This window comes from Argopecten irradians, chromosome 7, assembly GCF_041381155.1.
Source record: "Argopecten irradians isolate NY chromosome 7, Ai_NY, whole genome shotgun sequence".
In the NCBI taxonomy this organism is placed as follows: domain Eukaryota; kingdom Metazoa; phylum Mollusca; class Bivalvia; order Pectinida; family Pectinidae; genus Argopecten; species Argopecten irradians.
Window position 1 is genome coordinate 44,307,337 of NC_091140.1, and position 271,780 is coordinate 44,579,116.

The 271,780-nt window shown below is 35.4% G+C and overlaps 9 protein-coding genes, 1 long non-coding RNA gene and 2 pseudogenes across 18 annotated transcripts; 4 read left to right on the plus strand and 8 right to left on the minus strand.

Annotated features, from left to right (window-relative positions):
* Window positions 1-1,533: 1,533 nt before the first annotated feature.
* On the minus strand, window positions 1,534-4,992 carry LOC138328573 (uncharacterized). Of its 2 annotated transcripts, XM_069275447.1 has the most exons (3): window positions 4,791-4,992; window positions 4,453-4,656; window positions 1,534-3,884 (listed from the first exon to the last, which is right to left on the minus strand). In XM_069275447.1, exon 3 carries the CDS (start codon window positions 2,731-2,733, stop codon window positions 1,534-1,536), a length of 1,200 nt encoding a protein of 399 aa, XP_069131548.1. In that variant the 5' UTR covers window positions 2,734-3,884; window positions 4,453-4,656; window positions 4,791-4,992. The 2 variants fall into 2 exon arrangements, with proteins under 2 accessions (XP_069131548.1, XP_069131547.1); XM_069275446.1 differs by lacking the exon at window positions 4,791-4,992 and having other exon boundaries at window positions 4,453-4,779.
* Window positions 4,993-20,162: 15,170 nt separating this feature from the next.
* LOC138326957 (uncharacterized) lies at window positions 20,163-23,354 on the plus strand. Its single transcript, XR_011208986.1, has 5 exons — window positions 20,163-20,300; window positions 21,349-21,411; window positions 22,102-22,158; window positions 22,521-22,602; window positions 23,293-23,354. It is a non-coding gene; the product is annotated as an uncharacterized lncRNA (long non-coding RNA).
* Window positions 23,355-26,427: 3,073 nt separating this feature from the next.
* LOC138326958 (coiled-coil domain-containing protein 34-like) lies at window positions 26,428-45,110 on the plus strand. Of its 2 annotated transcripts, XM_069272925.1 has the most exons (9): window positions 26,428-26,481; window positions 35,793-35,861; window positions 37,297-37,369; window positions 37,809-37,862; window positions 38,205-38,267; window positions 40,217-40,270; window positions 43,968-44,021; window positions 44,397-44,450; window positions 45,046-45,110. In XM_069272925.1, exons 3-9 carry the CDS (start codon window positions 37,308-37,310, stop codon window positions 45,098-45,100), a joined length of 396 nt encoding a protein of 131 aa, XP_069129026.1. In that variant the 5' UTR covers window positions 26,428-26,481; window positions 35,793-35,861; window positions 37,297-37,307; the 3' UTR covers window positions 45,101-45,110. The 2 variants fall into 2 exon arrangements, with proteins under 2 accessions (XP_069129026.1, XP_069129027.1); XM_069272926.1 differs by lacking the exon at window positions 43,968-44,021.
* Window positions 45,111-49,395: 4,285 nt separating this feature from the next.
* On the plus strand, window positions 49,396-51,861 carry LOC138326959 (ATP-dependent DNA helicase RecQ-like; annotated as a pseudogene).
* A 421-nt stretch (window positions 51,862-52,282) lies between these two features.
* Window positions 52,283-57,603, minus strand: LOC138327255 (uncharacterized; annotated as a pseudogene).
* A 7,466-nt stretch (window positions 57,604-65,069) lies between these two features.
* On the minus strand, window positions 65,070-66,296 carry LOC138326960 (uncharacterized). Its single transcript, XM_069272927.1, has one exon. The coding sequence runs from the start codon at window positions 66,240-66,242 to the stop codon at window positions 65,181-65,183; it is 1,062 nt and encodes a 353-aa protein (XP_069129028.1). The 5' UTR covers window positions 66,243-66,296; the 3' UTR covers window positions 65,070-65,180.
* Window positions 66,297-83,348: 17,052 nt separating this feature from the next.
* Window positions 83,349-123,316, plus strand: LOC138328577 (uncharacterized protein MCAP_0864-like). 4 transcript variants are annotated; one of them, XM_069275452.1, is made up of 21 exons: window positions 83,349-83,506; window positions 86,156-86,230; window positions 93,588-93,665; window positions 93,984-94,040; window positions 94,412-94,486; window positions 95,533-95,568; window positions 96,965-97,063; window positions 100,078-100,161; window positions 100,834-100,875; window positions 101,939-101,992; window positions 102,246-102,299; window positions 102,762-102,803; window positions 103,865-103,918; window positions 104,172-104,225; window positions 104,687-104,728; window positions 108,123-108,164; window positions 118,455-118,538; window positions 118,723-118,918; window positions 121,062-121,154; window positions 121,429-121,506; window positions 121,775-123,316. In XM_069275452.1, the coding sequence occupies exons 2-21, from the start codon at window positions 86,178-86,180 to the stop codon at window positions 122,033-122,035; spliced, it is 1,578 nt and encodes a 525-aa protein (XP_069131553.1). In that variant the 5' UTR covers window positions 83,349-83,506; window positions 86,156-86,177; the 3' UTR covers window positions 122,036-123,316. The 4 variants fall into 4 exon arrangements, with proteins under 4 accessions (XP_069131553.1, XP_069131555.1, XP_069131556.1 ...); XM_069275454.1 differs by lacking the exon at window positions 95,533-95,568; XM_069275453.1 differs by lacking the exon at window positions 86,156-86,230 and having other exon boundaries at window positions 83,372-83,506.
* Window positions 111,492-207,395, minus strand: LOC138328574 (uncharacterized). Of its 3 annotated transcripts, XR_011209225.1 has the most exons (21): window positions 207,197-207,393; window positions 206,294-206,470; window positions 205,548-205,643; window positions 204,554-204,631; window positions 204,145-204,288; window positions 202,178-202,300; window positions 200,724-200,807; window positions 200,382-200,531; window positions 199,841-199,927; window positions 198,241-198,324; window positions 197,677-197,838; window positions 196,974-197,069; window positions 196,614-196,667; window positions 195,345-195,401; window positions 194,776-194,838; window positions 193,158-193,367; window positions 192,859-193,066; window positions 192,372-192,479; window positions 191,927-192,028; window positions 187,244-191,509; window positions 111,492-111,634 (listed from the first exon to the last, which is right to left on the minus strand). XR_011209225.1 is itself a non-coding variant. In XM_069275448.1 (20 exons), exons 1-20 carry the CDS (start codon window positions 207,205-207,207, stop codon window positions 190,676-190,678), a joined length of 2,928 nt encoding a protein of 975 aa, XP_069131549.1. In that variant the 5' UTR covers window positions 207,208-207,393; the 3' UTR covers window positions 186,894-190,675. The 3 variants fall into 3 exon arrangements, 2 of the variants coding, with proteins under 2 accessions (XP_069131549.1, XP_069131550.1); XM_069275448.1 differs by lacking the exon at window positions 111,492-111,634 and having other exon boundaries at window positions 186,894-191,509; XM_069275449.1 differs by lacking the exons at window positions 111,492-111,634; window positions 195,345-195,401 and having other exon boundaries at window positions 186,894-191,509; window positions 207,197-207,395.
* LOC138327256 (uncharacterized) lies at window positions 151,032-152,640 on the minus strand. The gene is made up of 4 exons (XM_069273233.1): window positions 152,590-152,640; window positions 152,011-152,183; window positions 151,502-151,611; window positions 151,032-151,138 (listed from the first exon to the last, which is right to left on the minus strand). The coding sequence occupies exons 1-4, from the start codon at window positions 152,638-152,640 to the stop codon at window positions 151,032-151,034; spliced, it is 441 nt and encodes a 146-aa protein (XP_069129334.1).
* On the minus strand, window positions 159,844-182,488 carry LOC138328576 (uncharacterized). Of its 2 annotated transcripts, XM_069275450.1 has the most exons (20): window positions 182,296-182,486; window positions 181,601-181,654; window positions 181,113-181,274; window positions 180,454-180,549; window positions 177,204-177,281; window positions 176,861-177,022; window positions 176,358-176,480; window positions 175,883-175,966; window positions 173,514-173,654; window positions 173,093-173,179; window positions 172,410-172,493; window positions 171,007-171,168; window positions 170,504-170,599; window positions 170,220-170,273; window positions 168,061-168,135; window positions 167,487-167,672; window positions 167,007-167,214; window positions 163,387-163,494; window positions 161,167-161,268; window positions 159,845-160,943 (listed from the first exon to the last, which is right to left on the minus strand). In XM_069275450.1, exons 2-20 carry the CDS (start codon window positions 181,606-181,608, stop codon window positions 160,230-160,232), a joined length of 2,730 nt encoding a protein of 909 aa, XP_069131551.1. In that variant the 5' UTR covers window positions 181,609-181,654; window positions 182,296-182,486; the 3' UTR covers window positions 159,845-160,229. The 2 variants fall into 2 exon arrangements, with proteins under 2 accessions (XP_069131552.1, XP_069131551.1); XM_069275451.1 differs by lacking the exon at window positions 168,061-168,135 and having other exon boundaries at window positions 159,844-160,943; window positions 182,296-182,488.
* Window positions 207,396-217,768: 10,373 nt separating the features above from the next.
* Window positions 217,769-222,460, minus strand: LOC138327257 (ficolin-2-like). The gene is made up of 2 exons (XM_069273234.1): window positions 222,187-222,460; window positions 217,769-218,025 (listed from the first exon to the last, which is right to left on the minus strand). Exons 1-2 carry the CDS (start codon window positions 222,458-222,460, stop codon window positions 217,769-217,771), a joined length of 531 nt encoding a protein of 176 aa, XP_069129335.1.
* Window positions 222,461-244,851: 22,391 nt separating this feature from the next.
* On the minus strand, window positions 244,852-260,417 carry LOC138327258 (uncharacterized). Its single transcript, XM_069273235.1, has 3 exons — window positions 260,168-260,417; window positions 259,857-259,946; window positions 244,852-246,383 (listed from the first exon to the last, which is right to left on the minus strand). The coding sequence occupies exons 1-3, from the start codon at window positions 260,415-260,417 to the stop codon at window positions 244,852-244,854; spliced, it is 1,872 nt and encodes a 623-aa protein (XP_069129336.1).
* Window positions 260,418-271,780: the final 11,363 nt, after the last annotated feature.

Sequence of the window (271,780 nt, forward strand, 5' to 3'; positions counted from 1 at the left end):
TTTAAGTTTCAAGCCGTGCTGTACGAGTCTTGAGAATACGGACTCTAACCTTACGAGGTGTTCGTCAAAAGTTTTGGAGAATATCAAAATATCGTCAAGAAAGATGAGACACTCGCGCAGATGCATATCACCCATGCACTTTTCCATTAAACGCTGGAACGTAGCTGGTGCATTGGTGAGACCAAAACCCATCCGCTTGGTTTCCCAGAAACCCAAATTGCCCACGGAAAATGCGGTTTTCTCTCTATCAGCTTCGTCTACCTCGACCTGCCAATAACCCGAACGAAGGTCTAGCTTCGAAAAATATCGCGACCCGCATAAAGTATCCACGGTGTCGTCGAATCGAGGTAACATATATGCATCTCTGCGCGTACGAGAGTTCAACATACGGTAATCAATACAAAAACGTAGACTACCGTCTTTCTTGCGAACAAGTACCACATTACTAGAGAATGGACTTTTACTCTCCGTAATAACATCAGCTTCCAGCATATCACGTATATGCTGTCGCACTTCCTCATACATGCCGGGAGGTATTTTCCGGTAAGGCTGCTTAAAAGGCCTTTCCTCGATGAGGTCGATCTTGTGCTTAACAATGTTTGTACAGCCGATATCAAAAGCACTGGTGGAAAATGCATGCTTCCAATTACCTAAAACCTGACGAACCCTCAACAGCTGCGCCTCAGAAAGATTTTGTGTGTCAACATGAAGACCCAGTTCCTCGGGTAAGGACACTGGAGAGTCAACCTGTGAATCTGAAGCCAGATTATCAACAATTTTAACCTCATTAGCAAGACAGAGGGTTGCCCTCGGGTTAATAACTATTGGCTTCGCTGTAATATTACAGATCTTCAGGTAACTTGACACTAGACACATTCTGTCTAACCCTAACAACTCTGGGGCAGACTGTATACTTAAGGTTAGTATCATAAAAGTTTTCTGTAACGAGATTTGAAGTACCCGGGTCAATACCCCGGACCATACCGTTAACAACCATGGACTCATAAGGAGCCAGCTTGACAGACTTCCTGTTAAAAGATTTCACAGTGTAAGAACAGGTAATACTATCGATTGCTGTTTGCCATGATGTAGGTATACTTGAATAAGTTTCATCAACGTTTAGATCTCTAACTAAACGAATAACATTTGTTCCTAACAACACAGGACAAGTCTTGTTATAATCAGTGTCAGGCACGATCAAAGCCAGAATGCTGAATGGTTTGTCATTTATGAAAGGTATACACAAATCTAACTCAATATATCCTAAGTAATTTAACTTAGAACCATTGGCCACTGTTATATCTACAGCAAGTGTATTCAAATCCTGTAACTCAGGTTTATTGGACAACTTCTCATAAAATCCATGTGACATAGTGGAAACCATAGAACCACTGTCTATCAAACACTTGACTTTGTGTCCCTCAATGACCACATGACATTCGTTGGATACTCCTACCAAACGATTCAAAATATCAGTGTGACCTTGACCTTGACCTTCATTGACGGTCTCCACGCGGCCACTAGCAGAGACCGCTAGTTGTTTGGGTGCTCCTTGGACTTACCCTTATCCTGACCTGATTTAGGATTGTTTCGGTTACCCCGGTAACCACGACCTCTATTTGACCTCTGTCCTTGACCCTTATTATGACCTTGGCCTGATTTGCCATGCTCCGCATTACCAAGTTTGGAGAGAATCTGATCAAATTTTTGATCGATTCTAGCCGAGAGTCTGTCCTCAACATCTTTGAGTTTATCCTTAAAGTCCTTGCTAATCTCTGAAGGATTAGTAGTTACCTGTTGCTGTTCAAGTTCACAAGTAACAGAGTGACTATGACTCTTAACCTTTTTCTTGTTATCAGTGGAATGTACAGTATCCTGTTTAGAAATATTGATTTCTTTTTCCACCATGCGGATTTCTCGCAATAGTTGGTCATAACTCGTAATTGAGTCATATTTGTGCCTAGTCTGACTCCGTAACTGATCCGAGTACAATGACGTCCAAAATTTGTGACGCAAGAGATCATTTTTTGCTGACCTGTGTAAGGAACCATTATCTATCGCTGTCTGTAATAGTGATTCCAATCGACACCCAAAATTGACAACACACTCATCAGGTCTTTGTTTTGAATTAAAAAATTCCTGCATGACCATACCATGAGTTGATGTATCGCCAAATAAAGAATCTAATTTGGACAAAATCTGTGGTACAGTAGACCCCTCCCCTAACGTCATAATCATACGTCGCGCAGTACCACGCAACGACCGACGGATCGCCTGAATCAACAAGCTGGGAGAGACATCTGGGTCTCTGTCCAAACTCCTGATCTCAAATCTCCACTCCATATAGGATATGTCCCCTTTCATGGGAGGGTCATCCCCAGAAAATGATGGAATCTTGGGTACAGTATGGGACCTATTACCAGAAAATGATGAAGTGCCATCATTACTTGTGCTATTTAAAAATGAAATAGAACTAGATCTCCCTCTATCCAAGGGGGGAATAACTGATGGTTTAACACCAGTTCCATCCACAGTACCCTTAGTGGATATAACATATTTCCCTTTGGATAAGAGATGTCTAATCATGTCATCATCAGACATTGTAGGTGATTCGGGATCAACTTTGACCCCAGGTTTAACCTGTTTATCCCCTGGGCCGCCAGAAGCTACTCCAGCTCCCTTCCCATCATCCATACCTACTGTATCATGATCCATCTGTATTGGACTGGACATAACTGCATATATATATACAGGTTATGTCAACATACAAGCTTACAATAAGTAATAAATGCAAAATAAACAATCATACACAATCATGAAAGATTTTAGTGACAAAACGCCTCATCCATACCCGAGCCAAAACTCTGCCGGGATGAACACCGTCTTTAAATAAATCAAAATTAACCACAGGTTTCCTGCCTTTTCTCTTGTATTTCAAAAGGTCTGCTCTAAAATTTAGAGATTTTACACCTAAATGTTGGTCTACCTCCTGAATGTAATTGTTTAATAAAGTAATTCTGCCATCCAGAATCCTATCCTGATCTATAAACAAATCAGGGCACTGGTGACCCTTATAAGTATTCCAGGATACAATTGAATATGGAGGAATATCTAAAAATATTAGTTTGATTGTTGAAAAGTTCTTAACAAATGATACAATCCTATCAATTTGAAAATGAATAAATTCCTCACACTCATTGTCGCTGTTTTGAGCGAGATCTATAAATTTGCCCTTCTTGCTGGTTAAGTCACACGTACCTATCCAGATGTATAATGTGATATCCCCATAATTTCTTTGTTTACCAGCAAGATTTGACTTTAGCCAATTATAAGTTTGATTGAAATTTGCTCCAGGCCAACAATTTATTTCTAGTTCGAACCCTAAACATTTGATTAAATCCAAATTCCTTAATAAAGAAAAACCTTTACTACTAGTTACAAGTATAGGTCTACTAGATAACCTTTGTGGGGATTCAATTGGTTTATCTAAATACTTCTCCAACTTACTCAAACTCATTAGAATTATCTGAGGTCCAAAATGACAAAAGTGGATACAAAATATATATCGCCCCTATTGATAACACTAGTTATAGATATCAATGACAACTATCAACAGTAAACAACAATTACAACATTAATATACAAGAATTACCAAGAGTAGGCAGCCAGGTGCAAATCAATGAATAAATATGACAATATGATGAAACACAGTTGAAAACAGGATCAATGCAGATATACATACATGCTTACCTTACTCCATGATGTGCATTTGGGAATCAGGGTATAGTGCAAGGGAGGTAACCTATCATGATGATGAGTCAATGATGATGATGATGATGGTGATGGTGATGGTGCTCAGTGACAGTGATCAAATCCTTCCAGCCCTGGCAAGAAAACTAGAACAATGAATACATGAAATATCACTCACAAACCCACACAAGCATCCTGACAGTTATGTTATGGTCATAATAATCATACAAAGTACATGATAAGCTGAGAAACACGAGGACAATTTAAGTTAACTAGCAAAATAGAATGTGAAATGGAAATTAGGCTACTGAAGTCAATTTTGAGATCAACAACAGTTACAAAAAATTAATGTGTAAATGTGTCAAAATTTATAATTAATTCTAATGACTATATCAATTTAAAGTTATATATGATTTACGAATAATTATTGATACATAATAGCAACATAGAAATCAAATTATTAATCACAATAAAGTATTTGAATGTCTATAACTTCACACGTTAGCAATGCCAACAACAGTCACTCGCGAATCATCAATTATCAAATGCACATATGCGCAAGCACACGTGGCGATATCAAAGTCATCCTGTCACAAGTACAGTCTGTCTTCAGCCAAACTTGGTACGATACACGTTATACAACCAATGCAAACACTAACGAACTGCCGTATTCTTGGCGTCGAAACAGGACGAAACGTAAACACAAAGGTCACTTCCGGGTCACAGATCCTCCCAAACGGATCGCGGATCGACCGCCATGGCGGGCACCTGCTCCGGTTTGTCGGCGCAGCCCTGGTCTTCCTCAAAATACCAAACCACGTTGGGCGCCAATTTGTAGCATGGGTTCCCCAAAATAATAAGGGACGCTGTCTTTTGGTACAAATGTTTATTAATTGGTACGAAGACCTGCAAAGCAGATAAAGTATAAAAGTATAAGTTCTCTCACACGTCATTCACACGGTGATATAAATGGACAGAAATGGACATATTATATTTACATGATGAATACGTTTAATGAACACTTTCATACAGATACTTACCAGGGCTTCTTGGCTCTTTGTGAAACTGGTGATAGCTAGGGTTGAGCTCGACAGGGACGTCCGTTCCTGTCGAGAGGTGAAGTGAGAGTGCGGTGGGGAGAGGCCGGTGATAGAATGTGGACAAGTGGTCCGTGCCGCACGTGCACTTACATACATTTAAATGACGAATGGCGCGATGATTTAAAATGATGTAAACAACACCTGGCTATCTAAGGTTAAGGTAAGCCATTACCTATCTTATAATTAGAATAAAACGTGATTAAAATATGCTAAATAACAGCAAATGTGAGTTAGATAATACTACAAAAATAATCCAACCATTTCATACAGGCATGAAGTCGACATTGTTTAACATCTTTCTCGGTAAAAGGGAGGTAAATGTTAGTGTAGATTATTAGAATAGTTTGGTCTATATTTATAATATCCATGCACACGTCTGTTGAAACAATTTAAAGAAAGCAATGAGAAAGATAACCTTCGAAAATTAAAAATGGGTGCGATTTCACTTTTGATGGGGAATGTTATAATTTCATGGGGTAAGTCAACCAGTCGGATCTCAAGATGTGTCGATACTCTTTTTCGCATACATGTATTGGTATTATAATTAGTATTTGTATAATGTAATATAGTAAAACATGTGAATTTAATTCAATGAAATAATATTATCACAATAATTTTGGTATATCAATGTGATATACTTTTTACAAAAAAGGGCAAATGCATTGAAATTATTTTGAATAAGTATTTGTATAATATCTTATCATAAACGGAGTATAATTTCAACAAAAAATTCAAAGTAAACCTTTGTATCAATAAAGATACATTGTGTTTAAGTAATTAGAAATAACAAATAAACGCAATAAACAAAAGATGGCAATTTATTGATTATTACTCATGCCCTACCCGGGCCTCAAACTCACGATCTGCGACACCCTATCGCCTAGCCAAACATACCTGCGCCCTTTACCACCGCGCCACATCCACTTCCCCCAAAAAGGACGCGTTTCCATGACGAAGTGATAGTCGGTTCGATTATCACAATAATGTTGGAATATGAGTGTGACATACTGTCGAAAAAATGGCAAATATATTGAAATTATTATGATTTCCTAAATACTATGTCCGTTTACGCTAACAGGAACTTAACTGAATTTCCCAAATTTAATATCAATATCAATATGCATCTTTTCTGATTTAAATATTTTTTTTCTAGTTAGGAACAGTAAGGATAGTGCTCTTTAATAAATGGATTACTTATTCATGATAATCTTATCATCAGTGGTATTTCTGATATATTTAGTGATGTGTTAATTCACGGTGGCCATTGCCAGAAATTCAATAGCTAAACGGAATGTAGCATAATCGTGCTTTTGGTAGAAAACAGTGTTAACAAATTAGTCGCGCTACATTTAGGTTAATCTAATACAATGTCAATTGTTTTACTTTTACGGTAAAAGACAGGAACCATATCATTATAATGTCTTAAGATGTCTGACTGTAAAAATCTTATGTATCCAATATTGAAAATCATGGTATACACATTTGGCGTGGCGAAATACGCAAGAAAAAACCGTTAGAAGACTATTTCACATTTAAATGCAGACGGCGCAACTGCTGGTTAAATGGAATAGTGCCCAAAAATGAAATTAAGAGACGTAAGGGACGATACCTCTAGCTATCGTTCCTTTGGCACAAAATGTTAACACAAATATTAGCTGTCAGCCTCAGCCTGCTTTTAACCGAGATTTGAGTAATAAGGAATTCGAAATAGACACATCATTTAAGATGAAATTTTGGAGTTAAGCCAATCCTGGCATGATTTGTCGACTGAAAATAAGTTGACTATGGGAAAGTCATTAAGCAGAGATATTTGTGGGTCAAACAGGTAAAAAGTGACATTTTCATTACTAGTTGCTGTGAAATTCTTCCTAACAATTAAACGCTAAAACATTACAAAGTGGGATATTACACATTAAACTTAAAAAAAAGTTATTCTGAACAAAACGACATTTTTGGTGTTTGGAACGACCACTTAGATGGTCTTGAAAAGTGTTCATCTGTGTTTCGCAGGTTCCCAGTACATATCCATAGCAGACGACATATTCCGGGGCCTCGACTGCCGTCATTTAACACTACCGGGATATCATTTCCTAATCTAATGAAATCGCTCTAAGGATTATCTCCCCTTGGCAAATTTCTTCATTTCAGATGTCGCCCACTAGTATGACCTCACAGTTATTCCAGGTAAAAGGGGAGGTAATCATTTGTATTACCCGATTTACAGGGAAGTAGATAAGGAAAGACGCACTGGCTTGGACGTGGGGGACACACAATGTATACGTACGTGAAATGTAGCTGATGTGTGAACCTAAGACCATTATTACAGCAAGTTAAGTAAGTATTTACTTGTATATCATGTTTATTAACCCATTTACTTAGGAATTATAAACTGCAATTCGATTTATTTAGAACTATAAGCATTATATATTTAGATCCAAAGTAGAAGGTACGTTAAGACTCAAATATGGCCGAAAATTAATTCTCCAGTAAAGAACAACATATTTGTCCATATAACAGTTGAATACTTTTGCTAACACATAACATCCCGAAAATAACCCGCATGTGCCAATTATGTTCACTATGACGTCATCAACATGCAGTATCCTGCCATTTTTCACAAAAAACCTTGAAAGATCATACCTTTTGAGTGGTTTTCTCTAAAAATGAATGTGGCCGCCTTCGTGGAGCAGAAAGAGATTTTCACACCTTGTGTATCGTGTATTTACGCATGTCCATGCAAAATATAAAGTTGCTCCAAGGTGGCGGCCAAATCCATTTCAAGCCTTTTCTAACCTAAAAATGATGAATTTCTAGCAAAGTTTGGCTAGTAGAGGAAAATCATCGATTTGATGACGTCATGGGTGGAGCACATCGTGTACATATGGTTTTAAAAAAATATGTTTTGATGAATGGCAAGTATGAGAGTATTTATTGATGTGAAATTGGTGTGGATCAGAGTTAATTTTTTTCGGCTTGAAAAATTAAGGCCAAATACTGGTCTTATCATATCTACTCCTTTCTGTAAAATGATATACCGATTCACCGATTTCTCCAAGATCGCTAAACTTCGTTTTAGGCCCAAGTCCACCAATTTATTTATGTGAAACATGTGCACATCACATTATGTATTGATAAAATCATTCTCTACCTAGAGGATGTGACAACGAAATCACAACCCGAAGGGTAATTCATGAACGTCTAACCCGAGGCTTGCCGAGGGTTGGACATTCAGGAATTACCCCGAAAGTTGTGATTTTGTTGTCACATCCTCATAGGTAGGGAATGATTCTTTTTCTCCCATATGCCTAAAAACGAAGAGATAATAGCCTAAAAAGGATTTTCACCGCGATATCAACACGGTTCCGTCGTCTGAACGTTAATATTGAATGACCGGATGAGCCACCTAAGAACAATTTAGATTGTAGTTAATTTCTCTTCGAATTATTGAATCATGTACAGTGTATAGGTATATAAAAATCCATTGATTATGTATAGAATATCCAAATCCCGAGCCATAGTGTTAGGCTTAGTACATTGCTGTAGCAGTGAATGCTGCTGTCGCTGGCTGAGCAAATCTGAAGAGACAGTTTAAATTGCGCTCTTATATAAACTTTCCAACGATCACGTGATCGAATCTGATCAATCACCGTTTGACCGGCACCGTACAATAATTCTCGTCGTACATTAAGTAATTGCCGATCGCTTTTCCGTTTGACCTTTGATTAATTATTCTACCAACTTGTACACTGACGCTCACTGACACAACATTTAGTCCGCGGACTTAACGCTAAATTTACACAATACAAAACACATCGTTCTCGTTATTTGATACAACATTCTCCTACATAATATAATAATTTATTTGGTAAGGCTTTTCTTATCCTTAATCTCCTTCCTAGTCACTTTTTAAACAAATATGGTGTCCGCGAATCGGACATCTCACAGAGTCTCACATATAGTCTGACGATAAAGCCTCAATTACACTTTGCATGTCGTAGTGCAAGGATGAAAATCTAATATCTCAAGTTAGTATAAGTCCTTCAGATTGACGTAAAATAACTATGACTATGTTACTCCAATTCCACTTCAGTTTACGAATCTGTGCACGTAGATGCATCACATCTTCAATTATCAATAATACGTTAATTACTATTGAGCGACACATGAAGGAGTGTTTTAGGTGAAATGAAGAGACTTGCGAAGGGTTGATAATGGAGCAATTTCATAAAAGTCGGGCTAATTTATAGTAAATAAACCAGTTTTTATGAAAGTTGGAGTAGTTTTTGGTTTCACTGTTACCTGCCTACATAATTCTACGGTGATCTGTGCTTGTAGTGTAAAGAAGAGAAAAGTGGCTATATTTAGATGTTTTGTACAACTTGCAAAAACTTACACATTATATACTTGCGTGATTGTATGTCTATCGGGTAATTCACTTCACTGCCTTTGACTTTAAAATTAGATGTTATCAAATTACGGATTTGTTGAGTTTTCCGTCCTTGAAATAGAAATGGTCATTTGAGGACGTGATGGGTTTCGAATGTGAAAGATTTGAAGTACATTAAGAAAAAACAACGGACATGAAGTACCTTGAAAAACTGACCTCGATACTACACTCGCTAAACATGCTAGCATCCGCAAAACGTCTAAGCTTAGCGAAACCCGAAAACCAATGACTTGAACATGACGCGACGAACAAAATGGCATATCAGGTGATTGTGTATCGTTAATAGTAACCCAGTACTGGCTATTTCTTTAAAAACATATTTTGATGGATTTTGAAAAAAGGGGACTAATAATTTAAAAATAAATATAAAAAGTCTTATAATTTTCTTAAAGCGACTAATAATTTAAATTTATCAGTTGAAACCAAAAGTCAGGCGTTATGCAACTTATTCTATGTCCTGATACTTACTCTTTCTCTCAGTTACAAAATTTAAAAGTACCGACATATTTAACGTTTAAAGACGGTAAAATATTTGTCATCAACCGAACCGAAAAGTCGAAGATATCACACGTGGGCAAGGCAAGATCGCGCTGGTACGTGCATACTTCTGTCGGAAAGATGCCACTAAGTAAAAACAAACACAGATGTCTGCTTTAACAAATTCTATATAATGTGTCGAAATGATAACAACTACTTATACATGTTATAAAGAGTGCCCCATTTAAAGAATTTTTGGTGTACAAAATATCGATAAAATATCGATTATGAATGATCGATATTGTTTTGCTCTTCAAAGCGAACTACACGCGGTAGGATTGTCACCACATAATATCCACAGCGGGTACTTTTAGGTATAATTTATTAAGGTACGACATTACCATTTTAGCCGCGTGTTGAATATATTTAAGCAATAAACAGTTACCAAATTGTAGTATATAGTCAATATGAATACAATTTGGGTGACAGATAAATTTAATGTCGCCCGTTATATTTACATTCAACTGTTTTTGGAAGAAACGTCGCTAATAATTCGTTTAAATTTGCCGCTCGTCACATTGCTGACGTCAGCAGGTACAAATACCGGAACAGCGGATATTTTCCAGATATAATATAGTTCCTCATGGTATCATAAATAAAATACATTTTATATCACATCAAACTTTAATTTAGCAATAATATGTAAAACTATACTAAATAACATACATTTTCAAAATATTTAAACATTATATCTCCTGATGTGACAGTTAATATCGCGTAATGTAGATACCCTACAATAGTAGTGATGTGGTTCCGAATCAGCGCTTGGGGAAGGACGCTGCTGAGGTGATTTAGGCCTAGCTTATGATGGAATTCTATTCCGCGAGAGACAAAGAGGACAGAGTGATTTATTTAAACCACATATTTTGACGTAGGATAATGGGATGTTTTATGCCACTAGAAAGGTAAGATACAATCTTATTTAAATCTGAATTTTTCTATCATAGTTTTGATAGGCCATTGAGTGTGCCTGGTTTCGCTTTTATGAACTATTTATGTTTCTATCAGTCTGTCAGATATCTGTCGATATTAATCAAAGAGTTCTTGTGATAAAGCTAGTTCTCATTAGCACTGTCGTCGTTTTTCTTCGGTCTAGCCTAGTTTTGGCATTATACCATCCCGAGCGCCTCCCCCAAGACGTTCGCAGTGATGAAGAATCTTCTGTACTCAGTAAGGGTTATTCCCCCCCTTTGATCCTCAAATTCACAACACTACAATTTAATTTCTGTTCTCTGAAGATAGGCACGTGTATTACAGTCACTCCGGAATCAGTATTGCTGAGTAAAGTTGGAGTTGCAAAGTCCGCCCACGTGCCGAATTTTTTCAAAGTTTGCAGTGTTAAAGGTCTAGGTACATAACTACTTTTTATGTGCTGTTTAATCATTTTGTATGTTTTAAAAAGGTATAAAGGGCCTGAAATGATGTTTTCTAAAATTACTTTTGGTATATGGCAAGGGGACCCCTTGTGTCCATCTTTTGAACATAATTTTCATTTTTTAATTATTTTTGTTAATAAAAGATACCTCATTCTTTATTTCATATCCATTTATAATGATATTTACGAATGATTTTTACGACAAATTGATTTTGAAGCAAAAAGACCTCAATTTTTTATCAAGATAAAAATTGAGGATATTGGGTTTGCTCGAAATATTTGGCATGCTATCGATTTTGTCCACACTTTTAAACCATTTTAAAAACACGCTATAGGTAAAATCTTATAAAATATACTTTTTCAAAAAAATTGAAATCCGGGAAAATAGCATTTTATAGGCTGAAATATAGCAAGGGGAATTTTCTAAAAAATCAATATTTGCCCTAGTTGACCATAAATTTAAAATTGATCATAGACACCATAATAAAACAACAGTTAGTGATAGAACTAACATATGCACTCTAACATTATTGCATTTCTATTCATGCATCTTCCCTAACAGTACAAAAAAGCCTAACAACTAGATATGCTCTTGAGTAAAACAAATAGTTTCTCTTTTCATATCAAAAATCAAATAATTATTGGAAAGAAATATATTTTCGTCAGCAACTTAAACGCAAAAGATACAAATTAAGATTACCCATCTCTCTTATGTAGATAAAAACTATTTTAAATTGAATTAAAAATGATTAAAGAGGGAAACAGAGTTACATTTGATTTTCAAATAAAGTAAAATTATGTAAAATTTAAAAATAATACCAGCACCACAAAGGCTACAATCTTAATTTTGAGCAATCAGACGGCTTTTATTTCGAAACAAGGCCAACAATGTATTTAAAACTATTACTATCTCAATCGGCATACCCCATAAACCATATGTACCAATTTTCATTAATATCTAATAATATCTAAATTTCAACCAATCAGAGACATCCATTTTGTTTCCAAGGCAATCAATCTTTTAAAAAAGGATTCCATGTTATTCAGCATATTTTATAACCCATATGTACCAATTTTCACTTAAATCTGACAATATCTAAATTTCAACCAATCAGAGGCCTCCATTTTGTTTCCATGGCAGCAAATCTTTTTGAAAAAGTTACCATATTATTCAGCATACCTCGTAACCTCTATATACCAATTTTCACTTAATTCTGACATCGTTTAAATTTCAGCCAATCAGAGGCCTCCGTTTTGTTACCATGGCAACCAATATTTCAAAAGGTGTTACCATGATATTAAGCATTAAAAATTATTACTGTACACTGAATTTCACTTATATCGGACTTTGGAATCATAAACTGGAAATGTATAACTAGGTATACTAACAAAGAAGTGTTCCGTTGCTACATGCACTCACTATTTTGAAATCACTCAAAAACAGTTTTCCCGGATTTTAATTTTGACCTTAATTTACACATAGACAGAAAATGTCATGGGAGTATTTTTAAATGGGGGTAAAATTGTGGACAAAACCAGTAACAGGGTGAAATGAGATGACAAAGAGCAATGTTTCGTTTTCATTTTTTCCAAAAAGTGTTACTTTTTCGTACAAAATATTTTTTCAAACAAAATTTTCCGTTAAAAATCTAAAAGAAATGACTTAGATATAAAGTATACGATCTACTCAAATAATTTATGAATAACAATGTAGAATATTTAACAAAGGCTAACCTTTTTTGGCATGTTTGTGCAGGTAGTTTTAATGAAAATGACTACAAAGAATGCAGGCCCTTTGGGCCATTTTAAAATCACAAAAGGAAAAAGAATTGTCATTTTAAAGGGACAACTAGTAGTACTTTCAAAATGCAAAGTTTCAAGAAAATTGGACTGTGGGCAGTTTCTATGGGATTTTTAACATTAGCTTGAACACCACCTTTTTATGCTGTGTAAAGCGCAAACTGTGTGATTGTTCTTAAATTAAGTTGAACATTCCATCATTTTAAGCTGAGTTTATCTCGAAATTACACGGTGTAATTCTACTTCAAACAGTCAAAAGCTTACCAGGTACCTTGAAAAAGCCTTAAGCCCCATGCTGTATTTTTCCTAGTGTTATTCAATCAAAGTAGGCTATAAGTTTTTAATTTCCTCCGGTGTTCCGGACACAGTAGCAGACGACGTCAGTTCTAAGACGCTGGACGATGTTTTTATGACGTTTTAATTAATTTGGTATTTGGAAAGTATCCAAATATTAATTACTGCAATTTTATATGTTTTCGTCTTGATTTTCATTTTAATATCATTAATGCCAACATTTTTATTTCAAAGTTTAATTATTTCGAATACAAATCCTATGTGATGATACATGTATGCTACTAGCTTTGTTTATTGTTTACTGGCGGCCATGTTTGTTTACATTGTTTGTAAATTGCAGACATACTCTCATATACTACAATTTGGTATACTAGTGATATATAGGCGAATGCAACATGGAATGTAAATATATACATATATATTATGGTTGCATGATTAGGCTAATCACTGTTTAACGACAATTTTCAAATCAAGATAAAATAATTTCTGGTAACGCACAATTTACCATTTTTGTTTACAAAACAATCCATTCTTTAATTAAGTGACGAGTTTAGCGATGATACAGTAAATGAAAATTCGGACGTTTGAATAATTTCAATGTACAATAGTCTGGTATTAAAGGTCTTAATAACAGCGGAGGATTTCAACGAAACCCCGGAACATTATGTATTAAAGCACGAATCTAACCAGGTAAAATTAAGATAACTAAGTTGGATTTGACTCCTGTCAACCTTTCCAACAAGTGTACTGGATATTGATAAATATTATCTCCCACGAAATCCCTGTTAGATTCGATGTTCGATGTTATGTGTGTTTTGTTAATTCCTACTCAACACACGAATTCCCTAGGAACCATAGCTCCCGAAGTTACACGGTCTTGGAAAAGAGCAACTGGTAAAAACCTGATCAATATCATAACCAACTTTCAGAAAGGCTCAAAGTACTTGAAGGTATGCCGCTAACGACTGAATACCACATAGACGTATGTCATTCTATATGGAGGACGTACGCTTGATCTATTGATATTTATTAAATGAAGTTCAAAAACACCATTGCATTCCACAAACGTGGTGATGTGGAAATACCATCCCTATATCCGACGGGGAATCAAATCAAAACAAAGCCCTGACAACTATAGACCAATTTCGCTACTCCCAGCATTATATAAAATCATGGAAAAAGTACTTCAATGTGGACTTCAAGATTGGCTGCTACTACTGGCTCAAAATAAACACAACATAAATGGTATCAACGATTTAAGCTGTAAAAATACCAATGACTTCACCGCGTTTCTACACACTCGCACACTTGTATGTATTCAGTACTCGAAGACGTGGTAATTCGAATACAATGTAAGCAAGAGAGCGCAATTCTAATTTTAACAAAACCAAATACCAACCCAAACTTTAATTGGACCTTAGATAAAGCCAGCATAACTATACGAAAATCGTACAAACATGTTGGAATGCTAATAACTACCGATCTTTAGGTCGATAGTACTATAATAAAAGCATAGATGTCAATAAAAAGTAAATCATTCTATCTAATAATAAATTTTGGGCAAGATTGAATAGTATCTCACCGGCTCTCGAGACTCCTTGACAACCGGCGAACCAGTCGTTCCACTTCCAGTATGCAGAGCATTAAGTAGGAGGAGCAGAAACGACCACTTTTATGGACTTTAATGTGTCTCGGCCAGGGGACAGAACCCAAAGCCTACCTTTCAGGGTCGAGCGCTCAGCAGAAGGCCAAAAGTGAGGGGTTGTCAAGGGAAACGTTAGGAAGAATAAAGTCTGTTAGGAAGAAGAGAAAACAGAAAATCCTAAATTTAGTCGCCTTTAACGATCCATACAATAGGGACAGCAGTTACAATTCTAACACCTACCTGTAAAGCCGTCCCACTCCCGTCATGCGTAACTGTAAGCAAGAACACTACCACTTTTATAGACTCTGGTGTATCTCCTCCAGGGGACGGAACCCAAAGCCTACAAAGATAAAACACAGCAATAATTTCAACATATCAAAACACTAAAAAAGCACGAAACAAAGTTGATAAATATATTAACTAAACGTTCCAATAACAATCAAATGTTTATTTTAATAACAAAGATAACCTATTATTGATAGACTCAATTATGACACTAAGATATATTTATCAAACTACATTTCTGAATACACACAAAAATTCAAAATTTAAATGAATTATTTACATCGATATCCACACTAATGACTCACGCATACGCCGACTTGCATTTCATGCACAATATGACTCCATACTCACCGATATAGTTATCACTTCTGATGAAGTGCAAAATATATGTATTTTGAATGATTTTCAATTTATTAATTGACTAGCATATCCAGAACAACTGGATAACTGAACAATTAACACAAACTTGTATTACAAAACATTACATAATATAAAATCAATTATGAACATAAAAAATAGCATCTATAAAAAAGGTGGTAAACCAAAAAAGTCCACAAGAAAGCCACCCAAAAGGCAGCAGCAAGTAAAAATGATGAGTATTTTTTGCGGAGTAAGAGCATAGCGAACACAAATGCATTTTAAGTATAGATAATGCAATTTGACCTACTGGAATAAGCCATATACTGCTAAAACGGATTATTAATGAGATTGCCATTCCTTTATTATCATATCTTATTTGTCCCTTCAAACTTGTTCCTCTTCCAAAGGTTGGAAAGTAGCAAATACAATGCCTATATTCAAAGGTTGTGATAAACACATTGTATCTAAGTACAGAACAATATCATTACTAAAATGTGTTTTTGAGTATAAAAACGAATTTACATTTATTTTCAACCAAAACAATATCATAAACAAGATTCAATCATCTTTGCATCCAAACACTCTTTCATGAGTCAACTAAATTAAATAGAATTATATAGCTGTATGTTGCTATCTTTTGAACATCATTAACAATGAGTATCTATGTTTGCTACTTCTCAAAAGCCTTTGATAGAATTGGGCATAAAGGCCCCATATACAAACTTAGAAAATATAATATAAACGGAAACTTACCTATACCTATACATTGATAATAACTTATTTGTCGTGCAGAAAACAGTATGGTTATATGAATAATTCCAAATCGTCTTTTCAATACTGGTGTACCAAAGGGATCCGTCCCAGGACCTCTATTTTTCCTTATTAATATTATCAAGATTTATCACATTATCCGCCAGATATCCCTAGATTTCGCTTGTGTAATATTTTTGCATATGTCACTAGTGTAATATGACCTTGGGACATTTTATTGGCTAGAAAATCATTGTGACGTCAGACAGAAGCAATAAAATTACGTCAGGGAAAATGACGTGACGTCAGGATTATGAGGACGGCGGGACAAAATGGCGGCCCCTGCTGAATTTTCGGAATAAATATTGACGTAAAATTCTTTGTAATGTAGGTATTTGTAGTTATGTGATAAAAAGTATCTTAAATTTGTGTTCATTTCATATGAGATATTATGAAACTCGTCTCGAAGTTTGAAGTTTTGCTCGCCAAGGCTCGCAAAAATAAAAAAATTCTTAGACTCGTTTCTTAATATCTCATATATTTACATATGCCCCTATAAAGTCAATGGGAGGGGTGTTGCGTTCAAATTAGCGTAAACGCAACGACGTATGAATACAAAGCCAGAGTAGGATCGGACTACTTCTAGTTCACGCTTCGGTAAGATTTTGCGTCATATGATAATCTAAATAAACTTTAATTACTTAATTTACATTTTACCTTTTCAGATGACAGATTTGCTTTGAATTAATAATAAACTAAAAACATATTGCGGTCTTCTATTTGTCTCAAGACTGATCCTTAGGCGGCACAGACAATATGAATATCATGCTCGTCATTAGCCTACTCGGTTGGCCTACTGTGTGAAGTGTAAACAAAGTTTCCTCGTTGTCGGATTCAAAATAATATTAAAGAGTTGTTATAAGATCCAATTAAAATGTATTTGACATCAAAACAGAATATGTGTTCAAGCATTGTAACTGTAATAAACAACAAAAAGAATCGCTGGTCGAGGCTTCAACCGGGGGCTTTCCTCAGGAATGTTCGAGGAGTTAAATCAGTAACACACCATGAAAACACTTGTCTATCATCCGTACAATAAAATAAAAACTACGAATAATTAAGTTTATATCGCGTACGTAGACCGATACATTCATTACAAACATTCAGCAGCTCAACAGTCATACCATTTGATCAACAGGCTATTTCACAGTTAGGCTACTTTCCTTGGTTGAAAATCAAATATGGCGGCTCGCTTCACTTCAGACCGCGTCACTACCCTGGCAACGATACCGGTAGTCGTTCCGCCTCGCTTATCTCAATTTTTATTCGAAATAGACGTTATTGATACATTATCAAATCAGAAAAAAACATAATTTGACGTTAAAGTAGACTTATTTATGTAAATATAAAGATTGAACAGTGTTTTGATTGCGTTAAAGGTGGTATGAACGCAATGGGATACAGACATATTCTACATGTAGCGCTAACGCGCTAAAATGAATGTGTCTGTATCCCATTGCGTTCATACCACCTTTAACGCAATCAAAACACTGTTCAATCTCTATATGAAATGAACACTCATGTAAGATCCTATATACATATCAATCGAACTTACTTCCCTATGATGTTTCTTTGTTGATGACACCTCATTATCATACTCTACTAAACATTTAGAAGATATTACATTATATTGTTATTAATACTGACTGGCTTATGTCCTTCAACCCCAAAAGATAGAAATCATACAAGTATATTTTTCAATTTTCCCTTACTAGCCACTTTTTATTTTAATTAAAACAGTAATATAAATTACAGAAAAAATACACTTAGGAGTAATTTTAAGTAGTTATGCTTCATGGTCAAAACTTATAGATAGACTTATTTAGAAAGTATCGAAATATATAGCAACCCTTCATAAATTGAAATTTCTACTAAGCAGAAAAAAATAGGACAAAAATATGTCTAGCATATGTAAAAGCTATCTTAGAGTATGCATGTGAAGATTGAGGTGTTGTCAGTTCCAATAATCTTGAAAATTAACAACTTGATGTCGCCCGTATTATTACAGGACTAGCAATATAAACTAAAGCAGAATTTATTTATAAAGAAATAGGATGGCTTTCATTATATTAACGGAGAGTGATAAGAAAATTAACCCTCTTTTATAATATAGAACATAATATAGCTCCCTCATATTTATGTGATATCTTACCGGAAAATATTGGTGTCTTAATTCCTAGAAATAAGGCAAACATGTTACCGACTCCAACGCATATTAAACTTTAACTTCTCCTCTTTGGAATAAATCAGATATATCTATTAAGTATAAAACTATAAATATATTCTCAAATTTTCCTTCCTTCAAATCAAATTTAAGTAAATGATTCCTTACCGTATGTTTTCTACATATTTGTAACTTTTGGTACTAGATGGCTTAAAGGTATACACTTTAAATTGAAAAATAGAACAAGTACTTTTAATTACGATATTTTCAGTTCCAAAGTGTTGCCTTCCGCACGATGGATTCATGTGCGTAGATTTATTTAACTCTTTCCTTACATGCCCTTAATGTCACATTTTACGACAAACGTTATGCATATTCTTCTAAGATGAGATGCAGATCCAAAATTTATATATTTACACTTAATAAGATGGTTGCTATACGCATAACTAGCAGTGTATTATATGTATATAAACTCTATGTCTATTTTTAAACGTTTCCAAAATTACATTTGTGCGCCAAAATGTAAACAAAGCCACATGTTTCTTAAAACGTAGCCCCTATACGTTGCATAGAACATTTTCATACGCAAATTCAAAGTTCAATGTTACCATGTACATAGTTGCGTATAGTGAATAAGCCTAGCAAGAGCAAAGATAATAAATGGTACAAATGGGTGAATCAGTTTATCTGCTAGATGGTATAGTTGAAGGATTTTCAAAGGAAAGGAATGGGGTTCTAAAGTGGATTTACAGTGTAAATTTTCTTCATAAAATGTGTATATGTTAAGAAAGTATCGATCGATGTTTCCCAGTCAGTCAGGTAACTATTTACTAATTATCACGTTTGCAAATATTAATAAGTATGTAAAAGAGTATCTATAAGAAAGTACTATTTCTCCATCTCTTTTTGTATTTCATATTTCAGCTTTCTCTTCATACTTGATATATTGCAGTTGCATGATATTTGAATATTATCAAATGAGAATTTAGCATTTTGCTGAGACTAACATTTATTTTTGACATCGATGTTTGGGAACAGGAGGTTATTTAAAAATTGAAAATGAAAAAAAACGGTAAGGAGTTTGATTATAAAATTATCATGAATTAAAGATAACTGTTGGTCACTATTGTTCTATTTAACCAGATTTTTAGTGGTTTGACCGTAATTCCACACATCAAGTATATTTTACGTAAATGAAAATAACATTCAATACTGTTTGGAAACGGGTATAAAATATCTTCCTAACAATTTGTCTGATCACTATTACTGTATGTTTTAAATGCAAGCATATTGTATTCAAGCGTCGATATTGAGTCATTGCATACAGTGTGCCGTTGTGGGCAATAAGTGTTATTAAAAAATTATATTTGAAAATTCATTGAAAATTGTACACACGTGTGACGTTGCGTGGTTTACACCAAGTGTGCTATGTTAAAGGTAATAGTACACATATGTGCCCTGTTGACTAAATACACACGTACATACACCGAGGTATTTGAAAGGCTATTTAACATTTAAATGCAGACGACACAATTGCCGATTTAGCGGAATAGTATCCAAATATAGACACATGGTTATTCCAGGTAAAAGGGGAGGTCACAGTTTGTTTACCCCGAGTTGCTATGATCATACAGGGAAGTAGATTACAAAGGACGCACTGGCTTGGACGTGGAGTGGATGTACGTGGCATGTAGTTGATGTTTGAACTTAAGATCGTTAGTACAGCAAGTTAAGTAAGTATTTGCTTGTATATGATCTTTATTAACCCGATCGATTTCTATTTAATAACTGCATGTAGCCAGACTATTTTAGAACTCTGTGTTTTATATATGTAAATCGAAAGTACGTCTTCATATTGAGCGATCTGTTGTTAGTTCTGTTTCTACATTTTGTTCGTTTACAATGCCATGTTTCTTAGGTAGGAAATATTATATTAGTAAACTATATTTTCACTCCTTATTGTCTTCTACCTGTTTACAATGTACACGAATATATCAATGGGAACTTTCACAAATTTGTGTGTGAATACGAGCAACGCATTCATGCTAGGTATTGATTGCTACAGACACAATCGTTATTATATATTCGAAACTTCATGATGGTGTAATTAAGCTACATGTACTATGGTGATAACAATAATAAGACAATGTTTTTGAACGGTCTACATCTTGGTGAATTCCACAATATAATTATGTAGCATTAATGATTAAAATTTATCAAGTATGAAATGTGTATATCGGTAAAAATATACTAGTTTTTAAACAAATATATATATATATGGCAATTTGAAAAGACATTTTTGGAATTAACTAAATAGTAATTTATGACCGATTAAGTTGATTTCAGTATAACTTATTTGTATGTTTTCCTTTCCAAAAAGAACTTTCGATGTTTTAAATAAATGCTTATCTAGCACCTACATGTATAATGTTCTCGACAGGCAGTAGTAATTGCTTTTGTTTTTAATATATTGTTTTCGGGTTTAGCACATTGAAAGCTTTCGTTTAGCATTATGATTTAATTTATCATATTGCCAAAATATGATTGTTTTTTACCTAATTATTTTTTGCAATGTTTTAATAGTCCAATTACATCATTATTGTTGAATACATTATGATACTAATGGGGATTGATTAAAACGCTCTGCAGTGAATGAGGACTTTGGAATATGGTTATACAATAGTTAATAAATATTAGTGTATCGACAATGACACCTTGTTATGATTGTAAACTCGCCATAAATAAGTTAATTCCATCTGACAACTTTGTGATATTTTTCAGGTGCAGAACAATGTCTAAGAATTCTAAAGGAATACAGGGTGAAACCAAGTCTGCAACATCTAAGTAAGTTTCCTACTGTATCTCATTTATATGTTTTAGCGATAGCGTCTATGATTAATATGTATTACTAAGTAAATATTTAAATTATTATTCTTTTATAGACTCACTACCTTTTGAAAACGGCTTTTAATTTCTGAAATTTAAAATTAAAACGAGATTGACAATTTTGCAAAGTCGCCAAATAATCATCTTACTGGAAATACTACATTTATCATGACTGTATGGACAATTAAATTTAACTAAATTAAACGTAAATTATCATAACGCGTATCGCCTTGTGTTTCCCACCGTCGTCTTACAAATTGTAATTACCGTGTTTTAGCTGACAATCAGTGCGCCAGACGGCAAAGCAGAGTACTGAATCTTCACTGATTAATGTAGATAACACAAAGAAACTTACATTTTCATTGGTGTTGTAACCTCATCTTAGGCCATCGGTATACATTTTCTTAAGTTATCATTGATTTTGAGAAACTTTTATTTTTTGTTTCGGAAAGACAGTGGGCCTGTATTATTATGACACCGGTTTTAGTCATATCCCAGATATCTTAACATATTTTAACATTGATTGATTCGATGTTTTGTCTAAATTACGAAGTAATAAACGATGCAGTTGAAATTATTTTTTTTACGTAACATAACTTAACAAACTTTGCGGTCTCTATTTGTAATATTGTTTTATTGATTATGCAGGAACAAGGATGAAATTGTACAACTGAAGGAGGAATTAAAAAAAATGAAATTGGAACGGTAAGACGTTGACATCAAATTAAATTATTTTTTTTATTAAATGTTCGTACAAACATTTTCACGAGATAATCTTAATTAGCTCTGTAGTTGCTGGAATGAATTAAATATATGTAATGACTTTTCACATAAACACCATTTATATAGGTGAATCGTGTTTCGAATTATGTGAGAAACTTTAAATTATATTTATTTTGAAAAATTAAATATTCCCCTAATTGCACTGTTTAGGGACTATACTGTGATAGGGTAGGGATTAAGATGATGCCAATGTGTCATTTGAAATGATTTCGTTTTACAAATAGATTAAATACATTGTTAGAATTATTATTGATAATTCTATATCACTTTTTGTCATGTAATAGAACAAATCAGACCAAAAAGATAAACCGATCTAACGAAAACAGTAAAGAAACTTGAAACGGAACTCACAAACGCAAAGCACGGGTGAGTAGTTAACTTGTCTTCCTTTTCGTTAAGTTATCCAGTTTTTTTGACCCAATTTGCATTTATCATCTCTCCGTACAAAGGTGGTGTACCTGTACCAAGGGAGCCATTAGTGACGTTTTTAGTGACAGACACATACTTCATTTAATCTAATTTGAATATATATATAATTTAGAAATATACACATACATTCGTTATGCATATTGTTAACACCAAAATATTTAGCGTTTTTCGAACAGAATCTATAAATTATCAAGCGAGAATTGTCTCTCAAATATCCGTGCGGGAAATGTAAATATTGCTCCAAGGTAGCTATGATATATGCTAAAGTAATTCAATTTTACATCCTGCATATTTTATCAGACGATAAAGAAAATATGGCCACGTCGCCATTTGTAGACAGTAGCTTCTGATTGGCTAAGATAACTGCGTAATGAAGAATTTTGATAAAAGGAAAAGAGTCCCAAAATGAATTCTTGAATTTTGGAACAGATTATCACTTTAATTGTAAGGGATGAATTTGAGAATCATGTTTTCACAAATATGAGTATACTCTCATCATAAACCCATTTGAAATTTATTTTAAGTACACACAATGTTTTTTGTGTTATATCTTAACAAGATAAAACATTTATCCTTTGTTTTTGTTGATTTTACTAGTAATTTATCTACATAACATATTTTTTTCAGACTTGCAAGCAGGGCACCGAACTATTTTGGATGTAATATCTGCCGATGTCAAAAAAAGGTACAACTAGTCACATAACCTAAATTAATGTACAAATATATACTTAAATTTTGTGGAGCATTGGTTAGATCCTACATCTGAATATATTCTTTCTTTGAAGACGTTTTGGTCATTTAGTTTGGTCTATAAACACAGAAAATACAGAATTGAGCATTATAAATCTATCTGCTTCACTTAATAAATTTATTATTTAATAATAAAAGTTCAAATATGTTTCCTTTCTATTGTAAAAAAAACAAAACTAATTTTATTAGTTTCCTGACTATGGAACGGGAGGGGGTGAAGTGTTATTCTGTCCTGACTCTTCGTCCGTCTGTCTGTCCGAATGTTCTTTTAATGAGAATAAGCTGAGGATTATATGTAATTGACAAACATTCAGAAAATTGCATGCAATAAAAGCTTAATGGGTAACACAGCTTAGAAAAATATATTGTTTTTTGGAAGTGTTGGTTTCCAGACGATTAACTTCAGAATGGATTGGCGGATTTTCATGAAACTTTATACAATAGCAGTTGTTAAAGCAACTTGGTTGATTAAGGGGGATCAAAAGATCAACTAGAAAGGCAATTGCTAATGAACATAGGCTAATTTCATCGCGATAAGGGGGGGGGGGGCTTGTTGGGGCCGGCAGGGGACAGTATGGCTTCCACCTAATTATCTCATGATTGTCGTTTGTTTCGGGTTTAATCACTATTTAATCCAGGCAATCACTAGAATCGGCTAACATGGTTTATTATGTATTTGAGTATTATGAGTCACTGACTTGGGTTATTATTTAATTTATTCTAACATTTATTGGTATGTATGGAGATTATTATATTTGTATGTATGGATTATGTAGCCTATCAAGAAAACAAATGAAACAGTTGGATGACGAAAACCAGACGGCTTATAATCTCGGCATGAACGCTCATCCAGATACTGGGTGAGCAACCGGTTATATTAAAAAGTTATAGTATTGTTGTTAGATTGATGTATAACACCAATCAAAGAAATTGCAATTGTGGACTTTTTAATGAAATGTATTAGACAAAAAAACGTTGATAAAATATATATCTTTTGATACCATTAGTCTAAGCATCGTAACAATTAATTTATGTAATTTCTTTGATTATGTAGGAACGAGGAAGAAATCGCAAAAATGAAAAAAGGAGATACAAGAACTTAAGTCTGAAATGTAAGTTACCCAGAGATGCACTTAACTCATTTGTTTATGAAATGCCCACGAACCATTATTTTATCCCGCAGTTTTTTTCATAAAAAATGGCTTTAAAATTGTTTCAAATGGTACAAATTTTTTTTAGAAACTATTGACCGGTCTATAGTTAGACTGTTAGCCGTACTTTGCTAAATTCATTATATTTTTATTAATATTCAAGTAATTTGTTGATAACATATGCTTAGTTGGCATGTAATCACATACTAGAAAAAAAAAAAACACAGCGAGCTTTTTGAATAGCTTTACATCATTTTTAATATAACAGCTTCCTTTAATGTCATGGAATTGATGAAGTGAATATCTTTTATCGAAAAATATTATTTTGAAATATTACGGAAATACTTAAACGTTGTATTATGATACCTATCGTACTATTACAAAAATATTTTGGCTCTTATTTTTAAATACTACAGTCTATAAAGTAATTGAAATAAATTGTAAAAAAAATATAGAAGCAGAAGACACGTATTTTGAAGTGAATACCTTCATTTATATAACCACGATATACATATTGTCAAATATTCATTTAAAATCATGATATATTATTATCACATCAAGTAATCGTCTTCGTATCTTTAATCCGTTTGTATTCGGGCTTCTTTTTCAATAATTTCATGAATAGCTAGCAGCAACCAATAGATAGTCGTTTAACTCAGTATTAACATTTAATTTTTAAAACATATTAGCCATGTGATTTAATTTCGTTTGAGAGTAATATTTTTCTCTTTTTTTCGTCATAAAGAATTCAAATTACCTACTTACGTTTTTACCACTAATGTCATAACCATTGTCCGATACACTATTTATAGAGTCATGTATTGTAAACAGTTCTAAGATAACATTGCCAAATGTATTCTAATAGAATTGTAAATGTTCGTATATTTCTTCTTTTAGATTTTTGCTTATGATCAACTACATGTTATTAATACAATCATAACTATTACATTTTAACAATTACTTATGTGTGAAATTTTTTCGTTGGTTACACAGGATGCGCATCACAAAAGGGAAAATAAATCAATATGTGGAAAGTGTAATCAAGAATTAGAACAAAACAACCAGATGTTACAGAAAAAAGTATGTTAAGGAATACAGTATGGTTTAATTAAAAATTTTATCTATAAGTTATACAATTGAAAGTGATATTTGCAGTCTGTTTAAAAGGTTAGTTTAATTCGCTTTCAGAAGTAAAATGAATGTATGTATTAGAACTAATCCGTACATAGAAGAAAAACTTTCATATGTTCATAATTTTACATGTATCTATTTCTTTATATCAACGTTTAAACAACGCAATGTTAAGCCCATGTGATTTTTTTTTTACACTTTTTTCAATGATGTGAATGTTGACGAAATATAAAAGATAAAAAGAATACAAAATTGAAGCAATTATTTCATTGTCCTAAACAGTTTATTATGCAGAACGAATCTTTTAAATACGAAAAATTCTGTTCAATCTTCTTTTATTAAATTAAACGTGTGTTTACTAAAATATTTAAAATAAAGGTTTATTGATGTTGAAAAATAGCTTTTAAAGACTAAGTTAACAATACATTTCATGATACATGAAGTATGATGAAAAACTAACATGAAGTTGAAACTAACAATTGTGGCAGCAACCGCAAACGTATTGCACGTTTGTTACAAATGTGGTCATTAATAAAAAAAATACAATGGATAATAATTGCACGAACCGATGATGTTATTGTGTAAAAACTCAAAAACTCGAAATGCTGATGATTTCATTTATCGCCTTCCAAGTATATTGGCCTAAAAAGTTTGATTATTTAAGATGTAACATCATTTTATTAACATACATGCTAAAAATATTGCATTTCAACTTATCCATTATTTGCAGAAAACAACCCAAAGGCATCTCTCGGCATGGTTCAGACACCGAGCCCGAAAAAAGGTTTGTTTGCAAGCTTTAAATTGCAAAATAGTATCATTATAGCCATTGTTTATCAACATAATTATTTTCAAGTGTTGGAGGATACCATTTGATTGGTATGCAATGCGAGTTGATATATATGACACACTTATTGGGAATTAAGGTTTGGATACATTTATTTGCATTGTCGCAATAATTTGTTGTCATTCAAATTATAAAGATTTCATTTAACAATGAAAAAATGACATACAATCATTAAAAAAACATATTGCTAATTCAAAATAGATATTACATTTTACAAATTCTTAACTACATATGAACTTATCAGTTGCAGTAAATTTGGTTTTCGACCAAACCATTCTACAGAGACCGCTCTAGTTAGAGTGGTAGATAAATGGCTGAGAAATATTTACTCGAATGATATCTTACTTGTGTAGTTTTTATCGACCTTCACAAGGCCTTCGATACAGTAAATCACAGTGTTCTTTTACATAAACTCAAAGGCATGTGATGTATCACCTTCAGCCTTAAATTTCTTTAGTTCGTATCATTATAATGATAGAGGTATCCTTTACTCCCTCAGATCCCTCTTTGAAAAATTCAATTGGATGCCAATTACAGACTTTTATGATTTTTAGAAAAAATGGTTTTATGTTATAAAATTTTACATTGTGAATCACCGAGGTGTTTTAACAAACATGTTTTCTTAAGTAAAAAAATTGTGAATAGAAGAATTAACTAGAGCCTCTAGTATTGTATATTCAAACAGCCAGAGAAAAAAATATTTCAAACGTTCATTTGTATTCACATGTTCAATTTTATGGAACGAAACTAGTGATACTATTTGAGACTCAGTAAGTGTTGGGGTTTTTAAAATTAGATACCTGCATCATTACTTCACAAAATCTTGGCTACATGTATACCAAATATTTTATAAACAACTAATATAGTTTAAATTTCACAATGCCTGGTATGTCATTTGTGATTATGAATCGAATATACAGCTATATATGTTATTACTTCCATAACACCGATATTTTTCGTACATATATTATGGATATAAGCTGTGATGATAATTATATATATTTATTGCATTGTTATATCATATTGTTATTTTAATCAGGTCATGCTTCTGTAAAATATATTTGATGCAGGACCATGTTGTCAACTAGACATTGTCTAAATATGTTACCCTGGTTGAATAAAAGATATTATTATAATTATTATTATTACATGCTAACCGATATTTACATAATATATAATTCATTTTTCGATTATGTGGACATGACCTAAATAGCAACTATTTTATATAATGAATAACTTGCGTGCTAAACTAGATTTGTTTTAATTATTGGTTTATATAAATAATGAATGTACTTGCCATATTTCCAACATTTTTATTTTGCTGTAATCAATATCTGCTTTCGTTTGTCCGATGAGGTGGGATGATGAGGAGGTTTTGCCGAGTCATCTCGGTTTTCCGTGTCGACACCAAAATAAAACTTGTAATGTAAGATACTGACCTGTATTCTGTTGATCCTGCAACTATTTCATTATGAATACAGAAGATGGTATTCGAAACGAAAGCAAATTGCCTGTTATTTACACGATTTCGCTCAAAGCGAAACGTTTCTTTGATGATCAAGAAAAGATGCATTCACTAAACCGAATGAGTGTGTAATCCTTTTTACTACCTTGGGAAATACATAAGCGACGTCATTCTGGTGATTTGTGACGTCACTGTTTGGCGGGACTGACTGACGTTTCATTCTCTCCAACTAAAAGTGACGTCAATGAAATGTTCGGGATCAAATCATCAATTTAGAAATTGAATCAAACGAAAGAATTTACACATTTATTTAATGACATTGTAATGTTTTCCTGTCACAAACTGTTACAGGGAATTCTTATTATCTGGTATCGAGGTCTATGCCAGACTTATGTCAATATCAGTGCTGGAAATGCATTGTTTCTTGATATTGTTCCGCTTCTTTTGTTCACTTCAAATTCATAAAATGAACTTAACTCGAAGGCCGTCAGAACGCTTGTTTTCAACGGGAATATAAACACCGTAGTGATGAAGACCTTCCAAGTGAATATTTGCCTCGAGGAAACACGGACACAAAATTTGATTTTCTCTGAAAACAAGTAAATTAAGACTTTGCTGGAGCACTAAAAAATCATTCTGATTTCAGAACAGTTGGAATTATGAAGATACCTCTAACAACATTTTTATTATTTTTATCATATATTATGTAAGTTTATTATTCCACTTTCTTGACCGTAAGGTCAATAAGTTACTGTAAATGTAAATGTTTTAGCGGTAATTATATATCGGCGCACTTCGCGCTGGACACGTGGCGCAAAAAACACCCAATATACTTACCATCTGATGATTTTGCATTTGCTCACTGTTCATATTTTTATTTCATCATAGTGATTTTACATTCATTTTCATTTTTACATTTCATCTATATATCATTTTTAAGCATTATCACACAGTATTCAGTATATTGCAAAAATATCACTAATTTTCATCCATTTTTATACATATTGTATATAGTACAAATTATTTCACTAATATAGAATTAGTTTTCTTAAAAGTATTCTATATATTACATGCAATAATTTCACTAACAGTCTGATCAATCCTACCGATAGCCAAATTTCAGTTGGTCGTATCAACTCTTACCACATCGATTTGACAATCGGTACAATTGATCAGGCTTTTCTAAATTCAAATCAATAGATACAAGTAGATATCATATTTGCTTATTATTGCATATCTTATAGAAAGTTATGTGAAAATGACATACTTTTGTAAAAATTAAAGTCAAATTTCCTTTTCAATTCATACCTAAATAGTTGAAGTATAGCTACGTATTTGTATACCACTAGTATATTACGAAGGCAATCAATTATAAAAGAATGTTAATATCACAATAAGCATCATAAGCCATTTTATAAATATAAAACTAAATATTTTTTTTTTTTATGTCAATGGTGTATCCAAGTCTATTCATCGATTGTTTTATATGGTGCCGAAGTGGATCTACAAAACAAACACTCAATAAAATAATGATTGTAGTCATCCCTTATATTGTAATATATGAAAGTTTTCGCCCTCTTTAATGAACTATATTTACATTTCTATTTTTCATCATTTGGAGCGTACAGATTTAACATAGTATATAAAATTGTCTTCCAATTCTAAATTGAGCATTACATATCTACCTTCATTATCTGACTTACTGCTTATTATAGATATTGGTGCTTTTGTACTAATCATAATACATACACCTCTACTATTTGTTTTCCCAAAACTATGATTGTTTGTTTGATTAATTAACGTCCTATTAACAGCTATGGTCATGTAAGGACGGCCTCCCATGTATGCGGTGTGTTGCGTGAATGTTGTGCGAGGTGCATGTTTTGAGAGACTGTGGTATATTTCATGTTATGTCTTCTTGTATAGTGGAACTTTTGCCCTTTTTATAGTGCTATATCACTGAAGCATGCCGCCGAAGACACCAAGCAACACACCCCACCCGGTCACATTATACTGACAACGGGCAAACCAGTCGTCCCACTCCCTGTATGCTGAACACTAAGCAGGAGCAGAAACTACCACTTTTATAGACTTTGGTGTGTCTCGGCCAGGGGACAGGACCCAGAGCCTTCCTCACAGGGGCGAACGCTCAACCCAAGACCAAAAGTGATGCGGTGCCAAGGGAGGCATTAGGAAAACTATGATAAAGATTTGCGAAATCTTGTATTTCACTGTTGATTTGTTTGAACAAATCGTCAGAGAAATGTGTCCCTTGTAAAAAAGCTACTCCAAAAATTTTGATGTTTTTTCTTTGTCACGTCGTCTCTGTAAATTTAATGTCAGTAAATGTAGCACATTCATAGCAAAAATTAAATTTTATAATAAGTTGTTATGTTTTCTTTTTCTGGTTGTCTTTCCCTTCAGTAGGTGTAGGTGGGGATCGACGTTAATATTTACTTCTATCCCTTGCCGTATTTGGTGTCTGGTCTTTTTGCTGTACCGCTGACTTAAGGAAACGTTCCATAGGGCCAACTGTCACTGTCTATGCATGCGTCTTCCTCATCCTGGCTGTCAGACGAGTTAGCAAGACCATCATGTACACATTCGTTCTGTCGGTGTCCGGCTGCATGACAGAAGTTGCAGACCCATCCCTTTTTACATTCAAAAGAGGAATGGCTCTCTTCTTTATATTTTTATATGTTTTTTGTTTTGTTTCAGAAGTTGTGTTTTATGTATCTTTGGGTTGGCCATAGTACCAGAGTCCGGCATTGTACTTAACTTTGATAAATTTAGAGAGATGATTTGTCAACTTTTCGGCAATCACTATTTTGTCACCAGTGCCATAGTTTGACAGTTTATTATTTACCCTTAGCTTTTCGCGGTCGAGATTGTTACACTTTTTAAGCGTTTGAGCGTTATTTTACCGTCATCAGCGGACAACGGCTCGTTTGACTGTTGGGATTCTCTGGTAATAACATAATTTCTTTCCCACGAACTACAACCCCGTCAGTTAAAAGTTTTGTTCTGTCAGACATATTATATTAACCTCGAAAATCTCCCCGTTAGCTGTATTCCACTGATATGATCAGGAGATACAACGTTTCCAAGAGAGGTATTAAGTTATCCATGTTTAACCACATTTTTTCCAACATTTCGAAACCCAAAGACCTCCTGCTCATTAAGGAACTGTTGTAAAACCTCGTGCAATGCCACACATGAAACTACACGGTCACTGATAATAAAAGTATACTCACCAGGAACTGTGGCTCTTGGCGAGTACAGGCATAAACATACATATCATCTATAGTCAATACAAGTCATAGTCAATATCAATACTAAATATATACGTAATTCACGTGTTTACTGGCTGGTGCTGGATTCAAGACTGTCGAGATTTGTCAACTACCTATCGGACGCACACAGATACCCGAGGTATCCCGAATACCAGCGGCATTCCGATAATTGAGACAACTCGACCAAACCCTGTTTCATTACACTCTTCCCCGTTTTAAGGTTCCTCCTTCATCGGAAGCCAAGTATAAGCTCCCAACGTTATTGCCTGTTAGATGTTGTATCCAGGAGTATTAAGTATGACCTTTGACCTTGTGACAGTCTGCATATATACTTAATTATGTCTCCGTGCATAACGATGATAACTAATGACATGAGACATCATAAAAAAGTATAGCTTCAGCTCACGACTATACAGCGGCATGAAGCTATCTGATAGTGTGGATTCGTAGATTACATGCTTCAAGACTTCTGCTGACCAGCGGAATTCTGGTGTATTGTTGTAAGGTTCATTTCTTGAAACAGATGCGTTCTTCAATACCATTATCCATGAAGGGTGACATGGTTTCTTGGGTTTGAACACTTTAGAGATAATGCGCTACTTAGAAAATCCCAAATTCAAGCATTTTCTCTAAGTGCCTTTCCCCCTCTCCCACAAAATTGGTGTTAGATGGAACTTCTCTAACATGATTGGAACCTGCTTACCGTAATTACAACCGCAAACACAGCCCCAACCTTTCACACCAGCACCGCACAAATCAAATTCCTGTAATGACAAAACTATTTATCAGGATTAAGAGTAAAATCTGACTCAATGTTTGGGGTCATGTTGATCTTACCATGGACTGATGCTGGTGTCTTGTCTCTTGGGGGAGATTTTAGCTGCTTGCTGATCTGGGCTCTGATTTTAATGACTCCAGAAGGCGCAACAGAGATTGGAGATCAGCCTGCATGTGTTCCATGCGTTCATCAAGGCTGTCTATCCGTCTGTCTAAAGTCGGATCCCTATGTTGTTCTGGTGCACGAACATGAGCAAACAACTCACTTTGGTCTTCATTGCCGGACTCTTGGTTGCTGGATACAGAAACCTCATATATGTTGCTCATAGAATTGTTGCCGTAGATCATCTGATGGTTAAACTGAAAGCATTTCAGCTTGTCAACCACCAGCTCGAATGATCCTAGATTCAGATTAGCAACATACTGTCCTGCTTCTTTGTCCATGCAACCGTGGCAGATACGTTTGATCGCCTGTCTCAACATGAACTCTTCAGGTAAGCTAGGGTACGCTCGTAATGCTAACTGCATCACCCTATCTGCCAAGTCATCAATAGATTCGCCAACACTCTGCTGTGAAGTTGACAGTTGGTCCTGTGCTATGCTCGGTGACATCAGACCTCCGAATCTTTTCTCCAACTTCTGTAGTAGAGTGTTGAATCCAAGATTACTATCATGTTGGACTGCCGAAGCATAGAAGTTGCTGGCTTTGCCTTCTAAGCTCCAACATAATTGATCTTTCATCTCATTGAGAGTCCAGTTTCTTGCCTCGGAATACCTTATGAATTTGTGTTTAAAGCCCATCCAGTGCTCATCACCGGAGAACTTTAAACCTGTTGGAGGGTTATCTTCTAGATCATCATTCTCATCTGGGTCTTGCTGTCCCTGTATGGATGCTGGCTGAGGTTGATCTTGGACGTGACCCTCAGGTTGGTCATACCATTCACCATGAGGTTGATCTTGTAGTTGGTATCCAAGCTGAACTTGTGTCTGGTCTACTGTATGTCATCCAGGTTGATGCTCCTGTAGTACCTGACCTTGGGTTGGTAGCTCACCTTGGGATGACACTTGATCTTGTTCAGGAGTCATCTGACCTTCAGGCTGAACTTGGGACTGACCTGGGTATTCAGCTTCAAGTTTCCCTTTGTGCTGACATTGAGAGTGTACTCCAATTTGACCTTCAGGTGGAACATGACCTTGGGGTTGTCCTGGACGTACATCTTGAAGATTTCCTTGGAAGTGATTATAGGATAGTCCTCCAAGATCACCTTGAGGTAGTACTTGACCTTGCGGCATCAGTGCTGTATATCCAGGCGGTGGACTAGGTGTTGGATATCCTGGTGGTGGAGGCGTGGGGTATCCATAGTTTGGGTACATACCTGGCCAGTATCCATTGGGGAACATCTGGTATCCATGAGAGTACCCTGGTGGTGGTTGTGACATGTATGGGGGTTGTATTCCACCATACACGCCATTAGGCCTGGACATGCTCAATGGGTCAGTCGGGTACATACCATTTCCAGGTGGAACGTGATGAAAGTGCTGTCCCTGTGGCATATATCCGTGGTTACCGCTGTAAGTGCCTGGGTATATAGATGTTGGCTGCTGAGGAGTTGCCATTAATGGATAGCTACTCACCGGTATGGGCATGGGTGATGTTGATAAGTGCGAGACTTGTGGTATCACATCATTTCCATAAGGTGTAGTGCTAGCCATGACAGGAATAGTGTTCATCCTTTCAGCTGTAGCTGGCCTCTCCTCCCCACTAACACTGAGCTAAAACCTGTATTCCTCGGCACCATCCATCTCATTATTATGTTCAGGATTGGGCCCAAAGTCCACAAGCTCCATTAATTGCTTTGGCACTTCAGTCTCCAATACCTTCTCTCTTACCCTAAAAAAAAGACTCCGATGTGGCAGTCATTTCAGTACAAAGTATCGTGTTATTCAAAAGAATGAACTTGAGACCACACGAAATTACAAAGCAATGCGAAAAATAACTTGTCAAAGATAGACTAGCATTCCTCACAAAATATCAGCAAATTTTGGAAAAAATATTACTGAAAAAAGCTATGTAAACAAACATTTATATCAAATATATAATATCTTAAGGGCTAAATTACAATTAATTAAGTGAACACCCAACAAAATGTAAATTGTCAAACAATGACAATCACAAACATGCCAAGAAATTCACTCAATAAAATACAAAAAATAGCCTCAAGACATGAAGTTGTGCAGACGAAATTTTCTGCACAAAAACAGCAAAAATAACATACAAAAATGAGCCTCAAATATCACTGTTTATAAAATAACAGAACAGTGAAATAAATTTGCAAAATTATCAGCGACACATGAAAAATCAAAATGGCGACAATGCACGTGATTTTCAAACTCAACAAAAATGCCAGGTCCGTAATTTGCGACGACGCCAATGTTGTAAAACCTCGTGAAATGCCACACATGAAACTACACGGTCACTGATAATAAAAGTATACTCACCAGGAACTGTGGCTCTTGGCGAGTACAGGCATAAACATACATATCATCAACAGTCAATACAAGTCATAGTCAATGTCAATACTAAATAGATAAGTAATTCACGTGTTTACTGGCTGGTGCTGGATTCAAAACTGACGAGATTTGTCAACTACCTATCGGACGCACACAGATACCCGAGGTATCCCGAATACCAGCGGCACTCCGATAATTGAGACAACTCGACCAAACCCTGTTTCACTACAGAACACGGGTTTAGCTTTCCCGTATCCAACAAGATACACAGCATTTGTGATATCATTTTGTTTAGAAACAGATTCAGATAAAGTATGTCTATTGTTTTTGTTACTCACCATCTCATTTATGTTCGACCTTTGTTTTGGTGTAAGCTCCCATTCACCTGTCTCGAGGAACTCACGCACGGACTCAGGTTAATCTAACACACCACTGTTCATAGTGTAACCTACCCGTTCCGCTTGATTAGCTCTTACCTGCTAACTGTTCATTTTCAATCAAATATCTAAAAAAAATCAACGCTGTTAATTTCTTTTAAACCTCACGGCCTTTTTTTTAGATATGCTTGCTAAACAGCACTGCAAATATTGTATCAAAATGTGCGGTAATTCAATCACAATTCAGAATATTCTTCGGAGCTCAAATCACCGTTTCATACCGCACGACGATAACACGACGAAGTGACCTGATTTAAAAGTCGGGTAGTTATTGCGTTGGGACATCTTTCTCTTAATGTGAAGTAAAAGCAAAAAGGGAGAAATGAAGTGATTCTTATGACAGGTCTTTCTACCTTTAAATATGGGTACTACTCCTAGGTTTAACAAACCTTTGTATCTGATAAAGCATACAGGTTACACAGAGGATGATGTACATTCCAAGCACATTCTAAATTTGGATTAGCTCACGTACTGGTCTTCGATTAGGGTTATATTTGATCTGGTGGTTATATTGGTCTTTAAATTTATGGACTTTATAACGGAGCAAAATACAAAGACCATCAATAAATATAACTTTGTGATAAATAACATGAAATTAGCATCACGTTCTGACTTCGTCTGGCATCTATATAACATTAACCATAACTACCTGAAGTTAAATTGACTAGATATATCATCACTTCTCATAGCTAGTATGATTGAAAAGTGTCATTGATACTCATTATTGAAATGATGCAAAGTGCATTTAGTGCTTTCTATTCACAGTGACAGCAACACACTGAAAGAAAATTTGCAAGAGTGCAGAAATAAACTGAAGCAACAGGAAGAAATTTGGTATGACAATTTTATAGGTCAAAGCTCATTGTGAAAGGCGTTGTGGACGTTAACATACTTTGAAGCAAGTACAATATATGCATATGCATATTTAACTTCATAACGATCTTAAAATTCACATATTTGCAACCTTAGATCGGTTCTAAAAGAATTTGACATTTATATATATTGTCAGATATAATCCCGATTCTAGTCAGTTTTAGGAGTATATAACTATTAATATAGTATGGCCTGATTGAGAGGGCACTATTGCCTCATAATGTTGGCGAGTGATTGAATAGTGTCGGGGCCGATTGTATGTCCAATATATATGTTTTTGTGTGTTATATTTCCACATAACGTGTTTATCTTTTGAATTTCCCGCTTGCGCCTTTGTTGTCATCAACAAGATCAGTAAACGGAACAGCCATAACATGAGCTTCTGAATATAGTTTGCCCAAAATGGTTTGAAATAAGCGAACAAATGAAAACTATTCAATTATATTTTTCAATGCATGATATTTTGTCAACACGATGATACTTTTGTAAATTAAAGACTGCAAATTAAAAAAAAAACCAACTACATTTGTATTTAATTGTTGTGTATAGGCGTAAGTATACATAGTATACAGTGTCAACGACGTGAGGGGAAGGTTAAATATTATACGCTTGACTAAATGTTAGTTCATAGCCTGACATATCTCATCTGGTTTAAGATAGACTAAACGGGAAACTGAAAATAACTTAAAGATAGAATGGAAATATAAACACCTGTTCAGGTGTATATGCAAACATTGGTATACAACATTAGAATAACTAATATTGTTTGAACAGTCGTAAATCTATTATAAGGCTATTTTTAGAAAGGAAGCGTTTAAGATTTTTCTTTAATATTGACTGGGTTATGGGGACTTAAAGGTTAAATACTTTTGATACATTATTAGTTATCCAGTTTTTGTACTCTTTCGTTTTACACAATAAATGTTGTGTAGACAAAATAGCAAACTCCGGGGGCGAGATACAACCTACAACCAATTAAAAAAACACATCATTATGTTTGGTTCCAATGTTTTTTGATAACCGTTATGCAGCGCATTTCATTATTACGAAACACTATGGCATAAATCGATATGAATGTACGGTTATGACGTCATCAATATATCCGTCAATGATGAATCGGACCAGAAATATCGTTTACCAAATACATTTATCAGCAAAACAACATTGTTAACTATAATGGCATTTTGAAGGGTATCTTTGATTACTTTTCATCTCATAGCTTTAACATTGGTCCGATTATCATCTTGATGATAACTTTGCCGGAAGCTCACTTGAAGATCTGCTGATTTCGTAATCAGTATTTTATACAATTTCGAAAAAAAAAGTTTCTTAAATGTGCAGGAGCATTGATATACATGTGATAATTGTCGAATATATTTACGGTTTTTGTCTATAGGAAAGGCTTGGATGAGGAAAACAGGATGGTTTAAAGAAGATAACGAGCGTTTAAAGGCAAAAATTGCAGCCAAGTATGTCAAATTGATATTTTATCCCTCGCTTATTTCACATATCTAAATTGTTTTTGAATGTTTTCAATGCGTAACATTTTTACATGTCAAACCATCTCTTGGCTAATCACGATCTCTATCTATTCCGGTTTTATTGTATCTTAGTTGCCTTCATATATATAATTTTTATACAAGTATAATCCGGAAACTTATTTATGCAGGCGAAATATGCTAGCCCCAATGACATTCGGTTTATAAAAGTTGAACAGTATACCACTCATATTAATATTGGCAAAATAATGTTCAATATTCAAGGTGCAAACAAACAGCCATTTCAATATTTTTTTCAGAAACAGACATGTTATTGAGTGTCGTCTGAGACGACCGACAGTCTGTACCGAGAACATAAAAAGCGGTTAATGTCTTGAATAACGTGGCAAAATATTTGATATATTTTTAGGAATAAGCAAACGGAAGGAGATATGGAAACAAAAGATACTTTTGCTAAACAACTGTGAGTATATATTAAAGCAGCCATTCTTATTTTTTTCAAATGTCCGTACCATTTGCAATAATTGATTGTCGTCTGGGTAAGAAGTCACATGATTATGTCTTGAATATCAAGTATAAACCTTTGTTGAGGCCCATATATTGTTATCTCGCCCAAATAGTACAGTATTTGTGATATTTTAAGTTTTGATTGCGTTTTGCCATAGTTAGAGTTATGTCATTTATATTGTATCCATCCCGTCTTCTATGATACCTTGCCTTATAATCGGATATGGAACGAATACTCACTGGAAATCACTTATCGCTTTAATAGACTCTAATTTGAATGGTATAATTATGCTTCCAGCAACGAACAGGAAAATGAAATATTAAAGCTGAAGAAGGAAAAGGAAGATCTTGAGAAAAAAATGTAAGTTGACTCGTATCGTATATCTTAAACCACAATTTTTATTTTATTAAAAACATGTAATTCAAAAAAGAATGATCACATAACTAGCCCGTTCAGCCATGTCATAAATAGTGTAAGACACATGTGGTTTATCTCCATTGTTGTGTCACAGATAACAATGACGACATAATCAAAATATGACGTCGCGTGATTGTCTCAGTAGACGAAAACATTAAATCCAAGCCGGATTGCTACTGTTTTACATAGAGACGATATTAAATGTTTTACTTAAGTTCCTATTAAAACATGTTTGTGATATATATAATCTTACACTCGTGACTATATAAAATGAAGGTTATCAAATTATTGAAATCGTTTGATAATATTATTTTACATCAAATAGCCACGCAAGTATGATCCTTTACGTATACCAATTCGTACACTAATTCTAACAGCACTTGGTAACTAGTGCAACAGTGCAATGAACGATTTTCATTGGCAGTGTCTTGAAGGGAAATATATTACCATTGACAAAAAAAGATGGGTCGTCAATATTAAAGAACTTTTGCAGTTTGATGATAACAGCTGTTTTTCATTTATGATCATTTGTTTAGTACATGCATATGCAAATGTATTAATATACATGTATAATTATCACTATATATAAAAGTTGTTGTTTTCAAATCAATTCGTTGGTAAAGCATGGGACCATTTGTGATCAGAAAACTACTGAAATGTTAATTTATTTACGAGTGTTTCGTCAATGTTAGAATCAGCCGACTGAGGAAACCACATACATTTGCGTATGAAAATACAACGATTCTCGTGCATCGATCAACTGATTTCAAATATAACGCCCGTTTCATATCAATTTTAAAAAAAGTCCCCACAATATTCTAATGTATAATCATTACTGTGTTGTTTCGTTGTTTCTTGATGTAGAATCAACTAAGGTTTACTGTAATAAGTTAATCAAATATTATTTTAACTATTATATTTCTTGTTTATCGTTTGTCATTTGCAATAAAGGTCAACCGAATGACGGAAGTTTGAAAATGCGACGTTGTGGAACGAATTTTGTCATCAAGCTGTTCCATTAAACTCGTTTCTCATCGCAATTGGTGTCATATTTGGATTGAATGTATTTTTCTAATTTTCATAGCGCCTATGAATAGCAGAAACTATCTACATAATCCGTAGCGTCGGAAGATATGTAGATGGCTTCTGCTATTCATAGGCGCTATGAAAATTAGAAAAATACATTCAATCCCTATATTAACTCTTCTCCACATTAACTAAATGTATAGTCAGCGATTCTTAAATATTCTCCACCACCGACAGAGCATAAATGATACTCATCATTTGAATAGAAGTGGTGTTTAATCATTATTAAATGATATATAAATATATTTCTAATTAACATAAAGAGTAATATTATATAATTAATTTTACTTTTCAATGCATTCGCAATCAGCATTTCATCTCATAGTAATGGTGTAAAGTAGGTAACTTTTGTACCTGAAGAGAAATACTTATTCGTATGCTCCCGTTTTTGATAGAAAAAAAAACCCCTTTTGTCAGCGGTGTACCATCTTAAACATCTTTATGAACATTATTTTTGGTATGAAATGAGTAAAAAATGGCTATAATGTTTAGTTAAAATTATCATTTTACTTATATGTATTTTCTGACATCCTTAGGTTATATGGTGAGATCAAGAGGGATCAAAGTGGCGAAACTTCAAAAACTGGAATTCACATTTATGTAAAAGAATCAAATACTCGTCATAGATTAAAAGTTCAAATTGATAAAAACCAGTGACTGACTTTAAGAACCTGATGGGCATACAAATAGTGTTTTTATGACTGTATTTTATTCTGTATCCAAACCCAGGTTACCATTAAGGCCGTTCATAATTTATAATTAACAAACAATGCTATTGTGCAATGGGTTCATGTGTCTTCTTTCAGGAAGACGAAAGAAGAGGAATTCGAACAAATGAGGCAGACTCTCCAATCAGAGAGGTATGAAAACATGTAAAATAGTAACGTACATTATGATACATTTGGTTTAGCTTTCAGTTTTATGAGAGCAAACTATTTTTACTGGTTCTAATTTAAATATGTTCTGATGATTTCTATGTTAATAACAAATGGACCAGCTAGAAGTATTCGACATTCTGTACAGTCTAACAATAATGAAATTATTTGGTTAGAAGTTTTAGTAGATAGACATAAGTTATTACTAGGGTGTATATATAGATCAGAATCTAATGTAGAATACTGGCGAAAATTAGATGACATGTTTAATATTGTTTTTGATGATAATATTACTGATGTAGTTATAACTGGTGATATAAATGTTGATATGTCAAACCTTCAGCCACACTCTCATCTAGGCCGTTTACTTACAAAACATAATCTAAACAGTTTTAGTAAAGATCCCACTCGCATTACTACTACCTTTTCTTCTTCTATTGACATTGTTCTATCTAACAACAATCTACTTATAAGGGATACAAATGTTCTTGCTCCAATTTGCAGTGATCATTGTCTTATTAACTTTTGTATATCATATTCAGTATATAGACAAACTGCATATAAGAAAACGATATATGAATATGATGGTGCTGATATTGATAGGATTAATGATAATATTAGTAATATTGACTGGATATCTATCTCACAAAATAATGATGTAAACGAATTTAATAATATTCTAGTTGAAACAATTAATACACAAATAAATGAACATGTATCGCAAAAAATAGTTACGGTGCGACCGAATGATAAGCCTTGGTTTACAAACACGATTAGATTAAAAATTAGACAGAGGAACCGCATCCACAAAAAAGCTATTAATTCAAATTCCCCAACTCAATGGTAAAGGTACAGATTAGTTCGAAATGAAACTATTAACCTAATTAGAGAAACAAAACAGAATTATTTCATGAAACTTGAATCATCGTTAAATAATAATAGCTTGTCTCCAGATAAATGGTGGAAAATTGCTAAATCTTTGTTGAAAATTGATAATAGGCAAACGTCTATCCCCCTCTAAAACATAATGAGTCTTTTCTCCAACATCCTTTTGAAAAAGCGGAACAACTAAATACATACTTCTCTTCAATCTCTACTTCTTCTAATGATCTTGATCCTCTTCCCCCTCCTCCCGAGTTTCCTTTTAAGATTGACAATATTGTATTTACTGAACAGGATATCAAAGATCAGCTTTCTAATCTTAATGAAAAGAAACCTGCGGGACCTGATGATATTGTCCCAAAATTCATAAAACTATTGACACCCTCTATTTATATTCTTCTTACCCTTCTCTGCAATAAAACTATGGAAACCGGCTGTATTCCCTTACCATGGAAAGCTGCTAACATTAATGCCATATACAAAGGGAAAGGTGATGTAAATGATATTTCCAACTATCGTCCCATCTCTATCACCTCTTGCTTCAGTAAAATAATAGAAAAAGTAATTTTTAAGTATCTCTATAATTACCTACGTGATTGTGAAGTAATCACCAAACATCAGTCCGGCTTCATTCCCGGTGATTCAACTGTGAACCAACTTCTTTCGATATACAATATTATCACTGACTCATTAGACAAAGGAAAAGAAGTTCGGTCTGTTTTCTGTGATATAAGTAAAGCCTTTGATAGAGTGTGGCATTATGGACTATTATTTAAATTAGAATCTTATGGTTTTTAAAGGGAAATTATTAGGGTGGTTTAGAAATTATCTTACTGATAGGAAGCAATGTGTTTTAACTGACGGCATTTTCTCTACCTTTAAAACTGTTAACGATGGAGTCCCTCAGGGATCTGTCTTAGGCCCTTTTTTATTTCTATTATATGTTAATAACATAACTAATATTGTTACTAGTGATTGCAAATTGTTTGCAGATGACACGTCGATTAGTGAAGTAATTGATATAACCAAATCTATGCTGCCCATACACTTTCACAAAATCTTTCGAATATAAGTACCTGGGCCCTGAAGTGGGACATACAGTTTAAAGTTTAATATTTTCAAGGAAGCGAAACGTCATTCATCCCGATATATACTTTGACAATAACACGGTTCATACAGCTAGCACACATAGACATTTAGGAGTTTTACTTTCTGACGATTGTAAATGGGCTCATCACATAGATTATGTATACCAGAAAGCATTTAAAAGGATAAATATTAAAAAAAAACAACATTAAAAAAAGAGTGTCACGTAAAACTCTTTTAAACATTTATAAAAGTTATATTTTACCTATTTTAGAATATGCTGATGTTTTATGGGATAACTGTACTGAACAATGTAAACTTCTGTTAGAGTTAGAATTATAACGGGATTGCGAAGAGGTACCTCTCATGATATACTTTATAAAGAACTAGCTTGGGAATCTCTCTCTGATCGGCGTCAAAAGCACAAACTTATTCTTATGTTTAAGATACTCCGTGGCTTTGCTCAACAGCATTGATTGACATTGTACAACCATTTTTATATCAGCCTGAAAATGAGAGATATCCACTAAGGATGACAAGATATTTTAATATTCCTATGTGCAGAACTGCAAGTTACCATGATACTAGTTTTTTTTCCAAGTACCTTTAGAGAATTTAATTCTTTCGCTTTAAACTTTGACTTATCGAATGTTAATACTGTTGCACAATATTTAAAACACTCCTTTTTAATATTAAAAAAATGGAACATGATATAACAAATACCTTTATAAACAAAGGTTCTCGAATTATGAATATTACTCTGTGCCAGCTCAGAAATTCCTCTAGCAATCTAAATTCTGACCTATTTCGCGATCATTTGAGAGATTCTCCAATTTGTTCTTGTGGCCTTTGTGATGAAACAGCCGAAAACTATCTTTTCATATGTCCTTTATTTAATGAACAAAGATCATCACTCAGAACCAAAATACATAATTCTAATATTCCCCACTCGCATTTTAACACAAAAAACTTTACTACATGGCTGTGACAATTGTGATGAAGAAAAAATACATATTTATTGCAATGCATATCAGAATATATATCTGAAACTAAAAGATTTATCTAGATTTTTCTCCTATGATAGGTTGGGGAGATACACTAATAATAGTCTTCATTCATGATGTAATGTTAAATGTTATAAATATTTTGTTGATAATTGTACTATACCGGATTTGTTTGGAGATGGCTAATATAGGCTTGGCCTGTTGCCAAATCCATTTGCATATTATTTGCAATAAAATTTGTTGAAATGAAATGAAAATTCGGTACAGTTTTACCTATGGGTTAGATGATTTATATTTAATTTTGCCGGTCACTTATTTGAAAACATAAAAGGTTTGATGATTATTTCGGCAGATGTAGAGGTCATCATGTCACACGCATGCTTGTATACACTGTAGTTTAAAAACATTAGTGGCATATTTTTCATGCAATTACGAAAATTCAAATTCAAAACAACGTTGAATAACTCATATTACATTCTATAGTTATCCACAATTTAAATCAAAATCATTACAAATGTTAACACTAAATATGGAATTTTGATAATCATTTTGTGTAATTTTGTAATTTTTCTGGACGCAATTGATCAATTTTAATATTTTTTAATTTGAAGTGAAATTAAACAGTGGTGACCTTAAAGGTCGACCATGGGCCTCTTCGTATAATTAAAACACAATGCAATTTTGTAACGGATTCATGTGTCTGCTTTCAGGAAGACGAAAGATGATGAATTGGAACAAATGAGGCAGACTCTCCAATCAGAGAGGTATGAAAACATGGTAAACTAGTAACATACATTATGATATATTTGTTTTTTTTCCTTTTAGTTTGATGACAACAAACTATTTTTACTGTTACTGATTATAAATCTGTTTTTGTGATTTAATTTGATCAAAAGAAATGGACCAGTTAGAAGTATTCGACATTCTGTACAATTTTACCTATGGGTTTGATAATTTATATTTACTTCGACCAGTCACTTATTTGAAAAAAAAAAGATGATTATTACGCCAGATGTTTTCAAGAACCTGATGGGCAAATAGATAGTGTTTATTTGTCTTTGTTCTATTCCACACATGAGCGTCTTCTTATAATTTTCAAACAATGTTATTGTGTAACGGGTTCATATGTCTGCTTTTAGAAAGACGAAAGATGAGGAATTGGAACAAATGAGGCAGACTCTCCAATCAGAGAGGTATGAAAACATAGTAAAATAGTAACGTACATTATGATAAATTTTTTTTTTTTACTTTTAGTTTTGTGAGCACAAACTATATTTATTGTTACGGATTTTAAATCACTTTTTGTGTGATTTTATTTGTTCAAAAGAAATGGACCAGCTAGAAGTATTCGATTTTTTTTTTTACAGTTTTACCTATAAGTTTGATAATTTATATTTATTTTGACCGGTCACTAATTTGCAAACAAAAATGTTTTATGGTTATTTCCGCAGATGTAAAAGACATCATGTCGTACGCATGGTTACATAAACACTGTAGTCAAAACATTAGTGGCATATTGTTCATACGATTACGAAAATTCAAATTCAAAACGACGTCGAATAACTATCCCCAATTTAAATCAAAATTATTACAAATGATACACCAAACACTGAATTTTGATTATAATTTGTATGATTTTGTTGATGCAAACGTCGCTACGCCGTTTTATCTTTTAGCGACTAACTTTGGTCTTAATCTGACAATATTTCTAAAAACTTACAGCAGAAAGCAGATTTTCACTTATCGCTTTAATAGACTCTAATTCTAGTTGTATGATTATACTTCCAGCAACGAACAGAAAAAATGGAGTATCGAAACTGAAGAAAGAGAAGGAAGACCTTGAGCGGGAAATGTAAGTTGACTCGTAGCAATTATCATATAAATCACAACTTTTATTTCATTCAAAAGTGTAGTTCGAAAAAGAATTATCACAAAACTAGCCCGTTCAGCCAAGTCATTAATATTATTAGACACATGTGTATTTCTACTGTGTGTACTTATGTTTCTATCAAATAAGGTATGTGATAAATCTCACACTCGTGACTATGTAATATGAAAGTAGGTGTTGCATGGCCGCCCACGATCGATTTTTATTTTTTTTGGTGAGAATGCATCAATCGGCACATAATACGTATCGGAACAGTACTTATTCCATGAATAGATTAATCATGCGACTACAGCGCCACCTTTTGTAAGTTTTACGTCCGATTCCTACTTGTGCGCCTTTAATGTATCATACATGTATTTAGGCATACAAAACCCAAAGATAAATTATTTTGGTGTAATAACATAGCATTTCGTATTATCTTTTTATTTAACGATATACAATACTTCATCAGATCTGTTGGGGTTTCCTTGCAATTTCCAGTTTTTCTCTTAATTTTTCATGAAAATAGAGCAATTTCATTTCATTAGTTTTTAATTTATTCCTTAGATAACAATGACAAACCCCGAGTACCTTAAAATTTTAGCAATCAAAAATATCTTCATATATCATTATTGACTCATGAAAATATTGTGTCGATGAATCACTGGATATGCCGACTTTTTTGCACTTTTGTACATCTACCCCCTTTATTTCTTACCCAATATCAAAGTACTGAGAGTACTGAGTGTTAAAAATGATAAACGAAAGCTGTCCTTCTCTCGGCTCTATCATGTATCAAAAGCCGCATTAGCGACGTCATAGTTGAGTAAAACGTACCCCATGTAAGTTGGTGTACCAAAGTTCGGTCAAACTGACATATATATTGACATTTGATCTTCATCTAAATAAAAACTTGTAAAATGTTAATTTTAGGGTCATATATTGAACTAGACAATACGTTGTGTCATAAAGCAAAATAAGGTCAATATGACTTATATTTCCTACACCAATCGTCAGAAGTATTTCCTATTTCTGTCTCCATGGGTTTATTTACTTATTACTAAGCAAATGTTCCGTTTAGCGAAACGTATATCGATGTAACTTATATGTTGACCTTAGATATTTCTCAAAAGGATATACTGCTGTTTTGATGTCATAAACATGTCATGGATAACTAGGATTTCATTCGTGAGTCAAACAGCCTATGTCTGACTATTATTCACACAATAAAACATGGTCAAACTATACAGTAATGAAAAAAAGAATCCAATGGACTGAAATTGCCCAACTTTTTGGGGGCACCAAATAAGATATTGCACGCTAGGAACTCTTCAATTGACGTTCTTGATGTCTGATATAGTTAAAAAATGTTACTATGAAAGTAGGTCAAGTAAACAAATCATGCAGAATTTTACAGACCCACTATCTGAGTTATTTAGACATTTCATATATTGAAAAGCTGTTTGAAGATTTTCATACATTTGACCTGTCTGAAGCCCTTTATTCCAGCATACTGCAAGGCGTCTTAGTTTTTGTCAAGAAGTCGTTTATGTTTGGCAATTTCAACCCTGTGACCTTTAATTAACGTCAAGGTCATTCATTTGACAAACATCTTTGTAGCCCTTTATTTGAGAATACGTTAGGTCTAACATTATGTATCAATGCCTTTCAGTTATTGAGAAGAAGTTGTTTGAATGAAAAGTTTATGAACGACGGCGCACGAAGTATGATCACTATAGGTCACCCTGACCTATCGGGCAAGATGATTTAGGGACATTTGCCCTTCTCCCCAACATGCTACATGTACAATATCAGGTCTCTAGTCCTCTTAGTTATTCACAAGAAGTAGTCGTTTAAGCTATCATTCTACAATCCCAATATCAGATCGACTGGTTCGCCCGTTGTCAGTATAATGTGACCGGGTGGGATGTGTTGCTTGGTGTGTCCGGTGGCATGCTTCAGTGATATAGCACTATAAAAAGGGCAACAGTTCCACTATACTTTTTGTTTGTTAGTTTGTTTGATTATTTTAACCTCCCATTAACAGCTATGGTCATGTAAGGACGGCCTCCCATGTACGATGTGTGTTGCGTGTATGTTCTGCGAGGTGCATGTTTTGGGAGACTGCGGTATATTCATGTAGTGTCTTCTTGTATAGTGGAACTGTTGCTCTTTTTATAGTGCTATATCACTGAAGCATGCCGCCGAAGACACCAAGCAACAACACTCCACCCGGTCACATTATACTGACAACGGGCGAACCAGTCGTCCTACTCCCTGTATGCTGAGCGCCAAGCAGGAGCAGAAACTACCACTTTTATATAGACTTTGGTGTGTCTCGGCCAGGGGACAGAACCCAGAGCCTTCCTCCCAGGGGCGAACGCTCAACTCCAGGCCAAAAGTGAGGCGGTGCCAAGGGAGGCATTAGGAAAATAAAGTAAGTTAGGAAGAAGAGAAAAGATGATATCCTAAATTTAGTCGCCTTTTACGATCATGCAATAGGGGCAGCAGGTACAATTCTAACGCCCTACCTGCAGGGCCAAATGTGTATTCAATTGACATTCACAATAGCACGCAATATCTGCACAATATCTAAGCAAATTATCAATATCCAAAAGGTCAATTGAAATTAGTGTTTCTACAGACAATAGTATTCTGCTGAATTTTACAACTAATTAAAATAAACAACAATAAAATCCGGTTGGTGTACATGGGTTTATTGGTGGGGTATTGATGTCTACTGCAGAAGAGATGTGCAAACGGTTTATGAGATAAAAAATGCGAAAATAATTATCTCAATACGATTTAAATGCAATAACAGATGATTAAATACAACAATTTTCTGTATTTCCCAGACAAAGAGTCCGTTAGAAGACGGGACATTATGTCCACAAGCATCAGACTGCTTTATTGAACCATGCACAGCCCTTTATATTAAGTTATAACGATATTATATGTCTTGGTTTTTCGATGAAGGATTATTTCACGACTGCATAAGACTGCTTTATTGAACCTTACAGAGTCCTTTACATTTACATCTGTAGTTATATGGATTTTAAAACTGTTTAGACCTATTGATACAACTACTTGACGACTTTTTAAATCTTTCAATGTCCTTCACATTTAGTTAAATACATGGATGTATTACTGTTTTGATCTATCGATAAAAATGACTTGACGACTATGACGACAGAATATTCTGATGAACTTGAAATTCGCGACCATTTTAAGATTGTTATATCAATCGTTTAATCTGCTGTTTATTTAAAGTTGTATGGTCTATCACTTTCGCTCTTTTTGTCATGGTGAAAACTGTTTAATTGTTATACACATTTTCCCCCGTCTGTCCGAGGTTTAAACTTTCTACTTTTACCACATTTTATAAAGTTGCAGCACTGGAAGTATTTTTAATTATAGAAGTAAAAAATCTTTTTAACGTGTACACGTCAAAAATAACCTCGAAAGATGCCGAATCATTCCGAACTCTTCCGAACATCGTCGCGACAATCTCGAAGTAACACGAGAGTTGTGAAAACAAATGTCAACAAATTTTTTCATAAACAAAACATGCTGTCGACCCCAGCAGACTGGATCTACAAAGAAAATAATGCTTGCACATTACAATATTTGAAACACACAATATTGATTTACGGCAATGTGTGAATTAGATGTTTCAAATACTCGCTTTGTGGACATATACCAGCACGATTTGCTCATATTAGCCAGAAGGAAAACGTAAACAAACACATGTGCGCTTACGCTAGTTACCTGGATCACCACATGCAGGACGTGTGGACATAAGTCACGTGGTACGATTCGGAATGCCGACAAAAGCCGAAGGTACTGAACGGTGATTGAAGGCGCTGTATTCAAAACTAGGAATATATTATCCCTATATTTCGGCGCTCTTATAGGCCGACATATTCTTTTGGGGAGCTTAATCAATAAGTTACATGTGCATGTTCAAATATCAGATGTTTAAGCAATATATCGTTACAGTGAAAAATAACAGAAATACAACTTTAAAACAACACCTTATAGATAATATATCAGATAATGGTGTTGAATCTCCAAATGACAACGTTCATGACCTTGGCAGATAATTTGTTTGTTTGATTAATTAACGTCCTATTACGTGCTCCGCTACAAACATCTGACAGTAGCCCATCGAGGTCACCGTCCGCGCGACCTTCGAAACTAAGAATATCATTAAAATATCGACCAATCAGAATTCGTCTTTCAAAGCGCGGTTCGGGTCTTCTGTCAAAATGGCGAATATGAGTGCAGACGAAGCGATCGAAAGCGTGTTGGCCACACATTTTCAAATTGAAACGATAAAACCCGAACAAAGGCAAATATTAGATGCCTTATTAGCCAAGAAAGATTGTATGGTCGTTCTTCCCACGGGATTTGGGAAGCCCCTTCCGTACCAAATGTTGATACCCACGAAAAGAGAGATGGGGAGTTGACGATGGAATGAAAGTTGTTGTTAGTTCGCCATTGACAGCTCTAATGCAGGATCAATGTGATCGTTTGAGCAAAATCCCTGGCATCAAAGCAATATATAAAGGTAAATCATTTGTTAAATATGTACAAATATACATGAAATGTATCGATCATCGATGTTTGATAAACATCATGCCAAGTTCTGAAAATTTTAAAAAAATTGTTTACGTTGGAACGTGAATGTTTCATTAATAATTTAACGGCCGATCGTTACGATAAACAAAACAGCACAACGTGTGTTTCCATTTAGTTTGTTTTCAATTTACAGGAGGTTGTTCTCAAACTGACGAAGACATTGAAAGTGGATCTTTTGATTTTTTATTTGCTTCACCAGAGACATTAGTTGGTGATCAGAAATGGAGAGTTGCACTGTAGCAGTTTGAAGTTTCGACCATTGTCGTTGATGAATTTCACACAATTGCGACTTGGTTAGTACATAATAATTCTATTTAAAGATGCTCCACCGCCGACAGAGCATAATATGATATTTATCATTTGATCAATAATTGGTGTTTAATCGTGTACATATATGCCTAATTAACACAAAAAATAACATGAAATAATTCATTTCGCCTTTGGTGCATGCGCAATCATTACTTCATTCTATATAAGATATAGTGCCACGGAATTTTTTCGGGATGCAATTAATTATTTTTCATATTTTTAACTTGAAGTAAAATTAGAAGCTCAAACTTTTCAATGGTGGTAATGATGTAAAATAAGTAACTTTTGTAACTGAAGAAAAATACAAAAATCGTCTGCTCCTGTTTTTGATAGTGAAAAAAATACCATTTGTCAGAGGTGGAGCATCTTTAATATAATACTAAAAGACAGTGTAGTCTAGTCCAACACTGATATTAAAACACAGACATAAAACCTTGTCAATGTTCAACCACTGTTGATTAAAAGTCTATAACGAACCATCAAGCAATAACTAATTGACAAGTGACCCTAATCTGATTAGTGTTATTACTCATTCTAGATACTAAATAAATACTATTAACAAAGAAAGGTAATATTAGAACATATGTCACAAATTACTAACAATAATGTTTTTAAATTTCAGGGGAGAAGATGAAGGAGACTCTAAAAAAGCATTCAGAAAATGGTTTTCATGTATAGGCGAACTTAGATCACTGCATCCACGAGCATCAGTTTTAGCTTTAAGTGCGACATGTACCCAGAAAATTTCAAACCGAGTGAAAAAAATTCTAAACTTGAATTCAGACAATCTTGTTGACATTAGAATTTCACCGAACAGGGAAAACATAAAAATAGTGGTGAATAAAGTTGCCAACAATACTGAAATGGCAATGTCATGGGTTGTTAATGGACTACAAGATGGACTTTTCCCAAAAACTTTGATTTATTGCATGTCAATAAAAGATGCAGCCAATATATACACTTATATACTACAGGAAATACCAGACTGCAAGTGTATTGACATGTTTCACTCAGAAACAGAGGATGTTAGCAAGTCAAGAATCATGGATTCCCTGAAAAACCCAAACAGTGACTTGAAAATAGTTGTAGCAACTAATGCCCTAGGTATGGGCATTGACATAAAAAACTTTTATAATGTTGTATTATATGGTTGTCCAAAGTCCATAGTTGACCTCGTGCAAGAGATAGGCCGAGTGGGACGAGATGGAAAAAATGCTACCGCCATGCTTCTCCATAACTCATACCATTTACGTGGAGTAGACAGTGATGTCAAAGCTGTTTACACGAAAAGTGCTGATTCTGACTGCAGACGTGCTACAATGTTGACACCATTCCTGTCCACTGCAGAGCTGTCAGACCTAGCCAAAAAAGAAAGGGACCATTCTTGTTGTGATTTATGCAACAGTATTTGTTCATGTGAAACATGTGCAAGAACACACATTGAAACACTTTTTCATTTTGTCTCTGATGGAAGTGACGAATCGGAAATGTCCGAGAGTGAAGCAGTTCCAGATGTGCATGTGTCAGACTTTGAGGATGAATTATTGGAAAGTCGTTGAAGTATTCGTATTCCATTTAATAAAACCGTTCATACTAAAGTAGCTGTTTTACTGAAAATCGTTTTCAAATTATTTCACACACGCACAACCAATATCCTCTCATCCCCGATACTCCAGGAGTTTCTATTGTTGTCTTTGTATCTACCACTGGACTATCTCGCATTCAAACCAGGGATTGTTATAACACAATTAATAGTAACCCCTGGAGTACCGAGGATGGTATTTCCTATGAACACTATTAACATCATCAGGAGTCTTTTAAATGGAGGGTATGACAAGCTATTGTCCCGTATGTACAGCAAGGTTGTCAGTATTACAAAACTTCATTATACTAGTATGGTTTTGTTTTATTAGTTTAACGTCCTATTATATAATTAACTGCCAGCTCAGGGTCATGTTAGGACATGCCAGGTTAGTAGGTGGAGGAAAGCCGGAGTACCCGGAGAAAAACCACCGATCAGCGATAAGTACCTGCCACACATGGGATTCTAACCTGCATCCCAGAGATGGAGGGCTTGTGGTAATATGTTGGGAAATCTTTACCACTCGGCCACCGTGGCCCCTCATTATACTAGTACCGGTAACTACTACACATAGCTTTAACCACATTTCATTTAGATACACACAAAGGCAAGATTAACGATTCTGAGACTTTATTGAAGTACAAGAAATATCAGAATATTTTAGCAAACTGAAACTTATCATTTGTTAAATATTAACTTAGTGAAGTTACAAATAAAGCAAGTACTGTAACAGGAATCAATGACAAAGCTACATACATGTATGTCATTCCTGGTACAATTTCAAATTGTATGAAAACAATCTAAACATTCTGACATTTCTCTTTACAGGATTTAAATGAAGAGGAAATTTCTTAAAAAAATGTGCAATCATAATTTACAACTTGCATCAATTCATATCAGTTTGAATATTTTTTGTTGCTACTTTGTCATTTCTGTTACCAAATGCCATTCGTGTTACCTGGTTTTAATTCTAAACATTTTCAAAGTCATACAGATAAAGTATTTCTGTTGCTTTAATTTGCCTCTGATTATTACTTATTTCAATATCATAGTATAATTAGATGACATCAAACTAGAGCAATGAAGATTCATTTTATAGAAAGAATCATTCTTGTTACAAACTTCTTTTCATTCCTGTTACCATAAATGAAAACTTGACCTGAACAACTACTTACACTTACAGCATGTATTTCAAAGTTGCAAAGACTTGAAAAGTCAAAATAGTAGAATCAATGTCCAACAATATCATTTCAAAATCAAGCCCATTGCTTAAAAAGGGAGTACATACACTATTCAGCACTAGCCATTTAAAAACGTAAAATGTGACTGAGAACCAATCTTAAAATGACCTTAGATGTTGATAAGATCTACAACAATACTAAACCAAATCCTTATCACTACGACACAGCACATAGATGTACTTGAACAGGAAACCGAAGTCTTTCGTCTGCTTCATTAAACCCTGTTATTCCTTAATCTATGATATGCATGGAGGGGTTTGTGCCTGTAAATGAAGGTTCCAAGTCCTTGAAAACATTTGTCAAAAATATTCTTGTCAGAAGAAAACACTCTGCACTTCATCTTTCTACCACTGATGTGTTTCAATGCATCAAGATCTATTTATCCATGAAACACTTCTTCACATCCTCACAATAAGATGGCAAGTGATGGAAGCCTTTACGTTGTGAAACATCACATACCGAATCGTAGTGCTTCACAAAGTTCATTAGTATTGGAAATTCCTTTGACCGAGCTAAAATGCTGTCTTTTGTCTGGAATCCAGAACAAGTGACTTTACTATCACGGTTCAAAAGTTCAACATATTCATCTAACGCCATATTGTTGTTTGCTCCTCCCTGTAAATTTATGCATCGGTTTGCTATAAGCCGAATTCATTGGTCATCAGGTAAAATGCCTTCTGTTAAGGCAATGAGATGGACAGATCCAATACCATATTTGGTTTTGTTTGTAAGATTGTAAATGGGAAGTTCATATTTCGCGGAGCGAACGGAACGATATCCATCTGCCATATCCACAGCCGAGTCCAAATTTTTGTGCAACAAAGTCAGTTTAAACAACAGATTACAGTAACTTTCAATTTCATCATTGTCCTTGTTTGGTTTTGGCTTTTTCACTGGTGGAACCTTTGCGTTGTGTTTGACTTCTTCGTGCACCTTTAATGATCCCACATAAGCATATGTCTTTTCACAGAAATGACATTTCACTCTCCCATCCTCCATGTTTGATATCCAATAGTTTTCTGGATGGTCAGGATCACTGAGCACTTCTCGAAGTTTTTCCATCAAATCCTCCCCATTATTGAAAAAATGTTTCTTCAACAAGCTTCTGCAAATTCCGTTCAGCCAGCCTATTTTAAATTCAGGTGTTGAGTTATTGAAGTCCTCTGGAAGTGGAATAGGTTCTTCGAAATTTGAACTACCAAATTCATTCAGGAACATAACACAACACAAAGCATCAAGCACTGTGTAGTATAAAAGTTTGTACGCTCTGTAATGATTTCTGACATCACTTTTCACATTTCTGGCATTCAATCTATTGCGAAAATAGTACATTGTGCCTTGATCACTCCCAGACTCAGTGCTGTAAGTCAGTCTTGCAATAGCCTAAAAAAGGGAAAGTAGTGCATTAAGTAGTGCATGAATTTGACAAACATAGGATTTGAACTTACCATGTCCTGTTTGAGGTTTCCGAAACATTTAATAAATAGGGAAAAGTATGTTAAGTCTACATAAAAGACTTAAATTGTTGAAATCCAAGATGGCCGTCTGTCGGCCATTTTGTTTTTGTGATCAGTCTTAAAGTGCAATATGTAACACTATAGACCAAAAGGATCCTATGAAATTTGAGTTCTCTCTGAGAAAGAGCAGAAACAAGATTTTTTTAAGAATGGACGACAGACCACAGATGACAGGTGAATTGACTAGCCCGACATCTTGATCTGATGATGGTAGGGCAATACAAGACATTTATTTCAACTGGTATAAACAAAATTTGATACATGATAACATGAAATGTAAAACATGTTGCCATCATATCACCACATATAAGCTTTAAATAAGACAATTTATGTTAAAAATACATAATCTATTTCAGTGTAGATTTTAATCAGATTGTATATATGTACCTCAAAAAGTTCATCAGTCTATGGAAATCCTCTATTTTAGATATGAAGCCTTCCAGTCGACCAGTCCGGGTATCACTATTTAGCATAGCTTGTTGGCCTGCTTGTATTCTTTCATCAGTTAATCGGTCACCTGAAAAAAAGAATACATCTACATGAAAACATCTCTCATACCTTTGCAGCATACATGATCTCATTGAATGTAATCAGGCTTATCAATGGATAATGTAGCCCCTCTTTCATGAAAATCCTTGCATTTAACACTATAACCTGGTTTACATTGATACTATCTGATTTCTTAGTTACGTAAGATATACTCAATGTTAATATGTAAAACTTTTTGTTTAGCTTACCTCCAAAGAAAACTGGTTCCAATATATCTTCATTCTTAAACGGAACATATTTGGTTTGAAATTCCTTCAACAGCTTGATAACTTCCGCAGTTTTGTTTTCATTGCAGTCTGATAGCCCGAGAGAGTACTGAAAATAACACAAGAAATTACATTCATTATATGAATAAAATGTGAAACCAAAACAATTAAGATGGATTTTTAAGCCAATACATATTTTGTTGAATATATACTAACTGATACATTACTTTGTATGGACAGAAAACCTATATCACCACCATGTTTCGAATAAATTTGTGGTACATTTCAATATAATTAAAACAAATAATTCCTGAAATACATTTTGTCGAACACCACTGTCCGAGATGGATAAGAAAACGCATAAATCAAATTTCTTGGTTTTAATCTCCTATGTAAAGATGAATATTTTAAATGAAATATCAAAGCTCTACCAAAGAACACTGGCTTTTGTGTTCTGCAAGATATGGATGGCAAAGTTTTAATTTTTTTTTAAATAGTGAAACACGCTTTATGGTTAATACATGTACAAATATACAGAAATAATAAATTAGCACCTGCTTTGTTTTTTCTCCTGCTCGGTCACTGAATTGGTGGGCCAGATGTTTCGGATAGATCTTCCCATAAATTGTTTTCATCTGTGATAAATTCTGTATTACAGAGGACGCAACAATAAAGATGAGCTCATCCATCAGTAAACTTTGTTCTTCTACTGAAGGAACGAACTTTTCAACCTCAATCTTTGTGTCTGTATCCTCAGATTGTCTTTCAGCAGGTATAACCCTATCAACTACAACTATTGTATTGAAAAGGTGTAGTGATATGGTCTTCTGCTGAGATGTTCTGAAAGAACAAGTAAAGATAAATTAAAACTCTATTTATAAAGTTTTATCACCCTGGCTGTTCATAGGATGTTAATATAATAAAACAAAACTAAACAAAACAGTTTATAATGTGCAGACCAGAAATAAATGAAATAGCTACATTACATATATCTTATAGTAATTGACATAAGTAGGTTTGCAAGTTTATCATATTTATTATACCAACACGCTGATTTTAATCAGATTGACCATTAACAGAAGTTAACATTCTAAATTAAAATTAAATTTTACTCATATTTGTTTCAAATACACAGACTCACCTGAAAGATGGTACAATGTTTTTATCTCTGTTATCACCTACAAGCTGATATTTATTCCGTCCACCGTTTTCCCATTCAATACGAAGCTTCAGAACCTCTTCATCCAATGTATCTTTCCACGAAACAAGTTTCTTGCGCACAGAACTTGATGAAACACACAATCCAATTTTTGCAATTCTGTCAATATCCTAAAAATTAAAAATCATGCATTTTTTATTCATATTTTGCTGAGTCATTACCTTTTAATTTTTATGAGATGAATTACATGTGAAGCTGTTACTAATTTCTGACATCTTCTTATAGCATATTTTGTACTGGTATATGCAAAAAGATTTATTTTTGCAGTAATTTAGACAAAATTCAAAATGGCTGCCTGTCTGCCATCTTGTTTTGCATAAATCAATTCAGTATCTTACCCTCAATGTGCATCCACCGTGAATAAGCACAAATGCTATGCAGTAATGGAGTCCTGACATCTCTAAGCTGCGACCATGAAGACCTGAAGCTACAGCATGAAGAACATTCATGAATTTTTTTTCTCTGGGTGAAACTGGGATATCACTTACTGTAGACCTGACAATTTTCAAAACATTTGTCTAGTTCCTCATGCAGTTTGTCCCATGAAAAGTGCAGAAGATTGTTATGGTCTTTCAACTGTAGAACAGATCCAGATGTTCTTTTACATAATTCTTTAGATTCTTCTGCTATAATCTCTGATGCGGCATCTACCACTTCATCTGGGTTGGTCTTCGCCAATAACTTTGTCACTGACAGTTCAACATTTTCTGATTTAAATATAGCTTTACAAAGCTGTTTATGCATTTCATTCTTTACTAATTGTGTCCTTGGCCCACTAGGATATGTCATGACTATCTGAAAATATTGATAACATCTAATGAAAATAAAGTAAATATGATATGTTAGCATACCATACATATGCAAGAGATCATTAATTTTTAACCACATTTTCTCATTCTATTTTAAGTTTAAATCTGAATGTTATACACTATCATTTCACAAAAAGGTTTTCATTAATGAATGTGAAAAGTTGAAAGTTCAAAACTTCAAAACATTTACTTCTGTGATACTTAAAAACACATATATTAATTTATACAAAAGTTTAAAATATTTCATAGTCATAGTTTAATAGACATATATACTGTACATTTATATGTGATTTGAAGGTAGTCCTCAATTTTACCCTGCAGCAGCTCTAGATATTCTTCCTGAAAAATGATGTAGGTACACCTAACATAATGTAAGTCTGAAAAAACAAACAAAAAAGTTAACAATAACAACTAATAATACATGCACATGAACATCTTTAAACAACAAAAATTGCCAATTAAGGGCAAGGCATCTAGCTATCAAAATCCATCAAACTTATCTCAAACAACAGAATAAAAGTTTGAATAGGAATTATATATGTAATGAGAATCACATATCAATTAAATCAACATATTGTAACATTGTCATGAAACAATAATATTAATGTAGTGATTGAGTGTCACCAATTCAAGATTCCTATTCAAAATTTTCATTAAACAAAAACAATAAAACAGGTAAATTTTCTGTCTTCAGCTTCCACATGCAAGGAAGCTACATCTACATCTTTTGAAAATTAAAACAATTAATAACTTTGAAAATGTAATTACAGATGAAACAACACAAGACACTTTTATATGTGTGTGTATACATTGTATATGTATAACATACACAAAAATTCACTTATATGTGTGTGTGTGTATTTATATATTAAAAAAATGAATATAGAATATCCTTGTAATGGAATTAAAATATTAAAAAAACTAAAATTAAAACAGGTCTGTAATCTCCGCTCTAGCGCTAGAGATTTCAAACCTGTTTTAATAATTTTTTTAATATACATTTATTATAATACATACACAAAAGTCAGTTATAAGTGTGTGTGGGTGTGTGTATACATAATATATAACACAAAAAGGCACTTACAAATATATGTATATAAGTGTCAAAGAGAGGGTGTTTGTGTATGTATACTTCATGTAATTGAATTGTTCATACTGTAATAATGAAATATCATTTTACTTAAAATTGATATAAATTATTTTGAGTTTTGTGCATCAAGTTGTTTCATCTTTTTATCAAGGCAAAGACTGATTATTTATTAAAAGCACAACTTTTACCTGATACTTTTGAAATTCTTTCAGTTCAAATCATTAATGACTTGCACTCAGCTTAAATTTAATTTAATTATTTAAATAATCAGTCTCTTAATATCAAATTAACATTTAATTCGGTAATAAATAAATAAAAAATTGAATGTTATACCTCAACTTGAGTAGATAATTCTGGAGTACTAGTGCACTGAAAATCATCTGGATGGCAGGTAATGGTACTGAATGCTTTCACAAGTGACTTTTTGGCTCGGACACTGGTAGTTTTCACTTTCACAGAAGCTGGTGGTTTAGGTGGTATAAAAGATGTTCCTTCCAGCGATGATGCGATAGGTTGAGTGGCAGGCAATATTGGAATGCATGTTCGTACAGGTGCTACAGGTATACTTGTCAAGTGAGCTATGGGTGCTTGCGACAGCGTATTTGTTATGTCCTTGAAGGCTGGTATTTTCACTGGGCTGATGCAAACAAACAGGTAATAACGGAGCGACATTCTTCATAGGTGGTGCATTAGGACTGCGTAATATTCTCTTGCAATTAGTTAACCGTTTAGGTGATAAAATGTTTAGCATAAGTTTACTTGTAATACTGTTGGTTGCATTCTTCAGTTCAGTTTTTTTGTGTTTTACTTCCTTCTCGGTTTTAGCCAATCGTTCTAATGAACGATAACATTTCTGGCATACACCACATTCGCCACCCTCTGTAATCACACTTTGAATACTCACATCGAGAAAGTCTTCAATTGTTTTCACGCGTTCCGTGGAAAGTTTCAGTTTTCTGTCTAAGAATGTGCGTTTTACATCTGTCCCGTCGCTTTGTTTTTCTACTTGTATGTATGAGAAGCCACACAAAATGCACACATTCCCAAGAGGGTACGTTTTTCGTGGAGTAAGTGCTGTGCTAATGGATGCAGCCATTTCACCTGTTTGTTCGGAACTCATCGGATCTTATCACCGAAGCTGAGAACTACGAAATACCAGTCATGGTTTGCCAGCGCTGTTCCGATTGGTTATTCGAAAGGTCGCGCGGACGGTGACCTCGATGGGCTACTGTCAGATGTTTGTAGCGGAGCACGTAGTAAGCGGAGTATCAAACAGCTGATTTTAATCAGATTGAGCTATGGTCATTTAAGGACGGCCTCCCATGTATGCGGCGTGTTCGTGTATGTTTGTTTGTTTGTTTGATTTATTAACGTCCTATTAACAGCTATGGTCATGTAAGGACGGCCTCCCATGTATGCGGTGTGTTCGTGTATGTTTGTTTGTTTGTTTGTTTGATTTGTTAACGTCCTATTAACAGCTATGGTCATGTAAGGACGGCCTCCCATGTATGCGGTGTGTTGCGTGTATGTTGTGTGAGGTGTGTGTTTTGGGAGACTGCGGTATATTCATGTTGTGTCTTCTTGTATAGTGGAACTGTTGCCCTTTTTATAGTGCTATATCACTGAAACGTGCCGCCGAAGACACCAAACAACACAACCCACCCGGTCAAATTATACTGAAAACGGGCGAAGTATAAATGTAGCATTGGTTCCCAAAATAATAATGGACGCTGTCTTTTGGTACAAATATTTATTAATTGGTACGAAGACCTGCAAAGCAGATAAAGTATAAAAGTATAAGTTCTCTCGCACGTCATTCACACGATGATATAAATGGACAGAAATGGACATATTATATTTACATGATGAATACGTTCAATGAACACTTTCATACAGATACTTACCAGGGCTTCTTGGCTCTTTGTGACAATGGTGAATTGAATGCTGGGGTTGATCTCGACAGGGACGTCCGTTCCTGTCGAGAGGTGAAGTGAGAGTGCGGTGGGGAGAGGCCGGTGATTAGAGTGTGGACAAGTGGTCCGTGCGGCACGTGCACTTTACATACATTTAAATGACGAATGGCGCGATGATTTAAAATGATGTAAACAACACCTGGCTACATACTCCCCCGCTTTGTTAAATGACACCTGGCATTTCTCAATAGGACATTTTTAAAGATGATTTAACGATAAAAATATCACGGAGACTACCGCTCTAGAACTGGTAGTGCCCTAGAAATAGGAACTTATATAGGTATGGTTTACTATAAAGGAACCCTATTTAGGAGCAATAGCACAGGAACCATCTTTGCAGAAGGGACCTTTAAATGGGACATGCTAATAATAGAACATTTATACTGGCTTAAAGAATAAAGCAGTCTAAGTTCTGGATGGCATGTGTAACGTTAACAAAATGAAACTCACTCTAATTCTTTCTGGTTTTACGACCGAAATAACACACCCACCATCATACTACAACACACCACCGCTGACGGTTTGGGGGCCCCATACCTGACAACAGGTGGTGGTTGCTTGTATCTGGAAGGATACTAATACATAAAAAACATGGTATTAATAACATGAGGTTGATCACAAGATAAAATATCAAATGACACATTAAAAAAATACATTCCCACTCTGGAACTTAATCTCCAACGGTTGGGGGACCTCCTACCAGTCGGTATCAACTTTCCAAGGGAGGCTACTCATAGTATTGGATAAAATTGGATATTGTGTAAGTTCTAATCACACAAAGATTTCTCCTGACTCATTGCTCACAGCTGCTATAGAGGAAACCGTATAGCCCCAACGCTCTGGAGGTTTAGATGGCCGAGTTGACCTCCTTGGAACAGGTTGAGAAACCATGCTCTCATCAACCGCAATCCCGTCCACAACACTGATGGTATCATCAATAGGGTGTTCCGTAGACGGAGTGGCTGAGTGGGGACTCTCCGGAGGGTCAATATGGAGTTCCTGTGGTGACACAGGTTCGTTAGGTCCTGTCGTACCTAAATCGATAGTGGATCGACTAGGTCGGGGAATTGGACTAAGGCCTACCTCACTGGGCTTACGGTTTCTCGACTGTCTTGTACGTTTTCTTACAACAGGACAGAGCTCAGTATCTGACTCTGAATCAGATTCAGATGTGGAAGTTGGGTCTGGACTATGTCGTCGTTCAGGGATTGACTGTTTTGGTCGGTTAACCTTACGGTTAGCTCCCTTAGGAGGAACGTCCACTGGAATTGAGTGGAAAGGAAGCAGCATGTTTCTGTGAAGGGTTCGTTTCGATCCCTTACTACATTCGGGCGCAACCTTATAGACCGGAATATCACTATTTGGAATAGAAGTCACCAAATAGGGTTCCTGTTCCCACCTATCAGCCAATTTATTCTTTCCCTTGAGACCAGTTTTGCGAACCAAAACACGGTCACCAACCTCCAACTTCGACTCTCGAACTGACCGGTCATATCGGTCTTTGTTCTGAGCAGCTCTTTTAGATGCGGTACGACGGGCAGTCTCGTACGCAAATTCCATGCGGCCCCGTAGTTTACCAACATAGGATGACGGGTCCACAGATTCCTGTTGCTCGGCTGGGTTGAAGACAAGAAACGCATCTACTGACAATCGAGGATGCCAACCAAACATTAAGTAATGTGGTGGATAGCCGGTGGCATCGCTCTTTGTTGCATTATAGGCTTGAACCAGGGGCGCTATATAAGAGGTCCAGTCTGGTTTTTCATGCTCCTCGAGGGTTGCAAGCATCCCTAGGAGTGTTCTGTTGAACCTTTCGGCTGAGCCGTTTGCCTGATGATGATAAGGAGTGGTTCTGGTCTTCTGAACCCCTGCGATTTTACACAGCTCCTTTATCACCTTACTCTCAAAGTTACGCCCTTGATCACTATGAAGCTGCTCAGGGAAGCTGTGGTAGGCAATGAACTTTTCGTACAAAGCCTTAGCTGTTGTGTGTGCTGTCTGGTTACGACATGGCACTGCCTGCGCATACCTAGTGAAGTGATCGGTTATAACCAGAATGTTCTCATAACCACTTGAGGATTTCTCAAGACTGAGGAAATCGATACAGAGTATCTGAAGTGGTCTAGAGGATTCTATTGGCACCAACTCAGCAACCGGTTTAACTGGAGTCTTACGTCTTATACAGCGGCCACAAGTGTCAACTTTAGTGTTTACATCCTTCTCCATACCAGGCCAGTAAAAGCGTTGACGTGCCAACCAAAGAGTTTTCTCCCTTCCCTGGTGTCCAACATCATCATGGACACCCTTAAGTGCTAGGGAATGATAATGCTTTGGAAGGACGAGCTGATTTACTTTCTGACCATCGAGAGAAGCGGTTCTATAGAGAACACCATCTCGCAAACACAATTTGTTCCAAGCTCTTAAAAGTTTTTGCACATATGGGGACTCATTCTGTAATGGTTTCCCCCTGGGATGAAAACCGGTTCTCACCAGATCGGAAACCCTAGCAATGTCCTGATCCACCTGTTGTTCCTGTTTCCAGTCTACTGTGCTAATAGTATCAGATTCCACCGCAAACTCACTGGCCACATGAGCTACGGCAACATCCGATACACTGTCCGCTAATGGAGGCAAGTTAGACACCATAGACTGGCATATGGCATGAACAGAATCGGTTTGGACCTGTGACATTCTAGAGAGACCATCGGCATCTAGGTTTTTTTTCCCAGCTCGGTATCTCAGAGTGAAATCATAGTTGGCTAGCGCTGCTACCCACCTCTGACCGGTAGCATCCAGCTTGGCCTTACCCAGCACATAAGTTAAGGGGTTATTGTCTGTGACAACTTCAAACTTATTACCATACTAGAATCTAATTTATGTGCCGGATAATTCCGTTCACTGGGTCTAAGGCCCCGACTCGCATACGCAATTACTTTCTCCTTTCCCTCTGGTACCTAGTACAAAACTGCACCCAAGCCTAAAGAACTGGCATCTGTATGTACAAGAAAATCTTTTGAGAAGTCAGCATATGCCAGGACAGGGGGTTGCGTCAGTTTTTGTTCAACCAAATCAAAGGCCTCCTGCTGGAATGTACCCAAACCCATTTGGCTATAGCCTTAGGCTTAGACTTTCGAGACTTAGCCGTTTTGGTTTTTTTTCTTCAAGTCACGGCCTTGAAGCAGACTATTAAGAGGCTGGACTACCTTAGCATAATCCTTTAAAAATCGCCGATAATAGCCGCTAAATCCTAAAAACTGACGTAAATCCTTTACGTTCTTTGGCTCGGGCCAATCCTTAACAGCAGACACCTTTTCAGGGTCTGTTGCTATACCGTGCTCTGAGACGACATGACCGAGATATGTCACTGAAGACTTAAAAAGCTCACACTTGGATGGTTTAAGTTTCAAGCCGTGCTGTACGAGTCTTGCGAATACGGACTCTAACCTTACGATGGTGTTCCTCAAAAGTTTTGGAGAATATCAAAATATCGTCAAGAAAGATGAGACACTCGCGCAGATGCATATCACCCATGCATTTTTCCATTAAACGTTGGAACGTAGCTGGTGCATTGGTGAGACCAAAACCCATCCGCTTGGTTTCCCAGAAACCCAAATTGCCCACGGAAAATGCGGTTTTCTCTCTATCAGCTTCGTCCACCTCGACCTGCCAATAACCCGAACGAAGGTCTAGCTTCGAAAAATATCGCGACCCGCATAAAGTATCCACGGTGTCGTCGAATCGAGGTAACATATATGCATCTCTGCGCGTACGAGAGTTCAACATACGGTAATCAAGACTACCGTCTTTCTTGCGAACAAGTACCACATTACCAGAGAATGGACTTTTACTCTCCGTAATAACATCAGCTTCCAGCATATCACGTATATGCTGTCGCACTTCCTCATACATGCCGGGAGGTATTTTCCGGTAAGGCTGCTTAAAAGGCCTTTCCCCGATGAGGTCGATCTTGTGCTTAACAATGTTTGTACAGCCGATATCAAAAGCACTGGTGGAAAATGCATGCTTCCAATTACCTAAAACCTGACGAACCCTCAGCAGCTGCGCCTCAGAAAGATTTTGTGTGTCAAAATGAAGACCCAGTTCCTCAGGTAAGGACACTGGAGAGTCAACCTGTGAATCTGAAGCCAGATTATCAACAATTTTTACCTCATTAGCAAGACAGAGGGTTGCCCTCGGGTTAATAACTATTGGCTTCGCTGTAATATTACAGATCTTCACAGGTAACTTGACACTAGACACATTCTGTCTAACCCCAACAACTCTGGGGCAGACTGTATACTTAAGGTTAGTATCATAAAAGTTTTCTGTAACGAGATATGAAGTACCCGGGTCAATACCCCGGACCATACCGTTAACAACCATGGACTCATAAGGAGCCAGCTTGACAGACTTCCTGTTAAAAGATTTCACAGTGTAAGAACAGGTAATACTATCGATTGCCGTTTGCCATGATGTAGGTATACTTGAATAAGTTTCATCAACGTTTAGATCTCTAACTAAACGAATAACATTTGTTCCTAACAACACAGGACAAGTCTTGTTATAATCAGTGTCAGGCACGATCAAAGCTAGAATGCTAAATGATTTGTCATTTATGAAAGGTATACACAAATTTAACTCAATATATCCTAAGTAATTTAACTTAGAACCATTCGCCACTGTTATATCTACAGCAAGTGTATTCAAATCCTGTAAATCAGGTTTATTGGACAACTTCTTATAAAATCCATATGACATAGTGGAAACCATAGAACCACTGTCTATCAAACACTTGACTTTGTGTCCCTCAATGACCACATGACCTTCGTTGGATACCCCCTACCAAACGATTCAAAATATCAGTGTGACCTTAACCTTGACCTCCATTGACGGTCTCTACGCGGCCACTAGCAGAGACCGCTAGTTGTTTGGGTGCTCCTTGGACTTACCCTTATCCTGACCTGATTTAGGATTGTTCCGGTTACCCCGGTAACCACGACCTCTATTTGACCTCTGTCCTTGACCCTTATTATGACCTTGGCCTGATTTGCCATGCTCCGCATTACCAAGTTTAGAGAGAATCTGATCAAATTTTTGATCGATTCTAGCCGAGAGTCTGTCCTCAACATCTTTGAGTTTATTCTGAAAGTCCTTGCTAATCTCTGAAGGATTAGTAGTTACCTGTTGCTGTTCAAGTTCACAAGTAACAGAGTGACTCTGGCTCTTAACCTTTTTCTTGTTATCAGTGGAATGTACAGTATCCTGTTTAGAAATATTGATTTCTTTTTCCACCATGCGGATTTCTCGCAATAGTTGGTCATAACTCGTTATTGAGTCATATTTGTGCCTAGTCTGACTCCGTAACTGATCCGAGTATAATGACGTCCAAAATTTGTGACGCAAGAGATCATTTTTTGCCGACCTGTGTAAGGAACCATTATCTATCGCTGTCTGTAATAGTGATTCCAATCGACACCCGAAATTGACAACACACTCATCAGGTCTTTGTTTTGAATTAAAAAATTCCTGCATGACCATACCATGAGTTGATGTATCGCCAAATAAAGAATCTAATTTGGACTGTGGTACAGTAGACCCCTCCCCTAACGTCATAATTATACGTCGCGCAGTACCACGCAACGACCGACGGATCGCCTGAATCAACAAGCTGGGAGAGACATCTGGGTCTCTGTCCAAACTCCTGATCTCAAATCTCCACTCCATATAGGATATGTCCCCTTTCATGGGAAGGTCATCCCCAGAAAATGGTGGAATCTTTGGTACAGTATGGGACCTATTACCCGAAAATGATGAAGTGCCATCATTACTTGTGCTATTTAAAAATGAAATAGAACTAGATCTCCCTCTATCCAAGGGGGGAATAACTGATGGTTTAATACCAGTTCCATCCACAGTACCCTTAGTGGATATAACATATTTCCCTTTGGACAAGAGATGTCTAATCATGTCATCATCAGACATTGTAGGTGATTCGGGATCAATTTTGACCCCAGGTTTAACCTGTTTATCCCCTGGGCCGCCAGAAGCTACTCCAGCCCCCTTCCCATCATCCATACCTACTGTATCATAATCCATCTTTATTGGACTGGGCATAACTGCATATATATATACAGGTTATGTCAACATACAAGCTTACAATAAGTAATGAATGCAAAATAAACAATCATACACAATCATGAAAAATTTTAGTGACAAAACGCTTCATCCATACCCGAGCCAAAACTCTGCCGGGATGAACACCGTCTTTAAATAACTCAAAATTAACCACAGGTTTCCTGCCTTTTCTCTGGTATTTCAAAAGGTCTGCTCTAAAATTTAGAGATTTTACACCTAATCGTTGGTCTACCTCCTGAATGTAATTGTTTAATAAAGTAATTCTGCCATCCAGAATCCTATCCTGATCTATAAACAAATCAGGGCACTGGTGACCCTTATAAGTATTCCAGGATACAATTGAATATGGAGGAATATCTAAAATATTAGTTTGATTATTGAAAAGTTCTTAACAAATGATACAATCCTATCAGTTTGAAAATGAATAAATTCCTCACACTCCTTGTCGCTGTTTTGAGCGAGATCTATAAATTTGCCCTTCTTGCTGGTTAAGTCACACGTACCTATCCAGATGTATAATGTGATATCCCCATACTTTCTTTGTTTACCAGCAAGATTTGACTTTAGCCAATTATAAGTTTGATTGAAATTTGCTCCAGGCCAACAATTTATTTCTAGTTCGAACCCTAAACATTTGATTAAATCCAAATTCCTAAATAAAGAAAAACCTTTACTACTAGTTACAAGTATAGGTCTACTAGATAACCTTTGTGGGGATTCAATTGGTTTATCTAAATACTTCTCCAACTTACTCAAACTCATTAGAATTATCTGAGGTCCAAAATGACAAAAGTGGATACAAAATATATATCGCCCCTGTTGATAACACTAGTTATAGATATCAATGACAACTATCAACAGTAAACAACAATTACAACATTAATATACAAGAATTACCAAGAGTAGGCAGCCAGGTGCAAATCAATGAATAAATATGACAATATGATGAAACACAGTTGAAAACAGGATCAATGCAGATATACATACATGCTTACCTTACTCCATGATGTGCATTTGGGAATCAGGGTATAGTGCAAGGGAGGTAACTTATCATGATGATGAGTCAATGATGATGATGATGATGATGATGATGCTCGGTGACAGTGATCAAATCCTTCCAGCCCTGGCAAGAAAACTAGAACAATGAATACATGAAATATCACTCACAAACCCACACAAGCATCCTGACAGTTATGGTCATAATAATCATACAAAGTACATGATAAGCTGAGAAACACGAGGACAATTTAAGTTAACTAGCAAAATAGAATGTGAAATTGAAATTAGGCTTCTGAAGTCAATTTTGAAATCAACAACAGTTACAAAAAAAAAATAATGTGCAAATATGTCAAAATTTATAATTAATTCTAATTACTATATCAATTTAAAGTTATATATGATTTACGAATAATTATTGATACATAATAGCATAATAGAAATCAAATTATTAATCACAATAAAGTATTTGAATGTCTATAACTTCACACGTTAGCAATGCCAACAACAGTCACTCGCGAATCACCAATTATCAAATGCACATATGCGCAAGCACACGTGACGATATCAAAGTCATCCTGTCACAAGTACAGTCTGTCTTCATCCAAAATTGGTACGATACACGTTATACAACCAAAAACTAACGAACAGCCATATATCTTGGCGTCGAAACAGGACGATACGAAAAGTCGGAAACACACACTGACACAAAGGTCACTTCCGGGTCACCGATCCTCCCAAACGGATCGCGGATCCACCGCTATGGCGGGCACCTGCTCCGGTTTGTCGGCGCAGCCCTGGTCTTCCACAAAATACCAAACCACGTTGGGCGCCAATTTGTAGCATGGGTTCCCAAAATAATAAGGGACGCTGTCTTTTGGTACAAATATTTATTAATTGGTACGAAGACCTGCAAAGCAGATAAAGTATAAAAGTATAAGTTCTCTCACACGTCATTCACACGATGATATAAATGGACAGAAATGGACATATTATATTTACATGATGAATACGTTTAATGAACACTTTCATACAGATACTTACCAGGGCTTCTTGGCTCTTTGTGACAATGGTGAATTGAATGCTGGGGTTGAGCTCGATAGGGACGTCCGTTCCTTTCGAGAGGTGAAGTGAGAGGGCGGTGGGGAGAGGCCGGTGATAGAGTGTGGACAAGTGGTCCGTGCGGCACATGCACTTTACTCATATACATTTAAATGACGAATGGCGCGATGATTTAAAATGATGTAAACAACACCTGGCTACATATACTTATTCATGATAATCTTATCATCAGTGGTATTTCTGATATATTTAGTGATGTGTTAATCTCACGGTGGCCGATTGCCAGAAATTCAATAGCTAAACGGAATGTAGCATAATCGTGCTTTTGGTAGAAAACATCACAGTGTTAAACAAATTTAGTCGCGACTACATTTTAGGTTAATCTAATACAATGTCACAATTGTTTTACTTTTACGGTAAAAGACAGGAACCATATCATTATAATGTCTTAAGATGTCTGACTGTAAAAATCTTATGTATCCAATATGAAAATCATGGTTTAGATCACATTTTGGCGTGGCGAAATACGCAAGTATTAAAAACCGTTAGAAGACTATTTCACATTTAAATGCAGACGGCGCAACTGCTGGTTAAATGGAATAGTACCCAAAAATGAAATTAAGAGACGTAAGGGACGATACCTCTAGCTATCGTTCCTTTGGCACAAAATGTTAACACAAATATTAGCTGTCAGCCTCAGCCTGCTTTTAACCGAGATTTGAGTAATGAAGGGAATTCGAAATAGACACATCATTTAAGATGAAAAATTTTGGAGTTAAGCCAAATCCTGGCATGATTTGTCGACTGAAAATAAGTTGACTATGGGGGAAAGTCATTAAGCAGAGATATTTGTGGGTCAAACAGGTAAACAGTGACATTTTCATTACTAGTTGCTGTGAAATTCTTCCTAACAATTAAACGCTAAAACATTACAAAGTGGGATATTACGCATTAAACTTAAAAAAAAAGTTATTCTGAACAAAACGACATTTTTGGTGTTTGGAACGACCACTTAGATGGTCATCGTTTGAAAAGGTTCATCTGAGTTTCGCAGGTTTCCCAGTACGATATCCATTAGACAGACGACATATTCCGGCGGCCTCGACTGCCGTCATTTAACACTACCGGGATATCATTTCCTAATCTAATGAAATCGCTCTAAGGATTATCTCCCCTTGGCATAAAATTTCTTCATTTAAGTTAGATCGCCAACTAGTATGGCCTCACAGTTATTCCAGGTAAAAGGGGGGAGGTCATCATTTGTATTACCCGAGTTACAGGGAAGTAGATAGAAAAAGACGCACTGGCTTGGACGTGGGGGGACATACAATGTATACATACGTGAAATGTAGCTGATGTGTGAACCTAAGACCATTTATTACAGCAAGTTAAGTAAGTATTTACTTGATATATATGTTTATTTAACCCATTTACTTAGGAATTTATAAACTGCAATTAGATTTATCCTTTAGATAACTATAAGCATTATATATTTAGATCCATAGTAAGAAGGACGTTAAGAATCCTCAAATATGGCCAGCTTAATTCTACAGTGTTGAAAACTACATTTATTTGCCATATAACAGTTGAATACTTTTGATAACACATAACATAACCGAAAATAACCCGCATGTGCCAATTATGTTCACTATGACGTCATCAACATGCTTTATCCTGCCATTTTTCACAAAAAACCTTGAAAGATCATACCTTTGTGTGTTGGTTTTCTCTCTAAAAATGAATGTGGCCGCCTTCGTGGAGCAGAAAGAGATTTTATCAGCTCACCTTGTGGTATCGTGTATTTACGCATATCCATGCAATATATAATGTTGCTACAAGGTCACTGGCCAAATCCTCATTTCAAGCCTTTTCTAACCTAAAAATGATGAATTTCTAGCAAAGTTTGGTAGTAGAGGAAAATCATCGATTTGATGACGTCATGATTTGATAAGCACATCGTGTACATATGGTTTTAAAAAAAAATATTTTTGATATGGCAAGTATGGTTTAAACGTCATTTATTGATTGTTGAAAGCGTTCGGTGTGGATCAGAGTTAATTTTTTCCGGCTTGAAAAAATCTCACTGGCCAAATATGTTGGTCTTATCATATCTACTCCTTTCTGTAAAATGATATACCGATTCACCGATTTCTCCAAGATCGGCTAAAACTTCGTTTTAGGCCCAAAGTCCAACACCAACTTATTTTATGAGAAACATGTGCACATCACATTAGCACTGATGGGGAAATCATTCTCTACCTAGAGGATGTGACAACGAAATCACAACCCTAAGGGTAATTCATGAACGTCAAAACCGTGATGGCTTGCCGAGGGGTTGGACATTCAGTTTTGAATTCCCACCGAAAGTTGTGATTTCGTTGCACATCCTCATAGGTAGGGAAAATGATTCTTTTTCTCCCATATGCCTAAAAACGAAGAGATAAATAGCCTAAAAAGGATTTTACACCGTTTATCAATTCAAACGCTTCCGTCGTCTGTACGTTAAGATTGACATGACCGGATGAGCACCTCAGAACAATTTAGATTGTAGTTAATTTCTCTTCGAATTTTGAATCATGTACCAGTGTATAGGTATATACAGTAAATACATTGATTTTGTATAGATTATCCAAATCCCGAGCCATAGTTTTTAAAGACTTAGTACATTGCTGTAGCAGTGAATGTTTGCTGTCGCTGGCCTGAGCAAATCTGAAGTGACAGTACTTTTAAATTGCGCTCTTATATAAACTTTCCAACGATCACGTGATACGAATCTGTTTAAACGTTTGCCCGGCACCGCACATTAATTCATCGGGTCGTTCATTTAAGTAATTGCCGATCGCTTTTTTCCGTTTGACCCTTCGATTAATTATTCTACCAACTTGTACACTGACGCTCACTGACACAAAATTTAGTGCCGCGGACTTAACGTCTATAATTTACGGAGAAAATACAAAACACTATCGTTCTCGTTATTTGATACAACATTTCCTAACATAACATAATAATTTATTTATCCTAGGTATTTAAGGCTTTTCTTATCCTTAATCTTCTTCCTAGTCACTTTTTAAAACAAATGAAGTGGTGTCCCGACGAATCGGACATCTCACAGAGTCTCACATATTAGTCTGATGATAAAGCCTCAATTACAACTTTGCATGTCGTAGTGCAAGGATGAAAATCTAATATCTCAAGTTAGTATAAGTCCTTCAGATTGACGTAAAATAACTATGACTATGTTACTCCAATTCCACTTCAGTTTACGAATCTGTGCACGTAGATGCATCACATCTTCAATTATCAATAATACGTTAATTACTATTGAGCGACACATGAAGGAGTGTTTTAGGTGAAATGAAGAGACTTGCGAAGGATTCATAATGGAGCAATTTCATAAAAGTCGGGGTAATTTATAGTAAATAAACCAGTTTTTATGAAAGTTGGAGTAGTTTTTGGTTTCACTGTTACCTGCCTACATAATTCTACGGTGATCTGTGCTTGTAGTGTAAAGAAGAGAAAAGTGGCTATATTTAGATGTTTTGTACAACTTGCCAAAAACTTACACATTAGCTATACTTAGCGTGATTGTATGTCTATCGGGTAATTCACTTCAGACGCCTTTGACTTTTAGAATTAGATGTTATCAAATGTACGAGATTTGTTGAGTTTTTTCCGTCCTTGAAATAGAAATGGGTCATTTGAGGACGTGATGGGTTTCGAATGTGAAAGATTTGAAAGTACATTAAGAAAAAACAACTGACCTGAAGTACCTTGAAAAATGACCTCGATATACACTCGCTTAAACGGGGGAGCGCTAATGCTAGCAATCCGCAAAACGTCTAAGCTTAGCGAAACCCGGTTAAACCAATGACTTGAACATGACGCGACGAACAAAATGGCATTTCTTGGTTATTGTGTATCGTTAATAGTTAGTACCCAGTACTGGCTATTTCTTTTTAAAAATCCATATTTTTTGCATGGATTTTAAAAAAGGGGACTAATAATTTAAAAATAAATATAAAAAGTCTTATAATTTTCTTAAAGCGACTAATAATTTAAATTTATCAGTTGAAACGAAATGCCAGGCGTTATGCAACTTATTCTATGTCCTGATACTTACTCTTTCTCTCAGTTACAAAATTTAAAAGTACCGACATATTTAACGTTTAAAGACGGTAAAATATTTGTTATCAACCGAACCGAAAAGTCGAAGATATCACACGTGGGCAAGGCAAGATCGCGCTGGTACGTGCATACTTCTGTCGGAAAGATGCACTAAGTAAAAACAAACACAGATGTCTGCTTTAAGCAACAAATTCTATATAATGTGTCGTAAATGATAACAAACTACTTATACATGTTATAAAGAGTGCCCCATTTAAAGAATTTTTGGTGTACAAAATATCGATAAAATATCGATTATGAATGATCGATATTGTTTTGCTCTTCAAAGCGAACTACACGCGGTAGGATTGTCACCACATAATACTCACAGCGGGTACTTTTAGGTATAATTTATTAAGGTACGAGATTACCATTTTAGCCGCGAGTTGAATATATTTAAGCAATAAACAGTTACCAAATTGTAGTATATAGTCAATTGGAAATACAATTTGGGTGACATGATAAATTTAATGTCGCCAGTTATATTTACATTCAACTGTTTTTGGGAAAAGAAACTCGCTAATAATTCGTTTATTTTGCCGCTCGTCACATTGCTGACGTCAGCAGGAACAAATACCGGAACAGCGGATATTTTCCAGATATAAATATAGTTCCTCCATGGTATCAAATCAATAATAAAATACATTTTATACCACATCAAACTTTAATTTAGCAATAATATGTAAAACTATACTAAATAACATACATTTTCAAAATATTTAAACATTATATCTCTTGATGTGACAGTTAATATCGCGTAATGTAGAAACCCTACAATAGTAGTGATGTGGTTCCGAATCAGCGCTTGGGGAAGGACGCTGCTGAGGTGATTTAGGCCTAGCTAATGATGGAATTCTATTCCGCGAGAGACAAAGAGGACAGAGTGATTTATTTAAACCACATATTTTGACGTAGGATAATGGGATGTTTTATGCCATTTGAAAGGTAAGATACAATCTTATTTAAATCTGACTTTTCTATGATAGTTTTGATAGGCCATTGAGAGTGCCTGGTTTCGCTTTTATGAACTCTTTATGTTTCTATCAGTCTGTCAGATATCTGTCGATATTAATCAAAGAGTTCTTGTGATAAAGTTGGTTCTCATTAGCACTGTCGTCGTTTTTCTTCGGTCTAGCCTAGTTTTGGCATTATACCATCCCGAGCGCCTCACTCCGGAATACGTTCGCAGTTGATGGGAAGAATCTTCTGTACTCAGTAAGGGTTATTCCCCCCCTTTGATCCTCAAATTCACAACACTACAATTTAATTTCTGTTTCTCTGCAGATAGGCCACGTGTATTACAGTCACTCCGGAATCAGTATTGCTGAGTAAAGTGGGAGTTGCAAAAGTCCGCCCACGTGCCGAATTTTTTCAAAGTTTGCCAGTGTTAAAGGTTCTTAGGTACATTAACTTACTTTTTATGTGCTGTTTAATCATTTTAGTATGTTTTAAAAAGGTATAAAGGGCCTGAAATGAATGTTTTTCTAAAATTACTTTTGGTATTTGGCAATCAAGGGGGACCACCCTTGTGTCCATCTTTTGAACATAATTTTCATTTTTTAATTATTTTTGTTAATAAAATAGATACCTCAATTACCAGAAGTTTAATATTTCATAATCCATTTATGCATGATATTTACGAATGATTTTTACGATTTTAATTGATTTTTAAGCAAAAAGACCTCAATTTTTTTGTCAAGAATTAAAATTGAGGATATTGGGTTTGCTCGAAATATTTGGCAGGCTATCGAATGATGTCCACACTTTTAAACCCATTTTACGCTATAGGTTAAAATCTTATAAAATAGTCACTTTTTCAAAAAATTGAAATCCGGGAAAATAGCAATTTGGGGATTGGCTGAAATATAGCAAGTGGGAATTTTCTAAAAAATCAATATTTGCCCTAGTTTGACCATAAATTTAAAATTGATACCATAGACACCATAATAAAAATAAAACAACAGTTAGTGATAGAATTTTTTTGTTAACTAACATATGCACTCTAACATTATTGCATTTCTATTCATGCATCTTCCCTAACAGTACAAAAAAAGCCTAACAACTAGATATGCTCTTGAGTAAAAACAAATATAGTTTCTCTTTTCATATCAAAAATCAAATAATTATTGGAAAGAAATATATTTTCGTCAGCAACTTAAACGCAAAAGATACAAATTAAGATTACCCATCTCTCTTATGTAGATAAAAACTATTTTAAATTGAATTAAAAATGATTAAAGAGGGAAACAAGTTACATTTGATTTTCAAATAAAGTATGTAAAATTTAAAAATAATACCAGCACCACAAAAGTGCTACAATCTTAATTTTGAGCAATCAGACGGCTTTTATTTCGAAACAAGGCCAACAATGTATTTAAAAAACCTATTACTATCTCAATCGGCACTACCCCATAAAAACCATAAGTACCAATTTTCATTAAGTATCTAATAATATCTAAATTTCAACCAATCAGAGACATCCATTTTGTTTCCAAGGCAATCAATCTTTTTAAAAAAGGATTCCATGTTATTCAGCATATTTTATAACCAATATGTACCAATTGTTCACTTAAATCTGTTTCAACCAATCAGAGGCCTCCATTTTGTTTCCATGGCAGCAAATCTTTTTGAAAAAGTTACCATATTATTCAGCATACCTCGTAACCTCTATATACCAATTTTCACTTAATTCTGACATCGTTTAAATTTCAGCCAATCAGAGGCCTCCGTTTTGTTACCATGGCAACCAATATTTCAAAAGGTGTTAACCATGATATTAAGCATTAAAAATTATTACTGTACACTGAATTTCACTTATATCGGACTTTGGAATCATAAACTGGAAATGTATAACTAGGTATACTAACAAAGAAGTGGTCCGTTGCTAAAATGCACTCACTATTTTGAAATCACTCAAAAACAGTTTTCCCGGATTTTAATTTTGACCTTAATTTACACATAGACAGAAAATGTCATGGGAGTATTTTTAAATGGGGGTAAAATTGTGGACAAAACCAGTAACAGGGTGAAATGAGATGACAAAGAGCAATGTTTCGTTTTCATTTTTTCCAAAAAGTGTTACTTTTTCGTACAAAATATTTTTTCAAACTAAATTTTCCGTTAAAAATTTAAAAGAAATGACTTAGATATAAAGTATACGATCTACTCAAATAATTTATGAATAACAATGTAGAATATTTAACAAAGGCTAACCTTTTTTGGCATGTTTGTGCAGTAGTTTTTAATGAAAATGACTCCAAAGAATGCAGGCCCTTTGGGCCATTTTAAAATCACAAAAGGAAAAAGAATTGTCATTTTAAAGGGGCAACTAGTAGTACTTTCAAAATGCAAAGTTTCAAGAAAATTGGACTGTGGGCAGTTTCTATGGGATTTTTAACATTAGCTTGAAACACCACCTTTTTATGCTGTGTAAAAGCGCAAACGATGTGATTGTTCTTAAATTAAGTTGAACATTCCATCAGTTTTAAGCTGAGTTTATCTCGAAATTACACGGTGTAATTCTACTTCAAACAGTCAAAAGCTTACCAGGTACCTTGAAAAAGCCCCATGCTGTATTTTTTCCTAGTGTTATTCAATCAAAGTAGGCTATAAGTTTTTTTAATTTCCTCCGGTGTTCCGGACACAGTAGCAGACGACGTCAGTTCTAAGACGCTGGACGATGTTTTTATGACGTTTTAATTAATTTGGTATTTGGAAAGTATCCAAATATTAATTACTACAATTTTATATGTTTTCGTCTTGATTTTCATTTTAATTTCATTAATGCCAACATTTTTAATTTAAAGTTTAATTATTTCGAATACAAATCCTATGTGATGATACATGTATGCTACTAGCTTTGTTTATTGTTTACTGGCGGCCATGTTTGTTTACATTGTTTGTAAATTGCAGACATACTCTCATATTCCTACAATTTGGTATACTAGTGATATATAGGCGAATGCAACATGGAATGTAAATATATACATATATATTATGGTTTGCATGATTAGGCTAATCACTGTTTAACGACAATTTTCAAATCAAGATAAAATAATTTTCTGGTAACGCACAATTTACCATTTTTGTTTACAAAAACAATCCATTCTTTAAATTACGTGACGAGTTTAGCGATGATACAGTAAATGAAAATTCGGACGTTTGAATAATTTCAATGTACAATAGTCTGGTATTAAAGGTCTTAATAACAGCGGATGATTTCAACAAAACCCCGAACATTATGTATTAAAGCACGAATCTAACCAGGTAAAATTAAGATAACTAAGTTGGATTTGACTCCTGTCAAACCTTTCCAACAAGTGTACTGGATATTGATAAATATTATCTCCCACGAAATCCCTGTTAGATTCGATGTTCGATGTTATGTGTGTTTTGTTAATTCCTAACTCAACACACGAATTCCCTAGGAACCATAGCTCCCGAAGTTACACGGTCTTGGAAAAGAGCAACTGTTAAAAACCTGATTCAATATCATAACCAACTTTCAGAAAGGCTCAAAGTACTTGAAGGTAACGACTGAATACCACATAGAAGTATGTCATTCTATATGGAGGACGTACGCTTGATCTATTGATATTTATTAAATGAAGTTCAAAAACACCATTGCATTCCACAAACGTGGTGATGTGGAAATACCATCCCTATATCCGACGGGGAATCAAATCAAAACAAAGCCCTGACAACTATAGACCAATTTCGCTACTCCCAGCATTATATAAAATCATGGAAAAAGTACTTCAATGTGGACTTCAAGATTGGCTGCTACTACTGGCTCAAAATAAACACAACAACAATGGTATCAAAGATTTAAGCTGTAAAAATACCAATGACTTCACCGCGTTTCTGCACACTCGCACACTTTATGAGTACTGATTTATGTATTCAGTACTCGAAGACGTGGTAATTCGAATACAATGTAAGCAAGAGAGCGCAATTCTAATTTTAACAAAACCATATACCAACCCAAACTTTAATTGGACCTTAGATAAAGCCAGCATAACTATACGAAAATCGTACAAACATGTTGGAATGCTAATAACTACCGATCTTAAGGTCGATAGTGCAATAATAAAAGCATAGATGTCAATAGAAAGGAAATCATTCTATCTAATAATAAATTTTGGGCAAGATTGAATAGTATCTCACCGGCTCTCGAGACTTCTGGACAACCGGCGAACCAGTCGTCCCACTTCCAGTATGCAGAGCATTAAGTAGGAGGAGCAGAAACGACCACTTTTATGGACTTTAATGTGTCTCGGCCAGGGGACAGAACCCAAAGCCTACCTTTCAGGGTCGAGCGCTCAGCAGAAGGCCAAAAGTGAGGGGTTGTCAAGGGAAACGTTAGGAAGAATAAAGTCTGTTAGGAAGAAGAGAAAACAGAAAATCCTAAATTTAGTCGCCTTTAACGATCCATACAATAGGGACAGCAGTTACAATTCTAACACCTACCTGTAAAGCCGTCCCACTCCCGTCATGCGTAACTGTAAGCAAGAACACTACCACTTTTATAGACTCTGGTGTATCTCCTCCAGGGGACGGAACCAAAAGCCTACAAAGATAAAACACAACAATAATTTCAACATATCAAAACACTAAAAAAGCACGAAACAAAGTTGATAAATATATTAATTAAACGTTCCAATAACAATAAAATGTTTATTTTAAAAACAAAGATAACCTTATTGATAGACTCAATTATGACACTAAAACATACTAGAAAATGCTTAAACCCTGAGAAAACACCGCTACGCTTCTCCAATTTACAGTAAATATTGATCAAACTACATTTCTGAATACACACAAAAATTCAAAATTTAAATGAATTATTTACATCGATATCCACACTAATGACTCACGCATACGCCGACTTGCATTTCATGCACAATATGACTCCATACTCACCGATATAGTTATCACTTCTGATGAAGTGCAAAATATATGTATTTTGAATGATTTTCAATTTATTAATTGACTAGCATATCCAGAACAACTGGATAACTGAACAATTAACACAAACTTGTATTACAAAACATTACATAATATAAAATCAATTATGAACATAAAAAATAGCATCTATAAAAAAGGTGGTAAACCAAAAAAGTCCACAAGAAAGCCACCCAAAAGGCAGCAGCAAGTAAAAATGATGAGTATTTTTTGCGGAGTAAGAGCATAGCGAACACAAATGCATTTTAAGTATAGATAATGCAATTTGACCTACTGGAATAAGCCATATACTGCTAAAACGGATTATTAATGAGATTGCCATTCCTTTATTATCATATCTTATTTGTCCCTTCAAACTTGTTCCTCTTCCAAAGGTTGGAAAGTAGCAAATGCAATGCCTATATTCAAAGGTTGTGATAAACACAGTGTATCTAAGTACAGAACAATATCATTACTAAAATGTGTTTTTTGAGTATAAAAACGAATTTACATTTATTTTCAACCAAAACAATATCATAAACAAGATTCAATCATCTTTGCATCCAAACACTCTTTCATGAGTCAACTAAATTAAATAGAATTTTGAAATATCTTTTGAACATCATTAACAATGAGTATCTTTGTTTGCTACTTCTCAAAAGCCTTTGATAGAATTGGGCATAAAGGCCCCAAACTTAGAAAATATGATATAAACGGAAACCTATACCTATACATTGATAGTACTTATTTGTCGTGCTGAAAACAGTTTGGATGAATAATTCCAAATCGTCTTTTCAATACTGGTGTACCAAAGGGATCCGTCCCAGGACCTCTATTTTTCCTTATTAATATTATCAAGATTTATCACATTATCCGCCAGATATCCCTAGATTTCGCTTGTGTAATATTTTTGCATATGTCACTAGTGTAATATTACCTGGGGACATTTTATTGGCTAGAAAATCATTGTGACGTCAGACAGAAGCAATAAAATTACGTCAGGGAAAATGACGTGACGTCAGGATTATGAGGACGGCGGGACAAAATGGCGGCCTCTGCTGAATTTTCGGAATAAATATTGACGTAAAATTCTTTGTAATGTAGGTATTTGTAGTTATGTGATAAAAAGTATCTTAAATTTGTGTTCATTTTATATGAGATATTATGAAACTCGTCTCGAAGTTTTAGGTTTTGCTCGCCAAGGCTCGCAAAAATAAACAATTCTTAGACTCGTTTCATAAAATCTCATATATTTACATATGCCCCTATAAAGTCAATGGGAGGAGTGTTGCGTTCAAATTAGCGTAAACGCAACGACATATGAATACAATGCCAGAGTAGGATCGGACTACTTCTAGTTCACGCTTCGTTAAGATTTTGCGTCATATGATAATCTAAATAAACTTTAATTACTTAATTTACATGTTACCTTTTCAGATGACAGATATGCTTTGAATTAATGATAAACTAAATAAATATTTCGGTCTTCTATTTGTCTCAAGACTGATCCTTAGGCGGCACAGACAATATGAATATCATGCTCGTCATTAGCCTACTCGGTTGGTCTACTGTGTGAAGTGTAAACAAAGTTTCCTCGTTGTCGGATTCAAAATAATATTAAAGAGTTGTTATAAGATCCAATTAAAATGTATTTGACATCAAAACAGAATATGTGTTCAAGCATTGTAACGGTAATAAACAACAAAAAGAATCGCTGGTCGAGGCTTCAACCGGGGGCTTTCCTCAGGAATGTTCGAGGAGTTACGTCAGTAACACACCATGCAAACACTTGTCTATCATCCGTACAATAAAATAAAAACTATGAATAATTTAGTTTATATCGCGTACGTAGACCGATACATTCATTACAAACATTCAGCAGCTCAACAGTCATACCATTTGATCAACAGGCTATTTCACAGTTAGGCTACTTTCCTTGGTTGAAAATCAAATATGGCGGCTCGCTTCACTTCAGACCGCGTCACTACCCTGACAACGATACCGGTAGTCGTTCCGCCTCGCTTATCTCAATTTTTATTCGAAATAGACGTTATTGATACATTTCAAATCGAAAAAAAACATAATTTGACGTTAAAGTAGACTTATTTATGTAAATATAAAGATTGAACAGTGTTTTGATTTCGTTAAAGGTGGTATGAACGCAATGGGATACAGACATATTCTACATGTAGCGCTAACGCGCTAAAATGAATGTGTCTGTATCCCATTGCGTTCATACCACCTTTAACGCAATCAAAAACACTGTTCAATCTCTATATGAAAATGAACACTCATGTAAGATCCTATATACATATCAACCGGACTTACTTCCTATGATGTTTCTTTGTTGATGACACCTCATTATCATACTCTACTAAACATTTAGAAGATATTACATTATATTGTTGTTCATACTTTATTTAAAGACTCTAAAAATGGTTAAATGACTGGCTTATGTCCTTCAACCCCAAAAGATAGAAATCATACAATTACATTTTTCAATTTTCCCTTACTAGCCACTTTTTATCTTTAATAAAACAGTTATATAAATTACAGAAAAAAATACACTTAGGAGTAATTTTAAGTAGTGATGCTTCATGGTCAAAACATATAGATAAAATTATTTAGAATAAGGGTCTTGAAATAAATAGAACCTTTCGTAAATTGAAATTTCTATTAAGCAGAAAAGAAATTGGGAAAAATGTATTTAACATATGTAAGAGCTATCTTAGAGTATGCATGTGACGATTGGGATAATTGTGGTGTTGCCCCAATAATCTTGAAAATTAACAACTTGATGCCGCCCATATTATTACAGGACTACCAATATAAACTAAAACAGAATTTATTTATGAAGAAATTGGATGGCTTTAATATATTAACGGAGAGTGATAAGAAGAAAATTAACCCTCTTTTATAATATAGAACATAATATAGCTCCCTCATATTTATGTGATATCTTACCGGAAAATATTGGTGTCTTGTCAAGCTTTAAGAAATTCCTAGAAAGTGAGGCAAACAAGTTACCGACTCCAACGCAAATTAAACTTTAACTTCTTCTCTTTGGAATAATTCAGATATATCTATTAAGTATATACCTATAGATATATTCTCAAATTTTCCTTCCTTCAAATGAAATTTAGGTAAATGTTTCCTTACCGTGTGTTTTCTAACTTTTGGAACTAGTCAGCTTAAATTTATAACTTTAAATTGAGAAACAGAACAAGTACTTTTAATTACGATATTTTCAGTTTCAAAGTTTTGCCTTCCGCACGATGGATTCACGTGCGTGGATTCATTTAACTCTTTCCTTACATGCCCTTAATGTCTCATTAGACGAAAAACGTTATTCAACGATCTTCATTTGTACCCTGGTGACATCACATTGCATATTCTTCTAAGATGAGATGCATATCTAGAAAATGGTGCTTATCTTAACAATGCAAAAGAAGTTATATATTTACACTTAATAAGATTGTCCGGTACGCAAAACTAGCAGTACTTATAAATTAGTTAATTTATAACTTGTATGTGACATATAGTGATTGGATTTCGCTTTTATGTTAACATGCTTGTATGGAGCAATTCCGCTAGGTACAAATAAAGCGCCCCATATTGAATGCATTTTACAGTGTATTATATATATAGCCTCTATGTCTATTTTTAACGTTTCCAAAATTACATATCACGTAATGTGCGTCAAAATGTAAAAAAAATGTAGCCTCCATACGTTGCATAGAACATTTTCATACGCAAATTCAAAGTTCAATGTTTCCATGCACTTATGGTAAACAAACTCGACTAATATTTGCGTATAGTGAACAAGCCTAGCAAGTGTAGATATAATAAATGATACAAATGTGTGAATCAGTTTATCTGCTAGATGGTATAGTTGAAGGATTTTCAAAGGAAAAGAATGGTTTTCTACAGTGAATTTACAGCGTAATATTTCCTCATAAAATGTGTATAATGGACAATGTGTTAAGAAAGTATCGATCGATGTTTCCGAGTCAGTCAGGTAACTATTTACTGATTATCACGTTTGCAAATATTAATAAGTATGTAAAAGAGCATTTGTCCATAAGAAAATACTATTTCTCCACACGTTTTTGCATTCCATATTTCATCTTTCTTTTCATACTTGATACATCGCAGTTGCATGATACTTAAATATTATCAACTGAGAATTTAGCATTTTCCCGAGACTAGCATTTGCTTCTGATATTGATGTGTGGTAACAGGAGATCATTAAGAATTTAAAAATAAAAAAATGGTAGGGTGTTTGATTTAAAATTATAATTATGAATTAAAGATAAGTATATATTTTATTGGTCACTTGATTTTTATTTAACCGGATTTTTAGTGGTTTGTCCATTATTCCAACGTAAATGAATATCACATTAAATACCATCTGGATAAGGGTATCCAATACCTTTCTAATCATTTGCTGATCAGTACTACTGTATATTTTAAGATGCAAAACATATGGTATTCAAGCGGCGATATTGAGAAATCAATGTTCACAGTGTGCCGTAGTGGGCACTAAGTGTTAATATACTACACACGTACATAGTCAAGATTGTAAACTGTTTTTGAAAATTCATTGAAAATTGTACACAAGTGTGACGTGGCGTGGTTTACACTAAGTGTACTAGGTTAAAGGTACATATGTGTACCGTTGTGAAAAGATACACACGTACATACACCGATGTATTTGAAAGGCTATTTAATATTTAAATGCAGACGACACAACTGCCGATTTAGCGGAATAGTATCCAAATATAGACCACGGTTATTCCAGGTAAAAGGGGAGGTCACCGTTTGTTTACCCCAAGTTGCTATGATCATACAGGGAAGTAGATTACAAAGGACGCACTGACTTGGACGTGGGGTTAATTAACAAAAATACAGTTGATGTGTGAACTCAAGATCGTTATTAAAGCAAGGTAAGTAAGTATTAACTTGTATTTGATCTTTATTAACCCGTTCGACAAAGATTAAATAGCTGTAACGAGCCTAATTTAAAACGGCCGTGCATTATATATGTAAATCGAAAGTACGTATTCATGTTGAGCGATCCGTTGTTAGTTTTGTTGATATATTTGCCAGCTTTCTGTTTATTTTAGACCAACCTTTTTACACATTAGTTCACTAACAAACTGTGTAACGAATTTTTCCTGTCGAAGACCCTTTCAATGAAGTAACTGCAAAATACATTAGGTATGGAAACCAAAACGACTCAAAACTGAAACAATTTTCACCTATTTGAAGATTCGAATTCGTTGTCATGGTCCATTTCTGGTAAATAATCCTAGATAAGTGTTGCCGATTTCGCTTTGCTTTGAAAGTGGTCAACAGGCTATTATTAAAACATTTTTTCCCCATCTCTTTTGAGTGCCATCATCACGAAGCGTTACATGACCGTCATCTTGTTGCTAATAACGTTAGGGGCAAAGAACAATAACAATATCGTTCAAACCAGATACGATTTCTCCTAACCTTATACGACTATATCTTGGATATCTTGTGATTTTAAACAATAGTAATACAAGATTTTTTTTGTCTGAGGCGGGATAATTCATGTTCGCGTGTCACCGTGATGATGCTATAATATGATACTGTACTATTTTGAAAAGTGGCTACTGATACAATATGTATGTAGTGTTAAAATATTGAAAAGGTGTATATAACATGTGTACAGAAAAAATACGTTTATAACGAACCAACACACAACGAATGCATGGTTGTAACGTAGTAATTGTCGTCTTCAATCAAGGTTTCTATGACATGTTACTTTTTATGAAGCGATTTCACTAGTCGTGTATGGACTACACATGTAACAGAACTAGTCTAGCACATGTCAGACTGGTCTGTCTAACAGAACTTCCTAGCTGTCATTCTCATGTAATGTGATCTTGTACTCACATGTAATGCCTGTCAATTTACATATGATATTAATTGCCTATTATTAATTATTTTACGTAGGCAATATTTTTCCAGTATAAATAAGGTTTGACCAGTGACACACACACTTCACTACGGCAACACACATACACCCAACATCTTTACATGGACGCATGGACATCAGTTTATGAACATGTATTTTAGTAGATGGAGAAATATTATTGTAATTCCCGTCGAGAGTTTTAGAGCTGAACAGTCGTTAGTGTAATATACTTAGGATGCATATCAAATTAAATAAATAACATGGAACGAAGTCAATCGCCTCAGTCATCATTTATCACTACATCATTTATCAACGAACAACAACTCAACAATCAACCATGCTGCTACGAAACATGCATTCATTATAATGCTTACAATAAGTGATGCAAGCAACACATGTCTTTTGCCTTTATTATTATTGCTTACTAAAGCGATCATTTTATGAAATGTTGTTGATGTGTTCTCAAGTTATCATCCGGAAACTTAAACTTGTGAAACAATCTATTTTTAGTTAGAGTGACCTCGTAGTTGACTTAGTTTACCTACCTCGTTAAATCCACTTAATGGATATCCAAATACCTAAATTCCAGTATAAGTACCTCTAAAGTACAGGCAGACCAAAGTTCTAGTGTAAAACCAGCCACTGTTAAAAGCATTATAGTCAGCACCAATGCCGAGTACGCCCAGACGAAACCTTACAACAGAAAATCAGGACAACGAGTGACCTCGTAGTTGACTTCCGAACAATTTTTATAATATCTGAGTTTCTCATTATATCTTGAAATATCAATGTAATTATGTATTTTTTAATTAAAGGTATAATTTAAATGTATTTACATTATATCATTTACACTGGTATAGGATTATACTGCACATTGTGCTTGGATTGTTTCCAGTAATACGGTACACAGGAATGGAGATTACCTGTTGGATGCATATATTCGAACAGTTGTTAGATATCACATTATACCATTTGTATGGGTATTGGATATGTATAGATGTGTAATTAGGTGTAACTTAAAATTATTATTGACCCCATGAATATAAATTTATTCAATACAGGCCAATTGCTGTTGTATATATTATTATCTGGATCCTAGCTCTGTTAGTTGTTAACATGTATGAAATAAAATGAACCAATTACGGATTTTGGACGTTTATGTGTTCTCAAGTTAATATTATGAAGTTTGAACAAAATCAGTTCTTATTAAATAATCATCAGGAAACCAAACAAAATGTTAAACATCTGTAGTTGACCTTTTGACCGCAAATTCTATCCCAATCTGTATTTATTTTTTCATATGCTACCATTGTGTGACATTTGATCAAAATCCCATCAATTCGTTATCAAGTTATCATCTGGAAATTAAATCCGGACAGATGGACGGACGGACAGACAAATACATGTAGTATAGTTCCCTCCGGTGTTACCGGTAGGGGACTAATACAGATGTTAAATATATGAATTGTTTCCCTTTTAAGTTCCCTCCGGTGTTACCGGTAGGGGACTAATACAGATGTTAAATATATGAATTGTTTCCCTTTTAAAGGAAAAGGGGAAAAATTACTTTTTGTCGATGATGAAGTTCGTTATCGTATTATACTTGCCATCAATGAGTTCACCCGGACAACGCTGTAATATTTTCCAGGTGCAGACACTTTAATTGAACAATGTCTTCGTCAGCTAAAACGAAAAAAGGGAATGCCAAAGCAGTAAATTCAGAGTAAGTATCTCAGTATATCATCAAGATATGTTGATGTTTATAATTAACTTACATTATATATAATAATAATAAAAATACTGTAAGAGATATCTTCATAATTACAATTGTTCTGAAATAGTTCTGAAATTAGAACGGTTTTTTAAGTGTTCCAGCAAAATTAATGTGGTGTAACTTACTTACTTTTGGAGAAAATCGTCTTTTTTTGTCCCTATTTCCCTGATGCAAATATTCACTTGGAAGGTCTTTATCACTACGGTGTTTTTTTCACGTTGAAAAAAAGCGTTCTTACGCCCTTCGCGGGTTAAGTTCATTTAACGAATTTAAAGTAAGCAAAAGAAGCGGAACAATATCAAGACACAATGCATTTTCAGCACTATAAATATCGACATAAGTCGGGCACAGAGTTCGATACCGTATAATAAGAATTTCCTGTGATAGTTTCGGTAGGAAAATTGTACGATGTCAGTAAATAAATGTTTATTTTCTTTCGTTTGATTCAATATCTAAATTTGATGACTTGATACCGAACATTCCAGTGACGTCACTTTTATTAGGAATGAATGAAACGGCAGTCAGTCCCGCCAAACAGTGACGTTACCGTCACCGGAATGACGTCGCTTACATATTTCCCACGGTAGTAAAAAGGAGTACGTATATACACACTCATTCGGTTTAGTGAATGCATCTTTTCTTGATCATCAAAGAAGCGTTTTGCTTTGAGCGAAATCGTGTAAATAACAGGCAATTTGCTTTCGTTTTGAATACCATCTTGTGTATGTATAATGAAAAAGTAAAATATGGGATTTGGATGTGGCGCAGTGGTAGAAGGCGCAGCTATGTTTGGCAACGCGAGTGGGTGCCGTAGATCGTGAGTTCGAGGACCGGAGGGCACGAGTAAATAAATTGTCATGCTTTGTTAAATTGTGTTTCTTTTATATTTTATAATGAAAAAGTTACAGGATAAACAGAATACACGGTCACTATCTTACAATACAAGTTTTATTTTGGTGTCGACAGGGAAAACAGAGATGACTCGGCAAAACTTCCTCATCTCATCTCATCGCAAAAACGATAGCAGCATCGATATTAATAATAGCAAAATAAAAATGTCCGACGTTGGAAATATTGCAAGTACATCCATTATTTACATAAACCAGTAATTAGAATAATCATTTATTTCATCTAGACTAAATAATTTGCAAATCCCATACACCGCCTGCAAGGAGACGTCCTTGACCTATCGCTACCCACGATGCTCTCGATCTTGGTCCTATATTATGTAACTTTTCATGGGATATTAAATCTAGATATATCTGTTTTCGACAGTTAAATTTCTATGACCATGTGTGAAATAAGCAGTCTCAACTGCTATTCCGAGACCGTAAAATGCAATCTTGGTCACCTCAGCCAAAACACAGAGGCACGCAAATTATGACAGAAACGTTTACTAGTGAATTGATATGTAAGTCATTTAAAAGTATTGGAGACCTTTTGATATGCACGTGTATATCATGACGTTTCAAGTGGCTGCCCGTATTATTTTTTGTGAAAAATGAATTTACATATATGTTATAAAATTCGGTTAGCTTTTTTATTGTCATTATTGTTATATACACTGTGTGTGATATTTAAACGAAAAACTATATTTTACCTAAAAAGCCAATTATATACATGTATATAATGTAAGTATCGGTTAGCTTGTTAACTTACATAATATATACTAATAATAATAAAAATACTGTTAGAGTTATCTTCATAATTCCAGCTGTTCCGAAATCAGAATTATTTTTTTTAGTGTTCCAGCAAAATTAATGTATTTTATTTTTTTTACTTTCTGAGAAAATCAACTTTTTATGTCCCTGTTCCCCCGATGCAAAAAAACACTTTGAAGGTCTTTATCACTACAGTGTTGATTCCGGTTGAAAACAAGCGTTCTGACGCCCTTCGAATTTGCGAATTCAAACTCAACAAAAGTAGCGGAACAATATCAATAAACCAGATATTTTCAGCACTTATATCGAGATTAATCAGGCATAGAACTCGATACCAGGTAATAAGAATTTCCTGTAACAGTTGCGATAGGAAAATATTGCGATGTGAGTAAATAAACGTTTAATTTCTTTATTCTGATTACCATTTCTAAATTTGACGATTTGATCCCGAACATTCCAATGACGTCACTTTTTAGTCCTCTATGAGCCCGGTTGATTCGACCTTGCAAGCTGGCGTTTTGAAGGAATAAGCATTCATTTGTAGTATTATGGTGGCAATTTGCACTCATACACAGCATAACATAGTTTAAAAACAATAGTATATAAGTTTATCTTGAAACATTTCATTATTTACTTTGACAAAAAGAAAAAGACAAAAAGAAAAAGAAACAGTAGGCCCATGCTACAATTTAAATCTTTCAGCGTTTGTGGATACAATGCTTCGTTTAGTAGATGAAATTCATGAAATATTGCACAAAAACATCATTAACATGCTTCTGAAACGTATAATTAATGATTTGAATTAAATATGTTTGACATTGTGTGTAAAAAATCTATTTTGGTCTTTCGCCGTCGAAAACCGATGAAACCGCGGTACTTGGTTGCGAGCAATTTCTCACTGCACATAACTTTGATATTCCATGGTAACGTTATAAAATAAAAACTGTCGTTTTCTCCGTATCAACGTAACACGAGCCTGTGCTTGCCTGTGCTTCGTCTCGGCGAAATCTAACTCATTCTTCTCAGGGGTGTCTTCACCGACGTTCGAGCATTTCGGAAAAAATCAATAAAATAACAAACAAAGATGATCGTATACCAGGTATATTAAAGAACAACAAAAAACTTTATGATCTGTGGCAAATGTGTTATTATCATTTTTTAAACTTTTCTTCATGTTGAAATAACAGTTACAAGCACATTACATTTACAAAAGTGTTTTTCCTATTAGGAAATACTAAATCATGCATCATCAAATATTTGCTATGAAAGGTAGGTGATTAAAATAACAGTGTTATCTGCTTCTTATAAAAAAATAACTGTCTATAAAAAAACAGAAATCTGGCATAGTGTTAACGTACAGATATTCTGATCTTTCGATTCTCACCACCGGCGGCAATTTTTTTTTAATATAACATGCAAACATGCCTATTCAAACTATTCACAAAATCTTGTGAGGGCTACATGTACATGTAGCTATTACTAAAAAAAATAATTATATAACTGAGGATTTACATCGGATACACGGTCAGTATCGTACAGTAGGCCAAGGACGTATCCTTGAATAGGCCTGTTTTATTTTGGTGTCGACACGGAAAGACGAGATGACTCCTGTCTCCTGGACATTAAAACAAATCATTTATTTCATCTAGGCACATAATAATTTGAAAATTCCATATACCGCCTGCAAGGAGACGCCCTAGGCCTATCGCTATACCACAATGCACTCAATCGTGGTCTAATACATATGTATTATGTAACATTTCATCGATAATTTGATCCAGATTTATCTGTCTTCGACAGTTATATTTAGAATTATAAATATGTGGAAGGAACGTTAACGTGTGTACAAGATAAAAACAACCCTTCTCAACTGCTATTCCGGGACCGTGAAATGTAATATTGGTCACCTCAGCCAAAGCACAGGGGCACGCAAATTATTCATCATGTAAAATAATTGCAAATTGCGAAAAATGATTTAAATATTATGTAAATATCGGTTAGCTTGTAATAATAATAATAATAATAATACTGGACGCAGGCATAATGCCTATATATCCAGATCGCTAATCATATTATACATCCCGACTATTAATAAGTTCAGTATTATCTATCTCATGATTAAAGTAGCATTCGGGCTGCCCCCAATGCTTATCCAAGCGAGATTCAAATGCTTTTATTGATGGTGACGTAACCACTGTTTCGGGAAGAGAGTTCCAGTGATTGATGATCCGCTCCTTGGATGAATACTTTCTCAAATTTAGAAGACCTCGTTGTTTTAACAATGTCAAAGAGTGGCCCCTTGTTCTTTTGTTGTAATTTGGAATTTAAAATCCCTCTACGACGACTCGATCATATCCTCCATGTATCAAGTTATATACTTGGATCATGTCTCCTCTAAGCCTTCTGTGTTTTAGGTAACTTTAGGATCCTCAGTCTGTTTTCATAGGTTAAATCTTTCATTCCCGGTATTTGTTTTGTTGCTCTTCTTTGTACATTTTCTATCTCATTTATTTGTGTTTGTAAATACGGGTTCCATATGCAGGCGCCATATTCCAAATGTGGTCTGACAAGTGCTTTATAAAATAGACAGAATGTTTGATTATCTAAATAATTATAGGTTCTTCGGATAGTTCCCATTATTCTATTTGCTTTATTGACGCCATCATGAATATGGCTGTTGTCTGTTGTTACCCCAAGATCCTTTTCTTTCGAGACCTCCTCTTATGTTACCTGTATTCTTCCTTCCAAAGTGTCTTTATATAAATGTAGGGCCGTTTTATTTGGGTTCTTCCCTAGATATAGCACCTTACATTTATCAGGATGAAATTTTAAAAGCCATCGATCAGACCATTTTTGGAGTTGATTAAAATCATCCTGTAAAATTGTTTTTTGCGTTATATCTAAAAATCTGCAAACAAGTAAGTGGCTGATTTAATAGTTTCGGGAAGGTCATTAAGATAGATTACAAACAGAATCGGTCATAAAACACTTCCCTGGGGGATACCACTTGTCACCTCCATCCATTTTGACAGTTCTCCGTTTACCGATACTTGCTGTTTCCGGTTAGTTAAAAAACTTTCTACCCATTTGATGATTTCAGGTGATAATCCGTATGATTTTAATTTGCCGATGAGCCGTAGGTGTGGGACTGTGTCAAAGGCTTTCAGGAAGTCTAGATATATGGTTTGGATTGATCCTCCTTGATCGCTAACTTCTGTCCACTTATCAATTACTTTAAGTAACTGTAAAATAGTTGATCTTCCCTTGATGAATCCAAAAATTTTTGGGGTTCGTCTTGACATCTTTAGCGATATCCTTTTCTTAACACTTTTTTAATTTCCTTACTAATGTTTTAACTTTGTTTCTTGCTTTCACGTATTCGTTATATTTCCGAACTTCCCTGGTTTCAAGATATCTTTGCCAGCTCCTATGTTTCCGTTTTATAGCCTGTGCAGTTTGAATGTCGAGAGGATTTTGTCTTTTCTTCGTTTCTTGAATGTTCTTCGGTATATTCATATCAATAGTGGATTTTACAATCTTTTGAAATAATTCGTGTTTTGATTTAGTGTCCGGTGCGCGCTGTAATATTTCCTTCCAATCTATCGATAGATCTGTCCTTTTCTGTTTGTAATCGCCCTTGTTGTAGTTATACTTAACTGGTTTGCTAATGTAATAAGTTTTTGTACAGTTCATTTCAAAAATCATAGTACCATGGTCTCTCTTTCCTATTCCGCTTTTTATTGCAATGTTACTAATCATATCTTGTTCGTTTGTAAATATTAGGTCTAAAATACTGGGTTCATTATTTGCTCTGATTCTCGTTGGATTCCTTATACATAATTTTGTATGTTGAAATAAAAACGCATCTTTGATTGATTCAATGAATTGGTATTTCAAATGTTTTGCTTTTCTAGATGGGGTCAACTGATCCCAATTGATATATTTCAAATTAAAGTCTCCCATTATTAGCAAATGTGATGTTTTCATCTCTACTATATTGGTAAGTAGCACGCACAAATCTCTGTTGTTCTCATCCTCGCTGTTTGGACTCCTGTACACAGTGTACAGGCACCCAATAGTTAATATGTTTCCATTATCAAGATTTATTTTTACCCATAATTGTTCATTAAATGTTTTGTTGATTGATATTTCCGTGGCTCCTAGTTTGTGTGCCGTGTATATGATAATTCTTCTCGATCCATTTGTTTGCTCCATCTCTCCGGGAAAAGCTTCAAATCCATCAATATTCAACTCAGACTTGTTTATTTGGTATCTGGAATTTTTAGGAAAAGCCTCGACAACTCCAATGATGTCTAACTTTTCATGATTTATTAAAGATTTAAGTTCCTCGATTTTGTTGGTGAGAGTATCTGCATTTGTAAACATACATCGGATTTTTTCGACATGCATTATTCTTTTCTTACTGCCAGGCGGACTATTTTCCTGTTCCACTGCGGTCCCCGTACCCGATGCATGAATTCCCCCGATTCTTTCTTTTCCCTTTCCTTCGCCTCATTTCTAAGAGCGGTTTCCGCTTCCCTTTCTTGTTTTGTGAGGTCGTTGCTGATACGAATGTCTTTGTATTTATCGCTGTTTTCCAATTCAGATATATGTCTGAAGAGTGATTTCTTTCTCTCGGAGGATACAAAAGAAACCAATTAATTAATACGTTAAAATGTTCAATATGTACACTTTCTAAGTGATTGTTAGATCGGTTTTAATCTTTTCGAAATTATCTTATTTTTGATATTGATTTATTTGATATTTTGTATTAATGCTTTACTAATGGAACTTATCAATTACATGCACGAGCTGTGTCATCCCTTGAGCCGCAGTTGGCTATGTTGTACATATGTCCCGACCCGACACATAACCACATGCCCTTTACTCTCATTCGCAAGTTCGAATCCCATGTTGGACAGTTAGTAGATACTGACCGCTGGTTTTTCCCTGGATACATCATAAAGTCTCCACTATCTTACTCTATGACGTCCTTAAACGCTCATGACTGTTAAAAGGACGCTAACCAATCAAAACGTGGCATTGAAGTGTGAATTTTTCGTATTGTCGGATTTTGTTTACTTAGTCAAAAAATTGCTTTGATATTAGTTTTTGGCCGTAGTCAATATCCGGTGAGCATTATAGTTTTTAAGTTTATATTCGTTACGTTTTGTTGCATTTTTTTCTGTTCTATTTAATATGTGGTGTAATTTGGTTTTCGCTTTTTTCATTTGTGTTCACCGTTTCCACTGTGTTTCCTACCTGAAATAAAATACAAACATACAGACCGGCTCAATTAGTTATGTACTGTCACATTAAGATGTCGGGAAAAGGGAAGTCACTTCTGTATAATACATAAGTTAACCTCAAAGATTCCGTATTTAATATTTGGTAATGCATTCAAAGCATCTGCTATATTGTTGTATAATATCCTAACTGCATATCTAGTGATCTGTTATTCACTACTAAAGTCAAAAACATGTCAACCCCATCATTAAAAGCATTTTTTATCTTCGGTGTTAACATGAATCGAGACTTGCTGAATAAACCTCATTTGGAATGTACTACTTCCACAGTAAAAACCTATTATTTTCTTAAAATTATATTATGCTATTAATTACTTGTTAAACTTAATTCAAAAACAGAATGCCGAAAAAGAAAAATCCATCAGCTGGCAAATCTGCAGCTCAAAACAAAAAAACAAAAGACACCACATCGACGGAGTAAGTATTGTGATTCATTTAGCATGCATACAAGCAAAGCAAAGTGATTAGGGAAACCTCAAATACACAGTATCATAGCGTTTCATTTATTTCAATTATCAGCTATCTAAAACCATATTTGTAAATACTGTCTCTTTTTCAATTTAATTAATAGGCAATACTAGAACATAAGAACATTATGTTGGGATCATTGAAAATCAGGCATTACATGTATATCATGTATATATAAGCCTTCTCTCTTTAGTTTAATATAGAAAATCCTTAGATAAAATGATGATTCAGTTTTTGTATGACTTTGTATTTTCATATTTATTTTAGGAGCAGTGAACCATCGAATGAGTTTATGGCGGAGTTAGAATCGGAACATCTTAAAATGTAATATGAAACAACATACACTATAGTAAAACTGTTCTCTATTATTAATGGACTTCAATATAGTTTGCATTCAAGTCGTATGCTGCTTACTTCAATCATACACTACTTAAAATTTACGAAGAAAGTATGTTGAACATATAAAAACAGGCATTGTGATAAGAAATGCTAACAGGCCAAATCGCACTAGGACACATTAATCTGATAAAACAATTAAGATAGATCTTTAAACGTCATTAAGTAACTAATGATTCATTGCATTGTGTATAGTTTCAAGTTGTTCAAGTTCAAAAGAAATACAAAATGAGAAACATTGAAGGACAGGACAAATCTTTGTATTTCTATTAAAAAATGCTATATTTTTTCTTTTGTAGAGCTAGAGCGGAAAATGACGAGTTAAGAACAAAAATAGGAAAACTTGAGTCAGAACTTAAGAAAGCAAAAACTGGGTAAGTATTTCAAAGTTATTGCATTTCTATGACATCTTGTCCTGGGGAACGTAGTTCATAACAGTATATCTATCTATGCTCTCAATGATATTGCACCAATGCATACACAATACCATTAACCTTTGAACTGTATAGTGTATCGTTCATTTAAGCATTGAACGTCTCTGAGTTGGCATTCATAACCAAAATGAATGCCAACTGGACAGAGGCAAATTCCATGAATCGCGCTAGCGTTTTATGTTGGATTTGTCTCTGTCCTGTTGGCATTCATTTTGGCTATGAATGCCAACCGAAAGACGGGATAACCATGTCAAGGGATAATGCGGAATCTGACATACCCTAGGGGTTGTCGGTGAAATCTCTCATGGCTAAAATCGGTGAAAATAAGTAAACTGTGAGATAATCAAATCTAGAGAAGACATGCATTGACAAAACAGAGTACAAATCGTTTCTCTTTTATAAACTTATTATCCAGATATAAACACAATATGATAACATTTTTTATGCATTTTTTGCTTTCTTTAGCCTACGTCCATGGTCCGTTCGTCCTTCCGTCTTTCAATTCGTCTCTTTAATAACAATTCTGGTTGCCATTATTCCCCCCAAAGTATAAAGGAGATATGTTTCAAATGAATTGGGTATATTGCATTGACCTATCCGTCAACAAGATGGCCGACAAGCCACCCTCTTGGATTTGGATATTGTATAGTTATTAAAGTTCGCGGGTGTAAAAAGTCACGAGTTACTGTTTTGAAATTATTCGCGGGGTTTATTTTCGTTAATTATCTTTCTACCCTTTTAAAGTCCCATTCTTATAACAGGCTTTAATGCGTGAAACCGTGATTTTGATAAATTTCGCAATTTTGGCAATTTAGCGAAATTAAATCTCGCGAATATTAACACATATGCAGTAGTTTAGGTAGCTTTATCTTAGTCTATATATTATCAGTCGCATTGCGTACATTTTTTATGTACGCAATGCGTACAGACAGGAGAACAGACATGACTGATAAGCAGTCATTTTGGACTTTTTGTGCTTTTTGTAGAGATAAACTACAGCATGAGGGTTTGACGAAAGAGAGGTATTTATCCCTAATGTCAAAGTAATACATTAAAGTACATAAGAGTAAATGCGATCAATACTGATGTACGTTTTGACACACAATCTCTGTGACGGATCGCCAACTGTCAATCAACCGCACGTGACTTTGCATTTTGTATTGTGTATGCTACGATGTTTGCTCCGACATTGAAAAGGTACACGTGCGTTTGCGAGTACGAGGCGTGGCTATATTACATCTGGCGATCGGTCAATCGGTTTGTTGATTTATGTCAAGGCGGTAGTGTACGTACAAGACAGGTGATGCAGAGTTCAGAGTACCAATCTCAGCTGTCAATAATACCAATCTTTAGTCTTTGTCGTTTTGTTCTAATATTATCTCCAAGTAGTAAATCTTAACAAAACTATTTAGCCGTGTATAACCGATCTATGTACTTAGGGGTAAATACATGTTAGTGCGATGTATACTTCAGACCAAAGATGTTGAAAAACAAGATTTGTAGCAAGGTTTTAATATGGGACATATGTCAAAATATAACCTCTATTTCTTTTTTTTTTGTATTTTTTATTTTAGAAGATATTTAACGTGGTTACAAAGAGCATAGACATATGTCATTCATTTTCATTTTTTTAATCTAAATCGCCATATATATACATATACTTTTAAGTTCGCTAATAGTGTAAACCAAGTTATTTAGCCTTCCATTTCTAGTTTTGTATACACTAGTTGTAAGACATTACCGATTTTGCGACCATTTTGAAAAAGGTACATTTCTTACACTTTTTAGAGAGGTGAAATTTCACCTTTTTTTTTACTTAACTCGTGTTGAGACAACATTTTTAGCTATAGGTATGAAGTTATTTTTTGCTGTAAGTCTTTTTTTTTTGTTTCACTGAGATGAAAATGATAATCATTTATTATCTATTTTGTGATATTATTAATTTCATAAAGAAAACATTGTGTTTTTTCAATTGCAAGTATTCATACAACTTGTATGCAAACATGTCCTTAGTGTGTCGTGTGTATGCTTAAAACACTGAAATCCCGGTAAAATCATAATTTAAATTACATTATTTTTATATTGTACGTCAAATAGATACATTTGACTGCAAGAAAACAATAACTTGCAAGACCGTCCTTTTTTTCTATATACTAGGCTTATTTCGAGATTTTAGGGTATTTGGGTCGTGCTTAGGTTTACATTGTAACATGCTATAAGGTAATGGCTTGAACATTTGCAATGATGAAAATATGAGTTACAAAATATCAGGAATTCATTTTCAGTCTATGTCTTTCGTATAGCTCTTCTCTATAACATTTACGCCTATGACAAAGCACAAGTTAAAACAATATATATCTTCCAGACGACACAGAAAGAATGAAAACGTTTCCATAGTATGTATGTGACTGTTTGCAGGGTTGATTATGAAACGAAAGTCGAAACATTTACGAGACGAATCCAGGAATTAAACACGGAATTGGAAAAGGAAAAGCGTGTAAATTCAAAGCTCAAAAAGTATGTTTCATTAACTTAATGATTTGTAACATGTTGTCTAAATTGAAAATACTTTAGCTTGCTGTCTTCAAAATGAAGAAATATCTTGTACAGTACAAACAGTTTTGAATAGTCGTTATTAAGACAAGAATGTACAATATTTTTTATCTTTTAGTATTTGAATTTCTTCTGTCGAATGGACTCTATAAGATGGTATCACTGGTCAAACATTTTATAATGAGTGCATATTTTGGTGAAATTACCGCTATTGAGATATGCATGTACGCATGTTAACATTGCGACTCCACAACAGGTCCTGTTGACACGAATACGGTACAACACTCTGTTCGCCATCTTTAGTTATAAAGTGGTGGCGAAAACAAGATGATTTAAAGATGCTCCACCGCTGACAAATGGTATTTTTTCACTATTAAAAACAGGAACAGACGATTAAATATTTTTCTTCCGTTACAAAAGTTAACTTACTTTACACCATTACCACCATTGAAAAGTTTGAGCTTCTAATTTTACTTCAAGTTAAAGATATGAAAAATAATTAATTGCATCCCGAAAAAAATTCCGTGTCACTATATCCTATATGGAAGGAAGTACTGACTGCGCATGCATCAAAGGCGAAATAAAGCATTTTATATGATTTTTTTTGTGTCAATTGACATATATATACAATGATCAAACACCATTATTGTTCAACTAATGAATATCATTTATGCTTTGTCGGCGGTGGAGCATCTTTAAGGATACTTGCAATAGGCGGTCTTTACACTCGGCCAACCGACCATGGTTATCACACTTGTGGTGATTGTTGTCGTAATCTTGGTCTTGCGATATACACATGTAGTAGGTAGATAAGTGTTTCACATCTACGACTAGGGGAGCATTGAAATTTAATGCTATCAACAATAGTGAAACGATATGTATAGTATGACATACAAAGTGTATCATAACTTATTTTCAATGTAATAACCGTAGTTTTTACTATTCATTATTTATGAAATATCTTCGTTAATGTTGGTATCATAATCAATTGATTAACGAAAATATATATTCACACCATTCGATCAAATATACCTGCAGATGTGTCGACCGATTTTATTTTTTTTCTGAACAGCATCCTAGATAGCCGCCACAGCCTTTTATTGTTCAAAATTGGACTGGTTATAGATATTTAACTACTGGTCCGATTTGCCTGGAATCGGTTTCAATATGTAGTTTAAATCAGATTATAATTTTTTTTAAAGTGAAAAATACCATAATTATAAAAAAATAAATGAAATAAAAAAGAATTCCGACTGCTTCAAATGTTCTTTCTTGTTCTTTGCAGGGATCCATTTTAGGTCTTTTTTTTTAATTTTTGCTGTATTTTTTGTATTAAAACGTTTTTGTGACCGCCTCAAACAGCTTCTTGACGAACTCCAGGATATCTGGGCTGGATATCCTGGAGTTCCTAAGGGAGCTGTGTAAGGTCCATTTTTATATGTTTTTTATTTTTATATTAAAGATATAAATGATGTTGTTTGCATTGATATAACATTATTACATATAATAAATTATACATAAAACGATTTATCCTGAAATGGTCCTGACTACAGCTACCATTTGAAAAAAAAAAATACAAAAAAAATTCAAAACTCCACTAAACTGAAAATTGCCTTAAATGATCTTGAGATTTGTTTTTAAAATTTTGAGACAATCTTTTTCAAATTTTCTAAAACCAGTAGGAGTTATGTCCCTCTATTCACTGTTCGGCAGGGATCCGTGTTAAGTTCATTGTTATGGTATTTTTAAGTTATAATTCATATTGTTACGAAGGATATAAAACTATTTTGAGGTCTTTTTTGGGACCTGTAGATGTGCAAATTTTACTGACCAGGAACAAGATGACCGCTACGGCATGCAATATTGGTCAAAAAGGAACATGGTTGAGAACATAAAATCTAATACAACTATATTCATTGCTGTGCCTAAGACATTAACTTTAAATGCTGTGACTTTTCAAAAAAGAATTTTCTTCCGCAAAATAAAATGTATTTACCGGTAAAACAATGTCACGTCATCATTCAGGGGAGGTCACTCTTGTCAAATTAGGCTCTGTGGAGATTGGTAGAACTGTATGTCACGGCACTCGTCACAATTAGGTCTTGTTTTATTTTGTTTTGTTTTATTTTGATAGTGTGGCAGATCGCATGAACAATACGACAATTTTTTGTCCACACTGTTGAAATTCTTAACTTGCCTCATATTTACTACTTTAGGTAATTTGTATTCTAAAGTGCTTATTTCCAGCCGGTGTTATCTGGAACACAGCCTTTAAGATCGCTCTTTTGACCAATAATTGATATGAATAGAATATCGCAATCAAAGTTTAAAGAGACATTGTTTGATAATTTAAAATGTATGAACTATTATTATTATATATTCTAATGACATTTGGAATTAATTTGTTCAAAATGCATATTTTACTATATGTATGCGGTGTAATCTGCTTTTGAGCTCTGTCACTCCGTACATTTCATAATGAACTATTCCAATCCTACATCGGCTGTCGTCTGGCTCGCAATTATGAAATTAAGGATTAGGAATAAAATTATAAAAAATAAGCATATCTTTACTGAAATCATCACATTTTTCTGTCGCAACTGATTGCTAACATGTGGTATATTCGCAAAATGAACTAAACCCTGCGAAGGGTATCAGTACGCATCGTAGTAATAAAGACCTTTCGGACAAGTGAATATTTTCATTGGAAAAACAGGGACACAAAAATTTATTGTCTAACAAAGTAAGAAAGCTTCAATGTTTTCATTTGACCAGAATGCTTAAAATCATTCTTATATCAAAACACTCATAATTTTGAAGATATTTTTGAATATCATTGTGTTATGAAAAGTAGAAATTACTGCAGAGAGAGATAAAAAAAGTAAATATTGAGAATTGCTTTGTAGCTACTCAGTACATATAAAATGTTATGGTATATATTAAAATCAATTCAGTTGTTGATTTTTTTTATATTTCAGCAACACTAAAACTGATGATAAACCAGAACTAGTAAACAACCTCGGAATTCATCAACTAGAACTAAAGAACGTAAAGGAGCAAAGGTAAACTGATATAAGATGCCATAGTTATGGGACACACTATGTTTTTTCCGTTTCTAAGCTTTCACTATATCACTATGTATACATGCAAACTAGTTATCGGTATCTGTATCACGATCATCAAATATCATGGGAAACTCGCTTAATATCAAGTAATATCAAAGTTTTTACTTAATTTGAAATAGTATGTGGTTTCATATGTAGCAAATTCCGTCAGTGTAGCACTTGTTTATTTCATATCAATGACCAATTCTAATCACAGAAGAAAACCCAGAAACTCTCGTCACATTATAATTGTATCTTCTCAACAAGCGATCAAGCAGTGGGTAATCCAGCAATGCATCGTATTGTTGATCTTGTCCTAGCTCATGCCGACACACTTCATATCAAGATGAAAACATGATAAGTGTATTGTGGGTAGTAGTGGACATGCAATAATAAATAATGTTGCAATTTAAGAGCAACTGTTTCGGTAATATATAACATAACGAGCAATGATACTTATGTCGGAATAATATGAAACTATTTAAACAAGATAATTCAAAATCTGGTTATTCGTGGTTGAAATGATTTTAATCGCAGGGTTTTTGTCTTGGCTTCTGCTATGCATCTAATATTGTATGATATACGAAATTATTTAAAAATATGTCACATTACAATCAATTGCTTTTCCAGAGACAACTTTCAAAAACAACTTAATGACATGACGAAAGAAAGGTATTTTCAACACAATAGTAAAAAGATGATTACTGACGTAATTTTAATAGAATTATTTTGTAATTACTTTGCTAATCTAATCAATATCAGACTTGTCATTCAGTTCCAATATGATACTCTACGATACTCTCCAATACAAGATATGAAAACTCTCTGTTTGGTGTCACCTCATCATGACCTCTGACCTAGAATTGGATCATAGCGTGATATACATGTACTTATAGAAGTTTACTCTTCCGGGAGATTCGAACACACCGAAAAATCATATCGGTGACACGCTGATTGGCTTACCATAGGGGTCATGTTGAGATGACCCCGAACGGGGACGTGTTAGATCTTGTATTGGAGCGTATCGGATCGCATAGTAGTGGAACAAAAATACAAGTCTAATTGTAATTAGAATGCCGGTTTGCTGTTTCATGCCAATGAGGTAGAGACTATAACATTTACAGTGGATGTAGAGTTCAACATCCAATCATCAGCTGTCAATAAAATCACGAATTTCCTTATTTTACTTTGTATTGTCTGTTATGTACTCTGAATACTTTCGTCTAACGTAAAGTGCAGACATTTATGCCTAAATGAAATGCAATTAATCTGTAAAGCACTTTATCTACAGGCAGTATTTTATCATGTTAATAGGTTCCACTTATTGATGAAATCAATCTTGTTGTGGACTATTAAAGTTGCCAACTTGGTCCGATATGTTTTTAATTGATAACGAAAGACTTTGGGATACAATTTTCTTATCTTTAGGCGTGCTTATATAAATTTTGTTTGTGATATTTAACATAATCTTTACATGTACTAGTGATATATCATTTTTGTAGGGATACGAATAAATGACTGAAAGTAATATTAAGATAATCTAACTTGGAGAAAATAAAATAGCTTAATACAGCATCTAAATTTGTGATAGACAAGACTCTCAAAAATGCTAATTAAAATCTTCTTAGACTAAATTCATATGAAAATAACAAATAAAAGATCATTTATATGTTTGAACAAATTCAAAATCTAACATGTCGTAATTTTTTTTATATAATATGTTTATCTGTGGTAGGGACAAACTTCAGACGGACGTAGAACTATTACAGTCAACTCAAAACACTCAGAGGTATGTTGTATGTGGCTCGATTAAGGTTGCTGTTCTATCTGTTTTGAATTATCACTCCTTGACATAGCACTTTTGATAACTAAAACTACTGACATTCCCAGTTTAGCAAGACAAAAGTAAATTGAAGAAGTAATCTGAAAACAATAATGCAAATCTGATGTTGAAAAGTTTAATATAAGGATGATTATATCATTTAGCTTGATATATTTAGGTTGAATCTTTCAGGCATTTATTTTTGTTTAAATAATTCCAGAAAAACGAGGGATTCTGACCAGGAGTCAAAAATAGAAAACCTAAGCAAAGAGAAGTAAGTTTTTGAATCTTGCGTTTTGATTTTAAGTAGCGAAATATGCAGCAGACCTACCAGTGTAACACTTGTTAATTTAATATTAATGAATGATTCTAAACACAGAAAAACAGAATAGATGTAAACAAGCATGTAGACGAACACGTTGTGTTAGTGTTATTTGAACTGAAGAAGGCCCTATAGTGGCTGAATATATATTCCATAGAAATTATTTTGATTTTACTTTGAATTTATTTTGGCCTTTTATTTCGGATTATTTTTATACTCACTTTATACCATTTTTACCTCATTATGAAAAAAACTCCGGCCACATTATAATTGTATCTTCTCAACAAGATCTAGCACTGGGTAATACCGTATTGTTGATCTTTTCACATTTCATATTCATATAATGGTTAAAACGTAATAAGTCTATTGTTGTCAATACAAAATATGTCACATTACAATAAACTACTTTTGCAGGGACAAGTTGCAAAAACTACTTGATGACATGACGAAAGAAAGGTATTTTCAACACAATAGTAAAAAAGATGATTACTGACGTAATTTTAATATAATTATTTTGTAATTAGTTTGCTAATCTAATCAATATTAGACTTGTCATTCAGTTGCAATATGATACTATACGATAATCTCCAATACAAGATCTGAAAACTCCGTTCGGTGTCAGCTCAGCATGACCCCTGGCCTATAATCAGATCATGGCGGGATATACATGTACTTATAGAAGTTCACTCTTCCGGTAGATTCGAACACACCGAAAAATCATATCGGTGACACGCTGATTGGCTTACCATAGGGGTCATGTTGAGATGACCCCGAAAGGGGACGTGTTAGATCTTGTATTGGAACCTATCGGATCGCATAGTAGTGGAGCAAAATTACAAGTCTAATTGTAATTAGAATGCCGGTTTGCTGTTTCATGCCAATGAGGTAGATACTATAACATTTACAGTGGATGTAGAGTTCAACATCCAATCATCAGCTGTCAATAAAATCACGAATTTCCTTATTTTACTTTGTATTGTCTGTTATGTACTCTGAATACTTTCGTCTAACGTAAAGTGCAGACATTTACGCCTAAATAAAATGCAATTAATCTGTAAAGCACTTTATCTACAGGCAGTATTTTATCATGTTAATAGGTTCCACTTATTGATGAAATCAATCTTGTTGTGGACTATTTAAGTTGCCAACTTGGTCCGATATGTTTTTAATTGATAACGAAAGACTTTGGGATACAATTTTCTTATCTTTAGGCGTGCTTATATAAATTTAGTTTGTGATATTTAACATAATCTTTACATGTACTAGTGATATATCATTTTTGTAGGGATACGAATAAATGACTGAAAGTAATATTAAGATAATCTAACTTGGAGAAAATAAAATAGCTTAATACAGCATCTAAATTTGTGATAGACAAGACTCTCAAAAATGCTAATTAAAATCTTCTTAGACTAAATTCATATGAAAATAACAAATAAAATATCATTTATATGTTTGAACAAATTCAAAATCTAACATGTCGTAATTTTGTTATATAATATGTTTATCTGTGGTAGGGACAAACTTCAGACGGACGTAGAACTATTACAGTCAACTCAAAACACTCAGAGGTATGTTGTATGTGGCTCGATTAAGGTTGCTGTTCTATCTGTTTTGAATTATCACTCCTTGACATAGCACTTTTGATAACTAAAACTACTGACATTCCCAGTTTAGCAAGACAAAAGTAAATTGAAGAAGTAATCTGAAAACAATAATGCAAATCTGATGTTGAAAAGTTTAATATAAGGATGATTATATCATTTAGCTTGATATATTTAGGTTGAATCTTTCAGGCATTTATTTTTGTTTAAATAATTCCAGAAAAACGAGGGATTCTGACCAGGAGTCAAAAATAGAAAACCTAAGCAAAGAGAAGTAAGTTTTTGAATCTTGCGTTTTGATTTTAAGTAGCGAAATATGCAGCAGACCTACCAGTGTAACACTTGTTAATTTAATATTAATGAATGATTCTAAACACAGAAAAAAAGAATAGATGTAAACAAGCATTCAGACGAACACGTTGTGTTAGTGTTATTTGAACTGAAGAAGGCCCTATAGTGGCTGAATATATATTCCATAGAAATTATTTTGATTTTACTTTGAATTTATTTTGGCCTTTTATTTCGGATTATTTTTATACTCGCTTTATACCATTTTTACCTCATTATGAAAAAACTCCGGCCATATTATAATTGTATCTTCTCAACAAGATCTAGCACTGGGTAATACCGTATTGTTGATCTTTTCACATTTCATATTCATATAATGGTTAAAACGTAATAAGTCTATTGTTGTCAATACAAAATATGTCACATTACAATAAACTACTTTTGCAGGGACAAGTTGCAAAAACTACTTGATGACATGACGAAAGAAAGGTATTTTCAACACAATAGTAAAAAAGATGATTACTGACGTAATTTTAATATAATTATTTTGTAATTAGTTTGCTAATCTAATCAATATTAGACTTGTCATTCAGTTGCAATATGATACTATACGATAATCTCCAATACAAGATCTGAAAACTCCGTTCGGTGTCAGCTCAGCATGACCCCTGGCCTATAATCAGATCATGGCGGGATATACATGTACTTATAGAAGTTCACTCTTCCGGGAGATTCAAACACACCGAAACATCATATCGGTGACACGCTGATTGGCTCACCATAGCGGTCATGTTGAGATAACCCCGAAAGGGGACGTGTTAGATCTTGTATTGGAGCGTATCGGATCGCATAGTAGTGGAACAAAAATACAAGTCTAATTGTAATTAGAATGCCGGTTTGCTGTTTCATGCCAATGAGGTAGAGTCTATAACATTTACAGTGGATGTAGAGTTCAACATCCAATCATCAGCTGTCAATAAAATTACGAATTTCCTTATTTTACTTTGTATTGTCTGTTATGTACTCTGAACACTTTCGTCTAACGTAAAGTGCAGACATTTACGCCTAAATAAAATGCAATTAATCTGTAAAGCACTTTATCTACAGGCAGTATTTTATCATGTTAATAGGTTCCACTTATTGATGAAATCAATCTTGTTGTGGACTATTTAAGTTGCCAACTTGGTCCGATATGTTTTTAATTGATAACGAAAAACTTTGGGATACAATTTTCTTATCTTTAGGCGTGCTTATATAAATTTTGTTTGTGATATTTAACATAATCTTTACATGTACTAGTGATATATCATTTTTGTAGGGATACGAATAAATGACTGAAAGTAATATTAAGATAATCTAACTTGGAGAAAATAAAATAGCTTAATACAGCATCTAAATTTGTGATAGACAAGACTCTCAAAAATGCTAATTAAAATCTTCTTAGACTAAATTCATATGAAAATAACAAATAAAAGATCATTTATATGTTTGAACAAATTCAAAATCTAACATGTCGTAATTTTGTTATATAATATGTTTATCTGTGGTAGGGACAAACTTCAGACGGACGTAGAACTATTACAGTCAACTCAAAACACTCAGAGGTATGTTGTATGTGGCTCGATTAAGGTTGCTGTTCTTACTGTTTTGAATTATCACTCCTTGACATAGCACTTTTGATAACTAAAACTACTGACATTCCCAGTTTAGCAAGACAAAAGTAAATTGAAGAAGTAATCTGAAAACAATAATGCAAATCTGATGTTGAAAAGTTTAATATAAGGATGATTATATCATTTAGCTTGATATATTTAGGTTGAATCTTTCAGGCATTTATTTTTGTTTAAATAATTCCAGAAAAACGAGGGATTCTGACAGGAGTCAAAAATAGAAAACCTAAGCAAAGAGAAGTAAGTTTTTGAATCTTGCGTTTTGATTTTAAGTAGCGAAATATGCAGCAGACCTACCAGTGTAACACTTGTTAATTTAATATTAATGAATGATTCTAAACACAGAAAAAAGAATAGATGTAAACAAGCATGTAGACGAACACGTTGTGTTAGTGTTATTTGAACTGAAGAAGGCCCTATAGTGGCTGAATATATATTCCATAGAAATTATTTTGATTTTACTTTGAATTTATTTTGGCCTTTTATTTCGGATTATTTTTATACTCGCTTTATACCATTTTTACCTCATTATGAAAAAAACTCCGGCCACATTATAATTGTATCTTCTCAACAAGATCTAGCACTGGGTAATACCGTATTGTTGATCTTTTCACATTTCATATTCATATAATGGTTAAAACGTAATAAGTCTATTGTTGTCAATACAAAATATGTCACATTACAATAAACTACTTTTGCAGGGACAAGTTGCAAAAACTACTTGATGACATGACGAAAGAAAGGTATTTTCAACACAATAGTAAAAAAGATGATTACTGACGTAATTTTAATATAATTATTTTGTAATTAGTTTGCTAATCTAATCAATATTAGACTTGTCATTCAGTTGCAATATGATACTATACGATAATCTCCAATACAAGATCTGAAAACTCCGTTCGGTGTCAGCTCAGCATGACCCCTGGCCTATAATCAGATCATGGCGGGATATACATGTACTTATAGAAGTTCACTCTTCCGGTAGATTCGAACACACCGAAAAATCATATCGGTGACACGCTGATTGGCTTACCATAGGGGTCATGTTGAGATGACCCCGAAAGGGGACGTGTTAGATCTTGTATTGGAACCTATCGGATCGCATAGTAGTGGAGCAAAATTACAAGTCTAATTGTAATTAGAATGCCGGTTTGCTGTTTCATGCCAATGAGGTAGATACTATAACATTTACAGTGGATGTAGAGTTCAACATCCAATCATCAGCAGTCAATAAAATCACGAATTTCCTTATTTTACTTTGTATTGGATGTTATGTACTCTGAACACTTTCGTCTAACGTAAAGTGCAGACATTTACGCCTACATAAAATTCAATTAATCTGTAAAGCACTATATATACATGCAGTTTTTTGTCATGTTAATAGGTTCCACTTGTTGATGAAATCAATCGTGTTGTGGACTATTAAAGTTGCCAACTTGGTCCGATATGTTTTTAATTGATAACGAAAGACTTTGGGATACAATTGTCTTATCTTTAGGCGTGCTTATATAATTTTGTTCGTGATATTTAACATAATCTTTACATGTGCTGGTGATATATTATTTATGTAGGGAAACGAATAAATGACTGAAAGTAATATTAAGATAATCTAACTTGGAGAAAATAAAATAGCTTAATATAGCATCTAAAATTTGTGATAGCCAAGACTCTCAAAAATACTAATTAAAATATTCTTATACTAAATTCATATGAAAATAACATTAATATAAGACAATTAATATGTTTGAACAAATTCAAAAACTAACATGTCGTAATTTGGTATGAAATTTGTTTATCTGTGGTAGGGAAAAACTTCAAAAGGACGTAAAACTATTGCAGTTGTATGTGGCTCGATTAAGGACGTACTAGTAACATTTTTTGTTCTGACGTAGCGAAGTGTGCAGCAAAATCCTTCAGTGTAGCACAATTCTAAACACAGAAAGAAAACACACTCTCGTCACATTATAATTTTATCTTCTCAACAAGCGATCAAGCAGTGGGTAATCCAACAATACACCGAATTGTAGATCTTGTCCTTGTTCATGACGACGCACTTCATATTCATAATAATGTGAAAAATTAAGATTGTTGTTTATTATTGATGTCATTTGAACTGCCAGGGTTATTGTTCTGGCTCTTGTGACACATGAAATAGATTATTATATATGACGTAATAACAAAACATATCACATTGCAATCAATTTCTTTTGCAGGGACAGGTTTCAAAAACAACTTGATGGTATGACGAAAGAAAGGTATTTTCAAGATAATAGTAAAAAGGATAAAAACTGACATGGGAATTTTTGGAATCGGGTTTCCAATTTTATCAACATTATACTTGTAATTCCGTCGTTCCAATGTACAGATACTCTATGATACTATCTAGAAAGATCTAATAACTGCCTGTTTGGGGCCACCTCAGCACGACACATGGCCTAGAATCATAACATCTCGGGACGTACTAGTAACAGTTTATACTTCCGGGATATTTGACCACACCAAATAGCTCATATGCGACACGCTGATTTGCTCATCATAGGGGTCATGTTAAGGTGACCCCGAACGGGGACGTGTTAGATCTTGTATTGGAGTGTATCTAATCGCAAAACATAAATTCAAATATGTGTAACTATGCAATACCAAAATTAATATTTTGAACTTAGTTTCAATCTGGATTTCCAAAGTCAAGACTTATGTGTCGGTCATTTTTGTACTAACCGTAAGCGTAATACATGTACGTCATATCCTTATAGTATACGATTCACAATACCGATACATATACATGCTCCTGGACAACATGTAGGCCTAGATGACAGTCGTATCCATGTTAACAAAAACTAATCCGAGCGCTCGAAATGTCATGTAAGATTATAAGACTATTTCATATGTATACATGCAGGGAAGGGGTATTTCACTCGAGGGGTCATTCATTTTTTCAGATTTTTTTTTTATTAAATATTATGATGCTAAAACAATAAAATATTCTTTAATTCAGTATATGTTACTACAGTCAAATCACTGCTTCACACGCGACTATCGTTGGAATTTCATTTATATATTGGCGGTCAAGGCTACGCCAAGTCGCTTTTGATCACCATGATGATGTTTTGGTTCTGGAACTTGTTGTGTTATAATTACATTATTTCACAGTTATTCAAATGATTTCTATTATAGAGCTACCTAACATGGGCAAACTCTATATAACATAGCGTGATATGAGAGAAAATCTTGCATAGCGTTTCACGTGCGCGAAACTTGCGTTAAAATGGGACAAATGTTTAATGGCACCTGGGTCAACCTGATCCACAGAGGCGCGTAGATACTGTTAATATATATTGACCATGTATCAGTACCGTACGTCATTTCTTATTAGGGTATGTAATTACATATATATCGATTAGGACTATTAAGCCCCGTACTGTAAGCCTCTAGCTTCGTACTTTTTGTTAACTTACTGACCACAAAACACACAATCGCTGAATGATTATAGAATTCTGAATGATAGACATGAATTTGTGATTTCAATTATGATTTTGAACATCAAAAACACAACACGTACGGTAGCCTACCATCTAAACAGTCCTCCAATTCGCTTCCGTACAAGAATCACGTTTTAATACATACAATCCTGTATCACAACAAAGGTCGGACACTCGTATCGAAACCTAACCCCTGCTCGATTCGTCAAGAGCGGGCGCCCGCCGGCGACCCGGCGAGGCGGCTAAGTCACTCGATTCGAAGAAAAAATGCGCCGGTTGCGCGACCGGCGTACGCCGGATCAGCCGGTTTTGAATCACCGGCTAATACCGGCGCAAGATGGCGGAATAAATGTTAGATATTTGTTGACGAAACTCTCGTTAAGCAAAACTCATTCCGTTCAAACATAAATTCTCCAAACATCATGATTTTCTTGTTGTATTCATTAACGGTCAGGAATTGAAAACTCTTTTGATACACACAGGTATGTAGATATACATTTATGAAGCGAATACATCGAAATGTGCAGTGATGTATAGACTTAGATATATATATATATAGCCCAGGTTTTGCTCTATACATATTTTTTTCTCTACATAGTGTAATACGTACGGTATCATGGATTTTATAGAACCAAATGCTTGTGCATGTACATTCTAGCCTGATTATAATAAAAAAATTTAATTTAATGTATATAAAAAATGGAATGTTTTATTCAAAGTACATAAAATTTCAAGGACTTCTCTTGGACTGTGTATCAATAACAATAAAAACAGATTTTTAAGGTTTATTCTGAGATTTTACAATTTCGAAAACAACACATTTTAAAGTTCTAATGAATCGTTTTCGTCAAACACATGTAATTCAGAGTGTAACATAAGAACATAGATTTATATGTGTGTAAATACACAATTCAGAAAGAATGTTCAAATTGAGAATATGATTGTACGGGCATTGTTAATTCCTATGTCAAGTCACGGGAAAAAAATTCTACTGGTGACATGTAGTAAGAAATAAATTAATAAAATAGTTAAGTTACAACAATGCCACACCAAGGTATCAATTTAAACCCAGTTTATTAAGATAACTCATGCTTTACTAATCGGTGCTTCAGCGATCTGTTGAATTTTAGTAAGAACAAATAATGATTGGCGTGTGGCCCATTGCAACAATGCATGGAGCGACAGTGTTTGGAGCGACAAAAATGCCAGGTGTCGATATCACGCGACTGTGCGATAAGACAATCATGTCGCTCTGTCGCATTAGCGAGAAAATAAGATTTGTCGCACCGACAGTGTATTTTTGTAACGTTGCAGTGTCACTCCGCGCATTATCTCACTATTGCTTCGCGTATTGTCTTGTGATGTGTAATTAAATTCCAAGCTGTTATGCAAGAAAATTATCTCGTATGTATGTAATTCTACAATACAAATTACAATGCACCATACATTATATCAAATGTGCATTATAACAGGAACGCGCGGAGCGATTTTGTGAGGAACGACAATGCGACATGGCCGAAATAGGCCACCATATATGTTTTCTATTTCATAAGAAACTTCAACACAAGAGATTAATGCAGTATGATGCAATTTCTTATATTTGTTCTTTTGGAATAAATCAGCATACACGTGTATATTATACAGAGTAGCATGCACGATGAAGAAAAAATGAGAATGGAGGGGTTGTTCATTTTCCAAAAGGCGAAACAACATATGACATTATCCAGTCACGGTATCTTATTAATATTAAACTTTAATGATTTATGAATTCTATAAGTTCTTGGCCCGGAATCGAAAAAATACGAATATTTGAAAGCTATTTTTTTATTGGCAACATCGCTTTTTTCCAAATACACATTATGTTATTAACTCTACCATTACTATCTGAAGAACAATCACTCATTTATTATGAAACAGAGACAACCACGCACATGCACATTACAAGTTGTAAACGTATACGTAGAAGTATTTTTCTTACTCGTGCTAAGGGTAAGTTTAGCGTAAATAATGTTTACCATAACATGATATTAAGCAAATTAGAATATCATGTTATCTATTAGATCAACTTAAATTCAGTCTTTGATTATGTTTGATGCAAAAAGCAAAATGTTCCTAAAGCTCTGAAGAAATGTCTGCCATGATGGAATACGGCGGTTATACTTGTTTTGCCAGATCGACCAGTCGTCGCCCGGTCACATGATCGGCGTACGCCAGTAGCCGCTTTTCAGAACGAATCGAGCAGGGGTCTAGTTCGCTGGATCTCATATAAACAACTTTGAAATAAATGGTAATATAACAAAATAAGCTCCAGACCAAAAGCAATCATGGTGGTCGAAAGTGATTTGGGGAAGCCTTATCTGTCAATATATGAATGGAATTCCAACGATAGTCGTGACGTGACGTATGACGTAGCGTGTGACGCAGTGTTTTGACTGTGGTGACAAAACAGTTAAATTTACCGCTACATTTTTTCAAAATGTCAACCATGTTATAGTTAGAACTGAAATACATGTAACGCATCAAATCAACCCTTTCTCTTTGATTGTTCGTTCGTTTTGGATATGTGCGCTATATATTTCACTGGTGTGCATGATGTGGTATAAGCCAGTCAGGTCATGCATTATTTTTTCAGAGAATTAAACAGTTACCCAGATACGATACAACAAAAATATATTATTTTTTCGCAAACTCTCAATTTGGTAATGATATCAGAGAAAAAAGACTCTTTTATTATGTATGAATTGAGGATAAGGGAATATTCCGCCCTCGGGGTAACAAAATGTGGTAAAACCCTCGACAAGCCTCTGGGTTTTTTTTGACCTCTCGGATGGAATTCCCCTATCCTTCATGCATACATATGAAAGAGTCTTATGATATAGAACTAATGACCTGTCAGAAAATATTTTTATCTTTGAAATTCAAAATTAACCAGCCAGTAAATTGTCGAATCAAATGTCTATACTGGCATCAATCTTCTATACTCAGGGGGATTTCGAAGGTTCATTTATTATTTAGCTCTCTGTTCCCTTGTAGGCTAAATAAGTACAATTCAAGAACTCAAAACATTGGAAGAAAATGTCGAATGATTATAATTGTGTCATCTCCATATGCGATCATGTATTTTTATATTGATATTAACATTTTGGAAATTGGAAATGTTATACTTAATGTAAATTGATGGAGAAACAGTGTAACTCAAATCGATGAAAAATTACTTGCTACCGTGGTCCAATTGTTTTAGGGTGCAAGCAATAAAACAAACGGCATATTGATTTAAGAAAAGGGAATCTTATATTATAGTTTCAATTTTCGAAAAGTTAAGGAAAGTGGTATTTGTTACGAGATGTTACTGAATTAAGTAAAATCCGGTGTTACATACCAAGCATCTAATAGAGGTTTTTGCTATCATATCATTCATATTTTAACTTTAGGTTATTAATTAAAAAATGCATCTTCTTCAAACGGGTCCGATGTTTTAGTACGCCAGAAAGAAAGGAGATACACGTGTAACATGTACTGGTTTATTTATTTATCTTTTATAAGATATGCTCTAATTTCGCTCTGTTCTCATTGGTTTCATACGTGGTCAAGCGAGATTCGATAAATGGCATATTGCCCCTGTGTATCAAACTTTAGAAACATCGAGTCAATGTACATTCTGTGACATTATTACTCAAACGTAGACTTCTACAAGTTGACGTGCTGTAGCCGTTGTTCTTCCTATAATAACCATAAAGATAGGATAATTCTTTTGACATTTATCAAAGAAATTACATATCTAATATAGAAAATAGGGACCTTTGATTCGATCCATAAAGTGTTATAACGCTTTGGTAGAATATAACATAATGACATCGAACTATGCCCTCGGTCATTATTTAACTCTACCGAGGCGTTATAACACCATATGGATCTCAACAAAGGCTTATAATGGATGATTCTATACCTATTTCAAACATAAACTTCACATTTATTACATTGATCTATAAGAGAATAATGAAGTAAAATAAATTGCGTGAAACAAAAATGAAAATGCAAGAACAAATGTAAGTTTACTCTTGCGAATACTTTTCACTCTGTTTTTTTCACATTCAATAGTCCATATGGTTGAATTCAATACGTTGGACCGTTATAGGTAAATTGCTACCAAGTATACAGGTACATAAATTCAATCATAGTACATGTGATGCATTAAAATTATAGTAAGAGAATATCTTGATATCGACATTAAGGATATACCATTTTTATATTACCTTTCAAAATTGATGCATAAGTCTTAATGCTGTATTCTTGCGTTGAGACACTTGGGTGCATTAGGGTTTAAAACACCAAATAGCTTTCCACGCCAACCATGCAACTCTTATCAAAAAGTCAAAGACGACTTGATTTTTTTTTTTTTTTTTTTTTTTTTTTTTTAAATAAAAACGTTTTGTTCGATAATGCCAAATATTACAAATAGAAACATTATTAAACTAGTTTTTCAAACATTGATGAAACCAACTACAAAAATCATGCAACAGTTTAATTGTTAATAAGACTGTAACGTGTTACCTGTAAGTCAAAAAGTGTAGCTCAAAAGTAAGATATATATTATTTCGGGTTCTCTTTGTTTACCATATATTGTTATACGAAAACGAATTACATGTATGTTACTCTCTTCTTGACCTTACGTTGAGATTTATTATTCTTAAGGGTTGTTCAAAACTAAATAGTCACACTAATAATTGACATCATTAATTTTAAAATTGAATCTCCTACTCTAACTCTAAGAAACAATAGTCATACTGTGTCATAAAACCAATACATATTGAAGTCGATTCTTCAATCAAGTATTCTGTATATAATGAATTAAACCATGATTATCCCATCAAATTCATTTTTAGCTCACCTGGCCCAAAGGGCCGGTGAGCTTATGTCATGGCGCGGCGTCCGTCGTCCGTCGTCCGTCGTCCGTCGTCCGTCCGTCCGTCAACATTTCCTTTAAATCGCTACTAGTCATAGAGTTCTGCATGGATTGTAACCAAATTTGGCCACAAACATCCTTGGGGGAAGGGGAACAGAACTTGTATAAAGTTTGGCTCTGACCACCCGGGGGCAGGAGGGGCGGGGCCCAATAGGGGAAATAGAGGTAAATCCTATAAATCGCTACTTGTCCTAGAGTTCTGCATGGATTGTAACCAAATTTGGCCACAAAACATCCTTGGGGGAAGGGGAACAGAACTTGTATAAAGTTTGGTTCTGACCCCCTGGGGGCAGGAGGGGCGGGGACCCAATAGGGGAAATAGAGGTAAATCCTATAAATCGCTACTTGTCCTAGAGTTCTGCATGGATTGTAACCAAATTTGGCCACAAACATCCTTGGGGGAAGGGGAACAGAACTTGTATAAAGTTTGGCTCTGACCCCCCGGGGGGCAGGAGGGGCGGGGGCCCAATAGGGGAAATAGAGGTAAATCCTATAAACCGCTACTTGTCCTAGAGTTCTGCATGGATTGTAACCAAATTTGGCCACAAACACTTGGGGTAGGGGAACAGAACTTGTATAAAGTTGGTCTGCCCCGAGGGCAGGATGGGGGGGGCCCAATAGGGGAAATAGAGGTAAATCCTATAAACCGCATGGATTGTGACCAAACTTGTGGGAGAGGGGAATACAGAACTAGAGTTCTGCATGGATTGTCGGACCAAAATTTGGCCACAAACACTTTGCTCTGACCCCCCGGGGGGCAGAAGGGGAACAAACTTGTATAAAGTTTGGTTCTGGCCCCCCGAGGGCAGGAGGGGTGGGGCCCAATAGGGGAAATAGAGGTAAATCCTATGAATCGCTACTTGTCCTAGAGTTCTGCATGGATTGTAACCAAATTTGGCCACAAACATCCTTGGGGTAGGGGAACAGAACTTGTATAAAGTTAGGCTCTGTCCCCGGGGGGCATGAGGGGCGGGGCCCAATAGGGGAAATAGAGGTAAATCCTATAAATCGCTACTTGTCCTAGAGTTCTGCATGGATTGTGAACCAAAATTTGGCCACAAACATCCTTTGGGGAAGGGGAACAGAACTTGTATAAAGTTTGGTTCTGACCCCCCGGGGGCAGGAGGGGCTGGGGCCCAATAGGGGAAATAGAGGTAAATCCTATAAATCGCTACTTGTCCTAGAGTTCTGCATGGATTGTAACCAAATTTGGCCACAAACATCCTTGGGGAAAGGGGAACAGAACTTGTATAAAGTTTGGCTCTGACCCCCCGGGGGGCAGGAGGGGCGGGGCCCAATAGGGGAAATAGAGGTAAATCCTATAAATCGCTACTTGTCCTAGAGTTCTGCATGGATTGTAACCAAATTTGTGGCCACAAACATCCTTGGGGAAGGGAAACAGAACTTGTATAAAAGTTAGGCTCTGACCCCCCGGGGGCAGGAGGGGCAGGGCCCAATAGGGGAAATAGAGGTAAATCCTATAAATCGCTACTTGTCCTAGAGTTCTGCATGGATTGTAATCAAATTTAGCTACAAACATCCTTGGGGGAATGGGAACAGAACTTGTATAAAGTTTGGCTGTGACCCCCTGGGGGCAGGAGGGCGGGGCCCAATAGGGGAAATAGAGGTTAAATCCTATAAAATCGCTACTTGTCCTAGAGTTCTGCATGATTGTGACCAAATTTGGCCACAAACATCCTTGGGGGAAGGGGAAACAGAACTTCTAAAAATGTTGGCTCTGACCCCCGGGGGCAAGAGGGTGGAGCCCAATAGGGAAATAGAGGTAAATCCTATAAATCGCTACTTGGCCTAGAGTTCTGCATGGTATTGTGACCAAATTTGGCCACAAACATCCATTGGGGAAGGGGAACAGAGCTTCTATAAATGTTGGCTCTGACCCCCCGGGGGTAGAGGATGGGTAGGGCCCAAGTAGGTGAATTAGATGGTAAATATTCTATTCCTTCAGAAAAGAAACAATGAATTAAACCAATGATTATACCCATCAAATTCATTTTTCTATATTTAAATCATAATATTTTGTATATACATGTACTATGTTTTGACTCACGACAATATCCAAAATATAACTATTTTTTCAATATAGGAAAATATATAAGTCTATATGAATGGTTGTAACTGTCGTAATCTTCCCTTTGCCGGCCATAAAAATAACCGATAGGTTTACATTATCATACTACATTTTTGTTGGAGAGTTGTTTTCTGCCAGGAATGCCTTGCAGGTTAAAAAAAACATTATACCATTATACCATACATATTTTGTTTGTATTTGTATATCATGGTTTTTGCTAGAACGATCGGAACTATCTTGATTTATATTGTTTGATGTGGCAGTTTTATCACACATAGAGAATACATGGTTTGTATCTTACTCGGCAGAGCCTCGTCATCGCGGCTTTCTTAAGTCTCGCACCAAAATAAAACTTGTATTGTAAGATACTAGCCGTGTACTCTGTTTATCCTGCAACCAGTATGACATTCACAACGAAAGCAAATTACCAGTTATTTACTTGGTATCGCTTTTTTGAAGCGGAGAAAAAGATTCATTCACTGAACCGAATGAGAGTGTACTCATTTTTACTTCCATGGGAAATATATAAGCGCAATCGCAAACAGTACCATTATTTCTATTCTGTGTGGAATATCACTGAACAAATATGAAAATACTCAACAAACAATACTTACCCATCAAAGAATTACCTTAGAATACATAACAAGAAAAGGACACCGTCGCCATACAAGAATCTCGTTATCGTAAAAAAGACGTCATTCCGGTGAATGTAACGTCACGCTTTAGCGGGACTGAATGACGTTTCATTTATCGGAAGGCTAATGTTTTAGCTCAAGTTGAAAAAGTTTCGTATCATGTTGAACAATTCACGTGATCGTATTGACGGATAAAGCATTTCGTATTGACGGATAGTAGTTATCAGTCAGTATGTGGGAAAGTTGCAGGATAATTCTAGCGCATGTAATATCTCGGGATATGTAACGAATATCATAGCATAACCTAGGACGAATTCAATCGCATTGTGTTTATATTGGCTGTGAAATGAACACTAACTGCTTTTAATTAAGTTTAAATATATCGGTGATTAATTTATTTTCCTCCGTAATTGAGATTTTATTATAATGTTATAATCATACTTCATACTTACAGCAACAAACAGGAAGAGAAAATATTGATGCTGAAGAAGGAGAAGAAAGATTTTGAGAGAAAAATGTTGAATTATATCTTGTATCATATAAACCGCATGACTTAATTTGCATTTCATTCAATTCAAACGTATAATCAAAAACAAGCAGGTTCGGCAATCAGAGATGTATGTACATTTGAATATTGTTTAGTATACAAGTAACATATATTGTATCAATTATATTTATAAATCTTTTTTGTTTCATGAAAACAAACTATTTTCACAGTTGCTGATTTAAATCTCTTCTGTGGATTTAATTTTCCGATAGAAATGGACCTGCTAGACGTATTCAATATTATAGAACTTTTGACGATGAGATTGGCCATATTTATTTACTTTCAAATGACATTTTTGAACACCAGTAGGTTTGATAATTACATGGCCAGATGTAGAAGGTATCATGTCGTACGCATACTTACATATACATTGTAGTCAGAAAATGACTAAAACAAAATTTAAAGAAAACAAAAAAGCTAATTAAGACAAATTGTATTCTATAGTTATCACTAATAAAAATGTTTCAAAAGGTATGATACCAATTTTTGGATATTAATTAGCATCTTCTTGCCGATATCACTGCGCTGTTTCATTGGTCGGCATCTACATGATTTTGCTGTAGATATTTCTATCGACTCAGATCGGAAATCATTTAGCTCAGAAATTACTCACTTGTTTGTGAAATAAATTTTATATTCAACAACCACTCGTTGAATAACCTATATTTATACAATTTTGTCTACTTGAACCAATCCATTATCGGTTATATCTACAGTGTTTGTGACAACTTTTCATTACCATGGATATATGTATTTTTCGTTAATAAAGTGGTAGCTTATAATGAATTATCCGGAGGTGAATTACCTAATACTATGTAAATATGAATTACAGCCCAGGACAAAAGAAAGACGGAGACTCATCCTCCGCGAAAAAGATTTCTAGACTTGAAGAAGAAGTAGAAGGATTAAGAAACAGGTATATGATGCACGTCCATGAAGTAATGTATCCTACTTTGTGATGATTATGTCGTCAGCTTCACAGATATCACAGACGCGTATTATTGTTTACATCTCACGCTATCATACAAACTTAAATAGGCATTTAAAATTAGTTGAAATCTCAAATTTTTCTAACTGGAATTTGTATTTTATAACATCAGATTAAGCAAAATAGCTGGGGCACAGTTGACAGACAACAATCCCGCCATCGCAGATCTGAGCGATCCCAACCGTCCTCTGAGTCTTGGAGAGAAATTTTCTGAGTTGTATGACAATGAATGGACGGACGCTATGGAAGAGTTGTCAGATAGCTCAGACGAACGTGAAGTGATAAGGCAACTGCTTGAAATTGTAGTCGTAAGTATGCGTGTGAATGTCAAAATCAATTATAAATGTTATTTTACACTGCTCTCGAAATGTTCTTTCTATCACAATAGGCGGTGTTATCCAACTCTCAGGACATTGAATAAACACTGCAGCCGTTGATTAACAATTTGTTTATATCACACGTGGTATAAACCCTGTACGCATTCTGATTGGCTGACACGATGAACTTTGACCTAACTACTTATTTCTCAGTGTCACGTCATCATTGTCAACGTCACCAATAATTAAATGACGTCATTCTATGTTGTGATCGCCGCCTGACGTCCAAAACTGCTGTTTGAAAGCGTAATCGTCGTGGTCGTTGTGTCAAAATACGTGACATTTTCATACATGTTAAATTGACCTTTAGTACTAATAATACATCTTTACGGACAAGAATTTTACTGATGAGTTTCGTAGATTTAACGTGTATGAAACGAATTTGATCTTGATGGTACTATGGCTTGCTGATTATCTGGCGGGAAATTGACGAATGCTTTTACATGTATACATGTTGTCAGACATTGAGTTTTATTTTCTGAAAGCAATAAGACGTTAAAGGAGCATTATTTAACCCTAAAGATGTTCCCAATTAGAAGAATTTGATATCGATGGATTATATATCAAACGATTACTTTTGAATACTAATTAGAGTCTTTTTGCTGATAAAGATATTACTACACCATATTTGCATATTTCAGTAAATACACGTTACTTTATCCGTGCCGTATTTCTTTCGACTAAAAACGAATATGATTGTGGTAGAAACAGGTCACACTACTCGTGGTTGTTGAACATTGAATTTATTCCACACTCGTGAGTTATTTTTTAAAAGTTACAAAAGACACTCGCTAAAGCTCGTGTCTTTTGTAACTTTTAAAAAAAATAACTCACTCGTGTGAAATAAATTAAATATTCAACAACCACTTATTGTGTAACCTCTATGTTACACATGTTAAAATTTGTTGGCAATTTATCTCAGAGAAAACTCTCGATGTATGAGTTAGAGACAATTAAAAAACTTGATAGATAATATATTCTGATGTCTGTATTACAAAGGTTTACACATTTCTGTACTTTATGTATATTTGTAAAACTACACGTGTAACATAATTGTTGGAGGACAGTGTATTTATCTGTGAGTGTTTACTACTTATATCATGATTTTATCATTCGTTGATTACTGGATTCCCCTTTTTCTGTATAATTATGGAATAATAAATTGTAAATTATACATGCAGATAATATCACACCTCCTTGAGCGGTGTATTGTGTTGGTTGTGTACAAACAAACACGTTTTATTAAAAATCTACGTCAGCCACATTACCTGCAATGTTAGAACGTTAAAGTATCCAAGTCAATGATGAAATTCTGACAGCTGCAAGAACAGGAAACAACTTTCGGATTTCTGACTAATTTCTGAACTCTCGGACTAATTTAAGTGTGGTTCTAGATGATCATGTAGGCTAAATATCCTTAAATATCAGCAAGTATTTGAATTGTAGAGATTATCAAATGATCATTTTGATATCACATCCTTTATGCGGCCCGGGGTCTGAAAAACAGAACCAAAGGGCTGATGAGTGGCGTGATATTTAAATGATCGTTATAATTGTTTTTTATACGTTTTGTGTCCATTGAAATTAACAAAGAATCCACAGTTAAATAAAATCATAACAAGTCTGACTATTGACTGTTATTCAGTGAATTTTAGAAAGGCATCACCGTCATACTGAAATCATAGTGTAAAAACCAAAATTCAAAAATTCTACAATAGAAAATAACAACAATACCTATTAACATGAAATAGAAAAATAAATCGCTGTCGGTGCAGGTTGGAAAGCCGGGTTATTTAACAGTTTTGATTGTGACGTCATTGACAGCACCATCAAAATAACAACTGGATAAAAGCAAAAAATTTTTTTATTAATTTGATATCACTCGTGGGGGTATGGTATCACTTGGGCTGATATACATTTGTAAATGAAGATGTTGTAATTTAAAATCTATCGCTTGCATGTATATAACAAAAAATATGGCACTAGTAATAAGCATATGACCATGTTACTAAAACGATTTAAAACTAGAACTGTGTGTATACAAGTTATGATTGTAAACGGATTAATTTTACAGGATTCATACCAATTTTGTTGTAAACGATCAAATGAATTCATGGACAGAATCAACGGAACAATGGAAAAGTTTTCTGGCAATTCGGTTTCTGAGGTGAGAGATACGTTCCATGATTTTAATTAAGGAATATTCAGTCTTGATAACTAATGTTATATTTCATTTATTACAGAGGTGATATCTAAAGCATTGCTTCTACATAAAATATAGTATACTATCCATAGGACTGTCGATATGTCTAATTACAAATAAATCCATATGGTTTCCCATACTTAATTGGTGTAATTTGTATTATACCTTAAGCAAACTATAAAAATGTCAATTCCCTTAAATAGTTCTGCATAATGACTGTTTTTATATGTGTCCTAAGATGCCGAAGGAAATCTTGAAAACAAACAAGGATTTCCGAAAGAGTCTGGCAGTGCATTGTGTTTATCACTTACAAGAGGTAATATTCAGTTTTGCAAAATTGTTAAAATAATTTTCGTTTCTGCTTATTACTTCTATTTCACATTCATAGGATATAAAATCATTATATATATCATATACCTAAAACGTCTATAGCAGATTTTATTTGTTTTTGTTTCTTTGCAATAGCCCTTTGATAAATTTTGGAAATATTTTCTTCATAACACAATAAATCTTGTTTGTGTACTTGTGCTCATTTAGTTTACCAAAACCTTTTTTTCTGATAAAGATTTTGTTGTGGTACGCAGGAATTCACGAAACTAAAATCGAGAGGAAATGCAGGAAAGAAAACAAAGGCTTACATGAAGAAGTGTGTACAGGTTTGCTGGTTCATGACGGTACAGGACCCAAAAGTTGTAATCAATCACAATGTAACAGATCATTTTGACGAGGACAGATTCAAAGCCTACACAAAGAAGGGGAAACAGGTAGACTACCTGGTCTGGCCCGCCTTACATCTTCACGAAGGTGGACCGATGATTGGCAAGGGTGTGGCCCAGGGAAAGTAATAAGCAAGTACCAAATGACATATGCTTAAAATCACAGGCTTAATGTACTTGAAGGAAATATGCAGCCAGTGTATATCAATTACAAATTAATTTATTTGTTTTTTTTTTCAATTTTCATCTCATCTTTAAAGTGTGTTCTGTAGCAATAGTCCTTTAGTGTTTTAAATATTGTATAGCTGATAAATTTATAAACAGAGGGATTTTCTAATACTTAATGTTTGGCCAAATGTATTATAGATTGAGAAAAAGACACGAGAAATAAAAGAAGATTTAGGTGTCTGACAGTTTATTACAACTACAGACAGTGGTTAGAAGTAGTAACCCAATTTCCATGATTACGCCGTTATTATATAGTGTGAAATTGACTAAGAATTTCATTTATGTATTTTCTTGAAATGCCCATCAATGATAGATGTATTGAACATCCCTTTATCATGTGCTGACCAATACGATGAGTATTAATTATTTTGGGAAACAGAAAATATTTCTGTGTGTTGATGTAATAAACATTGCATGAAAAAATTGTATTTAAAAGTTTAGGTTGCGTGTATGGAGGCAAAATAAATTTCAAAATACCACACAACTTGTGCATCCGTGTTGATATACACCTTGATACAAATATTTATTTTAGCCTGTTTTGCTATTTGTTCCGTTGGAGTTGCTTCCCTTCGTTTCACTCGGTAAGCGACGGGAGGTAAATACGATGGATCAAAACATGATCATAAAAATATTGATTGTTTTCACAGTATGTGAGAATTTAAATAAAAGTCATGTGATTGAATGTTTTTGAAAGAGTATGTATTTTTTATGAAGTGTATTATTTTACTAGATAACAATATAATAGAATATATGTATCGTATAGATTGTTTTTATTGTTTCCTTAAAATGTAAATCCTTTAAAGTATTTATCATTTCATATCTTACCCATAAATATAACTTTTTGTTTATAATTAACACAATCTCTGAATAAGGCATGTTGTTTTTTTCGCTAAAACAGAACTTCTGAATCAAGACTATTTGATTGTTTTTTTTTTCAGAATAAATTAAAGTGATTTAGCGGATTGATGTTAGCAAAAATTGGTCAAGGATGTGAAGGAAAAGGAAGAAAGAGTTGTTGCTTATTTTATACAGTCGTGTTTCGGGATTTAGAGGAACTCTATTATGTAAATAATTGTATCTATTTGAGCTAAGCACGCATTCATTATTGTACTCTCATCACATCCGTCCAACTTGATTTTTTTCTATAGATGTTACAATAAAAGCTCTATTTATTAAACTTTACATTCCATGATTGTTTATTAAATAATAAACCATAACTACATACACCCAAGAGTAAATATTTAAGAAATTTACTGAATCTTTTTTCCATAAAATCCATTGTCTAATTAGATGTCTTGTAGACAATTTTCATTTGCGCTATCCTTGCCTAAACAACTCATCTATTTCCAAGCATCTATATAGACAACATAACTTGTCAAGATATAGTTAAATATATATTTGCATTATTTATCCAGTTTGGGTGTTTCTTGTAAATCTGTTTAGGTAAGACTATGGATGATCAGCGGCGTGTCCACGTCAATATTAGTGACGTCATATTTGTCACCTGTTATATGTCAATTATATAAAATAGATTTTACTTGGCCTTGGTTGGTTTGTATAGTAATTGTGACAAGCGAAATAGCAATATATTGTCAACGTTGTTTAAAGCAAAACCATTCGACACTAGAAAATTGTACAAATGCAAAATTAAATATAATGTATAAAAAGGTTAAATCTTTTATTAAATATTTACATCTTTATCATTAAATTTATGAGGTTCTTGTTTTGATATCTTCAAGGATATATTTACCTAACGTACATAGTCATATTGTGATTTTCCAGCGGAATAATTATATAAACTGATATTATCCATTACCCAACGTATCATGAATTGGTTACACGACACAAGATATATTGAAGATCCAGTTGTTTGCTTTCACTAATTATGGTTTGTAAAGAAGCTATATACTGCTGGGATCTTGATATACTAATAAGGGTATAAGATACAAATGCATTTAGTCACCTAAGCTACTACATGTTTGTATATACAAGTGTCACAATATGATCAAGACATACAGCCGATGATTTTGCAAAATTGTAATATGTCAAAAAATCAATTACTATCAATAAAATATTCAGCGCTATTTCCAAATCAAACACGGTGGGTAAAAATAATTGTATATGTTTGTGATACATCAAACATATATATCTATTCATGCATTGCTAGATAAAATATATCAAATTAAATGAATACATTAACCATTACGTTGAGCGAAAGAGTTGTAGTTGTTGCAGGGGTAGAGGATAGGGGAGTGGAGGGGTTAAAGGTTCGGGTAAGGAGTGAAGGGTAAAGGTTAAGAGAAGATGTAGAGGGTAGGGGAAAATAGTATATTGTAAGGGAAGAGGGAAGGGGGGGGGTTAAAGATAAGGGAAGAGAGTGCAGGGTAGACGTAAAGGTAGATAAGGTGTGGGTAACAGTAGAGGATAGAGGGAAGGTGTAGGGGTGATTGTAAGTAGTAGAGGCATATGGTATAACTTATGGATAGATGCTAGGGTAGAGGTAGGTATAGGGTAAGTGTTAAAGGGTAGGGGCAAAGAATGTACAAGAATCTGTTACACTATGATCAACATGATCGGAATCACACAGTACGCTTATTGTGCAAGTCCATGAGCATGACCATGTATTCCCTTCATTCACGCGGTGATGACACAGTCGGTTTACTCCAAAGATTTTTTTTTAGTGGAGTCATTAACCTATTCCCCGAATGGACTATAGGATGTAAAGTCATACATGTAACAGTTTTCCGAAACATAGCCTGTCGATAGTTCGTTGGAGCATCTCAACACTAGGTAACATTACCACTTCGGGCGATATGGGCTGGCCATCCACTACCTCTAAAAAATATCTTAAGTATTCAAAACTTTATTTGGAAATTAAGAATATGAAACGTGATTTGACTGTCAGAACTCTAGCGGTGGTCCAGCCCGATTGTTTTAACCATAACTGTAAATAAAACCGTGCGTCTTAACGAGCCGATAGGATTTCTTTCTATTGACGTTGGACTGGTGAAATAAAGATATCTTCGTATTTTTTTTAAACTCGAGTGTGTATATTAAATAGTAAAGAATAACGTAATACTGATGCCGATAGTAAACAAACCCAATTGTGGAACGATAATGAAAATGCTAATTGTAGTTAATAGCGATATTTATGGCATTTACATATGAACTTGCATCAATGGCTCATGTAAATTTCTACCACAATACGTTTTGTTATTCAAACGCAGGCGTCATACAAATGTGCAGCGCGTTGAATAAATACTTTTATCAAATGAGGTTGAAGACAAGATTCACTTTTCAAAATACTGTTAGTTTTATGATGATATATGGTGGAATACCATGATTTTTTTCCCTTTTTTAGAATAAGCTATTAAAACTTGTAGAATTTAAGAGGTACATTTGTTTTCGTTCTAAAAGACTCGTATGTCTTGAAAGCAAGGATAACTAATCTGATAATAACTAAATTGATATGCCATGGGATACGAGAGTACAACAAGTGCACACGGAAAATAATCCGCATTGTTGTCCCTTTAATGAGCATAATGCCAATTAGGGATTCCATCTTCGCATTTATATATGTGGTTGGCGAAGATGATATTATGCAACGCTCTGAACGAGTCACTGAAATATTTTTTTCAGGTGATGATGCTTAGCGATGAAAGAAAACCCATATAGCATGATCATTGATTTTGCAGTACCTGTGTGGAAATATCTCTATTACTACCTCCTTTGAAAACAAGTCAATTAATTTGCTTCAAAACGAACAATAATTAAAAGTAGTTAAACCATAGAGTTACTGTATAATATGATGTTGTAAGTGAATAGCAACGACGGACATGGTGAACTAGCAACCAAAACGAAGACTTTGTGATAATCTGTCACTTTATATTCGCGACACACTTTCCGTGTAATTTTGAGAGAGAGCACAACCTTGAATTAAATTGTTTCTAATTATTATATTAATTGTATATATGAACGCCCGGTTTGTAATTAGAGCCTTTGATTGCGAATTTATATATGTGCAAATATATTGAATATAAGAATGCCTTGACATCTTACGTAATGTATATGCGGAAATAAATGACAATATTGCCCCGCCTTCACAGATAAGTACCGATTCACCTATATGGGTTCGCTACTGTGTAGTTGTTAGATTTCGTGATCTACTGTTGGAACTTATTCGCGGGGGCTTATTTTCACAAATTATCTTTATAGCTTTAAATATAGTCATTGAGATTACAGGCTATGATATATTTTAAACTATGATATTGATACATTTCGCGAGGTTTTAAACTTCCCAAAGTTTGGATGCATACGCAAATGTAGCTAAAATGCGCCCCCCTCGCTTCCGCAAATGTTACCAACTATATATATATGCACATAGGTCAAACATAGAAAATAATTATATTACAGTAGTGACTAGCGTATGTAAAATAATGAATACGTTAACAAATAAGTACTATCAATGAAATTACATATAGGAATTCCACAAAGCCAAATACGGCGTTTATCCACGCATTAATTAAGCGTTATGTATTTATATATGAATATGATTCATATCTTTATATTAGATACACCATATTTCTACTCTTGTCTACCCCTTCACGTTAGTTTAGTAAAATATTTTCGTTTATGGATAGAACTTGCTATACTATTTAGATATCATCCTTAAATGAAGGGGCATCATGTTACATGTTAAAAGTGGCGTCATAGTTTACTATTTCATCATAAAGTTACGGGACTGTGACATGATGTTAGTCTATACTGTAATTATGTTATAATATGGGTCGATGGTGTTATTTCTGCACGCTTGTAGAACATGGTGTTATATGAATATATTATGATAATATAGTTCGACATTTTACTAATATTAGACTGTTTGAACAAGACGTTATATGGTGACCATCCTCGATACTCCAGGGCTTCCGATCACTTACGATCCCTACATGTAAGTGATCAGAAGCCCTGGAGTATCGAGGATGTATGGTGACATACTCAATAATTTCTTGAATATATGAAAGAAAATTAAATAGAAACTAACCTTGTGGTGTTCTACATTTTAGAACAGCGTGAACATGGTGGGACATGGAGTATTTTAAGGATATATACTTGGTAGAGTTGGTGTATCAAGTATTGATTGAAATCGATAATTGGTGTACCAAATATTGATTGAAATCGAGACCGAACAGAGATCCGATCAAATGTGTGGATATATCATCATTTAACTTGATATCATTATGATACGGGAGCTAAACAAATAGAAGTAGGGTATTTTGTATACTTCGTTAGCCAACTTGAAGGCTCGCAAAAAAAAAAAAAAAATGAAAAAGTCTAAACTCACATCTTAAATAAACATTGTTCTAAGTTTGTTATCCTTAGCCATATGTCATATTATCGATGACAATCTGTCTGCTGTATATCTTTATTTTATCAAATTATGAACTTTGAAGAAATCAAATCACCTAGTTATGGTGTAGATTTTTTCAGCAAGTTTTTCCTATGCAGTTGGCTTCATGAAAAACTACAAGCCACAATCAATTCTGCGAATTCGTTGCAGAACTAAGACATTTCGAACTTTCAATATAGTAGAATTTTAATTAAACCAATTAAAATTGTGCAGAAAACATGAAGTATTTTAAAATTTACACCATAGATTGCACATGTTCCTTTCGTTGAGGGTTAATCGATGAAAAAAAAATGTTCAGAAATGAAAAAAATGTTGGGGAACCAACTTTTTCATATATCAATATTAAGACCACATATTTAGATAAGAAAAGAATTGATTTGAATAAAAAATTTATGTTGCATAAATATTGCATTTAATTAATTTATAACAGTCAACGTTTAATTTCTTTTTAACTTAAAAATAGTAATACTGTCTAGTTTAATACCCTAACAAAATGAAAACAATCTCTGAATTATGAGATAATTTTGTGACAGTGAGTCCGAAATGTAAATAAGTTTGGCAATACAATGCATGCTTTTTCATGTCTAGCTGTGACTCCCGACATGGTTTCGGTAAAGGCAACCTTCTTTCCAGGAATGAACTGATGGAAAGAGACGGAACCCAATCATATACCAGTTAATCAATCGCTCTTTTGATGATGTTACTGGTCACAGGGTGCATCCCGAACGTGTTACCTACTCTATTTTCATAAGATCAATTCAGCCATGACGAGCAAAGACATCAGTTTGGTGTATCGCGATGTGAAATCTAAATTCATCCATAATGCATGTAGAAATTACTGCAGCGGAAAAAAATAATGCTTTTGAATTGTTTATTTGATACATATGTGGCATTTGACTGCCAACATATTGATGAAAAAGAAGAGACGTTTGTATTGTTAAAAACATATATGTATGTACTAATAAGTGGTAGGTTCATATATCAAGGACCATGGCAATGTGACACCTACCCTTACAAACAACACTCCATCATACATGTCATTTGTACTTAGATGGACTCGAATTTGTAAAGGATATTGAAGGGTATTAAGCTCTGTGTTCATTCGCTTCTTTTCAGTGGAACTGTGTCCAACCGTTTGACGTTTTTCTTTTTTCTTTTTCTAAAAAATGAGATTATATTTTCCTTGTGCCTGTGGTATCAAAGCTCAATTATTTTTTACAAAATGCAGTTTAAATAAAGACAACAATGATATTATTTGTGAAAGAAAAAACAAAAGGTAACTTTTTAAACCGTTACTTATTGCGTATTTAGGAAGATTACATAGTGGTCGTTCTGTGTCATATTTTGTTGCACAATATAAATTGTTATTCACGAAGCCGAAAACCAAAGACAAAGCCGAACGTTACTCGATATATCAAAGGGCCGATAATATAACCATTCTCCTTAACACGCTTGAAACTGAATAAAACGTGTAGCGTCTACAAGTGCTACAGGATAATTCATAAAACTATTTACAATTTTATTGAAGATTTCGGAAGTATTCATGCATTTAAATCAACCAACGATGGTCGTATGCATTGGTCAAGACTCATCAAACAGCAGTCAGCAGGTGTAAAGCGATATGCTTCATCTGGTTGTTGCATTGTTAGATAGAAATCTATACTTGTTGTATTGTAGTTTGAAACGTTTATAGAGTGTACGCATTAAGAAGTTTCTAAGTCATAACACTTAATTACTGAAACGTTGCCTCAGTAGCTGACTGCTTTGTATTCATATTCTGTTTTATTGAGTAAGCTGTATACATTTCACGCATACACAGCAGGGTATCTTGGGGAATAAAACCGATTGACGTTTGCGCACACACTCAGAATTCACAGGGGTGATTTGTTACCTCGTAGTTGTAAAAGGTAAAACCAAAATGTTTAACCTACGGAAGAGAAGGATAATCACAAGAGGCTACGGCTGGACTATAGTGAAAATGTATGTATTGTATTTCCTCAAGTGCCTGTTCAGAGCGTGGCGTAATATCAACTTTGAAAAGCCGCATATAAAAATGCTCAGTTGAAATTCTTAAATGGAATTTTGTTAATTAAAAGTACATACAGTTACGATTACTTATACTAAAGTTTTTTTTTTGTAAAAATAGCGTTTGCACTAGTTTTACTTTCCTATCCTGTTTCATATTAAGCTTTAACATGTATTTAAAAGACATAAAACCACGACTCTAAAGATTAAGCATTTAAACTGACAATGAGAGTTCAAAAAAGCACGTTTACATAAAACAAAAACACAAAACAAAAGAAAAACACATTTTTAAAAAACACCCTCCAATGGTTTGTTCTTGTACAAGGGTATAGGGTATCGTTGGGTATAAAAAAATGTTCCACCTGTCCAACCGGTTTTCATTTCAAAACTTAGTTTACACATTGAAAATACAATAGGAATATCTACATTTTTTTTAACAAATTACTGAGTCAGCTTTGACAACTTGCAAGGACTGAAAAAAAATCATAGTTTAGAAACATTAAGGAGGAGCGCATAATAATGAAATATCTTTTAAATGACCGATTTCCAAACAGAAGGACTGTTTTTACCTGATTTACCTGATATTCGGTCTATTGATAAGCCATTGGCTTCTAGACCACCTTTACTTTCGACTTCTGTCATGACTCTGATGAAAGGAAAACAAATGTATATTTAGGATTCTGCCGGGTTTTTTTTATTTGAAAGGTTAAAAAGAATAGAAAAACTATTTTGATATTTATCAAATTATAGGTGTATTTCATGTATCGCCGAAAAGATAAGCAATAATGCCTATTTAAATCATTATGTTTCTTTATATCTTTAATAGGATATATTCCAATGTTTCTATTAGTGTTCCTACAGGAGCAAAATGTGAGAAATATATTGTGAGTGCAATGAATATATTATCTTTCGCTACATAATTACATGGTCAGAATCTGTGTTCATCCTAGGCAACAACTTTACTCTATCCCTGTAAACATAGTCCATATTTTCTGTGTTATCATGGATACGCCATCACTCATATAATCATTATTTGATTGGTTCCATCCCAATGTGTGGCGGAACCAAGACAATGTCGTGTTTAAAGACATAATTAGGGTATTGTTTGTTTTCCTTCAGGGTCAAATATCTCATTTTGTAAAATTTCACAAAAAGTTATATTTTCCTCAAATGTAAAGTATGTCAAGCCAATGATGGCTTACTTAGTCACTGTGAATATGTATTGCATACATAAAGACTTAAAGAGGCCGTTCAAAAATCATAATAAAGCTCACACTATTAAAAAGTCGTATCTTGCTTTCAACCTAATTTGATAAACATTATTTTTTACTGGTACTCGCGGCCTAATACAAATTCCAATTAAAGTTATTCATGGCTTAAAAGTATCTTCCCTCTAACCCTATCCTCTAACACCTACCCCCTACCATTCCATTTACCCTCTATATATAACATCTACCCCTTCGGTCGTCTCTCTATCCCTACCCTCCAGCTCTACCCAACTCTTCTCTCTGTTATCTACCCTCTACACTTGCCTTTTACCTCTCTACTTGAACTCTCTACTTTACCCTCTACCCAATACCCCTACTCCTACCCTCTATCCCTACCATCTTACCCCTACCCCAACCCTTTACCATATGCTATATATCCTTCACCCTTACCCTATACGCCTACCTTCTACCCTCTACCCTTACCCCCTACCCCTTCCCTCTATCCTTACCCTTTACTCTTACACTCTACCCCTACCCTTTACCCTATGGTCTACCCTGTACCTCAACTCTCTACTTTACCCTCTAACCTTTATCCTCTGCCCCATAACCCTACATTCTACCCCTCCCTTACCCTCTATCCACACCTTTCTTCCCGTTCATCCCCCTTTCCCCTATCCCTACCATCTTAATCTTACCCTACGCTTTACCCTCTATTCTCTACTCTCTATCCAACCGTCTACTCTTTCTCTCTGCTGTCTACTCTCTACCCTTACCTTCTACCCTCAACCCTCTAACCCTACCCCCTACCCCCTACCCTTCCCCTCTACTTTACTATCTGCCCTTACCCACTTCCACCTACTCTCTAACCTCTTCTCTCTACCGGTTACGAAACTCTCTAACCGACTATTTGTGTCTCTTTATGTGATTGTTTCCAACAGAAAATCACATGTAAACTTATGTTCGGCAATACTGTACATGTATTGAAGGTGAATGAACTCTTACCACTTTTGCAATAAAAACATGCTAACATAATTAATGTTTTGTGTACTGACGTATACATCCTGAAAGGTAAAGTTCAGGAAAATACTTATGTATTGTGCATTGCAGTGTCGCAAAATGCTTGGAGCGTTATTGGATGTTTTTATCTAAAGAAGACCACATAAGGAATTTTGCATTTTCGTGTACGCAAAATGTTCATGTGCTGATAAAGAAAGCTGCGATGTTTATTTTATAAAACGGCTTGTTTAAGCGTTTCAATAGTATCTGATTGGCAGAATTCTTTCAATTTTTTTAATCACATTTATTAGGAAACAAAAGATCCATAATGACACGTATTCAGCCTCACTAGATAAATCTGATAATGTGTGTTTTTAAAAAAACTGATGAGCTATACGGTACACAAATGATAGAAAACCAGACACACTTCAAGTGAACATACATACAATCTATCGCAGAATGGGTAACGATTTCACATAGAATTATTTAGTAAAGAATTTTGAAAAAAAAGCTGCTCCTACCAGACTAAGTAGAATGACAAAACCTTTGGGTGTTATTGCTCGTTTAGAACTCGTTCTGCACCAGGTTAAAGAGTGTGAACGCCAGGGACAACCGGTGTTATCGTAATATCGGTGGCAATTATACTAACTATATAATATAGTCTCTTGGGAAAACGAGGTTTTCAAATTCATTATCTAGTAAGAATTCCTGGAATTATTGTATACCCAAATTAGTATAGTAAAACCCACCAGTGGGTTGCATTAGCTGTTGCAAAGTGTTTAAACTCGCGCCCTCAGACAATTAGTTTAGATCGAGGTATTAGGTGTAATTCGTTAGGTCGTTTATTAATTTTATGTTTGTTATTAGTGCACGATTATATCCATTCCCTATGGTCATACTACAACTTAAGGCCTCCTGTGTTTTCACAGGAAAATAGCTGCAGGCCTATGGTTGGTCAGTTTTGTAGTGTTCTTCTGAACTATTGAGATAGTCTTGGGGGGCGGATATATGAACAGTTATTAGTAGGTCCCGTGGAGTATCGAGGACCGGTATATGAACAGGGTAGCCCTTGTTCAAATATTCTATAGATGTATAATTTCTGCCAGAAACCAGCGAGCAGAGACGTTTTTTATAAAATTGGTGCATGTCATTTAGATGATAAAAAATAAACTCGTTGACAAAATTGAGAAGAATGATAACAAATATTGCTTACCTCGATAACACGAATTTTGCAGAAAAGCTATGACCTACATTTGCAAGTTATAAGTTCACTGGAACAATTTCTGTAAAGTTCGGATTGAGAGGTGTTGAGAGTTGAGGAGGAGAGGTTCGTTGTTTTTAACTGCTTATGAGACATTTCTGGTGACTTTGACGATGATTTGAATGTTAAACAAGCATCGGCCCCGCGTTCAGACAGCCGTACGGATTGTGAGCAAGAATGCCAACTGGACATCGACAGATTTCGCAACAGTAATTGGCATCAGAATGATAGCTGTTCATTTAAATGAGTAAGAGGAATTCCCGCCGAGGACAGCAAGTGTAAAAGCTACGATCCATCTAGTTGTTGACACCTTCATTTAAAATGTAATAAATTTTATACAATTCATGGCAGGAGTAGACGATGGCTATGTCTAATATTAGACATATGATTCATATAGATATATTAATGATACATGTTGTCGAAATTCTAATACAATCAAGCAACGCATGGATACTCATTTAGCCTTTAAGAATTTCATGACTCCAATTTTATTAACATTATTATTTTTTCAATATTTGTTTTAATTCAACACTTATCAACTGTTTTATTTCCGCATATACAATGCGTAATATGTCAGGTTGTTATGTTTCCAACAGAGCTCGTAAAGGCTGGTAAGATAAAGTCTTTCTATGGGTGCTACAATAATACGTTATGACGCGGTTGACGTACATGTAACCCAACTACCCTGGCCCTCTACTCTCTACTCCTCTACCTCATCCCTTTCGCACTCCTACTCCTACCTCAACCCCTGACCCCGCTAACTTCTACGCCTACCTAATACGCTCTACTCCGCCCTCATCCCGTACTCTCTACCCTACCTCATCCCTGTAACCCAAACCTCTACTCCTCTACTCTCTTCAAACTCATCCCTCTACCCCTATACTCTCTAACTTCTCTCCTCCTAATCACCCATGACACTCTACTCTCTACGTCCTACACTTCACCCCCCTACCCTCTACTACTCTGACTCTATGCATCATTAAACTTTCTCTCCTAACTACACATGCCCTTATACCCCCTTACTCTCTATTGGCCTTCACTCCTACACACCCTTACTTCTCTACTCTGTAACCATCACCACCTTAACTCCTCTTATCTATTCTACCTACCGGTCAAGCCCCTACTCGCTTCGCTCCAGCTCCTACATCACCCTTCACGCACTTAATATCTACTCATCCAGAACTCATCCCCGTACTCTTACTCTCTACAACCACCCTAGTCTAATATCCGTTATGCTTGAACACAAACCCGCTTAACTTCTCTGACTGCAATCCCTCACCTCCTAGCCCTCTACACTCTACTCCTACGGGACCATCCTTACGCTTCTACAAACTACCCTCACCACTTGTACCCTCTACTACTCGCTACTGCTACGCCCAAAACAGCTGCCTACTCCATACCCTCTACTCCTACCTCACCCGTTACGTCCATGTAAAACTCTCCTCCTCATCTCTCATATCCCTTAACTCTCTTTAACAAATTCCCATCACTCACCTTACCCATCGTACTACTTCCCTACACCCCTTAAACTTCTCTACTCCACCCTCAATGCACCTTCCCTTATACTCTCTACTCATCCCACACACAATGCCTCTACTACTCAATTCTCAAACGCCACTACTCTCTACGCCCTACCCTCAAAGCCCCTTACCTCTCTACGTCTCTACTCTCACTCACCACGTACTCCTCTACTGGCGATCCCTCTACCACTTACAGCTCGACTCCTCATCCTCACCCCCTCTACTCTATACTACTTCCCTCATCCATTACACTCTACTCATCCTCACCCCTAAATTCTCACGCCTCAATCCACTCCTAACTCTTACGTCTCTATTCTTTCCTCACCCTTTACACTCTACTACATCCCTCACGCAGGCCCTTACTATCCTACTCCTCTAACGTACCTACCTCAACTCTTACTCTACTTCCCTCAACTACTATCCTCTCCCCTTATCGCATCTAACTCACTGACTCCTACTCCGTTTACTTCTCTTAGAAAAAATGAACTCTATATCCTTACCTCATCCCCCTAATACTCAGTCTAAAACTAACTCCTCTCACGCACAAAACCCTCTAACTAACTCCCTCACCCTTCTAACTATCGTACTATCACTAACTCCTAACCTCACTCCCTTACTACTAACTCACGACTAACTATCGCTCACCCATTACATCGCTACTCCCTCGCTCACACTCCCTTACCCGGTACTCTACACACATCCATTACCCCTCAGTCCCTTACAACCGTCTAACTTACTCAAACACCTTACTTGCATCCCCTTAGCCCTTCTATCTCTCAATTCGTCCTACCGCATCCCTGACCCCTCTTACTCTCATCCCACCACCCACTCACTCCCTTTACTGCTCTACTACTACCCTTCTCTCCTACCTCACCGACTCTCTCATACTACTACCCTCAACCAACTTACCTCTACTCACTACTCCTTACCTCACCCCTTACTCTCTCTTACTCATCCCTACCTCTTTCCTTGACTCGCTACGACTCCCTCTCGACACTTACCCTCTACTACTCCCTCTACTCCCTTACTAATGTACCCTCTACTAACTAACTCAGCCCCTACTATCTACTCTCCACTACTACCTCACCCCTTACGCTCTGCCTCCTACCTCAACCCCTTACTCCAGTCCATAAATCGCACGACTAAACTCAACCTCATCCCTTCACCCTCTACCGTCTCTACTCCTACCTCATCCCATACTCTTGACTCTTTACAACCTCCCTCATCACTTACACCTCAACTCTCTGACATCTCTACTCACCACATACTTCTTCTACGCCTGCGCCACCACAACCCTTACCCTCTACTACAGTTACTCCCACAACCATGTACCCACTCTACTATGTTCATCACGCCCACTCCCTTTTACACTCTAATCATACCCTCACACCCTTTACTTGCTACTCAATACTCACGGCCATCGCGACTTACTCACCCGTTACCCATCTACTCTCTACTTCTACTACCACCACCCCTTACTCTCTACACTCTGACGCTCGATACCTCACTACCTTACTCTCTACTCATACTCCATACTGTCATTCCGTACGCTAACCTCTCAATTCTCTATCTACTCTCGTACTGCCAACCTCACACCATGACTCTCTCTACACCATCAAGCTTCCTAGCCAATCTACCCTCTTACTCCTTCCCCTCCTACCTCACCCCATTACCCTCTACACATCTACTCCTCCCTCACCCCTTACCCTCGTACTCTCTTACCTCATGTCCCTCTTACACTCTACTCCTACCTACTCTCCTGCACTAGCTCCTTACTCTTAATCATACCCTCACGCCCTAAACTCTTCTACCTAAGCCATCCACTCACCCCTTACTCTCTACTACTCCTACTCCTCACCTTTATCCTCTCTACTCATCGTACTCTACTACCTGAACTAGATCTCTTTCACTCTACTCTCTACTCACCCCGTGAACTTCTACTCTCTACTCCTACCTCACCCCTGCCTTAATCCCTCGTACAGCCTCTACTCCTAAGCCTCACACCCTTACCCTCTAACTCTCTACCTCCGTACCTCACCCCTCTACACTCTAACTCGCTCCTACCATGACCTGCATAACCTCTACTCTCTACTCCTTCCTTTACACCGTACGTCTCCGTTTACTCTCTACTCCTAACTCCTACCTACGCATCACCTTTACGCTCTACACTCTCTAGCTCTACCATACTCCCCCCTTACTCTCTACTCCTACCTCACCCCTTACTCTCTACTGCTCTACTCCTACCTCATCCCCTTATCCCACAACTCTCTACTCCTACCGTCATACCCTTACCCTCTACGCTCTAATCTCTCTACCTCACCCCTTAACTCTGCGACTCTCTACTCCTACCCTTCACCCTTACGCTCTCCTCCCTACCGGTACATCCCTTTACTCGCTTACTCCCCTACTCCTACCTTCACGCCCTTACTCCTCTACTCCGACTAGCCTCACCCCTTAACCCTCTACTCTCTACTTCCTACCTCACCCCTTACTCGATCATCTCTCGAACTCCTACCAAACCCCCTTACTCTCTACTACTCTATACAGCCTACCTTATCCCCTTACCCTCTACCTCTACTTCCTACCTCATCCCTGTGTACCCCTCTACTCTCGACTCCTTACCAATCACCCCTTACTCGCTACTCTCTTACCCTACCTCACCCCTTACCTCACTCGCGTACGCCTACCTCAGCCCCTGTTCTACTCTCACTCCTAACTCAGATCCCTTACCCTCCTACTCCCGCTACTCCTACCCTTCATCCCCTTCCCTCTACTCTCTACTCCTCAGCATCCTGTTACCCGTCTACTTCTCTACTCCGACCTCACCCCTTACCCTCTCTACTCTCTAACCCAAACCTCAACCCGCTACTACCCTCTTTGCTCCTACGTACATCCCTATATCCCTCTACTCTCTACTCCTACATCATCCCTTACTCTCTACTTTCCTCCCTCAACAACTTACTCTATTACGCTCCTACCTCACCCCTTACCCTTCTACCCTATACTTGTACCCTCATCCCCAACCCTCTACTCCTCCCTCACCCCTTACCCTCTACTCATCCCTATCCCTTTACTCTCTACTTCTAACCTCATCTCTTCCTCTTATATCTCTCCTTCTCCTACCTTCCCCGCTTACGCCTCTAACTCTGCTACTCCTACCCTCACCCCTTACTCTCTACTCGTTCTAACCTCACCCCTTTACTCTCTACGTTGCTTTACTCCTCTACCTCACCCCTTATACTCTCTACTCTCTACTCCAATTACCTATCTTAGACCCTCTAATCATCCTTGCACCAGCCTCTCCTTCTCTACATCCTACCTCACACCCCTGACTCCTCGACTTTGCTCCGTACCCTCATTAACCCTCAACTTAATTTCTCTCGCTACCGCCTATCTATACCCTCTACGCTTCTACTCCTACCTCATCCCTAACCTCCTCTTACTCTTCACGCACAACTTCAGACCACCTACACTCGACTCTCTACTCCTCATTCACACCTACTCTATTTCATCTCTCCTCCTACCTCCGCCCTCTCTCTCTACTTCATACCTCACCCTTACCCTCTACTCATCCCTCATCCCTTCCTACTTCACACCGACCTCATCTCATACTCTACCCATGCTTTATCTCCTACCTATCCTTTTACGCTCAATCCTCTCTTAGTCTCCCTCATCCCGGTACCTCATCTACGCACTCCTACCTCACCCTCTTAACTCGTCATAGACTCCTTACTCGCCCGCTTGACGTCCCTACCCTCCTACTCTTTCTACGCTCACCCCTTACCCTTCTACTTTCTCCTCCTAACTCCACCCCTTACTATCGTTACGCCTCTACTCCTACCTCATCCCTTACCCTCTACTCTTCTACTCCTACCGATCACACCCTACTCTCTACTCTTTCCTACTCAACCCTTACACTCTCTCCTACCTCATCCCTTACCACTCTACTCTCATCTCCTAACTGATCCCGATACTCTTTACTTCTACTCACATCTTTACCAATTAACTCTCTACTCATCCCCACACCCACTTACTCTCTATTCCTCGCTCATCCCCCTTACGCTCTACAACATCCCTCACTGCCTTACTCCTACTACTGCCTACCTCATCTCTTACTTTGACTTGACTTTGAACATTTTCTATATATTATATCTATTTTTTCATATAATATGTTTTGTACAGTGTTGTTCTCTTAATAAGTAAATGGCGATAGACGAAAGTTATCATCCTTTGCGTTACCGTACAACAAGTTAAATAATTTTATCTTTTTATCATAGTTGATTGGTCCATTTAGACAACAAATTATTATACTGTATTATTATTTCTCATCAGCTAAGGTGTCTTGATACACACACAACAAATACCTAAATCTTTAAAATTTTTCATTGTCGTCGATATGAGAATAAAAAAATTAAGTTCAATAATTCATGTCATAATATTTAAAAAGAAATTGCCTCTTGCATGTTTTTTTTTCTATTTCAATATGTATGTTACATTCATGTCAAATGTTGGGATATCGTTTAAAAATAAAAAAGGTCACAGGAGCAATTTGCTATTGCCAAATTATAGTTGTCCTGTACAGCTGTATGACAGGGTTACCTTTTTATCCAAAAATATCAAAATCATGTTTTTTATGTCGTCAAACTATATTATTTTCTTAAGTGTGATAAAAAAACTATAATATTATGATCACAAAAGTAAGTAAAATAATTGAGATGGCCGAAATTTAAAACTCTAAATTTCTTCTTACCCGCCGTAATCTCTTTAATGTAATTATATTTAAGACTCTGTTTTTAGACTAAACTCAATTATCCTTTCAAACTTGCCCCTCTACCATGGTATTTGATTTTGATTTATTTTTTGGCTACAGATTTTATCTCCCACAGTTAATTTGCGCTTTGAAATATGTTTTACATACTTACTTACAGTCAAGTGGACAATCAGATGTGTTTTTACATCTGTGTATATGATTACATTTTTTTTTCATGGTCGATTGCACATCTTTAATTCATAAGTTTAAATGAGACAATGCTTGCACTACCGTACATTGTGATAAACCAATCAAAACTCAACATGGCTACAAGATAACGAAGTCATTTGTGAGCGCAGCGCAACCTGGCGGAGTGTTGGGAACCAGCCAAGCCTACCTTACATGGTCGTGCTTGTTAGGGCGAGTAACTCTAAACTACAAAAAAAAATAATAAAAAAAACATTATGTATAACCACAAATACAGCGTTCTAAAAATCAAAAAACGTTTTACACTCCATCACAAGATGTGCAATCATCCTTTATCAAATTATAATTGGCAACTCTAGGAAAATGCCAGTCAATAAAGACGTTCATTCAAGTGGGCTTGCACGTTCCTCAATGCCGATGAATCCTTTTGAAGTAAACGATTAGAAAGACCGCGTCACTTCAATCACTTCATCATGGAATAAAAACCTGTTCCGCAGCAAATAAAGTAAAGCCAGTATTTACAATTATAAGATGTGGCTTGTGCTGTGTTGTATTATCCAGCGCTATCATTGCTCAGGTAAAATCAAATTACATGTCCTAATAACGTTCATAATACATTGATTAAAACGACACATAATTGGATTGGCAATATTAATGTTTTGAATACTCAGCCTGTACATGCTGCCGATTTCATCCAGATCTGCGTTAAGTAGGGAGAGAAATGACTCAAGACAACCAGAACTATTCCACAAGTCTACGATCTAGTTTTGCATTGCAAATGTTCGCTGACAAATAAAACGTAAATAAATGTTTGATCAAACCCAATTTCAATATTAAGTCGGTTCTTTTTGCGTTTAAGTACTTGTCATTTTTATTCGTTCTAATTACTAGTATTTGTGCGTTTATATAAGAAATTGTCCCTTCTCAAGTCATACCAACATGTTGAGGTGATTTAAGGCGATCACAAAATACAAGCGGGAGATGTGTGTTTTCGCAAAAAAATATACAAAAGTTATCACATTATTCCATACCTTAAAACTATTACTGATAAATAGTGAGGTTTTCTATTAATGCACATCAAACAACAGACCAGTGTTTATAGTTCAAACTTGCAAAACAAACTAATCATTGGTTATGAATGTGACTGTATATAGATAATTGTTAGGTAAATAAGATACATTACGGTAACCGATGTTTGTAAGTATTAACAGCCAGGGTCTTGTAAGAACGGCCTCAAATGTATGCAGTGTGTAGCGTGTGTGATGTGCGAGGTGCATGTTTTGGGAGACCGCGATATGTTCGTGTTTTGTCTTCATGTACAGTGTAACTGTTCCCCTTTTTATAGTGCTATATCACTGAAGCATGCCGCCGAAGACACCAAGCAACACAACTCACCCGGTCACATTATACTGACAACGGGCGAACCAGTCGTCCTACTCACAGAAACTACCACTTGTATAGATTTCGGTGTGTCTCTGTCAGGGAACAGAACCCAGAGCCTTCCCCACAGGAACGAACGCTCAACTCAAGACCAAAAGTGAGGCGGTCCCAAGGGAGGCATTAGGAAAGATTAAGTCAGTTAGGAAGAAGAGAAAAGATTAGATCCTAAATTTAGTTGCCTTTTACTATCATGCAGTAGGGGCAGCAGGTACAAGTCTAACGCCCTACCTGCAGGGCGTAAGTAGATGAGGTTTTTATCAAAAAAAAAATTATGTTTGAGTTTCGAATAAGCCAACACTTCATTAAAGCTTCTTTCAGAAATAACAAAGCTGTAAGAATCTGTCATTTTAAAATTGATAAATGTTCTTTGTCTTTGACACGAATTTTAGATTTTGCAAATGCTTGGATGTGTTTAAAAGTACTTAATGATGTTGAATCCGGTAATAAATGGAATGAAATTAAAATAAAAGAAAGTTCCTGATTTCTGTTACTGTATAATTTGTTATTTTCGCAAAGGTTATTGTTATGATCGCGAAAATTCAACCCGGGAAATATTAAGATCTGGTTGAATCATAGGTGCCCTTATACCCAGCCCGCCTACAATAATTTTCCCATTTTAAGATCAAATCGCGAAGATTTTGACTCGCGAAAATTTCGACATGGGAAAATAACCACCTCTACCGTATTAAGTAACCTGATACAGTTTAACTCTTATAGTAAAGTAGTCTTTGGTGCGTGCATATTTCTACAGTTTCTTTTTTGACTTTTTGAGTATGACACTTATAGCTTAAAATAAAGTTAACAAAATGTCTGAATTACAATTATGCAATTTGGCATTCCTGTATTTATAGTATAATATCAAAAGTTTGCTATTGCTTTTTTTGTGTCGTGTCATTTCTTTAAATCAAAAACTTTAACATCTCCATACAACGAATAAATTACCCACAAAAAATTTACGTTAGATATTATTGAACGTTAGCTCCTATTCTGCTTTTGCATATAACAGAGTTATCTGCCCTTGTGGGTAGATATTGATTGTGACGTCATGTCACATTAAAAAAAAAACACGGCGTGACTCGCGCTCACAAAAAAATGACGTAACAATCGATACCTACACGCAAAGGAGCAAACTAAAATTAAAACACGGAAATATTAACAGTAAGAAAATATATAAATTATAGTCACACACACTGTACTTAACTATCAACACAAAGTCAGTTAAATTCGCCCCCGTTATTGTTAGTTGTAGATGTAGTTGAGATTAAGTTATACCTAAGAATAATCATAATGATTTCTTATTAATTTTGGTACAGCAGTTGTTGAAAGTCGATACTTGTAAACATGCCTTCATTTTGAAATGCTCGCCATAGATATTACGATTATTGCCGAACGGAAGTCGGAAAGTTTATGACCCGCTCTCGGAAGAGTTTGGACAGACGTTACGTAGTTACGGTAGTCACATGACGTTCTCGGCAACGACGTTACAATGCCAGCTAACTTCGGCTTGTTTGACTAAATGGGACCCACCTAGCGGTGTTCCATATTTATTTGATTTTTATCAAAGTTTCCGAATCATTATCGCCAATCTTGACTTCGATTAAGTCCTATTTCTGTATGATTTACAACTAGATTTTTTTTAAACATTCTTCTAAATCGTGAAAATAATAAGATAGATACGGATATTGGGGCTTTAAACTATTTACTTATAATCTCAAAACGAGAACACAGTTTAAACAATTTAACAAATCAAGAACCGGTATATTCTAGCAGGTTTTCCAATAAAATAAGTAATATTTTTATACAAAGACAAGTGTATGCTAATGTCTTCTGTAGTTGATGACTTCCATTTATTTTCAAAGACTCGCTATCCTTTGAAGTCCTGATCCAATAATTAAAATTCTTAAAATTTAAAATACCACCCAAAGACCTACTCGAATACCCTTGTAGCCACACTTTCTCGTTTGATCTTTCTCAAAGAAGCTTTATATACCTGATACAATTTTGTGAAAGTAACTATATTTTTCATACTGCATTACACAAACAGCAAACAAAGAAATCACTAGAAATAATTTCAAAATAAATAGTATAAGTTTTATAATCAACCATATCAAACTTAGTTATAATGGGTTCGATTAAGTTTTAGATTTTAAAGTTTATAAATGTTTTAAAAGTTCATTGTTATTAATTTCAGAAATAGAGGTTTACCGTCTTCTAGAGAAATTCGTTTTAAAGCTTAAAATCTTTTAAAGGACTATTCGGATAATCTAAGAATTTGTTATCGAGTAAGACATTTCTCTTTTACTTATCATCCAATGTTTGGCATTCAATGTTAATTATTAAGTCCAAGTTTTTTTTTTAGTTTTTTTTTCTATGAGAATTAAGTCTACAGACGTCTACAACGACGAAATAGAACTTTGTATTTTACAGTCTGCGGTACTAATACCGTTTTGACATTGCGCATTATGTGCCTCTTATACAAGTATATGACATATCTTTTGTCTACTTATATAAGTATTATTTTCCTAAATGTAGATGATCCCTATATTTTATTGTAACAGTTATTTCCGATGATGCAACTTATCTAGAAATCCTGACTGGGTCCCGATTGATCAACTCAATGAAACTTTTAGCGATCATTTAATTATTAAGTTATACCGACTTCCAACACATTGCTCATTACAGTGAATAATAGATATCTCAAATCATTTAATTAAATATAGAAATCAAGCTATACTATCTAAGTTTTAAGTTTCTTTACTCGCGTCCATATATTGTGTACCAATGTTTTGCTATGAAAGTGTGTATTGGGCTTTTGCGTGATTCAATCCCACTTTTTTGTAACATCGTATATCTCCTTTATGCCAAATTCATCATACAAAGTGCCTTTTCTGGTATACTTTATCCCCTACATCATTTGTCGATTTTATGACTCACTATTGATTCATTTTTGTGAATGGAATACATTGTGGGTTATTTTTTTTTAACTAAGACTTTGCTTCTGAATACGTGCTTATTTCATTGTTTAAACTAACAGTTCAATAGAGTTTTCTTTGAAAGTAATAGTTTAGAATAACATTTTATTCCGATTGGACAATACAGTTGGTGTAATAATATTGTTACATAACTTTTTGTACTTCATGTACCTGGTCATTTATCTGATGAAGGTGAATGTGTACTAATGGTACTAGTCATCGTAAGGAAGCACATACAATTTTTACTTGTTGTGTTTCAAAACTGTTACATCAACCTGACCTGTTGACATGTAGACATTTAAATAAGTCATTGGCTTACATTGTACGTAACATTATTGTAGAAAAGAAAATATTTCTTATCTCAATTGAGACAAATTATCAGATGGAATATTTTATGAATATTTAAAGAAACAATTTTGAACTAAATCATATAGAGACCTAGCACTGTTAATTAAGTTTAGTATACTAGATGAATGGCGTATATCAATAATTGTTCAACAATAAACTTCAAAACATAAATGCAAAGCATTCATTACATAGAATTATTCCAGCGGATATGAATCTAAGAAAGATAAAATATGTAAATGAAGATCCACTTACCTTAAAACAGAAATGATATGAAGATGGAATACTTTCATTATCCTAAAGATTAGTATGTGACCACACATATAGCCGAGATACTGATGACATTGCTGTAGATCGCTTCATGATATATACCGACTATCGGTTGCAGGCTCGCGCGCCAAAGCACCGAACACTCTACGAGGGAAAATTAAAATTAAAGTTACGTACCTGATTAACGAAAAGACGAATATCACTGGGCAGAGCATAATTGGGCAAAGGGAAAAAGTCCAGCTTAAAGAAGAGGGGCCACTGATAGAGTGGGAGGCTATATATTGCTTAGCTATCCGGCTTTTGGCCTGATTAGGGAACGACCGATCGGAAATGTCTTAGAGGAACGAGTTGATGTGGTGGTATAGAGATAGTGTTACACGCCTGATGTTCTCTGCTATACAATCGACACATATCGCTGGTGGGATGCACTTCTTTAACGATATTGAGTGATTTAACGGCCTTTGTATTAGGCTGCCACATAAATAATAACAGCTTATCTGTTTGTTAGTATACAATACAGGATGTTGTGCTAACCATTTATGTACAAGTGTAAATAAGGATATTCTACACCATTAGACATCTTTAATTACCTGATCAGTTGTTGTAATTTACATGTATTGCTTGTAGGTCGACGGGTTTATCTCCGGGACCTCCTGATTTTTCCAACCACCAAAACAGATATCGAGAAAAGTTCAAAACTAAGAAAACAACATGATTGTAGTTGATGAATAAAGTACCAGAAATCGTTGTAGTCTTTTGGTTTGAAAAAATATCAGCATTATATAGATTGCCAAAATAGCTGTCCTCAAGAAATTTATTTTCAAATGGGAAAGCTAAATAGTTGCCTTCTACTTTCACCGAGAAGTGTGAAATTACGTATTAAACAGCTTTAATAACATCAAACATGGAAACGAGTAATTGATAATCTTATTTGTGATACTATATATGTTTCAACAGCAATACTGTCGGTAATCGTTAGTTGTAATGCCTGAAGCACCGGCAAAGCCTAATGTCGATAAAACATATTGCCTAATGTCATCACACAACCTTTCACTCTGCTACGCTGTTACCATGTAACTCTATATTGATATATGATATGCGAAAATAATGTCTAATGATACTTTCTGGATGTAATATGATATCCAAATATGCCACCACTCATTCGTCGTCATATTTACTCTTTGCAGTAACGCATTACAAATTTATGACTCGGTATACACATCGTAACAGTTCGAATGTGGTGTCTGAGGTGTCTAATTATCGGAATAAAATCAATATGACATCGCACTATCATCAGCATGATATGTATATGACCATAATGTGTGTTCATTGTATATGAGATTTCACGAAACGTGTCTCAAGATTTTTGTGTCAGCCATGAGTAGAAATTAATATTTCAAGACGAGTTTCATATGTGATCTAATATAAAAATGAACAAATATTATTAGTTTGTATCAAATAACTAAAATAACCTACATTTTAAAGAACTTCAACGCCAAAATGTACTGCAAAACCTCAGCAGATGCATCCATTTTGTTTTGCTGTTTGTGAAAACCTGACGTCATGTCATATTTCCTGACGTCACATTACTGTTTCTCTTATCACCTCATAATTAATTTCCTGCTCAGCATAGCTATTAAAATGCTCCAGGTTATATCACATTACATTAGTGATACTGTATATACAAAAAAATATTGCAAGGGCGATTACTAGCTATCAGACGGATTATATGATAAAAACATACACAAATGTACTTGATATATTGTGAATCATTATGCGCCATTTTCCACCACCTGGTAGTGTTGACATTTAAAGTGTGAAGACGTCAACAATAATCGTGCAGAGAATTCCTTGGACGGATTTACAAACCATAAAGGTAACTAGCGATATAAAACACCATATAAGTGTCTGATAGTGTGCCTGGCATAATAGTAAAACATGTCTCCTTTTGTAAAGGTTAATATACATGCAGGATAAATAAACTCAATTGTTCCAGAAGTATGAATAATTACAATACAACTGTAGGTCCCGAAGTAGTGAGTCTGCTGCATTAATCTTAATTTAGTACTATTCTCATGGATCGAGTGTTATTAAAGCAAATTAAAGTTTCAATAAATATTTGACAACAAAAAAAAAGCGCATGGAAATTAGAAAATTGTAGCAAAATGATTGCGAGAGCACGAACAGTTAAAGAGAGGATTGCACCTAATTTAAAAATAACTGACCGGGAGGGAGTTTGAGCTGAAAGATCCCATTCTTTTTTCTATCTACTATTATACGATAACCTAGGTTTTACTTTTATATCAAAATAAGTAAACATGATTCCAATCGGAACTTCTCGGATGTAAACACTACCTCAGATGTGATAGGTGTAAGAAGATTATGTAATAAAGTCAAATATTTTCTTCGCCGAAAAACCTAATTACGCCCTAACTACGCATAAGAAAATGAATATTTATTGAAATATTGAAATTCTATAGTCGTATTTCAATGAATGTAACTTTTCCCCTTTGAGACGGACAATACACAGCATCGATGAAGTTACACTTTTTAAGTGGTTTACTCCTCGATGACAACCAGCAGTTATGAAAAGCGTCCCTTTATAACAAAATGGGTGTCCTTGTGTCACATCCGAGGTCAATTTTCGACAGTTACATCCGACGAGTTCTGATATAAGATGATTCAGCTGTTTTAATATTACATTTTGATATTTTCACGCGGTGGCCTATAGAAAGGCATCTATGTGTGGTTGGTTGGTCTCTTTATTACAGTCAGTTAGTAAAACACACACGTTTCATTGGCATCTGATAGGTATTCTGTTAATTACTATATATATGTCGCCCTTCTCGGCGTACACAGACGTATATGAAGTCGTCATAATTGATAACACAGTTCTGCTTAAAAGTAATATGACTGCAGGCAAGTCTTAAAGGGCGCAGCCAGATGTTTTCATGCACGGCATGGGAAGAGCGATTCTCTACTTATTTATTTTATTTTCTATTTCATGTAGAAGTCATAATTTAGAAATAAAAGGACGCACTTTAACTTATATAGAGATTGAACAGTGTTTTGATTGCGTTAAAGGTGGGATACAGAACGCAATGGGATACAGACATATTCAATGTAGCGAGTTAGCGCTACATGTTGAATATGTCTGTATCCCATTGCGTTCATACCACCTTTAACGCAATCAAAACACTGTTCAATCTTTATATTTACATAAATAAGTCTACTTTTACGTCAAATTGAAAACGGTGATGGTTGCTACATGTAAGTTGGGTAACTACTGTAGTCAGGATGACCGAAGATATAGTTCCGATTGTTGAATGTTATAGCTGCAGTTTGATTTAAAATATAACAATAATACCTTTTGTTATTTTTAAATTATGTTTTTTTTTTCAATTTCATAATGTATCAATAATGTCCATTTCGAATAAAAATTGAGAAAAACGAGGCGGAACGTCTACCGGTATAGTTGTCAGGGTAGTGATGCGGTCCGAAGAGGAGTGAGCCGCCATATTTGATTTTCAACCGAGGAAAGTAACTGTGAAATAGCCTGTTGATCAAATGGTATGACTGTTGAACTGCTGAATGTTTGTTATGTATGTATCGGTCTAAGTATACGATATAGACTAAATTCTTCACAGTCACGACTTTTATTTTATTGTACGGATGATAGACAAGTGTTTGCATGGTGTGTGACTGACGTAACTATGGAATTCCTCGAATATTCCTGAGGAAAGCCCCCGGTTGTAGCCTCGACCAGCGGTTCTTTTTGTTGTTTATTACAGTTACAATGATTGAACACATATTCTGTTTTGATGTCAAGTACATTTTAATTGGATCTAATAACAACGCTTTAATATTATTTTGAATCCGACAACGGGGAAAATTTGTTACCACTTCATACAGTAGGCCAACCGAGTAGGCTAATGACGAGCATAATATTCATATTGTCTGTGCCGCCTAAGGATCAGTCTTGAGACAAATAGAAGACCGAAATCGTTTTTTAGTTTATTATTAATTCAAAGCAAATCTGTCATCTGTGAAAAGGTAAAATGTAAATTAATTAATTAAAGTTTATTTCGATTATCATATGACGCAAAATCTTACCGAAGCGTGAACTAGAAGTAGTCCGATCCTACTCTGGGTTTGTATTCATACGTCGTTGCGTTTACGCTAATTTGAACGCAACTCCCCTCCCATTGACTATATAGGGGTATATGTAAATATAAAGGTATATGATGTAATAATTGTCTAGCATAAACTCAAAGAAATGAACTCAAAGATTCGGATTTCTCTGTGTCCATTCAAGGCCTTGAGTGCCGCGTATACGAATCCTATGATTTCGCGCCATTTGTTGACGTTATGTGACGTCATGATTCCTTGTGCTTATCTTCGCCTTGGTGGATACTTTGACTGCATTCCATAGCTTTTAATTTTCAAAGTGCTTTTATTATTATTTAAAAAATAATATAGAATGTTTAATTACTTCTGTTATGCATTGCATTAGTTAAACATATATTTACTGGGGAGAGTAGTACCGGAGCAACGCACAACCTCCCCATATGTATAAAAAATGGCGGCCGCAAACTGAAGCTGTCAGTGTGTAGTATTGAATTTTAAAGATTGTGTTTTTTCTTATTTTTTTTCGTGTATCTGTAACCTTAGAAGTCGGGCACGAAGGGCTGCCTTATAATGTAAAATTTTACCTTTAAAATTACAACATTTATTATGAGAAGATAATAATAAGGGGATATATATCTCATAAAGTCTCATAAATTATAACACATAAATGAATTCTGTTATTTATATATATATATATATATATTGTTTCAAATATATGTTTTGACAAAACTGTGACGATTCAAATAAAAGTAACCGAAAATGAATTGATTAGAGATAAATAAGTTTAATTTCTAGAACGTTCATTTATGCTTTCCAAATAAAATGGGAATTGCGAAATACCTTGAACTGTAAATGATGCTTAATATAGAAAACATTTATTGAACTTTTTATCACTTTACTGCCATGACTATATTTTTGTTCTGTAGAAAACTTTAAAGTAGAGTATGTTGACGAAGAACAATTGAAATATAATTAAAATAGATTTTATTAAAATGAATCAACAAATTCCAATTAAAAATATCACAGAAGATAGGATATACATGCGACGTTACCCATTCGGCGCTTTTTGGTGTTATTCTGCGTTGACCTTGTATTATTATCTTAATCATTTTGTTGATAAACATAGACACAACATTAAATTTTATTTTCCTACTTTCTTTTAGGAGAACCATCAGCTTGAACGCTAATGGGTGAAATTGTGCTACGTAAGATATAACAAGTGAATTGTTTTGGTCCGACAAACAAAACCCGGGGAAAAAAGGAGTTTTATAACCTCTTTACAAAGACAATGTATAAACTGATTGTGTAAACAGACACGATTTTCACATTCAGACGAACCTTTTGTTGCAAAGTCAGTTTTTCGGTAAGTATTAATTAACCGAATATTTCTTAGCAGCAATAGTATGGTAGATCGTGAGGAGAGAGTAAGTCCCAACGATGCTGGAAGGATAAGGACTGCTACTAAAACCCCCCAGCAAAAGCATAAACTAAACCCAACCTCCGATATAAATGAACATCAGATGTTAAGACGTAAATGTATCAATTATCGAATCACAAATGACGTATTTGAGTGCCCACATGGCCATTTCCCATAGAAACTTATTAGATAATTTATCTCTCAGTCACCTCCTCGTCCATTACCACCTCCAGTGCTAGTGTCGCCTTCGGGGGGCGTTTCTTAGCACAGAATATATATGGAAATAAAATAAACGAGAATAAGTACAATCTTGGCCCCTCTTACACTATATGTCTGTCGATACAAAGATGAAAAATTTAATGTTAAGTTTCGATACCAGTGTTTGATGCCGTCTGCGCAGTTTACATAAAATATAATGGGTGAGCATATTTTCAATTTTGACGTATGCCACCATTCCAACAATATACTGATGAGTTGAAGTAAATTGTTTTCATTTCTGTATTTCTAAAATAAAATAAATATGTTGTCTATATCAACTAGGATCCGTCCAGGCTTTACATGCATACCCTCTGGAATCGTTTAATTTCTATTATACGCGTCCCGTTAATATTCCTGGTACCCGCTACCGTACCGCACGTTTTATTATAATGTACACCTGAGTGAGAGCTTGCTGTCATCAACTAATGTCGATATCAATCTTGGTTATTCGTGAATTTCGATTTGGAAAGTATTCCCTGAATATATTTTCTCCCTGCACATTTTAAATATCACATATATATGATTCTAATTTATATAATGACAAATATTAATATTAATATAATTCACATGTTTTCAGTTAATATTGGTCATAATTTTAAGAAATTATTACAATATAGATAACACAGCTCTAACCGATTGCTAATATGTTTTATTCAAATTTTCTACCGATAGAGGTCTGCCTTCAAGTTTCTATCATACATATTGCGATGTTATAAAGGAATTATAGGTGAATTTTGTTATCCAATCATTGTTCAAATCGAACCAAAACTGTATTCTTTCCTTTGCAAACCGCACCCAACCTGTAAATAGAAATTATATTTATTTAAAAATATATATATATTTATTTTAGTAGGATATATATAACATACTAGTATATAATGACAAACAGGAAATGAATCTTTCTACTATTTTTTGAAAATTTTTAATTTTGGTACATGTATACTTTATCTTCCTTTATCCATTCCCTTTATTATAAAGAAAAATATGACGATACCAGTTTAGTCCATGCTTGTGGTATACTTTAAAGTAATCGTTACATTTCGATGACTGTAACATGGACTTAATTTAAATTGTATTCATTAGTTTTTGAGAAGTATTTAATAAAATAGATAATGTACATCCGTTTCCATCATGTGTGTGTTTTCCATAATAAGAAGACTTACGGTCTGTTTTAAGTAGATGCGGTTTTGCTTCCTCCACGTGCAAACCACCATTGAAGTAATGAAAGCTGGACAGGACGGAGTCTCGGGGATGACGCCAAAATTTAAAATACCTTTGCTGAAATAGCTTTGGGTAATGTTGTTTCCATTTCATGCGTTTTTAACACCGAGACACGTTTGAATTCATTTATGCTTTTCCACCTCTCTTGTGCAATCCGTCCCCATATAAACAGTTTTACCTCGTAAATTAAATCCATTAATTATCAAAATAATTTACGCTAAATCGTGGTATCATTTGCAGTATAACATTTCGCCAAATAGATCGCTGACTTAAGTCGGTGTGAACAAAGTCCCTAGTGATAGGGTCATGTATGCGAAAAGTCAGTAATATAATATATAGCCATTATCTAAAAAAAATTGTTGATACATGTAATATATTATAATATTTTCTATTTCTAGTAAAATCAATTGATTAGTTAATTTGCCAATGTTGTTTTTAAATTAGTAATTACCTGTATTTGCTTTGTTGTAAAAGGTGACGTGTCCAAGTGTTTCCTGAGCCTGGTGAACTAACAAGAGCTGTCCGTTTATAGCTTGCCTTAGTTTCCTTAACTGAATCTCCTTTGCAATGGGTCTTAACATCAATATTTTCCTTTAAAGGTTTATTTATTTTATAATCATTTATCTTGTGGAAAATTCATGATAAGTCCCAAGTCCTTTGTGGTCATGTCAGATATATGGTTTGCTCCAATATCGTGTTAGAAGTTTGGTAATTTGTTCATTCCTTTCTCTCCTGTGACCGGCTAACGGCGTTTGGTAGACGCGTGGAAACATCAAAATCCTTATTAATTAAATTCACTCTTTTACATCTGTCACCATAACAAGCTTTATGTGTATATTAATACAAGAACGTACTGGCAATCAGGGGTGTAGCATAACATGACAACAGCGAACTGTCGTATTCGATTAGGTCTAATAAAAAATCCCATGGTACGTAACTTTTCTCTAAGCTAGGTAATTTTTTCAGGCTTTTATATATTTGCATCAAAATTAAAACTTTCTTTCGTGGTTCCTTAACTTATATAAATGACCGGCATCCGTTTTGCTTGCAGCTGCCAAGCCAATTGGATAAACATCGTCATTGCGTTTTCACTATCGTCGGATCAAGCAAATCAGTTCTGTAAAATTAAATAATATGTACGTTTGTAACCTTTTATATCGGTGGCATTAGATTTAAAGATTACATATGTATTAAATTCTGCATAATATTATTTTACAATTGGGTACATTTCACGGCCTTATTTTATCGTTATACCATCTAAACTTATTCGTGTATAAATTAGTCTCTTCTCTCATAATCATACAAAAGATAGAATTAATGTAATAACATATGTTTTTAAAAAATAATAAAATTATAATAGAAACCTTGCACAGATAAGCTTTAATAGGTAATTTTGATGTATAATTAACAACAACCATATATTTTGAAATATATGATACAATTTGACATGATTACCTTTTATAACTTATTTAGAAAACTTAATGGAGAAAACGTGTCCCATTATGAAGATAAAAGAGTTACATGTACAATTACAAAAAAAGCTGGCAAAGGACTGGATATTTGTCGATAGCTTTACAACATTTAAGGATACTGAGAGAAAATGACAATATATTATATCTATACTATATATGTTTTTATCTGTCATGCCTTAAGCATTTTATTTCCAACCTGTCCTATCCTTTGTGATTTGAAACAACTTCAATTATAAGTAATAGGTAACAAGCGCAGCCTGAATTTCATATTTTTTTTTTAATGTTCTTTGTAGTAACGTACCTTAATTAGAAATAATCCCAATTTTGGTCCGAAATAAAGAAAACCAGTCGAACTCCTATTTGAGTGTTGTAAAACAATTTCTGCTGAAATCATCATAGCCATGACTGTGTGATATACTCCTGAAATAAGAATCAATTAGCAGATGCTTAAGGCTATATGTTTACATGCATATTTAAATTATAAATATATCGACCGTCCGGCAATTATTAAGCTATCTGGTGATCTATTGAAACATGCATAAGGGCATGGCTAAATGATAACCACTTTGATAGACTTTATATTTCCTTATTCAATATTAACATCATGTATCAATAAATCGGTGCGATCAAACAACCATAACTTTCCATTTTTTCTTGTGATTTTCTAAATTGATATTAAAAGTCAGAACTTTGAATTATACTAATTAATATCATATACCTTTTTAGTTTTGAGTACGTATACCGTCCCTCTTCCATAGACATCTTCCAATATTTACATTGTTCCACTGTAACACGTGTTCAATACGTTTGCTTTCCGCAATATTTTCTATACATATATACCTCTAACACTATGCTGTACCTGACATCATCTGTACACATATTTTGTTAGTACTAACCAGGATTTGGTATTACATATACATATTACCATACTGTTAGTTCACTCCGTATAAAGTCTCCTACGTCACATAGAACTGTATTTATTGTAAAATGACAGGCGTTTTCTGTCAACATGAAAAAACGTAATTATAGTGACTTTAGTACGGATGAAAAGATTTATGATGATAGAAGTCACAGTTGCTGTATTGATATATGTCAATTGAGCTTTTGAAATAGCACAAAGGATACAAGCCATTGTCTGTCAAGCACTAGCTAGAGCTGTATTATACATTAACAGTCTGCTACATGTCCCATGAAACAAACTGGACAAATCCACAAAACAATTACTGGGAGCATCTGTGTTATAGATATGTTGTTCTTCTCTTATAGAGATCAACGTTCTATTTTGATACCTTCAGATCTATCAAGATTATAACTAGATCGTATCAGGGCATTTGTACTGAGGATATTGTATACGCGTATAATATCGATTAGTTAATTCAGTTGCTTGTTAATAAATAAACATATGAAAAATACAAAATCTGGTGTAATTCATCCAAGGAAAAGCTTACATTTGTTAACCTCCACTGAACGTCACTACAAATTAATAAATGTTAGTATAAAATGTAAACAAGCAGTGGTGTAGGAAGATGAGACGTCATGGGGGGCAAAGGTCCTCAATATTTTGTAAACCCCAACCCCCGCCACACCTACAGGAGGAGATTAATTCAACTCCCAACCATATAATATATGCTTTATGTACATTTTTCATATATCACTAAATTTAATCCTTGTACACATTTATAGACAGTGGGGTCGCTAAAAGGAAATTAACGAATACGCAAATTGGCCAAATTAGCGTGTGAGCGTCGAAGGCGCGAGATTTTTGTGTTTTATTAGAGGTCTGAGGGTGACCCTCGGGATGTGTTTTATGTATTTTGATGATTTTGCGATCGCCCGAAAGCGCGAGATTTTGGTGTTTGGGGGGTCCGGGGGTCTCCCCCGGGAAAAAAATACGATTTAGAATGACTAAGATGAGTTTTACGATAAAGTTTAATGATTATAAAGCGTTCTTAACATTGTGTCGTAATAACATTATGCAACCCTACTCGATCTGAATATACCGGCTTCACACCATCGGCACATTGTTGTGTAACATAAAAAAACGAATGAATTGTCTCGCTAAGACATATAAACAAATTGATCTTTTAAGAGACATTTTTTAAAGTAGTACATAGAATTCCTTGATGGACATTTTTAGTCTAGTTTGTGTGTATTGAATTTTTACTATTTAAGGTTTGACATTATGTGCTTGAACGTTTTAGGAAATGCGCCGCGCAGCGTAAAATTTTCTAGAATGAAGTACGAAAAATGTGCCGGAGGACCCTTTTTTCTTTCAAATAAGCATTTTTAGAAAATTTCAGTCGGCGAAAATGGGGGGGGGGGGCGCAAAAAGACGCTTCCCACGCCCCTGACAAGTAAATATATAAGATAACAGGCGATATCTACATAAAATTACTGTTTTCCGTATCTATTGAATTATCAATTTTAAAATAGCTGTAAGTGACAATAGCCTCAATATATTCATTGTTACAGCTGTTGTACGTCTAGATGATAATTCAAAATTGTTGTTATCAAAGACAAATAATTACATCGTATACTAACTGCTGCTACATGTGTGTTCATATTAAACCTAATCGTAATTCAATATTCGACAAAAACACCATAACAATAGACTTTCGGATGACCTTTTTGAGATAAAATCATCATGACGTCAATGTGGCGCTTTTGATATGAGAAGTCGGTATCTGACTTTAACGAACACTGAAAACAGCCACGACAACGTTAGTATCCCGGAAAATATTAAAAAAAAACACTTGGGTTCTAGCTGTGATCTACAGACACCACTCGACAAAAAAACCAAAACAAAAAAAACCAAAAAAAAACAACCAAGGAACTTAAAACATATTAGGCTTTTGATAAATTTGAACTACTCTTTCAAAAAATATGTGCACGAAATAAACCATGGATCACTTTGAAAAAAAGATAACGGATTATTTTTCATATTTACAGTATGCATAACTCATGAATTGTAGTCTTCAGAAAACGGACAGGGGCGCTTATTAAGTTGAACAAAGCCAACATGAACACATATAGTCAACCTATCTTAGCGACCACAACTGTATGAAAATCACTTGCGTAATAAGGCCATTAAAGTATGGTCTTAAATGGTCAATTTCCACACAAATTGACATGTCTATCAAGGCCACATGGTCGGAAGACCATTCCGGCTTAGTCCCCTAGGTAGTCAGGGCAAACCGGAATTGGTCCATTGCAATTGAAGTTGCAAGTTACTTTTTATCAAGGCCATTGATAAGGATGTGCTAAGCTTAAACTTACTCCAACTAGAACGATGGATATATGAGCGTGAATCCCGTACGACTAAGTACCTTGGTTACAGCATTAAGGGTAATACTTATAATAATACAAATCTAGGAACCTCAGTGATAAACGAGTGATATAAACTTTTGACCGAGATGGTATCAAAAATATTCAGACTGATATATTGCTTTAGAGCTGATTCAATCAGTAAATACTTTCAATCTTATGTCAGAACAGAACGACTTATCAGTTGCACAAGCATTAATCCGGTATCATGAAGAATCAGCAGACAAGTTTATGATATCTGATATTCCTACGTCTGTCACATTTCATGTATTGATATCATTATTTTACCGTTTTAAATCTGACATTTAAAGGTTTTAGTGTTGTAAATTTGCATTATGGAATAGAATTTAAACATCTTTGAATATTTCATGCAGTAATATGTGTTCCCGCGTAAAATTCATGGCTTGGCGCAGATGTATGCAATGCTTTTATTATTTATTTTATTCATTATTCAAGGAACGACCACCAGGAAAATGGCACAGCTGTCAGTGGATACAGAGTTCATTTTAACAATAAATAACAAAGAGAGATATGCAATCCTCATTTCTTTGAATTTTGCTGGTTTTCTTGTTTCATTATTCAGTAACGACACACTACGTATAAATTACGGAATAAATTTGTTTAATATTGCAGAAAAATAATTGTATTTTGAACTAGCTCGCATGTGCTTTCTTTCGTGAATTAGTTTGCCAATTTCGTGGTGCAAGTACATCTGCGAATTAATATCTAAACTTCCTATATTGATATCAAATTCAATTCAATTTAGAATCAGCTGATGCCCATCTTCGCGTATTTTTTTGATACTGAAATCGCGAAAATTAATATTGACGAAAAAACGTTGTCTCAGTGTGATAAGGGTTTGTCTTCGCCATTGAAGAACCATTTTCAAATTTTCAATGTCGGCGTTAGCAAATTTGTGACGCAGTCTTGTCATTCTTGTGGTGACAGTTTTTCTTGTCGCAAACACAAACGTAATTTTGAACAGATTTTTAAAATAAAAAAAAGACGCATAAAGATGATAATTAGCAAGCAGTTACAATAAACATACGATACATTTCACTGATATATTGCATAATTTCGATACTGCATGTACAGAAATATATTCTTAATAACGAGGTTGTATGTTTACTAATTAAACACGTCGACATAATTTACTCACATGTGTCTTAATTGCATATACCCAGTGAGGACATGGACTGCACTAACATAGACGAAAAAAATGATTAGATGATTAACAGATTGGTTTAACATCATATTAATTTATAAATTAGAACTGAAGAAGTAGTTGATGAAGAATAACTCGGTGATATAGCTGATCTCCATATGAAGGGAGACAACTCTGATCAATCTATAAATAAGGATTGAGGAAAGTAATTTTACTCCTACTAAAACGTTGTTTTCCTTTTTCTATCTCAGATGTTTATCCTTTTCCTTAAATTAACAAGTTTATTTCCAATGAATGTGTGATTCCCTGTTTTTGTTGCGTTATATCTTACAACGTAGTAAATTAACAAAGCGAGCGACAACTACATGTACAACTAAAAACTAAAAATGATGATGAAAATATGTTTTTATTACATTTTAATCAGACACAAATGTATTTGCATGATGCATTCTTCGATTTGATCCAATCACGACGAAATCGTATTTTTGTAAATAATAAAATGTAACATAAACACACAATAGGATGGTGATAATTTGAATACTGTAAGCATAAAAACATGACATGAAGCTTACAAATGCAACAAACATAATTCGCATCTATTAAAGTATGTAGTTATTAACTTATCTAAATGTTATCATGATCAAAATAAGAGTTCATTTTTTTTTTTTTTTGTGCAAAGTATAATGTATTATTCATAATAAACAAAAACAGTTTTACTGTTGCTCCATTTAAATACTTATAATTTACACACAGTATGTATTACTTAAAATAGAAAAGAAACAGGATGTAAAAATCAAGATGGGATATAAAGTGACCCGATATAACAATTTCTTTCATACCTACAAGTGTAATACTGGCTGGTCTAGGGCAATACACCCATGCTGCATGAGGCTGTATTGCATGGCTACCCATGCAATAAAGACTCGTGACGTAACGGCGTCAACAAAATCTCTATTTCCTCGGTAAAATTTTAACATTTTTTTCACAAACTTGACTGGTTTTACTATAAAATATGCAAAAAACGGAATTTTTGTTGAAAATATCACGTAATTTTTCATGTATGAAAAAATGACTTTCAGTCGTGTATTTCTTCGAATTTATTTCAAAATGGCGGGATATTATAGTTGTAAAATTGCAATAAAACGTCGAGGTATGAAAGAAAAATACTCTTTCATAAGTGGATATGAAGGATAGGGATAGTCTACCCTCGGGATCACAAAATGTTGCAAAACTAATGTTTACTACATTTTGTGACCCTCGGGTAGAATATCCCTATCCTTCATATTCACATATGAAGGAGTCTTATAATACGGACCGGTTTTGAAAAGTTACACAGTACATTTACTGTATATGAATGTACAAAATTATTCAATAGTAATTATACTTTAGAGGTATTCTGATTAATGGCGCAATGTAAAAAAATACATGTCGATAAATGATAATAAAAAAAGATTTTATCCAAAAACAGTTTATTGTTTTAAATTGTATATAATAACTGTGGTACGTTGAATATAATAATTGTGAAAATTAAGCAATCTAAAGTATAATTAATGAAAAACTTCATTTCTAACAGCTTTTACATAGAGCATACATCAGAGATGAACATGTAATTAAAATACAAGAATTTAGAAAAAAAAATTCCTTTGTAGTTTCGACAATACTATCTGAAACAAATGCAGTAAGACACATTCGGAATATAGATTATCAAAAATAGAGATATTACATTTCAAATATCACCATCGATCCGTAATCACAATTTCATAAGTAGGTTTCATAAGCCACGTGGCCCATCCATGTATGCCGATACACTTTCAATTTAATAAATAATCGTTACAATTATACCATCTGATTTGAAAATGTTCAAAAACATGCATTTCTTGTATGCGAACCCAGTCCCTTGCTCGTAGAGTAATGCTAGCTTTTGTCTAGAACTGCTCAAATCGCTCTGACAGAAGTGTGTTTTACCCTTATTAGGGTCTGGTGAATTGTTTTTGTCTAAAAAAATCATTATAATCAACCTACCACAGTGGTTATGTAGTTCATTTGTTTAACGTGCGTGACTTTGGCTCGGGTATGGGTACAAGCGTACATATTGTACCTGCTTAAAATCGTATTTGATCAACGATTTGCAATTACAACGGTATCAAATTAAAATACTAAATAATGACGTGGAATTTGTCAATATCTTATGTTATATGTTTCATAAGAAATTGTAGAAACAAACACATTTATGCCATATATTTTGCCCTTCTTGGTTATGTAAAAGAATTAGCCTTGAATCCTCGTAGCGGATTCTCACAAAAGTTTGCAAACAATTTTATTTTCATAACCCGATAAAATTAAAAAACAGTGACATCAATACTTATAACTAATTTTTTTTACTCTATTTGATAAAATGAAGTACTTTTAAATGTAACATTATAGTGGTTTTTCAAGGGATTTATTTTTTCCGAATCAATACGCAACGTCAATGTCTCTATTGTAACGTCACGATAACGTCGGGGTTTCGCGCCATTCTCGGATTTTTTTCCATAGTGGTATGCAAAAAAATATTGGCCGATCAGAAAGCCAGATTTGGTATGGAAAACAAAGAAAAATTAATTATTTACATTTGAACTTATAGTAGTATCTTTCCAATGGATGAAATGTATAACTGTGCATAAAATTCACAAATTCATCATTGATATTATCGCCATCACAAGGTATGATTTACTTTTCATGCAAAGGCTGTACAATACCTTTGCACAACAATGGGCCACCTTTGTGAAGAAACAATGCAGGCCACACTAAAAAGCCAACACGTTCTCCCTTTTGTGTGTAATTTTTGTAAAAATCTTTGTTTATTTGGTCGCCTTCTTTGATTTCAGTATCGATGTGCATTGGCGGGTTTTGTATCCTCATGTACCAACACAGGTTGACGCAGGTTTTGGCGAATTTTGAAGTAAACCTTAGCGAGGAAATTCGGACCTCACCACGAGCTCCTCTGGACTCCTGCCTTTTATCCACTGGTAATTTATCTGTTTTTAACATATCAGATGAACCAAGAGTAAATTTGCTGTGACTTTTGTCTTCAGTTTGATCATCCATATTCATGTTTGGAGATGGTGGTTGGTCGCACGTCTGCGCAAACGAAATTTTCTTTTCAGGGGATCGGGTAGATTTTCCGTCATGTGAGGTAACTTTCTGGTCCCCATTATCAGCATCATATCCCCTTTGTTCTGTTTCGTCATCGTTAGTCTTAAAGGTACTTGCTTCTCCTGCATGTTCTGTCCTGGCATCACCCAATTGATCTTCGCTTGTTCCAGTATTCTTAGTTTTAGCTGATGGGTTTTCATTGTCATCAGGCGATTGGTCGTTTTCAATCTCTCCACCAACCCCTTTGAATACATTTTCAAATGTTTCCTCCATCCTTGTTAGAAATCTCTACAGTAATAAAAAAACAAAATGACAGATAGTAATTACCGATCATTTGTCATTTCTTGTTCTAATTACCATACCTGATCTAATTATTACACATTAATCATTATCATCACGTAAGTATTTAACTATATCATATTACTTCGTCTTCATTTTGACACATTATAGATCAGTTTCTTGAATAACACGAGCAATAACATTCACTAAAAAGGTATTATACTATACTAACACTTTCAACAGCTGGAATCAGCATTGTCATGCACGCTTTCCTCAGTTCATCGAGCTGCTGATTCTGCTCCTCTGACAGGGTGGGCCTGACTGTAGAGACAACCTAAATAATGAAGTCGAAACAAACATTATTGTTAGTGATTAAGCCGTACAAGTCTCATACGGATGATATTACACGGATCTTGCCTTGACAATAATAAAACCCAAACTAGCCACATATTCTTTATAGCTGCAAAGGTAAACAACAACGATGGAATGAAGCCACTTGAATCCAGAAAATAGGTTTTCTTTAAATTAGTTATTGCGAACTCCAACTTCACATGGAAATCATGAAACTCAAACGAATTCTAGTTGGTGTGATTCCTAAAAAAGATATATGCAATTTGGTGGAGATCAATGAAGAATTGAATTCACCTGATAGTGCTTCTCTATAAGTAGATACAGTGCCACGCGAGAGTTGACTCAAGAAATTCAATTCTTAAAGCTGACAATGCAAGTTAAAAAGTAAACATTTGAGATAAAAAAAAATAATAATGGTTTTTTTCCAACATTTTTTTCAAAATTCGTTTCTGAGTCAACCCCTTGCGTTTCTAAGGACACGCAGTTGCCATTTTGTTTTAACCCTGCTTGGATACAACACCGGGTACCGACCCCTATATAAAGCGCGTGAACCACACACGCGTGCAATCAGTCGAACGCTTGCTGTTCAAGGTGTAACAACTAACACATGACCGGATCTAGATCTGCTGTACTATATACCCAAGACGTATTTAAATGTAAACGTTGGCCGTGCCATAAGAATAAAATGGTTAGTATGTTCAATGTTTTCTCAAATAAAGTTTGTAAGAACCACATATAGATTTATACAGTTGAATAAAAAAGTAATGAATGAACGAATGCCTTCTTTCCACGTGCGAGACCATTTTGTTTATAACGTAAACAAACTCGGAAATTCTAATAACAGATAACATTGTCAAACTAAAAATAAACACTGCACTCACTTGACAAGGTTTCATTGAAGCAAAATTGTCAGCTAGATCCCAAAATATGACATATGCGAGCTTATAAAACAGTTCAATATATATTAGATATTACACGCACATGTACACGTGTGTGCCTTCGGTATAACTATTTCATATACGGAAGCGTCACTTGTTCGGGACAGGTGGTCACGTGCACTTGGCCTGTCGAGTACATCGGGTACGATAGTATACATGGATATATATGGACGGATTATTATAAGGATTTCTATTTGTGTGGAAGTTCAATTTGTGAAACATCTCAATGACAGCTTAGAGGATTTGACATGATTGCTTGCTAATCAAGCCCTACACATATTTACAGGTAAGGGATTTACTTATGTATTAGTAGGTGATACACAGTGGACAACAGCTTGAGCCGTTTTCGATTATACGGTTTGACTGGTTGGACCTAGTTGTTCGTTTATTAATTAAAGATGGACCTGGTGATTTTATGTTGTTTTCAGACGAGCCTTGACAAAGCCCTCACAGGCCTGTATCAAAAACCGCAGGTCCGACAGGATTTATATTTGAAATAATGACTTTAACCAACGGTCGAAGCGGTTGTTCCGAATTAACGTAAACGGTCCTAAGGTGTATATGTACATGAATGAGCGCACGTGTGTCAATTCACGCGCTTTATATAAGGGTCGGTAGGCGTATTGTATCCAAGCAGAGTTAAAACAAAATGGCGTCTGCCCGTCCTTAGAAACGCAAGGGTCTGTCTCAGAAAAATATTTTGAAAAATACTTCATTATTTTTTTTAATCTCTAATGTATATTTTTTAACTTGCATTGTCAGCTTTAATTTCTTAAAACAATGTCTTCAAACCAAACACTGACGAATTAATATATCCTATGCTATCCCATATCCTGCAATTTATTCAGTGGCCAAAGTTTCATCGATCCGATTTTTTCAAGTTGTCATACTTCTATGTATCAGGATATGGCAAAACAAAAATCGAGTCACACCAAAATATAAAAATAATTTCCGGTACTTCCTAATTTAGATTCCAATAGGCGCATGCCAGATACATTCTGAATTTTGGAAAAAGAAAACTATGTCTTACATAAGTGTAGAGCTCTAATACTTAAGGGATCTTCGTCGTCAATCAAAAGTCAAAATATTGCCATACATTTTCTTGTGATTTTCAAGTTTTTAATGTCACCGATCTATTTCACTGGTGTAATGGATAAACATACTTGTTCTTGCTCTAAACTATTTAGGTCAGGACCTGGCAGAGATGTCAGTGACTGTATACTCATCTTCACGTATCTGGACTCAGTGTCGCAGCAGAATCGAAATGCCTCCTATGAAAAATAAAAAAAAAAAGATATGATTGTATATGATCATGTGCAGAGCGTTGTGTTACTCGCTTTTCCCCCTTATCAATTAGGCTGTTGAATAGGACATTAGGACACATGTTAAACAAAGAAAACCTATATCACTACATTGTAGATGCACTGCTTTTAAGTAAAAAAACATTACTCAATGTTCCTGTGCACAATTATGTGCAAGATGAACTGAAACATAACTATCTGGCCATAATGAATGCTTGCTTCCATCATTCATCTTTTTTCACGACAGATGTTTAGATTTGTTTGATTTTTTTTTTCAAAGTTCATGCATGATGGTGAAAGACATGGATTTCAACTAAACCAAACATCCCATTTATATCAATTTATCCTGCAACTGCCTCAACATACTGGCGGATAACTACAGCCGGATAAACTTGTGCTTTATCCGTCAATATGATCACGTGAATTTGTTCCACATCTGACAGAACATTTTCAAATTTGACCCCGAAATTTAACCTTTTGGTGAAGAAATGTCATTTAGTACCGCTAAAAGGTGAAGTCACATTCACCAGGATGACGTCATTTTTACGATATCGAAAATCTTGGATGGCGGTGTTGTCTTTTTCTTGGCTCATGACAAAGGTATGTATTGTAAAGTAATTCTTTAATGGGTGTTTATTGTTTTTGAGTATTTTCATATTGTTTCAGTGATGTTACACACTGAATAGAATCACTGGTACTGTTTGCGAATGCGTTTATATATTTCCTGCGGAAGTAAAAAGGAGTAAACTCTCATTTGGTTTAGTGAATGAATCTTTTCCTACGCATCAAAGACGCGTCTCGCTTCGAACAAAACCAAGTAAATAACCGCTAATTTACTTTCGCTTTGAATGTCATAATGGTTGCAGGATAAACAGAATACACTGTTAGTATATTACAATACAAGTTTTATTTTGGTGCTCGACACGGAAAGTCGAGATGACTCGGCAAAGCCTCGTCATATCGGCTTTCCTAAGTCTCGCACCAAGATATACCTTGTATTGTAAGATATTAACCATGTATTCTCTACATATACGCTAAACACAAAAAGTGTCTTAAATTTCTTGGATGTCAAATATATCTGATATTTTCCATATTTGTCAAATACACTGCAATGTCGTAACAAGGGTTTGTTGTAATCGAAAGCGGACGAAAAGAGAAGGTGTGAAAGAAAATAGAAATAAACGCATATTTTATATATTTATGTTTTATGTATTAATGATAATAAATACTATGCAGTGTTGTTTAGGTGATAACTAAGATATGTATTAGTCATAAACGTAAGAGTGAATTTTGTGGAGTTGGATTAATTCAGTCATTATATTATAATTATGTCCTATATTTTCTAACACTATAATTATATAACAGTTAAATGTAGCTTAACCTATATGTATTTTTGAAAAATCTTTTAAAGTGAATTTATAAATACAGCAAAACTTGCTTACTTCCCTTAACAATGTTACTTTAAATACAGAATCCAGTATCCATGACTGGCCCCAAAACTCATAGATGGGTGACCGATGGCTAGTTAGCCGATATGGACATTCGATATCCTATGGGCGAAGGCAAACCTTTCATTGAATACTGGATTCAGTACAAATAACCTTTTGAAACCTGGCAATTATCTTCTACATATATATCTATGTATCTATATTCATACAGGTTTTGGCAATTAAACATCTTAAAAAAGATCTGTTACTACAATGTACAAATTTCCACATTCAAATTTTATATCTGATGATTATAATATGTTTAGACTGTTATATATTACAAACAACACTGCATATCTTATGTATTTTGCTATATACTAGTTGCTACTTAGGGAGAGAACTCATATAGGCTATGTACGGCGGCGTATTAGGGCCACTATATAATTTAATTTATCTTGTACGTACAAGTTAGTATCTTGTACGTACAAGTTAGTATCTTGTACGTACAAGATAGTATCTTGTACGTACAACTTAGTATCTTGTACGTACAAGATAGTATCTTGTACGTACAACTTAGTATCTTGTACGTACAAGTTAGTATCTTGTACGTACAAGTTAGTATCTTGTACGTACAACTTAGCATCTTGTACGTACAAGATAGTATCTTGTACGTACAAGATAGTATCTTGTACGTACAAGATAGTATCTTGTACGTACAAGATAGTATCTTGTACGTACAACATAGTATCTTGTACGTACAACTTAGTATCTTGTACGTACAAGATAGTATCTTGTACGTACAAGTATACTATCTTGTACGTACAAGTTACTATCTTGTACGTACAACTTATAGTATCTTGTACGTACAAGATAGTATCTTGTACGTACAACTTAGTATTTTGTACATACAAGTTGAGTTGAACTGCTGTTCATCACCGCAGAATTGAGTCATCCGCCTGATATTTTTCGTAATTAAAGATAGTCGGTCTAATTTGCATTGCTTCAAGTACGATCACAGGTTTATAAACTTATTTGACAATATTAAAAATATAGATATATATTAATGAGGACAATATCTTTTTCACAATCGTAATATGAAATTGCCGGATTATGAGTTGAAACTGTATAGTCACTTGCATTATTTTGAAACTGACACTGTATAGTTCCTTCCGAGGAAACTGTATAGTCGCTTGTTTTATAACAAGATACATTTAGTGATAAAATGGATATGATACATCTCCGATGAATGATAAGTTTTATCTATTAAAAAGAGGGGCAAACAAATTCGTAATTTTCTTCAGTAATAAAAGTTAAATACTTCACACTTGTGCCATTATTGGAAAAGTTTGAGCATTTATTTCACTTCAGAATAGTAGTATTGAAAATAATTAAGTGCCTCCGAAAACAATTTTAGGCATTATGCCCTAATTCGAATGATTTACTGATTGCACAGACAACAAAAGCAAAACAAATTATTTCATATATGTTTTTGTGTTTATTAGACATATATACACACATCAATTATTGTCAAAATGATGATCATAGTTAATACTCTGTTATAAACATTTACATCTATATGTTCGGAAACTTATCACAGCATTACAACTCCACAACATGTCGCAAGGTATTCTTTTTTCCCTTTGGCTTATACAAAGGGTACGTAATATACGTATAGCTTCATGCGATACCATGGTGACAGTAAATCAGCCACAGCCTTTAATACCGAGAGTTTCAACATTATACTATCTTGTACGTACAAGATAGTAACTTGTACGTACAAGATACTATCTTGTACGTACAAGATACTAAGTTGTACGTACAAGATACTAAGTTGTACGTACAAGATACTAACTTGTACGTACAAGATAATATCTTGTACGTACAAGATACTAACTTGTAGGCTATGCCTATTGTTCAATCCTTTTTCAAATACATTTTTGAAATCAAATTTGTTGAAATTAATAAAAAGAAATAAATCAACATTTATTTAGTATTAAAATCAAAGCAATAGTTGAACGATAAAATCACTTCCATTTCAAAATGTATTGTACTTACTTCAAGAATACTAAGAAGGGTTTTTGTATAAACAACATCTTCGCCTTGTAGATTAGTGGCATCCATCAGTTCCTCTAAAGCATCTGTCCATTCGTTATCGTACAGCTCCGAGTACTTCTCTGATAACTTTGTCGGTCGGTTGGTGTCACTCAGGTCTGTGATGGCGGGATTTCCGTGTACAAGTTTAGTTCCGGCTATTTTGCTTAATCTGTAATAAATGGATTAATTTGTGGATTCCAAAGTGTTTCAAATTTCAAATGGATTTACGAAAAGAGCATTTGGATTTTGATAATTGAATTATTTCTGTAAGGTAATTATCAGTGGAGATAAACTTTCGCGTGTTACTTAGATCGTGAAATTGTGGATCGCAAAATTTGCGAAAATTATTTGTATGCAAAAGAAAGCTGATTTACAGTATTCAATTGTATACCATATGCATTTTGGATTTGTAATTAAGTATTTAAATTAGGTCAATAATACCTGGTCAGCAGATTGTCTTTCTCCATTTTCAAGCCTTCTATTTGTTCTCTTGTCTGAGCTCTTTGACGTTCCATCTCTCTACTATGCTTTTCGTTTATTGTTTTAATATAATCACTCCAGTGTGATGCTCTTCTTGCCAATTTGCCCTCTGCTATTTCCAATTGGTCCGTTAAGTCAGCATTTGTTCTAAAATATTTTGTCTTTGGTTTTATTTGTTAAATAACTAATTCGATAATTCATATACGCACATATAACTTACAGAGATAATTCTGAATCACTGCTTAGATACTTGGACGCTCAAAATAATGCCTGTTTGAACTACTTCGAATACTTTTATTGAATTTTTTTTATGTGTCTTTTATTATCAGACACATAATGGATGCTAGGTAGTCGGTGTCGCTGGGAATTGCACAAAATGCCGACTACAATTATATTATACAATGTGTTAAATAAGTAGTTTTATGCAACACCATTGATCGTTTTCCTTTCAAGTTTTATTATAATGATTTTAATCTTACCAACACATGTTAGTTCGTAGAGTACACTTGTACATTAACGAGATTACAATACATACTGCTGTGTTTGAAAATCTTTTTGATACCATCTCTTTTCTGTTTCTTCAAATTCTTTCTTCATTTCAATCATTTTGCTTTAAATAAAAGTAACCATTACATTATGTAATATTCTACAATAAGAGTAGTATTTGGTCTTTGGTCGTTCACGTTCTGCAGTTTAGCGTTTATTATGAAGATGTTTATTTGATCTTTATCAAATCAATGAACAACTATTATAAAATCAACTAGTACCAACTAGTATATAGTGCTCTAATATCTTTATACATGTTTCATACTCATTTTGTAAGATTTAAGAATATCTACAGACATAATTGGAAGTGACCGTTTGATTATAGTGTACAAGAGTTTTTAGTGTACGGATTGTATCGTGAGAAAGCCATGTGATCAATAGTATCGTGCATATCAAATTCCAGGCCCGTTTTAAGAATGTCAAGTGAGCGTATCGGCATAAACATCTGTTCAATTTTATTCCTGTAAAATGATTTCTTGTTTTCGCTATCTTTGATTCAAGGAACAAAGGATTAGATATAGCCCTTAGTTTTGAAGCGCGAGTATACTCATGGTATCGAACGTAACACGTCAATGTATTTTTACGGGCACGTTCACAAAACAGCAACACAATCGCTGCAGTAAAATATTCTTGTTTCGCTTAACGGGATATCATATGAATTTGTAAGTATGGGCGTTCGTGATGTTATGTTGCATACGCATGTAGAGTGTTAACTTCCGCGTTTATGCACGAATGACAGTTCTCAGCTAATGTACCAATTTTGCACAGTACTCTGCAGTCATTTCAGTTCTCTAAGGAGATAGGTTTAGTTATACTTATCAACTTGGGTGATTGGGCGGTGTATTGGTTAAGCCGCTAATCATTTATCTAGCCTGCCTTGGTTCGATCCACGGCACAGACGTATAATCGATAGGGGTCACCTGCCCAATCACGCGGGTTTTATCCGATCACTCCGGTTTCCTCCCACAGTAAGTCCCCTTGCACGCTTACATCCAGACCATAGAGAGTGATTCACGTAAGTTATATGACTTCTTTCTCAATCAATGTAAACTAAATACACTTTATATTTGCTTATCAACTTAAACTCGTATACAAAACTGAAATGTTAGAAATGTTAAAGAAATGACATATAATTACATAGCATGGGCATTAATCAATGAAAAATACTATAAAGAAAATATCTAAAAGAAGATACGTGTTACAATTAGTGTTTGATATTTGTCAAATTATAGATTAAATACAATTAATAACTCTGATCTTGAAGACATCCAAAAACATCTTTACGAGCGACAACCCTTAAAGTGACTTTCGCTTGCCTTGAGATAATATCACAGCCAGGCAACCGACAATTGAACTAATTTACGTGGCATATGATACCTCATAAGGTTTACGGTGGACTAAGGATCTATTGGTGATGAAATGGCGCTAAAAGATGATATCCCACGCTAACGTTATTGTTTACGGGAGAATTACAAAGAGTTACGTCACATCACCATTGCAGATACTCGCACCGCACACACGTTATAGGATATTATCCGTATCACGTAGTACATGAATTACCATTGTAGTTGCACAGTACATCTTTTAGTTAAATGATATATGATATGTACTTTATATTTTAATACTGCGTGTACTTACTTACTTGTGTCTCTTTTGTCAGATATAATAAAAATCCATCGATACTTTATATTGACGAACTAAGAAAGAAAAATCTATATGATATTTTGGCCGCGAACAGCTGCGCTCTTATTATGATATACGATTTCCCTGTTACTTTGTGATATACGCTGTTATTAACAAAGCTGATACTTGTCTTATTCTATTTTTTAAAAATATTACAACACATTATCTCCATTTCGAGATCGATTTTAAGCAAATTTATCAAATGAAGACAGACCCTTCTGTGAACATGAGTATTATATCATAGCAGAGTTATAAGGGTATAAGCAAACAAATGGACTATATTTTGAAGAAAAAAAGAATGCATAACATATACTTTTTGGCTTCTCGTATTGCAAAAACGAAACTTGCAAAATTTTAGTTCTTTCTGTATATCATAGTTTCTATAGGCAATTAGATATCGTGTGCATTTTGAGGCATGGCTTTTTAATTTATTTCTGAAATAGTCTGACAGCATAAAAAACTCACTTTTGAATGTCAACGACACGACCTTCCAGCTCCGAAACATGTGTTTTGATGCCACTGAAAAAATGTGATGGTATTGATTAAACTTTAAGGAAAAAGTTTGAAATTAATCTAATTATCTATTGACATAATCAAACACGCTTATTACACGACCATTTAGTATAAGAAAAAGCATTGAGGTAGTGATGAAATGAAGAAAACCACTAAACATACAATGTTTAGAACTAGATTGAATATTTGTCACATTCTGTTTGTTGCTACAATGTAGGTATCGTTTACCACCTTACCTATGTTTTGATTCTCGTGCCGTTCTGAAATCATTTACAAGGTCGCCATACTGCTGATGATTTTTGCCACATAATTCAAAAGCGTTTATAGATAGCCTTGAAAAAATACAAAATACATGTAATACTAATATACATAATAGGTGTAGGTAAGTAAATTGAGCAAATGATAATACTCTGTACATAATAAAAGCAAACATAAATCATGTACATAATAAAAGCAAACATAAATCGGTGTATTCATTCAGGATATTAAAACAGAAATCGCAATGATTAATATTTAAAAACAAGATTGATGTCTAGCTGATAGTAAGAAAACATTTATTATGTTTTCTTAAAAGTTGTATTTACTTCTTGTATTCATAAAGTTAATTTAACTGATTATCATACAATATATCAAACAAATAGAAGATGATAATCAGAAAACAATTTTTTATACTATCTTAATATCAGGTGATTGTGACAAACTTGTAATACTCAAAGACTATTATGAAAAACAATCGTACTTTCTCCTTTCTTCTATTTCAGTGCTTTCCCAAATCAACATAGATGACTCTTTTACTTCTTTTTTGCCATCATTTCTTTCATATACATCAACGTATGCGTAGTCCAATTGGTTGTACCATATCTCCTCTTCTGTACAAACTGATTCCAGTGCCTGGCGTCCACTGATAAGAAAGTGAGATATGTCGAGTGATTGATAAATGGAAGTATTTTTTTCAGTCTTTTTTATGAATGTAAATTGAGTTCTGTTATACATGAATAATACATTAAAGAGGTTGGGGATTAGGTAAGAACAGTGAAAAAACGCACTAGCATAGGCGATTGACATACGACGTGTATACATGTGCGTCTGACAATGGAAAGGATATTTTCTCTGTTTTTTTTTTAAACTTTTTAAACTTTGACTACATACTGCATATGAAATTTGAGAAAGATTTCTTCAGTTCTCTCTGAGATATAAAACGGTAACAAACTGCATTCATAAAAAAAACTCACAAAAATATTTTACAACGGGCCCATGGGCCTAAACGGTCACCTGCGTTCGGATATATAATGAAACAAAGACAATAAAACACTATATACTGGCCCTTGAAGTCGGTCAGTGATTTTATCAATGCGACGTTTTAATCTATGAACAGTTTTTTCCATCAAACCTGTGAACTCAGAAGAAGATTTTTTCAATGCTTGTCATTTTGAACCCTATACAATTTCCAGGATTTTATAAGAAGAGTTTTGAAGTTTTAGCCTATTTGAACACTTTCGGCTCCGCCCCTCTACCCCTGGGTGTCGGCCAGGACCAATATTGATATGATATAATATGTTATCTCAGGCTACTGATAATGATACAGTTTGACTCATTTCCTACGCAAATTGAGCAAAAAATGCTCATAATGTGTTTTCCCTATATAAAATTTCATTGAAATTGCTTCAGCAGTTTTGAAGAAGAAATCGAAAATGTATATTGTTTACGGACATACGACGCCATTGGGACGACGGATAACGCACGACGGACAACGACGGACAAAAGGCAATTAGAATAGATTTCTTGAGACTTCGACTCTGGTGACCTAAATGTGAGCACAAGGTATCATATTATAAAATGATTAATATCATACCGAAGTAATAAAGTCTTTTTCACAAACAAAGTGACGCTTGATTATATTTTACAAATTCACACACAAGGCTTAGAATAGATAATCATGTTAAAATGGCTATAAACGTGGGGGTATTATTATTAATTTTTACGAGCACGTGACTATGACCACCGGGAAAATTGATATATGAAACTTAGATGGATACTTAATGCTTTAAAAGTAATGCAAAATTCCAATACGATAATGTTTCAGCATTTTTCGTTTCAGGAAAAGTATTATTTTTAAGGACAAAATCGCATATAGTTTCTTACCTGGTGATATTGTCCTTGAGGTCATTAAGTTTCTGTAGAATTGCATTCAATGCGTGTACTCTAACACATAGTGTGGCGTAATTTCTGCAAATTATATTTGAAGACAAATCATATCAGTATAAGTTACATTTACACCATGAAAATATATACCAATGATTAATTTATCAAAATATTTAGTTTCAAATGCACTAAAAATCTGAAATACAAATTGCAATTTCTGTTCAAAATTTGTTCCATATAGGCAACTAAAATTGAATTTAATTCATAAAATATGTATATCGTAAACTCCAAAACCATTATAATTTCATGAAGTAAACGAGAACTCAATCAAAAATATGCTGCACATATGTATAACGCTATTGTTGTCAATAATTTGAACAATAACTTATAATTGTGCTTTTTTTGTGTGTGTGTGTGTGTGTGTGTGTTATTTTATTGTTTTATCACGAATAACAAGAATGATATGTTCACAATAATTAAGCCCATTGAGTAAGAAGATATAAAGGAAATTAGTCTAAGTGTTGAACATTTACAGCATCTAATTACATATCTTGTATATGATAGATATGTTTAATGAATCAATTAGGGTGTTAGGGGGTGTCTTATAAAAAAAAAGTGACTTTAATAAAAATAATTATTATTTTCATAGAAAATTTTTATCGAAAACGATGAAAATAACTTACTCTTTTCTGATAACTTCCATTCGATTTATATAGTCCCTGATATTTTCATTCAGCTCTCTGCATTGTATTATCACTTCGGCAAAAAATCTGAAACAAGATAAAAAAAAGTATGAATTAATTAATCAGGAAGTATCTATATAGTTATATAATCTTAATAAAATTATATCTGCTAAATTATATATATAACTATTTCCAATACCCGGATAAGGCACGAGTCAATACATTGTCATGCTTTGTTAAATTTTGTTTCTTTGATATTTAATATTTCCAATTCGATAGAGATATATATTGTCTCTATCCCTGTGTACTTATCGGTGAAATTCAATGTGTTCTTTTGACAACAATTAATACAAAAACAATATTATTTCGTGAAATCGTTAGTAATGCATAGGGAGATACTTGGATGCTGTATTAGGCTTACTGTCTGGTCCATTCTGAAGACACTTCACCCGTATGTCTCCATCTCTTTGGCAAATCAATATCACTCTCGATTTGCAGTTTTTCTGGAGAACCATAGTTACGTTCGACCGAGGAATACTCTATCAAACATGGATACTCGGTTCTGAAAGAAAAAGAAAAAAGTCTTATTAGAGCATTCAATTGATTTCTGTTAATCTGGTTTTTTTTTCCAATTTATGCTTATTATCAAAAAAGACATTAATTTATGTCATATATACAGAAACTAAGCAAGTAGTTTAGACGTTGAGCAATAGCACCTCTCTCTATTAAATCACTGTCTTGTTACAATAAACGCTCGCCGATTACCTGTATGAATACACCATTTCCATCTGCATTAATGTAGAAAACCATAATTCTGTATACATAGCTACTCTTTGGCCGGCGAAATATTATAGTAAAAATAGATTTTTTTTTCTCTATCTAAACCGGCAGGGATATGAGAATCAGTAACAGTTTATATTAATATGGCCCCAACAGAATGTTCATAGAATTTTTTAGACTTTTTAGGTGTCTAAGTAAAGAATCAGTAAAAATCATATTCTACATTATACTATACACTTAAAGGGTGGATAACTCTACGGGAACAGTTACAGCAACAATGTTCCGTTCAAAACTATCCTACCAAATTGACCGTCAATAAGACGATAGCAGCCCCATTCCAACATAAATGACCCCAAAATATCCTCAATAGGGCCGTGGAAATTAAGGTGCCATTCTCTCCTGCATTATGCATGTATTTTTACCGGGTGTGTGGGCTACGCCAAAGTTAAATGACGAGGTGTCCCGAAAGGAGCATAACTTTTCACTTCGGTTACTCAATGAGTTTGTAACTGAGGTCACGCTCATGCATAATGCATAAAAAAGTGGCGCCATGCATTTCCACGGCCCGATTGTGTACATACAGTTTACCCAGATCAAACATGGCGGCTATGCAATAACGCCAGTTAATCGTATTGCCTATTTATGGAATAGACGAGTATTTGTCTGGTATAACCGTCGTAGATCGTTTCTTGTAAAATATTAGAAAATTTGAAGCGAAAGATATGTGGACAGAGATCCACCCCTGACGCTGTAATCAAGCATGCAAAATAGCGTATAGTTACGATAACTGAAAATGTCTATTTTTCCATGATTACATGTATATTGTCATTCTTAATCGTGACATGAGTAATGATTACATATATGAAATTCCAGTTTACATTGATTTCATTTTTATGCATATTCCACAAACTTTCGTAACTTTATTTTCTTCTTGTGACATGATATTTTAAAGCTACATTTTGCACATGTATCTATTCACGTCTTTTTCAGTTAATTACTCCATGTATATAACATATGGTTAATCGTAATTTATTCATTGTGTTTTTATAACTCATCTACCCTTTGAAGTTAATTATCCAAACTGGTCTTACTAGTACTATGACAACCTACGACTCAGACAATAGATAAACTAATTATCTCACCTATCCGCGTACCGACTAGCCATAATCGTCATATAATCCCAGGTGTCACCCATTGTGTCAATTGTACATTTAAGTCCATGTCTTATATTTTGTAAATTAGTTAGGATCTAGAGCTCGGTCTCTACGGGTCGATTTTCGGACACTCCGGAAATCGCCTTCCGACTCATAGAAAAGTGATTTAATAAATTCTTATTTTAACAACTAACCAACGTCTTTGGATGTTATACCGCAACAAAAGAAATATTGCAAATAGCAGGAATTCCGTTGTGATAAATCATATATACACTGTGAATTATACATCTTATATTTAAATCATCTGTTTTTTGGTACAATATATATGAGAAGAAAAGAGCGCCATTCTAATTATCATTTTTCCTAATAGGCTTCATATCAATTGTATGTCCAATCTAGTAAAAGTTTATTTACTTATTACCGTTACGATCATTCAAATTCAAAAATTATACACGCTTATCTTTTGAATTTTATGCTTGCGCTAGAGTTGACGTCTCCAAGTTTAATAAACGGAACATCCATAGCATTAGTTTCTGATTATAGGTCAACACAAAAAGGTTGAAAAAAGCGAACAAATGAAAAGTATTCGATGATATTTTTCAAAATGTATTTGTCTGTGACACGGCGGAAACGTTAAATATTCATACCCGTGACTAGATTGGAGTTCATAGTCTGACATAGCCCATCCAGTTTAACATAAATTAAACGGGAAACTGAAAGTAGAATGGAATATTATACTGTAAACAGGTTGTATGATTAACTAACATTTTCTCCGTCATGTTGGATCTGGATAACTGCAGTTACTCTAATCCGCCCTCACTCACCCCCCTGAGTTAGTAGACAATCAATTATGTACCTTGATAAATTTTCACTTTCTCTTACTAGTATTCTTTTGATCGCAGTCAGCAATTTCCATCTTTCTATCCAATATATGACTTCTCTGAAAGTTGAGCAAACGTTTTTTTTTGTTTCAGCATTTAGACAATGGCTTTTTATCAGTAATAGCATTCGCTTCGTTAAGATAAGTTTCTTCGTAAAGCCGAAAAAAATAGCTATTGTAGCTATTGTTATTCTTGCATCCGTTTTACATTACATTTGAAAGCATTTATGAATGTCAATTTGAATATATCACACCATCTCATTAGCATCACTAATTTGATCATTTAGTAAGACATTGCTTCGAATTGATTTCGACCATTTTGATCCATTTTTCATTGAACTACTGCTAGAAATTCATCATAGACATAATTGTTTCCTTATGTAAACTGCACATATAGATTTTACTGCACTATATCACTAGCTTGCTAGTTTGAAGTTTTCCTAAGCATTACGTTGTGCTTTTGCCTTGGCAAAGACGATGATGGTCCTGGGTAGGATAGTTTCGTAACTGATTTATTTCGTCAGCTATCGTATTTTCCTGTTTGCAGCACGCACTTAAACACTGCACATATACCCTGCAATAAAACGTCAATATTAACTATTCGTGAGGCTTTAATGTTTGTTATCAATAGACAAGTAGCTATTGTGCACGATTTCACACTTTTATTACTTTCAGGGAAAATACAGGTAATACTTTTGTAATACATATGATGAGAAAATCTTACCAGTGATATATAAGGCGGATATTTTATAATTTTTTATTGTAGCTGATTTCGGCCATGTTGACGACTTCGCCATGCAAAGAGCGACATTTGGTTTGGTGCAATGTCACTATCGCTTGGTGCATTGTCGCATAGTCGACATTCGCAAGGAACATCGTTATCAAGACAGTGCGCCTTGAAAATTACGGCAAACTGTGTTAGAAACACTATTTACTTTATATTGAAATACATACGAATGCCAACCGTTCGCTGCTCCAATTGTTGTTACTTCCTTCATAGTTTCTGGATATTTGCTCAAAGATATTCCAAGCCGATAGACTTCTGCATCACTTGCATAATCACTCGTTATTACCATACTTCCTATCCATTTTTCGTCCGTATCCCAAAAGACATTACTTCACACGAGAAAAGGAAATCAGAAAGAAGAGAATATTTACATTCTGAAGATTTCTGATTTCTGATACTAAATATACGATAATCGATAAAAATATTTAATTGTCTACAAAATTTCTTCAAATACAATTGGATGCTAAATATAACATGGAAATGCCATACATCATAAATAAATGAAAATACCTTTGGAAATTCCTTTGCTGTAAATGACGTGCGATAGTCTCGAGTCCAAGGAGATATCCGCATAGATATTGAAAAACCCTGGAAATACATTCGAAATAGTAAAAAAAAAGATAAAGGATTATTTGTCATATCAAAAACCGACTTTGAGCAAATGAATTGTAAAAGCATGTGTATGGTCAACGCACAGCCACGATGATCAATTCAATCATTTTTATTAATACACTGAGCAATATACCGCAAATCCAGCAAATTAATCGTAAAAAATATCAACATTCCATAAGCATCTAATGCAAGATTGTATCATATGGATGGTTGTCAGTTATGTGATATTGGAGTAACAGTACCGAACTTATACCGAAAATAATATGTATATCTATATTGTTGCCTTTGAAACTTTATCCATAACGTTTTCTAAAAAGCAGAAATACACCAATGATATTTCTGATATATGTTTCTAAATTACAGTATAAGTGTAGATTTAAATTAATCCTTTCAAAATTATACTAAGTCCTTAAAATAGTATATTCATTGTCGATCCTTTTGTATAACATACCGAGATTTAAATAGTGTGATATATGAATATACTTAGTGATATTTAAATAAGTATATTTAGTGTGGTAATGCTGTGACCCTTATTGTATGAATATACATGTAGAATCGAAACGGTGAAAATACATGCTTAGAATTTTACTAATACCTTAGAAATTACGGGCGATAGCTACATAAATGTATATGCCACGTATCCGTAATTACAGTACTAGACTGGAATATTTTTTAAGGTTAAATCTTTAGTTGAAATAGTTCTTAGAACCATTTTTGTTTCTGAATAAGTAAACTTCTATTATTGGTTTACCTGTGTACGATATATGTAATATATATTCCTAGGTATGATCAGGGAAATTTTATTTCCATTTGCTTTTACATCTTCATTTTAAAAATGGAGGTGACATTTAAAAACCTAGAACATAGATGTACGGGGTTTCCGTAATTCAAATCACAAGCCAATTAACGGATGTCCTATAACCTGATTGACAGTAAGACAATAGCAAACATCCGATATAGTCCATCGAATAGCAAATTGCCCGCGGCCAGGTTATTACAGATGAGTGAATGGCGTTGTGTACAGGTAAACAACATCCTGGTCCAGGTATTACATAACCATCAAACAAAAGGCATGGCTAATTATATATCTATATCGGAGTATCTACTCGTATACCGATTAAAAATTGAAAGCGACCGCACGGTCTAAAAAAATAGATTGTTTTGCATAATATCTCAATATTTAGATCTTTTATAATATCAAAAATAAATTCTTTCTACCACATGTTGAAACGTATTACGGTATTGTAATAAATGTATCTCAATTTATTCGGTTAGCAACACACAACACACTGTTTGTAATGATCAATCAACGGTGTGTACGTACGTCAATACTTTAATCAAGGATTTCTTAAATTGTTAGTAAAATTTCATTTTACAGTCACAAACTTTGTAATTCACAATGTATCAAAGATACAGACTAGGCCTACAGGAAAATATTATCTAATTAAAGCTTATTTGTTGCTGAACTCTTCGACAAAAAATCCGAAACTTTTATTTCTGTGTGGATTTTTTTTTCATAATTACACGAAGATACGTGCTACATTTTGTATTTAAGCATAAATTAGAGAATTTGAAACATCGAATTTCACTCTTTTAGTTATTTACATTCGAGCCAAAGGTATTGTACGATTAACTTCACTCAAATGTAATCATAAAAAATCGTTGATCGGCTTTTCCTGTGACCGTCGATGTAAGTGATAGCACACCAGTCATAGTACAGCTATAAGCCACGGACTATTGTGACGTCACACGGTTTAGAGCTAGAAAATATGCTTAATCGGGCGGCCAGAATTTTGGACCTCGATATCGACGGCTTACATGTTATTCCGGTCGCACGCAGCAGGGAGAGGTTTCTACACGTGCTAATAAAGCCATTTCCAGCATAAACTGAAATTATCATTTTTGACTGCACAAATCCTTTAAGCAGAGCTGTATTCGACAGTTTGTACTGTCTGTCACTGAATTATATTTCTAATTCCCTTCCAGAGATGTTCAACGGTATTAAGGTCATGACTAAGAACAAGCTAAGACATATTGTTGATGATTTGCTGCTCCAACATGGCATTGCTGCACTTGTGTATCATCGTGCAAGGTATTCTGACTGTATAGAGTAAGGGTCAATAGGTGGTCTCAAGGTAACGTTGTGAACTCATTTACATTGGTACGTGTTTTGTTTCTATTGACAGTGCGCAGTTATCCGTGACTGAAGTTACATATATATCTATTGCCGTGTTTAAAGTTTAAAATATTTCTTGCTTGCGGTTATTTTGCGCTGACAAAAATAGAAAAAACAAATCTCAATGATTCTGTGCTTTCCTGAATATGAGTCGAATATGGTCTGAAAACAGAAATGTTTTTTACACTATTTCGACGAAGCTCTCTTCTATTACAAATAGCACATCTAAGTAAATAAACTTTCTAAGACAAAGGTTTGTATTTATTTCATACGCATATGTACGTATGCTAGTAAGTCGAACATCTCATTTTGAATTTTTCCGAAATCGAAATAGATATTATGTGTTGGGGTTGAGTTTATACACAAACACGTCTACGTTTGAAATTTAATTATAATTCATTTGATGTCCTTACATAAACGTCTTTTGGAGTGATCCTGTAACAACATAATTTTTCCCATTTATCATAAAGTGAAAAGACATATTTGTTAAATGAGATTGAAAACATTATTTCTCCAACTTATCCATAGCGATACTCGAGTACAATTTTCATCACTTACTAAAGATAATTGGTGCTGATTCACAACGCATTTTATATCCGTATCGATAAAATAACTGTGATTTTTTTTGTGAAAACATAACGCAGTAGATTCGGTCGATTGTGTCAATTAACCTTTGTATACATGGTATAGATATATGTAAATCTATGATTGAAATTAAAGAATAACAATGTACTCGAAGCTTTAGATCTATACAAGGCAGTCTTTGAGTTGGTTTCGAAAATAATGTTTTTTCAAAGAATACCAATTCTATTAATTATTTTAACGGCTATTTCTTCCACAAATCTCAACGAATATTAATCGTAACTTAATTGTTCGCTTTTTAATTAAATTTAGATTCAGTCAACATTAACCTTAGTTATCTAGTATTAGTATCACGTTTTTTGTCGATTTACAGAAGGGAAAATATATTACCCAGGAACGTCAACTGAACCGTGGCCATCCTCTTTCATGACGAAGACACACGCCAATTCTTTTTCAGACCTTGGTTTACCTCTGTCACAGCAATGCCTAAAAATATATCGACAACTCACGTTTACAACTGTTAAACAAAGGTTCTTTTCGTGAGCATCAATACCTATAACTTCAATAAGGTCCTATTCATAATGATATTCTAGTGGAAATTATGTTTTTCGATTCAGATTAACATTGAGAAATAATATCTCATTGATTGTTTAATGATATTTCAGCATATTCACAAAAATGATGTTAAGAAAAATAATCAACTGATTCACTTGATATATGCTTGAGCCGCAGTTGAAAAAATAATTGGATAAATCGCGTAACATCCAATCACTCGTTCTTTACCTATATGCTCGGAGATTTAGACCTATATAAGGCAGTCTTTGAGTCGGTATACATTTTCAAATTTTTCAAAGAGTGAGAGTAATGAAATAAGTCATACCGGGTAAAGAGTATTTTATGCCATTTGTTGTTAAATAGACAATTATCATTTAATCCTTATTTCCATTTACTATTAATAAAATAAACCATTCGCAAATATTCAACATATTTTAATGCAATTATTGATTCAGCTGTATTTCAAGCAGTATATTTGCATTTCTAAAACTTACATCATGTTTGGAGGGCAGTATTCATTTACAGCATAATTTCCTCCAGCAGTGCCATCTGTTACGTTGGAAGTGCCATCATCATTAGAAGCATCCACTGCTGTATTGTCGCCCCGCCCACCATTAGTGTTTGGGTTTTGAATATTTGCATCTTGTTGTAGATAGCTTAAGGGATAGAAAAAGATGAATAGACAAGAAAAAATACCACATCGTAATTAATGAAGACTGTATTCATTAATGCCGTCGTTTTCGCTTCCTTCACTATGTGTTACTTTGAAACTCATTTTTGTCACATGCTGCTCAGATAAAGATAATTATAAATTGCAAACCATACATACACGAATTGATTTTTTATTGAAGCATATTTCATTTTGATAATTAAGTGTTACATTACATTCCGGATTAATTATTATCAATGTATTGTTCTAAATACTTATAGTCATAATAGTCAACTCAACGTGGAAACGTTTCATCAAAGACCTCCGGCATACCTAGCCATTTCTCCGCTTGCCGCATTTAGTTACATCTCATAATATGTATACCACCTGAAAAATAAATAATTTAAATAATTATATTACGATGAAATGTCGCACGTAGTTATATATTTATGAGAATAACTCCTGAAAAGGAAGCTTTTACAGAAGCCGTCTCAGTTTTGTTATCGCTTTACAGTTTATATGATTGAGTTATGTCCCTTGCTACTTTCGTTTTAGCTATGTCAACAATACAATTTGCAAAAAGGAAAGTACAATATTCTGATTATATGCATTTTGCACTTTTTTCCCTTATAAATTCAATAATTGAATATTAATCAATCCAAATTTACTTGTTTTGTATTATTAGATATAATTGTGGAATTCATTAAAGAGGGTAAAACTACAGGTGTATATGACCTGCTGAATATAACGTTTGTCTTTATGTCTACTTAGTAAACAAGGAAGTTATTCAAATATTTAAAATGTTCATATAATAACCTTTTATACCTTATGGAATTGAAATAATATCAAAATAAATTCTGCTGCAAATCTGATAATGTATTGCAATTTGTTTTTGATTCTACATTCAAATAGATACACCTTATACTCAGTATTTACCTATATAATGTCCCATTACGTACTAAGATATAATTAAACACTTCAATCATAAAAGAAAAAAACAACATTAAAATAATCAGATATACACTTACCATTGGTCATGTGTTAATGGGTTACATGCTGGCTACACACACATTCGTTGAAGATAGGACACACTTGTAACGACTTGTCTTTTCGTATCTTCCCTGATAGTGTTATCTAAATGTCAGTGTGCAGACGATTTTCAGAGAACTCCTTTCAGTCTATAAATAGCATGACATAATACACGCCTCGCTACACGTACACAATATATGTGTATAGTATATACGCTGGGGTGTAGAGGATTTCGATTTATAAACGAGTTGACATTTTGTAACCAAACGTTCATTCTATTAACATTTGCTTGTCACTTCTATTATATAAACTTAACAAGGCAAAGTGAAGTATAAGACGGTAAAACTGACACCCAAAACTTGACCATTCAGACGTCACTAATGTTGACGTGGTGACGTCAACTGATCACCGTCAAAATGGCTGTTCCATCTTGTCAATTAAATTGGCGCTGATAAACGATTTTCCTGGTCTAGCTTAAACAATGTTAATTCAGAGGCTCTAACATTAAACTATCTTCCTATGGCATCTATGATCTATATGTAGATGCCAGAACTTTGCAGACAATCATCTCATAATGCGCCAGCGCGCAATTTGAAGATTGTCTGCAAAGCTCTGGAAACTCCAGAACGAAATAACAAAAAAGGAGCAGACAATTTAGTATTTTTCTTCAGTTAAAAAGTTACGTACTTAATACCATTACCATCATTGAAAAGGTTGAGCTTCTAATTTTACTCAAAGATAAAAATATCAAAAATGATGTATTGCATTTCGAAAAAAAGTCTATATCTATAGCATGTAGTATCTTAAACTTGAATTCATTTCATATGGAATTTTATCATATGATTTCCGTGTTTTCCGATTTAATAAATCCATTTCATATATTGTATTTATTACACACGTGCAATATAGCTCACATGCATTGTGATTGGTCAATTTTGATGAATGATTCACGTACGTATTTCTACGCATGGGAAACGATTTTCTTTAATTACGACTTCTTACTGCGAAAACAGTGCGTGAAATAATTATCAATTCTCACCTTCTCGTGTCGATTTGAATACGATAAACAATGAAAACATCTTTCAAATATCCCTAATTAAACAGTAAAAGTTAAAAGCGGTAAAAAAACGGTGTCCGTTAGTCCTGCATGACAACCGTGAATGACTGTTGGGAAATGTGTTTTCGCGCACAACGTCAATCTGTGACGTCACGGTACCGTCACAATATAAAACATCGCCCATGCGCTACAAAATTGATTGATTTCAAAAATTTTCCTTGCAGTTAATTCATCACTTAAAGTATAAATCATTTACATGTAAAGGCTTGATGACGAAGTACGTGATCAAACTACATTAAAACTCTAAATAAACCGATTATTTTTCGCACTAGTTTTTACGGCGCATTGGTACTTGACCGACTTTTGATTTCTAGTGATATGGTCCTTATCTCAACTGATCGATTGATTGATTATCTGACAAAAATTTCCAAGCAGAAAAATACCTTAGCAAATATTAGTCATATGATAAATCGAATCGCAGAGAAATGAAAAATTCTAAACTCCTATCAAAAATCTAATATGAATGGAAACACGTAACAGATCCTCTTTCTCACATAGCTAGCCATGTAAGATAGAGTTGTCCCATGAAAGACAGCTATGTAAGATAAATCTATCTTACATAGCTGTGACGTCACAATTGCCGAACAATCAAATGACGTCATATCAGCCAAAGTTGACGTCATTTTTCTTCTATTTCGATTGATTTGCCGGATTTATTTACCATTTCATTTGTTTAATTTGCATTTCAAACCGTTTTACCTAAGATTTCTTGTTTATATTTATTAATATAAACCAAACTTTGATGAGCTCTTTCGAATGGCGTTCTTATTTTCAAAATCGATCAATTATTTAAGAAGTTAAGATTTTGTTACAAAATGGCTGCCTCACCTTTCGTGCAAGTAACTCGACAAGCAATGTGAGAAAATAACTCTTTCATATGTAAATTATGTAGGATAGAACTATTCCACCCTCGGGTACAGAATTTTGGGTCAGAAACCTCGGCAAGCCTCGGTTCTGACCCAAAATTCTGTACCCTCGGGTGGAATAGTTCTATCCTACATATGTACATATGAAAGAGTCACATAATATTGTATTTATGAATCTCATCTCACAATTTTAATTTTTGCACGCCAAGGCTCACACAAATAAAAACTTCTTTTCACAAAATCTCATATGAAATGAACACTCACTTAAGATCCTATGTATGACATACATTTATGGTAATAATAAAAATAACGAAAGAATTTTGATAAGATATTTTTATTTGTATCTTAGTATGATATATTCATACAAATTACGATGAAATTCTAACTTATATTATAAAAAAAGCTATGAAATGTAGCATAACGCACATACTAACATGATAAGGATTGAAATGTAGATAAGATCCTGGTTTAGTACGGTTTAACACATTTAGTACATTACTCACTTCACTTCTGTTGAACTAAACTCTGCCCCTTTCTAACACCCTTTCTAACATTTACATGTATGGATGAGGCACCAGATCAACATAGATCATCGACCAAGGACAGATTTAGGCTAAACTCAACTGGAAATTTCTTCAGTAATTGAGTAACTAAGATATGGAACTCGCTTTCAGAGGAAGTGGTTACATCACCAACGCTTAATTGCTTCAAATTCAGACTGAACAAATTGTGGGTCAACCACCCAACCAAATTTCGACCATCGTTCTACTAGTGAGTTAGTCAACTGAACTGTGTAGTGGTAGTATGAACTGTTAAACAACCACTAACATTTTAAATGGAGAGGTTATTTTTAACACCCAATAGGGTCACCATGATGTACCGTATATGTACAAAATCAACATTACAGGAATTAACGAACGATTACCAAGTGTCAAATATAGACACCTTTTAACGCAACCGGAAGTTTTAAACAAATAGTACGCGCATGTATAGTACTATACCAGTTGAAGAAAGTATCAACGTACATCAAACAAGCCCAGAAGCTTACCAAAGATGTCATTTCAGCGATTCAGCGATTCAGCGACAGTTCCTAACTATCGACATCATCCAATCGGGAACTTTCGGCACTATACGTCAACTAGAAAATACACACTATGTTAGCGTTTTTGGAACGTAACCAAGGTTCCTGATTGCGCCATCACCATGCAGTGGCATTATACTACATTGTATGCATATACTCGGTAATAACCGGAACTGTCCGCCACGCTGGAGAAAAATAAACATATTTGTTTAGCCTGACAAAGGTAACAGACCGATTTTATTCGTATAACCATCGTTATTATATAATAACAACCACATTGACACCGACATCACGACGTCACATAGTCTTGATTTGCCGCTTACCAATCCCCCCGGATCCGGGTACACATAAACATTTCAACGGAAGGTGATAACAATCGTCATGCACCTACCGACAGTGTACTAGATCTAAAATCAGCACCCCTAGCAGATAAAGGTAATTAGAGGGTCACTTGTGTACAATGGTTTTTACAAAATACGTTTACATTCAACTTCCGGTTGTACAATGCCACGTAATACATCACAAGATTGGCGTAAATTTTAATGTCTGTCTCCGGTAAAGATCGAACCTATAAGTGGACTGGAGCTAAAGAAAAGATATCTCAAGTCGAAAGACATGTTTCTGGTTTTGCTGCTGTTATATACCAGTAGTCAAAGAACAAAAAAGGTGATGCAAATTAATACTATTAAATAGTATGAATGTATGACTTAGAAGGCCATTACCAAACAGTACCGTCAATGTATAAATATATTCAATATCGATATGGAAATTTGCTTTTTATATTTATAGATGTAACCACTTTGCTTGCGCTACCTGATGATCCACTTCTATCCTTTTCGCTTGTGGATTTGAACTGCACATTAACAGATGATGGCACCCTTGTCCATAATGTGCCCAGTTCTACAGATAATGAAACCTGTCCAGCTGACCTTGCGCTCGCTGCTGTGGAGTGTTCGCTTAGCACGCAGAAAAGGTCGGAATACCTGTCTGCCTTCAACAAAGGGATTGACATTCCCGGTGACAAAGTATATCTGACATGGAAATTATACAAATCACGGGTGTGTTGATTTTACATATTATAAAACATCAGTTACCTAGCTAATTATGCATGTCTGTATACATAATATCATGTTTTTCTGGAGAACGTTTACAGATGTGTATATATGTATTTTCTTTTTTGATTTACGGTTTAAAACTGAAATTATACGCGCATGGCATTTCGTAAAAAGTATGTAACAAGGGCAAATATCTATATAACTTACCAAATACAGAATTCGAAATGAAGAAATTTGATCCTCGATATTTCAGATACAGAAAGTCGACGATGACGATGCCGCGCTAATTGATGCCTTGTCAAACGATGCTAGTTCTAAAGAGGACGTCGACATTTTCCCTAGCGTTGTTGTTCCCCCCAAGAAAAGAAAGACAGAGGAAAAGAAATCCTTCTTTGTCCTGACGTCCCATGAGGCATATAAGGACAAAATAGAAGCGTTGGAACGGAAAGAGCTTAAGAAAACAAAACAAAACAAAAAATGCCAGTAAAAATCAGTGTTTAGTCGCATTCCTTGCGAGCCATTCCAGGCCTATACTTTTCTGTCACTTCAAAGGGACTTTATAAAGAATCTAAAAACTTGAAACTTGTTTGTTTAATTCTAATTATTTCGTGATAAAATGTTTTAATATCATAAAAGAGTCGGTTGTCCGAACAACGGTTAATGTGTCCGAACCACGGTTAAAAGCGTCCGAACCATAGACCAAACACATTGGGAACTTCGGAAGTTATTTTCCCTATCCATACCTTGCATAACCCAAGAAATTTGCGAAGCGGATCCTTCCAGATAGGTTCCGAAAGTCGATACAGACTAAAGCTGTTATAGAGTAACAGAGAGAGGTAAGAAGGGAGACAATCTTTAGAAGGATTTCCGAACCTCGGTCGTTTTGCCCTACTTGAATGTGTTGCTATTATATTGCAACGTATACATTTCATGATTTTATATGGTAAACGATTAGTAAAAAATAATTTGTATTCATAATTCCTTCATTCATAAACTTCTTATTTTCATATAAATATTCAAGCAAATGGTTATAATATGAAGGGACGAGTAAACCTTAAATATATTCAGATTATTTAGGTAATATGTGCGCATCAAGAAAAGTTTTTAATATGTAATTCACCACCAAAACTTACCAACATTTTGAGAATTTCAATACTTACAATGCATAGGTTTTAATTTTGAATGAATTTTAGAAGTACTTCCAAAAATCATTATATTTATATCTACAGTGCAGTGAAATGAGTACTTACAGTCAAACATTGAAGCTTATTGGTAGTATACAATTTCATTTTTTCAGTATTTGTAATATTTCTAAAGTGATTTCTGCAGGTATGTCGGACTCTAAACATACATAAGGCATAAAACGTATGAAAAATACAGTGCGTACATTCTATGTTGCAACTGATGTTTATTAGGCATCATGCATGTTTGTCTGTCCATTTCAATGAGTTTTACAGCTTAATTCATATACACTCCTGATTTTCAATAAATTTCTGAAGCAAAATTAACATCTCAAAATTGTCGCCCAGTTACGGCACATATAATTTAAATACTGGTAAGATTTTAAAACACACAACATGCTTGGTTCGCAAAAAGAACTAGCGTTCATTTTCATGCGGTTTTGCGTTAATTTTCAAAAATATTAATTTACGTCCTTCATGTATTGTGACCTGGTTTTGTTTCGCAACATAATATGACACTAACAGGTCGACCGACACACAATGTATTTTAGAAATGGCCGGTCGGTCGAACGGACACGACACAAACCTATAGTCTTCCAGTTTCCAGCAAAAATACCTGTGCAACTCATGAACAAAACATATACACATGTAAGCACATGATATCTAATCCTTAACCTTGACAAATACGCAAAAATGGCGGATTTTCTGATTTTCGTATACATAATTGTTTCTTGCTTTTAATACTTCATTTTAATTAATAAACACAAATTACGTATTGAATCATACAGCAAAACAATAGCGAAACTCTTACACCCTTTAAAGAGCGAAGCAAGCCATCGTTCATAAAATGAAAAATATTGATAATTATAATAACATGGCACTAGACTTTAAACTTATCCTTGTAACGATTAATGAAAGTTGACAGATTTGATAAATCGTAAAACTTTACAGACATTCGAAAAACACACACATGGTTAGCACAGAATTTATATCTGTGACGGCATTTAGAATAACTGACTAAAATATATACATGTTTATATATGTATTTATGACTTACATGTTCGTTGTTGTAAGTTTTACTTCTGTTGAACCCTATCTGTGAACGACGAAAGTATTATACTACTGTAGCGAGTGTACATTGTATTGAATGAAGTGACGCAACAAGATAGTCGCGTCCCACTCACCCTAAGGTAGCGATGATTGGCTGAACTTGAAGTAGGCGGAGTTAAAAATGTTTGAAGTCTCATTTGCTGAAGATCAAACGTCAGCTGAACGTTGTGGCTAAATTTCTAACCTGCCTACATATATCGGCTATAAAACACATTTCTAGCACATCTTCATAAAAATGGCTTCTACCGCTGGAAAGAGCGATAATTTTCCTTTCAAAATCATCCTACACATCTATACAAAAACCCGTCACTAAGAATTACCAGCAACATTTGCAAAAACATGTGTCTAGATTTTTGACAATTACCTAATTAAAATTCATAGTGTCCCCTGCTCTAAGAATATGCATAAGCAAGGTCAAAACTATGAATAAACATATTGATCATAAACCTTAGTGATAAAATATTTCATGTGTAATTCAACTCGATTCCATTTATCTAAAACATAAATCTTTTATTCAATTTTGTAACTCTTTGTAACAAAACAGTTCTATTTTCTTTTAACAGTAATTAATTATATTTGTCATGGTCATATAGATTCATTTTATTCACAAAATATATGTCACAAAACAAATTCTCGGCAATATCTAAAACTTATAAAAATATCAAAATTCCAAGAGGAGCATAGCCCGGGATATACATTCATAGATTCATGTGGATTTTACCTAATTGTGTTTAAATCATTATATTCTTGATTTTTTTTATATAATATTTATGGTAACATGCTGGCATTATGTAAAAGTTTCCCTTTTTCAAGTAAATGTTCGCTGCCTATCCCCCCCCCCCCCCCCCGCGTCTAAATTTTCCTTGAGTCACAAACAGTTGCCTTAAAATTAGATGTTATAAGGCCGAATCTTGTGACAAAATTATAACCTTTCTATATGATAGGCAAAATGTACCAAAAATACCAGATATATAAGATGAAGATTTCTATAAGTACGTTTAGTTCTACGAGTCGATGATTACATTTGTGTGTATCTCCAAACTTGAACTGCATGCAGGGTAGAGTTTATGTATAGATCACAAGTTTCCTGACCTTCCCGAATTCATATTGTCGATAATGAAAACTAAGCCGGGTACTAATTAATAAAGAAAATAACACGAACGATAATTTGATCAATTTTAGAATATTATAATTGTTTATGTTGACATATCATCGGTCCTCGCTGATACATGTATACATACGAAGGCCCCGTCTATCTACAGACCGAATCGTAAAATTCAAACCCACGTGCCCTTCAAGTCATATTTCGGCCCTCACCTTGTAAGCGAGCCATCCAATGAGGAAACGTTTTGATTCTCGACGCCGCGGCTTACTTGTCTTTGATCATGTACTATCGATACTTATTGTAATTGTATTAAATTTTTGGTGTTCGCACATATGGTTCAACGGTAGTAACAGGTGGTGTGGAGTAATTTCGATATTTTAATGGTAAAAACAATATTATTTATTATTATTTAGGTTTTAAGCGATAAATGTTGAAATGCTATTGTGAAAAGCAAACATAAGCATAATGGACATCAAAATAACACACCACAATTTTTGTTAACCTGGTAGATAAGGCACACAAAAGCTGCTTTCAAAACATCTTAAACACAAAAAAGTAACAATAATTGTGCTTTTCACAAATTATGTAGAGTCTTCATTTCCTGCTTTTTATCAATTATGTCAATAAAGGAAATCAAGTAGTATGTATGGCATATACAATTTCTACATAATACATAATTATTTTAAACCATTTCCAGTCCTGACCATATGACCACTAAATGATCAGCTCTTAGTTAAATAATGTGGGACTGTACCACACAAAGTGATATCTAAAATAGATTTTATATCAATCTGAAGAGCCGCTGGTGAATATATTCATTTTGTACATGTTCTTATAAACATTTGTCATCATGACAAGGACGGATTATTTCTTTTCCGGCAAAGGTTGTACAATACCTTTGCACAACAATGGACCACCTTTGTGAAGAAACAACGCTGGCCACACTAAGAACCCAACGCGCTTCCCTTTTTCTGTGTAGTTTTTGTAAAAATCAGTGTTTATATCTGTACCAACTTCAAGCTCGGTATCAATGTGCAATGGCGGGGCTTGTATTCTCATAAACCAACATTGCTTGACACAACTTTTGGCAAATTTTGAAGTTTTGTCGAGTGAAGAAAATGATACTTGGGTTATTCTTCCAGATGATTCAGACATTTTATTGGTATCCTTCTGTAAATTGGCATCGGCTGGCAAGGCGTTACAGGGATCCATACCTAATTGTCTGCATGTTTCACTCTGCGAACTAGACACTTCCTGGCGATCCGACCGAGTAGACGTCATCCTTTCGTTTAAGGCAAAATGATTGTCGCTGGTTCTGCTGTTTTCAATTTTAGCTTCTTGGTTTTCTCTGAATTTGTACGGTTGGTCGTTGTTTAATTCATTGTTTTCCGTTCCAGTTACTACGTTGTCGGTGGGATTTGGCGGTTTTTCAACCTTTTTTCCGTTGTCCGTACGTCCAGTTGCTAGTTCTTCCGTGGATTGCGGTGGTTGTTCGCCGCTTTCACTACTGCTCTCAGTTCCCATTGCAAGATCTTCTCTGAAATCCTTTGGCTGATTGTCGTTGCTTGGAGCAATCTGCTGCCCAGATGTATTTGTTTGTTTTCCGATGCAATTAGGTGATTTGTTGCTACCAATTATCTCCCCACCAGCTCGTTCAAAAAGTTTTTCAAACTTTTCTTCCATCCATGCAAGAAATCTCTTCAAAAATAAAGCACATCATAGATAAAATATATTAGTTATTTGTTTCCTTAAGTAACTAATTAAACATCATCATCAGAATCATTATCGTCACCATCTCCTTATTACCATAATCGGTGCCTGCTTTTCATTTCATAATCAAACTCATCATTACCTTAAATATGCTGTTGCAATATGAAGTCAATATCCTTACGTGGGTTGAATGGAAAACGTCATAGAGATATTTAAAGAATCATTGAACACTTACTTTTACTTGGTTTTTTTTCGATAATTTTCCTTTTAGTTACTTTGATATAATGTGCAACGATACACATTGATGGCCATAGAAACTTCAAAATGTACAGAGATGAAGTTTTGTCAAAGTCCTTAATCAATATTCATATCTTTCTTCCAAAGTAATAGTCTAAGAAAGCTTACCGCCTGGACATCTGGAAACAATACCGGAACGCATGTCTTCCTAATTTCGTCGAGTTGCTGGTTTTGTTCATCCGTCAATTTCGGCCTATCCGTTGTGACATTCTGTGAGAAAAGCAATGCTTACCAACAGACAAACGATACCATAAAGTCAAAATGTTTGAAAGGGTAGAGTAAATTTATGAGCATGTCGTATCAGAACTTGAACAAACACGGTGATGGAATTACACTTCACTTTCTATCATAGATAGTAACGGCGTATCTAAAAACAGATCTGGTCGCCTTTCAGATTGCCATCTTTATTATCATCAATAATGTCTAAAAAAAATGTAAACAAAACTAGCACACACATAAGGTCAGCAGATATTCGAAATGTATGAAATAACAAAGTAAGTGACATATAAAACTGACATGTCAATATATTTATTAACATTATTTGTATGCTTACCTGTTTTTGCTTTGAACAACTAAAATCCGATCCAGGTAGGGATGTCAGTGCTGTTGTGCTGATGTCAACGTACCTTGATTTCGTGTCGCAGCAAAACTTGAATGCCTCCTATAAATGATAAATTACTCTGAATTTACATAGGTTTGAATGGCTTTGTTTTGAGCACTTTATACAATATGTACCATCAAATTAACTTACCAGACTTAGGGTAAGAAAATTTTCAGCCTGAAAACAATGCTGGCTTATGCAATACTAAATAATAAAAATCGGCACTTAATTGTTTATTTAAAAAATTCAAATTAAGGAATTGATGAATTGGAAAGATAAATTCATGAATATCCCAACATTTCGCAAAAGTGATAAAATTCATCAAAACAGAAATTACTTTAAGCAAAATGAAATGTACTAATAGGTTTTTGATTAAACAAAATAGTGTTTTGTTGAATACACTGCATCGAAAAATATAGTTCATTTGATTGTAACTTACTAAAAGAATAGCGAGAAGCGTTTTTACGAAGATGTCATCTGCGCATTTCAAACTTTTTTCAGCTACGAGTTCCTCTAAAGCGTCTGTCCATTCGTTGTCGTACAACTCCGAGTGCTTCTCTGATAACTTTGTCGGTCGGTTGGGATCACTCAGGTCTGTGATAGCAGGATTTCCGTGAACAAGTTTTGTTCCAGCTATTTTGCTTAATCTATTTTTGGAACAAAAATGACAAATGAGTCAATAGAATTATTGGATTGATAGTGATCCAGTGTACTACATTTGCAATAAACAGTTCCTACCTGGTAAGCAGATTCTCCTTGTCATTCTGTAAATCTTTCATTCCTTTCCTAGCAGTTGCTAATTGTTGCCTCAGAAGGTTAATTTCTCCTTGATGTTCAACTCTCATGCTATCAAGATATTCACTCCATCTTGACCTTTCCTTTTCCAGTAGTCCATCCTCAATAGTTGCATGGCTTTGCCTCAGTTGTTCCCCCAAATCCGCTTTTTCCCTACAACATGTCTTGTTGCAATATACAGTGGACCCTCAATAATCCGTACACTCGTGTCATAAGCCTAACCGTCCGAATTGCGATTGTGTTAGATTCCATTTACTTAGCCAATAATCAAATCAATTCTGATAATTCCGTCCGGATTGTGAGTATACCGGAGTATCGGAGTCCGGATTATCGCGGGTCCACTGTACTATAGTCATCATACCAATAGAAATACTATCATTTTATTAATGTAAATATGTTCATAATTTATATATCTTATAAAAACAGTTATTTCTTATAAAAACAGCTATAATATCGTTGTCTACTACTCTATTTAGATTTTTAATTAAAGTTATAATCATAATGGAAATATCTCCCTTCATTTGAAATTCGATGACTAGTTTTGTTTTGTGTTTTACTGCTTATGAATGTCTGTAACTTGTACCACTGTGTTATTTTGTAGGGAGAATGTATATATAGGTAATGTCTGCTCCATAAAATCAAATTGACTTTTGTCAATAAAATAAAAACATCTACATCAACGGCGTACAGTGAGGTAACAGCACGATATAAGTGCAAAATCATCTTAATTAAATCAATACTTAAAATAAAGGTTAAATTCGCTGTCTTGTCGCTTGGTTTGGTTTCAGTTATTATATTTGCTTCCTACAGCAGGGACGACCTCCCGTGGAATTGGTGTCTTGCGTGTGTAAAGTGCGAGGAGACGGCGGTATGTTCCGTGTTGCGTCTTCTTGTATAAAATTATTGTGAGTCTCGACCAGGGGAGATAACTAGAGCCTTCATCAAAGGAGTGCTGAACCAAAGATCAAACTTTAGGTGGTGTTTAGTGAGACGTTGGAAATGAAAATATCCTAATCTTAATCGCCTTTTACGATCATGCAAAAAGTGCAGCAGGTGCAATTCTTACGTCCTACCTGGGCCTTCCTAAGGAATTCCTTAATTTAAATTTCCCCTTGGAAAATCATTACAATAGTTAAGGAAAAATCTTAAGCTAAGGAGCCTGTAGGACAGGGTTTGTCACATGGCGCTGTGATAGTCAACTATGGAGACAGCGATAATTTCAGGTTATTTTTTTGTTTTGTTTTATATCTTATTTTGTTTAGGAAGTGATGGTGTATTAACGGTTATAAATTTGAATGACTTTATAACAGTTGAAAGTTGAATTCAATTGGCGAAACATTAAAATATATAATGATTAATATGAAAGTGGTGTGTGGCTATTCTAGAATATGGTCAATAAGTGTTACTACAAATGTATGTATTTCGTTGTATTGAGTAAATCGACGTATCATGACGACGGACGTCGTATGCAAATCGTGGTTATTCATTTAATCAGCATCCACGAAATATTTTATATAATACAAACGGTGGCCGTAATGACCTCTTGAAGATATTTACTTACATTTGTGTTTGGACAATCTTTTCAACGTACTCTTTCTCCTTTTCTTCGAACTGTTTAAGTTTGCTATATATAGAGACATATATATGTTAGGCATGGAATAAATAGCATTTAGTAATTATTATAAACAAGACAATGATGTAATATTTTTTTCTAGATTTCGATTTGGTAATGGATACGTATTGCAAATGGAAAAAAAATCAGGATTTGACACTCCTCATCACATCAAGACGACACATTTTGTAAACTATGCAGCGGTACACGTGATCAGTAAAGGTCAATGTATTGTTTGAATGACAAATATAGCCCTTCTTTATTTTAGTAGACACACAAAGGGCTTGATTATTCCGTCTTTTGATTATTCCGGGTAAGTATTGATCGTGATGTCATGTGGTTTTGAGCTTAACGTCATATTTTTCGGGAAAAACGACGTGAAATGCGCTCGATACATACCAACAAGGAAGCTAACTCTGTAATATGCAAAGACGGAATATAAACATCGGCATTTATTTTATTGATATTTGTATTTATATACTACATAAACTGCTTTAAATAAAGTAGCAGCAAACTACCTTTGTAAATCATTAATCCGTTTTTCTAACTCCAAAACATGTTCTGCACCATTACTCCTGGAAAAAATAAAGGATGTTCTCAGTAATCATTGTAGATGTTGTTTGTTTGATTAGAAAGGGAAAAGACTATTAATATTACAAGATATGACCTTTGTAAATAGCCATTACGTTCGTAAGTTTATGCTTTGAAAATGCACAAACATAAGTATGAACCCACCTTGATATGAAAAACAAAGAATACTTTTACCATATATGAGTCCCTTGATTCGATATGCAGATACAATGAGTCCCTGCATTTCATGACAAAGTCATGACGGATGAATTAACGACATATGGTTCGAGAGAGTCAGATTAATTAAAAATGTGTTTTGTTTTGTCTTTAAAGATGCAATATCAAATCAATTAAATCAGTTTTATTGTGTTTTCATACTGTAAACTTGGATATCTTCGTAAATACTTAATTTTGCGATTTGTTATTTTCAAGATAAATATTCCTTAATACTTTTAACAACAGTTCATACACATACAAAATATTACGCACGAGAGAAACTTTCGCTATCAAGCGACCTTCGTGTAATTAGCGCAATTTTCCACGTTTACAGCATATGATTCATTCCTCTACTTCACGGTTACATGTTTCAAGTCTCTTGAAAAAATTAATAATGTTATTTACGTCTAAAGCAGAATTTGATATACAGCTTTTCAAAAGGAATTTTAGAAATGCTAAAGAATTTGTATGAGATAGCTCTTGACACTAGGGCAAGGATATATATTTCGTAAAATTTGATTTTACACAAGTGCGGTATGGAGACTGCGGATTGTATCAATCACTGGGCATAAACGTAAATGTACTCAAACATGAGACAGTACACCGATGTTGGTTGTATGGTTATTATTTATTATTTTGCTTTGTTTTAATTCAGAGCCAACGGGGTGGCTTTCTAGGGCTGTGAAAGAAATTCAAATTAACAACCGCATGCAATTTCCAGAAATCGCCCTTTAGAATCCTTTTCTACCCAGTTTACTCACTGTGCGTACATTGTCTTAAGCAGTACGTTATGTTGGCACCACATTATTTAACGTTTTTATGAATGACATACAATTCTAGTAGTCAATATCAATCCATAACAGGTATAATTAGTTTTTCATATACAAGATTTCGCAATATTTGCTTAGTGATATCACACAATTCATTGCTTCTTGAAAGCGATACATTTCGTTCAGAAAACAAGACAAAATATGCTTCTTGAGACCTAAACAAAGCCTTACCTCTGTATCTCGTCGATTCGTTCTTCTAACTCCGACACATGCGTTTTGATGTTACTGAGAATGTTTGAAAATGCAAATATAAATATAAACAGCATATGGTTATATCATGTGTTATAGGAATTACTGTGTTGCTTTATCAATAACATCATATATACATGTGTTTTGAGCTTTGAAAACCCCAGGAATTTGGCAGCCGGGCAATACCTAAAAGCCATCCAACTACCACTATTATGGCTAGCCTTACCTCCAAATGGCTTTACAGAACAAGATTGTTAGTTAGATATCATAAACATATAAGTTTTTTTACTTGAAATGTTCGTTGTATGTACATAAATATTTCTAGATATGTTCAAAACTTACTGTCGTTTCGATTCTCTCTCAACACGTAAAGCTTTTACCAGTTCGCCATATTTCTTTTGCTTGTTGCCGGACTGTCTAAAAACCTTTTCTGACTCTCTAAGGAAGAGGAAGGATGAAATGAACAACTTACAGAAATAAATGATCTGATGCTAGTATGTATACTTAGGTTATAGTTGTGATAACTAATTTGGTCACATGCGTGTTCTGTTGTCATATACCCTAGTCTAACTATTTATTTTCGTTGGGATCGATTTTCGTGGGATACACTTTTGTAATTTCATTTGGTGTAATGGCATATACAAGGTATTTATATGTTTAGTCACTCTCAGTTAAGGTATGGTCATGGACAAACAACAATTATATCAAAATTATAGATATATGATTATAATTGATTTGAAAAGATTTCTTATATTTTAACTGTCCAAGTTCGTGCTGTTGTGACGTATTTTCGTCGCTTCAGGCCAAGAAACGAACACCACGAAAGTTAATCTTCACGAAATTTTATGATTTCATAGTAAAACAGTTAACAAAAATCTGAGTTAATCTCAAAATCATGAAAGTCGCATTGACCATTTGGAGGTTACTGTAATGAATCACATTTTTGTTTTATTTATGATTCATTGGAATAAAGTTTTTGTATTATATCGACAAAATTAAATCATGCATGTTGATCTCGATTGACTAAATAAGATATGTAGCCTACCGAACTCGTGTTTCCTTGTCGCTTTTATCCCATTCGTGTGCAGCTGTTTCTCGTATTCCTTTTCTGTCATCCTCTTTGAGATAAAAATCAATATAGGCATAGTTTGATTCATTGAACCACGTCTCCTCTTCTGTACATTCTGGTCCGAGAGTTTGATTTTCACTAAAATTGAGAGGTAAACAAAGGTATAGAACAGTAATTCGTTGTAATGATAAGTTATGAAGTTATTATTAGAAGCTAATTTAGAGAATGGGTATATAATTAAATGTTTTGTGACACGTGGCGTTCCTTAACTTTATTTCACTATTGTGAACTAATGCTTTATTAAGAAATCACTGAAAATTGTTGCTACAGCCGAAGAATAAAACGTTGAATAAAGTTCTTTTTTTTCTATTTGATACCTTCAATATATCCACTACCAAAATTGTGTACAACGAAATAAGCTTAGTACTAATACACCACATTTATCGAAATATGATAAAACATCTTCGTTTTTTACAAAACATAACTGAGTTAAACGAACCCCAATATTTTATGACTTCATTGGACATATTTATGTGTTACCTGACAACTTTGTTTTGGATTCCTGTGAGTTTGTGAACGATTGCACCAAGTCCTATGCATCTGGTGTGCAGTGTGATGAAGTTTCTGGACAATATATTTACAGATATATCATTAAGTAAAAGAGTGTTTTGAAAACACTTTCCCTATGGATTATCTACTCGATCCTGACTAGTACATACTAGGTATTGCATTCATACAGAATGTAAGACTGCTATAGAAAGAAATCTTTATATTTTGCAGTAATTTATGAACAAAATGAGTTCTCACATATCGATGCTGTACATATAGAATACTACACCTTGTACAAAATTAATGTAACAGGGATACTTTCGTTTACATTAAATTGTGTTTTTTGCAATGTTTGTTTATCTTTCACCTATGAATACCTACATATGCCCGAGGGCATCATAATCCGTAAAAGTGGTAGTTTCTGCTTCTGCTTAGCGCTCAGCATAAAGGGAGTTTGTCAGATGGTTTGCCCGTTGTCAGTAATGACCGTGTGGTTGCAAACACAATGACTTAAACAATTTAGAATGTATTCAAAAGATGTAAAAATCAATAACATAGTATTCTCAACTCTTTCAGATGACATTAAATGACACTGGATATGTACACATTGAAATCAACAAATGGTGGGAGTACCTATTATTTAAACATCATAAGGCATACGATGATCTTGACACGGTACGTATGTTTAACTGAAACATACATCCATTGTCACATATTTTGTCGATATTTATAAGCAACTCAAAGTGCGTTTTATGAATTTATTCTGTGTAATACTTTTATTAAAAGCTAAAATAATTGCATTCATGGAAACATCCATTCAACATTTAAAGTGCAATCTCCTTGATCATCTCAAGTGAAATAATCACTAATACGTTATGCAGTTAAGTTGATTGTAAATTTAGGATTGATCTGTAGGTACGAATCCCTCCATTTGTTTATAATCACAGTTGAGAAAACGCTTGAATTGTTACGTTAAGCTTTCACCGCGTCATCCACTTTCAAACTGGCGGAGGGGAAGCAAATCGTATTTTAAGAAAAAAAACATTTCATTTAGTTTGAAATATCAAAACGATTTAAGTGAATTTTACACAAATCATGAACAAGCATTACATATTTTAACGGTAATGAAATGGTATATTTTGTTGAAGAGAACGTGTTGTACTTTTGAAGCGAGGGCGACAGCTACCTTATTGCACCATAACAAAACTTACTGAAACCCTATAAAGTGTTAGTGGGTCACCACAGTAACTGACCATATAACTAATATTGACCGACTACTTGGTCAACAAGTGCTTAATGTCTAAGTTATGTCTTTAGGAGGGAAAAAACATTAGATCTTTAAACAAATATACACAGGAACCAAAGATGTTTACATAATATTCATGGCCTATTTGTTTCAGTTGATCTCGAATAACATTTGCAAATCAAAGGACCAATATAATCTTCAGTTTGTAAAATGATTATCTTGAGAAAGGAGTTTTTCATGAACAGACGAAAAGATGAATGAAAGAAATATCAGAAACGAAAGTCATAAAAACTACAAGCATTATATTCTACATTGTACCTGCAAAATAAAATGAAATGCACTTACTCTTTTCTAATTTCGTCCATATTTAATATGGTACCCTGGATAGTGGCAGTCATTTGAATACAGCTGGTTTGAACCTCAGATAACGTCCTGAAAATAACATTTGATGTGTTAGCCTCGATTGTTAGTTAATTATTTTGGATATGTGATGTAATATGTTAATAAACATAATTTTAACATGCAATGTTTTAAGACATACCTTTTTTATAATGTCATACTTCACAATGAAAACATCGTTGTAATTTAACGAAAATTTATACAGGCTATACAAATAGAACTGGCAGTATGGCTAATTTGCGAACCATTCGTTATCAATGCGATATAAAGCAATGTCACTTTATACTACAATACATAATGCGCCAGATCTCATATGACCAGGACGATGGTGCAAGGAGATTGAAATGTTCATAACAAACTTTTTTTATTTATGATTTATCTTTATCTGCTGAATCGGGAAATGACCATAAGAAAAGGTCATACAGCATTTTTAAATTAAAAAAATGAGTATTAGTAATGTATGTATAGTAAGTATAAAACATCTTACTGTCTGATCCACTTTGAAGTTTTGTGTTCAGTATATATCCATCTCTCTGGTACGGAGACATCAGAAGATACTTTTATTCGTTTGACTTCGTCTTCACTTCCAAACAGCTGTTCGATGATAGAATAACCTTTCAAACATGGGTTGTGAAAACTGCAAATAAAACAATTGCATTTCCATGATACTCAACAAAACAAATCGCTAGTACTACAGTTTATTTTACATATCACTAAGTCCGTTTATATCATTTCTGAAGCAATGAAAACCCATCAAATGCTATATATATTGCCTTGTTTTCTCGTCTTCAGTCTTTTTTGAATTAAAAATGAAAATGTCAATTTTCACCTTTCCAGGTCTCCGCATTCTTTCCAGATCATTTTTTCGGTTGCAAATAGAAATTTCCATCGTGATATCATTTTTCTGAAATGCCTGAAAAAAGATCTTAACATATTAGCATTTTTTTTGCATTTCTTTTTAATAAACTCATTTATTAATAAATACAAGCAAATCACACAGTTTCTAACATTCGCTGACACATACATCATAATTTGTTTTTCTTATGTATACATGTTTTTAGTTGTATCACCCAAAACCCTTTACAAACCATATACTTACACACTTACATGTACAAAATAATGGCAAGACGGTTTACATACACTCTTATTCATAAAGTTTGAAATCCATGGTCTAAAACATATACAGTCAATCTTACAATTATAATACACATGCACTCACAGACAATTACACTCACAATGATATAAGTAGGAGAGAAAATGTAGAAGAAGGATAGAGTTAAGAGATGATGAAAAGCTTTGAAATTCCTGTTGAAACAGTTTTAATTACAAATACATATAATATGAAGAAAAGGATAGATAGAGAGAAAAGAAAAGAAGATGGAGGAAATGGCAAACTTTAAATATTTTGTATGCTAAAGAACGCGTTGGCAGTGAGCATTTGAAATCATAGATGTAAAAATGTAAATAAAAGACAAAAGGACTATATAAGTATACGTATGACGGAGGAAAAATAATTATCACAACAACGGAATACAATAAATAAACATATCTTAACCAAATACACGTAATTGTATTAGCTTTTCCCACCTCTTCCACGCATTTAAAAACTAATATTTAATACACTGGCCTTTCTTTATTGGTGATTATTTTTTATATTTTATAGTGCTCTACAATAGAGTACAGAACAGATTGAATAGTTAAAGATTTATGTAAATATCTGCACCTTTAAATGTACTGCTTTATAAGTAAAATTATTTGGTTGTCAACAGAAAATGCTAGACTGTTGTTATTATCTAGCTTACCAAATAACAAGTATGTTTATTTATTGTAAAAAAGATTATGAAGTGTAAGCAACACTCATCTAGAGTTTCGAGAAAAAATTGTACCTCATCACATTCCCAAAATAAATGCACAATCGTTTCTCTATGAGAATTAAAACATTACAAAAAGGGGAGATTTACTAATTCTAATTTAAAAAGTAAAGAATGGGTTGTTAAAATGTGAGGGGGTGATTCTGAATTGTAGCCGTTAGCCGCTGAAGTTTAAAGTTTTTTGTTACTCTATAAAGAAGAGTATATAAATCCAATCTTCATCATAATTTTTAAAGTGTTTTTCCCATTTGTCCTTGTCTTTCTAGTGTTAACATTTGCAGTTTTAATAATTTCAAATGCTTCTTACAATTTTTTTATTTGTTCTTTTCTTCTATGTTATCTTATCATAAGTTTTATTTCTCATTCGCTGATTTTTGCGTAAATACTTGCGCAAACTAGAAATTTTACTTACATTTTCAAGTTGTCTCGACAGAAGATAGTGACGTCTCTTTGTGGGTCCTCTCGTAGTAGTTGTATGATCTTAGCTATAATTTTCTCCTCATTGCAGCACTGCCAAATAAATTGCTCGTAGATACTATAAAATAAATCATGATTTATAAAATTAATCTGCTTCGTAACAACTAAAACTCTTAAATATTACTTCGACGTGTTTTGTTACGCAATAATTTGCAAGCATGAAACAACTCCTATATCTGCTTTTCAGATTTTTTTTTCAGATTGGAAAAATGTAACCATTGGTAATTGCAAGATAGTTACTAAAATGGAATGGGAATGGGTTTAAGTAAATAGGCATCGTACGGAATTATTTTGATCTCGTATCTCGTAAATAATTGTAAAATAACTCAACACGTATGACTTAGCTGTAGTTTCATTGCTAGTAAGACAAATCTAAGTTTACTTGCGGATGCTTAATTCACAATATTCCATTGTAATGATCGATATTGCATTGACAAGTAGGGTGTCTCTTTTGACGTGATCGCAAATTGATGTTTACTTTTAACAAGTGAAGTTTTATGAAAAATGCATTTTAATTAATTAAAAAAGATAAGAAACCATGCAATGTGATAGACGGATATATAGATTTAACTTTTAGCACAGACAATGTCAACAATATAGAAAAGAAAGAATTTCTTTTAAACATTGTCAGAATCTATATTATCAATGGTTGTCATTTGATAAACACAATAAGAAGAACATTGCAATTTGAGCAATTAGGATAGGAGATTAGGATTATAACAAAAGTCAGTTTACAAGATCTGATTGAGGAAGATATTTGTTAAAACGGGCCGCGTAGGGTGATTTATAAAGGTAAATACTCGACATGTCCAATGATGGTAACCAGTGTTTTAGGACTATTTGAAATGATACTCCGCGTTGTAGAGTGATTCACTCTCCATCCATAGTTCATTTACACCACACATACATTTTTCTTACATTATGTGTAATTGTTATATAAGTATCAAAGATTAAAACCCAGCTAGTAAAATTTCCTTGTTGTATATGACCATTATATTACATAATGGACAACTCGGGAGTCCATTATGTAACTCACTGTCCATTATTCTCAGGACCACTGGTGCCATTATTTTCCCCAAAATAATGAGACAGTCTATTTTGAACAAGGAAAAAACCGCTGCTGTAAAGAAAAACCAAACATGTTTATTTGACTGTCCAAAATTTTACATTTATGTTCACTCCTACATTGAAATTATTACTTCCCTTTCCTAGCTGTTACTGTTCTGAAAACATAATTAGAGTCTTGCATTAATAATTGTTACATATTTTTAATACTTGTAATTGACGAGGAATAGGAATTCTAGATTCTTGACCGAGTTGGGATAATACGCAGTCTTTTTAGCTCAGATATCTCACAATCCTTATAGCATATAATCTGATTATTATGGTTAAACATAAATATACTTAAGAGCGAAACCTGTCTAATCTGACACCTGCTTTCCCTACATCCTAATTGTAACTGTTCCGTATTCAACAATAGCAACAATAGTATACAATAGTATCTGACTTTCCTACACCCTGAATAATCTGACCAAACAAGTTGCTCCCACGTGGTGTCGGATTAGACAGGTTTCACATTATACCAGTGCAATGCTATGATAGCAATCAGATATGGATTTATTTTATCATATCTATAACATGCGTATGGTCGATTTTTTTTAGGAAAAACAGTTATGTTTGAATTGTAGGGAAAACTTGTACCTCGCCCTGCGGGCTCGGTACTATCCATTCTCTCTAATAATGGACAGGTTTTCGGAAATTATCCATTACAAAATACGGAAGGAAATTTCCCGGGATGCTGTGTCGGTTATTTGGGAATAATATGCTAGTTCCATTAAACTTCAACTCTTTTGAATATTGTGTCTTAAAAAGGCTGCCCAGAATCAATATAAAAATCAGTACCTATACCAGCTATGCTGCTCCTTATAGACCATTACTGATTCCAATCTCTGTTTATATCCATCGGAAATAAATCCCAGGACTATAAAGCTGGCATCATCTGCATAATCATCAGCTATTTCTCTGTATACGTCGGTATTGATGTTGCTGAAATGATAACAGAAATAGCAGTATTAATTCGACGCATCTACTCAATAACATACAAATCAGAATTAAAGCATACAACAATAACAATAATTAGAGGTATAAAGTAGAAAACGAAAGAATATACATTCTTTATATATATAATTTATTATTCTACATGGTGCCCACATGTACAAATAAATGAAAATATGGAATCGGGAAACAAGCTTAACGCTTTATTCTTTGTTATGAATCTAAAGCCATTCGTGTCTAGATTGAGATTTAGTACCTTGCTGTGTCCTTATTTTCAAATCGCTGTCGAAACGTCTCCAATCCGTGAAGGTATCCACAAAGGTTTCTCAGGACTCTACATGACAGCGATATTTACAACGTAGATGAAATAAGAGTCATGATATGCAAATGAGCATTAGGTATATACCGAAGAGACGTTTTGATAACACAGATTCGAAAAACTATTTCAGAATCAGCAGAATCGAAAAAAATAATACTTATACTATTTCATTTCGTTTTAAGCTAATTTAACATCAACAATATTGTTGTACAGCATAGTTACACATAGAATATGTATGCATGATAATTAGTTTTTCCAGTGATTTCCACTATTTAAAAGTTATATTCGTCAAGTAGTGTCTATAATCCGGAATTCATGGGAATGACTAAAGCTATGAACTAATTTCCCCGAGTTCAAGTATATAAGTATATACTATGTGGTAAAAGAATTGTGCGAATAAATCCGCAATGCACTTTTAGATAAGGTATTAGGATTAACTACCTGCACTACCCGGTTGGCGACTTTGATCATTTTTATTATTCTGAAATCTTATTTTCAGTTTGATTTCATTTTTGGGACCTGGCATAAGTTACATATATCAAATATGTATTTCTATTAGTGCATTACATAAACAAACATAGTATCAAATAAATAAATATTCATTTGGATTAAAATATAAGATAAATAAACGTATTTATCGCTTGACAAATAAACAGACATTCGTTTCGATTGGGGTATCATATTGCGGCAAACGTTTGACAAATAACAGACATTAATTTCGATTGGGGTATTATATTGCGACAAACGTTTGACAAATAAACAGACATTAATTTCGATTGAGGTATTATATTGCGACATAATTTACAAATAACAGACATTAATTTCGTTTCGGCTATTATTTTGCGACAAACGTTTGACAAATAAAGAGACATTCATTTCGATTGGGGTATTATATTGCGACAAAACCTATTTATCGTTAATAGTTACTTACTCTGGAACATTCGCAGAAGCGTTGTCGTTAGTTGTCATAATAAAAATGGATTTTATCTCAGACTCCTGCCTTGGGGCGCCTCTGTTCTGTGGGAATCTGGGAAACAAGTTAATGACGTTTATGTACAAATATACATCATTGCACATGTCATATTACAATGTCAGCGAGAGTAGCCCCATCATCTAACGCATAGAAACAAGTGATAGGCGAGTTCCTGTCACTCAGAAATAAAGAATTAATTTAAAAAAAAATAATGTAAGGCCAAGGACACATGCCCCTATCATTTAATGAGCATGTCCTGAACATTGAATGATTAATGACATATGTCTTAGCCGTACATGTACTTCCAGATGTTCATTTTTTATGATAATGTCATGTGTCTTGACAATTCTTTGGAATGTGTCTTTGCCATTCTTTGGAATGTGTCTTGGCCATTCTTTCGAATCCTCATTTTGTAATGAAATATTCATTTTTTAAGTCGCATAAACCACCTACCATCTGTGCATAGAAATGCCAGTGTATGTTTTAGAACATTTATGACCCCGACGATTAATTCTTTGTCCTCTTTGTATATATTTGTCATATTTGCATTTTGACGTTTTCGTTGCAAAAATAACGTTACTGGTGTAAATTGTATATTGACATTTTCCTTTTTAACCAAGGATATAGGGTTATTAATATGAAATAAGCTAATTTGCAACACTTTACGATATCCTATGCCATTCATTCCAATTGTTCTATCTTACTTCATATGATGAGGAAGCTTTCCATATAAATTTGACTCTGATTCTTCTCCAGCTTCCGTTGTGTTACAAACACGTGTAACGTATCCGGGGTGTACTGCCGCTTTGTCGCTTCTGCCTGGACAGGCTTGTGTTTTGGCTTGTGTTGGTCTGATGTTGTCATAGTCTAAATTCGGATCCCTACGATGAGATTCAGACGACATGCATGTCAAGCGTATCATTATTTTATAATCTGATTAATATACATTTCACCATTAAATACTATGTGGTGTATAGTTAATGGTGAATCTGTATTTTAACTAAATTGTATTTTATAGGTCAATGTATCATTCAAACCTTCATAATGTCATCATGTTATGAAAATTGATTAGTATTATGCATTTATGGCACCATTGGAAGTGTGATATGAATGTTTATTTACCCGAAGGTGTAATATTTCCTAAGAGCGTACCACTGGGGACATAAATTAATGAAATGTTAAACATGTAAAAACATTGGGTGATTTCCCTTTGTACACGCAAATGTGGTTTACGATGAATATATGAAATGACTACCTAAATCGAAAGTAGCTTTTTTCAGTCATTTTAAATAATAGATATGTTTCTTTAATATTTTATTAATGGATATTACCAGTATAACAAAACACCGTTAAATGATTATCAACATTCCGATGTTAAAATATTTTCCTAAAGCATCTTAATCATGATAATCACAGCCTATATGGAACAAGGAAGTAATGTAAAATTCCAAATGGTCCTTCCTCGCATTTTTTTTTATTATATTAATGGATGTTTTATAAACAAGTGTTTTCATTTAGAACGCATTTAAGACTCTATACTTATACATGGCACAGACAACAAGATATCTAACTAATACTCATAAGATTAATTAACAAGCTAAACTTACCGTTCTGCCATGATTAGATTTGTGTAATTATAGCAGCATGTCTCCTACTATGAATAATAACATCCTTGTTGAAATTTGTCCTGTTTAGGTCAACCCGATTTCATTATCTTTAAATCAATGTGCAGACGATTTTCGGAGAACTCTTTTCGTTCTATAAATAGCCAGATATACACACCACTACACACATATGTGTGAGGTGTATATATTTACTCCGCGGGTGATCATGATCTACCTATATCGATCGTAGACAAGTTGACATACGTTTACAGAAACTGAAAACATGTATTATTTCATTTTTTGTCTTAAATAATGAAATATATACTATTACAAAATAATTAAACTTATGGGAATTATGAAGTGTAATAAATAATTAAGTAACCGTATACAGTGTATCTCAATGGACATTTGGAATTTAGAATCTGTATGAAGCCGGGTATAACCCGTACTGATAGATATTATACTATGATACCTGTGTTTCTCCGCCGGCGATTGATAAACTTTATCTATTGTTCTGCTGTAACAAGAGTTACTTACTTTACACGTCATGGAGCTTTAGCTTTTCAATATACGTCAGAATAAAAGTACACGTGTATTTAAAATCATCGGATATTTATAACCATACACGTAATAGGAAAGGAATCGAAGAATCAGGATCCGATGAAAAGAGTAGGTATATCGTCAATCATGTTGGGTTTCTGTAAAAAGAGAATGATTTTCATAACACACCATATGGATAGAATCAATTGTTCTTTTTGATTGTACCAAAATAGTTTTATGTGTGCGAAATCATCTTTCATTCAATTAAGCACGGATATCACTATTTTTTTTTTAATTTTTCGGGGTATGAAAACAAAATTAGTTGCAAACTGTGTGAATCTGCGTAGCGGATTCTCAAAAAAATTTGCAAACAAAATGTTTTTTTTTCATAACCCGTTACAATTAAAAAAAGTGACATCCATGCTCAATTGAATGAAAGATGATTAAGCACACATAAAACTATTTTGGTACAGGAAACTAAAGGAAATCGAAACAGGTGGTGGTGTATATACCAAATATATGGGCCGCTGTGGATCAGATTTGTTCCCGTCAATAGTCTATCCAAACAATATACAGAGCTTAATTAACTGTTAACTGATTATAATCACATTTAACCATTATGCACAGAATGTCGTGTAATGTTTACAACCCTTTTCGTTATCATACATTACATGTGACTATTTTAAAAGCACACGGTTAGCTGCATCCATCATTACGCATTTTGTAATGTCACATTGTATATTGTACAATGTGGTAGGATATCATAATGTGGTAACGTTATGTAAAATTTTACAGCTGTAACGCAGCTAAGGCAATACGAAGATATATAATCCCCACCTACACATGGGTAGCTTTACCCGGTATTCAGTGTTTTGTATGCTTTTGATACCCTAACACATGCCTGAACGTTGTAGTATCTACATGTCAATGCCCTCAAAAATATATCTTCACTTAATATTAGACCATTATCTTAATCTTCCAATTGAAAATCTAAACATATATAGTCTAAAATGAGTGCTCATTTCATATGGGATTATATGAAAGAAATTGATTTTTTATGTGACTGTATTGTTTTATAATTCATCTTTGTATCACCTTTCCAGGTTTGATTAAAGCAAAAATGTAAATAAATTTAAACCATTTCGAACATATTTTAATGTTTCAACACTTAAAATGAAAATTGTCAGATTTTGATATTTTTTTTAATTTGTGGTAACTTATAGACGATAATATACCATTTATTTTATTAAATAAAATTTAGATAAATGTTGATTCAATTCACCTATTGTAGTTATAGTGTAAATGTGGCAATCCGTGTTTCATGTCTGTGAATCTATCATTGATACAACATGTTTGCCTTGTGTCTCGTTTTTGAAATCAATAATCGTTGTCTTCGATATCTTAAATTAGTAGTTATAGCGTAGATTTCTCAAATCAAATATTTGTTATGCAGTTGGCTTCATGATTAACAATTCCAAACCAAGGCTGCTAATTCATTGCAAAACCAAGACGACTCAAACTTACAATGTAATGGATTTTTAATTAAATCAAATACTATGGTGCGACTATTTTTAAATCACACCGTAAAATACACCTGTTGCTCTTTCTTTTAGGGTTAATCGACTGAGAAAATAAAATAGTTTGTCAGATTTTGCATAAATCAAACTTTAAACCAGACATTTAGATACGAAATATATTGATTTGACAAACAAATAATATGCTACTGAAATATTGCATTTTAACTTAAATCAGTCGAAATACCAATGTAATTCAATGATAACAATCTCACAAATAAGTTTGTGTTAATGTGGCAATTCGTGTTTCAAGTTTGTGACTCTATGATGTCATCGATACAACAACATGTTTGCGTTGTGTCTCGTTTTTTAAAATCTAGCATCATTGTCCTAGATATCTTCAATTATTAATGAATTTTATTTAATGTCGTTATATTGGTCTGAAAGCTGATCATATTTGTTCCTAAAACCTAACCGGGAAGCACGAGTAGAAAGTATCAATGCTACCGACATGGTTTCGGTATAGGCAACCTTCCTCGCAGGAATGAAATGATACAAAGAGGGGCGTAAAACAGAAAATGAAAAGGAACCCTATCATATGGTTAGTCGCTATTTAGATAACGTTGCTGCTCAACAAGTACAACCCGTACATGTTACCTTGTTTTCAATATTTTTATTTACTTTTTTTGAAATTAATTCAGCCATGACGGGGATATACATCAGCTATATTTGATGTTTCGCAATATGAAATCTACTTAAATTATAATGCATGATGAAATTAGTACAGTATTGAAAATGTATAATGTTTTTGAATTGGTAATTAGATTGATAGGTGGCATTTGATTATCAACATATTTATGGAAAAAAAGAAAAAAAGAAGCATTTGTACTATTAAAATATATCTATGTACTAATAACGGCAGGTTCAGATATTAATGAGCTGTTGCCATGTGACACCTGCCTTAACAAAAACACTCCGTCATAGATGTCATTTGGTACTAAAAGAGACGTGCTAAGATGAATCTGATTTTGTAATGGATGTTGACGGGTATTCAGCTGTGTGTTCACTCGTTACATTTCAGTGGAACTGTGTCCAACTTTTTGACCTTTTCATCTTTTCATATTTTTTTCTAAAAAAGTGGGACTACCGATTCTATCTTCCTTATTCGTGTGGTATCAAAATATATAAATCTTACAAGATATAGTTGAAATAAAGACAAAAAAAACATTATTTGTGTCAGGAAAAAATAACTGAAAAGGTCACTTTTAAAACGCTACTGTGTATTTCGGAAAATTACATAGTGGTCGTTCTGTGTCCCTTTTTGTTGTCCAATATAATTTGTCATTCACTGAAGCCGGGAACCAAAGACAAAGCAGAACCTTTCTCGATGTACCAAAAGGCCGATGACCACAGGGGACCAACTCAATGAAAATGGATGTTGTCATTCATTGTTGTATTTGGTGGATGGACTGATGAGTATATATGACAGTTATGTGATGTTTGTTTTCGCGGAAAATTTGAATATTAAAACGTATCGGAATACCTCTGACTAAACCCATTGAATAACACTGCAGGGGAAGTCACTCTAGTCGCTCTTTACTAGGACGTTGCTTTCGATGTCACAAGTCAGAAAGCGCCGGTAATTTTGGATTTAAATATTGCGTTTGACTATATAGACATCGTTTATATGCTTTTGCATGATATGTGTGTAATTATGGATTATCGGAGGACTGATGCGTGACTATGACTCTAGGAAAAAAGGTATACTATTGTGAAAAAATTAACTTTAATCGAATTGGGGGTAAAAAATCCAATATGGCGACTGTCGTCCCTTTCTCTGTTTTATAGTAAATATCCCGATTTTTTTATAATTTTTCAAATCTCGTATTTTTGGGAAAAAAATCACATAGCTATCATATATACTCATCAGTCCATCCACCAAATACAAAAATGAATGACAACATCCATTTTCATTGAGTTTGCCCCCTGTGCTCATGACATAACGCTTGACACTGAGCAAAAGGTGTAGCGTCTTCAAGTGCTACAGAATAATGCCTAATTTTTCACAAGGCATACATGGATCTTAGATAGACGTTTAATTAGGACTGAAGAATTTCATTAACTGTACTTTCATTGAAGTTATTAAAATACCGATGAATAGACTAGACAGCGTGTATTTCATGGTTGGACTATTATGGTGTATTATAGTCTACACAAGGTGTATTTGATATATCACTGATTGAACTACACACACATGTATAATACTGTATATTCCGATATCATAACAGTAAATCTTATACATTAAAAAATCATGTATCTTGGGAAATATGACAGTACACACATTGTACTAATAGAGTTTATTTGGTACTGTCGCAAAACCAAATTCTTTGTCACTTGATTGTAGAGATCGTTGAGTTTTAGGCCAGTTTAAAAAAATATCCGAAACGACAATGTATGTTATGTTTTCATTTTGGCCTCTTATCCTTCAAATTTTCAAATATGATATTTTGTCATTCATTGAAATGATGAAATTCAAAAATCAGATACATCGTTGATACAATTGGTATCATAGGTGTTTAGTATTTCAGCTGCTTATGCTATGGTAACCATCCTTAATGTGCATAGATTAAGTTAATGTAAATTATCTGTCATCTAGATACCATAGTGCACATCCTAGAACATACTTTATATTTGTCTTAAAATGTGTATACAGTGCCTGCATATTATCATTAAAATTTAAGTTTATTATTAGACACATTATAACGTTTTCTAATGTGCTTATTTGGATGGTTGCCATGGTAACTTAAGCTGTTAAAAGCTTAAAGAAACAATTGATTTATCTGAAGTATATGCTGTCTTACATACTAGTTTAATTTATCTTCCATTTGAAAACAAGTGCTAGTCCGGTTCAGATATGTGAACATCTCCGATTTTCACAAATAAATCTACAAAAAAACATTTTTTAAACGCGGTATCATTTTAAAAAGAAAACATTATTAGACCTTCTATATCCATGTGATAGAGGGACCGATGGTACTTTATAGTGTCATCATTCGAGATTTTATTCTTCAACTTGTTCAGCATTTTATTAAAAATTTCGGAAGTATTCTTGCATCTTCACCTAAACAACAATGATGGTATTCATGGCTTAAGGCTAATCAAACAACGATGATGGTTTGGAATTTTTAGACTTAACTTAACAGCTTAAATTATAGATATCTAGATAGCCGTATGTCACCACAGGGATCGAATCCGTACACATTAAAAAGATATGGCGCCAAAGATGATGATGATGAGAAACTATGTTTGATGGAAAATGATATATGATAAGAGCGCAGCCCTTCGTGCGAAGCACTTCTAAGGTAACGCATACATGAAAATATCAGAATGAACACAATCTTCAAAATTCAGTCCTACACACTGACAGCTTCAGTTTGCGGCCGCCATTTTTTATCCATTGTAAGAAAAATCCCATCAGCGTGAATGCGATGCTTGAAGTCAGCTCATTATATAAACAAGCGATTCCAAAGCTTTTAAGATCCGACGAACGTAATCTTCATCCGGCAGAAGCTCAGTGCTATTGCTCTTTATTTGCAAGCGTTCAAGTGATAAACTACCGTCCAATATAATCACCTGACCAAAAACGGCATATCTGTTACGGAAATAAAAGTTTCTTTCTTCTCTTATGTGTGTTTCCTTCTCAAATGGGGGTTTGGAACAAAGATAGAGTATGAATATATGAATAAAAGATAAACAGAAAATTTGTCTCCGTTATTTCCATAAACTGAACTTTTAAAAATAAAAATGCCTTAAAGGGCGCCGCCAGATGTTTCAGTAATTAATGCTTACTGAAACATCTGACGGCGTCCTTTAAGGCCTTGCCTTCAGTCATATTAAATTATACTAAAGCTTATAAAAGACGTTGTGCATCTATTTTCAGTAGATATTATAAATAAAAATAATAACACGGCATTCCTTTTCGCTAACGTTTTCAGACCTTTCAGGCCATCTTCAAGGGATTGCTTGTTTACTTTAGCTTAGATACAAGATGACGTCATTGTTAATGATGAAGTCATAATATACAATACCCGCAGGGGAGGTAACGTCAATGTCCATAAGTATAGGTACAGGTATCACATCATTAAATTATAATTACTAAACAATAATGAATATATTAATGAACATCTAATACAAAAAGGTTTGAATAATTTTACAAACAATCCCAGCATCTCCCATCACGTAAAATGGAAATATGATAAAATAGCTTTTACCACATGTGTCGAGGTGTGCACTGAGTGGGTTTTTCCGAATTTCTGGTGAGCGTATTTTCTGCTTATGAACTCGGACTCTCTCTCACTCAGTGCATTTCCTGTTTGCCCCATGTAATAAAAAAATATAATATTATATATTGTTTTAAGGAATGGTTCTGATCTATCAATAGTAATTTCCCTGCATAGTTTTGCCAGTGAAGTGTCAATGTAAACAATGGGAGGTAACCCTTGATTAATCAAAGGTGGTCTAGCACCTCGCAAACCACAAAGGACAAGACAAGTTGATGGTAAATCTGGATCAGAAATCTGTCAAGAACCTTAAACGTTTTTTAATCCATTTTGTAGTTCAGCGAGTGTTTGTAGTTTACGTTTTATATTCTTATTGAACATTTTAATATTAACATCTTGTGAGCGTTTAGTTCAAGCTTAATATGATTTTTCTGACTGTTTAGGCTGAGTTCCCTCTTTAAGACGATTACAGTTGTAAATGTATTGTTCCTATAGAAATTCTTAGATGTTCAATCTTCAATGTTCAATACATTATCTCAAAATTGTCTCAAAACGTATGCGTTATTTCTTCTGGATATATTTTATAAAATGTACATATATTGATGTTTTATTTAGAATACTTAATAAAAATGTTTTTGAAGTGAAGTATTCTGTCATTTGTTATGAGTTAAAACCTTTGAAGCTTGGATCTAGTATTAGATTGATATGGTAGAGGTTAGAGCGTAAAAGGAATTGAGTAGAGAGTAGGGGTAGGTGCGGGTAGGCGTAGACGGTATGGGTAGATAGTAAAGTAGAGGTTAGGGGTAGAGGTTAGATGTTAGAGATAGTTGGAAAAGGAAAGAAAGTATAGGTAGAGGGTAGGGGTAGAGAAAAGAGGGTATAGGGTCCTGTAGGGGTAGATGGTAAGAGTACTGGGTAAAATAGAGAGTAGGCGTAGAGGGTAGAAGGAAGTGCATAGGGTAGGGAAAAAGTGTAAGGAGTAAGGGCAGAGAGAAGAGATAAAGGACGGTAGGTTAGAGGGTGTATGATAATATAGTAGAGGGTAGAGGGTATGATAGAGGTTAAAGGTGTAGAAAATAGGGTAGACATTACAGGGTTGGGGTAGGGGTTAGACGGTAGAGGTTTGGTATAGGGGTAAGATGGTAGGGATATAAGGAAAGGGAAGAAAATATAGCTAAAGGGTAGGGATAGGGGTAAAGTAAAGGGTAGAGGTTAATAATATAGGGTAAATGTTATGATTGGGGTAGTTGTAAAGGGATAGTAGGAAAAGACAAGAAGGTATTGGGTAGGAGTAAGTGGTAGAGGATAGAGAGTAGGGGCATGGGGTAGATGTTAAGGGAAGAGGGTAAAGTAGAGAGTAGGGGTAGTGGGTAGATGGTAGAATGATAAAACATAAAGTTAGAGTGTGGAGAGTAAGGATATAGGGTAGAGAAGAGTGGAAAGGGTAGAGGGTAGGGTATAAAGACATAATAAGAGTAGGATTGATGGGGAGGGAAGAAAGTATGGATAAAGGGTAGGAGTAGAGACTAGAGCGTAAAAGGAATAGAGGTAGAGAGTAGAGGATATGATATAGAGGTAGAGATAAGAGGGTATATGGTAATGGTAGAGGATAGCTGATAGGCTTGGAAGATGAAGGTAGACAGTAGAGGGTAGAGGGTATGGGTTAGATGATAGTGATTGAGGGTAGAAAGTAGGAGTTACGAGGAGAGGGTAGATGTTAGGATTAAGGGTATTGGTGGGGGTTGGGATAGAGGTCAAAGGGTAGATGTTAGGTATAGCGGTAAGATTATAGGAATAAAGGTGAAGGGAATAAGGTAAGTGTAGAGGGTCAAGTGTAGGAGTAGGGGTAGAGGATAAGGGCAAAGGTAGATGATAAGGGCAGTGTTAGAGGGTAGGGATAAGGGTAAAGGGTAGATGTATATGATATGGGTAGGGGTAAGAATGTAGGGATAGAGAGAAAGAAAATGTAAGAGTAGGGGGTAGGAGTAGGGGGTAGGTAGAATATTGGGATAGGGGGTAGAGAATAAGGGTAGAGGGTAATGTAGAGAGTAGGGGTTGAGCGAAATTCCACCTATATAAAATCTAAGGATTCCCACTTCGCATTGATATGTGTGGTTTACCAAGATGATATCACACTACGCTCTGAACAGACTCCTGAGGGAACTCAAAATACATACATTGTAAGGGTAGTCTAATCGCAGTATCTTGTTATTAACTCCCTCTCCCGTTGTATGTCAAAATGGTTTTATTTCTTAAACTACAGAGTACCAAATCAACCCTGTGACTACTATGTTTGTGTCCATGTGTCTGTTTCATTTCACATTATACCCTGCTGTGTGTGCATAGTCTATACACGTTTCAAACTACATTGCATCAAGTATATATCTACCCCTATCTATATATTTTTATCTAACAATGCAACAACTAGATGGAGCGTATGGCTTTACACCTGCCGACTGCTCGATATGTGGTTAGTAAGTGTGTGTATTGTGTTACGGTAATAAGGTACTTGTGAGAGAAATGAAATAGGTGATTTGAAATAATTCTTTAAAAGTATCATACTTTAATGTGTCTCTCATGTTTCTTCTGTAAATATTGCATTGCTTATATAATTTAAAAAAGGAGTTGAATAAAACGAATTAAAAATGATAATTAAACACAAATTCAAATACATTGATGGGATTGTTTTTAAAATCACAATGAGAATTACACGAAAATACACTTACAGCTTCTACTATTATTATATAAACTAAGCAAGGGAAAAATAAAGGGGTATAGCGGACACATCAAAACGTCACTATTATGATGGTACTAATGTTGACATGTTAACGACAACTGATCACCGCCAAATGGCTGTTCCATTTAGTGGATTCAAACATATAACTGGGTGATCGGGTGGTGTAGTGGTTAAGCTACACGCCTTTCACCTAGCCGGCCTGTGTTCGATCCCCGGCACGGACGTGAAAAGGTTAAGGGTCACCTGCCCGATCACGTGGGTTTTCTCCGGGCACTCCGGTTTTCTCCCACACTAAGATCCCTCGCGCGCTTACATCCGGGCCATAGAGAGTGATTTACATAAGTTGTATAACTTGTTTCGTAATCGATGTAAAATAAATAAAAAAGTTTATATATATATATATCTTTATATTTTATATTCAAACATCGTTGATAAATTGTTTTCTTCGTTTAACAAAACAATATTAAAGTAGAGCACATAAAAAGAGTTAATACTGTAAATATAAGTATTAAACAGTCTTTCTATGGAGTCTATGGCGTATATAGATGCCAGAGCATTGCAGACAATCTTCATAATATGCGTAGATTAATGCTTAAATAAATCATAGTCAGCGTGAATAATAACAACATATGGTCATGTATTACACAACACACGCAGGATACTTCACTCTTAACAAGAATGACCCGGAGAGTTGACAGAAAATTAAGAACTTTATAGATAAAACCTGTCCTTACATCCTCCAAGTATACGTATACGTACTATTTTATGTTTCATGCCTTTACCACTTGTTGGTAGTGTCAATCGGAAACGTATCTGGTCGAATGGGGATTTCGCCTGTGTAAAATAGCCGGTTATACAAGGTATGTAACAACAAAGTCAAAGATAGGGTACAAAAGGTGTTATCCTTGTTCAGAGTACACTGGATATACAACGATCTCCTGTCTCCATTGGTCAATCCTTTATTTCTGCTATGTATAACTGCCAGATGTCAATCACATCGCTCGCGTAGTGGACGTGACTTTGCATTTTGTATTGTGTATGCTACGACTATTGAATGGGTAAACGTGCATTTGCGAGCAAGATGATCGGTCCCATTTCCATCAAAGTAACAGTGATCTAACATTTTAGATTTAGCCACCCTGTTTCTTTAAGATTCAAAATTCAAAATTCAAAATTTTCAAAATCATATTGTTCCATGTTAAATATGTAGGTCAAAGTTCATGTGACGTCATTCGAGTTCAGTCTTTCACTGGATCGACCGTAGCCGAGTAGACATAGTGACCCGAGAGTTTTATGTAGATACTTTTCACCCAGTTAACAACATGTTTTCAACATGGTTTTGAATTCAAGCTGCTGATAAGGCGAATGTATGTATCTTACAAAGCGATGTTCAATTAAATAACATTGTTTTTCAAAGCACGTTCGATTGACATCAACACATTTGAATCCCATACATAACGAGAATTGTACATTATGCAGTATAATATTCGAATTCATTTTGTGTCTATTGGATCATCATCTTTGATTTCTTTAGAGGCAAATATACGATTTCATCACGAGGGAAATGTTCCCAGTTCATCGATGACCTTTGTTCTGTCCCATCAGCTGTCATGTATTTGCCATTGAGGTTAGCCATGAAGCAATCGTTGTACCACCAAGCACCATTGTAATTTGCGGCACATCCAATCCCTGGAGCCCAAACACTGACGTCTCGGTCGAAGGTGCAGAAAGCTAAACCGTCATGAATAGCCATCGCATTAACTGAATGACAAGAAGAACAGTAAACACTAATAAAATCTAGCATAGACATCTCAAGTGGACAGGGGAATATCAGCCATAGTTGAAGATTTTGACTTGTCAACTCGAGGCTTGACGAACTAAATATCGTTCAAGGGAGTTGAGATATCCCTAATCACCTGGCTGACCTACATGTATGTTTTATTATTTGTATCTCATACTTTTATGATACAAATGTCGTCTACGATAGCCGATGCATGTGGTGATGACATCAAAGCATTATTTTTACACTAAACAGACTTTTCATTACACCAATGGAGTTAACATAAACTTCCATGGGCCTGTAATTTGGACAGGGATATCCACAATCTATCAAGAGGGCTGGGCTTTTGCTGCCTACCTGACAGACCCATGTTTAATTATGTTTCTTTCAACGTTAACCTTTGGTGAAATTCCAGTTCCAAATTTGGATAAATATTTTCATAGCGCTGTCATCACAGGGAAGTTGCAACGCATAAAGATTGATGACGTCAACGTCAATGGTTGCGGCATGAATCGATGACTTCATGTCATTGTCTAGTAGTTTGAACTGTCTTTTTTCTGGTAAAAGATAGAGTGATATTTGTCATGATAACCGAGGGATAACCCTTTCAAATATGGAAAATTCCATCTCAATCATAAACGAATAAAGTGTTATTTTGTCAACAATGTAAGTAATTTGCTTTAATACAATCACATTACATCATTGACCTCATAATTCCATAAATCGTAGTTTGGATTTCCAAAAAGTACTTAAAGATGCAGAATTTTGAAAATAGGAAAACTTAACTCGACTGAAAAAATATTAACAATGGTATCTTTTTGAGTTCGATCTCGACAATTGTAACCTTGTAGAAATGGCGATCTGTCAATGTTTGCTGACTCTGTGATATTTAGAATTCAGAAAAAAAATCAGGACATCGTATTTACAGAATTCTGATATAATATACAACCAAAATGTGACCATTATGACGTCACTAAGGTTGACGTAGACACGAAACCTGATCAACGTCAAAATGAATGTTCTGTCTTATGAATACAATAACCGGTGACAAACTCTAAAACAGAGACACCGAAACTGAATTACTCAACAGAGACGTTTCCAGAAAATCCACTTACAGAAAGTTTGTAGCTATTTGATTCGTTGGCCACCTGGAACACCCAGTATTGTGCATACCCATTTATCCCTGACCACGATTCTAGTTCAATACGCAGCGTCCGCGGGCTAGTCGTCAGAAGGTGAAGTTGATTATTGCCTTTTAATAAGAGATAAATTAATATAACATTGCTATTGTATATAGCCTCTATATCATTTTACCATTAATATTGCAAAATTTAATAATAATACTAATAATAATAGATATCATAATGACGCCATCACCGTAATTTTCAAAATTCCGTTGACATGGATCTAGTCAATAATTATTTCCGAATTAGCCTTTCCGAATTAGCCTGTGACAGAAAAAAATTACACTTTCGCCTGATAATCCGTGTTAACAACTCTGGACAAGTGAACAGCCCTCATAGAGATACATATATAATGTACGGTTGTGTACAATGTACAACTGCACATACAACTTTATATTCTGTTAATGAACATATCAAAGAAACTTACAATTTAACAACATTAAATGAGTTTAAATCGTCTGAAAATGCTCTACTATGTTTATTTTGTATTATCAAAAACAGGATGTTTAGAAAGTAAACAATATATCATCGAAAATTCAAGTTGTGATTTAATACAGACCCAATCGGCACCTTTATCCTAAACCTGGGTAAACATATCGACAGCCATAACGTTTTATAATGGATAACCCACAATTTACATCCGTACATTTTTAAACGATTTCTTTTAACAAAAAGTACAATAAATATCGGTACTTTCAGCATCATTTTGAACTCAATCATGCAATACATGACGTAACAAATAATATACCCAAATGAACAACATGTTCAGTATCAATATCGTCGGACTTACACGTTATGGTTGAATTGACTTGTTGGACTTACCAATCCAAAAATCCCCCGATATGTCTCCAAAACCATTTTTATACTCTAACCAATTCCGATAGAAGTCAACATTCCCATGTTCTCTTCGTTGAATTATCTAAATATTGACAGATACAATACAGCATGGTTATATAGAACATCTGGACCGGCTAATTCACTTCGTTATAATTATAGTTCGTTATACATGTTTAACAAACATCTTAAAAAAGACTTGACGGGGAATTACAATTACTACGTTATAACCATAAATTTAATGTAAGCATGTTCGTTATATATGTAATTTGCTATAAGCAAAAGTGCATCCAACAGGTGATTGGTTGAATGTTTTATTTTGAAATTTAAACCTTAATCAGAGATAAAAGCAACAAAGCGATCATCAAAATATGTACGTGTGTTTGTCAGTATTTAAAAATTCTTACGCCAAAGAGTATTCAGCTACCCTCATTATCCACACACGTACTTATACACAATGTACACTTTAAAATTAAGTGTTTGGGAAATAACAAAACTGTCTATCATGTTTGTTTAAAGATTGAATCTTGCTTTGGTCGATTTCATGGGATGATGAATTGAGTTACTCTTGAAATAAATTGAATGAACTGCAAAGCAATTCATGTTGAATTTGTTTCAAGAGCAACTCAATGCATCACCCCATGGAGCAGTTCATTCAATTTGTTTCAAGAGCAATTCAATCCATCACCCCATGAAATCGACCAATTGTGAGTTTCTGGGCTTGTGAAAGTCTACAACGAGAGACGTAAGAAAATAGTGCGACATTAGAATGCAACTAATTAAAAATAAATGGCCCAAATATTACAATTTGTCATACATTTATTTAGAAACAACTTTATTATCAATGTTATACAAATAAAACTTAAAACATTTACAATAAATTTTGAAGTAGTTGCACTGATGGGCCGCCGAAGATGCGAAAGGATAATGTCTTGACTATGTGATACGGTTGTCTCCTGCTTCGATATAAAATGAGTCACCGTAACGTGATGGGAACGGAAAGGTTCCAGCGGTTTATGTTGCCTTTATCCTTGATACAGGTTAAACAACTGATTAAAGGTAAACCAACACTCATTGACTTTTATATGGTATTTCTAATCGCCGTTTAGGCATCATAATTTGTTTGTAACTGAAACGTTCTAACGTAGTTTCGACACACGTCACACAGGGACATGGCACAATTTATTTTTTCTTCGGTAGGCAATGTTGCTGACTCGAACGATACACAAGAGCCAGTAAAACGAGAGTTCATAAAAAGTGTTTTTAAAATTGTCTTAATCTGTCCGTTTAGATATATGCCTAGGCCTACATGTACGCCTACTTAGGCAGAACTGGGTCTAGATAAAATATTTTCTTGCCCGAAAACAGATGTTAAAATACTCAAGTTCATACCCAAGTTCATAAGCAAATGAAACCGGTATTCTAAGTAGTTTTATTGAGTCTAACTTCAGTGAAAATTGAAATATACCGAAATAAATCTCTTTTCTATTTATCAATGACTTTGACGTACTTTTATTGTATTAATGTTTTCATATAACACAATAAAAAACAAAAGATCAAATCAAGAACCCTTCACATAGTAAAGGTTTAATTATCAAATTTCTATAAAAGGTCTTGCTCTATAGGATTCAAATCGGAATACGGACAATATGTCGACTATCCTTATTATTAGTTTTTATTGTTAATTTATTTGTTTACAGAAGGATCTAAATATACGTACAATCCATGGAGCTTCGTCCGGGTCTGTGGTGTTTTCATAGAAAAAAAAGTTCTAAAATTAATATTTGAATGTATTTTAAGCAATTTCACAATGTTTAATGTTATCAGTAAGTTAATTGTGACTTCTATAGATATGTTTCATATAAACATGCATAAGACATAAAATCAACAATTTCCACAGTCATATATTCTGTGATGCAACTGATGTTTGCAATGTATCAGACATTTTTTTTTGTTCTTTGAAATATTTTGACTGCTTAATTCATCAAATATTATGGTTTTTAATAAATCAGTGAAGAAAAGATTGTAAGTAAATATATTCTCCCAGTTATGGCACATATAACATTTTATAATACTATATGAAAATTATAAATACCAAAGTGTGAGATAAGTAAAGATATTTACGGTGAATCTTGGAGAATAGCACACTCGAATCTGACACATTGGTGGCAATTCCTCCAAGCAATAATTTATCGTAGTTGACACATCTCTCTTCGAGTTTCGTGTACGAGAACGACAAGCACTCCTTTTCCTCATGACATTTCATTGCAAACATTAGACGATTTCGTACTCCGTGTCGAGACGTTTTTTCTTCTAATCCTAAATGTGTCGGTTCTACGCCGAATACTCTTCGGACCTTGCTCATTTGACTTGTTTCTTTTGTAGCAGAAACATTCATAGTTGTAAAAAGCAGAATAACGTACTCTAATTTCATTTCATTAGATACTACAAATGCAATTTTTCAAAAACTAAAATAATTAGTAGGTCATACAATGCAGATAGCGTTCCATACCTTCAGTCTAATTAAATAGGACTAATGAAATATTACGCTACTTAAATTCTTATATATCATAAGTTTATCGTATGCTGCTTGGAGAACGCTCATTGGCTGTACACATATCAGCCAATCGACTTTCTGGTAATTCCTTATGACTCAGGAATCATCATGTTTCTAGCATCAAAGCTTGAAAATATATTTACATTTAAAAAAATATCAGAATTAAACATTAAAGCATTTCATTTATAAACAGGGTATTATAATCGAGACGATATTTATATACATCATACACATCATATTATTGGCTTCGTTATCTATCTAATAGGATACAAACCATGTGATATCCAGGTATCTTGGGAAATAAAGCAGTGTGGAATATAGATTTAGTAGCAGAGCGATGGGTACTCAAACCCTCTTTCAATTAATCTATGCAAAATTGGAAAGAAATTGGAACCCTTTTTGTTGATCGGCATAATATACAATAACATAAATCTGTTTATTAGTCGTCTGCTCACAATCTACATGTACTATTGGCGACTACAAGTAGTTCCATTAAAGCCTTGGTTATCATTTACAGAAAAATCATACATATATAGCAATATTAATCGGGTTTGAAGATAAAAAAAATATGAAATAAACGGTTATTTTACATTATATCAGACAATTGACTTTCTGGTAATCTTAATGACTCAGCAATCTATTTCTTTATAGCAACACGTTTGAAAACATGTAGACATTTAAAATGCATATATGAATTATAACATGAAAGCATTTCATATATAAACATGGCATTATATTTCAGGCGAGAATCTTGGGAAATAAAAGTTTGAATCATAAATGAGTATGTATTCTAACTCTTAAAGATAAAATTTATTTCATTATGTTATACAAAATGTAGGTGATTTTGCAGCAGCAATTGAATGTGAACGCGTTCTATTGAATTAGGTGTATATTCCCAGCTGATCAGCACAGCCAATATTTACATTCACTTGTCACTTCTACGAATTAATCAAATGAAACTGAAATCAATGAGGATATATAAATGACACCCATAATGTGAACATTATTGCGTCACTAATGTTGACAAGGTACCGTCAACTGACCATTGCCAAAATGGCTGTTCCATCTAGTGAAGTAATTAGTTGTTGATAAATGGTTTTCCTGGTCTTACTTAAAGAATGCTCCACCACCAACAGAACATGAACGATAGTCATCATATCAACAATAATTGGTGTTTAATCGCGTATATATGTGTCCTTGTTCCATAAAGGACAAATACCATAAAATTTTCTTTGGGGCGAAATTAATTATTTTCAATGAAAAATACTGAACTAGATATCCGCGCATACGTTTTGTGCGCCGCCAGACAAAACTATTGGTTTTTTTTAAACGACATCACAAACTCTTGTGTCATGTACGTTTTTACAGTATATAAATTAGTTTGAGAAATAAATGATGAAAAGCGATAAATTAGTTTGAGAAATAAATGATGAAAAGCGACAAAATCTTACTAAGATAAGTAGTTTTTCCTCTGAATTTGATTTTACATTTTGTTTACGACAACCCGTTTTCCGGAATATTTACGACCACTCAGCTTCCAGGAGCGGCGATATGGATCAATTACATTCTCATTGTTAGATTGTTTATCTGCAAACCTCTCAATTTAGATAATGTTGGTCAGACGACGATGTAAATGTTTAATAATGGTTGGAAGCACGGTAGAATTGCAATTGGTTCTTTATCTGGACGAATTGGCGATGAAGTTAAAACTAACCGATGTCGGTCACTTCGGCTCTCGACAATCTAAGTTGTCCTGCACAAACGAGACGCGAGAGTGACAAGGATCAACCCTACATATTCTACACAGTAACGTTTTATGCACCAGATGATCCAGAAAGATCAAATCGTGAAGTTGGGAACAGGTATGTACAAAACAACATTATGGTTTGCACGTATTATGTAGTTTAACTCTCAGTAATGTCAGTTCGCGACCTCTAGTTCGCCACCACTTGGCCTACTGTATAACGCGTAAACATTGTGCATGTGTAATTCACTGTATACATAGGAGTTATATTTTCGAACCGTAACATTACACCAGTGATCACGCAGATGACAAATCAATATATATTGGTTTTCTTTGAATTGGTTATTTACTTATTTCTGACTCAGATTTTTGCAGATTGTATAAACCTCTTACTTTTTCATTTCGCTGTTAACATATATACATACATGTGCATAAATTACTGTAAATGATATTGTATAATTAATTCAGTTTTCAAATTAAGTCTTTAGAGTGAAAAACATGTACCATGCGGTACTTAATTATTGGAATTTCGACATGTATTATTTATGTATATATGGTGTATATTTCTATATAAGTTACATGTATACCACATTTTCATTCCTGCCAAGATTTTGTAAAGATCTGAGCCTAACAGTTGCACTTGCTGTACCCGTAAGATCATCATGTTTTATATGTCATTGTCCAGGTGGCATTCATGCTTACTTAACTAAATGTAGTTCAATAGTTAAATAAAACCCAATCATCGTCAATAGTCATCAGAGGTGGTTCATATTACGTAAAGATAAACTTCTGAACCCGAACTATCAATGACAATGTTCAAGCATATGTCATAAATACCTCGTAGCGTTGCATGGTCCGCAGACTTAGTGTGGGGGGGGGGGGGGGGGGGGGGGGGGGGGGGGGGCAGGTGTATTTTATAGAGGGCAACATGGCCGACGCTCCGACTGTCGCTTCTAATAATAAAAAGTCCCCTCTGAACATATGTTGAAATGTCACTAGAGGGTGAAGCACCTGCGGTAATGTATTTGTAATGTAAAAGGGATAGGAATATTGTGAGAGTCGCCTCCCGTATGCCAGTAGGCGCAATGATGGTAAAACAAATAGGGAGAGGGAACATTGATCATTACATCCCCATATCAGTAGAGGACTGCTTCAAATTGTACACATACATATATTTAAAGGGACAATTCATTCTACGAGAACATTAAAATTTGTATATATATCGGAAAACCCCCAGTTCTAATGGAAATTAGATCAGTCGGTTTTACTGTGATATGTCAGAAAATCCCATGGTGGTGAAATGCGTGTGAAATGTTCAAACTCACTCGCTGTCCGCCATTACACATTGTGGTCGAATATCTTGTTTGCCGAACCCAGTCCCTTGCTCGTAGAGTAATGCTGCTTTTGTCTAGAACAGCTCAAATCGCTCTGACAGAAGTGTGTTTACCTTATTAGGTGAATTGTCTTGCCTAAAAAATCATTATATCACCTCGACAGTGGTTATGTAGTTCATTTGTTTAACGTGCGTGACTTTGGCTCGGATATTGGTACAGCGTACATATTGTACCTGCTTAATCGTATTGATCAACGATTTGTAATTACAACGGTATCAATTAAAATACTAAACAATGACGTGGAATTTGTCAATATCTTATGTTATATGTTTCATAAGAAATGTAGAACAATACATTTATACCATATTTTGCTTCTTGGTTATGTAAAAGAATTAGCGTGAGTGAATTGTCCCTTTAAACCCAAGTACACCATGCGGTGTGTTTAATAAAGTGCATTTCGACATAAGACGAAGAGGATTTGAAGATATATTGACAATGACTAAGTGGACGTTCAGAGTAAAAAGCCATCGACGAAATGACAAAGAATCACACAGCCAATTATAAGGAGCTTACAACAGAACTCATGCCAGAAAGCCCAGGTATATGTCTATATTTACATTTTCACTGCTGTCCCACTATGTAACCTTACCAAGTGCATTTTACAGTCATATAAGCACTGAACGTCTTTCAGTTGGCATTCATAGCCATTATGAATGCCAACTGGACAGATGCAAATCCTACATGAAGCGCTTAAATATAATATGCATAGGTAAGAAGGTAAAATAAAGTAATTCCGCCATTTTCGTTTGCAAAAAATGACCTGAAAACAAGATTTAAGAGTTTTTTTTTTCTCTTTTTTAATTGATTTATTTTTGCATTCTCAGAAAATGTACTTTTTTTCTTTATTATATTTTTATGTTCAAAATGCACATATTTTCCTCAGGATCTCTGTACTTTCCAGTCGCTTCATTCAAAAAGTATGTCAGAAAACTGCACCCAGAATGTCACAGGTAGGTAAAAAACGAAAAACATTGATTAATAAAGTTAAAATGAATTATGTTTTGAAATATCAGACATATGAAAAAAATATTCTCAATTTTTCTTAATTCTATAATATTAAATATCTAATTCATAATAATTTTAAATGTATACTTTATTTACATCCTGGTTTTTCAAGTTTGTAACATAAGTGTTTCGATGAGTTAAACTACCAATAGTTCCTATGTAAAATTTGGTTTCTTTTGCAGGTTGTGGCGGCGACCAAAGGAATCATTCAAGGTTGGCGATGTTTGTACTGCAACATGGGGTTGGTGAGAAGAATAGGGGTTTCCGAAGTGACTTGAGTGTGAGATGTAATTTCAGTGAAATATACACGAACCACTCCATCCGAGTGACAGGGGCCACAGTGCTGGCCAAGTGTAACTTTGGAGCCACACAGATCATGTCGGTCACGGGCCTCAAATCTGTCCAGTCTTATCGGTTTATCAGAGGGTTTTCAATGCAGAAAATATGTACCTGGGTCAATCCCTTTTTGCCTTGACCGCCCCGGCCCCTATGTCAACCTTGACCGCCCCGGCCCCTATGCCAGCCTTGACCGCCCCGGCCCCTATGCCGGCCTTGATCTCCCCGGTCCCTATGACGGCCTTGACCGCCCCGGCCCCTATGCTGGCCTTGACAGCCGCAGCAGTAAGAGATTTTGACGACATCGATTTTGATGATGAAATGTTTACAATCGCACTAAGTCAGAAGAATTCCAATAACTCTCTCCAAGTACAGCGTACTGATAACCCTCAGATGTTCAATAACTGTAGGGTGACTATCATCCAAAAAATAACAATAAATACGAAAAGAGACATGGAAAGACTTGTAAACAAACAAAAATTAGTAATATAAGCGTTAACAATATAATACAAAATAGTTTTTTTTATCTTATTTTATTTTTTTCTTTAATCTATGTTTATACCTCTATATCTGTAAGAATTCCTTTTCAGTAAATGACAACAAAACGCCTCATTTAGCCTTTAATGGGACTACTTGTGGGAGCCAAGAGAGCAGTCTGTAATTGATAGCGGACGACTAATACACAGTCAGAGGCCATCGTGCTGATCAACTGTGGATATATACACCAAAGTCAACAGAAAGCGTTCCTGTTCAGTTGCAGCTTGCAGAATCTTTTTGCTCATTGAAATAAATATTTTGTGTCTATTAGGGCTAGAGTACACACTCACCCTGCTACTGTTGTATCTATAATTCACACTGCCTTTCCCCCAAGATACCTGGATATCATCTGAAATATTAACGAAATAATTGTCGAGTCATTAGGAACTATCAAGAAGTCGATTGGTTGATTTGTTTAGACATACAGCCAATGAATGGTCTCCAAGTAGCAAACGGCAAACTTATACAATATAAGCTTTGATGTAGCGTAATGTTTCATTAGTCTTATTTCATAATACTGAACGTACGGAAGTCTATGTACTACACTGCATGACCTAAGAATTATTTTAGTGTTTTATAAAATTGACATCTTAAATACCTGATATAATGAAATTAGTGTGCGTCATTTTGCTGTTTACAACTATGGACGTTTCTGCTACAACAGAAACATGTGAACGGAGCAAGTTTCGAAGAGTATTCGGCGTGGAACCGACAAATATAGGATTAGATACAGGACATTCACACCACGGAGTACGAAATCGTCCAATGTGTGCAATGAAGTGCCATGAGGAAGAGGATTGCTTGTCGTTCTCGTACACGAAACTCGAGGAGAGATGTGACATCTACTACCAATTATTGTTTGATGGAAATGCCACCAATGTGTCAGATTCCAGTGTGCTCTTCTCCAAGATTAACAGTAAATATATACTTATCTTACACTTTGGTATTCAGAAGGTTGTATGTGAAAACGTTATAATTTGTAGGTGACATAACTGGGCTGAATTTTTAATGCAATTTCTTCTTTTGTAAATTATTACAAACCATAATATTTGATGAATTAAGCTGTAGAAACCATTCAAATGGACAACTAAACATGTTTGATGCCTTTTAGGCATAAGTTACGTTACAGATTTTAAGACAGTGGAAATTGTTGATTTTATTTGTTATGCAGGTTTAATTAAAACATATTTGTAGAAGTCACTATTAACTTTCTAATAACACTAAAACTATGTGAAATGAAACTGTAGACCACAACTTAGCTTCATGGTTTGACCGTGCGCAGATATAATGATTTCTGGCAGTAGTGTCATCATGTCAATCAAAACCTATGCGTTGTATGTATTATAATACTTAAAATATAGTTACACTTACCGTTGAAAAAATGTAAGAGTGAAAATCAAGGCACATTTCAACTATTTTTTTTTTTTTTTTTTTTTTTACATTTTTATGTTTATGAAAATAGTCTCAAAACAATTAATGTCGCTATGCATAAACATCGTAGATTACATAATTATGCCACATGTTTCCATTCTTTTAGATTCCATGCACGAAAGTACATCTACTAGTAAGTCTACTTTAATATTCTACAACTATTGTAAACGGTCATGTAAATTAAAACCTATGTGTTGAAAGTATTGTAATACTTAAAATACTAGATACACTTACCGTTGAGTTAATTATATAAAAAACTCTTCTTGAGTGTGAAAATCAAGGCACATTTCAACTCATTTTTTTTTCTTTTTACATTTTTATGTTTATGTATACGAAAATAGTCTGAAAACAATTAATGTCATTTTGCATAAACATCGTAGATTACATAATTATGCCACATGTTTTCATTCTTTTAGATTCCATGCACGAAAGTACATCTACTAGTAAGTCTACTTTAATATTCTACAACTATTGTAAATGGTCATGTAAATTAAAACCTATGAGTTGTATGTATTGTTATACTTAAAATATTAGTTACATTTACCGGCGAGTTATACATATAAATAGCTCCTCTTGATTGTAAAAATTAAGGCACATTTCAACTCAATTCTTTTTTTACATTTTTATGTTTATATATATGAAAATAGTCTCTTAAAACAATTAATGTCGTTATGCATAAACATCGAAGATAATATTTACACAATTATGTCACATATTTCCTTTCTTTTAGATTTCATGTACGAAGGTGCATCTACTAGTAAGTCTACTTTAATATTCTACAGCTGTAAACGATCTCCCATAGTTACTAAACTTCACGATTTCTTGTACGAAGGTGCATCTACCTAAGATCTTTAATACTTTAATATTCGACTACTATTCTGTAAACGATCTCCCATAGTTACTAAACTTCACGATTTCTTGTACGAAGGTGCATCTACTAACTAAGTCTTTAGTTACATTTAATATAGCTCCTATTGATTGTAAAAATTAATCTCCCATTTCAACTCAGTCTTTAATACTTTAAATTCTACACGATTTCTTGTTACGAAGGTGCATCTACTACTAAGTCTTTATATACTTAATAATACAGTCTTAAAACGATCTCCCATGTCGTTATGCATAAACATTTCGTAAGAGGTAATATTTACACAACTTTATATTCACAGCTGTAAACGATCTCGCCATGTACTAAAATACTTTCACGATTTCTTGTACGAAGGTGCATCTACTATAAAGTCTACTTTATAATACTTTAATATTCTACAGCTGTAAAACGATCTCCCATAGTTACTAAACTTCACGATTTCTTGTACGAAGTCTTTAATACTTTTCATATTATACAGTGTAAACGCACTCTTCACGATTTCTTGTAGTAAGTCTTTAATACTTTAATATTCTACAGCTGTAAACGATCTCCCATAGTTACTAAACTTCACGATTCTTGTACGAAGGTGCATCTACTACTAAGTCTTTAATACTTTAATATTCTACGCTGTAAACGATCTCCCATAGTTACTAAACTTCACGATTTTCTTGTACGAAGGTGCATCTACTACTAAGTCTACTTTAATATTCTACCAGCTGTAACATCGTTACTACTAAAACTTCACGATTTCTTGTACGAAGGTGCATCTACTTTAAGTCTTTAATACTTTTAATATTCGACGATTTCTTGTACGAAGGTGCATCTCAGTAGTCTTTATACTTCAATATTCTAAACGATCTCCCATAGTTACTAAACTTCACGATTTCTTGTACGAAGTGCATTACTAGTGCATCTACTACTAAGTCTACTTTAATATTCTACAGCTGTAAACGATTCCCAAGTTACTTTCACGATTTCTTTACGAAGGACATCTACTAGTATTCTACTTTAAATTCTACATCTCCCATACGATCTCCCATAGTTACTAAACTTCACGATTTCTTGTACGAAGGTGCATCTACTAGTAAGTCTTTAATACTTTAATATTCTACAGCTGTAAACGATCTCCCATAGTTACTAAACTTCACGATTTCTTGTACGGAAGGAGCATCTACTAGTAAGTCTACTTTAATATTCTACAGCTGTAAACGATCAACCCATAGTTACTAAACTTCACGATTTCTTGTACGAAGGTGCATCTACTAGTAAGTCTACTTCAATATTCTACAGCTGTAAACGATCTCCCATAGTTACTAAACTTCACGATTTCTTGTACGAAGGTGCATCTACTAGTAAGTCTACTTTAATATTCTACAGCTGTAAACGATCTCCCATAGTTACTAAACTTCACGATTTCTTGTACGAAGGTGCATCTACTAGTAAGTCTACTTTAATATTCTACAGCTGTAAACGATCTCCCATAGTTACTAAACTTCACGATTTCTTGCTTAAAACAAGTTTGTAGTATTAACGTCCGTGCGTTAAATAAAATATTTGTGTAATATGTATAAAAATAATTGAGGTTTACATGCATTCGAGGAGACTGATACCCCCCAATTTACTCTGATCGCAAAATTTGCGAAAACCTATCGCTTTGATTTACAGTATCTAATAGTTTCCATGGTTTATTTTTGAAAAATGATGATAATTTTTAAGCTCGTTTTCAAAGAGAAAAGAGATTAGGGCTTATTGGATTACCCTGACGTCGGCATTGTTTGAAGTGTTAGTGTTATCTGTGGCAACTAAAATTGCTTTCTGCATAAATATTAAGGATTAACTTAGAATGATTATGATATTATGGAGATATAACATAAAAATCTGTGTGTAATTCAAATAATCCTAGAAGTGGTTCATGATTTTAAAATATATTCAAATATTCACATATTTAAAGTATAAATCACCTATCTTACTTAATCCTTATAATTCAGCCAATCTCCTCTAAAATCCAGATTAATTTTACTACTTTTTTTATTCTATGAAATTATAAGCCGTAGCAGCAGCTGAAACCAACACACACAAAGATGAAGATCCGTGGACTGTATGTATATTTTAATATTTCTATAAACAAATAAATTAAAAAAAAATCTAGCATGAATACAATAGTTTTATGCGTAGTTGACATTTTGTTCGTATTCCGCTTTGAATCCTAATGTGCTACTTTTTTATTTTTAGAAATTCGAATACTTTTTACTTCAACTTACCTTTCTCTGGGATTATTGATTTGATCTTTTGTTTTTCAATGGGTTATATGAAAAAGTTAATGCATTGAAAATACGTCAAAGTTATTGATGAATAGAAAGATATTTATTTCCATTAGAAGATTACAAACAATTCTGTTATTGACTGTTCAATAACTGCCAATCAAAGCACGTACATTTTCATTATTTCCCAAACATTAACATCGACACGCGAATATTTTCACTAGGTAATTATATAACTGATAATAAACTCCAAGACACCGTTTCTTGTCTGATAGTACAGATATGATAATCCTGGCATTCGATTCGTCAGTGTTATGTAAGTTTATCATAATCGTTGACAGAAACTTGTATTACAAGAACTTGTAATAAGTTAGAATATGATTAGGTTATGACAATGTAAACGCTATTGGCACCTCATAATTAAAAACATCCTGTGATTCAGCCACGCGGCTCTCAAAAACATGGCGGTACTCAGGGCTGGACCTCCTCCACCAAACCGTGTATCATCCATTATAATAATTGGTACAATAGATTAACACACTATACCGGATATACACAATGTAATTGATGTTTTATATACTTTGTTGTATATCAAGAATGCAGCATTTCATTATACTTTATACATGTATATGTATGTAGTTTTCCCTTTTGTGAAATCCATTCGTCAGGGGAAGTAACTCGTACTCGAAAAAAAAACATATATTCCAAAGATAGAACACCGGGAAAATTGATTATCGGTATGTCTAACAGGGCGAAAATGTCCTCATTGCGAACAGTTTAGGAGCTGACAAAACAAAAAATTCCGCACGCAAAAATATCCACTTTTAACAGTATGTGAATAACGAATATATGCATCTACGAAGTAATTTGGCCGGCCCAGAGGTTCTATATATTCATGTTGTACTGTATTTAGATAATACAACGAAAAGAACAAGGGAATGTTGACTTCTATCGCAACTGGGCAGACTACAAAAGTGGTTTTGGAGATACATCGGGTGATTTTTTGGATTGGTAAGTCAAACAAGTCGCATTTAAAACATGACATGTACTTCTGATGATATGGGCAGAGTACAGTTCTTTATTTTGACATGTCATTTGTATCGCAATCTATTGCATGATTGGAATAAAGATGGTACTGCCTATACCGGTATTTAAAGTACTGTATATTAAAGGAGTCTGTTTTATTAATTAATGGAGGTAAATCGGGGATCATTCCATATAATACACTATGGTTGTCAATGTGATTACCGATGGAGCCTATGTTTTATCACAACTTGATTTTCCGATAACAAATTGTTTACTTTCTTAGCAACCAGTCATTGATAATACAAAAAACAAAGTAGGGACATTTCAGGCGAATTAATAGCTTAACTTGTTAGTTGACTTTATTTTCCCTTACCATAACATCAAATGTTATGTGCAGTTGTACAAAAAAGCAGTACATTTGTCTCTTTAAGGCTTGATTGTTTGCCTAGATTCAGAGAATATCACACAATACTGTAATGCTTTTTTCTGTCACAGGCTATGTGATAAAAATAATTATTGACTAAACCCATGTCAACAAAATGTAAAAAATCTACGGTAATCGCGTCATTATGGTATCTATAATTATTACTTTTTCTGTAATATGAACGGTAAAATGATACAATGTTACAGAGGTTATATAGTAGTCATCTTATATTTCTTTTCCTCTTATTCAAAGGCAATGATCAGCTTCACCTACTGACGACTAGCTCGCGGATGCTGCGTATTGAACTAGAATCGTGGTCAGGGATAAAAGCGTATGCACAATACTCGGTATTCCAGGTGGCCAACGAAGCAAACAACTACCGATTGTCTGTAAGTGGATTCTCTGGAGACCTTTCTGGTAAGTAATTACGACAACATTTTAACCATGCAAGCTTATACCAAAATTATATTATTGCATTTTCCCTAACGGTACAAAAAAGCCAAACAACTAGATATGCTCTTGGGTGAAACAAATAGTTTCTTTTTCAATATCATAGATCAAATAATAATGGGAAAGAAATGTATTTTCGTTAGTAAATCAGACTCAAAAGATACAAATTATGATTATTCTTTCCACCAAGTAGATACAAGCAATATAAAACTGAATTAAGCAGAATTACATTTGGGTTTCAAAAAAAAATGTGTTCACTGAAAAGAATACCAACACCACAAAGACTGCAATCTTAATTTTCAGCAATCAGGGTCCTTTATTTTGTTAATGCGACAACAAGGTATTTCAAAACTGCTACTATCGTATTCGGTATATCTCATAAACCATATGTACTAATTTTCACTTATATCTAAAAATATCTAAACTTCAACTAATCAGTCGCTCATTTTGTTACCATGGAAACCAAGCATTTCGAAAGTGTTTCTGTGTTATTCAGCGTACTTTATAACCCCTATATACAGTGTATCAATTTTCACATAAATCTGCCAATATCTAAATTTCAACCAATCAAGTGTCTCTATTTTGTTACCATGACAACCAGTACTTTAGAAACTTTTACCATTATATTTAGCATCCAAAAGTATTACCACACACTCCTATTTTCGCTTAAATTGGACTCTCGTATCTTAACCTGGATGTGGTTATTTAGGTATGTTAACAAAACAGAGTTATGTTGCTACCTGCCCTCGCTATGTTTACATGAACCAAAACCTGTTTTCCCGGATTCTAATTTTGAAACTAATTTAGATATAGACAATGAATGTTCTGAGAGTGCTTTAATGCATGTTAAAAAATTGTGGACTACCCGTAAATAGGGTGAACTGAGATGACAAAGAGCAATAATTTGTTTTCCATTTTCCCAAAAGTATTATTATTTTGTAAAAAAAATTATTTAAAGCAAAATTTTCCGTTCAAATTCTGAAAAAATACTGAGATATAAAGTATACAATCTACTCAAATAATTTATGAATAAAAACAATATTAAAAAAGGATGACTTATTTTGACATATTTGTGAAGGTAGTTTTAGTGAAAATGAAAACAAAGATTTCAGGCCCTTTGGGCCTTTTTAAAATCACAAACGTTATTTTAAAGGGGCAACTAGTAGAACTTTCGACTTGCAAAGTATAAAGAAAATGTGGCTGCGGGAGTTTTATGGAAATTTTACCATTACCTTGAACACTACCTTTTAAGAAAAAAAAATAGATAAACCTAAGGCTATTTGAGCATTCGTCAAGCCTCGTGTTGAGCAGTCAAACTCTTTCGATTTGATTAATATACCCTTGTCCACGTGGGGTTTTAGATTGTATTAATCGTTACTTTTCTCCTTGTCTTTCAGATGATGCCATGCTAGATAATAATGGTTACGCTTTCTGCACCTTCGATCGTGACATCACTGTTCATACTCATTATCACGGTTGTGTCGAAGATCACCGTGGTGGTTGGTGGTACGCCAGTCCTTGCAGCCTTACTAACCTCAATGGCGAATACACGAATGAACAACATATCAACCGAAATTAATGAACTGGATTTATTTTCCTGATGGTGTCGTATATTTTGTGCCTATAAAGAAATCAAAGATGATGATCCAATAGACACACAATGGAATCGAGTATTGTACTGTATAATATTAAATTTCCGTTACGTTTGAATATAAAGATGTTTAAATGAAAATTGAGCGTGCTATGTAAAACAATATAATTTCATTGGGTATTAGTATATAAGACAGATGTATCAGCCGAATTAATTTATAACCATGTTTATTAGCGTTGTAAATGGAGTGAAAAATATTTGCGTCAATCTCTCGGGTCACTATGTCTTCCCTGCTATAGGGGATCCAGTGATAGACTGAAATCGAATAACACCCCGTCAACTTTGACCTATATTTAACACAAAACAATTTTATTCTGAACATTTACCGTAATTTTAAAAGGAAAAAATATGTTAAATCCAAGATGTTAAGGTCATTGTAGCTTGAATGGAAATAGAACCGATCACGAGACGTTTTGAAGCCACGTTTCCTACTCACAAACATTAATAATAGATAAATCATAATTTTTTTATATGAATCACGGTTTGTAAATTTATCTGGCTGTCAGTGCATATGCAATTAATCTTTCGCAATATTTGGCGAATCAAATTTTCGCGTTCATAGCAATCATCTGTGAATATCTTGAAAATATCAACCATGCGAAAATAATCGATTATACGATAAGTAGGCTTAAGCAGCATTCGACCAGAGATATTTCTGATTCCACTCTGACAACAAGTGGTTAAGACAAGAACTAAAATAGCATATAACGTATATATGATATGTATTCGTAGGATCTTATATTATCTTATCTTTTCTCTTCTTTCTAACTGACTTTATTCTTCTTAACGTCTTCCTTGACGCCACCTTACTTTTTGCCTTCTGTTGAGTGCTCGCCCCCTGTTAGGTAGGTTCAGAGTTCTATTCCCTCCCCTGGCCGAGACACACCAACGTCTATTAAAAAGTAGTTTTTCCTGCTCCTGCTTAGCGCTCAGCATGCAATGAATAGGACCACTGGTTCGCTCGTTGTCAGTATAAAGCAATCGGTTCGAATGTATTGCTTTTTGTTTTCGGTGGCATATTTCAGTGATAGGCACTATAAAAGGGCAAGAGTTCCACTATACGCGAGTGTTTGTAGTTTATGCTTCATATTACTGTAGAACTTTGTAATCTTGTGAGCATTTTGTTGATGTTTTGTTCCACTGAAAGAAGTAAAAAGTATCAATATCATAATACGTATGTAAATATCATTCTGTTTGCCGAAAATATTCTCTTGTTTTTTTTTTCAAATCTAAGACCTAAATAATTAGCAATTATAAAAATTATTGGATGTTCATTCAGATTTGAAACATTTAATGTAAGCCGTTTATGGATAGTTTTTACAAAATGTAATATATTGTTGTTTCATTTACCAATTCATAATAAAAATTATATCTCTTTTTTATATAAAGTATTCTGTGATTATTCTGTGTTGAAAACAATGAATCGTGGAGCTAGTGGTAATATCAAAGGATGTTTATGAATATTTCTCCAGATACATTTTTTCACACGTTTGTTGATCGGTGCTTTACTTTTTGGAACCTTTATTAAATTATGATGAAATACTCATTTGAATTTGCCAACAAAATCCGATTATGAAATATTTTTGTAACGCAATAGAGAATGTCTCTGCTTCAATTTACGTATATAGTGTTTTTTATAGATATTTTAACATTACAATTGAACTGTTCAAAAATATATGTTTGTACACCTTAAATATGCTTCATCGCTAACACAGCATAAATGATACTCATCATTTGAACAATAATTGGTGTTTAATCGTGTATAAATATGTCTAATTAACACAAAATCAATATAAAATAATTAATTTTGCTTTTGGTTCATGCCCAATCATTACAGCATTCCATATAGGACGTAGTGCCAAGGATGCAATTAATTATTTTCAATATTTTTATCTTGAAGTAAAATAAGAAGTTCAAACTTTTTAATGGTGGCAATGGTGTAAAGTATGTAATTTTTCTCAATAAAAATACTTAATCGTCTACTCCAGTTTTTTTTAAGAAAACTACCTGCGGTTGAGCATCTTTAATCATTGCCTAATACATTGGAATAAAACAAATGAAATCTGCCATGTGCGTCAATTTCAAAGAAACTTGTGTTAATGACTTTGAACACATCATCTGCACGTATGAATCCTAGAAAACTGAATTAACAGCATCTGCGACTCCAGTTGTACATCGTACTTTCGTTTATAATGCTTTGATCCTAATGAATATTCATAAAATAACACACAAGTGAATAATTGTAAGCGGAACTATTGAAAATCAAAGTTTAAGATGTCGACCTTGGATGCTTGACCTCTGGCGCAGATGCTTGATTCCGGAGAGGTAATCAAATATTACATGCCATGGTAAGAAAATAAAAAACAAATATGTTGTATCAAACATGTATTGTAATCCAGACTTATAGAAAAACAACGGGGATAGGGAGTAAAGAGATGGAGGTAGGAGTAGAGAGTAGAGAGTAAGGGGTGAGGTAGGAGTAGAGAGTAGAGAGTAAGGGTGAGGTAGGAGAAGAGAGTAGAGAGTAAGGGGGGTAGGAGTAGAAGTAGAGAGTAAGGGGTGAGGTAGGAGTAGAGAGTAGAGAGTAAGGGGATTAGGTAGGAGTAGAGAGTAGAGAGTAAGTTAGGTAGAGAGGTAGGAGTAGAGAGTAGCGAGTAAGGGGTGAGGTAGATGAGTAGAGAGTAAGGGGTGAGGTAGGAGTAGAGAGTAGAGTGGTAAGTGGGTAGTAGAGAGTAGTAGAGAGAGGTAAGGGATGAGGTAGGAGTAGAGAGTAGAGAGTAAGGGGTGAGGTAGGAGTAGGAGTAGAGAGTAAGGGGTGAGGTAGGAGTAGAGAGAAGTAGAGAGTAAGGGGTGAGGTAGGAGTAGAGAGTAGAGAGTAAGGAGGTAGGAGTAGGAGTAGAGAGTAAGGGATGAGGTAGGATGATAGTAGAGGTAAGGGGTGAGGTAGGAGTAGAGGAGTAAGGGGTGAGGGTGAGGAGTAGAGGTAGAGGGTAAGGGTAGAGGTAGGAGTAGAGAGGAGTAAGGGGTGAGGTAGGAGTAGAGAGTAAGGGTAAGGGGTGAGGTAGGAGTAGAGAGTAAGGGGGTGAGGTAGGAGTAGAGAGTAGAGAGTAAGGGGTGAGGTAGGAGTAGAGAGTAAGGGGTGAGGTAGGAGTAGAGGAGTAGAGAGTAAGGGGTGAGGTAGGAGGAGAGAGTAGAGTAAGGGTGAGGTAGGAGTAGAGAGTAGAGAGTAAGGGGTGAGGTAGGAGTAGAGAGTAGAGAGTAAGGTGAGGTAGGTAGAGAGTAGAGAGTAGAGGTAATGGGTGAGGTAGGAGTAGAGAGGTAGAGAGGGGTGAGGAGAGTAGGAGTAGAGAGTAAGGGGTGAGGTAGGAGGAGAGTAGAGAGTAGAGGGGTGAGGTAGGTAGGAGTAGAGAGTAAGGGTAGAGAGGATGGTGAGGTAGGAGTAGAGAGTAGAGAGTAAGGGGTGAGGTAGGAGTAGAGGTTTACGGTTTAGAGTAGTTAGAGGCGTAAGGGGTGGCAGGTAGTGTTGTGCAGTATAGAAATAAGGGGTGTGAGGGTTCGGAGTAGTGTGTAGAGAGTAGAAGTGTTAGTGGGGTATGGTAGGAGTAGAGAGTAGAGAGTAGAGCGTTAGGGGTGAGTTTGGAGTAGAGTGTAGAAGCGTCAGGAGTAGAGAGAGTTGGTGGTCGAGTGTTGTGGGTTAGGGGTGAGGTGGTGGTGAGAGTTGTGAGTTTGGGGTGTGGTGAGGTGAGTGCTGGTGTAGAGAGTAAGCGGGTGTTGGTTGGTGGATGAGTTGAGGGTTTTGCGGGTACTGGTTGGTGTGTGTGTGTAGGAGTGGTTAGCGCGGTGGAGGCTAGGAGTAGAGAGTAGTGCGTAAGGGGTGTGGTAGGAAGAATCGAGCGTAGAGAGGGTAAGGGGTATGTGGGTTGGAAGTAGAGAGTAGAGTGTAGAGTGTTAAGGGGTGAGATTGGAGTTGGTGAGTAGTGCGTAATGGGGTGAGGTTGGAGTAAAACTAGTTAGAGAGTAAAGGGTGAGATAGGAGTAGGAGTTGAGAGTAAAGGGTATGGGGGTGAGGGTTAGGAGGGGAGGAGGAAGAGGGTAAGGTTTGAACGGATAGGTGTAGAGAGCTAGAGAGTAAGGGGTGTGGTTGGTGTAGACGTGTAGAGTGTATGGGTGTGAGGTAGGCAGCTTGAGTGTTGAAGTATAAGGGGTGTAGGTTGGAAGTAGAGAAGTGTTGTGAGTTAGGGGTGAGGTATGAGGTAGTAGTGAGTAGTGAGTTTGGGGTTTGGTAGGCAGTATGAGAGGTTTGAGAGTATGGGGTTAGGTTGGACGTAGAGTGTTGAGCGTAATGGTTGGGAGTTTGGATGAGAGGGTACGAGTGTAAGGTGTGTTTGTACGGCGTAAGAGTGGGTGTAGAGCTAAGGTTGTTTGCCCCCCCCCCCCCCCCCCCCCCCCCCCCCCCCCCCCCCCCCCCACCTTGGTAGGATGTGTTGTAGTAGAGGGTTGAGGAAGGTGTTAGTGCCGTTGGAAGATGTAGTGGATGTGTGGTTGGAAGTAGTGTAGTAAAGGGTGAAAGTGAGTTAGGGTAGGGCGGTGGAGAGTAGTGGGTAACGGGTGATTGTAGAGTAAGTAGAAGGAGTAATAGACGTAAAGGGGTGAGGTGTGTGTTGATGGTTAGAGATGAGGGTTGGAGCGTAGGCGGAGAGAGTAATGGGTGAGTCAGAGATTGTTGTTGTGTAGAGAGTAAGGGTAGTGATGGTGGGAGAAAGCAGAGTAGAAGGAGATAAGGTAGTTTGTGAGGTATGGAGTAGTGAGCTAGCTGGAGGTAGACGATTATAAGAGGTGAGCGTCTGGAGTAGAGAGTATAGGGTAAGGGGTGAGGTTGGTTAGTACGAGAGTGTTGCTGGGGTAGAGGGTAGCAGGTTGAAGGTAGGAGAAGAGAGTATAGGGGGCTTTGTGATGGTAGGAGTAGAGAGTAGAGAGTAAGGGGTGAGGTGAGGGGTAGGAGTAGAGAGTAGAGGGTAAGGATGTAAAGGTAGGTAGTAGTAGAGGTAAGAGAGTAAGGGGATGACCCCCCCCCCCCCCCCCCCCCCCCCCCCCCCCCCCCCCCCCCCCCCCCCCCCCCCCCCCCTACTTCTTCGTGTGTAGAGAGTAAGGGAAGTAGGTAGGGGGTAGTGAGTAGAGCGCTAAAGGGATGAGGTTTAGGAGTTAGAGAGTAAGAGAGTAAGGGCGTGAGGTAGGGCAGTAGGAGACGTAGAGACGTAAGGGGATGAGGTAGGAGTTGTGAGTTTACGAGAATGAAGGGGTGAGATAGGTAGGAGTGAGTAAGGGGTAGAGGGTAAGGAGTGAGAGTAGAGGGTAAGGGCGTGAGAGGAGGAGGGAGGGTAGAGGATTGAGGGGTATGGTAGGCGTACGAGAGTAGAGTGGTAAGTGATGTAGGTTGGAGAAGTGTGGGAGAGTAAGGGTAGAGTGTAAGTGGGAGGTAGAAGAAGAGAGTAGAGGTAAGTCGGGAGGTAGAAGAAGAGAGTAGAGAGTTAAGGGGGAAGGTAGAACGTAGAGGGCTTAAGGGTAGTGAGGTAGAGACGGAGAGTGTGTGGAGAGGATGAGAGGTATGAGTGAGGTAGAAGTAGAGGAGTTTTAAGAGTGTAAGTTAGAGAGTATGGAGTTAGTAGAGAGAGTAGAGCGGTAAGGATGTTAGGTAGGAGTAGGAGGTGAGCAGTAAGGGGTGAGGTGAGGGGTAAGAGAGTATGAGGGTTAGGGCGTGAGGTTGGTGTAGAGAGTACGAGGGGTAAGGGGTTTGGCTAGGGAGTAGAGATCAATAGTTAGGGAAGCGTACAAGATTGAGGTAGGAGTAGAGTGTAGAGAGTAAAGGGATGAGGTAGGAGGAGTGAGAGTAGAGGGTAAGGAGATGACGGTAGGAGTAGAGTGTAGAAGAGTAAGCGTGGTGTGTAGGGAGTTAGAGAGTATGTAGTTGAGGTTAGAGGATGAGAGGAGAGTGTAGAGAGTATAGGGATGAGGTAGTAGGTAGAGTAGAGAGTAGGAGCGTCGAGGGGGTTAGGTAGGAGTAGAGCAGTAATAGTGAGGGGTGGGTTGAGGTTGGAGTAGAGAGTAGCGAGCGTTACGGGGTTGAGGTAGGAAGTAGAGTGTAGCAGGGTTAAGCGCGGTTAGGTAGGTGCTGAGGAGTTGAGTAGAGGGTAGGAGGGTACAGTTGTCTTAGGTGAGTTGAGATGTAGAGAGTATGGGCGTGAGGTAGGAGTAGAGAAGGTAGAGAGCGTACACGGGTGTGAGGTAGCGTGTAGTAGAGTAGTGAGCTAAGGCGGGTGAGGTTGGTAGGTGAGTGTAGAGGGTAAGGGGTGCAGGTTGGAGTAGATGAGTAGAGGAGTTACGGGGTGAGGTTGGAGTAGAGAGTAGAGAGTAAGGGGTGATTGGTAGGAGAAGTGGCGTAAGTAGTGTGGTTATGTGGAGAGAGGTGAGTGTTAAGGGGTGAGGTAGGAAGTTGAGAGTACGAGGGTAAGAGGGTTAGGCTTGAGTGTAGTGGAGATGTTCGAGAGTGAGGGGATGAGTAAGGTGTAGTTGAGAGTAGAGGGTAGGGGGTTTTTTTGGTAGGTGTAAAGTGTTGAGAGTATGGGGATGTGGTAGGAGTTGTGAGTAGAGATAATACGGTGACGGTTGGAGGTAGTAGGAGTTAGTATAGTAAGGAATAGAGATGTAAGAGAGTAGAGTGTAAGAGTAGATGAGGGGTGAGTTTTGGAGTAGAAGAGTAAGAGAGTAAGGGTAGGAATGGAGAGTAACAGGAGGAGAGGACGTAGGAGTAGATAGGGTGTAGGTTGGTGGTAGAGAGTAGGGGTAAGGGGTGAGGTAGGAGGAGAGAGTAGAGGAGTAAAGGGGTGTAGGTAGGGAGTAGAGGGATTAGAGGGGGAGGGGTGAGGTAGGGGTAGAGAGTAGAGAGTAGGGGTGAGGTTTGGAGCAGAGAGTAGAGAGTTAGGGGATAGGTGGGGTGAGCAGAGGTAAGGCGGTGAGGTATGGGTAGATGAGTAGAGAGTAAGGGGTGAAGGCTAGGGGTGGGAGAGTGTAGAGGTGTATGGGGTGCAGGTAGGGGTAGAGAGTTGTAGTGAGGAAGCGGGTGAGGTTGGAGGAGCAGAGTAGAGAGTAAGGGGTGAGGTAGGAGTTGACGAGTAAAGGGTAAGGGTATGAGGTAGGAGTTGAGAGTAGAGGGTAAAGGGTTGAGGTATGAGTAGTGTGTAGTGAGTAAGGGGTTTAGGTAGGGTAGTAGAGTAGAGATGTATGAGATGAGGTAAGAGTGGGTAGAGAGTGGGTGAGTAAGGGGTGGGGAGGTAGGAGTAGTAAAGGGTGAGGTAAGGGTGGTGAGGTAGGAGTGAGGGTATGGGGGTAGAGTGTGGGGAGGTAGGGAGGTAAGGGTGAGGGTGAGTAGAGAGTAGAGGGTGGGGTGTAGGGGTAGTAAGGTAGAGAGGGTGGAGAGTAGTAGGGTAGGGTAGGGAGTAGAGTAGGTAAGGGGGGGAGTAGGAGAGGGTAAAGGGTAGGAGGTGGAGGTAGAGTAAGGGTGGGGTAGGGGTAGGGGGTAGGAGAGGGAGTGTAGGGTGTAAGAGGGGGGTAGGAGTAAGGTGGGTGAGGGGGGGAGGTAGGAGTAGAGGGGTGGGGTAGGGGGTAGAGAGTAAGGGGTAGGGTAAGGGGTAGTAAGGGTGGGGTAGTAGAGGTAGGGGAGAGGAGTGAGGGTAGGAGGGGAGGGAGGTAGGGTAGGGGTAGGAGTAAGAGTAAGGGGTGAGGGTAAGGGGTCAGTAAAGGGGAGGTAGGAGTAGGGGGTGGGGAGGTAGGAGTAAGGGTGGGTGTAGGGGTGGGTAGAGTAGGAGTAGGTAGAGAGGTAGGTAGAAGGGGTGGGTGTAGGGGGTAGGGGTAGGAGGTAGGGAGTAAGGGGGGTCAGTAAGGTGGTGTAGGGTAGAATAGTAGGTTGTAGGGAGGGGAGAGTAGAGTAAGGGTAGGGTGTAGGGGTGGGGGGTAGTAAGGGTGAGGTGTAGGGGGAGTAAGGAGGAGTAAGGTAAGTAGGGGTAGAGGTAGGGGTAAGGAAGTAAGGTAGGAGTGGGAGAGGGTAGGGTGTAGAGGGTAGGTAGGGTAAGGGTGGGTGAGGGGTGGGGAGGTAGGAGTAAGGGTGGGTGTAGGGGTGGGGGAGGGTAGTGGGTAGGTTAAGGGGTAGGGGGGGAGGGGTAGTAGTAGGGTGGGTAGGGGTGGGGAGGTAGGAGTAAGGTAGGGGTAGTAGGGTAGGGGGAGGGTAGGAGTAAGGGTGGGTGTAGGTAGTGGGGGAGGTAGGATTAGGTGGAGTAGGGGAGAGTAGGAGTAAGGGGGTGTAGGGTGGGGAGGTAGGAGTAAGGTATGGGTGTAGGAAGTAGAGGTAGGAGTAAGGGATGGGTGTAAGGAGGGAGTAGAGTAAGGAGGGGGGGAGAGGTAGAGTGAGGGGTAAGGGTGAGGTAGGAGTAAGGGTAAGGGGTAGGGAGGAGAAGTAGGAGAGTAAGGGGTAGAGGAGGTAAGGGGGTAGGGTGTAAGGGGGAGAGGAGGGAGTAAGGGGTGTAGGGGTAGGGAGGTCAGAGTAAGGGTAGAGTGTGGGTGTAAGGGTAGGGGGGGTAGGGTAAGGGGGGTGAGGGGGTAGGGGGGTAGGAGAGGGTGGGTGGTGTAGGAGGGTAGAGTAGTGTAGGGTGGGTGTAGGGTAGGTAGAGTAAGGTGGGGTAGGAGGGAACTAAGGTAGGGTAGAGGGAGGGGTGGGGGTAGAAGTAGGGGGGTAGTAGGGGTGAGGGAGGTAGGAGTAGAGTAGTGGGTGTAGGGGTAAGGGGGGGAGTAAGGGTGGGTGTAGGGGGGGGGGTAGGAGTAAGAGAGTAGGGGGGGGGGGAGAAGTAGGAGGGAGGGGGTAGAGTGTGGGGGGTAGTAAAGTAAGGGAGGGGAGGGAGTAGGAGTAAGGGGTAGTAAGGGTGGAGAGGAGGGTAAGGGGAAAGTAGGGTAGGAGTAGGGTAGAGTGTGTAAGGGGTGTGGGGAGGTAGGAGTAAGGGTAGGAGGTTGTAGGGGTAGAGGGTAGAAGTAAGGGTGGGTCAGAAGTAGAGGGGAGGAGGGTCAGGAGGTAGGGGGTAGGGGTGAGGTAGGAGTAAGGGATGGGTGGTAGGGTAGGGAGTAGGGTAAGGGTGGGGTAGGGTGGGGGGTAGGTAGTAAGAGGTAGGAGGGTGGGGAGGGTAGAGAGTAAGGGTGGGTGTAGGGAGTGGGGAGAGTAGGGTAAGGGATGGGAGTAGGAGTAGGGGGTAGGAGTAAGGGTGGGTGTAGGGGGTAGAGTAGAGAGTAAGGGGGTGTAGTAGGGGGGAGGAGAACTAAGGGGGATGAGGGAAGGAGTAAGGTGGGTGTAGGTAGGGTAGAAGTAGTAGGGTAGTAGAGGGTAGGAGTAGGAGGGGGTGAGGGTAGTAGAGTAGTAAGAGTAGAGGTAGGAGGGGTAGGAGTAGGGTAGGAGTAGGGGTGAGGGGTAGGAGTGGGTAGGGTAAGAGTAAGGGGGGGTAGTGGGATGGGTAGGGAGGGGGGTGAGGTAGGAGTAGGGTAGAGAGTAGGGGGTGAGGGTAGGGGGTAGAAGTAAGGGGTAAGGGGTAGAGGAGTAGGGGTAGGTAGGGGAGGTAGGTGAGGGGTGGAGGAGGTAGTAGAGAGTAAGGGTGAGGGTAGTAAGAGAGTAGGGGTAGAGAAGTAAGGTAGGAGAGGGAGAGAGTAGGGGGGAGGAGGTAGTAGAAGTAGAGGTAGGAAGGGGAGTAGAGAGTAAGGGGGTGAGGGGGGAGGTAGGAGTAAGGGTGGGGTAGGAGGTAGGAGTAGGGGTGGGGTAGGGGAGGTAGGGTGAGGGTAGAGGAGGAGGTAGGAGTAAGGTAGAGTAGTAGGTAAGGGGGAGGTAGGGAGAGAGGAGGAGGTAGGAGGTAGAGTAAGGGGGTGTAGGGTGGGGAAGTAAGGGGGAGAGGGGTAGAGGAGTAGAGTAAGGGTAGGTGTTAGGGTGAGGGTAGAGGTAGTAGAGAGTAAAGGGGTGAGGTAGGTAGGGGGAGAGGGTAGGAGTAAGGGGGAGGGTAGAAGTAGGGGTGGTAGAGAGTAGGGTAGAAGTAAGGGGTAGTAGAGAGTAAGGGGGTTGAGGGGAGGAGTAGGAGAGGGAGTAAGGTGAGGGGTAGATGGTAGGTAGAGAGTAGAGGGGGTGAGGAGGTGTAAGGGTAGGAGTAGGGAGGGTGGTAGGGGAGGGAGTAGGGTAAGGGAGTAAGGGAGTAGGTAGTAAGGGTGGGTAGGGGTAGAGGAGGAAGTAGAGGTGGGGAGTAGGGGAGGTAAGGTAGGGTAGGGGAAGGGTGTAGGGGGTAGAGAGGGTAGGAGAGGGGTAAAGGTAGGAGTAGAAGTAGAGTAGTAGAGGTAGGGTAGGGGGAGGGGGTAGAGTGGGTGAGAGGTAGAGGTAGAGTAGTAGAGTAGAGGGTAGGAAGTAGGGTAGAGAGTAAGGGTAGGGTGAGGGGAGGTGAGGAGAGAGTAGGAGGGTGGGGTAGGGGTACAGAAGTAAGAGAGGAGGTAGTAGGGAGGAGAGTAAGGGGTGGGTGAGGGGTAGGAGAGTAGAGGTAAGGGGTAGAGTAGTAAGGGTAGGGGTAGAACTAAGGGTAGGGAGGAGTAGGGTCAGAGTAGGGGTGGGGTCAGTAGGAGTAGAGGTAGGGGGTAGAAGTAAGGGTAAGGGGAGTAGGGGTAAAGTAAGGGGGAGGGTAGGAGGTAGGAGTAAGGGGTGAGGGTAGGGGGGTAAGGGGTGAGGTAGGAGTAGAGGTAAGGAGAGAGGGGGTAGAGGGTAAGAGGGGTAGTTAAGGGGTAGTAGGGGAGTAGAGAGTGTAAGGTGAGGGGGTAGGGTAGTGGGTGAGGGGAAGAGAGTAGAGTAAAGGTAGGGGTAGGGGAGTAGGTAGGGAGAGAGTAAGGGGTGAGGGGAGGGTAGGAGTAGAGGGTAAGGGGTGAGGGAGAGGGTAGGGGTAAGGGAGAGGTAGGAGTAGGAGTAGGGAGTAGGGTAGGGGTGTGAGAGTAGGGTAGAGTAGAGGGGGTAAGGGTGAGTGAGGGGTGAGGGTAGGGGAAGGGTAGGTAGTAAGGGTGAGGGAAGTAAGAGTAGGGTGGGGGTAAGGAGTAAGGTAAGGGAGGAGGAGGTAAGAGGGTAGGTAGGTAAGGGGTGAGGTAGTAGTAGAGGGTAGGGGTAGGGGAGGGTAAAGGGTAGAGGGAGGGTAAGGGTAGGTAGAGTAAGGGTAGGGGTAGGGTAGAAGTAGGAGGTAAGGGGGAGGAGGGTAGGTAGGGAGAGAGTAGAGGGTAAGGGGTAGAAGGGGGTAGGGTAGGGGTAGAAGTAAGTAGGGAGAGGTAGAGAGTAAGGGGTAGGGGGAGAAGAAGTGAGGGTAGGGAGAGGGGAGGGAGTCAGAAGTAAGGGTAGGAGGGGTAGAGGGTAGAAGAGTAGAGAGAGTAGGGTAGGGGTGAGGGTAGGGTAGAGTAAAGGGGTGGGTAGGAGGTAGAGAAGGTAGAGAGTGAGGGGTAGAGGGAGGTAGGGTAGGGTGAGGGTAGAGAGTAAGGGTAGGGGAGTAGGTAGGGAGGTAGGAGTAGTGAGGGTGTAGGGGAGGTAGGGGAGTAAGAGTGAGGGTAGGGTAGTAGAGTAGGGGGGTAGGAGTAAGGGTAGGGAGTAGGGTAGGGGTAGTAGTAAAGGGGGAGGGGGGGGAGAGTAAGAGTGAAGGGTAGGGGAGGAGTAAGGGGGAGGTAGGAGTAGAGGGTAAGGGGTAGGGTAGTAGAGAATAAGGGGTGGAGGGATGAGCTAGAGTGTAATGGGATGAGGAACAAGATAGAGGTAAGGGGGGAGGGAGGAAGTAGAGAGGTAGTGTGTGAGGGATGAGTAGAGGGTAAGTGGTGAGGGAGGAGTTTAGAGACGGTAAGGGGTGAGGTAGGAAGTAGAGAGTAAGGGTTGAGAATTGTAGTAAGTAAGGGATGAGGTGGGAGGAATAGAGACTGTAAGGGGTGAGGGAGGAGTTGAGAGTTAGGGGTGTGGGAGGAAGTAGATGAGTATGGGTAGAGTAGGAGTAGTAGTGTAGAGTAAAGAGGCGTGAGGAAGTTGAAGTAGAGAGTAAGGGGTGGAAGGGATATGAGTAGAGTAGTGAAGTAAGGGGTGACGGGATGAGTAGAGAGTATGTGGTGAGGGAAGAATAGAGAGTAAGGGGTCGAGGATTGAGTAGGGAGAGTAAGGGGTGAGGGATGAGTAAGTGTAAGGGAGTGAGGTACAAGTTAGGTAAGGGGTGAGTGAGCTGAGAGATAAGGGGGAGAGAAGAATAGAGTGTAAAAGGGGTGAGGGATGAGTAGATAGTAAAGTGGTGAGGGGATGCAGTAGTAGAGTGTAAGGGGTGTGGGAGGAGTAGAGGTGTTGAGAGTGATGTAGGAGTAGTGATAAGGGTATGCAATTGAGTAAGTAAGGGTTGGAGGGTAGGATAGAGAGGATGGGGTTAGAGGAGTTAGAGGTGTAAAGGGTAGGAGTAGAGTAGTAGAGGGTAAGGGGTGAGGTAGGAGTAGTGAGTAGAGAGTAAGAGATGGAGTGTAGGAATTGGAGTATAGAGCGTACAGGGGTGAGGTCAGCGTAGTAGAGTGAAGGGTGAGGAGTTGAGGTAAGGAGTAGAGGGGTGAGAGGAGTAAAGGGGTAAGAGTAAGGGGTGAGGTTTTTTTTGAGTAGAGAGTAGAGGGTGAGGGAGTGAGTAAGAGTAGAGCGTAGGGTTGGGGATGAGTAGATAGTAAGTGGTGAGGGATGAGTAGAAGTAAGGGATGGAGGAGGGAGTAGAGAGGTAGAGAGTAAGGGGTTGGAGTAGGATGATAGAGTAGTAAGTTGGTGAGGTAGGAGTTATAGAGTTAGAGGTAAGGGGGTGAGGTTGGGAGTAGAGAGTTAGAGCGTAAGCGGAGTTGAGGTATGGAGTAGAGAGCTTAGAGAGTAAAGGGTTAGGTTGGTAGTAGAGAGTAGAGAGTAAGGGATGGAGGTAGGAGTAGAGAGTAGAGGGTAAAAGGGTGAGGTATGGAGTAGAGAGTTGAGAGGGGTAACGGGTGAGATAGGAGTAGTAGATAAGGGATGTAGAGAGGAGTAGAAGAGTAGAGCGGAAGGGATGAGGTAAGGATAAGAGTAGAGGGTAAATGGTGAGTAGGAGAGAGAGTTAGAGCGTAAGGGATGAGGTATGAGGTAGAGAGTAGAGAAGTAAGGGATGAGGTAGGATAGAGTAGTAGAGGGTAAGGGATTTGGTAGGGAGTAGAGAGTAGAGGGTTAAAGGGAGGAGTAGGAGTTAGAGAGATAGTAGTGGTAAACGGGTGAGATAGGAGTAGAGAGTAAGGGATGTGGGAGGAGTAGAGAGTAGAGGCGCCGGGTTTGGGTTACATGTAGCGTCGACGCTCAGTAACGTATTAGCAACCAAACAAAGGACTATTATCTTACTTTCAGAATTTTCGGAGAATATTTGAAAATAACAAAAACTTGACATATTTACGCATTGTATATGCGGGAAGATAAAAACAGTTGACTCAATGTGAAATAAAACAAATATTGAATAAATAAATATTGTTAATAAAATATGGTGAAGTCATGAAAATTCTTAAAGCTATAATGGAGTAATCAATGCGCTTGCTTTGATTGTTTCGAATTTCTGACATGTATTATTATTAATGTATAATATGAATTCATATGTCTTTATTACAGGACATACCAATTGCTCTACCACCATGCCATGATTGTATAAATTCATTATTTTTTAAATGATGTGTGTCAACAAATAGATGGTTCGCGAAGCTTTTTAGCGACTTTGCTGTCCTCGCCGGGATCCATCTTACTAATTTAATGAATGATATCATTCTGATGCAATTATTTTGGCGCAATCTGTCGATCGTCCCAGTTGGCATTCTTGCTCACACTTCCGTACCCGGCTGAACGGCGGGCCGATGCTTTTTTAACATTCAATCAGTCGTCAAAAAAGTCACCACGAAAATGTCCTCATAGCAGTTATACACGAACATCTATTCACTCGAAGCTTTACAGTAATTTGTTTCCAGTGACACTTATAACTTGCAAGGTTAGGTCCATACTTTTCTGCAATACTTCGTGTTTCTGAGGCTTAGAGATATTGGTTATCATTCCTTATCAGTTTGTCAACGAAGTTATTTTTTATCATCTCGTGTCATGGCACAAAGTTTATAAAAAAATCTGCTCGTGGTTGTATGGGCAGAAATTATACATATATTGTATATTTGAACATAAGGACTTACCCTGTTAATGATACAATCCTCGCATACCCTCCACGGACTAACATAAATGTCATATATTTCCGCCACCAGTACTATCTCATGAGTTCAGAAGAACATAAACTGACCAACCATAGCGATATTCCATGTAATGTCCTGTTGAAACAAAACACAGGCCTTAAGTTTTAGTTATGACCATATGAATGGATATAAATGAAAATAATAAAATACTGAAAAATTAGTAATGCGACCTTACGATTACACACTAATACCTAGAGCTAAAACTTTAATTAGTTCTCTGAGGCAGGAGCGATTTTCTAAACAATGTTGCAACAGCTAATGAAACAAATGGTGTGTTTTACTACTAATTTTGGGTATACAAATAATTTCCAGAAATCCTTGCTAGATAATGGATTTATGAAACCGATTTACCCTAGAGACATATATAATAAAATAGTAATAATTGACACCGACAATACGATAACAACCCGGTGTCCTGCCGTTAAACTCATTAACCAGGTGCAGCGAGTTATATAACAATTACCAACAGCAAATGAAACCAATGTTTTGATCATACTACTTAGTATGGTAGAGAGCTTTTTTTCAAAATTCTTACTAAATACATCTATGTGAAATCGTTATCCCCATGAGATAGATTGTATGTATTGTTTCACTGAAGTGTGTCTGGTTTTCATCATATTGTGTACCGATATAGGCACATCAGGTTTTTTAAACACAACATTATCAAGATTTTATCTAGTGAGGCTGAAACGTGTCATTATGGATCTTTTTGTTTCCTAATCAATGTGATTAAAAAAATTGAAAGAATTCTGCCAATCAGATACTATTGAAACGCTTAAACAAGCCGTTTTATAAAATAAACATCGCAGCTTTCTTTATCAGCACATGAACATTTTGCGTACACGAAAATGCAAAATTCCTTATGTGGTCTTCTTTAGATAAAAACATCCAATAACGCTCCAAGCATTTTGCGACACTGCAATGCACAATACATAAGTATTTTCCTGAACTTTACCTTTCAGGATGTATACGTCAGTACACAAAACTTTAATAATGTAAGGATGTTTTTATTGCAAAAGTGGTAAGAGTTCATTCACCTTCAATACTGTACAGTATTGCCGAACATAAGTTTAACATGTGATTTTCTGTTGGAAAACATTCATATAGAGAGACAGCAAATAGTCCGGTTAGAGAGTTTCGTAACCGGTAGAGAGAAGAGGTTTAGAGAGTAGGTGGAAGTGGGTAAGGGCAGATAAGAAAAGTAGAGAGGGAATGGGTATGGAGGGGTAGGGGGTAGGGGATAGAGAGGTTGATTGGTAGAAGGTAAGGGTAGAGAGTAGAACAGCCGAGAGAAAGAGTAGAAGAAAGACGGTTGGAGTAGAGAGTCAGAGGGTTAGATGGGTGGTAATGCGTAGGGTAAGGCTACGAAGGTAGGGATAGGGGGAAAGGGAAGAAGGTGTGGAATAGAGGGTAAGGAAGTGGTAAGGAATGTAATGGGTTATGGGGCAGAGTATAAAGGTAGAGGGTAAATTAGAGAGTTGAGGTTAACAGGTTAAGAGCCATCAGGGTAAAGGGTAGGGAAAGAGTGTAAGAGTAAAGGGTAAGGATAGAGGGAAGGGGTAGAGGGTAAGGGGTCGAGGTAGAAAGGTAGGCGTAGAGGGTGAAGGGTGAAGGATATATAGCATATTGTAAAAAAAGGGTTGGTGGTAGGGTAAGAAGGTAGCGATAGAGGGTCAGGAGTAGGGGTAATTGGTGAGAGGGTGTAAAGTAGAGGAGTTCGAAGTAGACGCGTAAAAGGCCAGTGTAGAGGGTAGATACCAGAGAGAGTAAAGAGTTTTGGTAGAGCTAGTGGGAAGTGGATAGAGAGAACTGACCGAAGGGTGTAGATAGTTATATATAGAGGGTCAAATGTGGTAATGGTACAGGGGTAGGAAGTTAGAGGATAGGGTTAGAGGGAATATACTTTTAAGCCATGAAATAACTCTAATTGGTAATTTTGTATTAGGCCGCGAGTGACTCATTAAAAAATAATGTTTTATAATCAAATTATGGGCTTGAATAGCATGACTAACGAGTTTTATTTAATAGTGTGAAGCATTATAGTCAATGATTTTTGAAATCGCCCATCTTTAAGTCTATATGTATGCAATACAATTATCACAGTGACTGATGTAAGCCAACATTGGCTTGACTAAACATTTACATTTGAGGAAAATATAACTATTATGTGAAAATTTTACAAAATGAGATATTTTGAACCTGAAGAGAAAACAAAACAATACCCTGATTTATGACTTTAAAAACAACGACATTGACTTGGTTTCCGCCATACATTGGGGATGGGAAAGCCAATCAAATAATTATTTATATGAAGTGAATTGGCGTATCCATTGATCACACATAAAATATGGGACTAATGTTAACAGTGATAGAGTAAAAGTTGTTGCCTATGATTGAAACACAGATTCTGACCAACGTAATTATGTAGCTGAAAGATAATACCATTCCATATGCAACTCACAGCATATATTTCTCGACATTTTGCTTCCTTAAGTGAACACTAAAAGAAACAATAGGAAATTATTCCTACTAGATAAGATATAAAGAAACATAATGAATATTAAATTAGGCATTATTGGCTTATTCTTTTCGGTGATACATTGAAATACACCTGACATTAGATTATTGGATAAATTTCAAAATAGTTTATCTATCTTTTTAAAAGACCTTTCAACAATAAAAAAAACCCGGCAAGAAATCTAAAATATACATTGGTCTTTCCAATTTCCATTCACGAGTCATGAGACAGAGTCGAAATAAGGGAAGGTGGTCCCTAGAAGCCAATGGCTTATCAATAGACCGAATATCAGGTAAATCAGGTAAAAAAGAGTCCTTCTGTTTTGGAAATCGGTCATTTAAAATGATATTTCATTATTGTGCCGCATCCCTCCGTAAATGTTTCTAAACTATGATTTTTTTTCAGTCCTCGCAAGTTGTCAAAGCTGACTCAGTAATTTGTTAAAAAAATGTAGATATTCCTATTGTATTTTCAATGTGGTAGAACATAATTAGTTGAAATGAACACCTGGTCGTGGTTGGACAGGTTGAACAATTTTTTATACCCAACGATACCTTATACCCTTTGTACAAGAACAAAGGAACCTATAGAGGGGTGGTTTTTTTCATATATGTTGTGTCTTTTGTTGTTGTGTTTTTATTTTATATAAACGTGCTTTTTCGTGAACTCTCTTTTGTCCTAGTTTTAAAAATGCATAAATCTTAAGAGTCGTGGTTTTTAATGTCCTTTTAAGATATACATGTTTAATGCGTTAATATGAAACAGGATAAGAAAGTAAAACTAGTGCAAACGCTATATTTTACAAAAAAAAACAAATTTAGTATGAGTAATCGTAACTGTATGTACTTTTAATAAACAAAAATTCCATTAAGAATATCAACTGAGGCATTTTTAGATGCGGCTTTTCAAAGTTGATATTACGCCACGTCTCTGAACAGGCAGCTTTGAGAAAATACCAAACCATATACATTTTCACTATAGTCCCAGCCGAAGCCTTCTTGTGATTACCTTGCTCTTCACTTCCGTAGGTATAAACATTTTGGTTTTTATTACCATTTTAACAACTACGAGGTAACAAATCACCACTGTGAATTCTAGATTGTGTGCGCAAACTCCAATCGGTTTTATTCCCCAAGATACCCTGCAGTGGTATGCGGAGTAAATGGTAATACAGCTTACTCAATAAAACAGAATATGAATACAAAGCAGTCAGCTAGCGATGAGTGCAACGATTCAGTAATGCAGTGAGTTATGACTTAAGTAACTTCTTAATGCGTACATACACTCTATAAAAACGTTTTCAAACTACAATACAACAAGTAAAGATGTTCTATCCTAACGAAATGCAACAACCCAGATGAAGCATAGTTCGGGCTTTTTTTTTTTATTTTTTTTTATTTTTTAACACCTTGCTGCCTGCGGTTAGAATGAGTCTTGACCAAAGCATACGACCATCGTTGGTTGATTTAAATTCATTAATACTTCCCGAAATCTTTCAATAACATTGTAAATATTTTTATGAATTATCCTGTAGCCACTTGTAGAACCTACAACAACGTTTTTATTCATTTTTCAAAGGCGTGTTTAAAAGGATAATAGGGTATAGTATCGTCCCTTTTGATAATATCCGCGTAACGATCGGCGCTTTGTCTTGGTTTTCGTTTCGGCTTCGTGAATAACAATTTATATTGCGCCAACAAAATATGACACAGAACGACCACTATGTAAAGTCTCTTCCTAAAATACGCAATAAGTAAACGGTTTAAAAAGTTACCTTTTGTTTTTTTTTTCTTTCACAAATAATATCATTGTTGTCTTATTTTAAACTGCAGTTTGTAAAAAATTGAATTGAGCTTGTGATACCACAGTCAACAAGGAAAAATAGCATCCTCATTTTTTAAAAAAAGAAAAAAGAAAAAACGGTCAAAGCGTTTGTGTACACAGTATCCAACATGAAATGAAGCGAATGACCCCAGAGCTTAATTACCCTTCAATATCCTTTTAACAAATTCCCCAGACCATCTAAGTACAAATGAACATGTATCTGATGGAGTGTTGTATTTGTAAGGGTAGGTTGTTCACATTGCCAATGGTCCCTAGATAAATGAAACCTACCCCTTATTAGTAAAATATATAACATACATAATATGTTTTAACAATACAAACGTCTCTCTTCTTTCAATCAATATGTTGGCAGTCGAAATGCCGCATATGTAAACTAGATAAAGCAATTCAAAAGCATTATATTTTTTCCGCTGCCAGTAATTTCTACATGCATTAGGGAATTGATTTAGATTTCACAACGCGAATACACCGAAACCTGATGTCTTTGCTCGTCATGGGCTGAATTGATTCATAATGAAAATAGAGTAGGTAACAACGTTCGGGAAATGCACCCGTGTGACCAGTAACATCATCAAAAGAAGCGATTTGAATTAAAACTGGTAATATGATTTGTGTTACCGTCTCCTTTTCTCATCAAGTTTCATGTCCAGGAAATAAGTGTTGCCTATACCGAAATCCATGTCGAGATTCACCAGCTTACCATCCAAAAAACGAAGCAATTGGTAATTGCCAACCTTAGTTTACATTTCGGACGTCACAGGTCACAAAATGTATTCTCAAAAGTTCAATGATTGTTTTCATTTGTTTAGGGTTATTAAAACCTAGACAGTATTACAATAATTAAGTTAAAAAGTAATTAAAACAGTTGACTGTTAATAAATTTAATTAGAATGCAATATTTTTTTTTTTTTTTTTTTTTTTTTTTTTTTTTTTTTTTTTTTTTTTTTTTATTTTTTATTTATGCAACATAAATTTTTTTATTGCAAATCAATACTTTTTCTGATATCATGCAAGAAATGCGTGTGTGTCTGATAATATTGGATATAGTGAATAAAGTTGGATCCGCCAAACATTTTATACATTTCTGAAACATTTTTATTCATCGATTACCCCTCAACGAACGAGGAACATGTGCAATCTAGTGTGCTAAAAATTAAAATACTTCATGTTTTCTGCACAATTTTAATTAGTTTAAATTTATAATTCTACTACTATATTGAAAGTTCGAACAATGTCTAGTAGTTCTGCAAACGAATTCGGCGCAGAATTGATTGTAGCTTGTAGTTTTTTTTATGAAAGCCAACTGCATAGGAAAAACTGAAACTTTGCTAGAAAAAATCTAACACTCCATAACCTAGGTGATTTGATATTCGTCAAAAGTTCATTTGAATTTTCAATAATTTAATAAAAATAAAGATATACAGCAGACCAAGATTGTCCGCGAAATATGACAAATGGCTAAAGTATAACAAACTTAGAACGAATGTTTATTGAAGGATGTGAGTTTTAGAATTTTTTTCATTTTTTGTGCTAGCCTTCAAAGTTGGCTTAACGAAGTATACAAAATACGCTACTTCTTTTTGTTTAGCTCGCCGCATCAAAATGAATATCAAGTTAAATGATGATATACCACACACAGGTTGATCGAATCTTCTGTTTTCGGTCTCCGATTTCTTTCAATCAATTATATGGTACAATCCAATATAGCGATTGTCAATCAATACGTGATACAACCAAAACCTGTAACGAGCAACGCGGATCCTGGTTCGTCCCGATGGTCTCTCGGAATCTAGCTTGTGTCCTTTGGGTAGCGAATAATAATGAACGGTGGTATAACTAATAAAACGCCTCAATCATCAATAGACAGAACCATATGATCAGAATATCTACAAAAGGGATTCATATGCGAGAAATACCAATTAACAAAATGCCCTGTACTATTTATGCTATGCGGCCTGAACAAGTACAATACCTAATAATCAATACATATAAGACCATATAACAGCGCAAACGGCACTATTCCGATGCCCGCGCACGGTTGTCCACTTCTGGCCGCAGTGGCTACTATAGACAATGTTTCGCCTAAAGCCACTACACTATCGAACACAGAGCGGTAACGCACGCCCGATGCTCCTGCTCACGTACTACTTGGCTCATGTTTATCGCGGCGCAGCGGTGACTTCGGTCGATGCGTCCGCGCACTTTGCTTCACGCTTCGTCAGTGTTGCTATCTACAATGCTGGGATGTCGTGTACTCAGACAACCCATCGGCGATCTGTTATCACACTAAACACCACGAAATGGTCTTAGTCAAGAACTTTCACAGGGATCTTATTCAGGTCCTTGTACATTACCTGTTTAAGTTTTTTTTTCGATCTGTCCACAGCAAACAACCATCTCCCCGATATATGACGTGAGAGCACACCATTTAATTTATACCAAAATGACTGTTGTCCCATATTTTGTTACACGGAAAAACAGGGTCATCTTCATTTGCACTATATGTCCTCAGTCACCCCGAACGCTTGAATTAACTTAAACAACTACACCTACAACCTAAAGAATATACAACGACACTGATACGCACGTGCTCGCAATGAAATACATCAACGCTAACAAAGGTTTGACAATACTGAAACTATATACAATACATCACATGCTACCCGTAACTGAAACACGGGCACATTCGGTCGTTGTATACACTGTGTTGATTTTAAAAATCAAAACGTGGGTCAAATGCCCACGGCACATGTATTTTACAAACAAAGAGACAACAAAACGAAAAGAAGTAAAACTCCTCTCGTTTCGATGACAAATATGATTTAAGGAAAAAAACTTTCCTGTTTTTCATCACATTAACGCTCTCCTCAGGATTAATGCGTCCGCGCATTTGTAAGTCAATAGTATATCACTTCCTAGTGGACTACGAACAAAATCTTTAACAAATTCAATAAGAAACTGTTTAAAAGAATTGTCATGAACACTAATTATTTAAACTAAAACCAACTTTTAAACTGTCTTTCTCAACACACTTCGATGTCTGATAATATATCTAGTCCCATACCACTCTTCCTCCGACATCTCTTCACAAGTTATCACTCCGGCCCACTGTTCGTTTCTTGTTCAGCACTCCGGAAATGAATGCGTTTGCAGCCCATCAGTCTGCGGTTCTTCATTCTGCACATGTTCTGTTGACTCCGCACAGAGATCTGACAGTAGAAAGGTGAGAAACACTGCCGCTTATAGCTTGAACCAGAGAGGAATGTGGTCTTATTTGAGGCTGATCACTGTGGTCGCGGCCAAAAAACCCCAGACCAGTGCCTTCTGATGAGGTGTACAGTACTCGTACAAGGTGCACTGGATGTCGCACATGTCGTTTTGAGGGAGCTGGTGGTCATTTGCAAAGCATCGGTTTTGTGTTGAGCTACTACAGCTGACGGTGTGACCCTCTGTCATTTGCGATATTACCGTACTTGTACCCGAAGATTCTGTCGCCTGTGGCGCATGTTCATATTTTACAGGAGACCGTCCTAATCGCGAACACCTGTGATGCTTTCCTTTTCAGCTTTGTCACTATAGGCTTGGTTGGTTTACGGATTGTTCTACCTAACTCTAATTCCGATGATGTACACTGGGCCTCAATTTCGCCCATTACAGATAACAAGCGCACCCAGATCTTGCCTTTCCCACTCGCTTTTCACTACTTTCACGTCCTGCATCCTGTATGTTAGGTCAGAATATCGTATCTAAGACCTTGTATGGCCCACGCCAGTAACTCGTAAACTTTGGCGAGAGACCTGGCTTCTTTTGTGGGAAAGAACACGTACACCATCTCACCCCTTTCCCGAATGTCTGCCAGCTCAATTTCTGGTCATCGGAACTGCGTTTTGTCGGAGCATTGCCCCTGTTGAGTGTTCGCGGACAAATGCACTGAGCCTCTTTCCATTTTCTCCTGTAATTCCCACACCCATTGGTGTTGGGGAATGGTTTTTTGCACCCCGTGGCATCCTCGTAGCATCAAATCAAGTTGCGTTGCCACCTCCACGACCAGAGTTAAACTTGTTTTGGTGTAAAAATCGTTGTTTCATGCTGGGTATGACCGGTAAAGTGCCATCATGACATAGGGGATGTAGGTGTCCCAGTCCTGAATGCTTTTCATCTCACAGAACGTACACAGTACACCATATTGATTGTTACGATTTTGTTGAAACGCTCCACCCACCCATCTGGAGTTGGAGAATGGAGTAAGTTGTCGTTCTGGTTTTAATTCGATGTGCAGTCAGCTGGCACAATTTTAGTTAATTTGTCTGAAAAGGCTTTCCCTTCAAATTGGCATCCCTTGGTCTGAGTGGATATACTTGTTGGCACACATCAGACCGAAACCTGGCAACAACTTCTCTTCTTTCAACAAAGTATACGGGCGACAGTGCTAGCTTCCATGTTTGGCATAGCAAAAACTCTCCGTCCATTTTGTATAATAGTCACTGTCCACCAGTATAAAACGGTTTGCCAGCATCTGTTTCAGGTAACTCCCCCAATAATGTCTGTTGCAATTCATTTTCCATGGGCGAACCTGAGTGTACCATTCCCATAGGCCGCTCGCTTAGTTCTCAAGGGATTTTTTCTTCTTGTGCACAGCTCACACCCCGCTGCATAGCTTCTTTGTATCAGCTTGAAGTCCTGGTCCAGTTAGTACCGCTGCCTTATGTTTTGCAATAGTTTTTACGGATACCAAAATGCCCTGATGTTTTGGAATCGTGACACTGTTGTAAACACTTGTCCTCCGCTCTGATTTCGGTACTACGCCTTGCAGCCATGTTTCTTTTGTATCCATGTCCTGAGCCATCGTCTATAAAGTATCCCTGAATCTACGGTTAGTCTGTCCCACTGTGACCACAGTGATTTAACCACAAAGTTATCCCCTTTTGTGAGTAGGCCGATTGCCAGCCTCCAACCATTTCTTTACAACTGTGATATTTTTTATCCATCTCTTGTTTTTGGAGCAAAGAAGATTCGCCGGCGGTACTTTTCATCGTTATCTTTTACTGCCTTTCGTACACGGTTAACCGTGTCGTCCGCTTTTTCCCAGTCAGGGTTCAAAACCGCATTGTCTGCACGGCATTCTACTTAATGCATCTGCGTTTTGGTGTTTAACACCTGGCCTGTGTTTCTAATGTCCATTTCGAAGGTTTCCAAGTATCTCTATCCACCTTGCAAGTTGTCCTTCTGGTTCTTGAAACGAAGAAGCCAACGCAGAGACCCATGGTCAGTTCTTACCCTGAACTTTCTTTCGTAGAGATAATGGCGGAACATCTTTTACAAAAGCTACAATGGCCAACAGTTCCTTCCGTGTGACACAGTATTGTCGCTCTGTTTTAGTCAAGGTAAGACTTGCATATGCTATTACCCTTTTCCTCATTGTCAATATTCTGTGATAGCACAGCTCCTATCGCCGCATTCCTGGCGTCGGTATCCAAAATGAACGGTTTTGTGAAGTCTGGGTGAGCAAGGATGGAGCACTGACTGAACTGCTTCTTTAGCTTCCTGAAAAGCTTCCCTCACATTCTTCTGTCCAGATGAAATCTTTACCTTTTTCAGTCAAGCGGTGCAAGCATTTAGCTATGGCAGAAAACTGATGGATAAATCTCCTGTAATAGCTACAAAGTCCAAGGAAAGACCTTACATCTGTAACATTGGTTGGGTTGGCCATTCACTAACAACTTTCACTTTCATCGGGGTCGGTGGCAATACCCTCCTCAGAAAACAACGTTTGTCCTAGGAAGTGCACAAGTTTTGCAAACAGTCGGCACTTCTTCGGTTTCAGTTTCAAGCCAGCGGTTTTTGCAATCTGTCGAAGACCGTTGTAAGTTTTCGCCATCATATCCTCAAACGTTTTCCCCAACACGATAACATCATCGAGGTAGACAAGGCAAATTTGCCATTGCACTCCTGCAAGGACCGTCTCCATTAGCCTTTGGGAAAGTAGCGGGTGCTGAACACAAACCAAAAGGCATCGATCGGAATTGAAACAATCCTTTTCTGGGTCGCGAATGCAGTCTTTGGTCTATCACTCTGGTCAACCTCCACCTGCCAATATCCTGAACACAGGTCAAGGGTTGAAAACCACGAGTTTACTAGACAACTGGTCCAGCGAATCGTCTATACGTGGCAGAGGGGTAGGGCGTCTTTGATACTCACATTGTTGAGCTGCCTGTAGTCGACGCAGAAGCGAGTAGATCCATCCTTTTTCTTTACCAACACGATCCCTGTGGACCATGGACTGCATGATGGCTCTATAACCTGTTTGAACAGCATATCGTCAACCAAGGTGTCCACTTCACCACGCATATGTACCGGCTCACGCCTAGCAGGTTGTTTTTAACTATTATCGGCCTTGCATCTCCGGTATCTATCTTGTGGCGAACAATGTCAGTTCTACCAAGATCATAATTCGAGACAGCAAATAAACTTGAATACTTTTGATAGTAATCGGTCAACTTCTTGTGCCTGTTTCTTGCGTTAAACCTGTTGTCGTCTCGTCTCTCAGACGCTTCAGTTCCTCATTTGTGCTGCCTACTGCTCAAACTGTAGACCGTGGCGCCACCTCAAGAACCTGACTAACTTGTGAAAGCTCTCCAATCATGGTTCCACTGTGCACAATTTTGTGTTTCATCGGAGACATTCATGATGCGCACCAGTATAATATCATCCTTTGATTCCACAAATGCTCTCGCTACCAGACCCCTATCAGAGTTAAGAAACCTCTCTGCTGGTTCAACGATACCTAAACCCTTATGGTCTAGCGCCTTCAGCTTCTAACACTTTGCCAAGACATATAAATTCTGACCGAGGTGAATGCTTACTGTTTCTTGAGCAGTACCAGTGGAGTGTTGTTTGTCCCAATACTTAGAATTTTCTTATTCACATCGATGACAGCATCATGCGCCTTTAGGAAATCTAGTCCTAGAATACCATCTAAGGTGAGATCTGCGACAATCATATCCATTTCTGAACTGACGGTCGTCCAGTGCAATAGTGAAATTGCCTTTACCCGACAGTACGAGATCGCTGCCTCCTGGCTGCTGCCACCTGGTATGTGTGACTTTAGCATGATCTGGCTTTCCACCCAACGGCCGGCGTTGGTACAGTTTAGTAATGACAACAGGGATAGAGAGGCTCCCTGTGTCGACACAGAGAGGAAAAGTCGCATTGGTTTCAAATATCTTTTACTTTTACATACCATCCCTGCTTCTTTGGCTACTGAGCTTACCTCCAATGCGGAAGGCTTTGACTTTTTCCCGTATCATGCGCCGTCGTTCTCTGCGCGTCCGCAAACTAATTGCTGCCGGCTCATTGTTCTTTAAATATCCTTCACTCTTTTGCCTTTAGACTTCTGCTGTTTCTCAAGGGCTTGGCATCGCCTTTTCACATTACCTTTTTTCTTTGCAAAAGTAACTTGTGATATCTTCAAGCGTTCCAATGCCATTGTTTTTCCTTTGTTCGCCTTTCCTTCATTTGAGTGATATCTTTTTTGCAGCTCGCTCAACATTCTCGCGCATCTCCTTCATAGCATTAACCCATTTCGTTAAACGCAGCATCGCCTGTGCCGTCTGAGAGGTTTCCGTTGCACTTGCTGCTCGCAAATGACCATGCCCCTCTTTTACGTCGTTGCTCTGCTTTGTAGAATGCCTCCAGTTCTACTGCTAAACGAATGGCGTCATTTAGGAGGCTGGTCTTGACTGCTTTATTCGTATTGCGCATCTCCGAATCGTGGAGTGCATCGACGAATCTGTTCCTTAGCCAGCGTATCTTGGACCTCTCTAGGGGCTGTTAGGATATGCCTGGCTCGTCAATCTTCGTATTGCCTGGCCTAATTCTGGAAGGGTCTCGGCAGCCTTTTTGCCGCCGCTCTCGCAGCTGAACTCTGTATAATTCAGTCTGGCTTGGTGGCGCAAACCTTTCTTCCAATGATTCCACCAGCACGCTGTAATGCTGTCTTGTGTCCACTGGTAAATCACCAAGGACCCCTTGTGCCTCGCCACGCAAACTTACAGCAAGATACATGCCCATGTTCATCAACTCTTTCCATCTGTTGATCCGCGCACAGGTCCTCAAAAATGTGATTTAAGAATCCTTCCAGGAGCCAGAACCATCATATGTAGCTGGCTTGACAACGCACACTGGTAGAACGCCTGTCCATATTTCGCTCTTCTCCGTCCCTGTGTCATCAACCAGCGGAGGGTGATGGCAGGTACCTCTCCCTCTTGTTAGACCGCCTCTCTGTTTATATGTAGAAGCAGTGTTACCTCTCGCACCCAGAAAACAGGGGTAAGTGTACATTAACACTTTCTCTCCCCGTCTCAGAGAACCGAACCTTTGGCCTCGCACTTATGCCGTGTGATTCATGGCCAATTACCTGCAAAGTCTGCAAATGATCTTCCCCCACGAACGTGCATGTCTGACTTTCCAGCCCCTGTAGCTATCATCCGTTGTAGACCGGTTCGTCAGTTTTACTATACATTCGCGTCACTAGCAACCGCACGGAATCTATTTCGCTGGCCCGGTTCATCGCTGACTTTGGTGATTGATGGACTTGAAACTCTCATACAGTTTATCTCTTCCCCTGCTTCAATATTGACAACTGCGTCTCAATCTCGTTGATTTCATCGTCCATCTCCTGTATTGAGCTCATTTTGTACGCAGATGCTACACCAGTCTAAATACACACAGTTGTATCCTACACCCGCTGCCGCCAAATTATGTAACGGGGCACCGGGTCTGGTTCGTCCACGATGTCCACTCGGAATCTACTGTGTCCTTTGGTAGCGAATATAATAACGTGTAACTATTAAAACCTCAATCTCAATAGACCAAATTGATCAAAATATTTACAAGGGATTCCATATCGACGAAATACAATTAACAAATGCCGTACTACTTGCTACGGACCTGACTTTCACATATACCTATATAACAATACAATAATCATATACAGCGCAACGGCACTATTCCGATGGCCGCGCACTTGTCACTCTGCGCAGTGGCTACTATACCTATGTTCCTTAACCACTATCGAGGCGCAGCGGTAACCTCGCCGCGCTGCGCTGCGCACTTTACTACTTGCTCTGTTATCGAGGCGCAGCGGTGAATCGTCGCTGCAGTCGCGCCCTTGCTTCAGCGCGCAGTTGCTATCTACAATGCTGGCTGTCGTGTTACTCAGACTACCCCCGGCATCGGTTTTCACACTAAACACCCCGAAAGTCTTATTCAGGACTTTCACAGGGACTTATTCAGTTCCTTGTACATTACCTGTTTAGTTTTTTTTCCGTTCTTCACAGCAACAACATCTCCCCCGATAATGGACTGGCTGCAACCTTTATTTATACTAAATGACCGTGGTCCATATTTTGGTACACGGGTTAAAACAGGTCATTCCATTTTTTACTATATATCTGGTCACCCGATCGTTTGAATTAACTTAAACAACACACATACTACATTAATGAATTACAACCGACACTGATACCACGTGCTCGCAATGAAACAACATCTAAGCTAACGAAGGACTTGACAATACTGATAAACTATACACAATACACAGCAGCTTCCCGTAACTGAACACGGGCACATCCGGGTCGTGTACATAACACGTGTTGATTTATAACTAAAAAACTGGGTCTAATAGCGTTCGCACTTGTAATTTTACACAAAGCGCACGCACTTGTATTTACAAAGAGACAAACATTACAAGAAGGAAACCTCTCGTTTCGATGACATATATGATTTAAGGAAAACTTTTCCGTTGTTACATATTCATCACATCACAAATAACAGCATCTATCTATAACCCAGGACTACATTGTATTTTGATACATGCCAACTTTGCAATCTTAACCCCTCGAAATATACTTATACAAATTGAATCGTAACGTAGGGGTGGGGCGATGGAGAGATGGGGAACCTTTCTGTATCCGTAGCTGGTTTTATACTAAGGACTCGGCAAAACTATAGTATCTTGGTTTTATTATGTATATTTCTTAAAACTCATTGGTATACTATCTTAAAGTGTCAATATTCACGAAGTATAACGGAGATGACCTAGGGGAAAATCTAAGTCACTTGTTTGTTTATTCATTCTTTTTATTCAGTTAAGGAGGGTATAGAATATCTGTCCAGTTGTATGAGTTTATATACATGGTTTATTTCATTTGACCCACTATATGTCAATGGGGAGGGAGTTGAGTTCAACATTAGAGTAATCGCATGAAAGTAGGACTTCCAAACGCAGTTGCAGAGTTCTGGGCTAATACTAGTTCACGCTTCGATAATGTTGTTTGCGTCAAAGATGTCGGATTTCAAAATTACAATAAAGAGGTTTTTTTAGATCCAAAGTAAATATGAATTTGACATCAAAACAAAAGATGTGTTCATGCATTGTTTCGGTTATAAACAACAATATTGAATAGTTGGTCGGCGGCTGCAACCGGAGGGCTTTCACTCAAGGCAAATATTAAGCGTAATACCCATAGGACTAGTTACAGGTTTAAAATAAAAAAAAAAAAAAAAAAAGCATTTCCAGGTAGCCTATCCGAAATCAGTATCAATACTCTTGTACTACCCGTTTAGCCTATTCAAAGTAGGCCTACACAAACCATGCAATCACTTGTCCTAAAAATTCCAAACCATCATCGTTGTTTGATTAGCCTTAAGCCATGAATACCATCATAGTTGTTTAGGTGAAGATGCAAGAATACTTCCGAAATTTTTAATAAAATGCTGAACAAGTTGAAGAATAAAATCTCGAATGATGGCACTATAAAGTACCATCGGTCCCTCTATCACATGGATATAGAAGGTCTAATAATGTTTTCTTTTTAAAATGATACCGCGTTTAAAAAATGTTTTTTTTTTTTTTTGTAGATTTATTTTTTGAAAATCGGAGATGTTCACATATCTGAACCGGACTAGCACTTGTTTTCAAATGGAAGATATACTAAACTAGTATGTAAGACAGCATATTACTTCAGATAAATCAATTGTTTATTTAAGCGTTTAACAGCTTAAGTTACCATGGCAACCATCCGAAAAACTACATTAGAAAACGTTATAATGTGTCTAATAATAAACTTAAATTTTAATGATAATATGCAGGCACTGTATACACATTTTAAGACAAATATAAAGTATGTTCTAGGATGTGCACTATGGTATCTAGATGACAGATAATTTACATTAACTTAATCTATGAACATTAAGGATGGTTACCATAGCATAAGCAGCTGAAATACTAAACACCTATGATACCAATTGTATCAACGATGTATCTGATTTTTGAATTTCATCATTTCAATGAATGACAAAATATCATATTTGAAAATTTGAAGGATAAGAGGCCAAAATGAAAACATAACATACATTGTCGTTTCGGATATTTTTTTAAACTGGACAAGTCATGATCAATACGATTTCTTCATCAGAAGCGGATTAGCTTCTAATATAATAAGTAATACAAATATACATGTAGAATTGTCTGGCCTAAAACTCAACGATCTCTACAATCAAGTGACAAAGAATTTGGTTTTGCGACAGTACCAAATAAACTCTATTAGTACAATGTGTGTCTACTGTCATATATTTCCCATCCTAGAACATACTTTATATTTTTCTATAAGTACTAATTTAAGATATCGAAGACAACGATTCTTGATTTCAAAAACGAGACCCAAGGCAAACATGTTGTATCAATGATAGACATGAAACACGGATTGCCACATTTACACCATAACTACAATAGGTGAATTGAATGAACATTTATCTGAATTTTATTTAATAAAATAAATGGCATATTATCGTCTATAAGTTACCACAAATTTAAAAAATATCAAACTCTGACAATTTTCATTTTAAGTGTTGAAACATTAAAATATGTTCGAAATGGTTTAAATTTATTTACATTTTTGCTTTAATCAAACCTGGAAAGGTGATACAAAGATGAATTATAAAACAATACAGTCACATAAAAAATCAATTTCTTTCATATAATCCCATATGCCCCTATATAGTCAACGGGAGGGGAGTTGCGTTCAAATTAGCGTAAACGCAATGACGTATGAATACAAACGCAGTGCAGGTTCGGACTACTTCTAGTTCACGCTTCGATAATATTTTGCGTCATAAGTTGACGGATTTTAAAATAACAATAAAGAGTTTTTATTAGATCCAATTAAATATGTATTTGACATCAAAACAAAAGATGTGTTCAAGCATTGTAACGGTAATAAACTACAAAATGAATCGCTGGTTGGGGCTACTACAACCGGGGGGCTTTCCTCAGGAATGTTCGGGGAATCCCATAGTTACGTCAGATGTACATGTGTGTACGGTCACTCATCTCACCTAAATATACAGAACATCTTATTGTCGGTGAATAATTCTGGGAGCGTCTGAGCGAACAATAGGTTAACAGATCATATACAGGTTTCCAGAAAAAACATTACAGGTAGCCGTAGCCTATCTGAAACAGTATCATCAGCTTAAATGGCCCCGTCTTTGCATTCAAAATAGGACTACACACACGCAAACACTTGTCTATCCTCCATACAATAAAATAAAAGTCATGACTGCGAAGAATTTAGTGTATATCGCGTTCTTAGACCGATACATACATGACAAACATTCAGCAGCTCAACGGTCATACCATCAATAGGCTTTATCACAGTCACTTTCCTCGGTTGAAAATCAAATATGGCGGCTCGCTTCACTTCGGACCGCATCACTACCCTGACAACGATACATACCGGTAGTCGTTCCGCCTTGGTTATCTCAATTTTTATTCGAAATGGACATTATTAATATATATTACCAAATTGAAAAAAAATATGTGTTGAAAATAATTGAAAAGTGTCATTGTTGTATTTCAAACCAAACTGCAGCTATATAACATTCAACAATCGGAACTATATCTTCGGTCATCCTGACTACCGTAGTTACCCAACTTATAATTAGCAACCATCACCGTTTTAAATTGTACGTAAAGGTAGATTTATTTATGTAAATATATAGATTGAGCAGTGTTTTGATTGCGTTAAAGGTGGTATGAACGCAATGGGATACAGACATATTCTACATGTAGCGCTAACGCGCTACATTGAATATGTCTGTATCCCATTGTGTTTATACCACCTTTTAACGCAATCAAAACACTGTTCAATCTCTATATAATCCCATATGAAATGAGCACTCGTTTTAGACTATATATATTTAGATTTTTCAATTTGAAGATTAAGATAATGGTCTAATATTAAGTGAAGATATAATTTTTGAGGGCATTGACATGTAGATACTACAACGTTCAGGCATGTGTTTGGGTATCAAAAAGCATACAAAACACTGAATACCGGGTAAAGCTACCCATGTGTAGGTGGGGATTATATATCTTCGTATTGCCTTAGCTGCGTTACAGCTGTAAAATTTTACATAACGTTACCACAGTATGATATCCTACCACATTGTACAATATACAATATGACATTACAAAATGCGTAATGATGGGACGCAGCCAACCGTGTGCTTTTAAAATAGTCACATGTAATGTATGATAACGAAAAGGGTTGTAAACATAAACACGACATTCTGTGCATAATGGTTAAATGTGATTATAATCAGTTAACAGTTAATTAAGCTCTGTATATTGTTTGGATAGACTATTGACGGGAAAAATCTGATCCACAGCGGCCCATATATTTGGTATATACACCACCATCTGTTTCGATTTCCTTCAGTTTCCCGTACCAAAATAGTTTTATGTGTGCGAAATCATCTTTCATTCAATTAAGCACGGATATCACTACTTTTTTTTTAATTTCTCGGGGTATGAAAACAAAATTACATGTAGTTGCAAACTGTGTGAATCTGCGTAGCGGATTCTCAAAAAAGTTTGCAAACGAAATGTTTTTTTCATTACCCGTTACAATTAAAAAAAAAAGTGACATCCATGCTCAATTAAATGAAAGATGATTAAGTACACATGAAACTATTTTGGTACAATCAAAAAAGAACAATTGATTATATTTTATATGGTGTGTTATGTAAATTATTCTCTTTTTACAGAAACCCAACATGAATGACGATATATCTACTCTTTTCTTCGGATCCTGTTTCTTCGACTCCTTTCCTGTTACGTGTATGGTTATAAATATCCGATGATTTTAAATACACGTGTACTTTTATTCTGACGTATATTGAAAAGCTAAAGCTCCATGATGTGTAAAGTAAGTAACTCTTGTTACTGCAGAACAATATATAAAGTTTATCAATCGCCGGCAGAGAAGCACAGGTATCATAGTATAATATCTATCAGTACGGGTTACACCCGGCTTCATACAGATTCTAAATTCTAAATGTCCATTGAGATACACGTACTGTATACGGTTACTTAATTATTTATTACACTTCATAATTCCCATGAGTTTAATTATTTTGTAATAGTATATATTTCATTATTTAAGACAAAAAATGAAATATACATGTTTTCAGTTTCTGTAAACGTATGTCAACTTGTCTACGATCGATATAGGTAGATCATGATCACCCGCGGAGTAAATATATCTGGCTATTTATAGAACGAAAAGAGTTCTCCGAAAATCGTCTGCACATTGATTTATAGATAATGACAACCGGAGTAAACCTAAACAGGACAAATTTCAACAAGGATGTCATTATTCATAGTAGGAGAAATGCTGCTATAATTTAACAAATCTAATCATGGCAGAACGGTAAGTTTAGCTTGTTAATTAATCTTATGCGTATTAGTTACATATCTTGTTGTCTGTGCCATGTATAAGTATAGAGTCTTAAATGCGTTCTAAATGAAAAAAAACCACTTAATTATAAACCATCCATTAATGCGTTTAATTCATCTTCAAACAATAACAGCATGAAAATTAATATAATAAAAACCAATGCGAGAAAATATCATTTGGAATTTTACATGACTTCCTTGTTTAATAAAGACTGTAATTATCATTATTACGATGTTTAGGAACACATTTTAACATCGGGATTTTGTTTATATGATCATTAAAAGGTGTTTGATTATACTGGTACTATCCATCAATGATATAAAAGAAACATATATATTATCATTTAACGATTGTAAAAAGCTACTTTCGATTTAGATAGCCATTTCATATATGCATTGAAAACGATATTTGCGGTTGTACTTAAAGGGGGTAGATCACGCCAATGTTTTTATATCGCCATATCATTTATGTAAACCATTTTAAATATAGTTTCATTTGCTTGTATTAATTAGCTGGTCGGTTGGCGGAAGCAAATGATAAAAATATCACCAGCATTGTATTTATATTTAAATGGATTAGCCAATTTTCTCTCGCTTTGAAGAGTATTTGGACTTATATTGTTGTTTTATATCTTCGTAATTTTTGTTTATGGAATATCTCCAGTATGTTATCAATCTACATAAATATGAGTAGTGTTTTTAGATAAATGAATAAACAACTTATATATTAATTTACACTGTCGTCACTAATTTGGTATTTATTATTATTTTTATTTTCAGGATCGAATCAGTATTTTAGACTATGATAACATCAGACAAAACACAAGACTGTCCTGGCAGAGAACCGACAAAGCGGCAGTACGCCCCGGACATGTTACACCGTATTTCTAAAACAACGGAAACTGGAGAAGAATCAGAGTCTGATTTATCTGGAAAGCTTCCTCACCATATGAAGTACGACAAAACAATTAGAATGAATGACATAGGATGTATGAAAGTGTTGCAAAATAGGTGTTTTATTTTATAATCATGACCATATATCCTTGGTTAAAAAAGAAAATGCCATAATACAATTTACACTATAAACGTTATGTTTGCAATGCAATGAAAACATCTGAATGCAAGTATGAGAAATATACAAAAATGCCAAAAGTCAATTATCGATGTTATAAATGTTCCGAAGGAAAGAAGGCGAGTTTATGTGACACAAAAAAAATAATGATTTTTTCATTAAAAATGAAGGTTCGAAAGAGATGGCCAAGACACATGGCATTATCATAACAAAATAATCATATGGGAAAGTACATATATTTATACGGTCGACGAGACAAACGTCCTTGTCATTCAATGTTAAGGACATGTTCATTTTATTGATAAGGGACAAGTGTTTTGGCATTACTTTCAAATCTTTTTTGTGTGATAATTTTTTTTCTGAGTCACAGGAACTCGCCTACAAACTTTGTGTTTTCAATCATTTAATTAGAGTGCGATGTGAGAATGTGCAGGCTTGCTCTCCACTGACAATATAGCATAGCATGTGCGATGTATTATATTATGTATATTTGTTCATAAACGTAATTAACTTGTTTTCCAGATTTCCACATGACAGAGGCGACCCAAGGCAAGATTCCGAGATAAAATCCATCTTTCATATGACAACTAACGACAACGATTCTGTAAATGTTCCAGAGTAAGCAATTGTTTATTTGTCGCAATGCAATACCTCAATCGAAATGCATATTTGATTTATCTAACATATAAACAGGCCCAAAAAATGTATCCAACTGAAAATAATTATTTACAATGCAGGGGAAATTTCAGGTTCATGAAGAATTGAGAAAACAAAAAAGTCACCATTTACGATCATGAAGTGGATGTAACAGATACCTAACACCTGATGCTAATTCGTTTTTAACCACACATTTCTATTATCCCACAGTATCTAGTAATATCTTGGGAAAAGAGATCATAGCTTTCTTTGTTATTCCCCTAAGAATTCCGGAATAATATACAAATGATCGGCAATTTATAAAACAGCTTCGCGGTGAGAATATGAAGGTTGGAATTTAGTGCGTGTGTATAGATAAGTTAACATACATTATTCTATCACCCTGTATATATATGAGCTCGCTGCCATTATAAATCTGCTTGAGTCTCTTTTTTGTTTAAATTTATGATAAACTAGTATGTATCTCTGTTAATATAGATCCCGCCTGATTTTGACATCGTTTTCGCGAATGTTTGTATCTATATTGCATTATTATGCCCCATTAAACATATTAATTTTTATTAATTTGTATTAACAATATTTTCGCTATGCGTATCAAATATTTCATTTTGCTTTGTCATGGTGCTTGTAATGTCATCTGCTTTCCAATATATCGCTGAGCTCATGTTAGAGTCCTGAGATAACACCTTTTGTGGAATACCTTAATGGTTTTGGAGAAGTTGCAGACCAAGCGATTGGAAAACAAGACAACTCAAGGTATTTAAATCCTTATTAGACACGAATGGCTTTACATGCATAACAA

What these genes read in the sequence shown, in the direction of transcription:
- LOC138328573 (XM_069275447.1), bottom strand. Translation starts at nt 2,733, where the DNA reads ATGTCCAGTCCAATACAGATGGATCATGATACAGTAGGTATGGATGAT.
- LOC138326958 (XM_069272925.1), top strand. Translation starts at nt 37,308, where the DNA reads ATGAGGAAAACAGGATGGTTTAAAGAAGATAACGAGCGTTTAAAGGCA. An exon ending in GAAGATCTTGAGAAAAAAAT is followed by an intron (nt 38,268 to 40,216) that starts GTAAGTTGACTC and finishes GTCTTCTTTCAG; the next exon opens with GAAGACGAAAGAAGAGGAAT. An exon ending in CAGACTCTCCAATCAGAGAG is followed by an intron (nt 40,271 to 43,967) that starts GTATGAAAACAT and finishes GTCTGCTTTCAG; the next exon opens with GAAGACGAAAGATGATGAAT.
- LOC138326960 (XM_069272927.1), bottom strand. Translation starts at nt 66,242, where the DNA reads ATGTCTGATGATGACATGATTAGACATCTCTTGTCCAAAGGGAAATAT.
- LOC138328577 (XM_069275452.1), top strand. Translation starts at nt 86,178, where the DNA reads ATGTCTTCGTCAGCTAAAACGAAAAAAGGGAATGCCAAAGCAGTAAAT. An exon ending in GAGGGTTTGACGAAAGAGAG is followed by an intron (nt 95,569 to 96,964) that starts GTATTTATCCCT and finishes GACTGTTTGCAG; the next exon opens with GGTTGATTATGAAACGAAAG. An exon ending in GTAGAAGGATTAAGAAACAG is followed by an intron (nt 118,539 to 118,722) that starts GTATATGATGCA and finishes TTATAACATCAG; the next exon opens with ATTAAGCAAAATAGCTGGGG.
- LOC138327256 (XM_069273233.1), bottom strand. Translation starts at nt 152,640, where the DNA reads ATGACGATGTTTATCCAATTGGCTTGGCAGCTGCAAGCAAAACGGATG. An exon ending in TGCAAGCAAAACGGATGCCG is followed by an intron (nt 152,184 to 152,589) that starts GTCATTTATATA and finishes ATTTTCCACAAG; the next exon opens with ATAAATGATTATAAAATAAA. An exon ending in GCATCTACTTAAAACAGACC is followed by an intron (nt 151,139 to 151,501) that starts GTAAGTCTTCTT and finishes TTCTATTTACAG; the next exon opens with GTTGGGTGCGGTTTGCAAAG.
- LOC138328576 (XM_069275450.1), bottom strand. An exon ending in GGTTCAGTTGACGTTCCTGG is followed by an intron (nt 177,282 to 180,453) that starts GTAATATATTTT and finishes ATGTATTTCCAG; the next exon opens with GGTTTTTCAATATCTATGCG. An exon ending in CCCTTCTTAGTATTCTTGAA is followed by an intron (nt 163,495 to 167,006) that starts GTAAGTACAATA and finishes TATTTTTCATAG; the next exon opens with GAGGCATTTCGATTCTGCTG.
- LOC138328574 (XM_069275448.1), bottom strand. An exon ending in ACTTCAAAGTGGATCAGACA is followed by an intron (nt 199,928 to 200,381) that starts GTAAGATGTTTT and finishes TGTTATTTTCAG; the next exon opens with GACGTTATCTGAGGTTCAAA. An exon ending in AAGATTGTCCAAACACAAAT is followed by an intron (nt 193,368 to 194,775) that starts GTAAGTAAATAT and finishes GACATGTTGTAG; the next exon opens with GGAAAAAGCGGATTTGGGGG.
- LOC138327257 (XM_069273234.1), bottom strand. Translation starts at nt 222,460, where the DNA reads ATGAATGTTTCTGCTACAAAAGAAACAAGTCAAATGAGCAAGGTCCGA. An exon ending in GCTATTCTCCAAGATTCACC is followed by an intron (nt 218,026 to 222,186) that starts GTAAATATCTTT and finishes CTTGTCATTCAG; the next exon opens with TTAATGCGATGGCTATTCAT.
- LOC138327258 (XM_069273235.1), bottom strand. Translation starts at nt 260,417, where the DNA reads ATGGAGACGGTCCTTGCAGGAGTGCAATGGCAAATTTGCCTTGTCTAC. An exon ending in CCCCGATGAAAGTGAAAGTT is followed by an intron (nt 259,947 to 260,167) that starts GTTAGTGAATGG and finishes TTGCTCACCCAG; the next exon opens with ACTTCACAAAACCGTTCATT. An exon ending in TATTGACAATGAGGAAAAGG is followed by an intron (nt 246,384 to 259,856) that starts GTAATAGCATAT and finishes CCCTACCCTTAG; the next exon opens with TTCTACCCCTACCCTTACTA.